Raw genomic sequence first — 221,794 nt, 5'->3', positions numbered from 1 at the left:
AGTGAACAAAACCTTCAGGCCTGGCTTACAGCCACTGTCCCGACTTCTGGTGTGTTACTTGGAGGACCTTTCTGTTTCAGATGAAAGCAGAAAATGGTAGCTTATCATTCTCTTGTAATAAATTGCAGACCACTGGAACAGCATTGCCTAAAATATCCCAGGAATTTATCATAAGCATGGCAACATTTTAAGTTATTTTGCTTACTATGTTAGTTATTTATGCCTTTGGAAGAAAGATGTGCAGTTCTTTTTAGATTTTTATACTGTATCCTTCAGTTGTCAATTAACCATTTTTCAATTTATTCATTGATGAAATTCAGTACCTAGTATATATTAGGCACAGTACTAGGAGATAAGGTTGTGGAAATTTGTAAAGTTGGAGCAGCTTTGGAACAGCTCAGCATCTAATGGGAAAGAAAATCGGGTAGATAATTACAATATAGGTAAGTGTTGAATGAAAAGCATGATGTGACCCGTGGGAAGGACACCAAACTACGAGTCAGGAAAAGCATCCCAAAGAAGTATAGTAATCATGCAAGTTTGCCAAATGCTAATTTCTTTACTCTTTAAAAAATCTGGATTTTGTCCGCAATGGATAAAGATAATGTGGTATATACCCACAATGAAGTTTTATTCAGCCATGAAGAACAAAATTATATCACTTGCAGGACAATGGATGGAACTTGAGAGTATTATGTTAACACAGTAAGCCATACTCAGAAAGTCAAGTGTGGTTGGTATGTTTTCTCACATATAGAAACTAGAAAGAGAGAGAAAAAAAAAGTGGGGTGGGGTCTCATGAAAATATAAAGGAGACCAATAGAGTAGAGGAAGGGGACCAGAATGAGGGAAAGGGGAGATACTAGGGAATGAAATTGACCATGTAGAAGAGAATGTGTAATAAGAAATTCTACTATAATGTGTAATTATAATGAAAAACAACAAAAGTATTAAAAAATAATCCAAGAAAAGCTGTGCCAATGTCTTGGCTGGGCACAGAATCACGAGCCACCACACAGCTTTGTAGATTCAAACAGCAATTCTTTATTCCCGAACTCACACCGGCCTCTACACACGTTCTGGGGAAAGCCCAGTTCTTCTGCCGCCCAATTCACCTACTCCACAGGCTTTTTTCCAAAATCCCATTTGAATCTCACAAGAACTCAACGGGAACAAGCAGCAGGAACACCCTAATCCCAGCAGCAATAATCTTCAACCTCCAACTTCCCTAAAACCCCTATTGTCTTAAACCTGAACGCCTTAAAGGACTGGGATACTTCCTCAAACCTGATCAGCTCTAAACCTGGATCCGCCTTGCTCCTTGAGCAAGGTCACCTTACATGCAATGTCAACAGGGAAATCCATTTCACATGGGGTACACTGGCAAGGAAATTTCGATGCTTCATTCCTACTTGGCAATGGCCCTCAGCAAAGCTGTGGACTTTTTCCTCCAAAAAAATGACATACCAAAATTTTGCATATAATTTCAACTATTCTTTGAGATTCAAATAGCATAAGAATCTAAATTCATTTTCATTCCAAACTGACCCTTTATAAGTAGTTTGCCCTTTTTTCTATTCTTTTATTATTATTATTATTTTATTTATTTCCTGATGGCCCGACGAATATTGGAGGCAAGCACTTTACCATTGAGCCACAACCCCAGCCAACCCTAGTTCCCTTTTTTCTATTCCACAACTACTTTTTTTTCTGGTGTTACAGTAAGCACTTCTTACCCCATCTTTATGTCTTCAATAATCTTACACACCTTTAGTTATCATCTAGTTCCCCCCCACACACAATGAATTCACATTTTACAATTTTAGTCACCTTTAAAAAGAAAGCACTTTGAGCTTATTAAATTATCTTCCACCAATAATGCAATTTTATTTTTGCCTCATTTCCTTTTAAATTTTTTTTAAATTTTATTTATTCTAATTAGTTTATATATGACAGCCGAGTGCAATTCAATTCATATTACACAAATAGAGCACAATTTCTCAAAAGTAGAGTCACACCATTTGTGTTTTCATACAAGCGCTTAGGGTAATGATGTCCACCTCATTCCACTGTCTTTCCTACCCCCATACTCACTTCCCCTTCCTCCCCTTTGCCCTATCTAAAGTTTGTCTATTCTTCCCATGCTCCCCGCCATCCCCATTATGAATCAGCATCCTTATATCAGAGAAGACATTCAGCATTTGATTTTGGGGGATTGGCTTACTTTACTTGGCGTTATATTCTCCAACTCCATTTTATTTCCAATTTTTTTTTTGAGACTTTTAGGCTCAGAATTTATCTTTTACTCTTAAAGACTCGTTAATCACACACAAAAAAATTATGGTTATCTATATGTGCGTTTGGAGCTAAATTATTATCAGTTGTGAACTTACAACTCTTTAAATATTTAAAATAAGAAAAACCAGCACTTGAACCGCTTGCATAGCCCTGGTTTTGAGAACGCGGGCCATGGCGGAGGCGAGCTTCGAGCCTCGCAGGCCCCGCAGCCGAGGGCCGGGCTGGTGCAGTGAGGGCTCAGCGAGGCAGGGAGGGACCCTGCTGAGGGCGCGGGGCTCGGAAAGGAAGCCGAGCACTCCTTCCACTTACCGCCGCCTCAGAGGTCTCACAATCAGTTCCTTGTAGTGACGTTCTCGCCAGTTGGTGCCAGTCACTTCACTTTATTAAGCAAAGAGGACTTGGGCAAAGAAGGCACAGAGAGAAGCCAGAAGTTCACTCACGAGTGGACGGACAGTGGCGCCCTCCGAGCCCGGCCTCCGTGCGGTTAGCGGAACCGAGGGGCGGCGGACGCCTGGGCGGAGGCGAAGAGGGAGGCGCTGCTCACGCGCGCGCCCGGCCGCGGGGTTTAAATCTCCCGCCTCCCACAGCGGAGCCCGACACCTCCACGCTCCGGTGCGGAGGGCACGGGCTGAGGGAGCGGCCCGACAGCGTCGCGGGCTCGCGGGCGGCGGCTGGAACGGGTGCCGGGACGGACGTCCGCGCGACCCGAGACGGCGGAGGACCAGCGCGGCGCGATTCCGGCGTCGCGGTGAGCGTCTGCGGCCTCCCTCCCGTCGCCTCCCTCTGGGGTTGCGGTCCGGCCCGGAGGCCAAATCCTGGGTTCCCATGGCGATGCCGGGAGGCAGGGGCGCCACCCGCACGCGGTCCCCGGGGCCTCGCTGGCCGCCTCGGTTCCTCGAGGGCCGGGCCCTGCGGCCTTCCCCCTGGGCGAAGCCCGGACCCGCGCTCTTCCGGGCCGACTCGGGGCAGCACCGCACCGAGTGGCCCAGGGCGGGGCGGGGTCCTCTCGGGCGGACGGGGCGCCTGCCCACGCTCGCCCGTGGAGAAGGAGCACGGCGGCCTAAGGCTTGGTTGGGTGGTTTCTCCCGAAGGTGGAGAGCGCTTCTTTAGAGGCAGATGCTCACAGCCTTCAGGTGCTTTACTGCTGGCCTTGTTTGTATGTTGTTTTATTTTATTTTTTTAAATTTTTATTATTAGTTGTTCAAAACATTTATGTTGTTTTATTTTTATTTTATTATTATTTTATTATGGGAATGTCTTCCTTAGAAAGTAACTGGCGATCTATCGGTAAAACAAAACATAAGCAAATGTGCGGTTTGGAGTGAACTGCGGAATGCACCTGCTTCGGAGGGGTCCGCGCATTAATCCTCTGGTCCCATAAGGAGAACCCATCCCCTCCGCACGGATCCAGCTCCTGTGTTGGGTATCCTGGGCCGTGATGTCAGTGGTCGGATACCTGATGCTCTGAGAAAGATGGAGAAAAGGGGTGGGGGCGGGAGATCCCGCTCTCAACTAACCAGCGATGCTGTGCGTTTGCCAGTAGAGGGGGTGGGATTATTTTCCATGTAATAGATGATCTTAGTGCACAAAGCATAAAAGCTGTTATAAACTATGGGTCACTAAAATAGCTGTTGGGAAGATAACGTTTCTCCGTGGTTTGGGTTCTTTTTTCTAAGTATTATGTATTGATTTATTTGATTGGACTCGACAATGTACTGTGTAAGGCGATATTGCTTTAATCATCATCCCATCAATATTTATGGGGTAGCCACAGGTTCCTCATTCTTTGGTAGGAGTTAAGTATACACTTATCAGCTAAATAAACATTTAATGTCATGTATTTTTTATATGACCACGCTTTAAAATAGTTTTTTTGTTATTTGTGCCTAACATATTCTTTGAGCTCTTTATGTTGATTTAATAGTGCAAAATGATTACACATCTTGCCATTGAGACAGCTATGTGCAGGCACTCTTCTAATTACTATTAATTATAATTTCCAGGCAACTCCTCATTATGATTTTAGAATTAGGAGGGTGCTCAGAGATCAGCTAGTCTAAAGGGCAAAAACTGCAAACATGAGACTGGTGGAAAAAGTAGGAAGCCTTATTTTTATTATAAATGTTTATCATAAAACAATACAACAAAATTTATACCAGTGATGAACTGGAACCATACATCAAAATATTAAATATTACATATAAATAGATAATGTACTATTTTTTTTCTATACAGATACTTTTCGGTTTTATTGTGTGGTATATTCTACAATTTAAATTTTTTCTTTTATACTTTACCTGTTTCAGTACTCACTGTACCTCCTTTAAAATTTTAATTTTTTTAAATGTTCTTTAACAACAGATGGGATGTGTGAAAGACTTTCAAATATGTCTGGAACTGGAAAAGTTTCCTCAGATGAACCAGGCTTTGTCATTTAATAATATCCTTAATCTCTTATTAAATTTGTCTGTTTTTCATTCATCCCTTAAGTCTTGTCTTCTTTCCTGAAATAAAACTTTTCAGACTTCTTAAATTCAGTCATCTTCTATATATCTTTTTTTGCCATTATTGACTTATTTGCATATAATGCTAGAATTTAATTTTTTTCTAATTTATTTGTGATAGAAAAAGCTTCAAGTAACTGTATATTTACAACAGCCATCATTATCCACTCTTACCATTTTGTGATAGTTCTTTCTAGTATTTTTCTAATTTTTATTTATTATTTTGCTGGAGATCCAACCAAAGACCTGTGTTATAAACCAATGTGCTGTCACCCAGGCTTAATTTTCCATTTATAGAGCACAGGCAAAGTAAATTTAGTATGATACTTAAGGGCCCTAGCATTTTCTGAGGGGTAAAAAAGCACTGGCATCAACTTCAAATCATCAGCTGCATTACCTCCACCCTCATCCCCCCCCCCCACCCCAAGAAAGTCAGACTGTCCTTTGAAGTTTTGAAGCCAGGCATTGACTCCTTTCTATCTAATAGAAAGTCCTAGGTGCCTTCTTCCAATAGATGGCTGTTTCAGCTACATTGAAAATCTGTTGTTGAGTTTAGCCCCTGTATCAGTTGTCTTCTGGGTAACTTGCTGCTTCACCTTGTACCTTATGTTATGGAGACGGAGTCTTTCCTTAAACCTCAGGAACCAACTTCTGCTAGCTTCAAAATTCTCTCCTGCAGCTTCCTCACCTCTCTCCACCTTCATAGAATTGAAGAGAGTGAGGGCTTTTCTCTGGGTTAAGTTTTGGCTAAGGAAGTGTTGCGGCTGGTCTGATCTTCTATCTAGGACCATTAAAACTTTCTCCATTTCAGCAATAAGCTATTTTGCTTCTTATCATTTGTGTGTTCACTAGAGTAGCACTTTTAATGTTTTTCAGTAACTTTTCTTTTGCATTCACAGCTAGGCTACTGGAGGTCTAGCTTTCAGTCTATCTTGGCTTCCAACCTTCCTTCTGCACTAAGTTCATCATTTCTAGCATTGTATCTAAAGTGGGAGACCTCCGACCCTTCCTTTCACTTGACTCCTAGAGCTACTGAAGGTTTACTGTTTGGCTTAATTTCAATATTATTCTGTCTCAGGGAATAGGGAAGCCTGAGGAAAGAGAGTGAGACCATGGGGTAGAGGTAGGGGTTACTGGTGTGGCAGTCAAAAAACAAAACAGTTGACTGTTTTATATGGATATGGCTATTTCTGGCACCCTAAAACCAATAATAACACCAAAGATCACTGGTCACAGATCATCATAACAGATATAATAATAGTGAAAAAGTTTGAAATACTTCAAGAATCACCAATATGTGACACAGAGACACTAAAGTGAGCATATGCTGTTGGAAAAATAATGCTGAATGGAAAAATATCTGTGCAGTACAACACAGCAAAATGAAGATATTTTTAAATGCACATACCATGTGCTTCCATTTCTATACTTTCAGAAGTTTATCTAATATAAGTATTTTAAATAATATAAATACATATTTATTCATTGTAGCCTGGTTTGAAATACTATCAAGTCTGAAAACAATCTAAATATCCATTGATAAGTCAGTTAAATAAATTATGCAGTCCACACAAGATAATGTTATATACCCATTAAAATTGTATTCCACATGATTGGTAAATTCCATGTCATATTCTTTTTCCCTCAGCACTATACATAGCACTGTCTTTTCTGTAGTGCTGGGGAGGAACCCAGGCCATCACTATCACTGTCTCTTTATCACTGAGTACATCCCAGCCCTTCACTTTTACTACCTAATATAACTGAGGCAATGTCTGATGCCAGCATAAATTACTTAATTTTCTGATGGTCCTGTTTCTGCTCAGATATTAAGAGCATTCTTTCTTTTCTCTTAAAATTTAGCAACATTCCATGATATATCTCAATCAAGGAAGACTTTTTTTTAACATAATGAGCCCTTCTAATTTTCAGCTCTATACCTTTGCATATTTTGCTATTCCAAATATCTGTCTTAATCCAGGAGTATTACTTACATTAGATCTGAGTTTTTTACCTTTCAAATTTGTCATCCTTGTTTTATCTAACCAGCTTGTTCAAATGTAACCCCTTTTGCCTGTAATCTTCACTTTTTAATTATTTCCCCAGACCCATTCTCCATGTTAAATTGGTCTTATGAAATATCTGTTCTTCATGTAGTTGTTTTAAATTCAGTAGTATGTTTTGTCTCTTATCTCTTGCTTCTTTCAGTTGTCTTTTATCTATTGTATAGAGTTATATTTTTTTATCTGCATGCAGAACCATTCTTTATCCTTCTATTTCTGGGAACAATTTTCATGAGTATGTATTTTCTCTTTTTCATGTTATGGTAGGACCTCCTTTTTCTTACATTGCTACTTTTTCATGGTGTTTCTTGTTGAATGGACCAATTCTATTCTGGCCTGCCTTTCCCCCCAAGAATGGTATAAGTAGTTATCTTAAACCCATCCTTGCTTACCTGGTAATTTCAATAACTGCCTTGGAGTCTGGGGTAGGAGACTGGATACTTATTTTCATTCAGTAATTGGCTGCTTGGTGCCAAGGTCCTCACATGCTGTCTCTCGGCTCTTTTGCACAGCATGGGTTAATCATTGATTACACAGTCAGGTAAGGCAGGTAGATCTGTGATTAGCTTACTTTAGTCTGCTGTGCAAGGTTGACTACCAGCTTTCTGTTTTCCTCTTAGTCCCCCATTGTCTCCAGATAGGAAAAACAAAAATTATCCTGGCCACTGGGGGTTTTAGGGAGTCCAATACACAATACAACTTGTCCGGCCCCATCCTGAGAACCAAAGGAGTTAGGCAGATAGAGATTAAAATATTAGCTTTAGTATTGAGAGATCTGTTGGAGGACATTTATGATGTTAGAGTTTAGATGTGGAATGTTTCCCAAAGTCTCATGTATTCAGAGATAGGACTTTCATGAAATAATTGGATGGTGAGGGTCCTGACTTCATCAGTGAATTAAATCCATTGATGACTGAATGGGCTACTGGAAAGTGGGACACAGTTGGATGAAGTAGGTCACTGGAGATGTGTCCTGGAAGGGTTTGTCTTTCCCCAGCACCCACCCCCACAACGCTGCTCAGCCTTAGCTTTGTAGCTTCCATGAGCTGAGCAGCTTCCCTCTGACATGCCCTTCCACTATGATGCTTTGCCTCACCTCAGACCTAGAGCAATGGAGAAGACTAACCATGGACTGAAACCTCTGAAAACATGAGCCAAAATAAACTTTTCCTCCTTCAGGTTGTTTATGTGAGCTATTATGGTTACAGAGATGCAAAACTAACACAGATGGCATCAGTGGGCTTATAATCCTTCTGTCCCCCAGTTCGGAGTTTGAAATACCATCTGAAATGAAAATTTAAATCTTTAGAAGAAATACTCTGAGACTTTTGCCTTTTGTAGGTTACAAGTGATGAGTGACAGGTTTAAAAATGGGACTATATTTTCCAATTTTAAGACTTTTGATAATCTAGCTCTGACCAGTCAAAAAATATAGAAGTTCTACCCTGCTGTGGTATGTAGACCAGTGGTAAACTCATCAGTCAGGTTTCTCACAGTGGGAGAAGGGGCAAGAGGCATGGAAAGACCTTCCTCATGGAAACCAGAAGAGTTGAAAAGACGTATTCCCCATGTTAAACATCAGGATCCCTTTTTAAGTAGTTTTTTTGCTATCGGGTGATAGGGAGATAGGCACCCAGTAGAATGTTTCTGTTTTCTCTAATTCTGGCTGTTGCACCTTCAAGGACTTGTCTTTTCAAGTTACTGAGTACTTATTGGTGTGGTTCTTCAGTACTTTCTCAAGTTGCCCAACTGAATCTGCTTGAAATTAAAGGAGCTCTGTGTCCGATTTGGATGTTCTCTTTAAATTTGATGTGAATTTCATTGTGTCTGGCATTTATTTATTAGCATTTAATTTTGGGAAAGTTTATTTGTATTTAATTAAGGGAAAAGAGTCGAATATACATTTATTCTGTCATCTTTCCCAGAAGCTCTTAAACTTTTTAATCATTGCTTATCTGACAGACTTTTATTCTTTCATTTATACTTCTTTAGTTATAAAAGGGATTAAGTAACATTTTTGTATATTCATTGAATTTTTGAAGTTCTTTTGTGAATTACCTGTTCTTTTGTCCTTATTTTTCAGTGGTTAATTCTGAGTTATAATACTTATTTAAGAAATACTAACCCTTTCCTCTTTACATGTTATGATACCCAGTTAGATTGTTTTCAGATTTTACTTATGCATTTTAAATATATAAGTTTAAAACTTCTATGATATCTAAAGTCTTTTTCTACATGATTATCATGTTTGTTATCATGTTGAAAAGACTTCTGATCCCAAATTTAACATTTACCTACACTTTTTCATGGTGTCATTTTAAGTATTTTTTAGCATTTAAATTTTAAAAAAAAATTAGTTGTAGATGGACACAATACCTTTATTTTGTTTATTTATTTATTTTTAATGTGGTGCTGAGAATTGAACCCAGTGCATCACACTTGCTAGGCAAGCACTCTGGAACTGAGCCACACCTCAGCCCTGCATTTAAATTTTTAATAATTCTTATGGTGTCTTAAGTATTGAAAATTTTTTTCTCAAACAGACAGCAAATTGTTCTAACACCACTCATTGGATAACATATCCCTATTATACAGATTTGAAATGCCATTTTGACTGCAGTGGACTGAATGGTGACCCCCAAAGATAATAAATCTAATCCCTGCAATATGGGAATATTAGCTCACAAGGTCAAGGGTTTTTTTAATATTTATTTTTTAGTTGCAGTTGGACATGACAGCTTTATTTTATTTATTTATATGTGGTACTGTGGGTTGAACCCAGGACCTCGCACATGCTAGGGGAACGCTGTACCGCTGAGCCACAACCCCAGCCCCAACAAGGTCAAGTTTTTGCAGATAAGATTTAATTAAGGATGTTGAAATGAGGTTATCCTTAATTATCTGGGAAGGTCCTAAACACTATCACATGGGGATGTAGCTCAGTGGGTACAATGCTTGCCTTGCATGCATAAGGCCCTGGGTTCATCCCCAGCACCACAAAAAAAACAAACAAACAAACAAAAAAAAACCAGATTCCTCTAAACACTATCACAAAGACAGAGGAAGATTAAAAACACACAGAGAAGGCAATATGAAGCCAGAGGCAGAGATGTTGTCAAAAGCTAAGAGTACCAGCTGCCACAAGAAGCTGGAAGAAGGAGTATCTTCCAGTAGAGCCTCTAAGGCAGCACAGCTTAAGAGTAGTTTGGTTTCAGGCTTCTGGTCTTCAGAATTGGGAGGGAATAAAGTTGTGCTGTTTTAAGTCATGAACTGTATGATAATTTGATACAGATGATAAATTCTTTTGTGTTTTTTGGTCTCTTTGTGGATATTTTTTTCATTTGTTCTACTGATCTGTCTGTTCTGGTACCAGTACCAACCATTTTGTTTTAATTACTAAAGATAACACTCGGGTTTTTTTTTTTTTTCCCCAAATAATTTGTCATTTAAGTTGTACATGTGACTGTTAAAAGTCAAATAAGATTAAAGGATTTTAGTGTTGGGAAGCAGTCTTCCCACTTCTGCCTACTTCTAATCTCCAATGGCACCTTCAGCCCTCTGTTTCCTCTGATTATTTCCCACCATACTTCTAAATCATATGTTTATATATTGGGGTTTTGGTGGTGGTTTTTTGTGGGGTTTTTTTTGTACTGGGGATTGACTCAGGGGCACTAACCACTTAGCCACAACCCCAGCCCTTCTTTGTGTTTTATTTAGAGACAGGGTCTCCCTGAGTTGCTGAGGCTGGCTTTGAACTCTCAATCCTCCTGCCTTAGCCTCCCAAGCTGCTGGGATTACAGGTGTGTGCCACTGCACCCAGCTATATGTTACCTTTCGATATATTAATTTTAGGCATATCTACCTACTTTTCTTTTGGTAGGTGAGGATTTAGCTGTCCTTCACCAACATTCTTCCTCATTTTCCTCCCCTAAATTATAGTTTCTATCAAGTTAAGTGTTTTCATTATTATGGACTTTCAACTCCTGAGACAACTCAAAAGGCCCATGTACCCACACCTCCTCTCTAACATTCTTTCCTTTCATTTTTGTTGGTGTAATAGCTTTGTCTTTTATTACCTAATTTTGGAATACATATATACCATTGATTTTTTTCCCCCAATTACTCTAACAAGTCTGCTGTGTGAGTTTGAGTATGTGAAACTCAGTTGTGCCTTTCTTCTGGAGATTTCCTTTCCAGAGTCATTCATCTTCCTTCTGGATTATGCACTGCTTGCTCTGTCTGGCTGTAATCTTGAGCTTCCCTTTAGTGCTCTTCCAGTTTGGATTTTGGTCTTACAGTTTGTTTTGCTACTTTTGAGACATCTACTCTTATACTTAGTCCCAGTATTTTGTTTGCAAACTGTTTTTTCTTTCTTAAAACTTTGGGATCTGGCCATTTCCATATCCAGAAAATGAGCCCTTCAGTGCCTGATTGATTGACTTCACTGCAGAATAAAGGAGAGCTTGCTGAAAACAAACAAACAAACAAACAACAACAACAACAACAAAAAACCTTTAGGATCTTACCTGGGCATGGTGGCACATGTCTGTAATCCCAGCTACTTATATAAAATGACAAAGTATTTGCATATAACCTGTGCACATCCTCCTTTATACTCTAAACCAACTCTAGATTACTTACAATACCTAATACAATACAATGCTGTGAAAGTATAACTTTATTGTTTAGGGAATGATGATAAAGAAAAAAGTATGTCCATGTTCAGTATGGATATAATTTTTTCCCCAAATACTTTCCACCTGTGAGTGGTTGAATCTGCAGAAGTTGAATCTGGCAGATATGGAGGTCCAACTGTTTTGTGTTCAACTTTGTTTTCCAAAGCAATTTTGCATGTTAGCTCATTTGAGCCTTATAACATGCAAGGCTGTGCACCTGAGGACACTGGCCATAGAGGGTTGGGAGAAGTACTGGCCTTAAATTTGCAATTAAGCTAAAGTTTCATATAGGATTAGCTTTAGTATTATTTTTAATTTTTTTTTAGTTTTGTAGTTGGACACAATACCTTTATTTATTTTTATATGGTGCTGAGGATCAAACCCAGTGCCTCACACATGTTAGGCAAGTGCTCTGTGGATGAGCCACAACCCCAGCCCCTAGCTTTAGTATTATTTTAAGATAAAGACTTAGTGTTGAATCAAGAACATTTGAAGTACAACTTAAGTCATTCCTTCAAAGAGATAAAATAATATTTTCTTCCCTTGTTTATTTCCTCTTCTTTCCTAATATATTGTTTATATTTTGAATGGTCTCATTGATTTCATTAACATTTTTCAAATCTTATTTTCTAATAATCTATTTTAAAAGCTGCTCATAGGCTATTTTTTCTTTCTGAAATTTGACTGAAGTATATAAATAAATTGATTATAGCTTTGTCAGACAGTAGCACATGGCCTGTAATCTCAGCTACCTGAGAAGCTAAAGCAGGAAAATCATAAATTAGAGGCCAGTTTCAGCAACATTAACAAAACCTGCCTGAAAATAAAGAACAGATGGGCTGGGGTTGTGGCTTAGTGATAGAGTGCTTGCCTAGCAAGCATGAGGCACCGGGTTTGATCCCCAGCACCACATAAAAATAAAGATATTGTGTCCACTGAAAATTAAAAAATATTAAAAAAAAAAAAGAACAGAACTGGGGATATAGCTCAGAGGTAAAGCTCTGAGTACCAGTACCACACACACACAAAAAATTTAAGTATTTCTTTATAGTAATTGCTCAATCTGTCAAAGTCTAAAAAGTAAATAACAATCTGCTTCATATCATTTTTGGAAAAAAATAATATCTAATTTGTCTTTTTTATATAGCCTCTTCCTTAAAGACTAAAATTGTGTTGACTACTAAAATTACAGACTACTTCTATAAAAACTTTATTGTAACCAGAAATTCAGCTAAGGGTTTTTATCTCCAGCACTGGATTTTGTTAATGACTTGTTTATATTTTTTACACCACTCTATACAAATGTAGCAAATTAGTTCTTGGAAACCTATAGATTTTTGGAAGTAGATTACTGGAAAATTTGGAAACTTATACAGGATATTTTAGTTAACTAAAAGATAGGAGAAAATTTTAATCACATGTTTGCTACCTTCAAAATAGAAAAGAACACTACTTTGTGTATGTGGAGAGGGTCAAATGACTTGGATGTATGCAAAATATCAAGAAGTTCTTTATCTATATCCTTGAGAAAGTTCCCTTGTTTCATAAGCCTTGTCTTCTTCTACAAGAACTGGAGTAAGCAAGGCACAGTGACGCAGGCCTGTAATCCAGTAGCTTGGGAGACTGAGGAGGAGGATCATGAGTTCAAAACCAGCCGCAGCAAAAGTGAAGGATTAAGCAACTCAGTGATATCCTGTCTCTAAATAAAATACAAAATAGGCCTGGGGATGTGGCTCAGTGGTTGAGTGCTCCTGAGTTCAATCCCCTGTACCAAAAACAAAACAAACAAACAAAACCCACAAAACTAGAATAATAAAATTTGCCATTTCTTACTCTCAGAGGCTATTTATAAGGATCAAAGGAAATAAAGTATGTGAAAATGTTCTAAAAACTGTTAAGAGGGCTGGGGTTGTAGCTTAGGGGTAGAGTACTTGCCTAGCACATATGAAGCACCAGGTTTGATCCTCAGCACCACATTAAAAAAATAAATAAATAAATAAAAATAAAGGTATTGGGCTGGGGTTGTGGCTCAATGGTAGAGTACTTGCCTAGCATGTGTGAGGTCCCAGGTTAAATTCTCAACACCACATATAAATACATATAAATAAATAAAGGTATTGTGTCCTTCTACGACTAAAAAAATTTTAAAAAGTAAATAAAGGAATTGTATCCATCTACAACTAAAAATCTTAAAAAAAAAAAAACCCCAAAACTAAGGGTTTTGATCTCCAGCACTGAAAAAAAAGAAATAAATAAAATCATGAGTTCTACAAGTATAATGATTATTCTTTTGGTAACTAGTAGTCCTAAAATAATCCAGAACTTTTAAATATCTTAAGCCCCCTCTAGAAAAAGTATCTTTTATATAATTTTGAATTCTTTTTGAAAAATTATTAAGCTTTAGTCTTTTTATAAGAATACTCAGGATGATAACTTCTTTGTTGACAATTTTTCTGATTAGTATGGGATTTTGGGAACTGTAATTCAATAGTGATAAGTAATTGCCATATTCTACTTTTGATAAATGTAGGTCTTCATTTAATTGGATTTTTCCCATATCAGTATCTTATTGGTGTTTATTACTACAACGACAAGTAAAACCTAGAGCAAAGCTGGTAATTAATATATGGAAAGAACTCAATTCCTGACTGGGACTATACTGGAAATTTCAGCCACTTTAGTTCTTCACCAATTCTGGTGTCTCCATGTATTTGTAAATTTTAACTAGTCTGTAATCATTCTGATATCTCAGTAATGACACCAAATTTGGATAAAGAATAATTAAAGTCACCTAACTTAACAGACTCACGATTATAACTTTAGATGCAAGTCTAATGTATTAGTAAAGCTGGTAGTTTATAACATCCATTCTTTAAAAAAAATTTTTTTTTCAGACATTGATGGACCTTTATTTTGTTCATTTATTTATATGCGGTGCTAAGAATCGAATCCAGTGCCTCACACATGCTAGGCAAGAGCTCTACCTCTGAGCCACAATCCCAGTTCCTAACATCCATTCTTAAGGGCAGTTAGAAGGGAAGATTCTCAGTCTGTGACTTGATAGTTTTTTTATCAGTTGTCCCTAATATGGTAATTTCAGTAGGCTTTATTTTATCTCCATCTGTGAAAACTCTGCAATATATTATAGACAAAACAGTCTATAATCTATGCATTGATTTTTCAGAGTCAAAATCAATCCTGAATTAATGGACAGTTGATGAAAGATTAGTCAGGTGATTAAAATTTGATGTATATGATATGTATTTGTGTATGTGAACAAAAAAATAGACATTTTCCTCAATATAAACAGTACAGGTTAAAGAGACATATTGACTCTTTAGATTATGCTTGAGAACTGTGGCCTGGATTAGGTGTCTGAAAACTACTTCTATAAAAGACCAGATAGGAAATAATTTTGGCTTTGTGAGCCATGAGATATGCTGGATCTGTTCACCTCTGCCTTTGTAGCAAGAAAGTAGCTAAAGACAAATAATAAAGTATACATTAAACACATTAAATGATTGCCTCAGAAATGGGAATGAGGAAGGGATTAAAATGGAATAGAGATGCAGGCTAGTAGAGCACTAGCCTACTATGTGGGAGACACTGGGTTCATTCTTCAGCACCACATAAAAATAAATAAAGGCACATCTCTCTCTCTCTCTCTCTCTCTCTCTCTCTATATATATATATATATATATATATATATATATATATATGAATAGATGTACAAATGAATGAATAAACCAACAATGAGTCTTTCATAGAATACTAAATACATTTAAAAAGGAAAATTGTTGCCAACCTAGAATTTTATATACCATTAACCTATTATGAATTTGAAGGCAAAATGAAGAGAATTTCATACATATCAATACTAAGAGAACTTACTACCCACAGGATTCACTAAAAGAACTAATTTTTAAAAATAGGCCTTTGCTAAAACAAAGAAGGAAAATATAGGATATAAGAAATAAGGTGAGCTAAAAATTGGTGTGTTGATTATAAAAAATATATATACAACAAAATCAGGTTGAGATGATATTGGGTTGTTACTGGGTAGTGATAATGTTAGTTTTTGTCAGGATATCTAATAAAGTATATATGGCAAAAAAAGTGAAAAAAGCAAAGAAAAACAATAACAAAAATAAAGATGATAAAATAAGCTTAATTCTAGTCATATTAAATGTAAATTGATTCATTTTATCTAAGAAAACAGATACATAAATGTTAAAATGCACCTAAAATAAAACCATAGTACAAAAGTTGAAAATTAAGGCATGGGAAAATAGATACACTATCTTTCCTTTGAATACATTTACAGGATATCAATAAGAGAAAAAATAGAAAATAAGATTAAATAGTAATAAAGAGGGATACTCATGATAGAGGAAAAATTTATTAAAAAGTTAACTCTGAGGGGCTGGGGTTGTGACTCAGTGGTAGAGTGCTCACCTAGCACACGTGAAGCACTGGGTTCAAACCTTAGCACCACAAAAAAATGAAATAAAGATATTGTGTCTACCTACAACTAAAAAAAAAATTAAGAAAAGATAACCATGAACATGTATGCCTAGAATATAACCTTAAATATATTATGTATATAAGTGTTCATGTACATGCACACACTCACATACAGATATATACATACAAATGTATTGTATGAAAAAAATAGAAAACTCCACAATATATTAAGCTTTAAACATTTCTTCTAGGAACTGATTAGTAGCCATTCACCTCTCATTTCTTCTTTTCTCGCAGAGGCTGCCTCCCAGGATGAATAATCTTATCTAATAGGATATGGGCAGATGATCCAATTACAAACAGACTTCTAGGAAAGGTTCTTCTCTATAATGAGAAGAGATAGGGAGGAAATCTCCCTATTATTTGGGTGACATAATGTGATATCTGGGTACCTGGAATAGTAGCAACCATGTTCTTACCTCAAGGAAAACCATTGGTTTTAACTTCCTTAATGACATTTTTCCATAACTTCATAATTCTTTGATCAATTTAGGTTATTAAAACATCTCAGTCAAGTCCAGTATTTATGATTTATTCCTGTTCATTCAAAATCAAATGAATTTATTAAAATAATTCTCATTGCAGTTTTTTCCCAGCCTCCCAGTATAATCTAGCCCTGCCTGGAGTTGTTCCATTGTCTTTTTTTTAAAATATTTTTTTAGTTGTCAATGGACCTTTATTTTTTTTATTTATATGTAGTGCTGAGAATCAAACCCAGGGCCTCACACATGCTAGGCAAGTACTCTACCACTGACCCACAACCCCAGCCTGTCTGTTCTTTACACAGGTCCTTTTTCATCTTTCCTTGTTTTCCCCAGTGTTGGAGTAAAGAGGAAGATTGTGTGTAGCCAACCTCCATGATATCACCACACCTTCCCCTCTGGACTTAGTGACTCACTCCTAATAAATAAAATGGAAGTGATAGGTCAGAGATTGGTCTTAGTATCATTCTATTTAAGATTATTCATTTTAGGAAAATTTAGGTGTCAGGCTGTGAGTAGCACTATGAACAGATTGTGTGACCAGGAACTAAAGGTTTAACCTAACCAATGAGTGCAAAGAGACAAGGCTTAGAGGACATATCAAGGAGGTCTAATACATGTATGACATTAATTCCAGGAGAGAGGGTAACCAATTATCAAAGACATAAATAACAGAGCCTTCTGTTTTTAAAAATGGCAGAATGAACACATTTATCCCCTTTCTCACTGAAATGATACTGAAGCAGGCAAATAAAACAAAAACGTATCAATTTAGTTGAACAAAATGCAGAAGGAACTTTTAGCACATGAGATTTCAGCATTTCTGGAATACAGAAAGCAACTATAAGAGTTCTGACTGAAAAAGCAGAAAAGAGAAAGAGTAAAATACACATAAAGTGAACTGCTATAGATCAGGCAGCTAGTCTCCCTGGCAGATCTACCAGATGCCAATAGGAGAGCTAATTAAATATTCAATCAATTTTCTCACATACCCCTAATACCAAATGAAAAGAATATAGCAGATGTTTTCCCCTTAAGCAAAAGGAGGAATAGGTTGTTGTGTAAAAAAAAAAAAAAAAAAAGAGTCATCTGAAGACAAATGGACCACCATCTTTCAAAGCTCCTCCCAGGATGATCTCTTAGAACAGACTGTCATGCTATAAAAATCCCATGCCATACACAAAGTTCCACTTGTCACTCCCTGGTAGGCTCAGTCTGGAATCATCTCAGTTCAGAGACCAAAAGACATGAATGAAACCTCTAAGTGACTGCAGTAGTCCCCTGTTAATCAGTTGTTTATCTGTTGTTTTTTTTTAAAGAGAGAGTGAGAGAGGGGAGAGAGAGAGAGAGAATTTTTTTTTTTAATATTTATTTTTTAGTTCTCGGCGGACACAACATCTTTGTTGGTATGTGGTGCTGAGGATCAAACCCGGGCCGCACGCATGCCAGGCGAGCACGCTACCGCTTGAGCCACATCCCCAGCCCTTGTATATCTGTTTAGCATGTTCCACTACCTGTGGCCCAGACGTTCCATCATCATAATAAAATGTTTTTATTTTATGCCATAAATTTGAAGTGATTTTCTTCAGAGAAAATCTAAATAAATCATTATGAAATTTCAAACCTCTGAGGATAAAAAGTAGATACTGAAAAAATTCTAGAGAAATAATACAGATCACTATCAAAGAAACAATAATCAGACTAGCATGAAAATTTCCATCATGAAACCAATGTTAGAAACACAAAGGAAAAAGACCTTTCTCCAGTTCTAAAATAGAAGAGAAGAATAAAGCCATTTTCAGGCATACAAGGACTTATGCATTTTTTCTTCCAGCTACCTTTCCTGAGGAATTTACTTGAGTCTGTCCTTTTGCTAAATAAGGGTGAAAATTAATAGAGAGGTAGCCAGAATAATGGTCCTCCAAAGATGTTCCTGTCCTAGTTTCTGAAATCTGTGAAACTGTCACCTTCTGTGAAAGAGAGACTTTGCCTGTACGATTAAGGATCTTGAGATGGGGACATTCTTCTGGGGATCGTTACAAGGGTCTTAATAAAGGGGAGGCATAAAGGTCAGAGCAAAAGTCCAGCATGATGACAGAATCGGAAAGCTTGGAAGATGCTACAGTGCTATTTTGTTGTCCTGTGCCTGCCTTATTTCACTTACCATAATGTCCTCCAGGTTTGTTCATGTTGTCACAAATGACTATTTCTTTTTTATGGATGAGCAGTATTCCATATACTACATTTTCCTTATTTATGCACTCATGATAGATTGTTAGCATTTCTTTTCTTTGCAGTGTAGGGAATCATACCCAGGACCTCATGCACGCTGGGCAAATGCTCTATCTCTGAGCTAAATCACAACTAGCCCGACTATTAGCATTTCTGAAAGTTCTTTGACCATGAATTCTCTTAGGTCTTTATCTCTTTATTAAAAGACAAAATAACAAAGTTAGACTAAAAAGGACATATTTAAGGTATTAGAAACAAGAAATTGTTTGGAATTGTTTGGTATCTGAAAATGTTTTTACTTTGCATTTATTTTTAAATTTTTATGTATTTACTTTAAGAGCAAGGTAATAGGACTTATTAGAGGAATAGAAAGCAGAGCTTCCGAAGGGGGAGGTGTCCCAAGAAAAGGGTACCTTGATTTTATGTATTTTTTTTAATATTTATTTTTTAGTTGTAGTTGGACACAATACTTTTATTTCACTTATTTATTTTTATATGGTGCTGAGGATGAATCCTAGGGTCTCTAAGGCAAGTGCTCTACCACTGAGCCACAGCCCAGACCCCTTGCTTTTATTTTTAAAGGCTGTTTCAACAGATGTAGAATTATGAGTTAGCAGATGTTTCTTGTTTCTAATACCTTAAATATGTCCTATTTAGTTTAACTTTGTTGTTTTTGTCAAGAACTCACGTTCCGTTTGTGATTTTCTTTCCCTGAGTGTAATATGCCAATTTTTTCTGTTTTCAAGACTGACTTCCTTTGCTGTCTTTGTTTGTTTTGTTTTTTTTTAATCTTTGGATTTAAACATTTTGTATATGAGGGACCTATTTGTAATTTTCTTGTATTACCTTGCATGGGGTTTGCATAGCTCATTGCATCTCTAAGTTAAAGTCATTCATATATTTTGGGATGTTTTATTTCCTTGAATGTTTTCCTGCCCCATTCTATCTTTCTCCTTCTGCCTCACCATCTCTCTCTTCTTCAACTTCACTCCTTCTGCTATCTTCTGGTTGTTCCTAAGCCTATCCATTCAGTTATTAATTATAGTTATTAAACTTTTAACTGGAGACCATCACTTACTTTTAATATTTTCTGTTTTTTTTTGTGTACACATCCTATCTTAAGTCTTTGCATACATTATAATATCTGCTTTTAAATGTTTGGTAATTGCAATATCTGGGAAGTCTTTGGGGCTTGGGGGTCTGTTTTTTTTTTTTTTTTTTTTTTAGTTGTAGGCGGACACAACATAATTATTTATTTATTTATGTGGTGCTGAGGATCGAACCCAGTGCCTCACAAATGTAAGCACTGTACCACTAAGCAACAGCTCTAGCCCTGCGGTCTGTTTTTATTGACTGCTGTTTTTCCCCTGGCCATGGGATCACATTTTTTGAGGGGGAGGCAGGGCACTAGGGATTGAACCCAGGGTGCTTAACCACTGAGCACATCTCCAGCCATTTTTAATATTTATTTAGATACAGGGTCTGACTGAGTTGCTAAATGCCTCACTAATCTGCTCAGACTGGCTTTGAACTTTTAATCCTCCTGCCTCAGCTTCCCAAATTGCTGGGATTACAGGCGTACCATACTCAGATCACATTTTTCATACTAGTGTGTCCAGTGGTTTTTTATTGGCTCCTTAGCATTTTGAATGATGTGTTTGGCAGAGATTTTGTTTCTCTGAAAAAAAGGTTTTTTTAGAAGGAAGTTAAATTGGCTGAACTCAAGCTCTCAAACTCTGTCTCCTCTGTAGTTAGAGCAGCTAAAATTGCCACTTAACTATTTCATCTTTCAGCTGCTGGCTTTTTGTCAGGACTCCTGCTATCTCTCCCACCACTTACTGATTTAGTGATCAGCAAAAATCTAGGAAGACTTTGTATACAGATTTTTGGGGATCACTTCCTCATTGTCTTTCTCTTCTCCAGGATAAAACTCTTAAACTTAGGTAGTTCTGCCAGCCTTAAATTCTATTATCTGATATCTTAACTCAGTAGGACTTTGATTTCTGCCTAACCCACCCCTAGTGGCAAGCAGATTTAACAGTGGTCTTAGTTAAAAAACCACAAATATACAATTATCAGCTTCTGCAGATTTACCCTCTCAGCCACTCTCCTGTCCTTGCCAGGAATTGCGTACTCTTAGGAAGTACCATAGCTTTCAGATAAAAAGGAGGAGTCAAATTTATTATTCTCAAACTTCCAATCAGACAAAGTACTTACTTGTTCTCACTCAAAAAGGAGATGAGAGAATGGAGAGAACAGGAATATATTGTTTAAACTACATCAACATGGATTTAAAAAAAATTTTTTTTTTTTTAGTTGTTGATGGACCTTTGTTTATTTATATGTGGTACTAAGAATCGAAATCAGTGCCTCATGCATGCTAGGCAAGCACTCCACCACTGAGCCACTACTCCAGCCCACTCCCTAGCATTTTGTCTTCCTAACTGATTGGGCTTAAGCCTACAGTCAGCTTAGTAGAAGAGATCAGCAGTTTGTCATACAATTGGGCTGATCCTCATGCCAATAATTTATAAAATCTGGAGAGGAAACTGAAAGCAGAAAGAAACTGGATGAGAGAGGAAAAAATGCAAGTTTCCCTCAAGACGCTATATCAGAACAGTATAATACTTATATCAACCCCAAGCCTCCTATGTACCCAAGATTGAATTCTTTCTCTTTTCTCAGATTGTGTCCAGCCAAGTTATCTAGGATAACATATAAGGATCAGCAATTAAACGGTTACCAATCTATACTGCCCAGGAACCTAGCAGGACAGCCAAAGGAGAATACCTGGAGGTGTGTGGAAAAGCTGCCACCTGTGGACTTACAGATCATTTTTGTGCTGTTTTATGCGTTTAACTTAAATCTAGTTTGTCTGATTTAATATGGCTAGTTTAATTTTCTTTGTATTTATTTGGTATATCTTAATCTACATCTATTTTTATTCCTTCTCTATCATTTAATTTTAGGTGGATCTCAAATAGCATATGATAGGATTTTTAAAAATTTTAGACTATGAATTTAAAGGGAAATTTGCAGTCATCATTTTAAATATTATTATTTGTATTTCCAGCCCCCTGATTTATACTGTTTATTATGTTTCCTTACTCCTGTTTTTTCTACTTTGGCTTTTGCTTTTTGCTGAAGTTTTTCTTGCTCTTTTGTTTTGCCCCCTAGTAATTTAAAAATTAGACATCCTATTTTTATTTAAGTATTAAGTACTTCAAAATAAAAAAGAAAATTAAACGCTACTTCTTTACCCACACACAGAATACAATAGATCTGTTGATACTCCTGGAAGTGATGAATGAGTCACAAATCTCCCTTTTGTTTCTATTCCCACAGCTTATTGGAATAAATAGGCTTTAGAGTCAAACTGTTATTAGTCCTTTTTTACATTTTCTTAAGAAAATTTTTCACAATTGCATTTCCTTAAATGTATAATCATGCTATGTTAAGAAAAACTACTTAGGCATCTGATTTTTATGTTGATGGTTTGTGATATCCATTTCTGTTTCTTTTATAACATACCACCTCTCTATATCTAAGGCTTTTATTTTTGTTGGCTTACAGGACATTAGAGTATTTCTTGGAGTGATCTTTTAGGCAGGGCATATCTGAGAATATGTATTAAACTGTAGTTATAACATAGTAGTTAAAACTACAGAAAGTTTCACTGAGGAAATAATAGTAATAAATAAAGGCATGTGCACAAGTTTCTTCATTTTGCAGTATTATTAGAAAAGCAAAATTTAGATGCTAATAAGTTTCTATTAATAAAGATTAGTGAAATGAATATAATTATTTCTATAATTATTATAAAATCATAAGTTTTATCCCTTAGTTTCCCAACCAAAATTAATGTGTCACTAATCTTTTTGCCTGTTCTTTTTTCAAGCTGTAATTATAACCAATTGAAACCATACAAAGAAAGTATTACCATATTTGTGAGCATTATATTCTATTTAATAATCTTTTTCAGTTTGTCAATTAGATTAAATTGACTAAATAGTTTATTGAGAAGTTTTTTTAAAAAAATTTGGTTTTGTTGGGTGCAGTGGTGTATGCCTGTAACCTGAGCGGCTCAGGAGGCTGAGGCAGGAGGATCAAGTTTGAGCAGCTTAGCAAGAGCTTGTCTCTAAATAAAAAATAAAAAGGTCTGGGGATATGGCTCAGTGGTTAAGTGCCTCTAAATTCAATCCCCAGTACCAAACAAACAAACAAAATTTGGAATGAGGTTATAGCTCAGTTGGTAGAGCGCTCACCTAGCATGTGTGAGGTACTGAGTTAGATCCTTAGCACTACATAAACATAATAAAAAGGTGTTGTGTCCATCCACTATAAAAATATTTTTTAAAAACCCACTAATTTTAGTCTATTTATTTTAGTTACTCCATGGATTCTTTTGGACAACCCAGATCAGAAGATACCCAGTCGGTAGTCAGCAGGATGCAAAAAAAATACTGGAAAACCAAACAGGTCTTCATTAAAGCAACAGGAAAAAAGGAAGATGAGCATGTGGTAGCATCTGATGCTGAACTGGATGCTAAACTTGAGGTAAATTTAACTGGTTATTTTTTGGGACTAGAAGGAGGTCTGTGACAAACTTTTATACCAAAGAGCTTAAGAGGATAAAGGCAAATTTTGTCATAGAGCATTTATTTGTAGTCAACTGTCAATCAGAGCTTCTGAATAAGAGGTCACAATCCTCACAATTGAAGAATTTTTTTTAGAACAGATAAATTAGATAAATCATGAATTAGGTGGGGCTGGGGTTGTGACTCAGTGGTAGAGCATTCACCTAGCACATGCAAGGCCCTGGGTTCGATCCACAGCATCACGTATAAATAAATTAAATAAAGGTAATGTGTCCAACTACAACTAAAAAATAAAATATTTTAAAAAATCATGAATTAGGTAATTTCTCTGAAACCCATATTATAGTTTTTAAGCCAAATATTAACGAATTAAATTCCCAACTGGTAATTATGTATATTATGTATATATAATATATAACATATTTTATATACTATAGTAATATTTTGTAGTACTTTGATGTGAAGTCTATACCTCACTGAAATAAATTAATTAAAATCAAATAGTGAATTAAGATAAAGAGTTTTTCTATTAAGAAATAAAGTTATTGAAGTAGTTCATAATAGTTTTTTTAGCTTAGTTTTTCATTTAAAATAAAAGGAATAATTGCACTAAAACAACTTTAAACCTGTGAATATTTTATACTTTTAAATAATTAAGCTATAAAAGAGCCTCAAGTAAATTAACAAACAATTCTGGATTTGTAAGTTTAGATTTACTAATTTCACGTGCATATACTAATTTAAGATAACTCTTAAAAATATTTCCAAGCAGGTGTTGTTATGGATCTAACCATTATGTTGTGATCCTTAAAAATATAAGTATAATTAAATAGACCTTGTTCTACTAAGTATTTTAATTCTGCAAATAAATAAAGAATTGCCATAACAAATATGGAAAGAGATGATGAACAAGCTGTTACTATTTGTGTTAAAAAGTATTCCTCTTACTATTCAGTAATAAATGTGGAAAAATGAAGGGATTTTATTATACTGTAGTATACAGTAGTGTATGTTTTAACACTAAGGGAAATCGTCACTTTTTCCACATAGTACTCCCACAGGAGTAGATTTTTTTTTTTTTTGTTTTACATTCCTAGGAAATCTGTGGATGACATATAATTATTGAAAATTTATCCATTAGACAGATATTTGGACTCAATCAAGAACTTTCTTCCACATTTACACTATCTTTTAAAGAACAAGAAATATTTTCATTGTAAAAATAAAAAGCAATAGTACATAAAACTTGTAAAGAACTCTGTGGGAAAAACTAACTCAAATCACTTCATTCTAGGAGAACTATCTTTTTGGTATTCTTTTCTGATCTTTTTCCATATGCATTTAAAACATCTTTAAATTGCCAAGACCTGCTACAAAATTCAATTCACACATATCTGAACTTACATGAAAAATTGATGATATTTTCCATGCAAGATTTTCATGCTTATTATTAATATTCCCTGGGTTTGATCAGGTATCTAAATTATGGCTAAATTGGGGCAGAGATAGGATATGCAGGCCATTTAATGATATTGGGAGCTTATTTGGTAATCAAAAGATTAGGGCTTGATATTACAACACAGAGCCAAGGTCTTTTGAATAAACTATCATAATAAACAAAAAATTCTTCACTGTAAGAAGATTTTGTGAGGAGGAGACTGTACTCTGAAATCCATGTTGGCTTATTTACCTGGGAAACCTAAATTTATAGAGATATGTGAGTAGTTACATCATGTGTATAATGTATTTTCAGCTCAAATTTTCACGATTAACTTTTTTAAAAATATTTTTTTACTTGTTGATAGATCTTTTTTTTATTTATATGCAGTGCTGAGAGTCGAACATAGTGCCTCACACATGCCAGGCAAGTGTACTACCACTGAGCCACAGCCCCAGCCCATCACATGATTAACTTTCAAATGAAAGTCTACTAGATATTTTATTTCTTTTTGTTAGCAGTTAGTGACAGTGGTAATGAAAGAATTTATAATATATATATTTTTAAGTATTTATTTTTTAGTCGTAGTTGTACACAATACCTTTATTTTATTTATTTTTATGTGGTGCTAAGGATGGAACCCAGGGCCTCCCACGAGCTAGGTGAGTGCTCTACTGCTGAGCCACAGCCCCAGCCCGAAAGAATTAATATCCACAGAAAATTTCAAACAAAAATAATCCAAAATCAATTTATATTTGATGTTGTAAAATATTATTTAAAATTTTAAATTTAATTTTTATCTGATACATAAAAACAAAAATTATACATACTAACAGGGTACCATGTAATGCTGGATACATGTATATAACTCATAATGTTTAAATCAGGATGAACATATTTATTTTCTCAAACATTTATCATTTCTTTATGGTGAAAACTTACAAAATCCTTTTTTTTTTTAAATTTTCTTGTAGTTGTAGACAGACAGAATGCCTTTATTTTATTTGTTTATTTTTATGTGGTGCTGAGAATCGAACCCAGTGCCTCACACATGCTAGGCAAGCGCTCTGCCACTGAGCTACAGCCCCAGCCCACAAAATCCTTTCATATAGCTCTCTGAAATGTATAATACATTATTGTTATCCTAACCATAACAGTACACCTGAGCTTGTAATATGTTATTTTTTAAAATATTTTTTGGATGTTGATGAACCTTTATTTTATTCATTTATTTATATGTGATGCTGAGAATTAAACCTAGTGCCTCACACATGCTAAGAAAGCACTCTGCCACTGAGCCACAACCCCAGCCCATGTGTTATTTTTATAGTAAGTTTAGTGCACTGTTTTGTTTATACCAATGTTAGGAAAAAGCCAAATTCGGAGTTAACACATTCTTAAGGTTATACTCTTTTCATCTGTGGTTGGCAGTATTTGGTGCAGTTTATTTATATTGGATACATCTTGTTTGGTGTTTAGATAGTTGCAGCTGAGAGGAGGATAAATTACACAGATTTAGCCCATGTATTTATCATCATTTTTTCTAAATCCAATGGGTGAAATCCAAATGTGCTTTTTTTATAAAAAGTAAAACCAAAGCTAAAATATGTCACAGCCATGGAAAATAGACATAATATTTATAAAATAGACATAATATTCCACTTTTGAAGTTCTTATAAATTATATCTGTTTATGGTTTTTTAAAGTGTCTTAATAAAATTTGTATTTCAAGGTTTTTCACTCCATTCAAGAGACGTGCACTGAACTTCTGAAGATAGTTGAGAAATATCAGCTAAGACTCAACGGTATGACATCATGGGTACCTGATAATTCCCATTGAAAATTAATATTAGTTTGCATTTTTTTACATTCTTTGTTGGTGCATTATAGTTGCACATAATGGTGGGATTTGTTGTTACATATTTGTACATGCACACAATATAATGATATAATTTGCCCAATATCACTCCCCTAGTTTGTATTATTGAAAACAAGTCATTTAATGGAAAAATAGTGGCTTATTGAACTATTTTGTGAGTAGTTTTTTAAAAATATGTTTTAGTTTTTGATGGACCTTTATTTTATTTATTTGTATGTGGTGCTGAAAATCAAACCCAGTGCCTCACGCATGCTAGGCAAGCATGCTACCACCGAGCCACCACCCCAGCCCCTGTGAGCAGTTTTTAATGGCAAAATACAAACATTTATAGTGACCTATTCTCAAAATCCTTAGTATTCATATTCTCTAGTTCATCAAATCCTTTGACACAGATTCAAAAGTGATGTTCATTTTTCTTTCTTTTCTTTTTTAAAGTTCTAGGGATTGAACCTAGGGCCTCACACATGCTAGGCATGTACTTTTTAAAATTAATTTTGTTTAGTTGTAGATGGACACAGTACCTTTATTTTATGTGTTTATATTTATGTGGTGCTGAGGATCGAACTGAATGTCTCACCCATGTGGGTGAGTGCTCTTCCACTGAGTCACAACCCCAGTGCGTAGGCATGTTACCTCTGAACTATATCCCAGCCCTCTTTAAATTTTGAGATTGGTCTCATTCTCTAAATTTCTCAGGCTGGTGTGGAACTTGTGATCCTTTTGCCTCAGTCTTCCAAGTAGTTGACACTACAGGTGTGCATCTTCTCACCCTGCTGATATTGTTTTCTTGCCAAGAGTCTTAAGTAGATTTGCTTCCATCACTTAAAAGCTTCTTTCTTGACCCCCACTTACTCTCAGAGTTAGCCCATTTCTCTCCTCCTCATACGGAAAAATTTGGCATAACTGTATGCAGTCTATTCCTTTCTGTTTGCTTAATTTTATGCCCACTCTAGTTTTCATCCCTACTACTCCATCAAATTTCTCTTATCAAGGTTATGAAGAGGTAAGCCCAATGACCAGTCCTTACTAGGCTTATCATATCATCTAACACAGTTGATTATTATCTGCTGCTTGATACTCTCTTCACTCTGCTTCTAGGCACCACACTTCCCTGGTTTTCCTCTTAATTGTTTTTTTCTTCTCATTCTGCTTTTGCTGGATTCTTTTTTCCCCTTGACCTCATTGGGTTGGAACTCAGTCTTGGATTTTTTTTCCTGCTTAAATACAGTGGCCTACTGGATATGGCTACCCCTACGATCCTTGTTACCTCTCTGATCACATTTCCTAAAACCTGTCTTTTTGAACTTATATTGATCTCTTTCACAGCAGGCATGTCTTCACGGTGGGCTCCGTAACTTCCCTTAGGTATGACCAAATGTCATCTTTATATTGAGGAATTCCCCAAACCCCATATCTAAAATACAGTACCCCTTCTCCTTCATAGCTCCCTGTTATTTAACATTCTATATTTTATCTGCTGTTTTTCTTCTCACCACTAGAATATGCTCTCCTTAAGAACAGGACTTTGTCTATTTTATTTTTATGTCCCTGAAGCCTATAAACAATATCTAGAATCTACTCAATATTCAATAAATATTTGCTCAGTGAATGAATGATGTCTCATGAAGCTATGTAAGTTAATCTTACTACTTTATATTTAAAGCTCACATACCATCCCATTAAATAAAGAAATCCAGGGCTGGGGATGTGACTCACTGGTAGAACACTTGCCTAGCAGGCATAAGGCCCTGGGTTCAATCACCAACAACTCAGAAAAGAACAGAAATTCAGTAAGGCATAGTTACTCAAGTATTTTATAAGTATCTGCTATGTGTAAAGCTATGTGCTTTTCCCAAGGAAATAGTTGGGAGAAACAACTTTTGTAAAAAATAAGAGATGATACAAATAGTATATAATTGAGTTCAGTATAGAAATAAAGGCATGACTCTGAATTCCTATAAGTGAAAAATAACTGGAAAAGAGCAATGCAACTCTATAAATGGGAATTGAGGTAAAACTTCAAGGGTTTATAGAACTGAATATATGGAGAAAAGATTTGGCATCTAGGGAATGAGCTTAAGAAATGAGAAGAGCATGCATGGGCAGAAGAGTTTCTAACTGAGAATAATAGGGGAATAAAGGAGCAAATGAAGTTTGGGGTCAGATTATTGGAATAGTATATTTTACCAAGCAATTAAAAGCTGTTACAGTCATTGGACCAAAGAAGTCTTGTGATAGAAGTGATGACAAGAAATGATGACAAGAAGTGATAACAAGACAAGTTTGTTTGTCTTAAATTTTGTCCTGAAATCACTAGATCTTTTAGCACTCTGATAGAACATTTCAGAATAAGGAAGAGATTACACATATGTAGATCTCATTATGTACTTCTCTTTGAAATTGTATATAAATATGTGTTTTCTTGAAGACTCTTGTATTAATGCATCTTATGTTAGGATTAACATCAGACAAATATGGGCATTACATCAGGCACAAACAGTAAATTAGTACAGTGCTATAAATCTCTCTCTTTTTTGGTGCTGGGGATGGAATCTCTAGGATTTCATGATGAATGCTCAGAATGTTCTCCATTGCTGAGCTACACCCCAACCTCCAGTGTTATAAAACTTTATGGGTGGGATCTCAGTAGATGTTGCAGGCAGGTCCCAACACACTCGCAGCACACATTCAACCATATTCCCTGCTTTTTTGCATTGATACAGATAAGACTCAGTGATGCTTATATTCACTTGATACTTTATAATGAAGTATACTAGTTTTCAGAGATCTTCCTAAATCATCATACAAAAATGAGTATTTTTTCTAGTAGTTTTCACTGAGGTACATTTATAAACTTCTGACTCAAAGGAAATGTACATCTCTCAATTAATCAGAATATTAAATTAACATGACTCCCCCCAGTTCCAATCCACTCTGGATCAGGTGAGTTGTTCATAATATGATAAATAGTTTTATTAAAGAGGATACCAGGGCTGGGGATGTGGCTCAAGCGGTAGCGCGCTCGCCTGGCATGCGTGTGGCCCGGGTTCGATCCTCAGCACCACATACCAACAAAAGATGTTGTGTCCGCTGAGAACTAAAAAATAAATATTAAAAATTCTCTCTCTCTCTCCTCTCTCACTCTCTCTTTAAAAAAAAAATAAAAATAAAGAGGATACCAGAGGATGTACAGTCACCCACCATGACACTACCATGTTCTAGAGTCACTTGTAAATATCACAGAGAGAAGCAGCAGGATTGGGGAATCTGTAGATGAGAAGGGCTGATTCTATTGTTGGCTCAGAGGAACATAGGGACATACCTAAAATTTTAAACTTCAGTTTTTCTGCAGTGCACTAAGGTGAGAATATGTATGACATTTGGTTTTGTTTTGTTCAATTGGACATTTTATAACTTTTCCCACTTATCTATCTTATTGTGGTTAGAGTGTCACTTTATACAATATAATTGTTTCTAAAACTATAGTGAGGGACAACTTTTTTTGTTTTGTGATTTACTTCTAATCTGACATTTTTGTAAGATAAAGTAAAAGTGGAATTTTAGAAAATGAGATTTAAAAAGACATGTAAACTCAAGTTCAGTTTCTCCCCCTCCTCTTTTTTTTTTAATGTGGATTTGGCACTGAACTTTGGGGCTTGAGCATGCTAAGCATACATTCCACCACTGAGCTCTACCCTAGCCCCCTACTTTTTTATTATTAGATTCGACAGCTAATGACATAGAATGAATTGGACATAACTTTCCTATGTTCATATGGGAATACACAACCCGTGTAACTCCACATCATATACAACCACAATAGGAAGTTATACTCCATGTATGTATAATATGTCAAAATACACTCTACTGTCATGTATATATAAAAAGAACAAATAAAAAATAAAAATAAAAAGATCTGACAGTGATAAAATACTCATTCAATTAGAAAAAGTTTCTACACAATTACTCTGGTAACCAACAATTATTGACAGGTGCTAGCCTGAAACTTTTAGGGTTTCTGCAGCAGAACTGTGGACATTTGTGGGTCTGAGATACTAAGGATGAGAATCACTAATAAATCAACAACTATATAAACAGGAAAAAATACTTTGTAAAAGGCAATGAGTCTAAAATTTCTGCACATTTGAAAATGTAATTTTCTTCCTTTTTTTTGTTTTGTTTTTTTCAATAAAGATCAGTTTTCCCAAAGCAAGGTCTATCAATTCACTGCATCAAAACCATCTGGAATGCTTGTAAAATGTGTATCTCCAGAAATATAAAATCAGACTCTCTGGAAATGAAGCCCAGGAATTTGCATTTTTACAATAAGTCTTTTCTTATTCCTTCCTAAGTAATTCTTATATTCCCCAAGTAATTCTTAATATCAGAATTATTGGTGTGAGAATTTTAGTTTTTTTTGTGTGTATTTTAAACAATTGATGGAATGAAATAATTAACTATACTATATTTTTCCCCCTAGTTATATCAGAGGAAGAAAATGAGCTAGGGCTCTTTTTAAAGTTTCAAGCAGAACGGGATGCTACTCAAGCTGGAAAAATGATGGATGCCACTGGCAAGGCACTCTGTTCTTCTGCCAAGCAAAGGTTTACCCATGGCTTTTCATCGTGTTTATATCTATAGTCTATTTGACAATTTTGACATATGTCTTAAGTTTGCATGTTTGGAAAGGAAAGGTCATTCCAATGAAGAGTTAAGGAAAAGAGAAGCATATTGTAGTATACAATTGTTTTGATGCCAAGCTCTTAGTTATTAATTTTGGATTTAAAAGAACTATTCTAAAATTGATGTTCTTCATTGCTTAATTCCTAGAAATAGCCTTTAGGCCTATATTTCTATTTCATAAATGACTTAATGTAACAGTCACAGAATGGGTAACATTTAAAATATGTATATTTCCACTTTTTCTTTTCACATTCTTGTTTGATAGGCAAGTGCTCTACCACTGAGCTGTCTCACACCCTCTTTCACTTTTTTTTTTTTTTTTGGTACAGAGATTGAACTCAGAGGCACTTAACCACTGAGCCACATCCCCAGCCCTTTTTATATTTTATTTTGAGAAAGGGTCTCACTAAATTGCTTACGGTTTTGCTAAGTTGCTTAGGCTAGATTTGAACCTGCAATCCTCCTGCTTCAGTCTCCTGAGTTACTGGGATTACAGGTGTGTGACATCATGCCCAGCCCTCTTTCACTTTTTTGATATTATACTATCTTTGAGAACATTAAGACTATTCTTTTAAGTGGAATTCAATTTTTTCTTCTTAATTTTTGTTTTCCATTTATCATTTCATGATATTTTAGCATAAAGCTACCTGCCCCAAAGAATCTCCTGTTAATATAATCTGAATTTTTGTATTTCAGAAGAAAAATGAAAACAGGCCTTCTTAGGCCTGTAAAGATGATGTCCAGATTAAGTGGCTTTATTTCAAAGCCACCACATCAGTGCAGTAGTCCATCTTGAAGATAGTGAGACAGAGACTCAGTATAGGGCCCTCTAGTGCCATAAAGTCAAAAGCAGAGAGGAGGAGCTGAATTTGCTTTGTTTCTTAAGTACTTTACCTCATCCTCATATGCTAAGAATTCCATACTCATTAATTCTTCTAGCATTTTATCTGATCTTCTGCACCCAGGCTTTTCCTAAACTTGCCAAATAAAAGGCTGTGTATGAATTGGATTGTGTTTTATGAATGCAGGTTCTCTGTTCCCTGAGAACTTTTTTCTAAATGGTAGGGTTACTTGGCAGATTATCTATGCATGAACTAATATCCACAATGTTGTAAAAATTATATATTTCCTTAAGTAAAAAAGGAAGTACAAAATATCATTATTAATTATTCAAAATTGGCTATATTATTCCTATTTGCTTTCTCTATCTCTTTAGCCATCTTGATAATTTCCTATCTGTAAACTAATTTTTAAATTTTTTATTTATATATGACAGCGGAATGCATTACAATTCCTATTACACATATAGAGCACAATTTTTCATATCTCTGGTTGTATACACAGTATATTCACACCAATTCATGTCTTCATACCTGTACTATAAACTAATATTTATAGCACAATGCTTTTTGATTGATTGGTTTAAACTTTTGTTTTGCATGTGGGATGTGCAACCCTCTGATTCTTACCTCTCTGTCACCAGACTGGCCTTGTGTACTCCTCTGTCTCGTCTTAAGCAAGAAGTAACAACCTTCAGTCAAAGGGCAGTATCAGATACCTTGATGACAATTAATAGGATGGAGCAGGCACGCACAGAATACAGAGGAGCTCTCCTGTGGATGAAAGATGTCTCCCAAGAACTGGACCCAGACACCCTGAAACAAGTGGAAAAGTTCAGAAAAGTATGAAAATATGTCACTTTCCTTTTCTAGTTACATAAAATATGGAACTGATACAGAATGAAGATTATAAAATATGATTATATACTAATACCTGACTGTTTTTTAAAAAATATGCTTTATTATGAATTCTTGGTTGTGTGGAGATTTTGGTTAAAGTATAAAAGGTTGTTATTCTATTTTTACTCTTTGAATGGCATGGTATCCCTACTTCAACAGTCTTTTTTTTTAATGTGTGTGTGTTCTCTTTTTTAATATTTATTTTTTAGCTTTAGGTGGACACATATCTTTTATTTTATTTTATTTTTATGTGGTGCTGAGGATCGAACCCAGTGTCTCACGCATGCCAGGCGAGTGCACTACTGCTTGAGCCACATCCCCAGCACCCTCATCAGTCTTTTTACTAATCTTTTTTATCCCCCTCATAACCTAATCACACTTTAAATGTTCTTTATCTGGACTTTTGGAACTTGTTTGTAGGAAGAAAACTGTTTATTACTGAGGGAAAAATATCTAATTTAAGTAAAAATTTGTGTAAAATTATTAATTGTAAGAAAAAGGAAGGTTCTTAAATTTTTAATTCTGCCAAAATACAAAGTTTGACCACAAACCTTGTAAGCGACTATCTATGTATGGACAAATGTTTTTGCTAAATAAGCTTATTATAAACCATATCCTCTACATTTACTATGCCTGGACATTAAATTTCATTCATTCATTCATTCATTCATTTCATAGAGAAGCTATAATAAATATTTACTATTGATGTAGGTGTATACTGTGCCAGCTATTGTAAGCGGTTTGCCTCATTGATTACTCCCAACAGCCTTGTAAAGTAAGTGAACACATGACCTCAAGCCTCAGAAACCTTTTATTCCATCCCTGTTAGCAATCCTTGACAATTAGAATTCAGTGCAAGGGGGTGGTTGCACAACATTGTGAATGCCCTAAATGCCACTGAATTGTACACTTTAAAATGGTTACTTGTAATGTTATGTGAATTTCATTTCAATTAAAAAAGAAAAACAAGAATGCAATCCAAATTCCTATCTGAACTAAAAAAGCTCTGCATTGTCTGATCCCTGGTCCTTCTACAGCCTCATCCTGTGCTTGCTTCCAGTGCTCCAAGAAGAATATGCTCTACCCTATGCCTTCCTTTTTTGAAAACTTGATAAGCTTTTTGCCCTCTCCCACTTGTAGAACCCTTGTCCTTGTTTTTCCCTGGTCCTGCAATACTCTTCATTGAGTCTCAGCATAGCCTGCTCATCATCTTTTGTCTCAATTGAAATGTGAGGCATAAACTCACCAAAGTTTGCCCAATTTTATTAAAAGTAGTCACCCATTTTTCAACTTATTTGCTATTTTGCAGCCTGAGATTATATTGTATATTTATTTACTATGTTTTTTCCTGTGCCTTTCTACCCAGAGATGGTAGGAAAGTACCATAATATCCTAGTACCTTGAAGAGTACTTTGCACGTAATAGATATAATTAAAAGTTGAGTGTTCACATTACTCAATCACTCCTGACTCACTCTCTGTATAGGAAATAGGCCTGAATATAAATTTATGAATGGCTCCATGATTCAGAAATATTATTAATGCTTCTCAACATTTTAAATAAGTCCCATTTCCATTTATTCTTCTGCATGTAGACAAATACTGTCCATAATCCTGAACATCTTAGATCTTTCTTTTTATTTGGATTTTTTCTTATTAACTATATAATTTCCATCTATCATCTCATACTTTCTCAACCTAAAGATATCTACTAGAAAGAATCTTTTACAATTAGAGTCTTCATTAATCATGGAATATTAATAATACTGGGCAGAGGAATTGGTATCCTTTATTACAATTTCATGTGTCTGAAAACATTTATTATGAACTTGTATGCTATATTTATATCTGTATTATAGGTAATAATAGCATTTTTGTGATTACAGGTACAGATCCAAGTGAGAAATAGCAAAAGTTCTTTTGACAAATTAAAGATGGATGTTTGTCAGAAAGTGGATTTACTTGGAGCTAGTCGCTGCAATATGTTATCTCATTCACTCACTACCTACCAGGTACCCACCTCCATGGTCAGCATGCCCTTGCAGTAAAGATGAGTGGTGAGATTCCTTTTTAAAAGTTGTCTAAAGGGTACAAATAAATTATAGTTGATCAGATTCCTTTGAATCTGCTGTAATTGACTCATTGAGGTTACAACAGTCAGAAAATTATAAAGTCCTAAACTGAAAAAGACCTTAGAGATTATCTACTCTTGTAGCTTCACATTATTCTCCTTGGTGTTCTAGGGAGAGAGGGGACCACTACCTGTAAATGGAAATGTTGAGAAGGCTAAATGCAAGACCCCATTATCTTTGATTCAACTAGAGCTTTTCAATTTCTCACTTTAAATTTCTACATAAACTTTCATATGAAGCAAAGATATTGTGGCTCCAAAAGTTTGAAAGCTTTTCTGTCATTTTATGGATGAGAAAAGTAAAACCTATGAGAATTAAAATAAATAGCAATATTGAATTCAAAAACATAACTTTTCTTTTTTTTAAGAGAGAAGAGAGAGAGAATTTTTATTATTTATTTTTCAGTTTTCGGTGGGAAAAACATAACTTTTCTAATTCTAGGTCATGTGTTTTTTTCATTCTCCCATATTACCATCCTAAATAGCTTTCTCCTCAGAGGTCTTACATCTGCTTTCATTACCCCAAATCACACATAAATAACACATAATGAATAAGTTAGATATTAATAAGCAGCAGTTGCTGACTTTAATGTATATTTGTAAATAACAAAGTAAAATGAACTGTACTTACATAGGAAAATAATAATAAAACTAAAGGAAATAGGTATTAACTCTATAGGAAATTTACCTAATTCAGTTCAAAACTATGGAATGTAGGAATCAAGAAAGATTCATTTGAACTGAGCATGATGGCACACACCTGTGATCCCAGCAGCTTGGGAGGCTGAGATAGGAAGACTGTGAGTTCAAAGCCAACCTCAGCAAAAGTGAGGTGCTAAGCAACTCAATGAGACCCTGCCTCTAAATAAAATACAAAATAGGGATGGGGATGTGGCTTGGTGGGCAAGTGCCTCTAAGTTCAATCCCCAGTAGCAAAAAAAAAAAAAAAAGATGCATTTGAAAATAAAAAGTGCATGACTATTTGTGAAGCATGATGCCGTAACCCAATAACAATTAGTTCAGTTCTTTTATTTTCTCCACTCATTCCCTTCACTTTGAATACAAACACTGAAGCAACAACGAAAATTTTCAATTACCTGAGTTAGCTTGAGAACAACACATTTTTGGAACAAGTCTTTCTTGAATCCTCAATGAAAAGCCAAATTAGTGGTAAATATTTTCTCAAAAAGATGCTCTTATGTGATAGCAACATAAAGATTATACATTATGTCTATCCTTCTATAGTGATTGGCATTTCCATGCTTTTAACATTTTGCTTTTGGATTCCTCAGGTGTTCTGATTCATTAGTTTTCTTTCTTTTAGCTGCAGTCACTCTCTAGGCTCTAGTGTGCATTCCAGTGCTGTTTAAAAAATAGGCACACATACATGCAGACATTGGTGCTAACTTTCATATAAAGTTATGATTTATAGTTCAACTTTTCTTGAACAATTGAATTTAGTGCCTGCTGTTTATTGTGCAGCAACTATTCATATACTACACTAGTGAGGAAATAGAGCACAGAACTGATTGTGGAGGAGAAGCAGAACTATAGTGTCACCTTTTCTTTTTCTGCAGAGAACACTGCTTGGATTTTGGGAGAAAACAGCTCAAATGATGTCCCAAATCTGTGAGGGCTGTGTTGGCTTTCATCCATATGATTTTGTAGCTTTCAAGGTACATTTCTTCCCCCTGTTTTCTTGCTTTGACTTATTATACTTCATTTGGGTGATAACATTGAAACTATTTTTTGCTAAGTTTAATTTCTTTTTTTTAAAAAGAGAGAGAGAGAGAGAGAGAGAGAATTTTTTAATATTTATTTTTTAGTTTTTTTTTTTTTTTGGCAGACACAACATCTTTGTTTGTGTGTGGTGCCGAGGATAGAACCCGGGCTGCACGCATGCCAGGCGCGAGCACGCTACCACTTAAGCCACATCCCCATCCCTGATTTCAATTATAAAATATAAGGCAACATTTTCCTGCACTCTTTCAGCCAAGGATCAGCACTTGCCTTATTCCACATGCTGCCAGTGAGACTAAAAGCCCTGGAAATACTGCTGGCAGATTCAAGGTATTAGGGAATGTGGGCGAGTGAAAAGAAAATTAAAATGCAAAGGAGATTTTTTAAAGGCTGTAGAAGGAAAAAATTAACAGGCACAAGTGATGGGAATTGATCATGTCCAATTAAAGAAGTTTAAAAGACAAATTTCCTTGTTTTACTCTTATATCAATGTCATATATATGGTTAATGATGCCCCAAATATGCCAGTTATGGTCATTACTATGTGTGATTGCAACGCAAGAGACTACTAACATATTAGATCAGTTCTTTCTGAAACAGTTACATGTGAAAGATGCTTTTTGGCTATGATTACAGAGCTTTTGACATCTGTATGTCTTACAGTCATCTTTGCGTGTGGCTCATCCAGAAGAGTCACACTGTGATAGTCATTTCTTCAGTTCTGATAGCCTAGATTTCAGTACCTTTTAACTTGCCATTGTGCCTTGTTTTCAGTAGAGCATGAAAAGGGTTGCTGTTGTATTTCTTCAAGTTGAATATAATATTTGCAATGGGTTCATATCCTGTAACCATATATTACTGGGCTTTGGGATGGATTTTTATCTTATGTTCTGACATGGTATCTTCCAGCCCAAAGATGCCCTTAAAGTTTGTTTTACTTTTTCTATAGTTGTTAAACCAGTCTGTCTCTAGTCCACATCACAGTGTCTGCGGTTCCCACAGGCAGCCAGGATAAACAAGTACATATGTGGGGCTCAGTTCAAATCACATTAGCACATATTTACCATATTTCTCACTATAGTTCAGAACTATTTCTATATTGTTTTTTAGAATTTTTATTCTAATTTTGCATGCAAAGAGAAACAGATTCTTTCCATCTACTTAACAATAAATTTCTTATCTTTAGAGACTACAAGATACTCCAAAGAAACTTACTGAAGATCACAAAGAAGAACAAATAGAAGGCAGTTTTCTTACTGAAAACCTCCATAAGTAAGCCAGCAAATCTATATACTGTAAGGGAAGTCCTGGACACCATCCTATGATATATGTGGGAAGAATTGTTTCTTCTCTTGTTCATTAATACTTATTTCTACCTCATTTTTTACAAACAACACATTTGTTGTTTCAAAACATTTGTTTTTTCTTCCCTCATTTTTAACACTACAGGTAAAGGAAGTAACAGGAGTTACTAAACAAATTGTGGTGATACTCTAGCTTCTGTCATTTGAGAGTCTTATATTAAGAGCCATGAGTACCTCTGTTGCAGGGACAGCAGGAGAGAAGCAAGGGACAAGGGCCAGCAATTGTGAGAAAAGCTATTAAAAATCTATAGCAACTCAAGAAGCTGGGTCAGGAGGATTACAGGTTCAAGGCCAACTTAGTAAGACCCTGTTTCAAAATAAATAAATAAATAGATAGATAGATAGATAGATAGATAAATAGATAGATACTTAAGACTGGGGATATGGCTCAGTGGTAGAGTATCCCTGGGTTCAGTCCCCAATACTGGGGGGAAAAAATCTATCTTCAAAACAACACAGATAGGACTGGAACTGGTTACCTGAAAATAGGGTCTCTTGTTACGTACATCCTTCTTGTTACCTGTTTCCCTCTTATTAAATCTTCCCCGTTTCCCTTTCAGAGTGCCACAATTATTTTAAGCAGATTGACTCAATATTACAACAAACTCAGAAATTAGGCCCAAATAATTACAAACCATTATTGCTGAATCAAAGGTGATCCTAAATAAATATAAAGCATTTCCCCATTTTTCTCTATAGGAAATCCAAACCGATTTTTTTTTTTTTTTTTTTTTTTTTTTTTTTTTGGTAGTGGTGCTGGAGATTGAACCCAGGGGCTTGTGCATGAAAGGCAAGCACTCTACCAACTGAGCTATATATCCCCAGCCCCCAAACCAAATTTTTAGCTAACTTGAATATATAAATGTTTTAGATCAATGTTTAGTAAATGTTTAGCTGTACATTAAACTTACCTTAATTACATATTGACATTTGAAATCATACGTGCTAGGCGTGGTGGAGCACGCCTATGATTCCAGCAACTCAGGAGGCTGAGACAGGAGGATGACAAGTTCAAGGCTAGCCTCAGCAACTTAGTGAGACCCTGTCTCAAAATAAAATATAAAAAGGACTAGGGATGTAGCTTGGTGGTATGGCAACCTTGGGCTCAGTTTTTTAAAAAATAACAAAAATATCATATGCTAAATGAAATATATTAATCTAGTTTTTTTATTCTCATATTTCATGCAAGTTTTATTCAGAAGCTTCTCATGCATCTTCAAGATGATGAGAACATATTTTTGAGTTAACTAACAGATTCCTAAGCACTTTACCTTCTCTTCCATCTAAGTTGTTTAAGAAAAATATACACATAACTGTCATTGGAAATTTTGTTTCAAGTTAAATATCTTTCTGCTTTACAGGATTTCTTTTAGTTTTTGCAAATAAATATTATATTGCTTTTTAAGTGTCTTTAAAAACTTATTAAAATACATCTAATACTAGCAATTATGAGATTATGCCCTAGGAATAATGGCTAAATCTGTGTTCAATTTCTTTGTCTCATTTTTTGATTATTACATGGATTCTATAAATCAACACATTAGATAGAAGCCCTAAACATCCAAAATTAGTATTGACTGAGGATATTTTAGGTAAATGTCTCTTCTTTCACAAACATCACTTTATTCTTTAAAACAGAACTCCCCTACTTTTTTTCTGGAATATTCTTCATTCCCTTCATTTATTTCCTAAGAGTTTTTAAACAAAACCCTCCAAAACTTGAAAATAAAACTTCTTACAGAGTTCTCTAAAATGCTTACACCAGAGGTGTCTCACATTTCATAACTTTTGGGATTTGGGAATATTTGCATATACATAATGAGATATCTTAGGATGGGACCTTAGGATGGGACCTAAGTCTAAACATGAATTCATATATGTTTCATACACATTACCTGAGGAAATTTATATTTTTAATAATTTTGGACATAGTGTCGAATTTTTCCTCTTGTGGTATCATGTTCTCAAAAATTTTAGATTTAAGAGCATTTGGATTTTTAAATTAATGATGCTCAACCTTGAATTTAGCACAGTGCCTGCAATGCTGATGTACAGATACTCAGTAAGTGATTACTGAAAGCATAGAGATCTTTAAAACAGAAAATACTCTCAGATTTAAATTTTGTGAGATCTACAGATAAGTGTTTTAAGTTTCCTGACTTTAAAAAAGTGTTTTTTTAAACCATGCCGGGTGCTGTGACACACGCCTGTAATCCCAACAGCTTGGGAGGCTGAGGCAGGAGGATCAAGAGTTCAAAGCCAGCCTCAGTAATTTAGTGAGGCACTAAGCAACTGTCTCTAATAAAATAGTTTTAGAAATATAGGGCTGGGGATATGGTTAAGCATCCCTGTTTAAGCAATCCCTGGGTTCAATCCCCGGTAACTCCCCTGAAAAAAGTTTTTTTAAACCATATTAAACTGGGGAATATGAATTCCAAATGTATTTTAACTAAAATCCATGTATTTTCTTTACTTCAGGGTAGTTTTGTCAGAAGAGGAAGCAAGCTTTGGGAGTGAACCAGGTGAGATGGTAAATTCTTTACTTTGTAATGGTCAAATTAGATGTCAAGAGTTTATCCCAATCTTTAATACAGAGATTGTGTTAATATCCACTCAATTTTTTTAAATGCTAAGTTTCTGTTCTGTACACTTTCAAGTTATCTTTCAAAGAGTGCCTAATTAGAGGGTCTAGTAGTCTTTTTTAGGTAGGTGCTTTTAAATGCAGAAATCTATTTTACAGGGCTGCATGATTAAGTTTCAAGTTTTCTTCACACTTAAATTTATGTTCTTATTTTTAAAATAAATATTATATATGTATATATACATATGTGTGTATATACATATATTTTATATACACACACACACACACACACACACACACACACACACATATATTCAACATATTTGAATCACTATGGTAAAAAAATAGTATAGACTTTGGAACCAGAAAAAGGGGATTGAATTCAAGGGCACTCAACCATTGAACCAAATCCCCAGCCCTTTTTGTATTTTATTTAGATACAGGGTTTGAGTTGCTTAGCCCCTTGCAGTTGTTGAGACTGGCTTTGAACTCTCGATCCTCCTGCCTCAGCCTCTCAAGCTGCTGGGATTACAGGTGTGTGCCACTGTACCTGGCTGAATCCTTAGTTGTTTTTTTTTTAATATTTTATAGTTGTACATGGACACAATTCCTTTATTTATCATTATGTGGTGCTGAGAATTGAACCCAGGGCCTCACATATGCTAGGCAAGCACTCTACCACTGAGCCACAACCCCAGCCCTAAATCCTTAGTTTTTGAAAACAAATCACTTATGCCTCTCTCAGTTGTATCATCTGAAATATGAGTAATCTGTGCCTACCTTAACAGGAACATTAAGGATAGAGATACTATTTACAAACTACATAGCACATAGCAATAAAAATGAAAGGTATTTATGTATATTCAAATATGTACATAAATAGATTATATGGATAAAATATTTTAAGAAGCCATAATTATGAACTTATATATGTAACACAACTTCAAAATTTATGTTCAAAAGGTTAACTATGGTTTTGTGTATATCCTGTACCTAAAAAATAGAGAATATTCTTTAAAAGTCATAAAGAAAATATACTGAACATTATTGTAATTTCACTCTTCAGTCATAGTATTATCTTTAAAATCCTGCTGTGTGGGTAATTATATCCCCTTTTAAATTCCAGACATTCATTTGGTCTTTATTCCTTTTTTCTTGTTTAATCTTGTTATAGGTTTACTCATTTCATTATTTTTTAATAAACTAACTTATAGCTTTGTTAATCTTCTCTATTGAATTTTTGTTTTCTGTTTTATTAATTTTGGTTCTTTATCATTTTTACTTTTCATATATCACACAAGTTTTGGAAAAAGCACCTTTAATCTGAGTGTGGTAGTCCACGCTGATCTGATAGTCCCAGCCACTTGGAGAGACTGAGGTGGGAGAATCACTTTGAGCCTAGGAATTTGAGGTCAGTTTGGGTAACAAAGCAAGACCCTGTCCAAAAAAAAAAAAAAAGAAAAAAAAAAAAGACCATAAGATGGGGTCAAGTTGTATTTAGTGATGAAGCTGCATGAGGCTCTAGGTCCTATCCTAGAACAAAAACAAAACAAAATGAAAAACTCCACAAACAAAACCATTCCAAATAACACTTTGTGTACGTATATTTTAAATACCATAAAACTTACTCATTCCAAGTATACAAGTAGTTTTTAGTTACTACTGAGAGGTGCAACCATTTCCATAAATCAGCTTTACAACATTTTCATCCCCTCAATAAGATCCCTTATGCCCATTTGCAATAATTCTTATTCCTATCCCCAGCCAGTCATTGACCTACTTTTGTTTGTTTGCTTTTGTGACGGAGTGTTACTAAATGGCCTGGGCTGCGCTGAACTCACAATCCTCCTGTGTCAGCCTCTCAAGTAGCTGAGATTATAGGTGTATGCCACACTCCCAGTGGTTTCTCATTTATATTTGGACCTGTGCTTCTGTTTTCTATTTGTTTTATCACTCACTCCCATGCTTTTATCTCTGGTATTGGCTTAATATTTGAAGTTCTTATTGTTTGTTTTAAAATTTTTCTCTGTTCTTTCTTTTTTCCATGAACTGATTTGAAAGTTATACATTTTATTTCCATCTTTTGTGGTCTAATTTTATCCTGCTTACCTAATAAAGTCCAAGGTTTATCAATATTTCAATTTCCCCAGAATATTCAAAAGACCTTAGAATACTAATCCCAATTATTGCCATACCAGCTCTTTAAGTATTAATTTTTTATTTCTATCTTTTTCTAATTTTTCACAAATTAAAGAATTATTTTATGAATATTAGATTTACCAATATTTTCCTTTCTTATTATTTCTTCATATATTTCAAATCTTCATTGTGAGTTCATTTTTCTTATCTACCCTTTAGTTTAAAAGTTGTTAAGAATTGGTGGTAAACCTGGCTTATATATATCTGGATATATTGTTATTTCTCACTTTTGAAAGGGTTTGCTCAACAACAATTTTAGGTTGGTTGGTATTTTCTTCCAGCACTTTGGTAATTTCAAAAATTACTGTTCCATCATTCCACTGGTTTTGTTGAGGAAAAGAAAAAATGTTAATCAGATTATTATTCCTGTATAGTGACTTTGACTTTTCTATTTGGCTACTTTTAGGATGTGTTCTTTGTTTTGGGTGTTCTGCTCTTTTAGTACAATGTGCCAAGATATATAATTTTTGTTGTTGTTTTAATCTGTGATGGTATATAAATTGTATTTCTTAAATCTGTCTTTTATCTCAACCATTCTTACTTTTTTAGTTTGGTAAAATATGCATGGCTTAAACATTATTTTTTAAAATATTGCTTCTTTTCTATTTTCCTTATTCTTTCCTTTCTCCACTCCAGTAAGCTTATGGTGGACCCTTTCGTTAATTCCTTATATCTTTTAACTTCTATTTCATATTTGCCATTCCCTTTTCACTCTACACAGCATTGTAGGTAAGTTATTCAGATCTGTTTTTCACTAATTTTCTCTTCTTGCTTCCAGTCTATTGTGTAATGTATACAGCAAGTTTCCCCCTATACATTTTATTTCTAAAAGTTCTATTTGGTTTTTCTATGAATTTCTGTAGTGGGTTTTTATAGTCCTTTGCTCTTTCTTGCTTTTTGACTAATATTTGTATTTAAAAATACAAATATTTGAAGTCCTCTAATTTTCTTGTGGTAGATTGTTTAGTGATTTCTGATTATGAGCTAATTTTTATTTGCTCTCAATCTATGAGAATCCTGGAAGTGTAACAAGTATTTGCTTATATTGCTTGGTTTTAGAGTTGAGGAATATTCATAGCCTGGAGACCCCTTTAACCTCCTTTCAGAGCCTGTCAGCTCAGTGTTGGAATTCTGGGATCAGCTTGGTTTTCTTGTGTTGAAGGCTTTGTTTCCAGAGAACAGTGTCAACATGGAAAGGGGATCTGTCTTTCCTCTTTGCTTGCTGCTCATCTTTCCTAGATCTGGATTTAGTCTAGATATGCATTAAAAGTGTTTTTCATAATTTTAGTGAGAATTCTTTTTTTGGGTGGGGGGCAAGGGTCCTTCTGAGTGTCTTATCTTCTAAAATTCCAGGTAGCATTTTTGCACAGGTAATAATAATAATAACATTTAAAAAATATTCAGTGTCCCTGGGACCCAAATAATATTAGCACTACTTATAAAACTGAAAACTAGAGGGCTGTGGCTGTGGCTCAGTGGTAGAGTGCTCACCTAGGATGTATGAGGCACTGGGTTTGATCCTCAGCACCACATAAAAATAAACAAACAAAATAAAGGTATTGTGTCCATCCACAACTAAAAAATATATATTAAAAAAGTGGAAACTGGAAAAATTTTTCTTGAAAATGTAAACATTCCACACTTTGAGTAACTTTAGGCACTATGTTGAGGAACTTACTTGAAATCCTTCAAACATTTATGCTCTGAGATATCACTCAAGTGGTATTTCTTAGGTGGAATAAAGCTAGTCTTTTGAACTAGCCCTTCCTCATTCTTATACTTGTTTTTTTTCTAGTATCATGTATCTAGGATGAAAATCAAATGAATCCAAATCCCACATTAATCACCAAACACACAGTGGAGTAAAGCAGACCATTACTGAAGATTTGGGGAAAGACAAGGAGGGAGGTTACCCTCATCGTAAACAGTATACTTCCTTGAGGATTCTTTAACAGATCTCTCAATTCCCCTGAATTATTTCTGTGGCTTATAAAACTTGCTGGTGTGATTCTGCCTTTCTCTTGTCATTCATTCCTGTTCCTCTCCCATCAACTCTGATGCTCCTCCTTACTTCCTTCTCTGGCTACTTCTAGAATCTCTTTCCCATTCCCAGATTTTCCTTCTCCTTTTCATATGTTCAACTAAAATCTTTGCTGATAAAGTCCATTTTTTTGCATTTTTCTGTACTTCTTCAACATCTTTATAATGTATTAGAACTTAAAAACCTAACTTATCCTTTAGCTTCTTTATCATAAAGCTAACATTAAATTCCTTAAACCTTCCTTTTGAATTGTTTCCCCTTCAATTATTTTGGTTATTCTAGTATTTTCTACTCTGCCTATATTCTTTTGTCATATCTTAAACTGTGTAATAGACATATTAGTCCCTGGCCTTAGATGCATAATATCCTCTAAGTTCTCCATACACAACACTCTCCACACTTGTATGGAGGAGAAATTTACATTTCATTTTTTAAAATGGCCTTGGTAATGGTTGAAGATATCAAAATCTTGTTTGTTTTTTTGTTTGTTTTTAAGGGTGTGGGTCTCTTATGTTTGTACTGGGTAGCAAATGAAGTAAGGAAAGATTATTCCAAAAACCGACTCAAGAACTGCCTCCCTATGAAGCAGTAGGGAATACTTGTATTTGTCTTAGTATAAACTCAAAACAAGGGAAACATGTTTTTTAGCAGTGATTTTGCCTATGGGTTTTTTTTTTTTTTGTACTAGAAATTGAACCTGGGGGTGTTCAACCACTGAGCCACATAGCCAGCCCACCCACTTCCTCTCCCCCACCCTGACCTTTTTGATACAGGTTCTCTTTAAGTTGCTTAGGGCCTCACTTAGTTGTTGAACTTAGCCTTGAACTTGTGATCCTCCCGCCTCAGCTTCCCAAGCCACTGGGATTAGAGGCATGTGCCATCATGCCCAGCTTGTATGTTTGACTTTTTAAATGTCAAAAACATAAAAAAGGAAAACACAAGAGAGGATACAGTCTTTAAAATATATATATATTTTAGCTGTTGATGGATCTTTATTTTATGTATTTATATGTAGTGCTGAGAATTAAACCCAGGATCTCACACATGCTAGGCAAGCACTCTTCCACTGAGCCAACAACCCCAGCCCAGGATTTAGTTTTTGATCATGAGAAAATATCCTGTCTTTAAGAGCTTGTATCTGAACTTTCCCTTCATGTGAGAACCATTGCTGTTCATGCCCCAGATTAGGTGAGAAATGTAGACATGCTGCTTATTGCTATACCCTGCAAGAATAAAGCAACCTTTGATTAAAAAGTTGACCAGCTAAGTGGCACACACCTGTAATTCCAGAGGCTTGGGAATCTGAGACAGGAGGATCGAAAGTTCAAAGGCAGGCTCAGCAACTTGAGGAGGCCCTAAGCAACTTAGTGAAACCCTGTCTCAAAATAAAAAATAAAAGTATCTGTGGATGCGGCTCAGTGGTAAAGTACCATTGGGTTTAATTTCTGTTACCAAAAGAGAGAGAGAGAGAGAGAATATCTATTGTGCAATATGGTGACTAATAACAAGGTTCAAGGTTTTGTACTCTTGAATATTTCTGAGTGAAGTTTTAGTGTTCTTATCACAAAAATTAAGTATGTAAAATAATGCCTATGTTAATTAATTCAATTTAGTCATTCCACAAATATACATATTTCAAAACAACATGTGGTACATGATACATATGGATTTTCATTTAAAAATATTGAGAGTAAAAATATATACCATATCCATTAATTTAACATAAAATGAACACAATTGTATGTATCAGAGTGTCAGAGGCATGGAAGTCAGGCAGAACAAAATAGAAAACTGCCTCTCAGAGAATGCAGAATAAGAATAGGTCCTTTCTTGGAGAAGGAAAAAAGAAAAAAGAAAAAAAACAGGTTTACCAGGAAAGGAATTGTCTTGGGAACGGGAAAGCTTTTAACTTCAAATTGTCATAGATAAAACGAAGGATCTGAATACCTGTAGTTATTACAATTTTACTTGTTTTATATGTATACACACACACAAATGTGATATATAATTATATATGTATATACATGAGTCCTTAAAATTTTTATCTCCCTTTTACATGAGTTATAATCTTATTTGAATGATTATAAATGATATAATTAGGGCTGGGGCTGGGGCTTAGTGGTAGAGCACTTGCCTGGCATGCGTGAAGCACTGGGTTTGATCCTTAGCACCACATAAAAATAAAATAAAGCTATTTTAAAAATCATACAATACTTTTAAAAAAGAAATGATATAACTATTATAAAATATTACATTAAATAAGCTTGCTAATTTTTTTTAAAGATAGTAGGGATTAAACCCAGGGGGTGCTATATCATTGAGCTACATCCCTAGCCCTATTTAATTTTTGAGGTAGGGTCTTGCTAAGTTGCTGAGGCTGGCCTCAAATTTGTGATCCTCCTGCCTCAGCCTATTAAATTTCTTCTTGATTAACTTATCATTTAAAAATATTTTAAGTTGACATAATAAATGTAAATATTTATGGAGTAAAGTTATATTTCAATACATGTATACAATGTATAATGATCAAGTCAGGGTAACTCCTCAAACACTTTTCCTTTTTTTAGAGATGAGAACTTAAAAATTCTACTAGCTTTTTTTCAGTACTGGAGATTGCATATAGGGGGTGCTCTATCACTGAGCTACGTGCCCAGTTTTTTATTTTTTGAGACAAGGTCTCAATCCTCCTGCCTCAGCCTCCCAAGTGTGTGTCACTATGCCCAGCTTCTATTATTTTGAAAAACACAATTAGTTGATATAACCATAGTTATCCAACTGTGTTATAGAACATTAGAAGTTATTCTTCCATCTGATTGCACTTCTATATCTGTAAAGCCTTCTCTCCCTCCCTTCTCCCCAACATTATTCCCAAGCTCTGGTAACCACTATTTTATTCTCAAATGTGTTCTCTTTCTGTAACTGGCTTATTTCACTTAATGACCTACAGTTCCATTAGTGGTGCTGCAAATGATAGAATTTCATTCCTCTTTACAGGTGAATAACACTCTATTATATACATATATTTACCACATTTTCCTTTTCCATTCATATGTTGATAGACACCTAGGTTGATTCCATACTTGGCTAATGTGACTAGTGCTGTAATAAACATGCAAGTGCAGATTGCTTTTTGACATACTGATTTTATTTCCTTTGGATATATACCCAGTAGTGGGATTGTCCTGTTTTTAGTTTTTTTTTTTTTTTAAGAGAGAGTGGGGGGGGGGGAGAGAGAGAGAGAGAGAGAGAGAGAGAGAAAGAGAGAGAATTTTTTAATATTTATTTTTTAGTTCTTGGCGGACACAACATCTTTGTATGTGGTGCTGAGGATCGAACCCCGGGCCGCACGCATGCCAGGCGAGCGCGCTACCGCTTGAGCCACATCCCCAGCCCCTGTTTTTAGTTTTTATTGAGACAAGGTATCACTAAGTTGCCTAGGGCCTCGTTAAGTTGTTGAGCCTGGCAGTGAATTTACAATCCTCCTGTTTCAGCCTCCCTAGCATCTGGGATTAGAAATGTGTGCCACCATGCTGGTTATACCTATGCTTTTGAAGGGTCAAATCCAAAAAAAGGTTTGCCCAGATCTTCATCCTGAAGCACCTCCCTTACATTTTCTTTTAGTAGTTCATAGTTTCATGCCTTACATTTAAGCCTTTGATCCATTTTGAATTGATTTTGTATACTGTGATAGGGATCTAGTTTCATTCTTCTGCATATGAATATCCCACTTTTAACACACCACTTATTAAAGAGACTGTGCTTTCTCCAATGTGTATTCTTGGTGCCTTTGTTGAACTTCACTTGGCTGAATACACATGAATTTATTTCTGGTTTCTCTATTCAATTCAATTCATTGGTCTATCTCAGTTACTATGGCTTTAATAGTATGTTTTTGAAGTCAGGGTTTGTGATGCCTCCTTATTTGTTCTTTTTGTCAAGACCGCTTTGGCTTTTGTGGTTAGTTCCATAAAGATTTTTTCCTCCTATATGTGAAGAATATCATTGGTATTTAGGTAGAAATTGCATTAGCTAGGGATCTGCATTTAATCTCTAAATCACTCTGAGTAGTATGAACACTTAACTTGATTCTTCTACTCTACGACCATGAGATGTCTTCTTTTGTGTGTGTGTTCTCTTCAATTTTTTTCATCAGTGTTTAATAGTTTTCATTTTAGAGTTCTGGCACCTTGTTGGTTAGAATCATTTCTTGGTATTTTATTTTTATGGTTATTGTAAATGAGATTGCTTTCTTGATTTCTTTTTCAGCTAATCTGTTATTGATATACAGAGACACTAGAGGTTTTTGTATGTTGGTCTTGTATCCTGTATTTCCTGAATTTGTTCATCAGTTCTAACAATATTTTGGTAGCCTTCATGTTTTTCTAAATATAATTCACTGTCTGCCAACAAGGATAGTTTGAATTCCTCCTTCTCAATTTGGATGCCCTTTACTTCTTTCTCTGGCCTACTTGCTCTGGCTACAACTTCCAGTATCATTTTGAATAAAAGTGGTGAAAGTAGACAGGTCCTGTTCCATATTTTAGAGGAAATCCTTTCACTGTTTCCCCATTTAGTATGATATTAGTGGTGGGATTGTCATATAACCTTAACTGAGTTGAGGTATGCTCTTTCTATAGCTAATTTGTTGAGAGTTTTTTATCATGAAGGAATATTAAATTTTATAAAATGCTTTTCTGTGACTATTGAGATGATCATATTGTTTTTATCCTTTGTTCTATTGATGTAATGTATTATACTTAATTGATTTGCCTATATAGTACCATCCTTGCCTTCCTGGGATAAATCTCACTTGATCATGGTATATAATCTTATCAATGTGCTGTTGGATTTGGTTTGCTAGTATTTTGTTGAGGATTATTGTACCTGTGTTCATCAGGGATACAGCTCTGTAATTTTTTTAACTAAACCAAATTTTAGTTTGGTTTTGGTATTAGGGTAATACTTGATCAACTTACTTTGTCTATACTTTTATTTTAGGAACTGAAGATTACAAGGAAAAACATTTTCAAATGAGAGAACTTTAATTACCTTGGCTTTCTAACTCTGAAAATACTAATGTTATAATTTTGCCACATATGAATACTCTATTACTTAAAATTCTTCAATTTTTATTTAGCATTTATTTCCTTAATATTAGAAATTTCATAGGTCTCTATATAAGAATGCAATCATGTATGTCTACTTTATAACACAATGGAAATTAAATGTATTTGCATAACTGTGAAGATAGCTAGGACTATGTTTGTTTTACTGTCTTGTGTATCTACCTTTCAGCAGTATAGGCATTCAGTAAATATTTGTTGAATAAGTGAATATAATTTGTCTATTCAATGTCATGCAATACTAACACAATATTCCTGTGTATGATGTTAGTGATGGATTAAATATTCCTCTTTAAAAATGGTTATTTTTTACATAATTTTTTAAAACTACCATCTTTGTCTTTGCAATTTGAGATAATATTATATGCTAAATTTGTACTTCAATGCATTTCTGGACTTTATTTTTCATTGGCATGTGAATGTACCAGATTTTAATTATCGAAAAATTCTTATATGTTTTAATATCTGGTAAGGGTAGTATACCCTCTTTTTATTTGCTTAGATATTCTTGCATGTTTATTTTGCAGTACGCATATCATGTTAGATAGCTTCATGAAAATGCTTATTGATGATTTTATTGTAATCACATTAAATGTTAAGACTGAAAGTGGATGGTGTTGAGACATTTTAAACTTAAAGACATCTTTATATTTATTAAAGGTTACCTGTATAACTTTCAGATATTGCTTATAATTATTTGGTTTTTGTCCTTCTGTAGATGTGTTCTGTCGTGTTTGCTGATTTGCACATATTGAACTATTTTTGCATCCCTGGGATCTCATTTGATCCTGGTGAAAAATCTTCTTCATATGCTACTGGATACAGTTTGATGTAATATTGGATACAGTTTGCTAGTATTCTGTTGAAGATTTTTCATTTGTAGTCATCAAGGATATTGGCCTGTAGCTTGTTTGTCGTTTGTCTGTCTGTCCTTGTACAGTTCTGGTTTCTAGGTAGTGCTGGCCTTATAACATGAGATTGGAAGAGTTCCCTCCTCTTCAATATTTTGGAATAATTTAAGAAAAACTGGTATCAGTCGGCCTTTTTTTTCTTTTTTTTTTTTTTTTTTTGGTACCAGGGATTGAACCTGAACTCAGGGGTACTTTTTTTTTTCTTTTTTAATTTACAGACAGGGTCTCATTAAGTTGCTTAGGGTCTAGCTAAGTTGCTGAGGCCAGCTTTGAACTTGTGATTATCCTGCCTCAGCCTCCTTAGCTGCTGGGATTACAGGCATGTGCCACTGTGCCCAGCTGACCTTCTTTCAATATTCAGTAAAATTCAGTAGTGAAGCCATCTCATCCTAGGCTTTTCTTTGATGGGAGACTTTTTATTACTGATTCAATCTCATTACTCATTATTGGTCTGTTTGGGCTATTTCTTTGTTTCAATTTTGGTAAGGTGTATGTGTCTAGGAATTTATCCATTTCTTCCAGGTTATCAAATTTATTGCATATATATTTGTTCATAATAATCTCTGATGATCCTTTATATTTCTTTGGTGTCAGTTGTATATACATATAGAAAATAGACATGAATATATAGAAAAATATTTCTGCTCTGATATTATTATTTCCTTCCTTCTACTAATTTTGGGTTTAGTTTGTTTTTAGTTCCTTAAAATGCAGCAATAGATTGAGATATTGGGGGTCGAGGGGCTGAGGATTGAGACTATTCCATTGAGCCACTGAAGTATACCCCAACTCTATGTTTTTTTTAATGTAGACACTGATTACTCTAAAATTCCCTTTTAGGGCTGCTTTTGCTATAGCCCATAGGTTTTGATATGTGGTGTTTCCATTATTATATTTTAAAAATTTTATTTCCTTCTTTTCCCCTTGATCTATTAGTTGTTTAGAAATAAGCTGTTTAATTTCCATGTGTTTGCACAATTTCCCAATTTTTTCTTGTTATTATTTTCTTGTTTCATTGCATTTTAGTCAGAAAATATATTCAACATTTTTTTCAGTTTTCAAAACTGAGACTTACCATATGATCTATTCTGGCGAATACTATTCTGGTGAATATTTCATGTACGTTTGAGAAGATGTGTACTCTGTCACTGTTGAATGGAATGTTTTGTAGATGTCTGTTACATTCACTGGTCTAAGGTTCAGTTCACCTCTGCTGTTTGTTGATTTTCTGTTTAAATGATACATTCATTGAAGAATGTGAGATGTAAAAATTCTCTTTTGTTATTTTATTGAAGTTTATTTTGCCCTTTATGTCTATTAATATTTATTTTACATATCTTGGTGCTCCAATATTTAGTGCATATATATTTACCATTTATTCTTGAATTGATCTCCTTATCATAATATAATGACCTTTCTTATCTCCTTTTTTCTGCTTCTTAAAGCCTAATTTAGCTAAATATGGCAATACCTGCTTTCTTTTGGATTACATTTGCATGGAATATTTTTTCCATCCTTTCATTTTCAGTCTATGTGTATTCTCAGAGGTGAAATGAGTTTCTTGTAAGCAGCATATAGTTGAGTCATTTTAAAAATAAAATCCATTCAGTTACTCTGTAACTTTTAATTGGGAAATTTAATCCACTTATATTTAAGGTAATTTTGGATAATTAAGGTCTTACTACTATCATTTTGATACTTGTTTACTAGTTTCATTATAGTCCTTCTCCCTCCTTTTCATCTTCTTTTGTGGTTGATTTTCTTCAGTAAAATGTTTTGATCCCTTATTCTTTTTCATGTGTCACTTATAGACTATAGCTTTGTGGTTACCATGAAGTTTAGAAAAATATTTTGTTTATAACAAACCATTTTGAAATGATGGCAATTTAACATTGAACACATGAATATGAAAAGAAAAAATATTTTAAAAACTGATAAAATCTACACCTACACTCCATGCCTTTTCACATTTTGAATTTTTTAAGAATTTTTTTTTAGTTGTTGACAGACCTTTAGTTTTTCATTTATATGTGGTGCTGAGAATAGAACCCAGTGCCTCACACGTGCTAGGCTAGTGCTCTACCACTGAGCCCACATTTTGAATTTTTGATGTTCCATTTTATATCTTTCTATATCACCTTTTGCCTAAAATATTAATGTACTTAACAGTATTTTAATTACTCTTTAGTCTTCATACTAAAGATATGAAGAGTTTTATACATCATGTTTACATTAGAACATTCTGAGTTTATCTATATAGTTACTCTTATCAATGAATTTTATATGGTATGGTATTTTCTTTTTATTCACTAACATCTCTTTCTTTCAGTTTGAAGAGTTCCCTCTAGCATTTCTTATAGGACAGGTATAGTGATAATAAATTCTCTCTGCTTTTGTTTGGGTATATTTTTATATCTCCTTCATATATAAAGGATAGCTTTTGGGGGGTACAGTATTATTGATTACCAGTTTTTTCCATTCACACTTCTGAGAAATCTGCAATCAAGCACATTGGGACATCCTTATTTTCTCTTGCTGCCCTGAAAAATCTTTTCTATCTTCAACCTTGAATAACTTGATTATTCTGTATTCTTTGGTTCTTTGTTGAATTGAATCTTTGTTGACCTTTGACATTCCTATATTTGGCTAGTTGTATCTTTCTCTATGTTTGGGAAGTTTTCAGTTGTCATCTCTTTGAATAAACTTTCTATTCCTTTGGCATTCTCAAGTTCCTTCTGACCCCCACAACTCAAAAATATTTGCTGTATTAATGCTATACCAAAGTTTTCATAACTTTCTTCTTTCCCTTCATTCTTTATCCTTCCACTGTGTTTCTCCAAATAGTCTATCTTTAAGATCACTAATTCTTTCTTGTGGTTGATTTATTCCACTATCATACCATGCAAGATATGTTAAAATGTGTTTAGTGTTCTTTTTAGCTCAAGGATTTGATTTTTTAAAAATTACTTCAATCTGGCCAAGTGTGGTGGTGCACACCTGTAATCCCAGTGGCCCAGGCAGCTGAAGCCAGAGGATCATGAGTTCAAAGCTAGCCTCAGCAACTGCAAGGTGCTAAGCAACTCGTGAGACACTGTCTCTAAACAAAATACAAAATAGGGCTGGGGATGTGGCTCAGTGGTTGAGTGTCCCCGAGTTCAATCCTTGGTACCCCCCACAAAAAATTTACATTAATATGTTAAATTTCTTTAACACTATTGAATCATGCCAGGCACCTTGGCGCATAGGAGGATCACGAGTTCAAAGTCAGCCTCAGCAATTTAGTGAGGCTCTAAGCAACTCAGTGAGACCCCTACTCTAAATAAAATATAAAAAGGGCCAGGATGTGATTCAGTAGTTAAGCATCCCTGGATTCAATCCTTGGTATATAAAAAAAAAGTATTGAATCATTTCTGTGTTTTCTTGAAGCTCTTTTTGTGGTGCTGGGGATTGAATGAACCCAGGGCCTTGTGCATGTGAGGCAAACAGTCTACCAACTGAGCTATATCCCCTGCCTGTTGTTGATTCTTTTTAAAAAAAATATTTTTACTTGTAGATGTATATAATACCTTTATTTATTTATTTTTATGTGGTGCTAAAGATCAAACCCAGTGCCTCACATGTCATGCATGAGGCAAGCACTCCACACTTGAGCTACAACTCTAGCCCCTCGTTGAAATTCTTTAAAAGTTATTTTTAATTCTCTGTCCAAGAGTTTGCAAATATCAGTTGCTGTAATCCCTTCCTGGTGCCTTATTTTGTTCATCAGGTGCAGTCAATGTTCCCTGAAGTTCTTGATGATTGTTGACATACAACATTTGGTGCACATTGCCTTGGATATTCCAGTCTTCATAATCTAGCTTTGAGTCTGTCCCTCCAGAATTTCTAAGCATTGTAGTAATCTTTGAACCTGTGGACATTTCCACTACTTCAGCTCTAGATGGTGCCCAGTATCTTAAGTTTGTTGCAAGTCTCTTATTGGTGTTTTTCTATTGTAGCACTGATGGTTGCCCCAAACCCAGTTTGTCCCAAGTCCGTGGTTGGGGAGTATCTATAAAGTGTTCTTTTCCCACAAGCCTCTGCCTGGGCCTGGGATAGGCCCAGACACTTCAATCATATTCACTGGTCTGTTGGAAGACACCACAGGATTCTGTCTGGCTCTGCACCTCACTGAGCAAGTCCCAGGCTTTTAGGGAGTGACTTGGTGCTTTCCTCCTTTTTCTTGTCCCAGACAATTATTCTGTAAATGTGGTCACCAATGCTGCAATGCTAGATCATATTTGGAGCCCACTGTCTGCTGAAACCAGCACAGTAAGATGTAGGCTGCTATGGGCTTCCTGCTATAGTGAACTTACAGCCCAAGACTGCTGCAGCTAGCCCCAGGTTGATTCTGGATGGTATATAAATCTGATCATCAGTGGCCAAGTGTCTTTATTTGGCAATAGGTCAGGTCCACAGGCTTCATCCACAGGCACTGGCTTGAAGACAGAGACCATTAGGATCTTCCCCAATGTTGGGTTTTACTAGCTCAGCAACTTAGTTCCAAAATACAGTTCTGTGTCATTTTGCTGATCTACTCTGTAGTGGCTGGCCTCTTGTTCCTTGCTGTGTGCCCAAAGTTGGGAGGGGTGGCAGAGGCAGCCCCATGGCCATCTGAATGACACTAAGCCACATAAGACCCAAGTTGCACAGCCACAGGGACTTACACAGTCTTAAGTTTGGGTGCCAGTCCCATGTGTGATTGCCAGTGATGTGGGGTAAAAGATAAATATGTCTGTCCTACCAGAGTCAGGTCTCTGCCTGATGCAGGTGTAGGACTAGAGACTCATCTGTGAGCATTAGCCTAAAGACGAGCCTGACATTGAGGCAAAGTCCTATGCTCACTTTCCTGCCCTGTGCCCTAGTAGCTGGAGCTTTGCTTCTTGCTCTTATGTCTGAGGGTGGCAAAGAGTTGATGGAGGCAGTCCTTTTGGACATCTGACTAAGGAGGATCCAAAGGATAATCTGCAGATACTGGTCTTAGGGCAGGAACTCTGGGATCCTGTCTGGTACAGCAGACCTGGTAATCAGAGGCCTGCACTTAAATTTTCTCTTTCTCTCCCAAGCTAGGGGCATCTCCCCTGTGTGTGCTTACTGGAGTTGGGACAGGGATGACATGAGAAACTCTTTCCTGCCCTTTTCTTATTGTCATAATACAACCAGGCATTGTGGTTTCCCATCTGGCTCTTTCTTAGCTCTTGTGACGGTGATTATTCATAAACAGTCATTCAAGTTGAGCAGACAGCCACCATCTTGTTCCCAATCCATTTCCTTTATTTCTTTAATCATGGATTCCTTTATTTCTCTCACATAAGTGTGACTCTGAAGTCTTTGTCTTTAAATCTAACACCTAGTCAGTCTCACCTGCAGCTTCTGTGGCCTGCCTTCTTGCTGATTTAGGCATCATACTTTCCAATTTCTGTACATGACTCACATCTTTTTGTTGGAAAACAGACATTTTAAATAATACATTTAAGTAACTTTGGGTATTGGTACTCCCCCTCTGAAACTTATTTACTTGTTCATTTGCCAAGAGGTTGAATTCTTTTATTGGAATCTATTCTTCATCTTCCTCCTTCCCCACTCCCAGTAGTGGGACACATTATAAGGTTTAGGTTGGGCCCTGTGATGACAGTTTCAGTAGAGTTCTCTGACAGTCTTTCTCTGACTATACCCAGCTGTCATTTACAGCTGATTGCTCTATTAATTTAAAAAAATACCCTTGAGCATAAATTGTTCCACAGCTTAAAACAATCAAATATGGACTTGTTCTCAAGGTCAATGTTTGAAATTTGTTCTGACGTTAGCTGGCTTTTTCAGGCAAACTAACTGGCCTACAGTTTAGCCTGAATGTCCAATGCAACCACCAGTCTTTTAGTTGCTTTTCACAGCCTTCATTATCTAGAGCATTCTTTGGCTTGAACATTTCCATACTTTGTTGAGAATAAAGTTAGTTCTTTTGTGAAGAGGTTAGGAGCTATCTTTTTTGTGGTCTGCTTCTCTCCCCTAAAGAAAATCTCTGAGTGAGGGACTGAGCTAGGAGTGGGGATAATGGCATGCTTCTCTGTGATAAACCTGCTGTACAAGTTGAATGCTAGATGAAGAGAGATGACAGGAGTCTGAGGTCTTTTTGGCTTCATGAAACTACAACTTTATACACAGGACCAAGTGCTCAGGGCCCTAACATCCTTAGCTTGCCATGCCTAACTCCAGAGTCTCCATCTGACATGTGGGTCTGGATGGGAGATGGGAGTCTCCACTCTTGACTACAGTCATGGGACAGGTTTGACAACAGGCAACTGGGAGCAACCTGTGAAAAGCTGGCATCTTACCCCTCCTGGAAGGTATCCTTTAACTGAGCACCGAGGGAGAGGGAACCCTGTGTTTTGGGCTATACCAAACTGGAGTGGAATTTCCATCTGGCCAAGTTGGGAGGGATAGGAAGGGAATGGTTCTCAGTTCAACCACCAGAGTCTCCCTGTTCTTCTTGAATTCTAGTACACTAGAACATTGACTAAAACATTGAGTCAAATGTTTTCATATTTTTTATGTCCTTGGGACAATTTCCAGAGACTTTAAATACTTAAAAAACAAACAAACAGGGCTGGGGATGTGGCTCAAGTGGTAGCACACTTGCCTGGCATGCGTGTGGCCCGGGTTCGATCCTTAGCACCACATACAAAACAAAGATGTTGTGTCCGCCGAGAACTAAAAAATAAATATTAAAAAAAATTCTCTCTCTTTAAAACAAACAAACACCCCGTAAGCTGGACATGGTGATGCATGCCTGTAAACTTAGTAACTTGGGAGGCTGAAGTGGGAGGATCATGAGTTTGAGGTCAGCCTCAGCAATTTAGGAAGGCACTAAGCAACTTAGTGAGACACTGTCTCAAAAGATTAGAGAATTAAATTAAAAAAAAAAAACAACAAACAACTTTCACCAGTTACAGTGAGGTGTAGGCTGGTTGAGCTTCTTATTCTGTCATGATGGAAATCCCTTTGCTTTCATTTTTATTGATAAGCATTTAAGGGCTACTTTTCCTCTGTTCATTGCTCTCTGTGTGTCTCATGGATTATGTTAGGAAATACTTTTTCATTGTATTTCAGAAAGTCTGTTCCCCTTTCAACCAAGAGTGTTTCATAGATTTTTAGTTTTATAGCCCTTTTTTAGTTTCATTTTAAAATTATTTCATTTTATTCCACTGTAATCAAAGCCTGTTGTTTATAATATCTCTACTTTAAGAACTGATTTTTAAGTTGATCATTTTTTGTGATTTTTTTTTGGGGGGGGTACTGGGAATTGAACCCAGGGGCCATATCCCTAGCCCTTTTTTGTATTTTATTTAGAGACAGGGTCTTGCCAGGTTGCTTAGGGTCCCTGCAAAGTAGGGCTAGCTTTGAACTCTTTTTTTTTTTTTTTAAGTTGTAGATGGACAGCATGCCTTTATTTTGTTTATTTTTATGTGTTGCTGAGGATTGAACCCAGAGTCTCACAAGTGCAAGGCAAGCGCTCTACCACTGAGCTACAACCCCATCCCCTGGCTTTGAACTCTTGATCCTCCTGCCTCAGCCTCCTGAGCCACTGGAATTACAGGCATGGGGCACCATACCTAGCTTTGTGCATTTTCAATGTGTGCTTGAGAAGGTTTGTTTCTAGTTTCAGGGTTTGTGTACATCCAAAATAACCCCCTTATTGATTATGCTGTCTGGGTCTTCTATATCTTTACTCATCTTTTGTCCTCTTAGCTGTGTTTTACTGAGTGTGGCATATTAAAATCTCCTATTGATTTGTTACTATCTCCTTGTATCTCTTCTCATTATTTTTGTCTATCATTAGGTGATAGCTTATTTTATATGTAGATATTTGTGTTATATCTTCACTGTAAAAATGTAACCTTTTTGATCTAAATCCCGCCCCCTAACCGTCCCATAAACTAATGATGAAATTCATTAGAAAATTGTTAATAAAATAGGATAAACTTGTTTCGTTGTTCTTGTATGTCCTACTGTCATTTCTTTAAACTGGAAAAAAAAAGGCTTTCTGTTTCTATTTTTCAATCAGTGGTTGTGAAAGATTTACCTGTTGATTCATTGGAAGGAGAAGATTTTGAGAAGGAATTCTCATTTCTGAACAATCTCCTAAGTCCTGGTTCTTCAAGTACTAGTGAATCCACCCAAGAATGCCAGACTTCCTATGGGAGCCCCAGTGCCGGTCTCATGTCCCAGGAGCCTTCTGTGGGGTCTGAGCCTCTTGCTCATTCCTCTCGATTCCTTCCTTCACAGCTCTTTGATCTTGGCTTTCATGCTGCTGGAGCTTTCAAAAGTGAGTATCTATGAAACATTTTGATACATGTGCCTTATTTTATCTTTGTGAAGCAAAATTATGTACTTGATGCTAGAATGAACAAGGAGATGGATTTTAACTTCAGTGCTACTAGATAAAATCTGCAGTCACTCTGGTCAAATGGAAATATATCAAATAGAGTCACCACTGGAATCCGTCAACAAGACTGAAAAGAAAAGCTGTTGTTTTTTTTTTGCCACCTCCACCAAACCCATATATCTTCATCAACTTTCCCAGGTATCTGATTTATAATATTTGGCCTGCTAAATTACCCTGGGACTTTTTTTCATCAAGTAAGATTTGGTGTGTTTTCTTCCTGTGGGTTCAAAGTTGGCAAGAAATTTTTAAAAAGCTCTGGTGGCTGACTGCAGGGCATCCTTCTGGGCAAGGCAGCAGGGGTGGAGGGTGCTGGAGCAGGCCGAGGGTACAGATCTACCTGAAGACAGGATCACCTGCTTTGTCACAAGGGCTCCTGATGCTCACCTGCAGCACCACTGTCTGGTGTCCATCTCTGCACCTTGGGAGTAATTTTGCTCCCACATCCTTACTGATTACCAGGTCCTACTCATTTTGTTCTGAAACATTTTTCAAATTTTCCACACTTCCTCTCTACTCCATGACCAGAGCTATTTAGAGACTCATTTGGTTTCCCAGCTTGCTTCAAGAGAGCCCCTAATAGATCTTCCAGTTCCACTAGTTATTTCCCAAGAAGCAAATTCCAATGTCAGTAACCTGCTTTAGATTTTCTAAAAATGAAGCACCATTGGCTTGAGGATAAAACCTTTCTGTAATGCATATTCACTTTATTTATTTATTTATTTATTTATTTTGGTACTGAGGATTAACTCAGGCCACATAACCACTGAACCACATCCCTAGCTCTATTTATTTATTTATTTATAGACAGGGTCTTGCTTAATTGATGAGGCTGGCTTTGAACTCGCAATCCTCAGCCTCAGCCTCCCGAACTGCAGGGATTACAGGAGTGTGTCACTGCATCCGTCTGGCCTAGTTTTTATTTTTGACACAGGGTCTTGCTAAGTTGCTTAGGCTGGCAAGAGCCAGTGTCAGTATTTGGCACATCAGGCCATGGCAGAAGGTGGCATGGTAAGAAGCACTCAAGGCAAAGGGAAGGTGGGGGCCAAACTTACCTTTTTTGTCAGGAGCTTACTCCTGTGACAATTAACCCACTCCCACCATAAGAGCAGAGCCTTGGGGTTGGGGTTGTGGCTCAATGATAAAGAGCTTGCCTGGCATGTGCGAGGCACTGGTTCGATCCTCAGCACCACATATAAATAAACAAACAAACAAATAAATAAATAAAATAAAGGTATTGTGTCCTATAGCATAAGAATTAAAATCAAGAATTAATAAATGGGATGAATTCAAACTAAAATGCTTCTCAGCAAAAGAAACCATCAGTGAGGTGAATAGAGAGCCTACAGCTTGGGAGCAAATTTTTACCGCTGGCACATCAGATAGAGCACTAGTCTCTAAGGTATATAAAAAACTCAAAGAGCTAAACACCAAACAACAACAACAACAACAAAAACAAATAACCCAATCATTAAATGGGCCAAGGAACTGAACAGACATTTCTCAGAAGGTGATATACAATCAATCAACAAATACATGAAAAAATGTTCAACATCTCTAGCTATTAGAGAAATGCAAATCAAAACTACTCTAAGATTTCATCTTACTCCAGTCAGATGGCAACTATTAAGAATACAAACAACAATAAGTGTTGGTGAGGATGTGGGGAAAAGGTACACTCATACATTGCTAGTGGGATGCAAAATGGTGCAGCCACTATGGAAAGCAGTATGGAGATTCCTTGGAAAACTGGGAATGGAACCACCTTTTGACCCAACTATTCCTCTCCTCAGTCTATACCCAAAGGACTTAAAAATAGCATACTACAGGGACACAGCCACATCAATGTTTATTGTAGCATCATTCACAATAGTTAAACTATGGAACCAACCTTCAGTAGATGAATGGATAAAGAAAAGGTGGTATATATACACAATGGAATATTACTCAGCAATAACAGAATAAAATCATGGCATTTGCAGGTAAATGGATGGAGTTGGAGAAGATAATGCTAAGTGAAGTTAGCCAATCCCAAAAACTAAATGATGAAATGTTTTCTCTGATATAAGGAGGCTGATTCATAGTGGGGTTGGGAGGGAGAACATGGAAAAATTAGATGAACTCTAGATAGGGTAAAGGGGTGGGAGGGGAAGGGAAGGGGCATGGGGGTAGAAATTATGGTGGAATGAGATGGACATCATTACCCTAAGTACATGTATGATGATACGAATGGTGTGAATATACTTTGTATACAACCAGAAATATGAAAAATTGTGCTTTATATGTGTAATATGAATTGTAATTGCATTCTGTCATATATGACAAATTAGAATTAAAAAAAGGGCAGAGTCTTTACAACCTAGCCATCTTTTAAAGGTCCTACATCCTAATACTATCACCATAGCAATTACATTTTAACATGAATTTTGGAGGGGACATTCAAATCAAAACATCTTACTCGAGCCTCAGATGATCTCTTTTACACAAGGAAGGACTAGGTAGGATAATCTAAATTCCTACTAGTGCTGAGTTTCAATTAAAGCATAAATATTTTTCCATGTTGTAGCAAACATTTCCCTATGCTCTATGGAGTTTTCATAATGATACTTTTAAATTACACAGTGCTTTGTTACTTTATGTACCATAATCTGGATGAATTTTTTCCTTATTGTTTCTATTTGTTCACTATTACAGATAATGCTGTAATAAACATATCCATGCATGCACTTTTCTCCTAGTTTAAAAGGGAAAATTTATCTTATTTCCTTAAGATAAATTTCTAGGAATGGAATTAGTAAATCCAAGGGTATAACTATATTATAGGTTTCAACATTCTAATTTTCAGGCCCTCTCTTCCCAATTGCTTTGAACATCTTTCTGTACCTTCTTCATTTTCATTCCTCCACCCCAAAACCTACATATTTATTTCAAACCACTTTGAAAATATAAGGATGTCTAACATAATTCTCTCTGGGACTAAAGTTGAATGATTGAATAAAATATACAATTGTAGATAAATTTTTAGTTTTATTTTTTTTTAAACTCTTAGACTACAGAATCTTATTCTGGTACAAAGACTGGAAGATTTATTTATTTATTTTTTACCTTTTCTTGTTTTTCTGATATTACTTCCTACTTGGTTAGCAGTGGATAATTCTTACTTCCCTCCCCCTAGGCTGGGTCTCCCAAGAGGGATCAGAACATACTGATAACCTGCCAGTGCCTTCACAGAGTCCAAAGAAATTAATGAGATGTAAGTTCTTTATTTTTCCCCACTGCATTACAGTTGAATTTATGGATAAACTTAGAAAGGATCACTTTTATAGTCTTTGCCTCACATTGTTCAGAAAAATATTTTGTCAATAATGAGTTAGTATTAAAATGAAAGCTATCCTTCACATTGAAAGCACAGACTAGAAATTGTGAACTTGTCATAGTATACTAACTTTTGAACTGTAATCTGTTATATTTTGTTTTCAGGTTCCTTGGCAGTTGATATACCATTAGGAATAAAAGATGTGTTTTGTTTTGTGTGTGTGGTGCTAGGGATTGAACCCATGGCCTTGTGCATGTGAGGCAAGCACTCTACAAACTGAGCTATATCTCCAGCCCAAAAGATGTATTTTCTGTTTTTGTTTTTGGCTGTGCTGGGTCCTCACACACACTAGAGGAGCACTCTGCTGTGCACTACACCCCCAGCCCAGAAGATGCTTTTTGATTATAGGATGCCTACTGGCAAAGAATGTATTCAAGCACTTAAGATGACTACCATCTTAATTAGGGGTGTTTGTATTGCCGGGGACTGAACCTAGGGCCTCAGTCATCCAAAGCATGGGTTCTACCATTGTGCTGTACCCATCCCCAACCATTTTTTAAAAATATGTGTTTTGGGGGGCTTGGGTTGTGGCTCAGTGGTAGAGCACTCGTCTTGGATGCGCGGGACCCTAGGTTCGATCCTCAGCACCACGTAAAAAATAAATGAGTGAAATAAAGGTATTGTGTCCAACTAAAAAATAAATATTTTTTAAAAATATATGTGTTGGGCTGGGGATGTGGCTCAAGCGGTAGTGCGCTCGCCTGGCATGCGTGTGGCCCGGGTTCGATCCTCAGCACCACATACAAAGAAAGATGTTGTGTCCACCGAAAACTGAAAAATAAATATTAAAAAATTCTCTCTTTCTTTCTCTCACTCTTAAAAAAAAATATGTGTTTTTTAGTAGTAGTTGGACACAATACCTTTATTTTATTTATTTATTTTTATGTGGTGCTGAGGCTTGCACCGGCACCTAGCACATGCTAGGCGAGCGCTCTACCGCTGATCCATAAACCCAGCCCCTCCCAACCAGTTTTAACACTACTAGTTCCATAATTTATGTCCACATGAGTATGAATACAAGTCTTCAGAACTTTCTCATCACGTTAATCTGAAACTCTGTACCCACGCAGCAACACTCCCTGTTTCCTCTTCCTTGAGCCCCTGGGAACCAACATTCTACTTTCTGTAAGTTTGATCACTTTAGATACTTCATACAAGTGGAATAATACAATCTGCTTTTTGGTGACCAGGTATTTCATTTGGTATAATGCCCTCAAGTTTCATTCATCCTATAGCACATGACAGGCTTGCAAGGCTGAAGAACATTCCATTGAGTGGGTACACCCTATTTGGTAATCTATTCATTTATAGATCGAATTTTCAAGTCTTATTGATATAATTTATTTCCTTCATTGGTTCTCACTACTCTGCTATAAACAAGAGACCTCTCTTCTTTCCCATTTATTATCAGTATAGATTCATGGTTTTTCAAGGTTTCCTAGTCATTATGTAATCATTTTGGTGCTCAAATTGTTCCTCTGTTGTCCTGTGAAAAGAAAGTTACCTTATCCTAGGGGCTGGGGTTGTGACTCAGCGCTTGCCTAGCACATGCGAAGCCCTGGATTCGATCCTCAGCACCACATAAAAATAAAAAAACAAAATAGAGCCTTCTATACATTATCTTAAAAATTAAATGTTTCTAAAATGACTGTAGTAATTATTGCTTGCCATTTTACTCTTCTCAAGTCTTTTCACAGGGCAGTATGCAATTACTCAATTTTAGTAGAATCAGTAAAGCATAAGGTATCTGCATTATCTTTGCTAATTTATCCTAAAGGAAATATAATTGATTATTATGGTCAGTTTAATTTTTTATTTAAAAGAATAATCTACTTCATTATAATTTAAATAATTATAAAGGTGGGACAAAAATATGACTTCAAAAAGTTGAAACTCTTTGATATGTTTCCTTTTTTCTTTTTTAATAGCCCCCAAAAGTGGTAACCAAGACATGTCAGCCTGGTTCAATCTATTTGCAGACTTGGATCCACTTTCAAATCCAGATGCCATTGGACACTCAGATGATGAACTTCTTAATGCTTGACTGAAATTATAATGTCATTTTGGGGGTCTTGCGACATCAATTTTGCAACATATTGCTTTTGTGAAAAGGTTTATATTGCAATCCACACACAAAAGCATGGTGTTGGTGAATATAACACCTATCAGCTGACTTTAGACAGATGGTAAGGTCCACTTTTGAATAGATTAAGTATATCTATAGTATCTTGGATTTGCAGAGGTTGATACTATGTGGAAAATTTTAGAAACCACTGAGTCTGCAATTTTTAGATACCAAAATCTATGTCAAAATGACAGGATAATTCTGCCAAAAAGGACTTGGGATTATTCCTCTTGAAAGTGTTTTTAAGTTGCCCTGCTGGCTATGAGAATTCTATATGTGAATAAAGGACAGCATGTAAATTGGGTTGTGGTTTGGGGTTGGTTTTTAAATAAAACAGGGAGGGGATTTCTGTTGTGGAAAATAGCACTAGACCAGCTTTGTCTTTGATTAGAAAGGTAGAGTAAGCTTTGAGAACTCAATTTGCTTTAAAGAAATCAGAGAAACTTGTACTTGTTTTTCTCCATTTGGAGGCTAAAATGTAAAGTTACCTTTCATTTATACAAAATCATGGACACCCCTAATTCATTTATTAAATTTTCATGGGGGAAGTAGCAAGATGATTAATTTGTCAAGCTTATCCTCTGTAGAAATGAAAAAAAATACCTACCCATTTCATAAACCACAAGAATATGCAGCAAGATTCAAGACATTGTACAAATATCTTTAGGCCTGATTTTTCACATATTGCTATAGAGTAATATGCAGTATTCATTTTCTTCCTGAAAAGAAAACAAGATTCGCTAACAAACTGGCAATGGTATTCCTAAAATTACTTAAAAACTTCAATTTTAAACACCTTATCCTTATACATATTTTGCAATAGTTACCCCATATTTCTTAACACAATTCAACCCAGAATATTTTCTGGCAGAGACACAGAAAACTCTACATGATCAATAGAGGAGTGTCCTATTTTTGCACTGCTCCCTTTCTGTGGGAGACATCATCTGAGGCTCTATTTGATTATTAAGCAAAAACTATTACTTAGTTTTAGAACCTAAGTTCTGGAGGTGAAGCTATTTAATGGAAGTTAGTGAAAGCTGATGAAAACATATCTACTGTACACACATCGCTCAATTTCCTTTTTTTCCCCCCTGCCCTTTAGTTTGAGGCAATTTTCCAACTGTTTTATTTTTGCCAACCAATGCGTTGCTACACCATAAGAAGACATTTTCATTAAGTTGTTCACAGTAGCTTTCATGTGCTTCTCATTCTAAACAGGCTTATTTAGAAGAAAGCTGCTGGTAATGTCTAAGTCATTGTATATGGTAAACATTTTTAAGGAATGGACTGGAGTAGGTAAAATGCAGCCCACCTCCCATCCACAGCATTCTGGCCTACGTACAAAGTTAAATGCCCAGGAGCTCTCTAGAAAACCTCTACCATGGCCAACAACTGCACAGGCCAGAAAAACCTTATCCGAGGGCCAGAAACATGGACTCAGGAAAAGAGTATGAAATCTTTCCTAGTATCTTTTCACATTTTTCCTATATTTATCTGTTTTTAATGACTTTATTATCTCTACAGAAACATTTTTTTAATTCTTCCTTTTTAGTCAGTGAAAATTTTCAGAATGCAGAAGTCATTATTTTGCCAAGATTTAATCACCAAGATAATGATTATGAATCACAATCTAAATTCTATGCCCACAGTGACTCATGGTAACTAACTTTCAACTTTGACTGCCTCAAAAAATGTTAATTTTTATTGTCTTTCGTTTGTGCCATCTTACTCAGCAATAGTAGCCTAACACATTGGTGTGCAAGTATTAGTAGTACATGTCTCTCACATTCATGGAAAGCAATCCCCATCACCTGGTATAAACAAAGATACTTCAATGAGTTGGAAAACCAGTGGTCTCTACAAACCAGAAGCTTAAATCCCACACAGTTCATGTGAAGGGATAACCACCTCAATTTTCCAAGAGCAAATGTGACCTCACATTGAAACGTCAAAGGGTTTCTGTTGTTCAGCTGTTTCCTTTTTCAACAGAGCATGTAGTTTGCCATTTAACCCAGAAGCAACACTAACTGCCTCAGCAAATTTAATCTAGAACATTCATTCAAATAAGAATGAATCAATGCTAAACCTAGAGTAGAGCAAGACTAGCTCTTTCAAAAGGGATACCTTTTATATTAAGTGAGGGAAAAACCTATCTTCTGCTTTCTACCAGATGCTAATGCATTGAAGCTTAGAAAAGCCTCCAGCAGAACTAAAATTTAACTCTTTTTTACAGTTTATAGGAGAGGCAGGAATACCAAGGCATAAGATCACATATCATTGGAACTTTGTATTTTTTTTTAAATCTTTCTTTTAATTGAAGAACATAGCTCTAAAAAGATTAGAAACATACTATTTAGACAAAATAGGTTCTAGTATTTACACACTGAAAAAGAAGTTTTTGTATTTCAACTATGGGTACTTATTTCACATAACTGTCTTTATAGATCATCTAGAAATGTAAACGTCTTAGAGGAATAGAACAAAGGAAATTTAAATGCGCTCTATTTTTCTGAGCCTCTTTTAATAAAGATTGCAAGGTGGCATAAAACAAAAAAGTTTGTTTCCTGAAATGTTCGATACAATCCAATTTTTGTTTCCCTATTTAAAACATGGGTTTCACCCCAGGGTTTCACAAATGAAATTGATAAGAATGAAAACAGAATTCAGAACGACAATAAAACCACAGCAATTCATGACCTTGTTAAGACTGATTTACCTCAAACTGAGGGGGGTTGTCTAAGGTATGGGAAACAAGAGTGTGTGTTCTCTGTATAAATACTTTTAGTAACAAATTCTCAAACTTTTGAGCCTAGAAGTAACCAATGAAATATAAGCCATAGTATTTAACTTAATTTACTGAAGGCAGGAATTTTTTAAAAAGAGGGTGCCAGAACCAATCCAGGTATTTCTGTCATCCATAGTATTGGCAGGGCCCTCTAGTCTTTCCTCTGAACAGTGAAGCAGCCCATAATCTTGGAACATAAAAATTAGGAAGGAACTAAAACTTTACAATTTTCACTAATTCAGTAGTACTGAAAGCAATACAGTAGTAAGGAATTTAAATAGCAAAGAAAACCTACCAAACAGATTGGGGTGAAAAATTATTAGAATCATATCCAGAAGCCCAATATAAAATACATTCTTCTAGCTTTCACATACCATTTAAAAGACGACTTAGAGACTTCAATAAAAACTGTCCATGGTATTTGTGTGTGTGTAGTGCTGGAATCCAGGGCCTCATGCATGCTAAGCAAGTGCTTTGTCACTGAGCTGCCACACAACCCTGTCCTTGGCATTTCAAGTCAAGACATGGTTCTTTACTCAGTGGTGTAAATAGACCAATTGTTGGCCAAAGAGTGAATGCAAGATGAAATAAAGGTGGGGCTGGTGTTAATGGGTAAGATTTTGAAGTGTACAGTTTTGCATTTATATTGTACGCTTTAAAACTTCTTGCTGCCTCAACCTTCCCACAAACAGGCTGTGAGCACCTGGGCCAGGAAAGCAGGTGCACCAGTGTGATACAGGCATCCCCTGTCAGGAGTTTCCTATTCTTCATACCATTATTAGAAACACTTACACACTGAAATCCCCTCATACCTTTTCTGGTGTATTTATTCCTGCTCCCAAGGTACTTGCCCATTCGTCTTGGCCTCTTTGTTTCCACCTGCTTGGTAAAGCACCTCCCCTCCGATGGGGCTGTCTCCCAGGTGACCCGCTTGGTATGCTGTGACTGTCTCTTTCAGACCTGTGAATAAACCTTTTTGTTTTTGTTTTGCTTTCTGTCTCTCCTATCTCCTCTTGTGACTGTACCTTACTGCCACCTAAAAAAGTCAAAACAGAAGTTCCTTTCTTCCCATTTCAAAGTAATATACCTACAGCCTTGCTGTGCATAAAGAAAACACTATTAACATCACTATTAATACCATATATTTTATGTTCTGTAGTACATTCAGGCACATTTGTTGCACTGTGATCCAGCCTTTTCATTGTCTTTGCTCCCCAAAATGGACAGACTATGTTGAGATTTAAAATTTACCTTTAAGGCTGGGGGATGTAGTTCAGTGGTAGAGCGCTTGCCTAGTATGTGCAAGGTCCCAGGTTCAATCCCCAGTGCTGGAAAAAAATTTAAAAAAATAAAATAAAAATTACCTTCAGGTCTTTCTCAACAAGTCAGGCAAAGGAAAGTACTTACCAAAAATGATTGTAGTTAGTTTCTACCTCTTTAATTTAAATCTCTCCCCAGATTTAAAAAAAAATTTAATTTATGCAGTCATAGCAACCTTAAAAACTAGAGAAGCTAAGGATGTAGCTCAGTGGTGGAGCATTTGAGGATTTGTCACTAAATTCCTTAGTCAGGAACTGCCCAACCAGTTTCCTTTCTTTGGCCTTCTGAGCAAGGCTGCCAGCACCTATAGCAAAGAGAACCACAAAGGAAAACAAACAGGGCAATGACCTAATGACACAATCTGCAATGATACTAAGACCTATATTTTACCAATGTCACTGGTACAGAATAAAGAGCACAAGGCTTAGTGGTTAGGAAGAGTTCTGGAGTCAGACTTCATTCAAAAACAGGCTTTGATATTCTCTAGATGTCTGTTACTTAACCTAATTCCAATTTTGTTGTAAGGCAGTGAAAATAGCAGTCCCTGACTTCATAGGTTTATTGTAACAAGTGCTTGCACCTGGCAAGCTATTCAAAAGCATTACCAATCTTTAGTACAATTTGTCAACACTTTGAGTATATTATGCTTTACAAGCTAAAATCCATTTTATGGGACTTTAGATGACCAAAACCCCATGGCTTTTTGTGGAATGAATAAACTTACCTGGAAAAATACAGAGGAAGATAACTAATGTTTGCTTGTAGTTTTTTAAGTTATTTTCATATTTACCACTCAATTTAAGTGAGAGCACTATTGTCACCATTTCATCACATAAATATAGGAAAACTAAGGTACAAAGAGAGTTGTTTCTTGCCTTGGTCATTTATCAGTAGAGCCTGGACTGGTACCCAAACTGTGCCCCTAAATCCAGAACCTTCTGTTTCTCATTGAATCATCTGAATGATCTCAAAAATAGCTGCTTAAGACACGGGATTAAAGTTGGTGCTTACACTCCTGTTTTCTAGCATAACAACTTCCATAATGCTCTTCTGCAAAATATGATGGTTAAGCAGGACTAATCCACATTGGTGAATTTATGGAGGTAAACTGTTAGTTTGAAGATGTAAAGTACTGAGGCTGGTTGCAGTGGCACACATCTGTAATCCCAGCAGCTTGGGAGGCTGAAGCAGGAGGACCCAAAGTTCAAAAGCAGCCTCAGAAACTTACTGGGGCCCTAAGCAACTTAACAAGACCCATCTCTTTTTAAAAAAGGATTGGGGATTTATAGTTCAGTGGTTAAATGCCTCTGGGTTCAATCTCTGATACCATTAAAAAAAAAAAAAAACCTGAAAGACAAGTACTGTGTGTGTTTTAGTAAGGCCAGCAGTTTTGGAAATACTAATAAAAGGAAGTGGAGACAATGTCTTGAAGACTCCAAGTTTCTTCTCTGCATTATGATACTAGACCATCACAGAAGTTGTATCTAGAGCAATATTTTTCCTATCATTTTAATTATAATCCTAAGTAACACATACTTTTTACATTACAATCTGGTACATGTGTAAGGATCTCTTTTAAGTTTTACACACACACACACAAATACTCTCCTTGTATATGAATATATTGTTTTCTATCCTGCTTCCTTTTTAAAAAAGTTGATTGGACCCATTTAATTTATTTCACTTTGAAAAACACTGAACCATAGAGATGCAAAGTTTACTTACTGGTATGATCATACCATGTCCTACTATAAATTTTCAGAAATATTTAAAAAGCATACCTAATCTTAACAAGAGAAAAAACTCTGATATTTGATACTTCAGCAGGAAAACGCTATGAAGAGAATATCAAAAGTATTTCACATATTTGCTTCTCTCAACCTCTTCAAAGAAGTGAAGAAGACCAAAGGAAAGAAACAGTGTGCCAATTTGATTCTCCTTGCATTTGGTAGTAATAAATTATATACATTAGTTATCTCTAAATTCTGGTTAACTTTTTCCTTTAGAAATTATGTGGGTGTGTGAGTATGTACGTACATACGTGTGTGTGTGTGTGTCTAATTTATTTTGGAAGTATTGAGGATTGAACCCAAGGCCTCTCACATGCCAGGCAAGTACTCTACCACCGAGCTACATCCCCAGCCTAGAAACAGTTATTAAAAATTTATAATGCAGTGGTTTGATGACCAAATTACTTTCAGGTAAAACATACCTGGGCTTTCTAAGTGATTACAGGTTGCTGTTAATTCGGTTCATCTAACCAGCTCTCCTCACCCCAAACAACTATCTTGTATATATAAACCACTGAAACAGAGGAAGAGTATGATTTAATAAAAAAATTTTGAAAAACCCTCTTTATATGCTTTAAAATGAAACCGACTACTCAGCTAAATCATCTCTAATAAACTATGAAGTACTGAATTACTTGTAAACAAATATATCTGTTGATGTGCTTACATTTTGATGTTTGCTTAGCACCTACCACAATGATCAGATACCTTTGGTTCTAGAGCAAGTAAGGGTAACCAGGGAACCTGCTGCTTAACACATTTTTGTATCAATTTGTGAAAAACAACATACATACTGTTTATGATGTCAGACTAGAAATGTCTGAAAAGAAATCTAATTTGAGACACTATTCATAAAAATACAAAGAAAAAAACTCTCAAGAACAGACTTTATTTTTTAACATAAAAGTTCTATTTTCTTGTGAGGCAGCAACAAGTGTTCAGGTACAGGGAATACATAAGTACATAGTAACAATATCTATTACCATTGGAAATGCTCTTTTTGGGAGAATTTTGTTAGAAAACAAAATTTTTAAAAATTGCATTTAAAAAGATTTACACAGCGTCAACAGATGAAAGATGCAGAGCTTATAAAACATAAATTATATTCTTCAACAGGACTGTATAAACAAAATATTGTTCAGGGCTACTCTGCTTATCACTCATTTAGGCAGAGCAAAACGTAAACCTTAAAGTGCAGAGTTAAGTATTATTAGCTTTATTTTTGCAAATTCAGCATTCTACTGGTCCAGTTTTGAAACACTAAAAATACAAGCATTAAGGAATGAATGTGAAGATTAGAAAAGCAAAGTATATTTAGTAATGGCAATTTTTCTTTTATTTTCCTTAAAATAAAATCCTGACAACTTAGTCATTATCTTGCACATAGAGAAGGCTATAAATTCTGCCATTTTTAAAATACTTTCTTGCAGTGAAAAACCACTATTCAAAAAAAAAAAAAATGCCTTTCGTGTTGCCAGATATTCCAAAGTGAGCAATAGCACCTTCTAAAAGGCTGATTTGGCCTGTGGTTCCAAGTATATGAAACATTTTAATCAAAATGAAGAAATTGGTTAAAAAATAATTTTGGCATCCACACTCACCATATTTAACCAGAGAGGCAAAACTGGTATTTTTAAAACAATTGCTCACAAAAGCCATTATAAAGTAATAGACTTAGATCAGAAACAGTAAATATATGTTTTATCATCACAAGAAAGAAATTAAGAGTAAAAATATAATTAAGACCTACAAAGTGAATAACTAGATAATAGCTCCTTTTGCTGATAGACACATGCCACCCAGTTTTCTTTTTCTGCAGTGAAAGTGAATTTAATTTGAAAAAAATTATATACCCACTGAAGGTATTCTATTTACTTTCTGTTCAGTTTTTCTAAAAAATACAATAAGCATGAATTGTAATTTTAGGATAAAATGTTGTGCATTCTTTGAGATAAGACCCATTTTAAAGAAATGAACCACCTAGTAACTAAGGGTTAAATAAAACAGCCAGATGGACCTACGGTTAATATTTTTGAAGAATGTGATAAAGCTTATATGCTTAAAAATTAGCCCTTTGGCACTGGCAGAGTTGTTTTGTACCTTGGAAGTTCTCCCCACCAAATCTCAGCTGCATTATGCCCAAACCAGGGACTGTGTCTGGTTGTCATACAATTAATTTACCTGTAAATTTCACATTTTCTTTACAACCAAACATTAGACTAGAAGTTCTATTAACAAGACAGTTAATAGTAAATCTGACAACTCTTCTCCTCTGATTTTAATTACTTCAGATTAAGGATATTTGAAACTCTACAGAAAGATGTGAATTTGACAAATATAAAAAAGATATACTGTTAACAAAGTGACATTCTGTTGTAAAACACCCTTGGAGATAGAAGAGGAAAGAAGTAAGTGTAAGGTGGAGGAAAGAACACATATTTAACAATACTCAGGTAAAAACAAACAACAACAAAACCTGGTGGTTTAAAAAAAAAAATCAAACAAAACCTTATTTTTAACTACCTCCTTCCTGATTCATATCAACTCACCTGATTTCAGTTTCCAATAGAGCAGATACTCACTGGTGAAAGAGCAAAGTCAAAAGGCATAAGAAAGAAGGCAAACAATCAAGGTACTCAAAAAAAAAAAAAACCCAACAAAAAACAACCAACCAACCAGAAAATTTAAGACCCCCAATAACTGAGCTTTTACTGAGTTAAAAGCCACAATTTACTAGTTCCTAGTAAATTAAGTTTTAGATGGAAAAAGTACCCAAATTCATCAGTCCTATCAACTAAAACCTGACAGATTCATTTCAAATGTTTGCAATTATCTGATTTACCTAAATACATTTTAAACTTAATAGGGCATATTTTAAATTGCTAAGATGTGTAAAGGTAGACAAATAAAAGTCCTTTCAGAAGATTTATTGCTACCACTAGGTTTTCCTTGATGGAATTTGTCTGGACAAGCTGACATATTACCTTTGACACAGTAACCCTTTAATAGGACTTAAATTTTTTCTGCCTATAATTTGTATAGGAACAGTAACTTATTGCATCATAACATAGTAAATGAAGATATTTAAAGGATGCTTTTTAATTGACACTGTTTTGCTGAAATTCATTTCTCAAACAGAGCTGCTCCTTAATTTTACTACCACATACGCAGAAATGAAATACTGTTGTCTTGTGATATTGGCAGTAGGTTTGTCTAAGGATGAGCCCAAATCCAAAACAGTATGGATTTTTCAAGGTGAGTGTTGTTTATGCTCCAAAGCTCTTATCTGTCTTCTCCACTGTGTGGAGTATTTGAGAGGAAACTAGCAAAATCTGTAGGCAATAAATCTCAGTGCCAACCACCATAAAGAAAAAGTCAGTCTCAAGGTTCTGTGGCTAAGGATCACTATTCAATGGATTACACTCCTGGCAAACTACTGACCCTGACCAAATCCACAAGACAACAACATCACAAAAGCAAAGGAGGAAATCCATGCACAGCCATTTTAGGGTCTCTTGGGACTATGATACAGTGATGACTAAAGGCAGAATGACACCTGTGGCAAAGGAGGGCAATAGCGCAATACACATTTCACAGAAAACCAAAGGGCTCCTTAATCCTATTTAGCAATCAACACTGGGTAGTTTTCCTTTTGGCTCACGACTCTTAAACCAAGTTCCAACATGGGTGAGAACATATTAAAGCATTTATCTTCAGACTATAACTTTTCTGACCATATGGTGAAATGTGTACAGTAAGTGAAGAAAACAGCAGTTTTACAAATATTTCACCCAAAGCACAAACTTTAGACATCAAAAAACATAAATCACATAATGTACGAATATTGCTTTGTATCTCTTTTTATATATACTTGCTCAATGCATTTACTTATTATCAATTCTTATTTGGGAGAAGAACATAGTCATGAGATTAAGACTGCTGGGAAAATGTCAACAATCCCTTTGGTCCCAAAGCTGAAAACAGCTGAGAAAAGTACACATCTAGAAAGGGAAACAAGAAACAGAGGCCACCAAAGAATCTTTTGAACATCCTGTTTGCTACATTTCAGAAATGTAACATTGACATTATAAAATAGTCATTTTCATATAAAAGATGGTTCTTGCAGCATCATTCACGTCTCCCTTCAGGAATCATGTTTTCAGGGATCAGATTTTGTGTGTGTGTGTTTTGTTTTGTTTTTTAAACAAGTCTAATTTGAAAACAAAAACAATGTGATACTGTCCTTCCAAATGAGACCTTTCTTATTTCATTCAGTGCTTTAAGAAAAAGCAGGCTAAGCACTGAGGGCTGGCCTTCTTGAGTGGGGCGGAGCAGTCAGAGGGGCTGCTCTCTTCCAGAAGCCTATCCCTGGAAAGCTGGAGCATGTCACAGCCAACTGGGAGCCCACGCTGACATCATAGTCAAGCGATCTGAGGAGGTTCTCCATTTTCCAGAACCATGGACATGAAGCATTGGGGCCTATCCTTCGGCTTCCTCGATTGGTTCTGGAGGTGGGAGAAGGGAGGCTGATGGCAAGACCGTACTGGTTCCTCGGGAGACTCGGTCTTGCTCTGCATTTGTAGACAGGGAGGCCACAGCAATGGGCTGAAGCAGAGTGGTTGTCATGCCAGTGGTGACTGTCAGGCTGTGGCCAGAGCCCTTGAGGGTAAGATCTGGTGTGGGAAGGAGTGGCTTGAGGATGCTGACGAGGCAGAAAGCAGAACCGCTTTTAGGAATGAAATTCACCTTGTTTTTGTCAGGACAGTAGAAGGCTGGAATTTCATGAAGTTGTTTTGGTCTAGACACAGAACAGACAACCCAATATATTAAGTCACTTAACACTGGAAAAAACCTCTTTAATTTTTTTAAAAACAGATAACTCATAGATACATGAAGGGATCACAAAACTGAAGCTATGTGAAAAGCTTCAAATATCAAGGACCCAAGTGTTTTTAGGCATAATTCAAAATATGTATCTTAGATCCCAGAAGAGCACCATTCATTACTCATGTTCAGTTCCTTGACAGCCCTATTACCATGTGGGGGGGCTCAGGCTGACGACCAACTGCATGTCAAGGAAGACCTATGATAACCAAGAGGAATAATTTCCTAAAGCTAAAGAAAAGCCAGATATTTAAAGATAAAAATGTGTTCCATTACCATGATTTTTCCAAAGTCTGCACTATTCTGAAAGGAGAACACAAGGAAATTAATGATACACAGTATCTATCTTCTACTAAGTTCTCCCACTGAAGGATTAAACTTTGACAGGCACGTGTTTTCTCTTCAAGTGCTCTTAAAAGAATCTCTCAAGTAATTCACTGAGTTGACTACGATGGTTTCCATGATTTACATTTACACAATGTGAATGCAAAATCAAAATAACAGTCCTTGGCTTTCGAAGTTTTCACTGAAGCAAAATTCTTCACTGTCCCCAGATAATCTTGAAAATCATCCCAAATTGTTGAAAAGTAGATTTCTGGTATTAATGGTATTCCATAAAAATTAAAAATACTTAAAAAATTAATTTTTTTACCACAACATGGAAGTGACACAAAATTAAAGTGAAATCAAGAATGGAATAACCTGAATAAATGAACACTTAGGTTGAAACAGGACTCATCTGTGTTTTCAAGCCATAAACTGGAAGGGAAAGAGAAAAGTGTGCGCCCTGACTCATGGAGACCCCATAAGCACACATAATTCTAACAAAACAGCCAGCAAAGGGGATATACGTTCTCTGGCTCCACGACCCATTTTGGTAGCCCAGGTTCCTGGAGCCCTCATTTTATCATGTTGCACTCCCCAGTCGCCTTTCCTGAAAGGTTCTTGTTTGACACTACTCTGGGCTCTCTTAAGCATCCAGACTGATATGCTTCCCTTCCCACAGATTGAGGGAGGGGGTGGGGACAGAGAAAAGGGGAGAAGCCATGGAAAGAGAACCTGCAGTCGGTACTAAGGATTTTGGGATTAAGTTCTTTATTTACTAAGAAAGGAACTGGGAGCACAAAGGGTAGGGGGGCAAGGAATTTGGGGGAATTGGCTGAAGGATGGTGAAGTTCAGTGTTGCTCTTGATTTTAATCCCCAACTCACTCATCACTTTGTTCCTAATAAAAAAGCTGAAGACACAGTAGATTTAAAAGAGAAAATCAGAGCTGGTTTTAAAGTTTTATTTTTTCTTAAGCAGTTATTCCAACACAGATATAACTAAAAGATTCCTCTATACTGCAAAGAGCCCATAATTATCTATGAGTCTGAGGTCAAGGATTTAGCTGGGATCAAGCAAGAGAATATTTAACTTCATTAAAAAGAACTTACTGAGTACATGTGGCAAAGCTCTCATATGTGCAGTTATCAAAAAGAGTACGTAGAGACAGAACAAAATGTGGTCTTGCCTTTTTGCGCCCAAATCTAACTACCTATTTTCTTTCAGGTAAACAGATTTTCTCTAGAAACCAGAGATAACCTCTTCCCAATCCCAAACTGCAGTTCAGGTCAGAGTTACTACTTTATTTATTTATTTATTTATTTATTTATTTATTTTATGAATTTTATTTATTTATTTATTTATTTATTTTTTTTTTTACATTTTTTTATTGGTTGTTCACAACATTACAAAGCTCTTGACATATTATATTTCATACATTAGATTGACATGGGTTATGAACTCCCAATTTTACCCCAAATGCAGATTGCAGAATCACGTCAGTTACACATCCACAATTTTACATAATGCACTAATAGTAATTGTTATATTCTGCTACCTTTCCTATCCCCTACTATCCCCCCTCCCCTTACTACTTTAAATCAAAAGTAAGACTTACAGAAAAGAGTATTCTTGAAACAATTATTAAACAAGCTAAACTTTTAAATTAGAAGCAATAATCTACTACCTTAGTTTAATGTTTGTGAGTCCACTGGGTTTTGTTCTAATTTTGACATAGCTATGACAAGAAGAGACTAATGTTTTTAAACTCTTGAGTAACTTTTTTTTATTGATAGAAGGTTAAAATCACCTCTAAAAAATCTGCCCTTAGGTTAATACTACTAATTAGTCCTTGGAGCATAATTAAAATATTAATAGTTTTTTGTGTGCTACACATTCTTTATCTTTATGTTCATCTCTACCAGTAAAATAGTAAACATTATATTGAAAAAAAGAGTAGGTTTGCCTTCTAATAATAGATCCATATGCCATAAAACATGTAATATCTTAGGGTTTACCTTGTTTTATTTTATCTGTGTATCCATCCACACAAACACACTTCTGTTTTTTTCCCTCTCCCATGAGATACAAAGTATGGTAGAGATACAAATAGTTCAATAAGTCCTCATGTAATAGTGTTAAGGCAGATAACATATGACACATGTAACAAATACTCAAAGTCATTTCCTTCCTTCCTTCCTTCCTTCCTTCCTTCCTTCCTCCCTCCCTCCCTCCCTCCCTCCTTCTTGGCTAGGCAAATGTTCTATCACTGAGCTACACCCCCTAGTCCTAGAACAATCCCACTTCCTAAGAACTCTCATCAAAAGGTCTAAGCCACCATTTTCAAATTGAGCATAAAGTCATCTGAGATGCTTAAAGATGCAGAACTCAGGCTTTACTGCCATATTTGCTGATTTATTAGGCCTGTGTTGAGGCCTGTGAATCTGCCATTTCAACAAATTCCCCAGGAGATTGTGATGCAGGGATGCACAGAGTAAATCTGCAAAAATACTTAAACTCTGCTGGCATCAGTTAAAACTTATAGACTGACATAGTGCGGGGGTGGGGGGGACTAAAATAAGCAGTTGCTAACACAAGATTTTTCAATTACTGTCACAGAAGTAGATAAGAGACTGACAGCTGGTGTTTCCTGGTACAGGAGCTGATGGGATTCAAAGACAGTGCTCTTTGTGTGACGAGATTATTCAGAATTTGTGTTAAAAGAAGCACCGACAGAACAGTACATAAGAGAAACAAAAGGATGCCCAAGATGTTGATGAGAGAAAAAATTCAACCTGGGTGAACTGGAGGACTACCTCCATATTGTACTTTTAGTTTTCACAGTAAGAAAAAGCAAAAATGGTAGCTCTTAGCCACAGTGAGTTGGAGAGTAAGGGGTAAGAACTGTCATCTTATCCCCAAACAATATTCATCTCTAATGTGCTTATCTCACACACCCATCACTATTACTTGGAAAGCAAGAAGCCTCAGTTATTGAAAACACAAGGCTGTATCTTTCTGGGTGAAATATGGGTTTAAGATGGAAGTACTTAACTGGAGTACCAGTCAACACAAATATTTAAGATAAAATATGAAGGGTATTAGATTCTGCTAGTTAAAAATTCTGTTTCTGGGGCTGGGAGTTGCTCAGTAGTGTATTTGCTATGTACAGATTTAGTATGTACTTAATATGCATGAGACACTGAGTTTGATTTCCACATCTCCAAAAAACAAAAACTAAAAAAACCCTGCCTCTTACCTCATCTTCATCATAGTAACATAATTAAGAATTATTTCCTATATTGGCAAAGTATTTAAAAATTGTTTACAGTGTTTACAGAACTGGAGACCAAAAGTGAGCAAAAACTGAAGTGGACTTAATCCTAGAAATAAGGGACTTGCACTAGGTGAAATCTCCATGGTCTCTCTTGACTAAACATGTGGCTAAATTCAATGTGTGAGCTTGACTGGATACAAGTGCAAAAATGACAGCCACAGAAAATATTCTGGGGACAACTGAGGAGATCTGAATAATAACTGGATGTTAGAAGGTATTAAGCACTACTGTTAATTTTCTTCAGTATGACAATAGTATTGAGGTTAAGTTGGAGTACTGTGGGTTTTTTTAGTAAAGACTGTAAAATGTTAATCACATAATCTGGGTGGAAGATAATGTGGGTGATCACTACACTGTTCTTTCAACTTATTTGAACATTCTCATAATAAAATTTTTTTAAGGGGATACTTACGAGCATTCTTCAAAGACTTTGACCCTTTCACAACCCTCAGGAGGTTCCCTTTTGAACATGTAACTATTGTTAGGTTTTGGTGAGGTTGCGTATTTGGGCAAAGGAGAGTTGTTCCCATTCTCTGCAAGAAATGACACAATGAATTACTAAGAAATACAACAAAAATATACTATCATGCTATACTTAATTATTCTTGGCTTCCCCTACACATGTACTATTTGAGGGCAGGAACAGTGCTTTATTCATCAATGTCACCCCAATATCTAACACAACCCCTATTAAAAGGGATGTGTAATTAATGTTTATTAAATAAATACATAAACAAATACAGCATTTTTACTTCTTTTCCATTTATAATTATAGCCTAGGCCTGAATCACTTAATTTTGAAATTTTCTCAAATTACTCTGATATTCATTATTCTGATATTCCTGTTCAATGCTATTGTCCTCAGCTTATATTATATTAAAACTTAGAATTCCTGATAGGTTACATAATGGTCCTAAATTTTTAATCTGTGTTAGTTAACTACAAATTCCTTGCTGGCAGTAGCACTGTGACCCTTTTTTCTTATAAAATAAAATCAAAAAAGCCAACCATTCATTAGTCTCCTAAAATTCCAAACAAATCAGAACACATAATTTATGGAATTCCTACATGCAAAAGCAGAAAGTATAAAAAACCAAGGGACACATTTTAATAGCCATGTTCTATTTGACCTAGAAGTTAACAAAAAAGTTTCAAATAATATTCCAGAGTTTGAAGTGACTTTAGCAAATCTTGCAACTTCTGTACTTGCTGTATTTTCAATGATTTAGGCAATTAGTAGTAATGACTAGTCTAGTCATAACAATGAGGCATTTTAGGACTCAACATACTGGTAATGTAGAGAGTTCTAAATAAGTAACTACTGAACTGAACAACAGAATTTACAAATAAATGTCATATTATTGCTTTCAAGTGCATATAGTAACTAGAATTGGGTTAACAAAATATTGCCCTGATAGAGATAGATAAAATTATCATATCTGTTTTAGAAGGTAGGACATTTGTACTTAATATTCAAACTGTTTCTGTCTCCATGTTATTTTTATGGTATAAAATATCCTCCAACTTTTCACATCAGATGTCCTTTAAACACTCATCTTTTGTTAAAAAATCACTGTAATACTTATTAGAAATATCAAAAATACAGATCCTAAAAATCACTAACTTGAAGGCTTCATATTTACTTAACAAGTATCAAGGTAATAACACCATGAAGAATAAGGTGACAGAGAACAAAATGCTCTATAGAACAAATGTTCATTTACTCAGTAACAAGGAAGTTGTAATTAACAAGTGCAAAAAAAAATTAAAAAGTATAAATAAAAACCCATAAACCCAGTCAACTAGACTATCACCTAAGCACCACAGCAAACTCATGGTTTTAAACCTGTGCTTTGACCCCACCATTACTCTGGGCAGCATCCAGTGTGTGTGTTCTGATAGAAAATGAACAGAGTGAAAGCCTGCATAGGTGATATGCAGCCATCATCCAGTGACAAATTCTACCAGTATTATACCTTTATCTCTGGGATCAACAAGCAGGTCATCAGCTGAACAAGGACTCTCCTCGCTGCCTTCGTTAGAGATAGTAAGGAATGAGGTGGGGGACACAGACTGAGAACGGCTGCTGTTGTTGCTTCCCCTGTCTGCCCCACCAGGGGTCTGTGTGTCGATGCTACGTGTGCTGCTACTTCTCTGTGCCAGGGGGGGAGGTGCACGATGTCCATCTGGAATATCTTGTGGCTATTATAAAAATTTAAAAATATACATATATTTACCAATGGTTTTGAAATTCATCAGCTATGTACCAAAGGTCAACCTTTCCTGTAGTGCCAGAAACTCACAAATCAAATTCTCTCCTATTATTGTATCTTTGTGCTGCTCATTAGTGAAATCAAGACTAATCAGACTCTAACTACTGTTCATTCTGGGTGAAAAAATTATCTTCCCAGATTCTGGCACACAGCAGGAAGACAATGCTTGGTGTATATATAAATTGCACTGAATTATTTACCTAGTACTAAATGTTATTATTTTTTGTGGTACTGGGGATCAAACCCAGGGCCTTGCCCATGCCAGGCAACAGCTCCACCACTGAGCTATACCCCCAACCCTAAGCGTATGGATGGACAGATGGATAGATGCCTGTATGTATGTGTTTATTTTGGAGAATGAACCCAAGGATTCATATATGCTAGTTAGCCCTCTACCATTGAGCTACATCCCAAACTCCCTTAATATTATTTTAAAATTATAAAGAATAATCATAGTAAAAAGAGGAGAAATCCAGCTGTAACATCTGGTTCCCTAAAAAAGAGGAAAAGGTTATCCATAGTGTGAACTAGTGATGATGAGAGGCCCTTTGACCTCCTTTTTCCTCCTGCACACATCGTGTAAAGAGTTTTTCTGGGGGTTTTTGGATACCAGGGATTGAATCCAGAGGCATTTAACCACTGAGCCACATTCCCATCCCCAGGCCTTTTTATATGTTCTTTTAAAAATTTGATACAGGTTCTCACTAAGTTGCAGGGGCTGCCTTTGAACTTGAGATCCTCCTGCCTCTGCCTTCCCAGCCACTAGATGTACACCACCACACCTGGCTTGTTTTTTTTAAATCCTCCTCATTGAGGGAAAGGTTAATCAAAGCAGTGCTAATTATAGGGAATTGAAATCAAGGAAACACTCAGAAGAAAGTTTGTGTGGCTCACTTAGCAGGAAAACCAATTCCCTGTATACCTTTGATTAATTTACTTTTATTACATCAGGGAAAGTGTAACCGCTCACACAGAATGGAAGAGAGTTTGTGGTGAGTTGTGTTTTCTCTAAGAAGCTAAACTAATAGTTTTTTTCTCAAGAGGATCTTAAACATCAAAAACCTATTACTTCGGGCTCCCTAATAATTCCCTCACTGAATAATAGAGGCTTAGATAAGTATTTAAAGTCTAAATAGTAAATTTTCACATGGTGTTTTATACATGAACCCCTTTTCTGTGCATTCTAGTAAAAAGGGTAAGCTAATTTCTACTGGTGTTTCATGAAGGTAAACCCAGGCATGTCAACCAAAAACAAACAGCAACTGACAAGAAGGAACCAGTATTTTCATGCTTATACAGTATTCACTGTCCTATAACCTTCCTTCTAAACTAGTAAGCTAAATCTTTGTTTAATGATAAACACATTGTTTCTCTTGTGATTTTTAAATACAGATGAATAAAAAGCAGTTTCTGTTTAAGGATCCTAATTTAAATCAGATCAGTTGCCTCTATAAGATGTAAAGAAATGAAAAATTTCCAAATGCTTGTTAAGGTCAGAGTTTTTCATACGTAATAATTTTTTAATTTCTTTGAATGAAAAGCAACAATCCTAAGTAAATATGAAAAACAAAATTGTGAATTTTTTAATAACTAGAAGAGTTCATGTGTAAGGGTGATTTTAAGATACAAGATTACTGGGGCTGGGGATGTGGCTCAAGCAGTAGCGCGCTCGCCTGGAGTGCGTGCGGCCCAGGTTCGATCCTCAGCACCACATACAAAGATGTTGTGTCTGCCGATAACTGAAAAATAAATATTGAAATTCTCTCTCTCTCCTCTCTCTCTCACTCTCTCTTTAAACAAAAAAAAAAAAAGATACAAGATTACTTACTATAAGTTGCTCTTCCTTTTCCCCAGTCTCTTTAATTATTATTTCAATCTCCTGATTCAATCCTTCCACACTATTCCGGAACCGGGAACCTGTTGATTTGGTGATAGGAATTACTGGAATAAGGGCACTCTTTGGAACAGGAGCCTTAAGAAAATGAGGTAGAGAAGAAAAGAGTTAAGTTTAACATTACCTTTTAATTCTCTAGATTGAATATACTTCCTGTTAACATAATTAAAAAACAAATCAAAGTTACAGGCCTAACAAAAAGTGAGTTACCAGACCTGCTTCTTAGTTACACATGAAACGTAATTTATGCCAAAGTCCAAGACAATCAAGGTAGAATTTTAGAAATCTATTCACATCCATGATAAACTGGAAAGGAAATTGGATAAAGGAAAATATTACAAGAATGACAATCTCAGAAATTCTTTCATGACTGTAACAGAGTTCAGATTTCAGTTCAGATAACTTTAAGTACTATGATGATCTATATTTCAGGAAAGAAATAAGAAGTAGTTATTATAAAAGAAAAAAAAAATTGATTGGAAAATCAACAACTTCCAAACTATAGCAGCAAGACTGTAAAACTGAAAATAACTTCCCTATGAAATTTAATCATTTGTAGCTTTTTTGGGATGATTTTTAATGTGTTTTGTTCAAAAGATGATACATTTTTCTTCTTTTCCAAAGCCTATATCTAATTTTTAAAAATTAAAATGTTTTCATTATCACAGCATTACTTCTCAAAAGAAACATAATTACATAATTATAGGATATTATTTGGTTTACTGATAAGATACTCAAAGTAAAATATGAAACAAACATTATGGAGTTATCTGCCAAAGTTTTGCCACAGTATGTTAGAAGTTCATCTTACACACTGTCCTGCTATCTCCTAAAGAAAGGGAACTAATCCATCCTTCAAATAGGAAAGTTTCTTTGAAAAATCTCTTTCAGGGAAGCTAAAGGAGACAAAGATTAACAGGGCCTCTAGTAAATTATCACTAGTTTCATTCAATGGACAACTTTGTTATCTGATTCAGAACTCAGTATTGAGTCTATTTTTCTTAAGTTTTACTCTCATTCACCGTTAAAATTAATAGTGATAACAACAACAGAACAACACAATAAGAATACTTGTAACTCACAGAAAATTTGTGAGAAAAAAGTCAAGGAGTACAGGGGATGTAACTGTGGTAGAGCATTTGCCTGGCAAACACAAGAATCTGGGTTCAATCACCAGTACTATTTAAAAAAAAAAAAAAAAAAGTAGGCCACAGGGAAACTGTCCTCTGAAGCACACCTCTTGGTGCTGGGTTAATACTTGGCCCTCATCTGCAAGGTGGGACACAGCAACCAACCTTGTGATTTGTTTTTGTTCTGTGGTGCTCAGGTTCAAATCCAGGGCATTGCACATGCTAGACAAGTGCTCTACCAGCCTACCTCATAGTTTTGAGGATGAAATGAGGGGACACCTAGCACTGTGCCTGGCCTGTAATGGGATGGATGCTCAGTAAAAAGCAGCTCCAATTTTAACTTTTTATTTTCCCTATTACATATTTTTTTCTTAAATAATGTTGTCTTTTCACATTTTTTTCCAAGTCTCACTTATTGACTTCTACATATGGTGTCTAACTCATCTTTCCCTTTTTTCCCCCTCATTATACTCTTAAGCTTCTCATATTTATTCCTTTTTACTTCCATCTCCTTTTTCACTTCCCTCTTCCACTCTCAGCATACACTACCAAAGGAAAGAACATGGAAAAGTTTACATGTTCTGTTTCTCAAGAAAATTTATAAAATTAAAATATGTTTGCTAGGTGTGGTGGCACATGCCCAGCAGCTTGGGAGGCTGAGGTAGGTGGATCGCAAGTTCAAAGTCAGCCTCAGCAACTTAGTGAGACCCTAAGCAACTTAGCAAGATACCGTCTTAAAATAAAATATTAAGAAAAGGGCTAGTGATGTAGCCCAATGGTTAAGCATCCCTCGGTTCACTCCCTGGTACCAGGGGAAAACAAGAAGGTTCAACTCCTTTATCTTTGAGCCATATTCTACCATGCAGATCTTTGATTCACTTTAAATAATTTCCAAAATGATTTTTTGAGAAAAAGGCTAGCCATATCCATAGATCTATTATCTTGGCCTATTTTATTCTGATTATGTGTCCTGATTATATCCCCTTCAGCTTTCTTAAGTGGTGACAACTCTACATCCATCTTGGCCAGTGGCTAAATCACAATCAGTGTCACAGGTCAAGTACTGGTGGAAAATAAAACTTTTAACACACTCTCCAAATTTACAAGACTTTAAATTTATAATATAACCTGGAGTTAGTTAAACTACAAATTTCAAGTACACAGAGTAATCTGCAAGGTAAGACCACTTATAAGACTTTTAGAAGATGAATGATAGAATTATTTTGCAAATTTACCAACAGAAAACTATAAAGCTAACACTCAATGTAGTTCTTACATTTCTTTTGTTTGTCTCTTTCCTCAAACCAAAATAAAAATACTATGGATTGGAGGAAAAACACACACCTAATTTCTTAACATTCACTCTTCCTCCTATTGGAATTAAGCCTTACATACCCGGATGCTTTGCCAAACATAGCGTTAAAGAACACTCTTCCTTTATTTCCTAATGTTTATTTAATAAAAAATCAATATATGTACAACAGACCATATACATATTTCATATTTCATACAGAAAAAATATTATCCCCACAAATACTGGAAACAAGCTATATGTTGGTAGAGAAACATTTGGTGTAAAAAACAGGAGAGATTTTCAGGACTTTGATCCATAACGTAAGCAGAACAGAAAAATATTTTTATTCCTTACACTTCTATCTGCATTGTATGAAAATGCATTTTTTTACCAAACTATAAACACTAGGCTTATTTTTTCTTAACTTTTGCTAAGCTTCATAGATTAAAAAAGATCTCATTCCTTTAATTTATACATTGTTAGGCATAAGTAATGGTAAAATTTTTAAACAATTATCAGTCAGTTGCCTACTCTGTATCACAAATGGTGACTCACACTGCATTAGCTAACACCATGTCACTAATACAATATGAACAAAAGTGAAGACAGTGAGAATCCTTACCTCATTCCTAATTTTAGTAGGTTTGTTTCTAATGTTACCCATTAAATATTGTTTGTGTATATTTTAAGAAAGTATTCCTTAATTTTTATGTTCTTGAGCATTCTTCTTTTTACTGATGGTACTGAGGATTGAACCCAGGGCTTCATACATGCTAGGCAAATGCTCCACACTAAGCAACAGCCTCCCAGCTCCTTTGAGAACTTTTAACATAAATGGGTGTTAAATTTTCCAGAAAATTATTTAGCATAAATCACATAATTTTTTAATCTAGGAAAATTTTAAAGCAGGTATAATCAAATAATCTACAAGGCTATTAAAATGTCTAGCCTTGAAGCAATATGACATCCATGTGAAATTTTCCCAACATGAACAAGCTATAAAAAGCCACTGGCAAGGTAACAGAATGTTCCATACCTATAAATCAATTAACAGTAGAGAACAGAGGCTGAGTTGTAGCTCAGTGATAGGGTGCTTGCCTAGCACATGTGAGGCACTGGGTTCAACTCTCAGCACCGCATAAAAATAAATAAAATAAAGGTATTGTGCCTATTTATAACAGGTACCAAAACCAATTATTTTAGATTTAGTATAGTTGATCTTTTATACTTCTTTCCTGATATGAATGGTATCAACCACTAAAGGTACATATTGATTTTTGCTCTATGAGCTATAAAATGAGCTGTACACAATAGTGATACAAAGGGCCCACTACATACTAGAATTCAAAACTACATACATACACATGTGTATTTAAATGTACATATAAATAAAAGAAAGTAACATAACAGAAGTAATATTTACTCTAGAGTATTGATCATAATCAAAATTAAATAATTTAAAATTCATTATCAACTATTGGTGGGTGGGGCACACCTGAAATCCCAGTGGTTTGGAAGACTGAGGCAAGAGGATCACAAGTTCAAGGACAGCCTCAGTCTCAAAATTAAAAAAAAAAAAAAAGGAATGGGGGTACCTGGAGATGAGGCTCAGTGGTTAAGTGCCCTGAGTTCAATCCCCGGTAGCCCACCCACAAAAAAACCCAACAACATTGTTTTAAAAAACTCAACAATATTACCTAAATGCTAACTTTAATGTTAACAAGGAAAATGGTTTTATAAAGATTGATATTTACATTTTAAAACAAGTAACACTTATCAAAGACTTAATATGTGCCAGGCACTGTTCCAAGCATTTTATACACATTATTTGCTTTTATAAAAGCTCTGTAAAATGCTTCTACTACCATCCACATCTAAACATTTTTTAAAAATTAGGCTCTGAGAAGGTAACATGGAGTCATGGAATTGGGGCTGAACTTAAGGTTCTATCAAACTATAAATAACCACAAATACTGAAAACAGTCATCTATATTCTATGAAACTATATGTTATTTTTCACTTTTACCTTCTTAAATTTGCCAAATTCTCTTAAGGGTACTTTCCTATCCTGTGATAATCATAAATTCTCTAATGAATCTTTACTAACCTTAGATAATTAATAAAAATATTTTCCAAGGTAGTGTAAATATTTTTTTCTTGACAAATTTCCCATTTCCCTTAAAGATGACCTCATTTCCACCGACAAGTTATAAGCAAGAAAAAAGGAAAATCAGTACTGTGATAAGTAAGTTGTTCTGATTCAAGTCTGAAAGTTATCCTTAAAAAAAAAAATTATCTTAAGACATGACACCAAAAGTAATTCCCATTACTGAGCATCACCCAAAGTAGTTTGCACACACACACAAACACACACACGCACACACACACACACCACACACCCCACAATTTAACTCTGTGAAAGACACTAAGAAAATGGAAAGACAAGTGAGACTGGGAGAAAATATATGCAATTCACTCAGCAAAGGACTTTTATCCAGACTATATAAACTTAGTGATAAGAAAACAGGTACATGAATTTTAAAATGGGCAAAAGATTTGAACAGACACTTCACCAAACAGAATATACAGATGGGGGGAAAATGAAAAAAATATTCACTAGGGTAACACAAATTAAAATCACAAAGAGATGTTCTTCAACACAAGGTTTCAACTTTGGCAATCTATGGTACATCCACGTGATGGAATACTACTAGGTAACAGAAACAACTCAGATAAACCAAGTTCACTACTGCTGGGTGTAAAAAGACGGTCTTAAAAGATTACATTATGCATGATTCCATTTATGTGACATTTTCAAAATGGCAAGACTAGAGTGAAGGGCAGATCAGTAGAGGTTAGGGATGGAAGAAGTGTGACTACAGAGGGGCAACATGAGGGAATGTTTTTGCTTGATTGATTGGTGGTGATAGTATAGTCCACACACATTAAAATTCACAGAACTGAGCTGGGCACTGTTGCAATCCCAGCAACTTGGGAGGCTGAGCCAAGAGGATCGCAAGTTTAAGTAAGGTCATAATAATTTAGTGAGACTCTTGTTTCAAAACTTAAAAAAATAAAGAGGACTGAGGCTATAGCTCAGTGGTAAAATATCCTTGAGTTCAATCCCCAGTACTTTATTCAAAAAAATTTCTCAGAACTGTACCAACCAAAAATTGTTAATTTTACCTTAATTGAAAAAATAAAGGAAAAAGTTGACAGGATTATACTATCATAACTTGTCTGCCTTAATATTGTATCTTTAGGAATCTGCCTATAGTTATTTGCTGAAGGACATAATAAAAAGTGGCAAATTTTTTTTTTCAAAAAGCAGCTCACAAATGACTTAGGTACACTTCAACTGTCAGATATAGTCCTTACAGATGAGCACAACTGAATGTCAACCAGTCTTAGCTACTATCTTTTAGAGTTCCTGTTTTTTCACTCTTTCCATTTTAAGGCTCATAGCCAGTAACTTCCTCACTTCCCATAAGCCCTATCAGTACTGGTTTATCCTATGACAGAACTGGTGATATAATAAGATGAGACAAAAAGAGAAAGGCAAGTAGCAAATGCTACCCCTCTACACTACTCTTCTCCTAATTATCGGTGCACTCTACTCTCCTCCTGCTTCCTCACTGCCAGGTCCTCTCTCCTATTTTTAACTTCAGTGAATTATATACAAGAGTCACTGAGATTGTTTATTCCCCATCAGTCTTTCATATCCCTAAGGACAGTCACTGACACATGGTAGGAAAACTTTTTCATCTTTTCTCATCATCTTGTTTCCTTTCCAATGGAAATAAAATTCTGACTTATAGTCTAACAAAGGCTCTAAGCATTCCCAATTGAATATATGTACTTTCTTCAGGGATAAGGCACTGGGACAGTGATGCTAACACTCTATTTTGGTTCTTGGTGGGTCAAGGAAGGGAGTAAACCTTTCTCAAATTAGTAGTATTAGAAAATGGAAAAGGAAATAACGAAGTGGTAGGGAAAAAGAAACCTATACCTTTCTAGTTAGGAGTGGAAAGTATCTTACAATGATTCTGTCATGCAGTCATCTCATCTGTGCCTGGGCTCTTCCTGTGCCAGAAGAGCAGGAAGCAGACTGAAAAAGAGCTCAGGAGTTATTAGTACACATAATACAAACAGAATTTTTATTTTTCACACTGATTGATGGTGCTCAGTTCTAAACTCTTCTTATTTTTTTTTTTTTTTGAGAGAGAGAGAGGGGGGGGAGGGAGGGAGGGAGGGGGAGAGAATTTTAATATTTATTTTTTAGTTTTTGGTAGATACAACATCTTTGTTTGTATGTGGTGCTGAGGATCGAACTCAGGCCCCACACATGCCAGGCAAGCACGCTACTGCTTGAGCCACATCCCCAGCCCAAAATTCCTCTTCTTATTATCATGACAAAAATAAGATCTTGCATCAGGCGGTATAAGGTATGTATTTATTTTATAACTGTTAAATCACAGAAACAGACAAAGAAGAGATGTATTAGGAAGCCTATTTAGTGCAGAAAGCTTACGGACTTTCTGGTTATCACACTGAGAAATCACATACACAGGAACCTGCCAGTGTAGTAACCAGTATTTCACACATCTGGTTAGTTTGCTGATATTTTCTACTGCAATTCAAGGTAGCAAAAGAAATCACACTCCACACATTCTAAAGTTTTTCTCAAATATAATATATGTATCACCAACTACTTGTCAATCATTTAATTTGTTTAAAGCAAAGGAAAGAAAGGAAGGAAAAAGAGGGAGTGTGGAAGGCAGGCAGGAAGGCATGAGCAAGCCATTTCTGTAAAGCCAACACACCACTTTAGGTTAAGTAAAACAAAGGTTTAACTATAACTTATTAATTAGCAATAGTTATATAATTAAATTAAAACTGATCCAGTTAGAGGTCTGGAAAAGATTTTCCACATTAAACATATTAATGCTATTTCAAGAAATAGAAGGTAATATTCCTTTAATTCCAATCCTTAGATAAACTACATTCTAAACTATCTAAAAATACAAAAATGATTATACTTAAAATTTTACCTTTCATTTTAAGGGCTCCTTAATGGATTTAGTAGCAAAATTTTATATTTTTTTGTACTGGGGAATTGAACCAGAGGAGCTACATCCCCAGCCCCTGCATTTTTTTTTTTTTTTTTTTTTTTTTGTACCAGGGATTGAACTCAGAGGCACTCTACCACTGAGCCACAACCCAGCCCTTTTTTTGTATTTTATTTAGAGACAAGCTTTCACTGAGTTGTTCAGTGCCTTGCCATTGCTGAGGCTGGCTTTGAACTCGTGACCCTCCTGCTTCAGCCTCCGGAGCCACTGGAATTACAGATGTGTGCCCCAGTCCCATTTTTATTTTGAAACACTATTTTGCTAAATTGCTTAGGGACTTTCAAAGTAATTGACACTGGCCTTAAACTTGGAATCCTCCTGTCTCAGCCTCTCAAATCATTGGGATTACAAGCATGTACCACAACTCTTGACTAAAATTTGTGTTTCTAAATATACATCAGTTTTATTGTGTGCATGTACAAATATGTAATAACAAATCCCACCATTATGTACAACTATGATGCATCAATAAAAATTTTAAAAAGCTTCCTAAATTTTAAAAAATTAAATATAAATTAGTATGTCCAAACATTCGTGGGTTATCAGATTAACTAAGGGCTCATCTTTGAACAGCTCCAGAAATTATAAAAGTTGTTCACTGTGCTAAGGTAAAAAATCTCTCAACAGATCTGTACTTTGAAAGTCTCAAGAACAAGTACTTCATTTTCCTAGTTTATGATTTTCTCCTTAAAGCAAAACCATCAGCCAGGCGTGGTGGCACTTACTTATAATCTCAGTAGCTTAGGAGTCTGAGGCAGGAGGATCACAAATTCAAAGACAGCCCCAGCTATTTAGTGAGCCCTAAGCAACTTAGCAAGACCCTCTCTCTAAACAAAATATTTTAAAAAGGGCTGGGGATGTGGCTCAGTGGTTAAGTGCCCTTGGTTCAATCCCTTGTATGGGGGGGGGGGAAGGCACCAGCAGACTCCAATCAATTACAAAGTTTCTAATTAGAAAGACAACCATTTTCAAAATACATTTTCATTTACACTCTCCACATTTCTATATACTTTATATTCTGTATAAAAACTAAGAATTAGTCAACACTAACTCTCCTAAAGTCAATCTACATTGTAACTTAAATGTCTGTTGCATTGTTTCCAAGTATGGGAATAATATCTACAGTACAACACACAGTTGAGTCAGGAAAGACAGGAAGAATATCTATTGAAGCACCAGCTGGGTAGGGGAGAGAAACAGCTAAAATTTGAAGGATAAAAATCTGCCTTGTAGGCGTGGTGATGCAGGTCTATAATCCCTAAGCCAGAGGCTTAGGCAGGAGGATCACAAGATCAAGGGCAGTCTCAGAAACTTAGAGAGACCGTGAGTCAAAATAAAAAATAAAAAGGGCTGAGGATGTAGCTCAGTGGTAAAACACCCTTGGGTTCAATCCCTAGTGCAAAAAAAAAAAAAAAAAAAAAAAAAAAAAGCCTTCATAAGCAGGAAAAAGATCTGTTAAGTAATTCAACAGAAATTCATGAGAGATAAATGAACTGGAATCCCTAATAAAACCAAAGAGAGATGAAAATTGATGTTTAGAATGATTAATTTAAAAAAATATATCTAAAAAAAGGCATTCCTGTCCTAGGGGCTTCTAGTCCAGGGGCTCCAGGTGCTCTTGATTCTTCCTTTCCTGTCTCTATTTATTTCTATCTTCCTGGATCATTATCTCTCATCTGGTTCCACACTTTTAAGTTCTTAAGTTACAGCTATATTCTATAATAAGGTCATAGCAGGGGGCTGGGGATGTGGCTCAAGTGGTAGCGCGCTCGCCTGGCATGCGTGTGGCCCGGGTTCGATCCTCAGCACCACATACCAACAAAGATGTTGTGTCCGCCGAGAACTAAAAAATAAATATTAAAAATTCTCTCTCTCCTCTCTCACTCTCTCTTTAAAAAAAAAAAATTAAAAAAAAAGGTCATAGCAGAACTTTCTATTGGTTTCCAACTGATCAAATCTTAAAATCCAATCACATATCTTGGGCTAGCATACAAAGATTCTAGTGCACAGCAACAATTTTCATTTTTTAAAGATATTTTTCAGTTGTCAATGGATCTTTATTTTGTTTATCTATATGCAGTGCTGAGAATCGAACCCAGTGCCTCACACATGCCAGGCAGTGTGCTACCGCTAAGCCCCAGCCCCAGGCCCTTTTTATAGTTTTTAAATAAGCATCTGAATACTTTTTTAAGAGCTTTAAAAAGTTTAATAAGAAGCTGGGGCTCAATTGGTAGAGCATTTGCCTTGCATGTGTGAGGCACTGGGTTCAATCCTCAGCACCACGTAAATACTAGTAAATAAAATAAAGGCATAAAAAAAGTTTAATAAGAAACTGGCAGGGAAACCAACTGATCTGTTCACTTCTTTTACATTAAGGTGTTGCCTAAAATGGCCTAACATACTGAGCAAGAAGTATGTGCTGAGAACTGCCAAGTTTATATTTTTATCTCATTTAGTCATCAGGACAACACAATGAACAGATAATATTATTATGCAGCAAATCTGAGGAACTGCATACCTCTAGCAAGCAGCAAGACTTAGATTTTAAGCTCAATGGTTTGATCTTGGAGCAATGTATACAATCTTTACACTGTTAAATGACCTTTTAGTTTACCTTTGATATTCCTTTTAAGAATACAATTTAAACATTTCTATGCAATTATATTTTACATATTTATTATTTATCTGAATTCTTTTGTTGGTAAATTTTTTAATAATAGTTTTATGTATAAAATAAAAACAATTTACAATCCCATTCATTTACGTATTTAAAGTGTACAATGAGAGCTGGGAATATAGCTCAGGGGTAGAAAATATGTCTAGCACTCACAAGGCTTTGGGTTCCATCCATGACACTTCAAAACAAACCCACCACCAAAATTTCCCACCCCCCAAAAACAAAAAAATAAAGTGCTTGACTATTTTTTAAAAAAATGTTTATTGAATAGAGTTGTGCAACTATTACTATAGTCAATCTCCAAATCACATCAAAAGAAACCCCTTACCCATTAGTAGTCATTCCCATTTGTCCCCCAAATTTTCCAGTCCAAAGCAATCACCAATGAACCCTTTGCCACTGCATGTTTGCCTATTCTCCTAATCTGGAATTTCCTTAAGATTTCCTTTTGTGTCTGGCTTCTTTCACTAAGCATGTTTGCAAAGTTAATTCATGTTGTAGCATATATTGACACTCCATTTTTCTATGACTAAATAATATTTCATATTTCACTATTTGAATACATCATATTTTATTTACTAATTTTCAGCTGATGAACATTTGTTTCTAAATGTGAGCTATTATGAACTATGCTGCATAAAATAATGTTTATTATTCAAAAATATTTCTTTGCACTGTATAAATTTTTATGTGGATGAACATGTTTTCAATTCTTTTGACTGCACACCTACAAGAGGAAATGCTGGGTCATATGGAAATTCTATGTTTAGTCTTTTGAGGAACTGCTACAATTTCTTCCAAAGCAAATGCATCATTTTACATTTTTTTAATATATAATTTTTTGGTTGTTGATGGACCTTTATTTCATTTATTTATTTATATGCAGTGCTGAGAATCGAACCCAGTGCCTCACACATTAGGTAAGTGCTCTACCACTGAACCACAACCCCAGCCCCTCATTTTACATTTTTAACAGTTAAAATATGAGGATTCCACTTTCTCTATATCCTCTTTAATACGTTAATACCTATCTTTTTCTGGGAACTGGGGTTTGAACTCAGGGCCTCATGCATGTTAGGCAAGCACTCTACCACTGAGCTCTATCTTTGGCCCTTTTTTTTAAACTTTATTTTTGAGGCAGGGTCTTGCTAAATTGCCCAGGCTGATCTGAACTTTGTGATCCTCCTGTCTCAGCCTCCTAACTCGCCAGGATTTCAGGTGTAAGTCAGCATGCCTGGCATTATCTGTCTTTTAAATTACAGCCATCCTAGTGGGTATCAAGTGGTACCTCATCCCAGCAGCTCAAGAGTCTGAGACAGGAGGATTGCAAGTTCAAAGCCAGCCTCAGCAAAAGCGAGGTGCTAAGCACCTCAGTGAGATCCTGTCTCTAAAACAAATCCCCAAACAAAACAAAACAAAACAGGGCCAGGGATGTGGCTCAATGGTTGATTGCGGACTTCCCCCACCCCCACTCCGTCCCCCAAAAAGTGATATCTCACTGGAATTTTGAACTGCATTTCCCTGTTGCCAAATTATATTGAACACCTTTTTCACATGCTTATTGACTGTGTATCTTCCTTGGTGAACTCTCTGTTTGGATATTTTCTCCATTTTTAAATTGGATTGTTTGTCTTTTTATTATTGAGTTGCAATAGTTCTTTATATATTCTAGATAACACTTCTTTATTAGAAAAATGATTTGTAAATATTTCCCCCTGTCTTTTCATTTTCTTTTTGATGTTCTTTGAGGCACAAAAAAGTTTTCAATGAAGGTCAATATTATGGTTTGGATGTGAGGTGTTCCCTAAAACCTCCTGCTAATGCAGGAATATTTAAGGTGAAATGATTAGAACACGAGAACTGTGACTTGACCAGTCCATTCTAGTTTGAATGGACTAACTGGGTGGTAACTAAGCAGATGTGGCATGGCTGGAGGAGGAAGGCCATTGGGGACATGACCTGGAAAGGTGCATCTTCCCTCTGGCCCCTTCCTCCCTATTTCACTACCTGTTCCCCCTTCCCCTTCTCTCTGCTTCCTGACCCTGCCATGAGCTGACAGTTCTTCTCCTTCCTCCATGATGTTGCTGCCACTTCACCATGGGTCCAGAGCAGTATAGTTGGCCATCTATGGACTGACACCTCTGAAACTTTCATTCCCAAATAAACTTTCCATTCTCTTAGTCATTCTTGTTGGGTGTTTTTGACCACAGCGATGAAAATGTTGACTAAGACAACCAATTTATCTACTTTTTCTTTACTTACTTGTGCTTTTGGTGTCATACCTAAGAAACCATTGCTTAATCCAACATCACAAACATTTTTGCTTGTTTTCTTCTAAGAGCTTTTAGTTTTAGCTCTTACATTTAGGTCTTTGATCTATTTTGAGTTACTTTTGTAACTGGTATTGAGGTAGATATTTAAAATCGTACGTAAAGGCTAGAACTGGTCTCCTATTCTCAAAATTCTGAGGTCTGAATGTGTAGCTCAGAATCCCAATTCCAGCTCATGTGATCTTGGACAAGATACCCGATCTCTCTTGGCATTGATATTCTAGTCTGTAAACTAGAGATACAATCCAAAAGATGAGACTTAAATACCTACACTACATACAAGCACTGAATAGAGTGCTTGCCATTCAGTAGGCAGTTCAACAGAGTTCAACTATTTTTTATCACCTTCTAAATATCACTTAAGTTCATCTGTTTTCACTAGTTTCAAAATTTCTACCTTACTTGAGGTCACCATCATTTCTTACTTGGATTACTGTCCTATTCTTAAATGGTTTCCTCACCTCTAAACTTATCCTTCTGCAAATTCACTCTTTACTCTGAACCCATAATGACCATTATAAAATGCATATTTGATCATGTGTCCGTCTTCTATATTTCAAAAAATGATCTGCTGGTGCCCCAAAGATGAAGTCCCAATGTGTTAACAACTAGGACATGAAGCCTTTTAGGTTTGGCTGCTATTTACTTCTTCAACTTCATCTTTTACTACTACCCCTAACCAGGACCAAGACTACTTCTAGTTTTAGAACACTGGCTAATTCCTACTTATCTTTCAGGAATCAGCTAGACAACACTTTCTCTGAGAAGCCATTCTCAGTCCACTCTAAACCCTATTAACACACAATCTTCTAATTAACTATTTCCTTATCTCTCTCCAATGAGATTTGATGAGGACGTGACAGTATTTCTTTATCTCTATATTCCCTAATGAGTACTACAGTACCAGTCATAAGATAAATATTTAATAAATGCAGGGTGAATGGATGAATGGTCTTGAAAGTACACATTAGTCTACGCTTTTCCACTAGAAAGAAAATCTACTAAAACAAAGCCATATCTATAACTCAATTGAAAATTTTTTCATGTTTATAGTTTGAGAGGTTTAATTAAACATGAATACCAGGTGTCATAATTATCGAAATGCATATGTGTCCTATTTGTGGTAAGAGGTCAAGATGCTTGATGTGTCAAGTGTGCAAAATTCAAGGTAGATAAATTTATTTTTCAAGTTGCTCTATTTTCTACGTTTTACTTTTTCTGCAAAGGCATGTTTTTGAATTAACATGTATTTCTTGTATGCTTTAATATCACTTATTAATAAAAAAATTCAAGTTTCAAGAAAAAAGTTTTGGACAGTTTTACTATTAAGAAATTATTAACTATAGTGAAACTTAATTCACTTAAAAACTTATTAACTCCTATTAACACCCCTTAATTCAATGAAATTTCATCTTAATCTTTACTTGGAGTAAAAATATAGACTGGTTTGCTTTACCTTTCTGAAATACATACAAGTTATTTTTGGATGAATTAGAGGGAGGGGAAGGATGGATCTGTGAAACCATCTAAGTCTTCAGTCTTTTGAGGGTGAAGAGGTGTGGTTTTTAATTAATATTCCAATTTTGATAATAATTAGTCAATATAAATTTTTCACATATTTTGAAAAGTTTACATTTCTGCTTCTTCAGAAATAAACCCAGTTTGTATAGGTTTTTAAATGTGTTAATGTCTAATTATGTGTGTTTATCTCCCCAGTACTAGGGATTGAACCCAAGGGAGCTCTACCACTGAGCTATATCCTCATCCCTTTTTATTTTGAGACAGATTTTTTTCACCAAGTTGCCCAGGCTGGTCTCAAACTTATGACTCTTCTGTTTTTGCCTCCCAAGTAGCTGGGATTTTGTGTCCCCAGTCCCAGCTTAAAATATCTTTTTATTTAATTTAATTTTTTTTTTTTAGTTGTAGATGAACAAAATACCTTTATTTTATTTATTTATTTATTTTTAAGTGGTGCTGAGAATTGAACCCAGTGCCTCACACATGCTAGATAATCGGTCTGCTACTGAGCCACTCCCCCAGCCCCTTAAAATATCTTATATATGGAATAAAGTTACCAATCAGCCTATAAATTTGTAAAAAATAAAAATTGACCACTATATTAATATTTTAAGACAGAAAATATTTTAAAAATTTATATACCGTTACTCATACTTTCTACTGCGAACAATCCACATATACTTAGCAATCTTTAGAAACTCATCCCATAAAAGTGGTTGGCAAACTTTTCCTATAAAGGACCAAGCAATAAATATTTTAGGTTTTGTGAGCCAGATAGTCTGTTAAAACTACTCAATGATACTGTACCAAGAAAGGAGTCATAGACAACATACAAATAATGAACATGGCTTTGTTCCAATAAAACCTTATTTACAAAAAACAGGTGGTGGACCACTTGGTTTGCAAGCCATAGTTTGCCAATTCCAGTCCTAAAAAATGATATGAAAGGGGCTGGGGATGTGGCTCAAGCGGTAGCACGCTCGCCTGGCATGAGTGCGGCCCGGGTTCGATCCTCAGCACCACATACAAATAAAGATGTTGTGTCCGCCGAAAACTAAAAAATAAATGTTAAAATTCTCTCTCTCTCTCTAAAAAAAAAAAAAAAAGATATGAAAGTCGCAGAACTAAAAGCTGTCTAGTTTCCAGGGTCTACTGCCTTACTGTTGAGAAAGAAAATTGAATCTAGTCTCCTTCATTCCCAACCCTTCACTTTAAAAGATTCAATCATGGGACCTGAAATGAACTTGCTCATGCCCTGCCAAAAGACTCCAGCCAATTTCAATTCAGTCAAAAAGAAGTGTTCCCTGACCAAGCCATCAAAAGTAGTTCATGGAGCTGTATATAAGGAATTAAAGTGGTCAAAGGATTTTCCTTTCCAAAAGACTTCATGATACAGGTATTATTATTCCCAATCTTCAGATGAGGAAACTGAAATTTAGAAAGGATAAGCTACTCATCATCTAGGGTTTTTGTTCCATAACCAGTGGTAATGTCTCTGCATTATTCTGCCTCCAACATAGTGAATCAGTAAAGACCAAACTATGGCAAATCAAAATATATAATCAGCCTTTAGAAGTCAGATCTTACACTACAAGAAAATATCATTTTTGTAAACTTAATATTGTTTTCTTTTATAAAGGTTGTCAAGTCAGTATTTAAATTATTGTTTTAAACATGTTTTGGACATTTTTGCTTTAAATAATCACCTTCAAAGTAACAAATAACCAGAACAAATTTCTTTTCTGGATTTTGTGGTTTCTGTGCTCCTACCTGACTCTGGTTAATAGCTGCATGGTTGCCATGGAATGGAGACTGTCTTTCTTTATCTCGATGATGCCGACTGCTGTGTTTACTTCTCTGCAACTGCTGGCGTAATTTTGCAATCTGAAAAAGAGAGAAACAAGTATACCAGAGTGATTTCCACACTAAGTAAAAATATATCCTTGCTTAATAAGAACCAGTACAACTACCCTTAGGAAGTCATTTGAATATTAAAAACCAGATTGCAATATCCAATTTCTTGTACAATTTTTATACATACACATAATTCATTTCTTTTAAAAAGAAACAGAACATGGGCTGCGGTTGTGGCTCAGCGGTAAAGCGCTCACTTAGCATGTGCAGGGCCCTGAGGTCGATCCTCAGCACCACATAAAAATAAATAAATAAGGCTGGGATTGTGGCTCAGCAGTAGCACGCTCGCCTAGCACATGCGAGGACCTGGGTTAGATCCTCAGCACCACATAAAAATAAACAAATAAAATAAAGGTTTAAAATAAATAAAGGTATTGTGTCCAACTACAACTGAAAAATAGATATTAAAAAAAGAAAAAGAACTATATTCACACATTGTTCTCAGTCTTCAAGCTTCCTGAGTACTAAGCAAATAAGTTTTCAGCACCAAATAAATTATAGCTTTAAGAATTCAAAAATAACAGCAATTATTCTCTCATTGCTCTTACCATAAGTCAACTTGGATTCAGAATTCTTTACTAAATACCTAACTTTTAATGGCTCCAAAAATTAAGTAGCATTTAAAGATCTAGTAAAGCCATGAAATGTATTCACAGATATAATATTTAAATAATCAATGCAATTTCAATGATTATCCTTTGACTGAATTTTTCTTTCATTTACACATTATGTGTAAAATGCAAATGTGATTAATTATAGGCAAAGAAAACAGTAATCACAGCATAGAACCATAATCAACAGGGTTAAACTGAATTACTAAATTTCAGAAACATTACAGAAAAATAACAAACATGAATTTGCTGTATCACTATAATTTATAAATCTGATGTTTACACTGTATTGACAGTTATGGACTCTCCTACAAAAAGAAAAATGTTCTCACATAATCAGGTAAGTAATGTGTACACTTCCCTATTCAAATCTTTATCCAAGCCAGGCATGGTGGTACATGCCCACAATCCCAGCAGCTCAGGAAACTGAGGCAGGAGGATCAAGAGTTCAAAACCTGCCTCAGCAACTTATCGAGATCTTAAGCAACTCAGTGAGAGCTTGTCTCTAAATAAAATACAAAAAAAGGGCTGGGGATGTGGCTCAGTGGTTAAGTGCCCCTGGGTTCAATCCCCAGTACCAAAAAAACAACCATCAACAATCAATATCCAATCGATACAATTACTTTTTCTGTTGTTCTCTCTCAATTAAAAAAAAAATCAATGAAAAATGACAAATTGTTGCTGCCTACAACTTTAAAGAACTAGCCAAATGAAAGATAAAATTTCCAGTTCTTTGGAACACCTTCCTGACCTCCTTAAGTTGATCCGTACTGCCCCAGGATGCTGAGCGTTTGTGAGATCCTTTCTTCTTTTCAGAGTACTCTTCAGCCCATGCACTCTCTGTCTATAATGGAAAAAAAGAGGTGTGGAGAGCATTTTAACAAAAATCACTTAATAACAATGTATGTCACATTTTTTTTCTACTACAAAATACATTCTTCTTACCAAAAAAAATAAGATATTAGAAAGCATTTAAAGTACCACAAAGTACCCACAATACTCCCAGCACCAATTATATTTAGCATATTTCATTTTTATTACTAAGTTACCAATAACTTATTCATATACTATTATTATTACAGATTTATTGAACAAAGTATAGATGCATGCTAATAACTGCTAATCTTTTAACGCTCTTCTTATGTGCTAGGCACTATGTTTTCTTATGCTTTATCTGATTTAATATATGTACAGATTTCTAGAAGTTTTGCAGATAAGAAAACTGACAATGGGGGGTTAGATAAGTTGCCTATCTCACAGATTGAAGTGGGAGAGCCAAGAAATAAACCTGGCTCCAGAGCTCACAATCTTAATCTTTATACTGTCTACTCTTGCTTTAGCAATGTACAGAGAATAGCTTCAAAAATGTTCTTTAGGGGGCTGGGGTTGTGGCTCAGAGAAAAAGCGCTCACCTAGCATGTGTGAGGCACTGAGTTCGATTCCCAGCACTACATAAAAATTAAATAAAGGTATTGTGTCCACCTACTAAAAAAATAAATGTTTTAAAGAAAAATGTTCTTTAGGTTATACTAAATCTGGAATTTGAAAATAATGTATCAGAAATTAAAAATGATAAATCCTGAATTCTTGGCACACGAAAATATGCTTTGCTAGACACACTGGCATATGCTTGTATTACCAGGTGTTTGGGTAGCTAAGGTGGGAAGATCATTTGAGGCCACAAGTTCAAGACTAGCCTGGCAACAGAACAAGACCCCATCTCCAAATAAATAAAAATAAATTGCAGGGGCCATGGTTTAAAAATAAAAGTAAAAGAAAATATACTCAACTTCATGGATAATAAGAGATATGCAAGTTAAAACTTTAGCAAGACTGGGCAATTTGATAACAAACTCTCCTACATCGCTGGTGGGAGTGCACCTTCATGGTTAGTGCAGCCTTCATGAATGGAGATTTTGGCAACTGTTATTAAGGTTATAAATACACATACTGCTTGATAACTGCAATCCTACTTTTGGTAATTTATCCTGCAAACATATGAAATATACATTTTTTAAAATATTTATTTTTTAGTTTTATTTTTTGGCAGACAACATCATCTTTGTTTGTATGTGGTGCTGAGGATTGAACCCGGGCCGCACGCATGCCAGGCGAGCGTGCTACCGCTTGAGCCACATCCCCAGCCCAATATACATTTTTTTAAAAATATTTTTTCAGTTGTAGATGGACACAATATCTTTATTTATTTGAGCTACAGCCCCAGCCCCATGAAATATTCATTTTAATGTGCAAAATGACATATTCATATGATTCCTTACAGCAGTGTTCTTGAAAGACTGAAATAATATAAATACATTGAATTTATTTAGACTTCACTAAATAAATTGTAGCATATCTTTACAATAGATTTGTAGCTATAAAAAATAAGTAAGAAAATTCACAATGTAAAAATGTTAAACAATCTCCAGATACAGTTAAGAAAAGCCTTAAGGCTCAGTATGGTCTGTATAGCAATTGCCTTTATATGGGACAGCTAGAAGAATATGTTATCTCTGGAAGAAAATACATGGTAACCAAAGAAACTGATTATCAGAGGCTGCCCTGTGAGAGGAAGATTCTTCACTATAGACCCCTCTGGACCACTTTAATATCGTACTACATAAACATATATAGCCCATTCAAATCAACAAGTAGTACTAAAAAAATATTACTCACAGTTTTAGGTATTCTTTACACTCAACCTACCAATTACTAATTATAAAATGGTCTAGTTTCAAACAAAGAAAAAAAGAATAAGTTTTCCAAAATCAAGAAATTATTTTCCTTAACATAAATTCCTAAATATAAATTATGTTCCTAGATTACGTTCCAAGCCCAAGCTTGGATCCCTTTGTAACTAAGAGGACTCCATTCTCACAACGAACCTTAAAAACCAAATCAGAGGGCTGGGGTTGTGGTTCAGCGGTAGAGCGCTCATCTAGCATGTGCGATGCCCTGGGTTCATCCTCAGCACCACATAAAATAAATAAATTTTAAAAAGGTATTGGGCTGGGGATGTGCTCAAGCGGTAGCGCGCTCACCTGGCATGCAGGGGGGCTCTGGGTTCGATCCTCAGCACCACATAAAAAAAAATAAAATAAAGATGTTGTGTCTACCGAAAACTAAAAAATAAATATTAAGAAAGGACTGCAATTCAGTCAACTGCCCACTACTACTGAATGCCCTGTTCCATCCTAAACTCCACTTTCAGTTCAGGATTATCAATTGATAAGTCATCTCAGGGGTAGTAACTCTTATTGTGCTTATGATTTTTCATGTGAGGGTCCACTGGCTCTGTAGTCAGTTGGTAAAACACCCGTCACAAACACCAACGCATGTAGGATGGGGTGCTGTATAGCTATAAACCTGGTGACACAAGAGAATCTCAAGTTCAATGTCAGCATTGGCAACTTAGCGAGAACCTGTACTAGAGTAAAAAATATAAAGGGCTAGGGATGTGGCTTAGTAGTTAAGTGCCCCTGGATTTAATTGAAAGTATCAAACTAAAACCAAAATCAAGGTAATGAATGATCTTAATACTAGAAATTGTTTAATTTTAAATCATTCTTGATAAAATACAGCACAGTATGCATGGTTCATATATTGATGTTAAACACATGTTTAAGTCCCATCCACCTCAGTTATATGTCTCTGTAATCTTAGGCAAATTACTTATCATATAGGATGACTTTTAATTTCTCCATTTTATAAACAGGAATAACAATCTATCTACTAAAGTAATAGGTGAATTAAAGGAGTTAATCTATGAAAAAGGTTTAATTTCTAAGCCCAATGCCAAGGACAAAATATTCAATAAGTGTTAGCTACAATTTTCATTCTATTATGTCAAGTATTCAAACTTTTTTTTCTTTTTTAATCTCTTATGGTCATGGAAATACGATAAAAAATGGCTGAGTCATAATTTCACTTAAAAGCAGGATGGAAACAGTAATTTTCACTTTATAAAAATATTTTTGTGGAGGGAGCGGAAGATGGCGGCGAAGGGAGTGCATCACCCCCGTGCGCCGCGTCACTGTGCGGGAGAAAGACGAGGTGAAACAGCTGAAGGCTGTCTTGTTGGGAATTTCCAGCGAAATTGAGGTGCTCCAGAATCTAGTGGAGGGATTTCCATCGCGCGAGATTCGGCTGCGGGGGCTCGGACGCGGGCGATTTCTCCGCACGGAGGGTCGCATTGCCTGATCGGCGGATCGCCCCGCGGCTGGAGTCTGCGGCGCGCGCTGGGAAGCGGTGAGGTGCCGGAGCGGGGGTGCAGCGATGCGGATTCTGGGGGCTCCTGCCAGCGGTGCAATGGTCGTGCTTAGTGCTGAGTTCTGGCTTTGAGACGGAGGAGAGAAGCGGTCCAGTTCGGTTCTCGACACAAGTCGGACCACGGAGGAGGACAGCGGTCGCCATCTTGGAGAGCTGATGTAATTATCCCTGTTTTCTACTGATCTCAGCTCATTCAGCTACGGAACAGGTGATTTCAGGCTGGTATTTGCCTGCGTCTTGCAGACAGATCGCTCAGGCTCAGGGCTAGAGAACCTGTGGAGACTACTCCTTGGGGCTCGCTCCTAGTAAAGCGTGCACCGAGCTCTGAGCCGCCGGGTTCTGGTTCCCGGAGCTGCTTTGGCCCAGGGCTGGGGAACCCGCGGAGACTGCGTATTGGAGCCAGCTCCTAGTGGAGCGTGCACCGAGCTCGAAGCGGCTGGGTTCTGACTCCCGGAACAGTTTTGGCCCAGGGCTGGGGAACCTGCGGAAACTGCGTCTTTGAGCCTACTCTCAGCAGAGCGTGCACCGAACTCGGAGAGCTTGGAGCGGCCGGGCTATGGCTCCCGGAGCTGCTTTGGCCCAGGGCTGGGGAACCCGCGGAGACCGCTCCTTGGAGCCTGCTCCTAGTGGAGCATGCACCAGGCTCAGAGAGGCCGGGTTCTGGCTCCCGGAGCTGCTTTGGCCAGGGGCTGGGGAACCCACGGAGACTGATCCTTGGAGCCTGCTCCTAGCGGAGCGTGCACCGAGCTCAGAGCAGCCGGGTTCTGGCTCCTGGTGCCGCTTTGGCTCAGAGGTGGGGAACCCACAGAGACTGCTTCTGGGAACCTGCTCCTAGAAGAGCGTGCACTGAGCTCGGAGCGGCCGGATTCAGGCTCCCGGAGCTGCTTTGGCTCAGGGCTGGGGAACCCGCGGTAACTGCATCTCGGTCCGGGTCCTGCTGGGTGTTGTAGGGGCCAGAGGGGCAGAGTGGAGCTGCTGCCTGTGCCCAGAACAGGCCAAGTGACCCGCCGGCGTGGTATCACGACACCCCAACTGCAGCTGGGGCCGAAGAGAGTAGCCGCCCACGCCTGGAACAGGACCAGCAACCCGATGGCGCGGTAGCCAAGTCACCCCATTTGGAGTAGGGGCTGTGCAGAGCTGCCGTCTGAGCCTGCAAGGTAGGCAGACCTGCGACCCACTGGCAGGACAGGCCCGGTAGCCTGCCAGCGTGGTGGACACGTAGCACCGAGGCAGTCACGTCACACTGGTTGGAGTGGGGGTGGAGCAGAGCTGCTGCCCGTGTCCGGAAAAGGCCCAGCGACCCGTTGGAGAGGCAGTCAGGTAGCCCCATTTGGAGTGGGGGCTGAGCAGAACTGCCGGCTGAGCAGAACTGCCGCCTGAGCCCACAAGGTAGGCAGACCTGCGACCCACCGGCGGAACAGGCCTAGAGGAATGCCAGCGTGGTAGACACGTCACACCAGTTGGAGTAGGGGTGGAGTAGGGGCTGAGCAGAGCCGCCGCCCACATCCGGATCAGGACCAACGACCCGAGGGTGTGGTAGTCACGTCACCACAATGGGAGTGGGGGCAGAGCAGAGCTGCTACCCGCGCCCGCAGGGTGGGCAGACCTGCGACCGACCAGCGTGGTAGACAGATTACCCTAATTAGAGGAGGAGCACAGCCACTACCTGCCCTGCAAGGGAGATTTTCCAACTATACAAGAGCAATATAAATAAATAGGGGGAAAATTTCAAAAACACAATAGTTTCACCAAGCAGAAAGAAACGCGAGCAGTATGAAAAGACAAGGAAAGAAAGGACCACAAGCAATGCAGGTCAACTCAACATTAGAAGAGGTAATAGCTGCAACAGATGGAATGTCAGATAAAGAGTTCAGGATATACACACTTCATATGATCTGGAGTCTCAAGGAAGACATGAGACAGCAAAATCAGACAATGAAAGATCACTTTGACAAGGAATTACATAAACAAATCCAGGAAGCAAAAGATCAATTACACAGGGAGATAGAGGTAATAAAAAACAAACAAATAGAAATCCTAGAAATGCAGGAAGCAATAAACCAACTTAAAAACTCAATTGAGAATACTACCAGCAGAGTAGATCACTTAGAAGATAGAATATCAGACAATGAAGACAAAGTATTTCAACTTGAAAAGAACATAGACAGCTCAGCAAGACTGCTAAGAAACCATGAGCAGAACATCCAAGAGATATGGGATAACATAAAGAGACCAAACTTAAGAGTCATTGGGATACAGGAAGGCACAGAGCTCCAAACCAAAAGAATAAACAATCTATTCAATGAAATAATACGAGAAAACTTCCCAGACTTGAAGAATGAGACAGAATCCCAAATCCTAGAAGCCTACAGGACGCCGAATGTGCAAAATCATAAGAGATCCACACCTAGACACATTATAATGAAGATGCCCAACATACAGAATAAGGAGAGAATTTTAAAAGCTACAAGAGAAAGGAAGCAGATTACATTTAGGGGTAAACCAATCAGGATAACAGCTGATCTCTCAGCACAGACTCTGAAAGCTAGAAGATCCTGGAATAACATATTTCAAACACTGAAAGAAAATGGGTTCCAACCAAGAATCGTGTATCCGGCGAAATTAAGCTTCAGGATGGAACATGAAATTAAAACCTTCCACGATAAACAAAAGTTAAAAGAATTCGCAGCTAGAAAACCATCTCTTCAAAAAGTCCTTGGCAAAACATTACAGGAAGAGGAAATGGAAAATAACAATGAAAACCAACAGTGGAAGGTAGGACAGTAAAGGGGGGAAAGTAATCAAAGAGGAAAACAAATCAGGTTTAGTAACATTAATAAACAAATATGGCTGGAAGAACAAACCATATCTCAATAATAACCCTAAATGTTAATGGCTTAAACTCACCAATTAAGAGACACAGGCTAGTTGAATGGATCATAAAACAAGACCCAACAATATGCTGCCTACAGGAGACGCATCTGATAGGTAAAGATATACATAGACTGAAGGTGAAAGGTTGGGAAAAATCATATCACTCATATGGACTGCGGAAACAAGCAGGAGTGTCCATACTCATATCTAATAAAATAGATTTCAAGCAAAAGTTAATCAAAAGGGATAAAGAGGGACACTACATACTGCTCAAGGGAACCATACACCAACAAGACATAACAATCATAAATATATATGCCCCAAACAATGGTGCAGCTATGTTCGTCAAGCAAACTCTTCTCAAGTTCAAGAGTCTAATAGACCACCATACAATAATCATGGGAGACTTCAACACACCTCTCTCACCACTGGACAGATCTTCCAAACAAAAGTTAAATAAGGAAACTATAGAACTCAATAACACAATTAATAACCTAGACTTAATTGACATATATAGAATATACCACCCAACATCAAGCAGTTACACTTTTTTCTCAGCAGCACATGGATCCTTCTCAAAAATAGATCATATATTATGTCACAGGGCAACTCTTAGACAATATAAAGGAGTAGAGATAATACCATGCATCTTATCTGATCATAATGGAATGAAACTGAAAATCAATGATAAAAGAAGGAAGGAAAAATCATGCATCACTTGGAGAATGAACAATAGGTTACTGAATGATCAATGAGTTTTAGAAGACATCAAGGAGGAAATTAAAAACTTCTTAGAGTTAAATGAAAACACAGACACAACATATCGGAATCTATGGGACACATTGAAAGCAGTTCTAAGAGGAAAATTCATTGCTTGGAGTTAATTCCTTAAAAAAAGAAAAAACCAACAAATAAATGATCTCATACTTCATCTCAAAATCCTAGAAAAAGAAGAGCAAAACAACAGCAAAAGAAGTAGAAGGCAAGAAATAATTAAAATCAGAGCTGAAATTAATGAAATCGAAACAAAAGAAACTATTGAAAAAATTGACAAAACTAAAAGTTGGTTCTTTGAAAAAATAAATAAAATCGACAGACCCTTAGCCATGCTAACGAAGAGAAGAAGAGAGAGAACTCAAATTACTAGCATACAGGATGAAAAAGGCAGTATCACAACAGACACCTCAGAAATACAGAAGATAATCAGAAATTATTTTGAATCCTTATACTCCAATAAAATAGAAGATAGTGAAGGCATAGATAAATTTCTTAAGTCATATGATCTGCCCAGATTGAGTCAGGAGGATATAGACAACCTAAACAGACCAATAACAATTGAGGAAATAGAAGAAACCATCAAAAGACTACCAACTAAGAAAAGCCCAGGACCGGATGGGTATACAGCAGAGTTTTACAAAACCTTTAAAGAGGAACTAACACCAATACTTTTCAAGCTATTTCAGGAAATAGAAAAAGAGGGAGAACTTCCAAATACATTCTACGAGGCCAACATCACCCTGATGCCTAAACCAGACAAAGACACTTCAAAGAAAGAAAACTACAGACCAATATCTCTAATGAACCTAGATGCAAAAATCCTCAATAAAATTCTGGCGAATCGGATTCAAAAACATATCAAAAAAATTATACACCATGATCAAGTAGGATTCATCCCTGGGATGCAAGGCTGGTTCAATATACGGAAATCAATAAATGTTATTCACCACATCAATAGACTTAAAAATAAGAACCATATGATCATCTAGATAGATGCAGAAAAAGCATTCGACAAAGTACAGCATCCCTTTATGTTCAAAACTCTAGAAAAATTAGGGATAACAGGATCATACCTCAACATTGTAAAAGCAATTTATGATAAGCCACAGGCCAGCATCATTCTGAAAGGAGAAAAATTGAAGGAATTCCCTCTAAAATCTGGAATAAGACAGAGTTGCCCTCTCTCACCACTTCTGTTCAACATAGTCCTCGAAACACTGGCCAGAGCAATTAGACAGACGAAAGAAATTAAAGGCATAAAAATAGGAAAAGAAGAACTTAAATTATCACTATTTGCAGATGACATGATTCTATACCTAGCAGACCCAAAAGGGTCTACAAAGAAACTATTAGAGCTAATAAATGAATTCAGCAAAGTGGCAGGATATAAAATCAACACGCATAAATCAAATGCATTCCTGTATATCAGCGACAAATCCTCTGAAATGGAAATGAGGACAACTACTCCATTCACAATATCCCCCCAAAAAATAAAATACTTGGGAATCAACCTAACAAAAGAGGTGAAAGACTTATACAATGAAAACTACAGAACCCTAAAGAGAGATATAGAAGAAGATCTTAGAAGATGGAAAAATATACCCTATTCATGGATAGGCAGAACTATCATCATCATAATGGCGATATTACCAAAAGTTCTCTATAAGTTCAATGCAATGCCAATCAAAATCCCAAAAGCATTTCTTGTAGAAATAGATAAAACAATCATGAAATTCATATGGAAAAATAAAAGACCCAGAATAGCAAAAACAATGCTAAGCAGGAAGTGTGAATCAGGGGTATAGCGATACCAGACTTCAAACTATACTACAGAGCAATAGTAACAAAAACAGCATGGTACTGGTACCAAAACAGGCGGGTGGACCAATGGTACAGAATAGAGGACACATCCACAAAACTACAACTATCTTATATTTGATAAAGGGGCTAAAAGCATGCAATGGAGGAAGTATAGCATCTTCAACAAATGGTGCTGGGAAAACTGGAAATCCATTTGCATCAAAATGAAACTGAATCCCTTTCTCTCGCCATGCACAAAAGTTAACTCAAAATGGATCAAGGAGCTGGATATTAAATCAGAGACACGGCGTCTGATAGAAGAAAAAGTTGGCTATGATCTACATACTGTGGGGTCGGTCTCCAAATTCCTTAATAGGACACCCATAGCGCAAGAGTTAACAACTAGAATCAACAAATGGGACTTACTCAAACTAAAAAGTTTTTTCTCAGCAAAAGAAACAATAAGAGAGGTAAATAGGAAGCCTACATCCTGGGAACAAATCTTTACTCCTCACACTTCAGATAGAGCCCTAATATCCAGAGTATACAAAGAACTCAAAAAATTAGACAATAAGATAACAAATAACCCAATCAACAAATGGGCCAAGGACCTGAACAGACACTTCTCAGAGGAGGACATACAATCAATCAATAAGTACATGAAAAAATGCTCACCATCGCTAGCAGTCAGAGAAATGCAAATCAAAACCACCCTAAGATACCATCTCACTCCAGTAAGATTGGCAGCCATTATGAAGTCCAACAACAACAAGTGCTGGAGAGGATGTGGGGAAAAGGGTACACTTGTTCATTGTTGGTGGGACTGCAAATTGGTGGGGCCAATTTGGAAAGCAGTATGGAGATTTCTTGGAAAGCTGGGAATGGAACCACCATTTGACCCTGCTATTGCCCTTCTCGGTCTATTCCCTAAAGACCTAATAAGAGCATGCTACAGGGACACTTCTACATCGATGTTCATAGCAGCACAATTCACGATAGCATGATTGTGGAACCAACCTAGATGCCCTTCAATAGATGAATGGATAAAAAAAAATGTGGCATTTATACACAATGGAGTATTACTCTGCATTAAAAAATGACAAAATCATAGAATTTGGAGGGAAATGGATGGCATTAGAGCAGATTATGCTAAGTGAAGCTAGCCAATCCTTAAAAAACAAATGCCAAATGACTTCTTTGATATAAGGGGAGTAACTAAGGACAGAGTAGGGACGAAGAACTTGAGAAGAAGATTAACATTAAACAGGGATGAGAGGTGGGAGGGAAAGGGAGAGAGAAGGGAAATTGCATGGAAAAGGAAGGTGATCCTCAGGGTTATACAAAATTACATATAAGAGGAAATGAGGGGTAAGAGAAGAATAATACAAGTGGAAGAAATGATTTACAGTAGAGGGGGTAGAGAGAGAAGAGGGGAGGGGAGGGGAGGGGGGATAGTAGAGAATAGGATAGACAGCAGAATACATCAGACACTAGAATGGCAATATGTAAATCAATGGAAGTGTAACTGATGTGATAAAGCAATCTGTATACGGGGTAAAAATGGGAGTTCATAACCCACTTGAATCAAACTGTGAAATATGATATATTAAGAACTATGTAATGTTTTGAACGACCAACAATAAAAAAATATATATATATATATTTTTGTGAGTTCTAATCAAATGTAAGTGATAACAGGAATTATAAACATTAAGTGGGAAAAAACAAAGCCTGATTCTTGAATGTAGTCTATGGGCTTGCATCTGAGTGAGAGATGAAGCAAAGAGGGCAAAGCAAGAATAGGAAACTATTCTCCACATATAAATGTCCATACTAATTTTATACATAAAATTTCCATATTAATTTTTATAATTTTTTATAAAATAAAAAACAACTCTCATTTTAATTGGTACATAATAACTACACAGAAAAGTGAGTTTCACTGACTCACTCGTACATAATTTTCACATATATCACTATATTAACTTTGTGCTAAAAAAGATCATGAAGAACTACTTTGTGGATATAGTTTCAAATTCAAGAATTGTTTGCTTAAACAACTGTTTGCATATACTTGCATCTAGGGTTTAATAGTTTCATATTTAACACAGGTCTTACTTGCTAAGTTTCTCAAATGGACCTTGAGGTAAAGAAGTTGGCTTATGCTTCTTTATATAAAAAGGAGGGAAAAAACCTTAAAGAAAAGGGAGAATCTGTATAGATAGAATAACCCTTAATACAATAATTAAAAAACAAGGTTGCAGAAGAGAGTATAAAATATTGTACTTTATATGTGTAAAGAAAATCACCTGGGCTGGGCTTATGGCTCAGTAGCAGAGTCCTTGCCTAGCATGTATGAGGCCCTGGGTTTGATCCTCAGCACCACATAAAAATAAAGGTATTGTGTCTATCTACAACTAAAAATTTTTAAAAAAAGAAAAAAGAAAAAGAAAAGAAAAGAAAATCACATTTTCCCTTTTTTTTTATTCTACCATTTTTGCAATCTAAAAAAAAAAATAAACAACTGAAGGATCATCAATGAATACTAAAACTGATAGGTAAAAAGTTAGTAGGGTAGTACTTCGAGAACTAAATTGAATAGAAGTGGTGATAGAGGGCATCCCTGTCTTGTTCCAGATTTTAGAGGGAATGCCTTCAATTTTTCTCCATTCAGAATGATGCTAGCCTGAGGCTTAGCATAGATAGCTTTTACAATGTTGAGGTAAGTTCCTGTTATCCCTAGTTTTTCTAGTGTTTTGAACATAAAGGGATGCTGTACTTTGTCAAATGCTTTTTCTGCATCCATCGAGATGATCATGTGGTTCTTGTCTTTAAGTCTATTGATGTGGTGGATAGCATTTATTGATTTCCGTATATTGAACCATCCTTGCATCCCAGGAATGAATCCTACTTGATCATGGTGCACAAGTTTTCTGATATGTTTTTGTATTCGATTCGCCAGAATTTTATTGAGAATTTTTGCATCCAAGTTCATTAGAGATATTGGTCTGTAGTTTTCTTTCTTTGAAGTATCTTTGTCTGGTTTTGGGATCAAAGTGATGTTGGCCTCATAGAATGAATTTGGAAGAGCTCCTTCTTTTTCTATTTCTTGAAATAGCTTGAAAAGTATTGGTATTAATTCTTCTTTGAAGGTTTTGTAGAACTCCGCTGTATACCCATCTGGTCCAGGGCTTTTCTTAGTTGGTAGTCTTTTGATGGCTTCTTCTATTTCTTCTTTTGTTATTGGTCTGTTTAAATTGTGTGTGTCTTCCTGTCTCAATCTGGGCAATTCATATGCCTTAAGAAATTTATCGATATCTTCGTTATCTTCTATTTTATTAGAATATAGGGTTTCAAAATACTTTCTAATTATCTTCTGTATTTCTGTAGTGTCTGTTGTGATATTGCCTTTTTCATCCCGTATGTTAGTAATTTGAGTTCTCTCTCTTCTTCTTTTCATTAGCGTGGCTAAGGGCTTGTCTATCTTATTTATTTTTTCAAAGAACCAACTTTTAGTTTTATCTATTTTTTCAATGGTTTCTTTTGTTTCAATTTCATTGATTTCTGCTCTAATTTTAATTATTTCTTGTCTTCTACTACATTTGCTGTTGTTTTGCTCTTCCTTTTCTAGATTTTTGAGGTGTTGTGTGAGTTCATTTATTTGTTGGTTTTTTCTTTTTTTGAGGAAAGAACTCCAAGAAATGAATTTCCCTCTTAAAACTGCTTTCATTGTGTCCCATAAATTCCGGTATGTTGTGTCTGTGTTATCATTTGACTCTAAGAATTTTTTCATCTCCTCCTTTATGTCTTCTATAACCCATTGATCATTCAATAACATATTGTTCATTTTCCATGTGATGTAGGATTTTTCCTTCCTTCTTTTATCATTGATTTCCAATTTCATTCCATTATGGTCAGATATGGTGCATGGTATTATCTCCACGCCTTTATATTTACTAAGAGTTGTCTTATGGCATAATATATGGTCTATCTTTGAGTAGGATCCATGTGCTGCTGAGAAGAACGTGTATCCACTTGATGATGGTTGATATATTCTATATATGTCGGTTAAGTCTAGATTATTGATTGTGCTGTTGAGTTTTATAGTTTCTTTATTCAGTTTTTGTCTAGAGGATCTGTCTAATGGCGAGAGCGGTGTGTTGAAGTCACCCATAATTATTGTGTTGTGGTCTATTTGACTCTTGAACTTGAGGAGAGTTTGTTTTATGAACGTTGCAGCTCCATTGTTGGGTGCATACAAATTGATGATTGTTATGTCTTGTTGGTGGATGGTTCCTTTTAACAGTATATAGTGACCTTCTTTGTCCTTCTTGATTAACTTAGGTTTGAAGTTGATTTTATTCGATATGAGTATGGCCACTCCTGCTTGCTTCCGAGGGCCATGTGAGTGGTATGATTTTTCCCAACCTTTTACCTTCAGCCTGTGTATGTCTTTTCCTATCATATGAGTCTCTTGAAGGCAGCATATTGTTGGATTTGTTTTTTTGATCCAGTTTACTAGCCTATGTCTCTTGATTGGTGAGTTTAGGCCATTAACATTTAAGGTTACAATTGAGATATGATTTGTATTTCCAGTCATGCTTCTTTATTTATTTATTTTAGTTTGGTTAGTTTTGCTTTTTGGTTATTTTCCTCCCCCTTTACTGAGATACTTCCTGCTGTTAGTTTTGGGCACTATTTTTCACATCCTCTTCTTGTAGTGTTTTGTTCAAAATGCTTTGCAGAGCTGGTTTGCTTGCTGCAAATTCTTTTAGCTTTTGTTTATCGTGAAAGATTTTAATTTCATTGTCAAATTTGAAGCTCAATTTTGCTGGATATAGTATTCTTGGTTGGAATCCATTATTTTTCAGCGTTTGAAATACGTTATTCCAGGATCTTCTCGCTTTCAAAGTTTGTGATGAGAAATCTGTCGTTAACCTAATTGGTTTACCCCTGAAAGTAATCTGCCTCTTTTCTCTCGTAGCTTTTAATATTCTCTCCTTGTTCTGTACGTTGGCTATCTTCATAATTATATGTCTTGGGGTTGGTCTATTATGGTTTTGAATGTTTGGGGTCCTGTAGGCTTCCAGGATTTGGCAATCCATTCCATCTTTCATCTCTGGGAAGTTTTCTAGAATTATTTCATTTAATATGCTGTCCATTCCTTTGGTTTGAATCTCTGTGCCTTCTTCTATCCCTATGACTCTCAGATTTGGTTTTTTTATGACATCCCATATCTCTTGAATAGATTGCTCGTGGGATTTAAGCATCTTTTCTGTGTTGACTATATTCTTTTCAAGTTGATAAACCTTGTCTTCATTATCTGATGTTCTGACTTCTACTTGATCAAGTCTATTTGTAATATTCTCGTTTGAGTTTTTAATTTGCTTTATAGTTTCCTGTAATTCTAGGATTACTGTTTGATTTTTTTTTTAAGATCTCTATCTCCTGGTAAAGCTCGTTCTTTGCCATTTGAACTTGTTTGTTTAATTCATTTTCAAAATATACTTGTATTGCTTGGACTTGCTGTCTCATGTCTTCTCTAATATTCCTTTCCATCTGAGTTAGGTATGCCTTGAGTTCTTTCCCTATCCCTGTTTCTGATGCTTCTAGGTCCTCCTGTAGATTTAAGTTGTCCTGCATTGTTTGTACTCCTTTTTTCCCTTGTTTTTCATGATGTTCACGTTACTTTCCAGCTCTTTTTGATTGTCGTGTTTCTGCTCTCCTCTATAGATTTGTTTTGTTTCTGTATTACTCTGATGTCTCTCCTTTGTGTTGTTGAAGTATGACTGCTAACGTGGATTCCGCTGGGAAGGAATTCCGACGTTCGAGCTCCAGTGACGACACTACTCTGCTATGACGGGCCCCAGTCTCCTTGCCGGGGTGCCCTAATGGGGGGGTGTGACTGGACTGTCTCTGTGTGGTTTCAGCTCCCGGTCGTGGCAGGCGGGTAGACTCCAGCCGCCCAGTATCACAGGCCGCGGGCAGGTGATCCGTCACCAAAGGGAGGGCGTTCTCCTACCGCCCAGTAACGCGGGCAGTGGGTGAACTGTCGCCGGTGGGCCTGCAGTTTACAGCTGCCCAGTCGCGAGGGCCTTGCCTCTAGGCTCCTGGTTTCTCCTGCTAGCCTTGGTTTCTCCTGCTAGACCAGATTTCCCCTCAGTGATGATTCTCAGCAGTTCAAACTGTACTCTGTGCCTGTTTTGTTGTTGCAATCTGTCGGACAGTGGCGGTGGATACTTCAGCTGTCCAAGATGGAAAAATGTACCCTGTTCATGGATAGGCAGAACTAACATCATCAAAATGGCGATATTACCCAAAATGGCGATATTACCCAAAAATGGCGATATTACCCAAAGTTCTCTATAGGTTTAATGCGATGCCAATCAAAATACCAACGGCATTTCTTGTAGAAATAGACAAAGCAATCATGAAATTCATATGGAAAAACAAAAGACCCAGAATAGCAAAAGCAATTCTAAGCAGGAAGTGTGAATCTGGAGGTATAGCGATACCAGAGGTCAAACTGTACTACAAAGCAATAGTAACAAAAACAGCATGGTACTGGTACCAAAACAGGCAGGTGGACCAATGGTACAGAATAGAAGACACAGAGACTAATCCACAAAGTTACAACTATCTTATATTTGATAAAGGGGCTAAAAGCATGCAATGGAGGAAGGATAGCATCTTCAACAAATGGTGCTGGGAAAATTGGAAATCCATATGCAACAAAATGAAATTGAATCCCTTTCTCTCGCCATCCACAAAAATTAACTCAAAATGGATCAGGGAGCTAGATACCAAATCAGAGACACTGCGTCTGATAGAAGAAAAAGTTGGCTACGATCTACAAATTGTGGGGTCGGGCTCCAAATTCCTTAATAGGACACCCATAGCCCAAGAGTTAACAACCAGAATAAACAAATGGGACTTACTTAAACTAAAAAGTTTTTTCTCAGCAAGAGAAACAATAAAAGAGGTAAATAGAGAGCCTACATCCTGGGAACAAATCTTTACCCCCCACACCTCCGATAGAGCCCTAATATCCAGAATGTACAAAGAACTCAAAAAATTAAATAATAAGATAACAAATAACCCAATTAACAAATGGGCCAAGGACCTCAACAGACACTTCTCAGAGGAGGACATACAATCAATCAACAAGTACATGAAAAAATGCTCACCATCTCTAGCAATCAGAGAAATGCAAATCAAAACCACCCTAAGATACCATCTCACTCCAGTAACATTGGAAGCCATTATGAAGTCAAACAACAACAAGTGTTGGCGGGGATGTGGGGAAAAAGGTACACTTGTACACTGCTGGTGGGGCTGCAAAATGGTGAGGCCAATTTGGAAAGCAGTATGGAGATTCCTGGGAAAGCTGGGAATGGAACCACCATTTGACCCAGCTATTGCACTTCTCGGACTATTCCCTGAGGACCTTAAAAGAGCGCACTATAGGGATACGGCTGCATCAATGATTATAGCGGCACAATTCACAATAGCTAGACTGTGGAACCAACCTAGATGCCCTTCAATAGATGAATGGATAAAGAAAATGTGGCATCTATACACAATGGAATATTATGCAGCACTAAGAAATGACAAAATCATAGAATTTGCAGGGAAATGGATGGCATTAGAGCAGATTATGCTAAGTGAAGCTAGCCAAGCCCTAAAAAACAAATGCCAAATGTCTGCTTTGTTATAAAGAGAACAACTAAGAACAGAACAGGAAGGAAGAGCATGTGGAAGAGACTACAGTAAACAAAGACGAATGGGGGGAGAGAAACGGAGAGAGAAGGGAAAGCATATGGAAATGGTAGGAGACCTTCAAGGATACATAAAATTATAAGAGGCTATGAGGGGCAAGGGGGAGGGAAAAAAAAAGGGAGAGAATTGAACAACAGCAGGGGAGATAGAGAGGGAAGATGGGAGGGGAGGGGAGGGGAGGGGGGATAGTAGGGGTTAGGAAAGGTAGCAGAATACAACAGACACTAATATGGCATTATGTAAAAATGTGAATATGTAACAGATGTGATTCTGCAATCTATATTTGGGGTGAAAATGGGAGTTCAAAACACAATTTGAGTCTAATGTATGAAAGATGATATATCATGAGCTATGTAATGCTTTAAATAATCAATAAAAAAAAAAAGTTAGTAGGGAACAGGATATTCATGTGCCAAAAATTATCCCAAAAACTACTTGCTAATTGCAAAAGGAAAAAGTTCATTTACAAATCTGTAGGATAATTCATTTTTAAAACCCCAATATTATTAAGAAAAAAGTATTAGAATGTGCTGCTCTTAGATTAAAGAAGATCAAAGAAAAATAAAATATGATGTATAAATTTTGGATTGGATCCTACTTTAAAAACAAAAACAAACAAAACAAGGTCTGGAAACAGGCCTCTTAGAATACTAGGCTTACCCAAGAAAGCTACTGAGAGGCAACAACAGAATTTATTCTGAGGTCAATGGAATTAAGTCTGGGAAAAAAAATTTAACATTTTCCTTTCCTCCTAGTATTATATTCTTTCAGCGAACAGAAGGAGGTTTTATTAAAAACAGCAACTGTTACTCAAATAATAATAATTTAAAAACAAAAATAGTTCCATCTCTTCAGTTTTTCCTTAACATCAAGATTTTAATTTTTGGTGTTACTTTTATCTAGCAAACATTGTTTTTGTTTTTTTTTCTGCAATAAAGTTCAGATTTTTTTTGCAATAAAAGAAACAACCCCTATCTGGGTATAGTGGCGCATGTCTGTAATCCCAGCGGCTCAGGAGGCTGAGGCAGGAGGATAACTAGTTCAGAGCTAGCCTCAAAAATGGAGAGGTGCTAAGCAACCCAGTGAGACCTTGTCTCTAAATAAAATACAAAATACAGCTGGGGATGTGGCTCTGAGTTCAACCCCGGGTACCAAAACAAAATAAAACAACCACTCCTAAACAAGTTTGTAGATTTATAAATAACTACCTTCAATAATTTGACTTTGTATTAGTTTCTAATTTACCAAATATTTAATTTTAGTAGGTTTTAATTATACGCCATCTTATACAGTTTCTGAACACAGATCTTTTCCACAAATTTGAAAAGCCAATCCATAAATTTCAAAAATAAAGCAATCTTATAAATTATGGAAATCAACCTGCAACAGTGAAAAGAAAGCCTCTGAGACATGAAAATTCTAAGAGAAAATAAGAATTTTAAAAGCAAAAGATGACTGGTGTATGTCATAATAAATAGGAAAGAAATCACAATCACATATTCAAAATAAACTACCTATTAGATAAATAAGCCTGAGGTAAGGAAGTTGGAAAAAGAATTCTAGATGGATATACAATTATAGGTGGATAGTTTTTTTCCCTGGTTATACAAAGTTATCCAACTACCTTCTGTTATTTTTTGTATTGGAATTAAACCCAGGCTATTGCACATTAACTTGTTCCTTTTTGTTGCTTATTTTAGTATATTTAAGTTGGATAACTTCTATATAACTTGTTTTTATTAATATTGGGAAAGTATCTGAACTCGATAGAAGATATACAAAGAGCCAAAAAGCACATACAAAGGTGCTCAACAAACCAGGAGTGGTATAATCCCAGTAGTTTGGGAGACTGAGGGAGGAGGATCACCAAGTTCAAAGCTAGCCTCAGCAACTTAGTGAGGCTATGTCTCAAAATAAAATATATATATATATATATATTTAAAAAAGAAGGGGGCACTGGGAATGTGGCTTAGTGGTTAAGCGCCCCTAGGGATCAATCCCTGGTATCAAAAAACAACAACAACAACAAACAAAAACACTGTTCAACATCATTAATCATATACAAAAACACAAATCAAAACTGCTTCACACCAATTAGGAGACTATAATAATATTTTTAAAGGGAAAATAAAAAGTGCTGGTAAAGATGTAGAGAAACTAAATCCCAAGTGTTTCTGGTGTATCTAATGTGAAAACAATCTGACAGTTCCTCTAAAAGGTAAATGTTTATTGTAAAAATAGTAATGAATTGCTACATGACCCAGTAATTCCACTCCTAGGTATGGAATAAAAGAAACTGATCCTCAAACTAGGAATGGAACCACCATATGACCCAACTATCTCATTGCTTGGTATATATCCAAAAGAGCTAAAATCAGCACACTACAGGGATACAACCACATCAATGTTTAAAACAAAAAAAATTCAAAACAGCCAAGCTATGGAACCAATCTAGGTGTACTTTTGATAGGCCTCTCACGAAATCCTAATATACACAAATGTTTCAGGAATTTGTACAAAGGGTAGAACAATAATTTGAGAAATGACGTTCAGAGTGAAACACTTCAAGATAACAATTATAATAAACCTACCTGTGTAGCTTTGTCCCTCATGCAAGGTGCAGCTTGCCCATGACTGTCACGAGGCCAGTGCCCAGCTAGGTATGGAGCTGCAAGTGTATCCAGGGAAGAAGTGCGACGGATAATACTGGAAGGGCTTGAGGAAGGAGGTCGCGTTTTGTCACCTAGATTTAAAAAATATATATTTATTTTAAAAAATAGCTTAGGAAGAAAACAAGTTATATAGAAGTTATCCAACTTAAATATACAAAAATAAGCAACAAAAAGGAACAAGTTAATGTGCAATAGCCTGGGTTTAATTCCAATACAAAAAAATAACAGGGCAGAAGATAGTTGGATAACTTTGTATAACCTGGGGAAAAAACTATCCATCTACAATTCTATATCTAGTTATATATTATTCAAAAGCGAGGATGAAAAGCGAGGATGACTAACAAGATTTACCAAGCAAAGACACCCTCTGAAAAATATTACTATTTAAAGAAAGGTACCACCAAAAGAAGAAGATCAAAAAGATCAGATCAGGGTTTAAGAAGCAGCACGGACAAGCAAATAAATTAACAAACTAATGGATAAACATAAGTAAACATTTACTGTAAAAATAATAACTAAGCAGTTTAAAAAAACTAAAATACTAGATAACAATATGAGAATTGGGATAAGGGTGAATGGACACGGGGGAAAAAAGGAGACTCGGTCCAGGGAAGAAAAAGGAGGCTGACTGTGTCTCAGGATGAGGATGGCTGCTTTCACCTAACCACAGGTGAAGCAGCCTGGGGTAGAGGGTGAGCTTCTGGTCACCAGAGACTTGACGTTGGAGGACTCCTGGGAAATGGCACAACTAGATCAGGATCACTAGGCAATGCTGAACTGACGTGGATCTGGGGCAAATAGTCTGGGCCTCTCAGAACACACACTGAGCCCGGATCCGCTGAATTCAAGCTCCCCGTTCGCCTGCTTCCCGCAGACAAACAGCTGTGACTCAGCACTAATCCATCCGGCTGAAACAACTGGTCGGCCCTTCTGTTCCTACGGAGGTAAATGCCAACCGAGCCTTCATAGGTAGTGGCCACAGGTTTGAAACGGGGCTTGGGAGAGACACTAAGGACCCACCCGTTGCATTGGTCACCCGGCAAAGGGAAACGAACTGTCGCCATTTGCAAGAGATACCACCATGGCAGAGAACTGACGTCACCAGAATGCAGCAGAGGAGATAACTTCATTGAAACCTGCGGCTACAGGTGTGTAATTCCCTAGCCTTCCCTCTCCACATATCGGGGAAACCTTAAGGGCCCCTCCCAGCTCTCCCGTGAGCGCAATAGCCAGACCGAGGGAATCAGACGTGGCGCGGGACCCGCGGCGCGGAACTCCCAGCTACCGCTCCCACCAGTGCTGACAACTGAGGTCTCTTGCACCAGCTACTGGGGGCGTGGCTACCGGAGGGCAAGTAAAATTCGCTGAGGATTCTCAGCCCCAAGCTCTACAAACTTAGGGTCTGAGGGAATGGCAAACAGGGAGAGTGTGCCCAGTCGTTCATGAAAACAGGGCTCCCAGGAGCAGCAGACCTGGAGTGTAGCCAGTATTGTGGTGAGCGGCATCCGTGAGAGGGGCCTGGATAGAGGAAAAGTGGGGAAGTGACTAGACACAAGAGGAGGCCCTAGGCACTCGGGATTGGAGACTCGCCCAGTCTGGGAGGAGGAGCTGCTGCACAGTGATTGGTTCCCACATATTGACAGGAGAGACTTGGCCTGGTGGGCACAGCGCCACCTACTGGAAGAGAAGTTAATCAAACTCTAAGACTGCATTTATTAGTTTTTTTTTCTTTTTTTTTTTTGATTTGGGTTTTTTCTTTCATTTTCATTTTTCTTTCTTATTGTTTTTTAAAATTTTTTTTACAATTTTTTTAAATTTTTTTCTTCTAATTTTAATTTTAATTTTTTTAAAAATTTTTTCTTTTTTATTTCCTATTTTTTTTCTTCTTTTGTCTTTTCATTTCTTTTCAATTTTCTTATTCCCCCTTCCTTGAATTCTACCTGCTTACTCTCATTCTCTTTAGTGACTTCTTCCCTTCCCTTCTAATACCTTTCCTCCCAAGCATCTAATAAATTTATAGGAGTAAACAGTAACTCAGCAGTCAAACAGAACAAGAAGTAACATGAGCAACTTGAAAAAGCAAGGAAGAAAAGGAGTACAAACAATGCAGGACAGCCTAAATATTCAGGAGGACCTAGAGTCATCAGAAAAATGGTCATATAAAGAACTCAAGGAACACCTTAGACAGATGGAATGGAACCTTAAAGAGGATACGAGACAGCAAATTCAAGCAGTGAAAGAACACATTGAGAATGAATTACATAAAGAGATAATTTATGTAATTTAATTACATAATTTAATTACATAAAGAGATAAAAGAAGAAGTTAAGCATCTTTATCAGGAGATAGAGATTATAAAAAATAATCAAACAATAATTCTAGAAATGAAGGAAACGATAAACCAAATTAAAAACTCAATTAAGAGTATCACTAACAGAGTGAAGCAAGTAGAAGCCAGAACATCAGATAATGAAGACAAAATATATCATCTTGAAACGGAGAGAGAAGGGAAAGCATATGGAAATGGTAGGAGACCTTCAAGGATACATAAAATTATAAGAGGTTATGAGGGGCAAGGGGGAGGGAAAAAAAAAAAAGGGAGAGAATTGAACAACAGCAGGGGAGGTAGAGAGGGAAGATGGGAGGGGAGGGGAGGGGAGGGGGGATAGTAGGGGATAGGAAAGGTAGCAGAATACAACAGTCACTAATATGGCATTATGTAAAAATGCGAATATGTAACAGATGTGATTCTGCAATCTGTATTTGGGGTGAAAATGGGAGTTCAAAGCACAATTTGAGTCTAATGCATGAAAGATGATATATCATGAACTATGTAATGCGATAAATAATCAATAAAAAAAAAAGGAAAAAAAAAAAAAAAACGTCCAAGAGTTATGGGATAACATAAGAAAACCAAACTTACGAGTCATCGGGATAGAAGAAGGTACAGAGATTCAAACCAAGGGAATGAGTAACCTGCTGAATGAAATAATTACAGAAAACTTTCCAGAAATAAAAAAGGAAACAGATATACAAATTGAAGATGCATACAGGACACCGAGCACACAAAATCACAGTAGACCAACGCCAAGACACATTGTTATGAAGATATCCAATATACAGAACAAAGAGAAAATATTAAAAGCTACAAGAGAAAGGAGACAGATTACATTCAGGGGAAACCAATAAGGTTAACAACGGATTTTTCATCACAGATGCTGAAAGCAAGAAGGTCATGGAACAATGTATTTCAAACACTGAAAGACAATGGACGCCAACCAAGAATTCTGTATCCAGCAAAATTAAGCTTCGGGTATGACAACGAAATAAAAATCTTTCATGATAAACAAAAGTTAAAAGAATTTGCAGCCAGAAAACCAGCATTGCAAAGCATTTTGAGCAAAACACTACACGAGGAAGAAATGAAAAACAATAACCAAAACCATCAGTGGGAAGTGCCTCGGTAAAGACAGAGGGCGAGGGGAAAGATAATCATGGAGAAACAAACTAATTTTTTTTTCAAAAAGGATAAACAATCAAACATGGATGGAAGTACAAACCATATATCAATAGTAACTCTAAACGTTAATGGCTTAAACTCTCCAATAAAGCGACATAGGCTGGTATCATGGATTAAAAAAACAAATCCAACAATATGCTGCCTCCAGGAGACACATCTGATTGGAAAAGACATACACAGGCTGAAGGTGAAAGGATGGGAAAAAATATACCACGCACACGGTCCTCGTAAGGAAGCAGAGGTGGCCACCCTCATATCGAATAAAATCGACTTCAAGACTAAGTTAATCAAAAGGGATAAAGAAGGACATTATATACTGTTAAAAGGAACCATTCACCAACAAGACATAACAATTATCAATATTTATGCACCAAATAATGGTGCTGCGACATTCATAAGACAAATTCTCCTCAAGTTCAAGAATCAAATAGACCACAACACAATAATTATGGGTGACTTCAACACACCTCTCTCACCATTGGACAGATCCTCCAAACAAAAGTTGAATAAAAAAACTATAGAACTCAATACCACAATCAATAACCTAGACTTAACTGACATATATAGAATATATCAACCATCATCAAATGGATATACTTTTTTCTCAGCAGCACATGGATCCTTCTCAAAAATAGACCATATATTATGCCATAGGGCAACCCTCGGTAAATATAAAGGGGTGGAGATAATACCATGCATTTTATCTGATCATAATGGAATGAAACTGGAAATCAATGATAAAAGAAAGAAGGAAAAATCCTACATCACATGGAAAATGAACAATATGTTACAGAATGATCAATGGGTTACAGAAGACATAAAGGAGGAAATCAAAAAATTCTTAGAGATAAATGAAAATACAGACACAACATATCGGAATCTATGGGACACAATGAAAGCAGTTTTAAGAGGGAAATTCATCGCCTGGTGGTCATTCCTCAAAAAAAGAAAAAACCAACAAATAAATGAGCTCACACTTCATCTCAAAGCCCTAGAAAAGGAAGAGCAAAACAACAGCAAATGTAGCAGAAGGCAAGAAATAATTAAAATCAGAGCGGAAATCAATGAAATTGAAACGAAAGAAACTATTGAAAAAATTAACAAAACTAAAAGTTGGTTCTAAGAGGGAGCTCTTCCAAATTCATTCTATGAGGCCAACATCACCCTGATTCCGAAATCAGACAAAGACACCTCAAAGAAAGAAAACTACAGACCAATATCTCTGATGAACCTAGATGCAAAAATCCTCAATAAAATTCTGGCAAATCGAATACAAAAACACATCAAAAAAACTGTGCACCACGATCAAGTAGGATTCATCCCTGGGATGCAAGGATGGTTCAACATACAGAAATCAATAAATGTTATTCACAACATCAATAGACTTAAAGATAAGAACCATATGATCATCTCAATAGACGCAGAGAAAGCATTCGACAAAGTACAGCATCCCTTTATGTTCAAAACATTAGAAAAACTAGGGATAACAGGAACTTACCTCAACATTGTAAAAGCTATCTATGCTAAGCCTCAGGCTAGCATCATTCTGAATGGACAAAAGTTGAAGGCATTCCCTCTAAAATCTGGAACAAGACAGGGATGCCCTCTCTCACCACTTCTATTTAATTTAGTCCTTGAAATACTAGCCAGAGCAATTAGACAGACAAAAGAAATTGAAGGCATAAAAATAGGAAAAGAAGAACTTAAATATTCACTATTTGCGGACGACATGATTCTATACCTAGAAGACCCAAAAGGATCTACAAAGAAACTACTAGAACTAATAAATGAATTCAGCAAAGTGGCAGGATATAAAATCAACACGCATAAATCAAAGGCATTTCTGTATATCAGCGACAAAACTTCTGAAACGGAAATGAGGAAAAACACTCCATTCACAATATCCTCAAAAAAAAAATAAAATACTTGGGAATCAATCTAACAAAAGAGGTGAAAGATTTTATACAATGAAAACTGCAGAACCCTAAAGAGAGAAGTAGAAGAAGATCTTAGAAGATGGAAAAATATACCCTGTTCATGGATAGGCAGAACTAACATTATCAAAATGGCGATATTACCAAAAGTTGTCTATAGGTTTAATGCAATGCCAATCAAAACCCCAACGGCATTTCTTGTAGAAATAGATAAAGCAATCATGAAATTCATGTGGAAAAATAAAAGACCCAGAATAGCAAAAGCAATTCTAAGCAGGAAGTGTGAATCAGGCGGTATAGTGATACCAGATTTCAAACTATATTACAGAGCAATAGTGACAAAAACAGCATGGTACTGGTACCAAAACAGGCGGGTGGACCAATGGTATAGAATAGAGGACACAGAGACTAATCCACAAAGTTACAACTATCTTATATTTGATAAAGGGGCTAAAAGCATGCAATGGAGGAAGGATAGATAGCATCTTCAACAAATGGTGCTGGGAAAACTGGAAATCCATATGCAACAAAATGAAACTGAATCCTCTTCTCTCGCCATGCACAAAAGTTAACTCAAAATGGATCAAGGAGCTTGATATCAAATCAGAGACTCTGCGTCTGATAGAAGAAAAAGTTGGCTCAGATCTACATATTGTGGGGTCGGGCTCCAAATTCCTTAATAGGATACCCATAGCACAAGAGTTAATAAAAGAATCAACAAATGGGACTTACTTAAACTAAAAAGTTTTTTCTCAGCAAGAGAAACAATAAGAGAAGTAAATAGGGAGCCTACATCCTGGGAACAAATTTTTACTCCTCACACTTCAGATAGAGCCCTAATATCCAGAGTATACAAAGAACTCAAAAAATTAGACAATAAGATAACAAATAACCCAATCAACAAATGGGCCAAGGACCTGAACAGACACTTCTCAGAGGAGGATATACAATCAATCAACAAGTACATGAAAAAATGCTCACCATCTCTAGCAGTCAGAGAAATGCAAATCAAAACCACCCTAAGATACCATCTCACTCCAGTAAGATTGGCAGCCACTATGAAGTCAAACAACAACAAGTGCTGGAGAGGATGTGGGGAAAAGGGTACACTTGTTCATTGTTGGTGGGACTGCAAATTGGTGGGGCCAATTTGGAAAGCAGTATGGAGATTTCTTGGAAAGCTGGGAATGGAACCACCATTTGACCCTGCTATTGCCCTTCTCGGACTATTCCCTGAAGACCTTAAACGAGCATGCTACAGGGATACTGCCACATCAATGTTCATAGCAGCACAATTCACAATAGCTAGACTGTGGAACCAACCCAGATGCCCTTCATTAGATGAATGGATAAAAAAAATGTGGCATCTATACACAATGGAGTACTATGCAGCAATAAAAAATGACAAAATCATAGAATTTGCAGGGAAATGGATGGCACTAGAGCAGATTATGCTTAGTGAAGCTAGCCAATCCCTAAAAAACAAATACCAAATGTCTTCTTTGATATAATGAGAGCATCTATGAACAGAGCAGGGAGGAAGAGCAGGAAGAAAAGATTAACATTAAACAGAGACATGAGATGGGAAGGAAAGGGAGAGAAAAGGGAAATTGCATGGAAATGAAGGGAGACCCTCATTGCTATACAAAATTACATATAAGAGGTTGTGAGGGGAATGGGAAAATAAACAAGGAGAGAAATGAATTACAGTAGATGGGGTAGAGAGAGAAGATGTGAGGGGAGGGGAGGGGGGATAGTAGGGGATAGGAAAGGTAGCAGAATACAACAATTACTAATAGGGCATTATGTAAAATTGTGGATGTGTAACCGACGTGATTCTGCAATCTGCATTTGGGGTAAAATTGGGAGTTCATAACCCACTTCAATCTAATGTATGAAATATGATATGTCAAGAGCTTTGTAATGTTGTGAACAACCAATTAAAAAAAAAAAGAAAAAAAGGGGACTCTATTTTAGCCTAGGGAGTAATGTTTTAAAATTTGGCACTTTATAAATACCATGAACATATATGTCAATAATCAGCTTCAAAGTGCTAGCTGTTAACTTTCTTCTTTTTGGTGGGGTCATGGAGTATTAGGGAATGAACCCGGGATGCTTAACCACTTTATTTTAAGACAGGGTCTTGCTAAGTTGCTTAGGGCCTTGATAAGTTGCTGAGGCTGGCTTTAAACTTGCAATCCTCCTGCCTCCCAAGCAGCTGGGATTATAAGTATGCGCCACCGTGACCAGCCTGATAACTTTTTTCTAACGCTCTCTAGTCCTAAGTACTCTGGAGCTGCTTTTTGATGGTCTAAAATGCCCTTGACTATTATAACCCTATACTGGGTGGAGCTGTGTATTTTCTGAATCAGAATCATACTTAGTTCCCTTCTCATCAGCTTCTCAGAGACCTGGAGGTTATGAGGGCTAGCTAGACCACAGCAAGAAAGAGAGAGCAAGAACTAAAAAGTAATGGGAAAGATCTAAAAAACACACAGAAGACACAAGAAAGGAATACTCCAGAGAAAGGAAACACCTACTAGAGGGAAAAGGAAAGAGGAAAAGAATATCAGTTCTATATTATATTTACATATACAACCAATCACAGAATGTCAAAAGGACTTTAGAGATGTGGCCCCAATATAATCATTATTACCTTTCTTCACATTTGTGTATCATTCATTTAAGCACATTCTGTGAAATAGGTATTATCCTCATTTGTTAAATGGGGTAGAGAAAAGAGGTAGGCTAAATACATGGAGAAATTATTTGCTTATTGTTCAATAGCTAGTTATAGTAATATGATCTGAAATCAGGTTTCTTTCCACTATATTCATGTTGCCTCCCTATGGTGAGAGGGAGGGTTTGAAGGCTTAACTCCAGTTCTACGCCTAACAGATTTCTATCTATGAGAGAAACAAAGAATGGGACAATTTCTGCTCTTCAGTATAGGAAACCAGATGCTATGATATAAACAGTCTCAAGTAGTATAGACACACACCTAAGAGCCAAAGAATCACTTAAGCATTCTCCTAAAAAAGTATACTCGGGGACCCCAAATCAAAACTCTAGGCCTACCAAATCAAAATTTCTAGGGGTGGGGGGAGTAATTTTCTTTAGAACCACATTATCCTTGGCATCCAATAAATGTCTACCTAAATCTCTTTCTTGTTTATAAATTAAAACCTTGTTTTATAATTTTCAGGGAACTAGGAGGGAATAATGAAAAATCACATAGGAAGTCAAACTCATGGCCAAAAAAAATTAGTGACAATTTTTCATATCATTAGTAACATTATTGAAAGTGCCTAGTTATTATCCTACTCCAAACATCAACAGAACCTTCAGAGGATGGCTTAATAATACAACTGCCTTGTGATAACTTACCAGCTAAAAAGACAGATTTCAAGATAAAGCTCACTGATCCTTTGCTATTGAGATTACACTAGGAATGCATAAACCAAATCAACTGAAAGAATCAGCCACAAGCTTTGCAAAATGAGTAAGTTTCAAAGTAAATAAAAGGGGTATTTACCAATACATGAATGTTGACTAAAAGATAGTCATGTGGGCTGGGGTTGTGGCTCAGTGGTAGAGCAATTGCCTTGCATGTGTGAGGCCCTGGGTTCGAGCCTCAGCACCACATATAAATAAATAAATAAAATAAGATATTGGGTCCATCTACAAAAAAAATTATTAAAAAAAGATAGTCATGTGAATTACTATAGAAAAAGAATGGCAATAAAGCAAATGTAATATATAAGATTATATAAAAAAGAGAAATGAGGGCTGGGGATGTGGCTCAAGCGGTAGCGCGCTCGCCTGGCATGCGTGCGGCCCGGGTTTGATCCTCAGCACCACATACCAACAAAGATGTTGTGTCTGCCGAGAACTAAAAAATAAAAATATTAAAAATTCTCTCTCTCTCTCTCTCTCTCCTCTCTCACTCTCTCTTTAAAAAAAAGAGAAATGAAAACATTGCATACATCAATTTCTAGTTAATAACTAACTTAATTAACATTTCTCATGTATGAAAACTTACATTCAGGCCTTTTTTTTTTTTTTTTTTTTGATGGTGGTGGTAGTGGGGACTGAACCCAGGGTCTCACACCTCACACCTGCTAGGTAAATGCTCTACCACTGAGTTACGACTCCAGTCCCCACAAAATGTCATATATATATATATATATATATATATATATATATATATATATATATTTTGTTGTTGTTGTTGTTGTTGTTGTTGTAAATGGACTTTATTTTATTTTACTTATTTTTATGTGGTGCTGAGGATCGAACCCAGTGCCTCACATGTGTGAGGCAAGTGCTTTGCCACTGAGCTACAACCCCCACCCTCAAATGCCAAGTTTTGATAAATAATCATCAAGTGGCAATCAAGATCACACATGTGGTTTAACCATTGCAAATGAATCTATATATAATTTTCTGTAAGAGAAGAGTGAGGCTGGTTAGAATTAGCAGTGAAAGTGGAAAACATGTTCTGTAAATAAATGGACCTCATTAAAACTATATTCAGGGTGCACATCTTTTAAGACTGACTCCTCAAATCTCAGAGTGAAATTAAAGTATTTCAAAACTAATGATCACGTTTAAGACTCTACTTACTTATAAAGAACACTTAAAATGAATTGCAGGATAAACAGGATACAACAAATTCCAAAATGAAAAGAAAGTTGAATACATTAGAGTCATATAGTGTAATATTATAGGCCATTCAAAAGAATAAACACAGAAATTGACATGTTCTGATGTACAAAATCATTGACTATAAACTAAGCAAGTCCTCATACATCTACAAAAGGCAAAATCTCATCTCTTGTTTACAAAAGTAGTTAGAAGTAAACATGGGAAGAATCTGGAGAAAATATGCAACTAACCTTTTGGGAAAAGAATTAGGTTTTTAATTTCTATAGGCATTTCTGTACTGTTTGAATTTTTTGTAGGGCGTTTATAGCCAGAGAAAAGATAGAAATAACAAAATTTAAAACTAAGTTACTGATTTTTTGAAATAATAAAATGTTGAAATATATATAAATGAATGCATTCGATTTCTGAACTTTTCATAGCTTATAATATCTGGCTTTGGGGAAACTATGAGCCACAGGCAAAATCTGGTTTATACCTGTTTTATTTATATGGCAAGCTAAAAATATTTTGCACATTTTAAAATGGTTTTGAAAAAATAAAAATAATATTCTGTGATATATAATAATAATAAAATTCAAATTTCAATGTCCATAAAGTTTTATGGGACACAGCAATATTCATTTATATATTATATATAACTGCTTTTATACTCTAAAGGGAGAATTATGTATGTGCAGCAAAAACCTCATGAGGTACCCTCATAACTTCACAATATGCCTGAGAATACAGGCATATGCTACCACACAAAGCTTAAAATATCAAACCAAACAGAATATTAAATATTATTGTTAAAAATATTCAATAAGAGGCTACACTTATTTTATGATAGCACACTTCCCTTGATCTGCTTTTTATTCCATCACTGTTAATCCTTTTTATTTTATAGCCATACTTATGATGCTCTTGATTTGTTGATTATACAGATCAATTTCATTAAAGTCCAAAGATATCAAGTCTTTAGGTACATTTTGTATCAAATTAAAAGAGAAAAATTGTGCTTTCATAGTTGCTACAAAGAAATACTGGAGAGATTTGGTGCGAAACAACAAAACACAAAATATATATACATACTCAAACACATATATATAGCTAATAAAATTACCTGAGGAGTGTAATGCTTGTTTATTTTTTTGTGTATATCTCTGCAATCTATTTTATATATATTTGACAAAAGAGACTGTGAAATATTTAGCCATGCAGAATATGTGACCAGACCAGATCATGTGTAGGAAGACTTTTTGGTAATCTTTAACTCTACCCTAAAACGATGGACTACAAGTTATTATGTGTTACCTACACTTCAATCAGTAATATTAGCAAATCCCCAAGTGTCAGAAACATTAGTTTGTTTCCCTTGTACATTCTTTATTCATATTACAATGCTGTAACTGGGTGGTCCTTTTTAAACAAAATATTATTTGCAAAACAGAGAGTATTATTTGTTTTTAAAGCTTTTGTAAATAAAGGCTTCAGAAATGTTTAAAAATATATTAAATAAATGTATGTATACGATTACATTAACAAAGCTACCATTCTAATTTTATATAATGGCAAATACTTTGCCTGTTATTCCCTGTACATGTGAAGACATTTTTTAAGACCTGTCTTCAAATTGCATTACATTATTGTTTTAGTAAGAGACTTACATAGTTACAAGTATGAAAGTTTAGTTGCTGGTAATGTGACCCACATAACAAAAAGATTCAATTCCATTAAGATAATAGTTACAACAGCTGTGTTGCCAATAATCACAAAAACTGCTTCACAGGTATGTCTCAAGTACATAATAGGCTTTCAAAATGACAATTATTTCACCAAAACAATGCCAATTTGTTATAAATACTAACCATCTCTCCATTTACAGACTACTTTTCAATATGTTTTGAATCAACAGAAGAGAAACACATGTAGTACATATCCATAAGTTCAGGAAAACATGTCCTCTCACTATTAATTCTGAAACTTGAAAAGCAATAAATACACATACTCTACACTACCTAAAAAAATTAATCCCTACTGGAATAGTCACAAGAAGACTGTTCTAAGCTAGAAGCAGAAAAGGGGCACACATAACGATGTAAAGTGGTGTATATCATTAAAATCAAATTGCTAAAAGCTATCAGGTACTTTAAAAAATATTTGTTTATTTTATTTATTTATTTTTATGTGATGTTGAGGATTGAACACAGGGCCTCGCACATGCTAGGCGAGCACTCTACCACTGAGCTACAACCCCAGTCCTGTCAGGTACTTTTTACATCCCAGTTATTGCTTCAGTTTCCCAGCAGTGTGCTAAACAAACAAACCTTACAAATAGGTCTAATTTCAATTTAAGTATTTTTAACTATCCAAGAGTTGAGTTTTTCATCAGGCCTCCCAAGATTATTAGAATTATTATTAATTATTACTTCTACAATGAAAACAGAGAACAGAAGAGTTATACATGGTCACAGATAAAAATACTAAACATCTTTGGTTTTGAACTTCCTTCATTTAACCCATTCATTTAAAAATTTTCAGAACCGTGTTCAGTGCTAGGTCCTAGAAAATATAAAGATTAAGTTATAGGTAGGTGCAGTGGTGCAAGTCTGCAATCTCAGTGATTTGGGAGGCTGAGGCAAGAGAATCTCGGGTTCAAAGTCAGCCTCAACAACTTAGTGAGACTTTATCTCAAAATAAAAAAATAAAATGGGTTGGGGATGTAGCTTAGTGGTAAGTGATACTCGGTTCAACCCCCAGTATCAAAAAAATAAAAATAAAAATAAGGGCTGGGGATGTGGCTCAAGTGGTAGCGCGCTCGCCTGGCATGCATGCGGCCCAGGTTCGATCCTCAGCACCACATACAAACAAAGCTGTTGTGTCCGCCGAAAACTAAATAAATAAATAAATATCAAAATTCTCTCTCTCTCTCTCTAAAAAATAAAAATAAAAAATAAAATAAGTTACAGCCTGTAGTAAAGAACACTGTATACACCTAGCTTGTCATTTTACCATTTCCATCCAAGTTCCCCAAACTAATATGATTTTGTGCCCTAATTATGAGAGGTTACAAGAGGGGAGGGAACCTCAAAGAGGAAAAGATGGGAAAAGATTCCCAGCCTAAGTGAACAAAGCTTGCATTTGTTTATTTTTGTGATACTGAGTATTTTAATCCAGTGGTGATTTACTACCTAGATACTCTCCTAGCCCTTTTTTATATTTTGAGAAAGGGTACTGCTAGATTGATGAGGCTGGGATTGAACTTGTCATCCTCCTGTCTCAGATTCTCAAGTGGCTGGAATTACAGGTGTGTACCACCATGCCCAGTCAAAGACTATATTTATAAGGCAGTCCACAGGAAGAGACTGACAGCTGACAAAACACTTTGGGACTTGGCATCATCAATTTCACTTTTGGGCCTACATTGTCTCAATCCCTACCAAGTCCACAGAGTTGCAGCCTATGCCATGCTCTTGCTTCCCTCTAGGTCTTCTCTACCTAAATCACCCTCATAATCCTTTTCTTTGGTTTGGTTAAATCACGCACAACCTTTAAAATTCAGTTCAGAAGTTACTTCCTCTGGAAAAATCTTCCTCAAAGAGCTACTCAAGCCCAAGAAACATATCAGCAGAAGCTAGGTCAAAAGCCTCTCCTGTGTACTGCTGCAGCATGGCTCACTGAAAAGGTCTTTGGACTATTCCTGAGAGGTTTTGCAGGGTATCAACTTATTTTCCTCCCATCCCCATGATTAGATAGTACCTGAAGATTAGATGGTACCTGAGAAGGTATCTCTTTCAATGGTCAATGAAAAATCAATTTTCTTGGTCAACTACAATAGATCATTTATCCTAAATGAGGTGAACTTGAAAAGAAATGGAGAGAAGAGATTGACTTCTAATGCTATTGTCTTCTATCAACAAGAAGGTTCTATGCAAGAAATTCAGATATTTTTTTTAATTCAAGGTAAATAAAAAATGACAACTCCAATTTGACTTTTTTAAAAATTAAGCCTTCAGGGCTGGGTTTGTGGCTCAGCGGTAGCGCACTCGCCTAGCACATTCGAGGCCCTGGATTCGATCCTCAGCACCACATATAAATAAATAAAATAAAGGTATTGTGTTCAACTACAACGAAAAAATAAATATTTTTTAAAAATTAAGCCTTCAGAGCGGTTTCCTACATACAGCAGGGTGTGGCACTGAAAATTTCAGTCAGTGCTTTAGGCTCTGACTACCAGTACCAACCAGTTGAACTGGTTCCTACATAATTACAATGGCAGGAGACCATCCCAAATCATGGCCTGTAGGTATTACTTTACACAGGTTCTATAGAGCTTGTTGTATTAGACTAGGTATTTGTAAAACTTGAACTTGATCAAGCTATATTCCTGAAAAAAAATCAACAAGCAGAAAAGATAAATAAGACATGTTCATTTGTTCAAAAAAAAAAAAGAAAGAAAAACACTTATTTTTTTCAAGTATGAAAATGACAAATACATAAAGAAAGAAAAAATTCCCAATAGGCCAATCTCCACAAACACTTTTGTATTTATTTCCAGAAAGCTGTGTTACATTTATACACTTTCATTTTATATTTCCAGGGCAATAAATAAGCTCTTCCTAAATTGCTTAGAGCCCAAGTGGCCGAGGCTAGCCTTGAACTTGGGATCCTCTTGCCTCAGCCTCCTGAGTTGCTGGGAGTATAGGCATGCACCACTTCATCCAGCTCACATCACTATTTTAATAAGATATATGCTATCTTTTTTAAATTTCTTTTTTTCCGGTGGTGATGCTGGGGATTGAATCCAGGGCCTTGTCCATGCTAGGCAAACACTCTACCAACTGAGCTATATCCCCAGACCTTAAATTTGTTCTTTTTAGATATACGTGACCGTAGAGTGTATTTTGACATACATAGAGTATGACTTATTCTAATTGGGATCCCATTCTTATGGTTATACATGATGTGGATTTTCATTGGCATTCATATGTGAACATAGGAAAGTTACATCTGATTTATTCTACTGTCTTTCCTATTCCCCATCTCTTCACTTCATTCCCCTTTGTCTAACCCAATGAACTTCTATTTTCCCCCCAACCTCCACTGTGTGTTAGCAGCCATATATCGGAACATTCGGCCTTTCGTTTTTTGGGGGATAGGTTTATTTGGCTTAGCTTGATAGTCTCCAGTTCCATCTATCTACCAGCAAATTCCATAATCTCATTTTTCTTTATGGCTGAGAAATATTCCGCTATGTATATAAACCACATTTTCTTTATCTATTTATCTGTTGAAGGGCACACCTAGGATGGTTTCATAGCTTTGCTACTGTCAATTGAGCTGCTATAAACATTGATATAGCTACGTTACTGCAGTATGCTGATTTTAAGTCCTCTAGATAACTAGATCAAACAGTGGTTCCATTCCAAGTTTCTGAGGAATCTCTATACTGCTTTCCAGAGTGGCTGAACCAATCTGCAGTCTCAATAGCAAAGTATTTTTAATTTGCATATCTCTAGTTCATAAGAGATGTTGAACATTTTTTTCATATATTTGTTGACTGTTCAAATCTCTTCTGTGAAGTGCCTGTTCAGTTCCTTTGCCCATTTATTGACTGGGTTATTTCTTTTTTGGTGGTAAGTTTTTGAGTTTCTTATATATCTAAAGTGCAGATATATGCCATTTTATTGGATGGATACACCATAATTTAATCCCATAATGATGGACACTTTCAATGACATACTTTTTACAACTATCTCTGAAAAAATTCTAGATATCAGATTACTATACCCAAGGTGACACATAAATTAAAATTTTAGATATACGTGACCGTAGAGTATATTTTGACATACATAGAGTATGACTTATTCTAATTGGGATCCCATTCTTATGGTTATACATGATGTGGATTTTCATTGGCATTCATATGTGAACATAGGAAATAGTTCAAAGACTAAATGCAAAATTCCAAACTACGGAACAGCTAGAAGAAAACATTCCAAGACATTGTTATAAGCAAATAGATTTTGGATTAGACCCCAAATTCACTGACCTATCTTTGACACCTTCATTGAAGTATGTAGACTATTTCTGGATATTCTATTCTGTTCTATTGATCTGTATCTCTGTCCAGGCAGTATAGTTTAAGTTCATCAACTTTATTATTATTCAATATTGTTTTGGCTGTTTTGGTCTTTGCAGTTTCATATAAACTTTAGGACCGCAATAAGAATTGTCATCCTTGATTCATTACTGATCTTATGAAGAAATATACTGGCTATTGACTTATATTATATACTTATATATGGTATAATCAAGCAACTTATTACTTTAACATAAAGAGATATTCAATTTTACCGAATACTTTTTCTGTAGAAATTGAAATATCATGTGGCTTTCCTTCTTTGTTCTTAAATAACAATGAAATAATTCATTGTCAGTAGTAGTCATAATCTAAAAAGTCACATGAACACTGCATTTGCAAATACCAAACCATCAGTTCTAGGGGAAATATAGTGTTATATTCCTGTGGGCCTCTAATCACAACATTTTCCTCAACCACTCAATAACCTCATGCAATGCATTTTTCTGCTTAAAAATGTTGGCACTTAAAAAAAATGTTAGCACTTTAACAATATCCTTAGGGGCCATCTTAATAACACAATCATTAACAAAAAGCAAAAAAACAGTCACACTAAATAGACTGAAAAGGACATTTGTTTATAGTATGAAAGGTAAAAGAAAGCAGAGTTCCGTGTTTGATCTTAGCTAGAACATGCATGTTGGAACATGCTCAAATTTCCATTGCACATGCATGTCCACAAATGACTACAAACACACCATAGTGTTGACTTTGCAGTTAACAAATAAATCTTAGCTAATAGGTAAATCTGCAAATACACAATCTACAAATAGTAAGGATTGACTGTATACTGAATTTTTACTTATCAAACTTGCATACTTAACATAAACTCTGGATTTGACTTAATAATATTTTGTTTAAAAGATTTGTGTTTGTAATCATGAAGGATACTGTTCTGCAGTTTTCTTACAGTGTCACTATGTAGCTTTGTTATTAGAATACTATTACCTCCTAAAATGAGTTGGGATATTATCTCTTACATTTTCTGGAAGGACTTATGGGCAATTAGTATTCGTTCTTTCTTCAAAGTTTGACAGAATCCGCTATTAAAATCATCTGGTCTGGAGTTTTCTTGATGGGAAGGTTTTTTTAAAGTATCACTTCAATTCTTCTACTAGATACAATGACATTTGTTTCTATTTCTTCTTCTGTCAGTTTTGACAACCTCTTTTTAAAAAATTTTAATTGTAGATGGACACAATGACTTTATTTCTTTATGTGGTACTGAGGATGGAACACAGTGCCTCACAAGTGCTAGACAAGCACTCTACCCCTGTGCCACAACTTCAGTCCTTGAATAGCCTCTTTTAAGGAATTTGTCTAGTTCATTTGAGTTGGTGTATTTACTGGAATAAAGTTGTCCACAATGTTCCTTTATTACATTCTTAACTTTTGTAGGACCTGTAGTAACATCTATTTTTTCATTCTTGGCATGATAATTTGTATCCTTTCCCACTTCACCAATCTAAATGAAGATTTATCAATCAATTTTTTTGGGGGGTAGGCAGTTCTGGGGATTGAACTCAGGGGTACTCAACCACCACGCCACATCCTCAGCCCTATTTTACATTTTTTTATTTAGAAACAAGGTCTCACTGAGTTATTTATTGCCTTCCTTTTGCTGATGCTGGCTTTGAACTCACAATCCTCTAGCTTCAGCCTTCTGAGCCACTGGGATCACCGGCCTGCACTGTGCATAGCTTAGCAATTAATTTTTTTCTTCTTTTATACCTTTATTTATTTATTTTTATGTGGTGCTGAGGATTGAACCCAGCACCTCACGTGTGCCAGGCAAGTGTTCTACCACTGAGCTACAACCCCAGCTCTTATAAATAAACTATATCCTTTCAAAGAACCAACTTATGGGGCTGGGGTTGTGGCTCAAGGGGTGGAGCTCTCGCCTAGCATGCATGAGGCACTGGGTTCGATCCTCAGCACCACATAAAAATAAAATAAAAAGGTACTGTGTCCACCTACAACTAAAAAATAAATGTTTTTTTTAAAAAAGAACCAACTTCTGATTTCACAGATTTTAATTATATAATACTTTTCTAATTCACTGATAGCTATCTTTATTATTTCCTTTCTTCTATTTACTTTGAATTTAATTTGTTCTTTTTCTAGCTTCTTAGAAGTGAGATTATTACTCTAGGTCTTTCAAAGTATTTTAAATATAAAATATTTATATTATATTAAATAATATAAATTATTAAAGGAACATTTATGATTGTCCCTCTAAACATGGTTTAATTGTATCCCCCCATATTTGTGCTGTGTTTTCATTACTAATTAGTTCCAAATATTTTGTCAGTTTTTTCTTTGCCCATGGATTATCCAGGGTTTTTTTTCCAATTTCTAAATATTGAGGAGATTGCTCTATGCATTTCTTAAAATATTTTATTTTTTAGTTTTAGGTAGACACAATCTTTATTTTTATGTGGTGCTGAGAAACTAACCCAGTGCCTCACGCATGCCAGGCGAGCACACTACCACTTGAGCCACATCCCCAGCCCCAACCCATGCATCTTTCTATTACTGATTTCTTATTTAATCTTGTTGTGGTCAAAGAATATATTCCAAATGATTTCATTCCTTTCAGTAATACTAGATTTCATTATGAAAGTCTTTGCTCAGCATATGGCTTATCTTGGTGAATGTTTCATGTGTAGTTGAAAAGAATGTATAGTGTTCTTGGTTGCCCTATAAATGAAAATTAGGTTTTATTTGTTGACAATGTTGCTAAGTCTTCTAAATCCCAAGTGATTTTCTGTCTACTAATACTAGGAAATAAATGTTGAACTCTGACTTCATGGATATTAAAACTCTGCAATTAATTTGAATTAATTTGTTTTTGATGAACTCATCCTATTATCATTAGGAAATTCTGTTGAATCAGCTTTCTATTACTGTAACAAATACTTGACATAAATCAACTTAAAATGAGGAAAGGTTTACTCTGGCTCACAGTTTTGGAGGTTTCAGTCCATGACTGTTTGGCCCATTATTTTAGACCTATGGCAGCACAGTTTCTCATAGTAGGAGCAGGTGGTACTGAGGTGCACACGAAAAACAGGACAGGGTCCCATAAGCCCCTCCATAGGCATGCTATTTATTGACCTAAAATCTCCCATTAGGCTCCACCTTCTAAAAGGCTCTATCACTTCCCAATACCACCACCCAGGATCAGGCTTTTAACACACAGGCTTTTGGGGGACATTCCACATCTAAACTATAGCATAAATGTTCCTCTTTTTTTCCTTGGTAGTATTACTTATTCTGTAGTCAACATTTTTTCTTTTCTTTTTTTTTTTTGGGGGGGGGGCAGCAGAGAGGGCAGTGCTGGGGATCCAACCCTTGGCCTCATTCATACTAGGGAAGCTATAACCCTAGACCTACTTTAACTAGTAATCATTGTTCCAGCTTTCAAATATTCAATTTTGTATAATGCATCTTTTCCCATCTTCATATTTTCAAACTGCTTCTTTCTTTTAGAGTGTACACAGTTGGATCTTGGTTTTGGTTACACCCAGTCTGGCAATCTCTATTTTAATTGAAATGTTTAAACCAATTAATATTACATTATCATACCAATCTATCTTGTTATTTATTTCTTATTTGTCCTATCTATTCTGTTCTTTTATCCTCTTTTACATCATAATTTTTGCCTGCTTAATAATCTACTAACCCATTAGACATATTTCTTTTATTTTTTACCTTACTGCCCTGAGGATTTTTAATATACATCTTTTAACTCATCACAGTGTACCTTCAAATAAAATAATATCACTTTACATAAAACACAGACCCTTACAACTGCATATTTCCCTTGCTGTTTCTTATCCTTTGTGGAATGACTGTCACGGGCTTATGTACACATTAAAATCCATAATATTTTATTACCATTTTGCTTTAATGCAATTATCTTTTAAAGAAATCACATGATAACTAAAAAATTCTCTTAATCATTTGCTATTTCTTGCACTGTTTATTTCTTTGTAAGCTAAGTTCCCACCTGATAACATTTTCCTTCCCCATGAAGAACTACCTTTAAAATTTCTTATAGCGCAGGCTTCTCTCAGATTTTGTTATGTATAAAAAAGTAGCCCTCACCTGGGCATGGTGGTGCATACCTGTAATCCCAGGTACCCAGGAGGCTGAGAAAGGAGGATTGAAATTTCAAGACCATCCTGGGTAACTTTAGTGAAACCCTATCTCAAATGAAAAATAAGTGGCTGGGACTGTAGCTCAGTGGCAGGCAGATTGCCTAGCATGTGGGAGGCAGCGGGTTTGATCCTTAGCACCACATAAAAATAAACAAAACTAAAAGGCATTTTGTCCATACACAACTACAAAAACATTTTTTTTTTTAAAAAAATGAAGAGTAAAAAAAGGCTGGGGATATAGTTAAGTGCTACAGTGCCCCTGGGTTCTATTTCTAGTAACTAATGTGCATGCGCATACACACACACACACACACACACACACACACACACACACCAATCCTCATTTTGTAGGATATTTTTGCCAGGTATAAAATTCTACAGGGTTTGGGTTTGCAGGTTTATTTTTACCTTCCAACATTTCCAACAGATGACATTCCATTTTGTTCTGCCTTCTGCATTTCTCACAAAAAATCTGTCATAGTTTTTGCAGGGGGAGGGGGTTTCAAATTGGTCATCTTTTTTGGGGGGGGTCATTTGTACATAAAATGCCCTTTGGGGGAGGGTTTGGGTTGTAGCTCAGTGATAGAGCACTTGTCTGGCACATGTGAGACACTGGGTTCCATCCTCAGCACCACATAAAAATAAATAGCTAAGGCCAGGCACGGTGGTGCACGCCTATAATCTCAGTGGCTTGGGAGGCTGAGACACAAGGATCACAAGTTCAAAGCCAGCCTCAGCAACTTAGTGAGGCACCAAGCAACTCATCTGGACCCTGTCTCAAAATAAAATACAAAATAGGGCTGAGGATGTGGCTCAGTGGTTGAGTGCCCCTGAGTTCAATCCCAGGTACCACTGCCCCTCGCAAAATAAATAAGTAGATAAATAAAATAAAGGTATTGGGTCCATCTACAACTAAAAAAAGAAAAAAGGAAAGCCTCTTTCATCTACATATTTTAAAATCTTCCCTAGCACTAGTTTTTTGCTATTTGATTATGAAGTGTTTTGGTATGGTCTTCTGTTTATTCTGCCCGCCTGGGATTAACTGACTTCTTGAATCAATTAAGTTTATAAGCCAATCTTTATAAAGCTGTGAAAATTTTTAGCCTTTAAAAAAAAAAACTATCTTTCTGCCTCCTTCTGAGAGTACAATCACATTTTTGTTGTCCCATGGATCACAGAGTTTCTGTTCATTCTTTCTTTTAGTATTTCTTCTGGGTTTAATTTTTAAGTAGTTTCTATTGCTATGCCTTCAAGTTCACTGATCTTTTTCATCCGATAAAAATTGCTGTTATCTACTATTAACCCTAATTAGTCAATTTTTTATTTCAACTCCATTTCTCATCTTTAGAAATTCCAATGTTTTAATATTGTATTTCTACCTTGAATTAAATTATTTTCCTTTAAAGTATTTTTTTTTGCATGTATTGTCTGTCTTAAAGAATGCCTGCTAACTTCATCATGTGTTGTTCTTTCTTTCTTTTTTGAGACAGGGTCTTGCTATGTAGCCCAGGCTGGTCTCAATTCCCATCTTAGCCTCCAGCTGGGATTATACTGTAAACCACTATATCCAGCTAATCTCCTGTTACTTCTTGGACTGTCTCTAATGGCTTAGTTGTTTCCTCATTGTAGTTTACATTTTTTTGCTTCTAGTAAATTATTTTACTGAATACTGGATGCTGTTATTATATTTTGAAGTATGTGGATTTTGTTATCTTCCTTTAATGATTGTTGGGCATTGTTCTGAAAGTCAGTTATAAAATCTGTAGATCAGCTTGATCTTTGAAGTTGGTTTTAAGCTTATTTAAGACAGTCCTTTTTCTAAGTTAATTTAATTCTACTGCTGAGAGACAATGATTGAGACTTTTGGAGTCTCTACTGGATAATGAAAATATTACCCTACCTGGTCAGTACGAGAACAACTCCCCAACTTTGAGCTCCTCAGCCATTCCTTGTCCAGCTTTTTGGATTTTTACAGTATACAGAGTCTATATGCTCCTTTAGCAAAGGCTAAAGGAAACCCCTATGTAGATTTCTAGAGCTCTTGTTCTACACAACTTACTCTTCTATGAAACTCTTTCTAGCCACTACAACCACTAATCTCTATCTCATCAATTCAACCACATCCATTATGCTCTAACTGAGATCCACCTTATATGGTCTGAAATGTGTATTCTGGCAGAAATAAGAGCAATCATAGAGTTTCTATTCTTTCCTTTTCTCGGGAATCACATAACCCACAAGTGCCTATTGTCCAAATCTAAAAACAGTTGTATATTTTGTTCAATTTTCTTATTGTTTACTGTAAAAAAGGATTATTTCCCCATCATGGCCAGAAAGAGAATTCCCACTATGTTCAAGAAATTATAATTTAAAGCTGGATGCAGTGGCACATGCCTGGAATCTTAGCACCTGGGGAGGCAGGAGGATCCCAAGTGCAAAGCCAGCCTTAGCAACGTAGCAGGGCCCTAAGCAACTCAGTGAGACACTGCGTCTAAATAAAATACAAACAAGGGCTGGGGATGTGGTTTAATGGTTAAGTGCTCCTGAGTTCAATCACTGGTACCAAAAAAGAAAAGAAAATCATAATTTAAACTCAATTATTGATTCCTAACTTATCATCAAAAACTAAAAACAAATCTTTTGCTGAGTTGTTATACTCACGGTACCATTTTCTATACATTAAGGACTACATAATGCTACATTTGCTGTTGTTTTGCTCTTCCTTTTCAAACTTCTGAAATGGAAATGAGGAAAAACACTCCATTCACAATATCCTCAAAAAAAAAAAAAAACACTTGGGAATCAACCTAACAAAAGAGGTGAAATATTTATACAATGAAAACTACAGAACCCTAAAGAGAGAAATAGAAGATCTTAGAAGATGGAAAATATACCCTGTTCATGGATAGGCAGAACTAACATCATCAAAATGGCGATATTACCAAAAGTTCTCTATAGGTTTAATGCAATGCCAATCAAAATCCCAATGGCATTTCTTGTAGAAATAGATAAAGCAATCATGAAATTCATATGGAAAAATAAAAGACCCAGAATAGCAAAAGAAACTCTAAGCAGGAAGTGTGAATCAGGTGGTACAGCGATACCAGATTTCAAACTATACTACAGAGCAATAGTAACAAAAACAGCATGGTACTGGTACCAAAACAGTGGGTGGACCAATGGTACAGAATAGAGGACACAGAGACTAATCCACAAAGTTACAACTATCTTATATTTGATAAAGGGGCTAAAAACATGCAATGGAGGAAGGATAGCATCTTCAACAAATGGTGCTGGGAAAACTGGAAATCCATATGCAACAAAATGAAACTGAATCCTCTTCTCTCGCCATGCACAAAAGTTAACTCAAAATGGATCAAGGAGCTTGATATCAAATCAGAGACTCTGCGTCTGATAGAAGAAAAAGTTGGCTCCAATCTACATATTGTGGGGTCGGGCTCCAAATTCCTTAATAGGACACCCATAGCACAAGAGTTAATAACAAGAATAAACAAATGGGACTTACTTAAACTAAAAAAGTTTTTTCTCAGCAAGAGAAACAATAAGAGAAGTAAATAGGGAGCCTACATCCTGGGAACAAATTTTTACTCCTCACATTTCAGATAGAGCCCTAATATCCAGAGTATACAAAGAATTCAAAAAATTAAACAATAAGATAACAAATAACCCAATCAACAAATGGGCCAAGGACCTGAACAGACACTTCTCAGAGGAGGACATACAATCAATCAACAAGTACATGAAAAAATGCTCACCATCTCTAGCAGTCAGAGAAATGCAAATCAAAACCACCCTAAGATACCATCTCACTCCAGTAAGACTGGCAGCCATCCTGAAGTCAAACAACAAGTGCTGGCGAGGATGTGGGGAAAAGGGTACACTTGTACATTGCTGGTGGGACTGCAAATTGGTGCGGCCAATTTGGAAAGCAGTATGGAAATTCCTGGGAAAGCTGGGAATGGAACCACCATTTGACCCAGCTATCGCCCTTCTCGGACTATTCCTTGAAGACCTTAAACGAGCATACTACAGGGATACTGCCACATCGATGTTCATAGCAGCACAATTCACAATAGCTAGACTGTGGAACCAACCTAGATGCCCTTCAATAGATGAATGGATAAAAAAAAATGTGGCATTTATACACAATGGAGTATTACTCTGCACTAAAAAATGACAAAATCATAGAATTTGCAGGGAAATGGATGGCACTAGAGCAGATTATGCTAAGTGAAGCTAGCCAATCCCTAAAAAACAAATGCCAAATGTCATCTTTGATATAAGGAGAGCAACTAAGAACAGAATAGGGAGGAGGAGCATGAGAAGAAGATCACCATTAAACAGGGTTGAGAGGGGGGAGGGAAAGAGAGAGAGAAGGGAAATTGCATGGTAAAGGAAGGAGACCCTGATTGTTATACAAAATTACATATAAGAGGAAGTGAGGGGAAAGGGGAAAAAAAACGAGAGAGAAATGAATTACAGTAGATGGGGTAGAGAGAGAAGATGGGAGGAAAGGGGAGGGGAGGGGGGATAGTAAAGGATAGGAAAGGCAGCAGAATATAACATACACTAGTATGGCAGTATGTAAAAAAGTGGATGTGGAACCGATGTGAATCTGTAATATGTATACAGGGTAAAAATGGGAGTTCATAATCCGCTTAAATCAAATGTATGAAATATGATATGTCAAGAGCTTTGTAATGTTTTGAACAACTAATAATAAAACAATTTTAAAAAAGGACTACATAATGAAGATAAAAATGAAATAATTAAATAGAACTAACTATAAACAATATTTATTAGGCATTGTGCTAATTGTTTTCTACACATCACTTCATTAAAACCTCACAATAGGGCTGAGGATATAGCTCAGTTAGCAGAATGCTTGCTTCACATGCCCAAGGCCTTGGATTCTAATCCCCAGCACCACACACACACACAAAAAAAACCCACCAACAAAATAACACAATTATTCATCAATTCAACAAATATTAAGCACCTACTATCAGTGTAGATTCTTCTACAACATAGTCTTGAGCACAAAAGTAAACATATAGGGCCTTTAAGACTTTATATTCTATCATAGATCATTCTACACTCCAGATGAAGAAAGTAAGTAGTCTGTCACACAATTTATAAGAGGCCGAGCCATGGCTTGAGTGTAAATCTCTTTAAAATTAAATTTGAGCAACATCTAAACCACTATATTGAAAGGTCACTCACAGACTAGTGAGAAATGCAGATAATTAAGTACATATAACACAATATGCTAAATACTGTAAGAGTGATATGCACTGTTGGAAAAGGATTCACAAGGCACCTCCTGCATTTTACTATAAACATCAAGAATTATTCCAGTAATACTTTTAACACTGTGTTTGGAAATTTTCTTAGTTACTTCATCTACTTAATTAGCACATTTCCTACTCCATGCTACTGAAAGCAAATGTTGCTAAGCTTTCTGCATCCACATTAACAAGGATCTCCCTTACTCCAGTTTCAGCAATATGCTTCTCATTTCTTTTTGAGTCCTTGCCCACAACTTCCTCAAAGTCTAGAATCATACTAAGTCTGTATAAGGAAATTTCTCTAACATGACTGACAAAATCCTTCAACCTCTACCCATTCTCAAGGCCACCCCACATTTCTACATAATTGTTAAGGCAACACCACCCCCTTGCAGGTACCAAAATCTGTAACAGTTAACTACTGTTGCATAACAAAGTACCCCAAAACTTGGTGGTTCAAAACAATGAACATGTGTTATCCTACAGATTTTTGGGACCAGAAATTCAAATGAAATTTGATTAGAAGCCTCTGACTCAGGGTCTATCACAAGGACACAAACAACACATCAACAGCTGGGGCTGCAGTTGCCAAGGCTCAAGTGGAAGAGGATCTGCTTCCAAGCTCATTCATATATGGGCAGACCTTAGGTTCTTGCTAACTGTTCTTGCCCAGAGACATCAGTTCTTAGCTACCAGGGCCTCTCTATAGGATGAGAGGCAATTGAGAAAAGAATAGCACGAAAACAAGACAATCTTTTTGGTAACCTCATGTCAGAACAATCCATCATTTTTTCCATAATCTTTTTGTTAGATATGGATAACTAAGCCCCACTAAGGGGAGGATAATATACAAAGGCACAAACACATAAATGCCAGGAGATGGGACCAATTGAAAACCATTTCAGAGGCTGCCTAACACAAGTTAGTTTAAGGTGCTAGAGACCATAAATGAGGGGTACCCAAGAGGGGAAGAAATGCGTAAAAGAGCAACCAGAAATTTTATGCAAGTTGACCCAATTCTTAAATATGAGAATTTGACAGTAATACAGCAGGAACAGGCATGGCTAAAGAATAGAAGAGAAATGGTGAAATATAGGGGCTGGGTTATGGCTCAGTGGTAGAATGCTCGTCTAGCACATGTGAGGCACTGAGTTCAAGCCTCAGCACCACATACAATAAATAAATAATAAATAAATAAATAAATAAAATTAAGGTCTTGCATCCAATTATAAAAACAACTTTAAAAAAAGAAATGGTGAACTATAGATCTAGAAATTATATGTACTTTTATAATGGCTAAAACAAAAGGACTAAACAATGTGACTGAAGAAGGTCTTAAATGCTACGTCAAGGATTTTGGTTTCTATTCTGAAGGCAATAAGAGAAATGACAATCAGATTTGCATTTTAGAAGAAACTTCTAGATAGTAGTAAGATGGAGAAGAAACAGAAGACTGTCAAGTGGCTACTGCAATAAACCAAGTGAATGTGGCAATCAGAATCAAGAAAGATATGTTTCAGAACAACTCAAGAGATCAGTAGTACTGGGTCCTCTTGGGGTGCCTGTGTGCTATGCCCATCTTGAAGGGAGGGGAAACAGAGTGCAGCAGAGGTTATACAGTGTGGAATTTAAAACCACATTGTCCTGGTTCAAATCCCACTACATCAATTATATTGTCACCTAGTTAAGTTCTTTAATGGTTCTGAACTTCTCTTACCATGAGTAAAATAAATAGGGTTGTCAGGATTAATGAAAAAGTGAAATATAGAGCCCAAAATAAAAATGTATCTAATATCACTATATTCCCAGTTTCCGGCTTTGGCAACTAGGAGATAATTAGTTCAGCCTCAAGTCCACTAACGTTGATACAGAAGATCAAATTAAGACTTAATGGATAGCTTTAAATATATAAGTGTGTGTCTAGAGTTCTGTGATAGGAGAAATTTAGAAGTAATCATGTATAGATAGGTTTAAAAAATGGGCACACCGAAGATAAAGCATAAGAAAAAAAATAAATACTGAATGGAAACTAAGAAACAAGAACATTTCAGGAACCTACAAAGAAAGAGACTGCACTGGACTTTCATAAGGGTTAAAGAGAAAAAAAAATATGAAACACCTAGCATGTAGGACATTGCATTCTGTTTCAAGATTCATTTCAACTGTGTCAAGTCATTAGGCAGAAACCACACTGACTAACAGTCTGAAGCATGAAAAGGAAGTAATATGTTAGACAATTCTTTAAAGAAGGTTCCCTATAAAGAGAAAAAATCAAGTAAAAGCTGTAAGAAATAGGATAGAAGGAATGACTAGGCTTTAATTCATCACTCTAGAGAAGGCATGAGAAATTTTTCTTCACTAAAGTCCAAAGCAAATAATAAGAAATGCTTTATGGTGAAGAAAGAACTTAACCCTCTAGCATATACATCAGCCAACTATAACCAAAGTTCATACTACTATAGTTTATAAGTGTACCATAGTTCCTTTCTGGGTTCCCATTATACTCTTTCACTTCTCTTTCAAAGACTTTAAAAAAAACTAAAATAAACAGATCCATTTTCAATCAATAAACATATGTTAACCTCTACAAAAAATGCTGGTAAAAAAAAATACAAAAAAGTAAACAGAACTTAAGTCTCATATTTCAAAAAATACATTGGGATCTTAATGACAATTAGTGCACTTACCATGCTATACTTGTTAACACTCATACCATTAACTTGAACTTCCTCTCCCCCTTGTATAAGACATTTATTTAGAAAGACCCTATATGTCCAGACGTGAGCTATAAGCAACTCTGAACCCAATTTCAGGTTTCATCACTTCATGCTCTAATAACTCCACCAACCTAGTCTGTCTTCAGCTTCTCCTCCTTTCCTTTTACTCTACACTCTGCCACATCTGTTCACATTACTAACTTTCCTCAAAGGTTTTCAATGACTCTGCAGTATGCACTGAATAAAATCTGTAATTTTTTTAAAATATTTATTTTTTAGTTGTAGTTGGACACAATACCTTTATTTTATTTACTTATTGTTATGTGGTGCTGAGGATCGAACCCAGGTCCTCATGCTGCTAGGTGAGCACACTACCACTGAGCCACAACTCCAGTCCAAAATCTGTAATTTTTTAAAGATATATTTTCACTTTTATTAATTTTAATTGACAAAAACTATGTGTATGGTATACAATATGATGGTTTTTTGTTGATTTTATTTTATTAAATGCATGACAGTGGAATGCATTACAATTCTTATTACACATATAGAACACAATTTTTCATATCTTTGTATATACAGTATGTTCACGCCAATTCATGTCTTTATACACGTAATTTTTTTGCATTACAATTCAATATTATGTTTTGAAACATATATAGATAACATTGTAGAATAGCTAAATCAAGCTAATTAACATATGCATTACCTCAAATACTTAGCATTTTAAAAAAATCAGGGCTGGGGATGTGGCTCAAGCGGTAGCACGCTCCCCTGGCATGCTCAGGGCACTGGGTTCAATCCTCAGCACCATATAAAAATAAAATAAAGATGTTGTGTCCACCGAAAACTAAAACAAAACAAAACAAAAAATCAATAATCTTAATCGAGCACTTGAAACTCCTCCAAATTTGCCCCAGCTATATTTCCAACTTTATTTCCTAGTACTACTAGAAAGAACCAGAATATTGTGGTAAAAACAGAGACCCTGTGGCCAGATTGTCTGAATTAAAAACTTTGACCTGTTATTTCTCTGTCCTCTAAGTTTCTTTATCTCTAAAATGGGGACATTATAATACTCCTTTTAAGACTTGTGAAGAAGAAAAAAAAAAGACTTGTGAAGATTAGAATTAAAATAAGAATTTTCCTTGGTACAGCAAACATACTTAAAAGTAATTTCAAATATTAATCCTCATATATACCTCCCTATCTTCTTCTGCCACTTCCTTCTTATGCATTCAAATAATTATAATACACATGTATGGAATATAATTTCAGTAAAATGAGTGAGGTTCCAAGTAAGTTATATACAACAATATATTATAGGTTGAATAGTCCTGCTGTCAGGCTCAGAGAGAAGACTATTGGAATGTTTTTGTTGCACTTGTTCATTCTCTCATTTACAATAAGGCATACAGAAATAGATTTATTTTATTATTAACACTTTTTATCTTGCAAATAAAAATTCTGTCATCAGTTAAAAAAAAGTTATATATCACAAAAAGTTAAACATAATCCCATTCACCCGAGGGACCTCTGTATGTAAAAAACTCTCTAAGTTTAACAATAAAAAATGTGTATAACTTTGTATATAGTATGCTATCACTTTACTAAATTTGTCAAGTTTATAAAGTAAATATGTATGATGTGATATACGTATGCATATATACACATTCACTCCACACAAATGTGAGTGCTATAGTTTGGTCATTTGGGGGTGTGCCCTCAAAGGGGATCATGGAACACAATTCTCTTCCTCTCTCTTACTTCCTGCCACATACTCCCCAACCATTGCCATCTGACAGCCCCACCAGAGGCCTAAAAGCAATAGGTCTTCCTGATCATGAACTGTAACCTCAAACTATGAAACAAAATAACCTTTTCTCTTTATACATTAATTATCTCAGGTATCTTGTTAAAGTAATGGAAAGCTGATTAACACCATTAATGTTTGTACCACTACATAAAAATTCTGCAAGAATATTTTGCAACTATTGACAGAGGATATGAAAAAGAATATTAACTTTCATTTTAGGACTGGTTATAGCTCAGTGGTTGAGCACTTGCCTTGCATGCATGAGGCACTGGGTTCAATCCTCAGCACCACATAAAAAAATAAATAAAACAAAGATATTGTGTCCATCTACAACTAAAAAAAATGTTTAAAAAAAACCCTTTTAGGCTGGGATTGTGGCTCTGTGGTAGAGCGCTCACCTAGCACTTACGAGGTCCTGGGTTTGATCCTCAGCACCACATAGAAATAAAGGTATTGTGTCCAACTACAACTAAAAAATAAATATTAAAAAACCTCTCATTTTAAAGGCTTCTAAAGGGCTTGTGAAATAGAAAGTGTCAACAAGTTGAGACCTATAGAATGAACAATGAATTAGTTAGGGTGGGAGCTTTTCCAGTCCAGGAAAAAGACTATATAAATGACCTGAGACAGAAAAGGGCACTTTGGCAAAATAAATAAATAAATAAATATATGATCAGTGTGATCATGCCACATAGATAGAGGGAAGATATATGGTTAGATGAAAAAGCCTCACAGTTTCTATATCAAAAAGTCATAATACTGTAGTCCTCTGAGCCTGACCCATATGGCAAAGATATCTTTTCCTTTCATTTTATCCCTGATGAAAGCTGATCTACTGTTACTGAACTCATCTTCTCTCTCACGGTAGCCTGTAAGATCCTTAAGAAAGAATCTCCTCTGTCATAATATTGACATGTACAGAAGTCAGCAAACCCATGGATCATCTAGCTAAGAATGGTTACTCACATTTCTAAAATGCTTGAAAAAGTAGAATACTTTGTGTGTGCTATCAGCTTTCCATCTTTGTGACCAAAATACCTGAGAAGGACAACTTAGAAGAGGAAAAATTAATCTGGGGCTGATGATTTCAGAGGTTCAGTCTATGGCCAGTCTACTCAATTGCTCTGGGCTCTAGGTGAAGCACAACATTATGGTAAAGGAAAGCTGCTTAGTTCATAGCAACCAAGAGAGATGCAGAGAGATAAAGAATGTGGAGTCAGGGACAAGATATAATCCAAGAACACACCCTCAGTGACCTACTTCCTCCAGCCATGGCCAACCTGCTTACAGTTAACACCTAGTTGTTTATTCAAGTTATTAATCCATTAAGTGGATTAATCCACTGATGAGGTTACAGCTCTCATAATCTAATCTTTTCACCTCTGAACACTAGTACACTAGAAATCATGTTTCCAATACATGAGGTTTTTAAGGGAACATATATCCAAACCATAACATTGTGACATGGAGGATTACAGGGAATCCAAAATTCAGTGTCTGTAAGGAAAGTTTTATTAGAAAACAGCCATATTCATTTATTTACATATTGTCTATAGATGCCTTCTTGCTACAACTACAGGAGATGATAAATTATTACTGAGCTGTATTAGTCACCATTCCAAAATATTTACTATATGGCCCTTTATAGAAAAGGTTTGCTTCCTAGTATAAAGTCTAATGGCATGATGTCCCTGAGTTTTTCTTCATGGTTTTTCTACCGCTCCAGTAATCTGGAAGTTGACTGACAGCAGGGGGATATCTTTTTCCAAAGCAGTACGCTTAGTATTACAATTTCCTATTTAGGATTTACAAATATCTATTATTTTTATAGCACTCTCTAGTATAGAAACCAAAACAATACTAAAATCCTTCGTAACATAATTATAAACCTTTTCTGTTTTGAAGACAAGATTTTGTTATGTTTTGTTTTTATTTTCTGGTTGCATTATATATTTATTTTAGAATAAATAATTCACTTACTTGGAACAAAACTGAAAGTGTATGATCTCAATCTCATGCCTGTCTTCCTGCTCCCACTACCCCTTCCTAAGGGAATTTGAAGTTAGCAACTTCTTGTGTATCCTTCAAGAGATATTTTTTATTTATATCTTCATAGGGGGTACTAGTAAATGTTTATCAACCAGATTGCTGGAAAAATAAAAACAAAATCATCCTAATTTTTTTAATCTATTGATTTCCATGGTATAAGTACTCACATCATGACTGATTTCATAAAACCAATAAAAGTCACCAGTCCAGAACTTGGGAAGAGATGTACACAATTGATCATCATAAGCAGTATGCACTGGCTTTAGTATACCAGCTTTATATTTGTGTGAGCATATGCATAAATAATAAATATATACATGTGGATGTATTTAACATATGAAATGTACTATACGTGTATATATTTTTATTCAAATAATACATACCACACATACCTTTGTACATACTGTAGGTATACTGTGCACCTATGTATTCTACATTTTTCCTTTTTTAATTTGACAAATCTTAGATCATTCCATATTAGTAGATATAGTACTGCCTTGTTTTTAATTGCAACAAGATTTCATTTAAATGTAAAATTTGACTTTGAGTTACATAAAGAAGAGACATAAAACTACCGGTACTGAGTGAGGCCTCATATTAACAGAGCCTTCTTTACTGTCTGGTTTTTCCTACTTTGGACTCATTGATTCAGCTGAATCTACAGAGGATTTTCACTTACACAGGACAAAAGTAAGGTGGTACCACTTCCTCAGCACTGCATGTTTGAAAATGCTAATAAGTACACAAAAGCACTGTATCTAAATTCCCATATGATGAAACTTTTATTTTTTAAAAAAGTTTAGACTGGATTTAAGAACATATTATCATCAATGGAATTGTCAAAGTTTTATATGAAATAGCAATTTTAATCATTTAGAAAAATTAGCCATTGGAAATCCTTTCAAAACCTTACACACCAGTGCTGCCAAAAACAGTTAAAGGGGAAATTAAGAAACTCCACTGCATTTCTTTATTAGCTGTTTGGCATTAATGACTTTGATAAAAATAATAAACCTCAATTTTGTGAATAACTAAGTGATTGTTCTATATTTTACACTGCTTGCGATTTATCAATAAAATTTCACTTATTTTGAGGATATACTGTATCTTTCATCACATATAGCTGAATCTATCAATGCCCCCACCCACATCCATTCATAGTCACTGTAGACAGCTCCTGCAGTTTCTATAGACAGTTCCGTAGACAATGTCTCAGCATTTGTCTCTCTCTGCCTGACAGCTCTCTCTAGCTGAAGGGGTACACTTAGCTTGGGGAAAGCACAAATGCCCTAGAGTTAACACTCCCAGAAACTTCAACCAATGAAGGAGAGGGGGTAGCAGATAATTCTCCTGACTGAGACAATTCTATTTAAGCTATATTCCCTATCATCTATCAGAAGGTGCTAAGTGGGACTGAAGTTCAGTTAGCCACTGTGGTATACTACTTATTAATGCTTCCTATAGGTTTTCAACCCTTCCCTATCTCCTTCCTACTTCTCTAACATCCCTTCCTAGGATCATTCCTTAAATGAATTATCATTATTATTTTTTTTGGGGGGGGGGTACTGAGGATTGAACTCAGGAGGGGCACTCAACCACTGAGCCACATCCCCAGCCCTATTTTGTATTTTATTTAGTGACCTTGTTTCACTGAGGTGCTTAGCACCTCCCTTTTGCTGAGGCTGGCTTTGAACTCTCGATCCTCCTGCCTCAGCCTTCCAAGCCACTGATATTACAGGCGTGCACCCAGCTTAAATGAATTGACACCAATGATTCTTGCCTCTGAGTCTTATTTTGGTAGAATCCAAACTGAAACACCATGTAGCATTGATTTTCAAAACTATGTCTTTAGACTCCACAACTATATAACTCTTCTGTCAATATGGCCAATTACATGGGACACAATATGCTAAATCATTAAGTTATCTGTCTGGCTCTTTGGACATCCAACCAAAAGATCACAATCCTAGATTTAGAACTTGAAACTAAGAAAAAGACCAATACTTTCAAACTTTCAAAATTAGTAAACTTTGGCATATTTGGCAAATTTATTTGAAGCTTTAAATATAAGAAATCAAACTTCAAAATGCAAACAATATGGAATAGCTACTACATTTGCCTGCCCCCATATACTCACTCCTCTAGGTCCCCCACATCTTTTGGTAACCCTAGTCCCTGAACAGGAAGTACAACATGACTAGGCTAAGTTAATAACTATACTTCATCCTTCTGGGTACAGTAACTGATTCTGAAACAGGCATACAATCTAACACAGTCTTTTGCTGGAAACTTTCTAGCTAGAATTGGTATAGCAGCTACCCTCCTGCCTTGTGGGTTCTTACAGATGAAAACAAGTCTGGGATTGTCTGTGGTCCTGTTCCCAGGTATATAAAGAAAGTCCCTGCATTAAAAAGTATGCTCCTTGGGCTGGAGTTGTAGCTCAGTAGTACAGTGCTTGCCTCGGATGCATGAGGCCCTGGGTTCGGTCCCCAGCACCACATAAAAAAATAAAAATAAAAATAAAGATATTGTGCCTATCTATAACTAATTTTTTTAACTTTAAAATATGCTCCTTGAGGAGCTACTTTTAGAGTATGCTCCTTGTCTTATTTCATCATTTCCCCTCAACAACTAAAGTAGTGTCTAGCACATATCAACTAAAATAGTACTTCAATAAATACTTGTTAATCGAGACAACAGGTCAGAAAGAAGCTGACAGACAGACCCGTATGAAAGATTTTATTAAAAGTACTGAATTCATTCTATTCTTGTGGCCACATCTATCCATGTTCTTCGGTATTAACAGAGATTTCTTCATTCTACTTAGTTTAAGCTGGGTTGGCATTATCAAACAGAAGTCTAGAAAAATATCACGTTAACCAAAGGAAAAATCCAACAAATTGGATAAAGCAATTTGCTTTAACATTGCTTCATTTTAAAAATATATATTTTTTTAATTGTAGATAGACACAATCTCTTTGTTATTTTGTTTATTTATTTTTACATAGTGCTAAGGATGGAAGCCAGTGCCTCACACATGCTAGGCAAGCCCTATACCACTGAACTACAACTCCAGCCATCTTGCTTCATTTTTGATAAATAAAGTACTCAGATAAAGTACTCAGATAAAGATTTTAAAAAAGGGAAAACAAGCAGTACTCACCTAGCATGTTTTATGAAAGATGATTAAGGAAATACTTTCATAAGACATACCTGAAAACCTCCCATTTAAAACAATATGAAGAATATTTTTTCTTAGTTATGTTCCATATTTGTCAAAGTACCTCCAATGACAGTTTTTGTTGTTGTTGCTGTTTTGTTTGTTTTTATAATTCAAGTTTGATTAGTTAATAAAGTAACTTCCAGAAAAATCATCTGGAAAATTTAAGGAGAAAACATCTTCTGGTTTACCCCCCAAAATAAGCAAACTTTATCCTCTCTTGATTATTTTGTGACACTAACATTTTATTGCATGTCTGACAACAAAAAGCACAATTTGTGGATTTTCACACTATGTGGCATTGAAAAACTTGTTGGCAAATAAGAAGATCCACCCATACTGATCACATAATTGGTACAGAAAAAAAATGTGTTTTTTAAGATTCAAGGTTTTTTTTTTTTTCCCCCTTCTAGAATCATGGCTGCTTTACTTTTGAAATATGTGCTTTGAAATTTCCAACATCTTGGCATAATATTTGTGTTTACAAAATCAGGATGTGGATTAAAAAGGCTGAAAACATTTCCATCTAAAATGCCCTGTTTCCAACCAATTCTATCAATTTTTCCAGATTATTCCTGCCCATTGATTTATCATTGTGTTTATTCTCTATGCTTCAACCAGAATCTGTGAATTGTAAGAAGGAACTTCTAGAATCAGTTATACCTTATTTTGGTGTTCTTTCAAAATATCCAGCTTAGTACCATACCTATTTCTAATAGGTTCATGTTAGCTAAATTATGTTACATAATACTATGGCAAAATTTTAAAAACATAGGCCTTAAAATTAAACAGATGTAAGTGGAAATCCTACATTTAGAAATTATTTGAAATACTAAATTCTTTATTTGCTTATTTTGTTTTATTTATTCATTCATTCATTTATTTTTGCAGTACTGGGGATTGAACCCTGGGGCACTTTACCACACTGAGCTACAACCCAGCCTCTTTATTTTAAAGACAGGCTAGCCTCAAACTTGTGACTTCCCTGTCTTAAGATTCCCAAACAGGGCTGGGATTGCTCATTGCATGCGCAGGGCACTGGGTTCGATCCTCAGCACCACATTAAAAAAAGATTCCCAAATAGCCAGGAATACAGGCATACACCACTACATGCAACTGAAATATTAAATACTAAGTCTTTATGAAAAAGTTGAGGGTGGTTGCATGAAAATCCAAGGGAAATCAGGAGGAAGGAGAAAGGGACCAGGTAGGGGTTGAGAGGAGGGAAAGGGGAGACACTGGGTAATGATATTGGACAAAATATACTGTCACTTTGCATGCACGTATGAGTATGTAACAATGAATCCCACCATTATGTATAATTCACCAATAAACAATATAAATAAACAAACTTTATTCAAAAGAGAATTATTACTAATTATCCCTTAAAAAGAGAACAGAATTCTTTAAAGAAAAACAAAGGTACTTCCTAAATGTTTTGATTCTAGAAAAACTGAAGTTTACATATAAGGTAGTTGTGCCCAATGATGTAACCACTGTTGCCCAATAAAAATTTTAGAACCTAGTTGTTTTGACCATACACACAAACACAAATGACTTAACAGTAATTTTATTTCTAATAATACTTTTACTTAGTGATGATTCTTTTTTACTAATACTTTTATTTAATAATTTACTTTTTTTTTTTACTAATAATGCTTTTTTACTTTACTCATAATACTTTTAATAATACTGTCTTCACTTTGTAACTTCATCCACTGCTCTTTTCAGTGGTTCAGCCATGCTAAATATCTACTTCCCCACCTATCAATTATATTTTTACCAGTCAGCATCCCAAAAGACTGAAACCTAGCAGAAATAAACACAGAGAGCATGCCTCTTTAACTAGATAATCAACTTACATTATTTAGTTTAGCCCCTTAAACTACCTTGTAAGGCCATCTGGCTAAGGTTCACCTTGAGATTAACCTATGACATAAAAGAAAATGTTCCATTCTAGGACACCATAACACAGCTGTTCCCCTAGATGTAACTATTGAATTCACTATAACAACTAGACTCAAGAACAGAACCCATCACTTCTCTTATAAAAACAGAGAAAACACACATGAAGCTTTTTCTAAGGTACTTTAAAAGCTTACTAAAATAATCCAAATAGAGTCCTGGAGCAAGTCTGAGTTGTTATAATTTTATTCTGTTTTTAATCCTTTTTAAAAAACACTTAACTCCATTTAAAATCACTTGTATAATACAAATAGGTTTTTGATTAGCCTTCTTATTATAGAAATGAAAGATAATGTTTAAAAATAATAATGAGAAGTGAATAAAGTAGAATGTGGAAGTTATCTGTGATCCACTACCCCTTTCCACCCACTAGAAACTCAGTAGTATCACACTACACATTTTTCTGGAATATAAATGTATGTATGTATACAATCAACTACAATTCCCTAAAAAACACGTGGCAGGTAAGCTTTTCATTCTTCACGCCTTTGCCCCCTTCATCTTCACAGCTGGAGTTATGTGCACATGCACAGTATGTATATGTATGTGTTAATAAATAATACCAACAAATTTGCTATCAACATAATATTTTTACACTACAAAAGTTCATCGTGTCAACTTATTTTTTATTAATTTTCTAAAAACCATATGTGAATAATTATTTTTAATTTTCATGTTTATTTGCCTAAAATAATTTCCTTCTGTTCAACTGCTTTTTATTTGAAGTTTACAATAAAGACCCAGTATGGTTTTTTTTTTTTCTTTTTTTGCATCAAATTTTCTCAGTAGATCCTCTATCATCAAAAGTTTTCCTGCCAAAACAGTGGTACCTGCCTTTGGTCCTAGTAACACAGAAGGCTGAGGTAGGAAGATTGCAAATTTGAGGAAAGCCTCAGCAACTTGGTGACCCCTGTCTGAAAATAGAAAATAAAAAATAAAAAAGGGATGAAGGTGTAACTCAGTGGTAGACTGTCCCTAGGTTCAATCCCTAGAACTACACATACACAAAGACTTTTCCTTTGTAACAAGTACTGTCATGCCCAATTTTATCAGAGTAAATTGTACAAATACAAATTATATAAAGACTATATATCCTTCCATCAAACTTTAGTCAATAATAAATGTTGCCATTATACATTTTTTACAGATGTTTTTATTTGTAATATGTCAATATAAAGGTACATCTGAGTGGGTAACTAAATTCTTTTTTTGTTGTTGTTGATTCATATTAATTATACAGAATAGTGAGTTTTATTGTGGCACACAGAATCCAAAAGTTCAGTTTTTTATCACATCTGAATAGGTAAATCTAATAGCTTCTACTGAATTCTTTCTTTCTTTTTTTTTTAATGCACACAATGCCTTTATTTTTAGTTTTTTTATTTTTATGTGGCGCTGAGGATCAAACTCCATGCCTCACACATGCCAGGCAAGTGCTCTGCCCCTGAGCCACAACCCCAGCCCCTGATTTCTTAATTGATTGCAGTAAGTAGAATTCTTAAATCCCAAGATTTTGTGTCCTCATCCCCAGGACTATGAATTTGATGCACAATCACACCCATCATTGTGTCATATGCCAAAAGAGATTTTGCAGAGATAAAGTTACTAATGAGTAAATGGGGAATTTAAAAAAAGGAAGATTACCCAGGTGGGCCTAATCTAATCATTCTGGGCCTGTTGCAGAAGAGCAAATCAGAAAGACACAGGATTGCTGGCTTTGAAAACTGAGGGGATCATGTGGAAAAGGGTTCAAAGTAGTCTCAAAGAGCTGAGAATAAATATTAGCTAACAACAAGCAAGAACAAAGGCATCTCCAGGCGAGGTGGCACCTGTGTGTAATCCCAGCAACTCAAGAGGCAGAGGCAGGAGGATCTTGAGTTCAAAGCCAATCTCAGCAGTTTAGTGAGGCACTTAGCAACTCAGCAAGACCCTGTCTCTAAACAAAAAATAAAAAGGGCTGGGGATAGTATTGCTCAGTGGTTAAGCACCCCGGGTTCAATCAATGGTATCAAAAATTAAAAAAAGAACACAGGCATCTCAGTTCTACAACCTCAGGGATCTGGATTCTGCCAACAACATGAATGAGTTTATGGAAAAACATTCTTCCCAAAAGTCTCTAGCCAAGAATTCAACCCAGCTAATACTTGATTTTGACCTGTGAAACCCTGGAGAAAATAATTGGAGACCCCTTCCTGCCTTCACTTCTACCTTTAGAACTTGGAATTAATAAATGTGATTTATATTAAGCTGCTAAATTTGTGGTTAATTCACTGATTCATAGAGAAATTCATAAGCAATTCCTGCAGGCTCATGTCCTATAAGTGAGTCAGGATTAATATTATAAGGCAAATGAGGCACTCATCCTGGGAACAAAATTTACTAAATAATTTGAGATTAATTATCCATAATGAACAAACTATCAAAAATTTAAAGACAGGATTCAATCCTACATTTGCATGACTCACCTTACTTAATCTTGACCCTGTCAGATCTTAGCTAAACATCTGGTAATTTCTTACACATTTTTGAAAAATTTTGTATTTAAAAAATACTACTTATTTCAATTGCTGAACTCTTTGGTATCTTCTTATAGTTTGCATCCAGAGTAAGTGCTTCACTTGCCTGACCCTACACCTGATGCCAATTTGGGGGCTAACTGATCTTCTACAAAACGCCATTAGCCACACAAATCACTGAACAGTTCAAGGACCTTCCAGACTGCTCTATAATGTTGCCAAGTCAATCCTTTCAAACATTTTAGTTTTGTCTAATATAATGCCACTGCCAGTGCCAAGGACAGTGAAAAGAACACAGTCAAAACTTTGGAATCAAAATATTCTTTGGGTCAAAACATACAATTTCAAAAAGATAATTAATTAAATGTACTCAAATTATCAGAGTTAATGACATCTTTAAAGAAACATCATGGGATAATTAGTCATTATTTGTGAAAATGAATAGGAAACATAAATAAACTGAAATGTATTATTTGCATATAAAAATAGTTTTCTGGATTGCACTGGTAGAACCTATGGTTCAACATGCTTTTGTTTTTTTAAAATAATGATGAGTTCACAGGGCTGGGGATGTGGCTCAAGTGGTAGGGCGTTCGCCTGGCATGCGTGCGGCCCGGGTTCGATCCTCAGCACCACATACCAACAAAGATGTTGTGTCCGCCAAGAACTAAAAAATAAATATTTAAAAAATTCTCTCTCTCTCTCTCTCTCTCTCTCTCTCTCTCTCTCTCTCTCTCCTCTCTCACTCTCTCTTTAAAAAAAAAATAATGATGAGTTCACACAGTGCTGTCCACATATTTCCACCTAGTAGCCCTTGAATCAGTGCATGTTTTCACAATATTTAACAGGGAGAAAGGAGTCATATGTGGCTTCTGAACAAACTTCTGGTGTACAAAAACATTAAAGCATCATGGCACACACTTGCAATCCCAGCTATTTGGGAGGTTAAGGCAGGAACAATAGTAAATTCAAGGTCAGTCTTGGCAATTTGGTAAGACCCTGTCTCAAAATAAAAAAGCACTGGAAATATGGCTCAGTGGCACCCCTTGGGTTCAATTCCCAGTTCTGAAAAAAAAAAAAAAAAAAAAAAACAGGTGGGAGATACTCAATATCCAATGTCAATGTCATATGAGTTTAATAATCCAACAAAGTATCTAATATATAATGTACATAATAGCTTAGGGAATATTAGAAGAAACAACAAATGAAATAATGTTAGCTAGTAATGAAAAATATTTTTTCAATAAAAGCCAGTAAAATTGTACTGAAATGAAGCCCAATAAAGAATTTATCCACAGCCGGACGTGGTGGCGCATGCCTGTAATCCCAGTGGCTCAGGAGGGTAAGTCAGGAAAATCTCAAGTTCAGAGCCAGCCTCAGCAACTTAGTGAGACCCTGCCTCTAAATAGAATATAAAAAAGGGCTGGGAGTGTGGCTTAGTGGTTGAGCACCCCTGGGTTTAATCTGTGGTACCAAAAAAAAAAAAAAAAAGAATTACCCACAGTTAAGTGATACATAGCAGAGCATTCTCAGCACAAGTGCTGCTGTATAGGTTGGATGCTGAATGTGCCCCCAAAGGCTTGCCACCAGGGTGACACTCTTGGGAGGTGGGGACTAGTAGAAGGTCTTTAGATTACTGAGGATGTACTCTTGAAGGGATATTCTGGGATTTTGACCACCTCCTAATTCTCTTGCTTTCTAACCATGAGGTGAGTAGTTCTGCTCTGCCAAGTGCTCCCACCATGATGTGGTCTTACCAATATCCAAAAGCAACAGGGTCAATCACATACTGCAATCTTCAAAACTATGAGACAAACTTTTTATAAGTTAATTCTCTTAGGTATCTTGTTTTAGTGATAGAACACTAACACAAGTACACACTCAGAATCCAAAAGTTCAGTTTTTGATCACATTCAAATCACAATTAACTCAATATTTCTAGTACCAATCAGAAAATGAGGTAAAATAGCTAACTTTTAATGTTCACTGTGCTCTATTTGTAACAGCAAAGGAACATCTAACAATACCATACAGCAACAAAAAGGTTGAAGAAATACACCTATTAACATGGAAATTGTCTCCAACATTTTAAGTGGAAGGAGTAAGTTATAAAGAAAATGAATGTAAAAACACTATTTCAAATGCTTCATTACTCTGAAGCTAAAAATATAATTTTGTGCACAGTAAATGAATAAGAGGCTCTGAGGTCTGAAAGGCCCAGGTCTGTAAACTAGTTCCACCACTTAAAAGCTATGTGACCACTAACAAATTAACCTCTACATTAAAATGGTGATAACATCCACACACAAGAGCAAGACAAGAATTAAGTTAATGCAAAGCACTTAGCATTGTAGTTGCCATCCAGAAGGTATTCCACAAATGTCAACCATAGTTTCACTATATTTTATATTATTCACAGACTTCTGAATAAATCTCTAAAACTAAAACTTGGAGAGGAAGAAATGCCTGCAGTTCTGGTTAATATTAACTAAATAAACACACTATCTCTAGAACTGATTATCACTAGAAACTACACAGAATATATAGAAGTTTGCTGGAGATTCAAAAGAATAAATAATAGCAAGTAAACCGGGGAACAAAATAAAAACTTGAAGAACTGATATGGAAGTGATTCTCTAAGCTTTTCCCTTCCCATATGTCCAGACTAGATTCAAGGGCAGCCCGCATCTTGGAACTAAAAGGAGAAGTGGATGGGAAAAGGCCTAGGAGAATCTTTCTTCCTGGCTAAGCTATTGGGAGAGGGGCCCCTCTGCAGGATGGAGGATGCAGGTGGAATCCCAGTTCTCTTTTGTATTTCTTGCCCTGGCCCAAGGCAAGTACCAGTCACAAAACTACATTCCTGTAGCAATAACCACAGTGACATATAAAAAAACTCTTTCTGTATAGAACAGTCAGTAAAAGAAAACTCCCTGTGATTAGAAGAGTGCAGGAAAAAAACAGGTTATTTCTTCCTTTTCTTGCTGTCACCATTCTAGCCTAGAGACAGACCAAGTTGTAGAAAGTGAGTGAGAGTGCAGAAAGGTTTAAGATCCTGGCTTTATAGTAAGAAAATGGCTCCAGGGAGACAGAATGTGAAGATAAACCATGGAGAAGGAGGAGCTGGAGGAAAAGGAGCCCTCACTTTGAAAACTAAACTGACACTAAAACCACAACCCACAGAAGATAGCATGATGCTATATAGTTTGAATTCTACCAGGTTGACCTACATTTTAAAAGAAAAAAAAAAATCAGCATTTTCCAGATGTCTCTGATAGGACTCTTTAGAGGAGTAAAATAGTCAAAATATCCAAAAATACAAGAGACACCAAACGTAAGATGACTCAGATTTTGAAATTATCAAAAACCTTAAAGCAGCTATTATATTCAAGTTCCCTGGAGTAAAGGCAAATACATATGAAATTAATGAAAAGAAAACTTTTCACACAGAAATTATTAAAAAATATATATGGAAAATTTAGAGCTGAAAAACATAGTAACTAAAATAACAATCACTGTCCATTAGGTGTTTAGCTCAGTGGCAGAGCACTTGCTTAGTATAGAAGGCCCTGGGTTTGATTCTCAACCCTAAGGAAAAGAGGGGAGGGGACAAGTAAGGGAAAAAAATAAAATAAACATCACTGTGTAGGCTCAACAACAAAATGAACATGACAGAACACTGACTTAGTAAACTTAAAAATAAATCAACAGAAATTACCCAATCTGAACAAGAGTAGAAAAAGAATAGAAAAAAAAAATGAAAAAAGCCTCAAGTAGCTGTGAGAAAATACCAAAAGGTTCCTATCACTGGAGTCACATAAGTACAAGAAGGAAAAAAGTACAGGAGATAAATTTTAATAAAATAATGACTGAAAACTTGCCAAATTTCATGAAAAACATAAATTTACAGATTTGAGATGCTCAGTGAACCCAAAGAATTTAAATTTATGCCTACAAATAATCACACTGCTAAATATCAAAACTAAAGTAAAAAGTATTCTTCCAAGTAGCTAGAGAAAAATAACCTATAAGAGAACAATGATTCTCATGATTATAGATTTTTCATCAGAAATCACAGACGCCAGAGGACAACAAATCACTTTTAAAGAATGTGAGATTCGGGGCTGAGATTGTGGCTCAGTGGTAGAGTACTTGCCTGGCATGTGTGAGGCCCTGGGTTCGATTCTCACCACCATGTATAAATAAATAAATAAATAAAAATAAAGGTTCATCCACAACTAAAAAATATATATTAAAAATAAATAAATAGGGGCCAGGGTTGTGGCTCAGTGGCAGAGCGCTTGTCTAGCATGCATGAGGCACTGGGTTCAAACCCCGACACCACATAAAAACAAATAAAGCATTATTTTAAATAAATAAATAAGGGCTGGGATTGTAGCTCAGTGGTAGTGTGCTTATCCAGCATGCAGGTGGCACTGGGTTTGATTCTCAGCACCACATATAAATGAATAAATAAAAAATAAAGGTCGATCAACAACTTAAAAAAATGTTTTAAAATAAATAAATAAATAAAAAGGTCTGCCAACAACTAAAACAATATTTTTAAAAAAGAATGTGAAATTTGAGATTTCTATATTCACTGAAAATAAGTCTATCAGGAAGATGTTTCTGGATAAAGAAAATATAATTTATTCAAGAGCAAAAAATTGTCTCAAACAAATGTTAAATGTGGGTCTTCAGAAAATAGTAAAATGATACCAGAGGGAAACTAGAATTAAAGGAATAAAACAGAGCTAATGAAATAATAAATACATGAATATGTAAAAGGTTACTTTTCTCTCCTTAAATCCATTAAAATAATTATTGAAAGGAAAACTGTAATGCGAGGCTCAGGAGACTAAGGCAGGAAGATAGCAAGTTCAAAGCCAGTCTCGGCAACTTACCAAGGCCCTGACCAACTCGGCAAGACTTTGTCTCTTTAAAATTAAAAAAAAAAATTTTTAAAGACTGGGAATGTGGCTCAGTGATTAAGTGCCCCTGGGTTCAATCCCTAGTATCAAAACAAAAAAATTATAATGCTAATGTGGTTTTCAATGTATAAAGATGTAATATACAGTACGACTATAACAATAAATGAAAGAGGCTAAAGAGACATATAACTCTAAGATTTCCACATTTCACCTGAAGTGTTAAACATTAATTTTAAAGAGAATATTAAAAGTTAGAAATGTATATTGTAATAACCATAACAACCACCAACAAAAAAATCTATACAAAAAGATACAACCAAAATAATCAATACATATGCCAATAATCCCAATGGCTTGGGAAGCTATGGCAGAAGGATTGCAAGTTCAAAGCAAGCCTCAGCAACTTAGTGAGATCCTGTCACAAACAAAATAAAAATAAAAAGGGCTGAGGATGTGGCTCAGTACCTGGGTTCAACCGGAAGGGAGGAAGGGAGGAAGGGAGGAAAAGAGGAAGAAAGGAAGGAAGGAAGATAGATCAGTACATATATTAAAAAGAATTACTAAAAAATTGTCAAGCAGCCAGGCCCAGCGGTGCACACCTGTGATCCCAGCAGCTTGGGAGGCTGAGATAGGAGGATAGTGAGTTCAAAGCCAGCCTCAGCAATGGTGAGGCGCTAAGCAACTCAGTGAGACCCTGTCTCTAAATAAAATACAAAATAGGCCTGGAGAGGTGGCTCAGTGGTCAAGTGCCACTGAGTTCAATTCCTGGTACCAAAAAAAAAAAAAAAAAAAAAAAAGTGAAGCAATTCATAAAAGGTAGAAAAGAGAAGAAACTAGAACAAAAGAAGAAATGGAAAATTAAAAAAAAAAAAAGCAAACCTATATCCAAACATACCAATAATTCACTAAATGTAAATCGTCTAACATAGCTAATTAAAAGAGATAATCAAATATAAGAAAGTTGTAGTTTTGTGGGTTGGTTTCTGTGTCCTCTATTCTGTACCATTGGTCCACCCGCCTGTTTTGGTACCAATACCATGCTGTTTTTGTTACTATTGCTCTGTAGTATAGTTTGAAGTCTGGTATCGCTATACCACCTGATTCACACTTCCTGCTTAGCATTGTTTTTGCTATTCTGGGTCTTTTGTTTTTCCATATGAATTTCATGATTGCTTTCTCTATTTCTACAAGAAATGCCATTGGGATTTTGATTGGCATTGCATTGAACTTATAGAGAACTTTTGGTAATATCGCCATTTTGATGATGTTAGTTCTGCCTATCCATGAACAGGGTATATTTTTCCATCTTCTGAGGTCTTCTTCTATATCTCTCTTTAGGGTTCTGTAGTTTTCATTGTATAAGTCTTTCACCTCTTTTGTTAGGTTGATTCCCAAGTATTTTATTGTTTTTGAGGATATTGTGAATGGAGTGGTTGTCCTCATTTCCGTTTCAGAAGTTTTGTCGCTGATATACAGAAATGCCTTTGATTTATGCGTGTTGATTTTATATCCTGCCACTTTGCTGAATTCATTTATTAGCTCTAATAGTTTCTTTGTAGACCCTTTTGGGTCTGCTAGGTATAGAATCATGTCATCTGCAAATAGTGATAATTTAAGTTCTTCTTTTCCTATTTTTATGCCTTTAATTTCTCTCGTCTGTCTAATTGCTCTGGCCAGTGTTTCGAGAACTATGTTGAACAGAAGTGGTGAGAGAGGGCATATCATCTCACTCCAGTAAGATTGGCAGCCATTAAGAAGTCAAACAACAACAAGTGCTGGCGAGGATGTGGGGAAAAGGGTACACTTGTACATTGTTGGTGGGACTGCAAATTGGTGCAGCCAATTTGGAAAGCAGTATGGAGATTTCTTGGAAAGCTGGGAATGGAGCCACCATTTGATCCAGCTATTCCCCTTCTGGGTCTATTCCCTAAAGACCTAAAAACAGCATGCTACAGGGACACGGCTACATCGATGTTCATAGCAGCACAATTCACAATAGCAAGACTGTGGAAGCAACCTAGATGCCCTTCAACAGACGAATGGATAAAAAAAATGTGGCATTTATACACAATGGAGTATTACTCTGCATTAAAAAATGACAAAATTATAGAATTTGGAGGGAAATGGATGGCATTAGAGCAGATTATGCTAAGTGAAGCTAGCCAATCCCTAAAAAACAAATGCCAAATGGCCTCTTTGATATAAGGAGAGTAACTAAGAACAGAGTAGGGAAGAAGAGCATGAGAAGATGACTAACATTAAACAGGGATGAGAGGTGGGAGGGACAGGGAGAGAGAAGGGAAATTGCTTGGAAATGGAAGGAGACCCTCAGGGTTAACAAAATTATATACAAGAGGAAGTGAGGGGAAAGGGAAAAATAATACAAGGGGGAGAAATGAATTACGGTAGAAGGGGTAGAGAGAGAAGAGGGGAGGGGAAGGGAAGGGAGGGGGGATAGTAGAGGATAGGAAAGGCAGCAGAATACAACAGACACTCATATGGCAATATGTAAATCAATGGAAGTGTAACTGATGTGACTCTGCAATCTGTATACGGGGTAAAAATTGGAGTTCATAACCCACTTGAAACAAAGTGTGAAATATGATATATCAAGAACTATGTAATGTTTTGAACAACCAATAAAAAAATTTAAAAAAAAAAAAAAAAAGAGATAATCAAGACTAAAGTGCTGAGGCTATATATAGCTCAGTGGCAGAGCACTCGCCTAGCATGTATTAGGCACAGGGTTCGATCCTTAGCACCACATAAAAATAAATAAAGGTATTCTGTCCATCTACAACTACAAAAAATATTTTAAAAAACACAAGACCCGGATAGCTACATGCTGTCTACAAGACAGCCCTTTAAATACAATATAGAAAGGATGGAACTATAAATACAATTATCAAAGTACACTTAGAACAGGAAAACTACCAGGGCTGGGGTTATGGCTCAGCAGTAGAGCACTCGCCTCACACCTGTAAGGCCCTGGGTTTGATCCTCGGCACCATAAATAAATAAATAAATAAATAAATAAATAAATAAAGTTATTTTAAAAAAAAACAAGTAAAATTACCAGTGATAGAAAGAATGACATAGTAAAAAGTTTAATTCACCAAAAAAGATACAATACTAAATGTTAATACACATTTTTAAAAAAACTTGTAAATAGAAGAAACAAAACCTAACAGAACTGAAAGAAACAGAAAAATCAACAAATTTATTTCAAGAATTCAATTACTTCTCTCTCAGTAATTGGTAAAATACACAGAAAATCAGCAAAGATATATAAGACCTAAATACCACTATTAATTTGGCTTAGAATACTCTACTCAAAAATTGCAGAATACCCAAGGGCACATGAAACATCTGTTGAAGTGTATCACATCCTGGTATACAAAACAAACCTTAACAAATTTATAAGAAAAGAGATCATATATATATATTCTCTGAAATGGAATCCAATTAATAAATGAGCTATCTGGAAAGCCCCCAAATATTGAGAAATTGAACAAGACCCTTCTACATAATCTGTGGGTCAAAGAAGCAGCTTCAAAGGAAACTAGACAATATTTTGAAGTAAATTAAAATTAAAATACAGCATTTCAAGTTTTGGGATACATCTAAAAGCTGCTTAGCAAATTATGTATACCATTACATGCCATTATTAGATAAGAAGGTCTCTAGAGACCTTGTCCTGCGCCTATTAGAAGAAAAATTACTCCCAAATCTCCATCATGTCCATTTAGGAATTGAATTCCTCAACTACACTCCCAAAGTGCAAGAAGTAGAATCAAGAATCAATAAATTGACCGGGCGCAATGGTGCACGCCTGTAATCCCAGCAGCTTGAGAGGACAGTGAGTTCAAAGCCAGCCTCAGCAACGGCGAGGTGTTAATAAACAAGTCAGTGAGTCAAGCACTCTACCAACTGAGCTATATCGTAAATCAAAGGAAGTGTAACTGATGTGATACAGCAATCTGTATACGGGGTAAAAATGGGAGTTCATAACCCACTTGAATCAAACTGTGAAACATGATATATTAAGAAATATGTAATGTTTTGAACGACCAACAATTTAAAAAAATAAAAAAATAAACAAGTCAGTGAGACCCTGTCTCTAAATAAAATCAAAATAGGTATGGGGATGTGGCTCAGTAGCCAAGTGCCTCTGAGTGCAATCCCTGGTTCAAAAAAAAAAAAAAAAAAAAGAAAGAAAGAAAGAAAGAAAAAGAAAATCAATAAATAGGATGGTATCAAACTGAAAAGCTTCTTCTTCACAGCAAAGGAAATAATGAAGAACATAAAGAGAGAGCCTACAGAATGAGAAAAAATATTTGTCACCTGCACCTCAGACAGAGCATAACACCAGAAAAACAAGCAACCCAATCAATAAATGGGCAAAAGAACTAAACAGGGACTTCTCACAGGAGAAGAATTATGATCCGTCAAGCAATATATTAAAAAAAAGGTTCAACACCACTAACAATTAGAGAAATGCAAATTAAAACTTCCTTGAGATTTCATCTCACTCCAGTCAGAATGGCAATTATCAAGAATACAAGTAACAATAAATGTTGGCAAGGATGTGGGGGAGAAAGTACACTCATACATCACTAGTGGGACTGCAAATTGGTACAACCACTCTAAAAAGCAGAATGGAGATTCCTTAGAAAACTTGGACTGGAACCACCATTTGACCCAGCTATCCCACACCTTGATCTATACCCAAGGACTACAGAGATGCAGCCACCTCAATGTTCATAGAAGCTCAATTCACAATAGCTAAACTGTGGAAACAGCCTAGATGCCCTTCAATAGATGAATGGATAAAGAAATTGTGATATATACATACACAATGAAATATCACTCAGCCTTACAGAATAATAAAATTATGTCATTTACAGGTAAATGGACAGAGCTGGAGAATATCGAACTAAGTGAAATAAGCCAATCCCCAAAAAACCAAAGGCTCAATGTTTGCTGATCCATAAAGGGGTGGGGGGAGAAGCCAAGGAAAGACTAAAGGAATTTTGAATTGAGCAGAGGAGTTGGGGGAGGAGATGGTGGATTGAGATGGACAATTATTACCTCTATGTATGGGTATAACTGCACAAATGGTATGACTCTACATCATATACAACCAGAGAAATGAAACACTGTGCTCCATTTGTATAAAAAAATAATTAATTAAAAAAAGAAAACTTGGAATGGAACCACACTATTTGACCCAGTTATCCCACTTCTCAGCATATACTCAAAGGATTTAAAATGAGCATTCTATAATGACAATGGCCACATCAATGTTTACAGCAGCTCAATTGACAATAGCCAAGCCATAGAACCAACTTAGGTGCCTTTCAATAGATGAATGAATAAAGAAAACGTGGTATACATACAAGGGGATATTTCCCAGCCACAAAGAAGAAGGCATTTGCTGATAAATGGATGGAACTGGAGACTATCATGCTAAATGAAATAAACCAATCCCAAAAAACCAAAGGCCAGGGCTAGAGTTGTAGCACATTGGTAGAGACATGTGTGAGACACTGGGTTCAATTCTCAGCACTGCATATAAATAAATTAATAAAATAAAGGTCCAGCAACAACTAAAAAAGTATTTTTTTTTTTTACAAAAACAAAAAAATGGGGCTGAGGTTGTGGCTCAAAGGTAGAGCACTCACCTAGTATGCATGAGGCACTGAGTTCAATCCTCAGTACCACATAAAATAAAATAAAGATATTGTGTCTCCACCTATAACTAAAAAATAAATGTTTAAAAAATTCTCCTAAATTTTTTTTTAAAAAGCCCAAAGGCCATATCTTTCTGATATGCAGTTGCTAATCTACAATAAGGGGGATGGAGGGAAGAATAGAACTTCACTGGATTAGATAAAGGGGGATAAAGGGAAGGGAGAGGAGATGGAAAACACAGTAGAATGTTCATATATGAATGTTAACTTCACATCACGTACAGCCACAAAAATGGGAAGTTATGCTCCATGTATGTATAATACGTCAAAAATACACATCTACTGTCATGTATATCTAAAAAAAATAAAAAATTTTAAAAACACTTAAAAAATAAAAAAGATCTCAAATTAATAATTTAAACTTCCATCTGAAAAGCTAGGGGGGAAAAAAAAACTTGGGGCTGAGATTGTGGCTCAGCGGTAGAGCACTCGCCTAGCACAGGCGGGACCCAGGTTCGATCCTCAGCACCACATAAAAATTTAAAAATAAATGTTTAAAAATAAATAAATAAATAAATATTAAAAAAAACCTAGAGCCAAGTCAAGTAAGAGGAAGAATATAATAAAGACAGGAGCAGAAATTCATGAAATGACAAAATATTAAAGACACTGATGAAACCAAAAGCTGGTTCTTTGACAAGTTCTATAAAAATGATAAACTTACAGCAAGACTAACCACGAAAAATAGTAACAAATTTCTAACAAGAATGAAGGAAGAAATGAAGATACCATTACAAACTCCACAGATTTAATTAAAAGAATAATGAAACACCACAATATCATGTACATAAGTGGACCAATTCCTTGAAAGACCAAATGTACCAAAGTTCAATTCTCAAAAAATTAATTTAGGGCTGGAGTTGTGGCTCAGCGGTAGAGCGCTTGCTTAGTATGAGGCACTAGGTTCGATTCTCAACATCACATTAAAAAATAAATAAATGTATTAAAAATGGATAATCAAAATAATCCTGTATCTATTAAACTGATTTGATATCTTAAATCTAGCAAAGAAAATTCCAGGCCAAGATGATTTCACTAGGGAAATTCTAACTTAAAATTAAGAAAGAGATAATACCAATGCCAAAGAATCTCTTCTAGAAAACAGATAAGGACAAGGATACTTTTCAACTCATTTTATGAAGCCAGGATTACTCTGACACCTAAACCAAAGACATTACAAGAACAGAACATTATAATCCAATATTCCTCAGGAATATAGGTGTAAAAATCCTTAACAAAATATTGGCAAAAAGTCACTTTGGGAAAATGGTAGTTTGTTTGTTTGTTTTTTTGGGGGGTAACTGGGGATTGAACCCAGGTGTGCTCTGCTACTAAAGTAAAATCCCCAGCCCCTTTTTATTTTGAGACAAGGTCTCACTAAGTTGCATAGGGCCTTGTTAAATTGCTGATGCTGGCGTGAAACTTGCAATCTTCCTGCCTCAGCCTCCCAAGACACTGGGATTACAGGTGTATAACATCATACCTGGCTGGTAGTTTCTTTTAAACATACACTTATCATATGACCCAACAACCCCCACTCCTAGATGTTTAACAAAATAAAAACTATGTTCACCAAAAAAAGGAACCCCAAAACTATATACAAACGCTTACAGCAGCTTCATTCATAATAGCTCCAAAATGCAAATTCCCAAATATCCTTCAACTGGCAAGTGGATAAACAAAGTATGTACATCCATATAATGAAATACAACTGAAAATAAAAAGAAATTAACTACTGATATATGCAACAAGTATGTATTGCTACATGAATGAAGTTAGACTCAAAAGGTTAGGTATTCTACAACTCATTTCCATGACATTCTGAAACAAATAAAAGCTAATCAATTTATATGACCTAGATATGAAGGAGAATGACTTCAAAAGGTATGAGAAAAACCTTAGAAGTGATCAACATATTCTATATCTTGACTATAGTTATATTTACACAATTGTATTCTTTTGTCAAAATTCACATATCAAAAAGGATGAATTTTGGGCTGGGGATGTGGCTCAAGCGGTAGCGCGCTCACCTGGCATGCGTGCGCCCCAGGTTCGATCCTCAGCACCACATACCAACAAAGATGTTGTGTCCGCCGAGAACTAAAAAATAAATATTAAAAATTCTCTCTCTCTCTCTCTCTCTCTCTCTCTCCCCCCCCCACCTCACTCTCTCTTTGAAAAAAAAAAAAGGATGAATTTTAACACATACAAATACAGTTAGCAAATAGATGTATAGACAACATCCAATGGTACCCAAGACCTCCAAACCAATAGGAAATGGACATAAGTCACTGTCTCTCAACACCACTCTGCCATTTCTCCTCCTACCATATTCTCTCATAGAAAGTCATCCATTCATTCAATGAAACTTTTACCCAGTCTCAATTAAAGATTGCAAGTTCTCCCTTCCTGAATTGAGAGAAGACAGAAACAGATTAATTATAAAAGACACCATAGATCTTGCTCTTGCTGCCTGCTGGTGTTGGAGGACCCTCCCTGCTTCAGATTTACCAATAGCATGTATCAATAAAAGTTAGCCAAACTGCAGATAGGGGCAAGGGTACAGCTCAAAGAAAGGTGGTATACAGAACGGCTACCGCTCATGACAAAAAGCTTCAGAGTTCTTTCTCTGAAAAAAAAAAAAAAAACTGACTGTGAATAATACAGCTTGTATTAAAGAGTTGAACATGATTAAAGATGATGGGACAGTTATTCATTTCAACAATCCCAAAGTCCAACATCCCTGTCTGCTAATACCTTCACAATTACTGGTCATGCAGAAGCCAAACCAATCACAGAAGTGTTTCCTGGAATATTAAGTCAGCTTGGTGCTGACAGCTTAACAAGCCTTACGAAATTAGCTGAACAGTTCCTATGGCCAAGTGTTGACAGTAAAGCACAAGAACCAGAAGACATTGATGAATAGGATGACAATGTTCCAGATCTTATAAAAAATTTTGATGAAGCATCAAAGAATAAAGCTAGGGCTGGGATTGTGGCTCAGTGACAGAGTGCTTGCCTCAAACATATGCGGGACTGGGTTCGATCCTCAGTACCACATAAAAATAAATAAACAAAATAAAGGTATTGTGTCCATCTACAACAATAACAAAAAAAAGAATAAAGCTAATTATTTTGAATTTTGAATCTGGCCCGGGCTAGATTTAACAAATCAGCTATATGGTTACAAATTTTAGACACATAGAACATCACCTGTTACTAGTTCAGTAATATAAATATTTTGTATATTAATAATGCTGCTTGCTCAGCATTTTTCAGTCATTTGATTTTGCATTTTGCACTTCTTCCCAGGATCTTTTCTTTGGGTCAAAATATGAAGTATTGGTGCAATATGAGAGTGTTTTTTAAGTATTTTTTGGTGGGGAGGACCAGGGATTGAACTCAGGGGCACTCGACCACTGAGTCACACCCCCAACCCCTTTTTTGTATTTTATACGACAGGGTTTCACTAAGTTGCTTAGCACCTTACTTTTGCTGAGGCTGGCTTTGAACTTGTGATCCTCCTGCCTCAGTCTCCCAAGCCGCTGTGACTACAGGGTGTGCCACCAAATCTGAGGAGGGTGTTTTGGCTTTTACTTCTTGGTTTTCTGGGAGTATTTTTGATATACAAATTTATATATATGCATGTGGATATGTGTGTATACAGTGGACAGCAAACTGGAAAACAGTTCTATTTATCCTCTTCCTTCCCCCAGTAGAAATAAAACAAACCTTTACATTAAAAAAAAAAAAACGATACCATAAGTCACTGGGCCATAGGATTTTTAAAAAAAGTTCAACAGGGAGAGAGAATGTCCAAAACTGTAGAGCCTCAATCTTCCTTACACAATTGAGACATAACATTTCTGTAGCAGGACAGGGCACACCCAGCACAATTTCCAGGAGTAGATGTTCTAGGAATTCTTGAGGATGGCATTAATGGCAATCGCTTTTTAGAAGTGATTTTTTAAAATCTTTTTTTATTTGTCCTAATTAGTTATACGTGATAGTTGAACACATTTTGACACATCATACATAAATGGAGTATAATTTCTCATTTGTCTGGCTGTACAGGTTGTAGAGTTACACAGGTCATGTAATCATATATACACATAGGATAATAGTGTCTGATTCATTCTACTATCATTCCTACCCCCTTACCCCCTTCCTCTCCCTTCACTTCCCTCTTGTCTAGTCCAAAATACTAGTAAAGCGACTTCTATCCTACAAGTCACCTAGCAATTCCTGACTGCAAACAAAAGCACTATGACTCAAGATCGTCATGTGAGGCTTTTGCTCTTCTTAGCAATATCAGATATTTTATTGTTTTTACTGTTAACCCTTAAATATTATATTGTCTGTCTTAAATTCTAAAGCCCATAAAGTTAAGGACTCCCTCTCATGACCTTATAAGCTGCTCTGCACAAAGTGAGAATAGGTTCTAAGATAATATAAATAGACATCACTTGTCCTTATAATTAAAATATCAACATACATGCACAATGAAAAAATAAATTAATGTAAAATGATTTTCCAAAAACTACTAGATATAATCCAGTAGATCCAATAGAACATCAAGTAAAATAATAATTACAAAACTTTTAGGAATGATAAATTGGAAGGCAATATATAAAAATAATAATGAACATTTTCTTTTCTTTTTTTTTTAAGAGAGAGAGAGAATGAGAGAATATTTTTAATATTTATTTTTTAGTTTTCGGCGGACACAACATCTTTCTTTGTATGTGGTGCTGAGGATGGAACCCGGGCCACACGCATGCCAGGCGAGCGTGCTACCGCTTGAGCCACATCCCCAGCCCATGAACATTTTCTTTTTATCTTCCAAATTTTCCACACTGCTTGCTATATTGCTTTTGACTATTAAAATATTTAGTGTTATGCTCCAAAAGTTCATGTCCTACTCTGTTGCATACAGAATATAACATCATTTATAAAACCAGCTAATGATAACATTAACCCAACCACCCAAGGAGGTTCAAAATCTCAGCCATTATGCTCTCATCTTCCTCATCCCTCAAATCTAATCGGTTAACAAACCTTATCAATCTTTTGCTTCTCAATAAGCCCTTTTTAATACTACAACCACCCTATCTTAAGAAATTATGAGTGCTCAAAATAGAAAAATGGGGGTAAATATAAAAACTTTCTTCCTATTTGCCGCAGTCCGGCTGCAGCAAAATAACCGGGGGGTGATGAGCAACTTGTGTAGATTGGTACAGCAGGAGTGGGAGCTGTTTATTATAGGACAGGAGGGGTATATATACATTCCACACAGCTTATCTTAATTAACATAAACTAGATACAGCAGTCAACCAATAAGAAATCTCCACACTTAATGGCTCGCTGGTGTTACTTCATAAACCACTCCCTCTGGCAAAATGCCAGGCGCCATCCTGACTTGTTTACAGACTCTAACACCTATTTTAATTGCTCTAAAAGATAACCAATTAAAGTACTAACAAGGTATTATAAAGTCTATAACAGTGATAATAAGGGGCTGGGGATGTGGCTCAAGCGGTAGCGCGCTCGCCTGGCATGCGTGCAGCCCGGGTTGGATCCTCAGCACCACATACCAACAAAGATGTTGTGTCCGCCGAGAACTAAAAAATAAATATTAAAAAATTCTCTCTCTCTCTCTCTTCTCTCACTCTCTCTTTAAAAAAAAACAGTGATAATAAAATATCTGACAAGTAACAAAATATTTGACAATGATAGCAAAGGATGGGAAGGAGGAAATCAAGTATATTAACATAAGATTCTAACAAGAAATATTAGATAACACAGACGCAGAACATTTCCATCTCTTCCAAAGTTCAACCACTAAGAACACAGTAAAAAAAAGTATACCTGAAAACAAACAAACAAAAAAACATAAAAAGGAATTGTAAAAAATAGTTAATCCAAAGAAAGGGGGAAAATAGGTCCCAACTGATATAAAAATATCTTTAAAAGACATAAAACTGAAGTTTTCTCTACTTCCCTGCTCACTTGCCACATTACTGCTATAACTAGAAGAGTAATGACACTATCACCAGTAGAGAGAAGAAAACCAGACAAAATGAATAAGCTAATAAGTTGGCCAAATAAACACAAAGAAATCAGTCTGTACTCATATATTACTAGATTATTATATCTCAACTTATTGGTCATAAATGGATTCCTTGAGAAATGGAAATTAAAATTTTAAAAGAGTTTTTCCAGAGGAGAGGGGGGACCTAAAAAACTGGAGCGGGTTATAACTAGACAGCCTCTGGACTTAGACACCAGACATATCCTGACCTGACACTGAAGGACCCTACCCACTGGGGAAACTGGCTCAAGAGAAGACATTGGGAGTACAAATTTTATCAAGGCTACAGAAAAGATCCCTCAGGCTAACCCACAAAGCACCTAATCAGCATTTTAGTATTCTGTTTAAATATTAATAGAAAACTATGGAAAGTTTCCAATAAGACAAAGATCAAGATAAAAAGAGCTGCGGAACAATGCATAAAGTGAAAGAAAACTTTGAGGGTATTTACACATTTTATAAATATTTTCAGTCAGACAGCAAGAACAGTGCTATTGAAAAACGAAAAATACACTAGTGGAAATGTAAAATTCAACAGAATGATACAAAATAAAATAAATCTGCTATAAAGGAAAACAAAAAGAGATAGAAACTAGAACAGAAATTTTTTTATTTAAGCTGGTTTAATTCAAGAGGTATCTCATTTGGATAACAGGGGTTCCAAAAAGAGAAAATAAAGATAATAGAAGAAATGATGGAAGAAAAAATCCAGAAATGAAGTCTCTTTTTTAAAAATGCCCACAGAATAAACAGCACACTGAATAGAAAACAATCAAACAATAAGAACCTCTCACATTAAGGTGTTCCTTATTTCACAGTGATAGTAACACTTTCATAGAGAGAACACATACAAAGAATTAAGAATCAGAATGGCAACAGAATTCTCAACAGCAATTATAGAAACTGGAGAATGAAGTGGTTTGTTTTTGTGATACTGGGGACTGAGCCCAGAGCCTCCAGCAGGCTATGCAAGTGCTCTATCATTGAGACACATGTCTGATCTGAAGTGCTTTAGTATTAAGTAGAAGAATTCTAATTTATACTCAACCATCAAACATAAAGACATATATCTGCTTACAGAGCATATACCTCCCAAATGCCATCTCTCAAAAATTATAGGAGCATAAAATCCAGCAAAGGAAGATACAGAAACTAGGAGAACAACACCAGGCACGATGGCACATGCCTGTAGTCCCAGTGGCTGAAGGGTTTGAGGCAGGAGGATCATGAGTTCAAAGCCAGCCTCAGCAACTTTGTAAGACCCTGTCTCTAAATAAAATATAAAAAAAGGCTGGGGATGTGGCTCAGTGGTTAAGTGCCCCTGGGTTCAAACCCCAGTACAAAAACAACAACAACAACAAAAAAAAAAAAAAAAAAAAAAAAACAGGAGAGGTGATGGGAATTCCCAAAGAAGTTCCCAGACAGCAACTAAACCACAGACCTAGAGATTCATGGTCCAGTTTGGAATATAAGGATGAAAGACTCCAAAAGAGATGTTTCCAAGGAAAAAAAACAAAACAAGGGATGGAGATGTGACTCAATAGTAAGAGTATTTACTTGACTAACAAACAAAACAAAAAATCAGGTATTTTGTCAGTCCCTGATATGTTTTTAAATAATTAATATAAAGTTTCCATTATCAAAAGTTGGGGGATGAAACTGAGATAAGTACATAGAAAATGAAGCAAACAAAAAAACAAAGCATTTTTAATTTCAAGGACCATAAAACGTTATAAAGGAAATATAAATGTAGCATACCCCAAGGTTCTGATATGAACAATACCTACATAGTCGTAATACTTTTTTTTCATTTATTTTTTAGTAATAGGTGCACACAATATCTTTATTTTATTTTTATGTGGTACTGAGGATTGAACGCGGTGCCTCATGCATGGTAGGTGAGCGCTCTACCACTGGACCACAACCCCAGCCCATAGTCGTAATACTTTAAACATTAATACTGATTAACCAAAAGGCTGCTGTAACCACAATAGGAAGATAGGGAGGATTGTGATTAGAGTGAAGTCTACACTTTTCATAACAAGAAGTCACTATATAATAAATGAAATGAAATAAACTTCCTAAAGTGAGAGTATAAAGCATTTTATAAAATATTTAGAAATTAGTTAATAAACACTAAAAGAAAGTCCTAAGAATTGAAAGTGGTTGTCTCTGTTGACAGGGAGTAGGGAGGGGACAGAGCTGTAGCAGGGGAACATATCTGATATTTTAAATTACATACACTTTGATAGAAATAAACTCTTAATTTAAGAAACACATTATTAAGGGGCTGGGATTGTGGCTCAGTGGTTGAGTGTTTGCCCAGCATGCGTGAGGCACTGGGTTCAATCCTCAGCACCACATAAAATAAATAAATAAATAAAGTAAGTAAAAGTATTGTGTCCATCTGCAACTAAAAAAAAATAAATTTTTAAATATACATTATTAAGAACACTATTTGTTTTCTTCCAGTAGTGTGGAAATGGAAACAGCTGACTTTCTCAACTTCCTTCCCTTCTACTGCTGAGTTATCCATCACCTTGACCACAGCCTTAGCCCTTCCCTTCCACAGCAAAAAAAGGGTCCTTAGTTGTTTCTGAGATTTCCAGACTCTCCATACACTGGATCCCATTGCTACCTCTCACATTTTCCATGATCTTGTCCATCTACTATTATCATTTTCTCTTGTAATCTTTCTCCTCTGAACCCTTCTCCTAAACCAGTAATATGCTAAAATTTTCCCCATCCTGTAAATAAACTCAGCACAACCCTTAATGCAGATTTGTCACTTTACTTCCTTTCACTGACATAAGAGTAATTTATACTCATAACCAACATACTACTCAAAAGATCATCAACTGACCTAAATGCCAATTCAAAAGTCTATTCTAGCCAGACATGGTGGCACACGCCTGTGATCCCAGTGGCAGGGGAGGCTGAGGCAGGAGGATGGAGAGCTCAAAGCCAGCCTCAGCAACAGCGAGGTGCTAAGCAACTCAGTGGGACCCTGTCTCTAAATACAATACAAAAATAGTGCTGGGGATGGGGCTCAGTGGTGAGTGCCTGAGTTCAATCCCTGTACCAAAAAAAAAAAAAAAAACAAAAACTATTCTATAAGCTCAGTCTACTTGTTCTCTTCATAGCATGTGAAAATCTTTAACATTTCCTTGAAATACAATCTTTCCTTTGACATTCTATCACATTCTCAGGCTTCTTTACTGGCTCTTCTTTCTACCGTTAAGCCATACAGGACTAAATATGACATGTGCATTTTCAACTTTGCACTGCAAAGTTCTGTTCCTCCCTTTCCAACTCAAATCAAAAGCCATCTTGTCAGAAAACTTCTATACCCATTCCTGTAAAATTATTCACTATGAGCCCTCAGCACTCATCATGTTATATACTATGTACCTGTCTTACATGGCTAGTTTGAGTCTTTGGAGTTTCCTGTGTTTTTTAAAAATACCTTTGGTACTGCCTAATCAGTAACATATAAGGTAGTTCAATCAAACTTACAGAACTGAACTTAATAAGTGAAAAGTCTATTAGCCAAAATGGAGACCTAACAGTAAACCTCTATAATGCATCAACCTCAATTGTAAAATACAGACATCACAAGCCAAAAGAATTCCCTTAAGGTGTGAAATTAACAGCAGCCCTCCAAATTAAGTTAGAGCACTGAATTTTTAGAGTTCTGTACTTTATAAAGTGCTAGAAAACAGACATCAAAATGCCACAAATACAAAGTTCTAGTACCCTACTTACTAACTGTGCCTGTTAGTCCAGAGAAGTGCATCTTTTATTGCTGTTCTTAGCATTCTCCCAACCCCAATAAACCATCAAATTCACACACAACTTAATATATGCAGAGTAAGGGAAAAAGTTCCCAAGAACACATCTTGCTATCAATATACCCAGCTGCACCACAAAAATAACAAATACTGTGCTAATTACTTTTCTTTTTAAATAAGTCTTCTAGTTATTTTCTTTGGGGACTTCTAGTGACTATTTTTCAATTTAGAGTACAGCAAAATTGAGAGAAGGGGTACAGGGAATGGGTAGGCATTTGCAAGGCCCACAGTAGGGCCTGAAAATATGCATTTTTAAACAAATACCCTGGGGCATTTTCCAACAGGAAAACCAGCAATTCTCTTTCTCTCTGGACACCAAATGGATGTTCAAGAAACAATTCAATTCTGATCCTAACTAGAGAGAGATAGCACAGACTCCACTCCTTAAAGACTTAGTCCCATAAGACTGCCCCCCAACAGATACTACAAGTCCTAGGCCACCTTTACTTCTGACCAAACAGCTATAAATCAGAGGTTCCCATGATCCCTTCCCAAGGTTTGGCAATTTCCTAGAATGAGTCACAGAGCTCAGGAAAATACATTTACACTTAGGAGTTCATTATAAAGAGCACAAGTCAGGAATGACCATGTGGAAGATATTCATAGTATAAGGTATGAGGGTGACTACAGTTAATAATACTGTACAACTGACCCCTGAAAAACACAGATTTGAACTGCTCAGGTGTGAAATAAAATGATTTTTGAAGGATTCTAGAACAATTTGAAAACAATTCACAGAAAGACTGCATAGCCTAGAAATACAAAAAAAAAAAAGTTTAAACATTAGATATATCACAAATGCATACAATACAGATGTCCCCATATACTTTACTATTACCTATAGGTAGTCTATTTTTATCACCTCTACCATATAATATTCATAAGCCTATTACAAAAAGTTAAAAACATTTACCAAAAATTAGTACACAAATACAGAGTAAATATGGCCCCATTCTCAGTGAAGAGAAATGTAAACAAAGGTGAGGATGCAGTATTAAATCATAACTGCATGAAATTAAATTCGGTATTACTGTACTACTGTAATAATTTCATAGCTACATCCTGTTGCTATTTCAGTGAGCTCAAGTGTTTTGAGTAAACACACTCTGACACTGATCCTCTACACCTGAGCAGTTCAACTTTTGGTAAATTGCAGGGAGAAGTAAAAAGTAATATCTTGAGGTTCTCATGTATTTTTCACCATATAAATAAATATAACAAACAAAATGTGTTAATTCACTATGTTTTAAATGAAATTTCCAGTCAACTACAGGCTTTCAGTCAAGTTTTGGAGGAGTCAAAAATTATAGGCAGATTTTCAACTTGAGTCTACTGGATTATGTATTTTAAAATACACAAATATAAAAGAATGGATTTTAAATGTTCTCACCACAAATAACCCTAAGTATTTGAGGTGACAGATGAATTAATTAACCTAATCTGATCATTCCACAATGTATACATATATTAAAACATCACACTGTATCCCACATATGCATTATATCAAAAAAACTAAAAAAAAATCATACAACTATGAAAATTGAGGCTATATTGGCAATTTGTTACAGCCACTAAAAATAAAAGCAAAACAAATATGATACACAAAAACTTCTGAGCTACTATGCTGTTTTTCTTTCATTTATCCCTCGCATCATGTGAAATAGATATCATCACCAATTTTACAGATAAGAATGTTTAGGGTTACAAAGTTCTTAACTTCCCTATATCACTTGGCTTGTAAGTGATAGAACACAGTATTAAACCCAGACTGTTCACCCAAAGCCTACTCTCCTGTTATGCCACCTCTTTATTTTAAAAATATGAATTTGAAATTTGAATAAGACTAAGTCAGGCAAAAGAAAGGAAGGCATAAAACAAACCACAGTACGCTGCTGCCTAGTTACCTTCACTAAGCATATCTGGGTTCCTAATGACAAACCACTTTGCAATGGAGAAGTCAAACACTGACAATGGAATGTTTAAAATATCTGTCAGGGGTGGATGCTTAGATTACCTTATCATAGCAAAGAGAAGGAAATTCTAGATTAGAGAATGATTAGCTCAAACCCCAGAAGAATGAGGCAACAAGGTACATACACATAGTAAGATCTTCAACTTGGGGACTCAGGGAGCCCTAACAAAAATTATATGACATCCAGCTCATCTAATAAGACACCTAGAAGCCAGCAGGTTGATCTGGAAGTTGAGTCACATGAGGTTTAAAGAACTATATGAAATAGACCCTTTCCTTCTAAAGTAAGAACTTTCACATTCCATTGAGCTTGCAAACTGATAACTGCCCTTTAATCAAAAAGACTCCAGTAACTAAAGACTCTTCCAGAGTTAGTCATACAAAACAGCAAATTATTTATCATAGCATGTGCTAAGAATTAAAAAATTAATTAAAATTAAACATTTTTCCAATGTTTCCCACTCCGCACAGATGATCCTTAGGGTGAAACAAAAATACATTCCAGGAAAGAAGCTATCAGACATTTACATTTGAGTAAGAGTTAATAACAAGCAATATCCCTTATACTTGGTTTAGAGTGCCACACCAGGAGAGTACGTTTTCATGGGGGGAGGGTTAATCATAATAATTAATTTTACAGCATAAATATTCTATAGAATGACACATCTGGGGGAATGAAACTTTGGAAAACATGCAAAATGGAATGGGCACACTAGGAGCCTGAGATCCCAGGAAACAGCCTCCCAGAAACCAGATGAAAAAAGCACCTTCCTCCACCTTCACCAATATTGAATTTAGCCCATGTCTCCTCAGGCTGCTTCTCTGCTTTGAGTATCAAATAGCTGACAGGATATCCCGATTCTGTTACCAGACTGGGGGCTCCAGGTCCTTTCTCCACCTTAATGCCTACTTAAGTAGCCCTTTCCCTTCCACCTGATGAGCTGTTCTGACTCCAGAAGGCCAAAGGCAAACTGAAGCAATCCTGTTCACCAGATAAGAACTGCCACAAAACTAAGTATATGTAATTCGGTGTGCCATATATTTCTCAGGTTTCATGAAACTACTTCCTTAATAAAATCTGAAGACTTGGTCTTTGAAATACAACCAACCAGAGTTCAAATACCAACTCTGCCACTTGTTACTTAACCTATCCAAAGGCTATGGTGAAGGATAAAATGAGAATCTGTATGAAAATCACTCAGTAGGAGTTCAATAAGAAGGGAGAGGCAGAAAATCCTAGTACTCTCATTCAACAATCAAAGTTTTTTAAAAGCAATTTGCATTCTCAAAAGGTTTAAAAAGGGCTCTGTTTCTACTGTTGATCATTTTCTAGAGCAATTCTCCCCAAAAACTATTATCTAAAACCTTTTATAAAACAGATTCATCCTACTCTTTCCACTTCTGAAACCACTTCATCTGACACTTGGTTAGAAAGTACTGTACTGTCTCCTGAAATTCCCAACCATTCTTCCTATAAGATTCTACAGAAATTTCCCCAAACAGATAAAGACAAAGGTATATGTTGGCACATGTATTACTGCATAACTAAAAACCACCATTTTTAGTGAAAAAAGTGTCTTTTTTCACTAGGTTCTGATGGAAAGGCAGCCAAATGATTTTATTCCTTTCCACTTTCCACACTTTGCTTTTCTTTTGAACTACTCTTTTTGAATGACTACTTGGAAACGAACAGCTTCACTCAGGACATTTCCCAAGAAAGCTGTCAGATACGTAAGAAAAACAAATTTTAGGTCCACCAAACAATAACAGAAGGGAGAGAAACGATGAATTTTGTTTTGTAAATCCAAAACGCAAAATCAACGTATCAGAAATACACCCAGATTCTCAAGACAAAATCCATACGCCTTCCAAAAGAATCCTGCTTGTCACTTCTTGCTATCCATTTATCAAGTCTTACGAAATGCAAAAAACCGCTTCCAGCCTCACGACTCTTCAGTGATCCATCGACCATTGTTCAAATGACTGCAATCTCCCGATCTGAAACCGTTTTGTTCAACAGAAATACTTAGCAGCATACATCCTCTATGCTAGCGTTAATCACGTCATTAAAACAAAAGTGACAAACCATTTCTAGCCTCACCCTCAAGGGAGGATAAGCAGTAACCAGCGGAAAAGAGAACCCCAGGTTTATCATTAACACATACAAGGTTAGCAGCTGCCACCCCCACCGCCCGGGACCCGCGCTGGACCGGAGGAGGGATGAATGAGGCCGGCAAAGGGCGGCGGCTTGGGCACCCGGCACCCGGCAAAGGCGAGGCCAAACTCCTGGAGTGGGGTCACCCACCCCGCCCCCTGCCCCGCCCCCGCCCCGGGCTCCGCTGTAGCACCGCAGTCCCGGCGCTGAGCCCCTGGACCCTTTCCTGCCTTCGCCTCCCGGCCCCGATACGTACCCGCTTTGCAAACCGGGGCGCTCGGGCTCCTCTTCTCCGGGGAGGGGCGGCTCTGCTCCGGGGACCTCCTCCGGTGCCGGACACGGGTTGGGGGTGGAGCCGCGCTCACCTCGCCGGTCCACAGGTGGGTGGGCGACGAGCTAGGCGACGACACGGTACCCAGCAGCGGAGGCGGCGGCGGGGGCTGCGGTCTTGGGGGGCTTCCACGAGCCCCAGGCGCGGCGCCGCGCGTGGGACTGGTGCCCCGCGTGGACGTCGCGGACGCGCCCGTCTGCGTGGCCACCGTGGGGCTGGTGCGCGCGGCCGCGCTCCCGCTGCCGCGCGTGGGGCTCGTGCTGCGGGAGGCGGTGCGCGGGCCCCCGCCGCCGCTGCCGCTGCTGCCGCCTGAGGAGCCTGAGGCGCCGCCGCCTGAGGAGCCTGAGGCGCCACCGCAGCAGCCGCCGTTGTTGTTGCCGCCGCCGCCGCCGTTGCTCCGCGTGGGGCTGCCATGTTGCTGCTGCTGCTTCAGTTGGAATGGAACCGTCGCCCTCATGGGTTGCAGGCGGCTCCCAGGTCCCCCGGCCGTGTTGACTGCACCACTCCCGAGGGCACCGGCCGGCGTGGGGGACCCATTGCGCCTCACCCGCTGGGACATGGTCCCCCCTCCCCGGTGACTGGGCGAGACGAGGGGGTTTTCTCTTGTTGGGTTGCAGGGGGAGGATTCTTGGGGCCAGAGGGAAGGTCCCCGCGACCAAGTGACGAAGCCGGACTCCGGGGCGCGGGGGGGAGACTGGGCCGCGGCCGGCAGTAACGAGGTGGTGCAGCCGCCGCCGCCGTCGCTGCTCCTCATCAACAATAGTGTCTCCTCTGCTGCCCCCGCCCCCCGCGGGCGCCCATTGGTGCAGCGTCAGCAGCGCTCGAGCCGCTCCACCGCGCCCATTGGCTGCGAGCGGCTCCGGCCCCGGGCCCCCGGGGCCTTAGAGAGCCTGGGTTTGTGCGGAGACCGTCCGCTCTTTAAAGAGAAAGAGACCCGCCCCCCGGGGGTAGAGGGAGCAGAGGACGCAGGCCTCGTATGTGCATGCGTGTGTGTGCGTGCGTGCGTGTGTGTGTGTGTGTGTGTGTACTTGTGAATGTACGCGTAAGTGCGCGCCTCATCATACGCGTCTCTCCCTTACCTCTGGGGGGAGCCCTGGGACTCAAGACTCTGGAGTATTGCCAAAGGGACTGCCCAGAACCGGAGCGGTCCCCAGGGACGGTCTGAAGCCTTTCCCCCATAACTTATTTCCTTACCACAGTACTATGTACTGTGTATTAACACGTACGCGTGTCTGTCTCTGGCTTTTTTTCTAAATCTTTTTGTTCTGTCCTCATTCCATCTATGGGGTAGGGCTCAAAAGAGTAAGAAATTTAATTATTCTTACTGGCATTTTATACCCTACTCTTTTTTTTCCTTGTCTTTTAAAAACTCTACAAAGGGCCAAATCTTGATTAGAATGTGATTTTAGATAGTATCAATTGAGTTCAGTTACCAAATACTATTGCTTCCTCAAGTAACTCAAGTAATCAGGAATTTAAGTAGCTACTTCATATTTCCCAATATCTTGGAAGGATGTCTGCTACAATTTAGTGCCTTATTTGACCTTCACAACTATTATTTGAGACAGAACTAGGACAGCCATTCATATTTTAGTTGAGTGAAGGAAACAAGTCTTTGTGATATGGGTACAGAATCCAGATGGCAGGCATTGAAGCCTGTTCTAAAATGACCTAAGGGGCTCCTCATCAAGACAAAAAAGGAAAAAGGTAGACCCACACCCTTCACAGGCATGTTCATTACTTCTTTTCTCTTTGCTTCTTTATTAGATAGACATTCTAGATAGATTTTGTCCTGTAAAAATGTGGAGGTGATGGGTACTGTATAATTGGCTATAGACCTATACACCAACTGGGTCCCTATACACTGTAGCAGAAAGCCTTTAAAGACCTAGAGAAGAGATTTGGATCCCAGATCCAGCATTTACTCTGACCGTGGTCACCAGCCAGTTTCCTTATCTGTAAAATGCAGTTGAATGATATAGTCTCCTTCATACACTTCTGATAATTAACCAAGGGTTCAATGAGAACGTGGTGTATAGAAGGCAGTCAACGTTTCTAGGATCTCAAATGATTCAGAGGCTCATAATTCTCCTTACCATCCATTCCCCTTTCTCCTCCTCTCTCCCCGCAACACAAAAAGAAACCCAGGCCTTAGCCCAGGAACCTGCCTTAAGTTGGCTGGTGCTCTGGATAGACCTGGCATTACTACATATTCTCAACAACCTGGAGTGAAGACCAAAATAGTTGCTCATTAAAGAGGAACACAGGAAACTGCCAACAAGACCCATATACAGTACTAAGTCTGATCTTAATGAGAAGGAGAAGAGACATGTCTTTAAATAAGAATGTTATAGATACTGTACATGGTACTTTGTCTTGCACAAAGTAGGAGCTTTATACTTATGTAACTGAGTTAAGCCAAAAGGAATTGAGCAGCTCTAGTATCCTAGGCTCTCTGTTCAGTTACTCTGAATATCACCAAACTAGAGACTGTTGGTGGCAAGAAGAGGCTTTTAGCTTCTCTGAGCTAAATAACTGGTTTCTAAAAGAGAAGTTTATTAGATCAAAGAGTAAAACTGTCCTTGACTCAGTCATGAGATCTGGTGGAATCGGTTCATCCTTTCCTACAGAAACTCAAATCCTAAGTGCCTTTTTCTTCTCATGTGACAGTTCAGTTCATTCATCAGTTTAGGGGTTATCTTTAAACAAATAAGAAGGAACACTTCAGCTGAAGCAAGTATTAATCATTTCAGTCAATTTGTACTAAAAGATATTTGTGAGGATGTAAAAGCTTCGAAAGCATGAAATCAGTAAAGAAGGCTAAAAAAATAAAAATATAAATAAAATTTAGGAATTTGCTTGGAACAATTTAGTTTGTTTTTAAAGTTCAATAGCAATGAATAAAAGCATCATTTACTTTTGCTCTTGACTGCATTATCTGTTGTGAAAGAGTCAAAGCAAACAGTGTGCATCAAGGTGACATACTGATCTTTGTTACTAGTTTATGAAGAAAGTCCTTGTATTTCAAGGATCAACGAAATAAACATGTCTTCCTCTAGTTTAACCTTGCTCATCTTAGGATATAATTCAAATTTTCCATTTTCTTTTCAAGGTTGAAATGTAACTGTATGAAGTTGTAGGCAAAAGGCAACATATAGAAATTGGTTTGTGTGTATTTAAAATTCAGAAGAGGGGCTGGGAGTGTAGCTCAGAAGTAGAGTGCTTGCCTAGCACTTGTGGGGCCCTCAGTTTAATCCCCAGTAAATAATAATAATAATAATAATAATAATAATAATAATATTTTGCTCCTGTATTTGCTTAACTCTTTACAATGATCATGCTGTAGGGAAGAATTTTATAGTGACAAAAGTTTATTTTCCTATACTTTTAATAGAATCAGACATATCCTTTCATAAAAATCTCTAAAATGTGATTGAATGGAACATTATACAGTCACTAAAATGATCATTATAAAGCCATAAATTCCTCTCACTTAAAGTGGAAAAAAATCAAAATTATGTATCCATTGTAGTTGCAACAATGCAAAAATGTTTATGCATATAAAATACTAGATGATAAAATACTTGAAAATAGCCCTTTTTAAAAAAAAAATTAGTTGTAGATGAACACAATACCTTTATTTAGTATTTTTTGTGTGGGGCAGGGTGCTAGGGATCGAACCCAGTGCTTCATGGGTACTAGGCAAGCGCTCTACCACTGAGCCACAATACTAGGCCTAGATAGTCATTTTTTTATTAGTTGTTCAAAACATTACAAAGCTCTTGACATATCATATTTCATACATTTGATTCAAGCAGATTATGAACTCCCATTTTTACCCCGTATACATATTGCAGATTCACATCGGTTCCACATCCACTTTTTTACATACTGCCATACTAGTGTCTGTTGTATTCTGCTGCCCTTCCTATCCTCTACTATCCCCCCTCCCCTCTCCTCCCATCTTCTCTCTCTACCCCATCTACTGTAATTCATTTCTCTCTCTTGTTTTTTTCCCCTTTCCCCTCACTTCCTCTTATATGTAATTTTGTATAACAATCAGGGTCTCCTTCCTTTACCATGCAATTTCCCTTCTCTCTCTCTTTCCCTCCCCCCTCTCAACCCTGTTTAATGGTGATCTTCTTCTCATGCTCTTCCTCCCTATTCTGTTCTTAGTTGCTCTCCTTATATCAAAGATGACATTTGGCATTTGTTTTTTAGGGATTGGCTAGCTTCACTTAGCATAATCTGCTCTAGTGCCATCCATTTCCCTGCAAATTCCATGATTTTGTCATTTTTTAGTGCAGAGTAATACTCCATTGTGTATAAATGCCACATTTTTTTATCCATTCATCTATTGAAGGGCATCTAGGTTGGTTCCACAGTCTAGCTATTGTGAATTGTGCTGCTAGGTAGTCATTTTTAAGGTACGATTTGGAGAGATGTTTTTTCCCCTAGAAATTTTGATATACGATATCCAGTAAAACAGGTGAGTTAACAGAACTTACATTGCTTAGTGATACTCTTCTTAAAATCTAACTGCTAGTTTACTCAGACTTTCATCTTAGACCATGTCATTAAGACCTTCTGTAGCCCCACACACATTCCCCATATTCCCTTTACCTCTCCAGCTCACTCTTGCTGGCTCATTCTCACTGATCTTGAAATAGTGAGGTACCTTAGGACCCTACATACACATCTCACTTTACTCATTCCCTAGATCACTTTACTCATTCCCTAGACTGATAACTGTATTTGTGCCCAGAATTCCACTGACCCTCACACTGCCATCTATTAACTGTCTGCTTGGCATCTTCTCTTATAGCCTTATCATCATCCTCACCACTCATCCACCTCCCACTGGCTCCCCTTGCAGTGCAGTTTTTCTTTATCTTGGTGCTGGCACAACCTTCTACTCTATGGTCTAAATCAACACCCTGGAAGTCATTTTGACTCTTGCTCTTTCTTATGGTAAGGCCAGTGAGTTGCTGTATCTTAATCATATGACTTCCTAGAATCTAACACTATTCTCTAGACCTAACTGTCCCCTCTATCTAGACCTCTCTCTTCTCTGGCCTGTACTCTTACATTCATTCACCTACCCAGTTTTCGTAGATCTTCGCTACCCTACACCCTACCCTTATGGTAAGGCCAGTGAGTTGCTGTATCTTAATCATACGACTTCCTAGAATCTAACACTATTCTCCAGACCTAACTGACCCCTCTATCTGGACCTCTCTCTTCTCTTATATTCATTCACCTACCCAGTTTTTCTAGATCATCACTACAATATACCCTACCCTACTTCATCAAGCATCCCATTCCCCACCTATAACCCATTCCCCACATATTATTCTGTTTATTTAAAAACACAAACTTGGGGTGGGGTATAGTAGGACACTTGCCTAACATATGTAAAGGCCCTGGGTTTAACCCTAGCACTGGGGAAAAAAAGAAAAAGAAATGGACTGGGTTTGTGGCTCAGTGGTGGAACGTTTTCCTAGCATGTGTGAAGCACTGGATTAGATTCTTAGCACAACATTATAAATAAATAAAGGTCCATCAACAACTAATAAAATATTTTTTAAAAAAGAAACCCACCCATTAACCTAATAATTTTACTCACTACCTAAACCTTTTCATTTCCTTTAAAACAAAGTCCATAGCCTGAGACTTACCATACCTTCCCACTCACCTCTGCCTCTTCCTCTCAAGGCTCTAGCTATGTTGCTATTCTTTCATTTCTCCAAATATCCCATACTCCAATCCTGAGGCTTTTAAACTTGCTACTTCCTCTGCCTGGAACAATTCACTCTTCTCACCTGATCTAATCCATTTTTAGATCAGGGAAGACTAGATTGTCTTGTTTTCCACTAAAATTAAGTTTACAGTAACACCATGACCACTATGGAGACGTAGATTAAGATTTCTTAAATCGTGTTTTTTGACTGATGTAAAGAAATTCCACTTCATGCTCATCCCATAGATTTCAGTAAATATTAGGTTGCTTTACTTTTCTGTTTTTGGTATCAGTTGTTTCATTTGAATGAGACACTATGCTAATATAGGCAATGAGTAGGCCCAGATCTATTCAAAATAAACCATTGTACTTTGAATAAAATCTGAAACCCTTACCAGGGTCTAAAAGTTGTGGTCATCATAACATAATTATTTGTTCAGCATCTTTGGTTCGTTCTCAGTGTCAAGCTTGTTTGCTCACTCAATAACTCATTGATGAACTTCTATGTGCAGAGCACTGTGATGGCTCTAGAGTGATGAACAAACCCACAAGCTCCTTGTCCTGGTGAACTTACATCTGTTGGAGATGATGAGCAAGGAAAAACACATGTGCATGAACGTGCACATAACCACATATGTGAATGAATTAACAACTGCAAAGTTCTATAAAAAATATATATACAGTACCATGAAAGAGAACAACAGAGATTTAGCTAAGGTAGGTAGGAAGTCCTTTCTGAAGAGGTGACATTTTAGATGAGACCTGAAAGAATGAGCCATCATGGAAAGAACATTCCAAACAGAAAAGCTATGTTAGAGCCCAAGAAAGGAAAACAGTATGTGCTTAACGTGCCAAAGGAAGGCCAGTGTCAGCAAAAGTGAGAGTAGTTCAGAGATGAGACTGGAGAGGTAGAGGCTACATGATGTGGAGACTTTTAGACACTGGTAAAGGTTTCAGATTTTATTCAAAGTACTATGGTTTATTTTGAATAGATCTGGGCCCACTCATTGCCTGTATCAGCATACTGTTGAAACAACTGATATCAAAAATAGAAAAGTAAAGCAACCTAATATTTATGAAATCTATGGGATAAGCATGAAGTGGAATTTCTTTGCATAAATCAGTAAACATAATTTAAAAAATCTTAATCTATGTCTCCAAGCTTTTTTCCCCCTTTTATCATAACACAGCATCAGTCTCCAATCTCTCTTCTCTAGATATTATTGTCAAAAAAGTAAGCCAGACTTGGACCTGACTTTTCTTTCATTGTCCTCATTCTCTAACCTACTAAGGTCCATAATTATTCCTTGAAAAATGCCATGTCTTTACTAAAGTGATGTGTGTGTGTGTGTGTGTGTGTGTGTGTGTGTGTGTCCTTTCTGACTACATCATTTCTGCATTTCTGCCAATTAATACAGATCAGCACAACAGAAGCCTCAGAGCCCAGATTCTCCCCAGGAAGATGTGGGGATGAAAAAATTAACCAATTTTCAGTTTTATTTGTCTTAGTTTGGTTTGGTTTGGTTTGGGATTTGTTGCTATTGCTGTCAAGAAGTAAAAACAAGGAGAATTGTAAAGAAGGAAAAAAGTGGATGGATGCAAGACCCACCTTCTAGGTGGTGATCAAGAGTCAGAGAACTTCATTGGGGAAGTCCTCCAGGTTTCTGTCTTGAACACCAGGGTGAAAGATGGTCTGTTTGTAGAGATGAACCAGAGTGGAGAGAGGAACAGCCCTGGTGTTAAAACCAGTTTCAATTTGGACATATTAAGTTTGAGGGTTTGTTTTTGAATAAATTATCTATGACTCATTAAGCCTAGTGAAGTAGTACCTGCCTGTAACCCCAGTGATTTGGGAAGCAGAGGCAGGAGGATAGCAAGTTCAAGACCAGCCTCAGAAAATTAGTGTGGCCCTGTCTCAAATAAAAAATGAAAAGGGGGGGGCTGGGGATGTGGCTCAAGCGGTAGCGCGCTTGCCTCGCATGCGTGCAGCCCGGGTTTGATCCTCAGCACCACATACAAACAAAGATGTTGTGTCCGCCGAGAACTAAAAAATAAATATTAAAAATTCTCCCTCCCTCCCTCTCTCTCTCTCTCTCTCCTCTCTCACTCTCTCTTTAAAAAAAAAAAAAAGAAAAGGGGGTGTCGAGGTTGTGGCTCAGTGATAGAGCACTTGCATGTGTGAGGCACTGGGTTTGATCCCTGGCACCACATAAAAATAAACAAATAAAACAAAAGTATTATGTCCACCTACAACATATATATATATATATATATATATATGTATATATATATATATATATATATATATATTATATAATGAAAAGGGGCTCGGGTGTAGCTCAGTGGTAGAGTGCTCGTTCGCCTTGCACATGTGAGGCACTGGATTTGATCCTCAACACCACATAAAAATGAAATAAAGATATTGTGTCCACCTACAACTAAAAAATAAATATTGAAAAAATGAAAAGGGTTGGGAATGTCATTCAGTGGTAAAGCACCCTGGGTTCAATTCCCAGTACCAAATAAATAAATACAGTCATCAAAAAGACAGTTGAATGGATGAGACTCAAATTCAAGCCAGGTGGCATAACTCTGAGGGTTTTCAGCATGTGGATGTTATTTGCAGTTTTGTGAGCAAATGAGACCATGTAAGGATCTGCCACTACTTACCTGCCTTAGCACAGAGCCTGACATATAGTAAGTACTTATTCAGTAAATTATGAATTAAGCTCCTGTCTCTCTTGTTTCAAAGGCCTGGCATATGGGGCAGGTACTCAATATTATTTCCTGAACTTTAAAAACTTTTCCACTGGAGTATGATAAAATTAAAGGCAGGAAATATATTTTATTCATTTCTGTCTCTCCAATACCACACATAATAATCTGAGATGAATGAATATTGTTAACTGATGCTATGAAATAATTGATTTCTAAGCCTCAAAGTAATTTTATTATAAATTTGTCTGTGTTGATTTTTCTGAGACAAATACATCCTCATTACAAATAATTAAATATAAAAATTTTAATTAGAAAATAAAATTCCACAGACCCCAATCTTTCATTTTTCCACTTTTCCATGTATAAAGTAATATACATTTATAAGTTTTTTTTTTTTTTTGCAGTGCTGAGAATCAAACCCAGGGCCTCATACATGATATACAGGTGCTCTATCACTGAGCTACACCCCAGCCCAGCCATTTATAATAATTTTTTTTTTACTTTATAAAATAGAATCATATTATGGATATATATTTTTGTTCTGTTTTGGTTTTAGAACCCAGGGCCTCACACACACTAAGCAAATGTGATACCACTGAGCTATATCCCAGACATTAATACAATTTTGAAACCTAGGGAATTTTTTGTCCCTTAAACATATCTAGGACACTTTTAACTCAATATATATCTAGATTCACATTCTTTTCAAAGAATACACAATGTTGGCCAGGTGTGGTCTCATACTCCTGTAATCTCAGTCACTCAGGAGGCTGAGGCAAATTCAAGGCCAACAACAGTAACTTACATAGATCCTGTCTCAAAATAAAATAAAAAGGGTTGAGGATGTAGCTCAGTGGTAGAGCACCCACATATTCAATCCCCAGTACAGGAGGATAGATGGCAGGGGGGGAGGGGCGCACATGGTATGGTATTCTATCATTTGGCAGTATTATACTTTAAACAATCTCCTACTGTTGGATAGTTAGGTTATTTTCACTTTTTGCTATCATAGTGGTATAATATTTTTACACTTAATATGTTTTCATTCTTGTGTAAACATTTTACATTTAAATATTATATAAAAGCTATATGTGGGCTGGGGGCAAATGCTTCAAGGTCAACATGGACTGTCATTTAAGGGAATATTTTTTCTGGAGGAAATTCCTTGAAGTGAAATGTGATTTACAAAAGTATACATTTTAAAATTTGATAGATTGCAATGCAATTTTGGAATCATCCACAGAAAAAAAGTTTAATGTGGTTAAAAAGAACCAAGCACACCCATTTTATAAGCTTTAAATGTCAGCAGAATTTAATGAAGTACTTTCCTTATGGAATTATTGTTCTAAGAGGTAAAACAGACTGAAATAAATTCTACTTTTCCATGGGTCCTACCTGGCTTCATAATTAATGCTAATATAGGCCATTTTAAAGACTAAATTCCTAATTTTTCTAGAAAGCAAAATTAAATTCTCTGAAGAAGCTATATGATTGGTATTGCTATAGAGGCAAAAATGTAAACCTACAAAGAGGTCCTTGGTCTTATTTATCTATAAGAACTGAAGGAATTATCAATTAAAAACAGCTGCCTAAACCACATGATCTTTGGTAACTGATATCTGAGTTTATGACTTAACTGTTTATAGGAGATCCAACCTCAAGGTGGAGTTTGCCCTACAGGTTATGAGAATAGTTAGAGAAAGAATCTACTCAATCATACTCCAGAGAGAAGAAGGTCCTAGGGCAGGAAGATAAGTAACTTCTAGAGTACCTGAGTTATATCCAGGTCATAAATGACCTGTAGGATCTATCATCATGCTTATCTAAGTAGGTTTTTCTTTTTTTTTTTTTAAATTGCTGATCATCTTACCCCATAAGGTTGCTCCATATTCTCTCCTTAAATTCCTTACTACATAGCAGACAGTAAGAACTTCTTTATAAACTCCATTCCAGAGAGGCCAAAACTCAGCCAGAAATAGACATTTCTCTTCCAAAATGATTGTAAAGAAGTCTTTAAGTTTTCTGTCTCTATGGTGACAGCTTGATGAAGGTAGCTGAGGACTGGTCCATGAAATATGCCTTGCCCTTTTAAATTCTATAATAACCACTCATCATGAGCTCACAGACACCGATCATTGCTGCGTAACAGCAATCACTTCACAACTACTGAACCAGAGCTGGGAATTCCTAACAGTGGGAAGCAGAAGAAAGAAAATGTCCAAACAATATTGCACTTAATTCATTCCTTCTTGTCCTTTTGCCCTGTAGATATAGTTGAGTCTTGCTTTAATGACATACAGTTAAATGCTGCATGTTGTCAAATATAGAGTCCAAACATTAGCTCTTAGGCAACAAAATTTGAGCTTCTATTATGTACCTGATATTGGGCTCTTTACAAATACTCTACCATTGTCAATAAATACTTGCAAATGATGATAAGAGCACTAATGTAGGGGCTGGGGACGTGTGAGGCACTGGGTTCGATCCTCAGCACTACATACAAAACAAAGTTATTTTTTTTTAAAAAAGAACACTAATGTAATTCAAAGGGGGGATGTTTTCAACGATATGTGGAAGTTAATCCACAAAGAGGGGTGGGGAGATAGAAGTTCAATGGAGTAGACAAAGGGGAGGTGGGGGGATGGAGAAAGAAACAGAAAAGACAGTAGAATGAATCTGACATAACTTTTCTATGTACATATATACCACAGTGATTCTCATCATTGTGTACCTCCATAAGAAATTAATTGAAACAATAACTATGGGTAAATGGCAGAAAGAACAACAGAGGGAAAGAAGCAAGGAGTGGGAGGAGGGAAGGAGAAGAAGAGGTACTGGGAACTGAATTTGAACAATTCAGTCCATGTTTTTATAATTCCATGCTTTTATAATTATGTCAAAATGGATTCTACAGCTATGTATAACTAAAAAGAACGAATAAAAAGTAACCACTTAGCATATTTATTATATTAAATAAAAATGTTTTAATTAGTAGTTATCAAAAATAATTCCATTTAAAATTATTTTCAAAAGAAAATTATTTCTAAGAAGTATACATTAAGAAATATTAAAACAAAATTTAAAAATTTTCTGCATATTGATCATCTGAAAATTTAAGATAGCATAAGCAGGATAATTATTCTTGCCAATTTTCATGCATTTGAGTGAACTTTTTAACCTTATTCTGTAATACTGTGGCAATGGCATTTTTCAAAAAATGTTCATTTACTGCAACTAGATGTGTTCAATATTATCTTTGGTCACAGCTATCTTAAAGTAATTTCTAATAAAAAAAAAAGTAACCTCTAGTAAACAAACAGAAACAGAATACTAATGTCACTTGATTAGCACTATCTTTTCTCGGTATCACTTATTCACACCAGAATACAGAATGAATTAGAAGGGCAGAGTGCAAGAGCATTACCTCCAGTTACACACAGTGGGATATAGCTTAATCCTTATTAATGCTGTCCACAGTCAGTTGAGAAAAGTAACTGAGCCATGGCACCAAGTGGGATGATTTAGGAAATTAACATGTGAAAATTTAACCACTTGCCCCTCCCGTGGTGTAAAGAGCTTAGTTGACTCCTCTGATGTATTGAAAGCATAGGCCTGCCCAGACTTGGTATTTAGAAAACAAGAATCTTTGTTTGACTCAGCTTCTAAGTAGTTATTTCACATGAGGCACAAAAACCTCTTTTTGAAGACCTCTCTTAAGGAGAAGAGTGTCAGTGGATTAACATCCCTCTGACCTATGAATGATGACAACCACCTATCATGCAATTGGTATTTTTGTATTCTTTAAAGCAAAGTCCTTCAAAGTCTCTACTGATTCCATTTTAAGTAATACAGTTCCAAGGAAGTGTTGCAACATAGACTACTTCTCAATCTGTGCATAGTCTATTAATAGTGAGGATGAAAAAGAGGAAACCAAAAGGGAAGTTGAATTCATGCTCAAGATGTAAATTATTAATAAAATGGCAGTCCCAGTCTTCCTTGCCCTCAACCCAAGGGGTTCTACATTAATCAAAGTCTCAGTTTCCTTCACTTCTAACATTTTTTCTTCAAGCTCTTTATTTCATTCTTCTCTTAGGAACTACCCCCAGCTTCTCATCTTTTCCCTCACTGTAATTCTACCCATCCCAAATCTTCTGTAACTCAAGAACAGAAAGAATTTGGAGTGAAAAATAATCTTAACCCAAACGTCCCCTTCTCCATGGTCTGGCAGTTACAGTATTAGCCTGCCGGGGCTTGAAGTTCTAAAACAGGATGAGAATAATGAGTGTATTGGTAGTTAGCATTTAGTGAACACTCACGGTGTGTCAGGCACTGGCCAACCACTATACACATTAGACCACATTTAAACCTTATAGCAACCCTATAAGGGTTATAATATAATATTATTTATAATCCCCATGATTATGAATGAGGAAAAGGAGGGATAGAATTTTAAGTGGATCATTCAAGAATACATGCTAAATGCCAGAGACAGGATGCAATCCAGGGGCCTGAATCTAGGCATATTGGTCATGCCTTCAGCCCCTGTACTCAGGTAGTTTCCCTTGGTCTTTGACTTCAGGGAGGCAGTCTAGCATAGTGGCTTTGGAGCCAGAGTGCCTGTGTTCAATGCCAGTTCCTCCCTTACAACTGCATGATCTGGAGCAAGATTTAACTTCTCACACCATTCTATTGAGGTTTGAACCTGTTGATTCATATAACAAGCTCTCGGTCCTTTGACTGGCACATGGTAAGCACTCAGTGAATCTTGGCTGTTACTATTGCCCAGTCTTGGAGGAGTGCTGCTGACAGGCCCATCTCCACTCCATCTCCACAGCTGCACCTCTAACCTGGACTCTGCCACTGTCTTTTCCATATTAGTTCACACACAGCAGGGAGATGGATCGTCCTCGGACAATTTCACATGTCACCTCCACGTTCAAGAGCCTCTTATGGCTCTCTGCCACTAATTTTATCAGACTCAGATTTCTTATATTGGTGTTAGGTGTATTTCTACGGATTCCCGTTTAACTGTCTCTTTCTGCCCCTCTCCAAGCCTTTTTTACATGCTTACCATTCGATCTTTTGTTAACGTCTTTTTTTCCCTAGAATATGACACAGTGGAATTTTCTTTAATCATTTCATCTTTTAACAATTGTCCCTAGGTTCTCTAAGTATGCTCATGTATTCAATTAAATTTGCATTGATTATTTTTCAAAAAAATCGTCTTTGACTCCACTCAGGGTGGAGTCAGTTAACAGATATCATGTTGGAAATACTCTGCTTGTGTTAATTTACACTTGTTTATATAGCAATTAGTGTTTCTATACATTCTTAATTCTTTCGCAGCAATTTTTAGTCCTCAAGGCCAGAGATCATGGTTTCTCTTTCTTTTTGACCTTCCCTTCATGCTTAAGGCAAGTGCTTCAGAAATGCTACTGAGTGACAGACTGATAGTGTGAAACAGTCAATCCAAGAGAGAAGGGCCTGTTGAAGGTCAAGTAATGTGACACTAGACCTTCGTTCTTTAAGTCCAGGTAACAAATAATGATGTGTTCTGCAGCTTTTGCATCAGGGTAATTTTCAGGATAAGGCAGGTCTCTGCCTCTGACAAACAGGCATTCTTTCAATAGCAGCCAGAAAGCTGATCTCTTAGTTTTCCATTCCTGGGTGTATAATCACATAAAACAGAAGAAGGCAAAGGACAGGCTGCCAGGATATGTATAGGGACTTTGCTGAGGCAGTACAAAGCCAGTAGGTAACCCCACCATGGGGAGAAGAGTCAGGTTGCAACTCCTAGTCATCTACCATAGCAGAGTTAACAACCTGGCAACTTTCCCTCCCTCTACTCAGAACATGTTCCACCTTCCAGACATCTCCCTGAATCCCTGATCTTGAAGAGATCCTATGACCTCTCTCAGTTTCGCACAAAGCAAAAGAAGATTGGATCCATGGTTACCATGCAACTCTGGATGAGTGAGTGACAGTGGAGAGGAGGTCCAGACATTTCAAAGTAACACTTGAAAAGGGACCCAAAGGAACTGAGTCATAGATCACCTTTAGCCATTGTGCCAATTACTTGTTTGGTGGAATGACAAATGGAAAATAGTCATTGAAACCACTGAAATGAAAACTAAATCATTCCAGTTATACCAAGCAGAGCAGAAAAGGCCTGTCAACATTCACACAAAAAGGTAAGGATGATCAAATTCCATGGGGTTTAGGTGTGGCTTATATTTTAAAGGTGGAAAAAAATTTTAAATCCTTTTAATTAGCAAGGTAGAATCGTAGGATTTTGTGGCCAAAAGCATTTTAGAACTCACAAAGTCCAAGTTCTACATTTTTACAAATGGGGAAAATGAGGCCCAGAGAGGGAAAGTACCTTTCTGAAGGACAGAGGCAAGACAAAAGCTCAGGTCTCCTGAATTTCTAGTGCATCCACTGAGCAGAAAAGATGCCTGTACCTGGGTGAGGCTCTCACAATCAAAGTCAATAAACATAATACCTCTACAGAAAAATAAAGTTCCGATGCCTCTACCTCCTTCATGATGGCCCATAACACAACAACTCTTTGTTTTTCTCAAAAGTTCCAGGTTCTCTGATTGGAATGTTGATCTCATGTCCAAGTAAGGAGAAAAAAAGCATGTGATGAAAGAGAAGTAAAGAAAAGAAGAAGTATAACATTAAGGCAGAAGCAGGCTCCTCCTCCTCATTCTTTCTTTAATCTCCTTTTTGTTTTGTTTTTGTGGTACTAGGGGTTTGAACCTAAGGGTGCTTTACCACTGAGCACTAAGCATTACATTCCCAGCCCTTTGTAATTTTTATTTTAAGACAGGATCTTGGGGCTGAGGTTGTAGCTCAGTGGTAGAGCACTTGCTCAGCACCACATATAAATAAATAAAAATAAAAGTTCTATCAACAACTTAAAAAAAAAGAAGTCAGGATCTTGCTAAATTGTCCAGGCTGGCTTGAGTGCGTACTTCTCCTGCCTCAACCTTCTGAGTCACTGGGATTACAGACCTGCACCACCACACCCAGCAAAAGGAGACTTCTTAATGGTTTAGAGGTATTTAGTAACAAAAAGAGTCAGGAGGACCTGGATTCTCCTGGCACTAGTTTGCCACTAAGTAGCTTTGAAAAGTATTTAACAACTCTAGGCTACAGTTTTCCCATTCACAAAATGAAGCCATCCTATGTTAAATGATTTCTAAGGTCTCTTTCATGTCTAATATTTTAGAATAACATTAGGTCAGTATTCAAGACTTGTGACACTAATAGAATTTTATCATATCCCATATTAGTAATAGAAAGGTATCTATCTCTAAAATAACAGTGGTAAGCAAGTAGATGGCTGACTATGAATTTTTTTGAACAGATATTTATTGCCAGACACTGCTAGACTCAGGACAAAGAACACATGGTTTATGCTTTCAAGGAGCTGTCAGCCTCGAGAAAAGACATAGCTATGGGACTCTTTCTTTATACACAGAAAATGCCTTATCTAATGTCTTATCTGACAAAAGATCAAATAAGATTCAAGAGGGTTTGGGTAAGAGGGGCCTCTGCAATGTCCCAATTTCTTTTCCCTTCTTACATCCCACCAACTCCCTTATTATAGTGTGAAGGGCTAAGAGGTCACTGCAAGAACTCATCTGAAGAAAAGTATCCTAGTTCATACTTTCTGACAAAAGTGCAGTTAGACGCTGCACTATCTATGCTGTTCACCAAGACTCCTGTAAACAATAGATGTAAATAATCATCACCTCAAATTTAATCCTGGATCAAAGCAAAATGGGAGTACTCTGGAGGGCATGCCCATTACTCTGCTCTGAAAATGCATATATCTATGGAAACACCTGTTTGGGAAACTGAAGACAAGAAGTGGCCTATGAAGCACAACCTAAAGAATATGATATAAAACAAAAGGATGGAATGTTAATATATCATTAAGAAAATCAACTGGAAAAACTTTAATCTGAGCACAAATTCTGAAAGTTGATTTTCTTCTAGCATAATTCACTATTTACCTTCATGTCACTAACAAATTCATGAAAAGTTTCCTTCATCCTCTTAATTCCACTCAGCCAACTAACACTTATTTTCAGCCTTTTCTAATTCACTTTCTGAACAACCAAGCTTCTCAAAGATTGTCTGCAGCCTACTGACCTGTTCCTTCTTCTTCTCTTTGAGACCTATCTCACTGTAGTCCTTTCACTCTTTGTTTTCTTTCTATACAGTGGAAGTCAAACCAGGGGTCTTGCACATGCTCTGTAGGTACTCCATCCATTCTTTATTAAAACTCTATTATTTGCAGAACATTTCCTGCACAATCCTAATTTTCCTCTATCTTTCCTCCTATTCCTACTATGTCTTCTTTGATGGCTTTCTGTTCCTAATCAGGGTCGCTGTCCTTGAACTTGTCTTAACCTTCACTATATATAGTTCTCTCTTCTGTGAATCTCATGACACTCCCCAAATTTAAACTCTTTCACTTCTGCAGAGAATTCTCAGTTCTAGAGGCATTCTCAAGACTTGTTAGAGTTATTAGCAAGTTGCTAATAACTCTGATATCCCCTTTATTGTAAGATAAAATTTTCAAGTTCTGCTGTTGTACAACACCACATACACAGGTGCAACGTGGCTAAATTCATCACCTCTCCATGTAAAAACCAGAGGAGTGACTAGATTTCAGTTCATGAACAAGAGTTCCAATGGCGACATAGATATGTTATGCAAAGTGAAAGCACAGCATGTGGAGACATGTACTCAGGTAACCTTGAATTACTTTATTATGTCTTAACTTAGGTATTGCCCTTTTATTTGAACAATACCTATTTTGTGCATAAGTTATCCAAATTACAGAAGTGAAGGAAGGACAGGCCTTGAAGAAAATAATGGGCAGTAGAGTCAGCCTCTGAAAAAAATAAAAACCTTTAGAAGAAGAAAAATGTCTGCAGTCAATTCTTCCATGAATAAGATAAGAATAGAAACTTGTGCCACCAAAGCTAGAAATCACATATATCAGGGCTCTCTGGTACCCTCCTCTTTTTTTGGGAATCCACTCCATGTTTAAATTTTATATGCAAATTTGAAAATAGAGTTGAGAGCCTGTCTGATCATAAATCCTAAATCAAGATTAATCATTCAGTATAATGTTGTTGCTTCAGCAATGTCTTATGATTAGGCAAAAATCTTCCTGTCAGCTTCCAAAACGGGATAAAAGTATACTGAGCACTTTACTGCACATTAAATGGTTAGCTCATTACTATAGGGGCAAATTGTAGCAGTAAAGAAAACTGAAATAAGGGGTTGTGTTTGTGACTCAGTGGTAGAGTGCTTGCCTCGTGAGGCACTGGGTTCAATCCTTAGCACCATATAAATATAAAATAAAGGCACTGTGTCCACCTATAACTAAAAAATAAATATTAAAAAAGAGAAAACCGAATAAGCCTAATGGGTGGCACATGCCTATAATCCCAGCAATTTAGGAGGCTGAGGCTGGAGGATTGTAAGTTTGAAGCCAGCCTCAACAATTTAGCACAGATGCTCAGCAACTTAATGAGGCCCTGTCTCAAAATTAAAAATAAGAAGGGCTGGAAATGTAGCTCAGTGGTAAAGTGCCACTGGATTCTTTCCCCAGCGAGTGCACGTGCACGCGCACACACACACACACACACACACACACACACACACAGAATACAAAACACCGAATAAACTTTCAAATCCCACTGAAACTCACCTTAGCAACTGAAAGCAGAAATGGCTAAGAGGAAAACCACACCACAAGAGAACAATTCTCTAAAACATGCTTTTGGCATGGGGCAGATTTTCCCTCTTCTGTCTTTCTATATCTGCACAGATGCCTGCAGGGGCTGGGAGAGGTCTTTTAAAATAGTATACAGACTTAGTATAGGAATATTAAAAGTACAGTTAAGCAATAAATCAATAAAATAAAACAGAGTAAAATCATCCATATGATTCCCCAATTGTAATCAACTTTTCCAACTGTTTTTCTTTGTATCTGTGTATGTATTTTACCCATGAAAAGAGAGTAATATTCATGTTATTTTAAAGCCTGTTTTTTTCACTGATATCTTATGTCATAAAATTCTTTCATGTTTATGTATTATTCTCAGACCATTTTTAATGGCAGTACAGTTGGCTTTGTGTCACTATGTGTTCTGCATTCACAGATTCAACCACCTACAGATCTCAACTATTGTTTGTTTGTTTTATTGAATTTGCATGTCAGACGGTGACACATACCTGTAATTCCAATGACTCAGGAGGCTTAGGTAGGAGGATTGTGAGTTCAAGGCCAGCCTCAGCAATTCAGCGAGGTCCTAAGAAACTTACCAAAACCCTGTCTCAAAATTAAAAATAAAAAGGGCTGGAGATGGAACTTGGTGGTAAAGTGTTCCAGGTTTTAATGCCCAATATAAAAAAAAAATTGTATCTGTACTGAACATGTATAATACAATATGACAACTATTTATATATCATTTACTTTCTATCACATATTATAATCTAGATATGATTTAAAATACACAGAATATGTGTAGGTTATATGTATATATTACACCATTTTAAACAAGTGTCTTAAGCGCTCATGAATTTTGGTATATGTGGTGGTCCTGGAACCAGTCCCCCATGGATACCAGGGAACAACTGTATCAAAAATTTATACATAAGGGTCTGAGGTTGTAGCTCAGTGGTAGAATGCTTGCCTCTAACATGTAAGGTTCTGGGTTTGATCCTCAGTGCCACGTAAAAACAAAATAAAGGTATCATGTCCATCTACAACTAAAAAATATATAAAAAATACATACATGAAATAAAATATATAATTGAACCTTTGTATGAATGTATCATAATTTACTTGCTTCCCAATTCTTGAATGAGGTTGCATTAATGGGCTGAATTATACAATTCAATACTGTATCCCCAATACTGCAGACTGTGACTGTATTTGGAGATAAGATTTTAAAGAAGGAATTAAGTTAAAATGAGGTCATTAGTGCATCCTAATCCAATAGGACTGATGTCTTGGGAAGAAATTTGCACAGAGACATTTACAGACAGAAGACCACATGAGGATACAGGGAGAAGATGACAATATATAAGTCAAGGAGAGAGGCCTCATGTATCCTTTTTAAAAAACAAAATATTTTTTAGTTGTAGTTGGACACAATACCTTTATTTTATTTATTTATTTTTATGTGGTGCTGAGGAGTGAACCCAGGGCCTCACACATGCTAGGCGAGCACTCTACTGCTGAGCCACAACCCTAGCCCTCATAAATCCTTTATGCATAGTTGCATACATATATGAAATACGTATGTGTATTTTCAAACATTCTTATCATTCAGCTATTATGTTTCTCAAAAACAACAGACTTCCAAAAACACAATAATTATTTCAGAGTTACTTTAAGAGGTATGTTTGTTGCTCAACTTAAGTTTCTATAGGTGTTCCACATCTGGGATGATGGAACAAAATGGGTCAAACCATACAGTTTGTGTTGCTCTGTTACGGCAGGCCTAGCAAACTAATATGGTACAGACTGTTTCCATTTATTTTCCAATTTGCAATATATTTTTTTTTAAATCTCTGGACACATAGCCACTATCTCCTTGTAATACATTTATAAACAAGGCTTGTTGAATCAAAGGGCAAGTATTTCTTTTCAGATTCTCAGATGTTTTGTCAAATGATCCAAGCCAAGGGTGCACTTTCCAGATACTCCCAAGGCCACTGGTCTTCCTGGGGCCAGAGTTTTTGTTGTCATTGTTTCAGTTTGGTTTTCTTTGCAGTATTGGGGATTGAAACCAGAACCTTGCATGTGCTAGGCAAGATTTCTACCACTGAGCTACATTCCTGTCCCTTTTTGGTTTTTTTTTTTTTTGGTACCAGGGATTGAACCTAGGGGTGCTTAGACACTGAGCCACATCCCCAGTAGGGTCTTGCTGAGTTGCTCAGGGCCTAACTAAGTTGCTGAGGATAGGTATGAACTTGTGATCCTCCTGCCTCAGCCTCCTGAGTCCCTGGATTACAAAGAGTATGCCACTCATCTGGCATTGTTAACATTTTTAAAAACCTTAACATTTATGGGGTGGTTAATCCTTGCAACTCTCAAGGTGAGCTGGATAATGTAGCCACTACCCAAGCCAAGCCCCTCGTGGATTTAGAAGTTGTGACCTCACAGAATCCATGCTTGAATATGCAGTTTACAATTTTTAGGTGTCTCACGTGACCAGTCTGGTCTTATTTCATCTTTTAGCCTTCAAACTCCAGTTATACTTTTCTTGCGCTTGTCAGGATAGCCCCATTTGCCACAGGTCAACTTCTGAAGGTAGTAGGATTTATAGCCACAGCTGCAGTGAACAACATGTGCCTCTGATTAGGACACTTTCCAAATGATGAAGTTCCCTTCATCATCTTGCTTCTGCTGCTGAAACCAAAGAGCCCTATCCCTTTTTACTTTATTTTGAAATAGGGTCTCACTAAATTGCCCAGACTGGCATTGAACTTGCTATCCTCCTACCTCATTCTCCTGAGCCCTGAGATTATAGGCATGGACAACCATGCCCAGCAAGGCCAGAGTTTTTCATAGTTTTTTTTTCCTCTTTTTTAAAAAATTATGTGTTTTTCCAAGTTATTAGAAACAATATGTTGTTTCTATAATAATAAACTTATTGTTTCTATAATAATAAACTTACTCATTTTTTATATTTTTTATTCTTTTTCGTTATACATGATAGTAGACTGTATTTTGACATATCATACATACATGAAGTATAATTTCCCATTCTTGTGGTTGTACATGTTGTAGAATTATGCTGATTGTGTATTCATATATGAACACAGGAAAGTTATGTCTGATTCATTCTACTGTCTTACCCATTTCTCTCCTCCCTGCCTTTTCCCCACTACTCCCTTCATCCAATCCAGTGAACCTCTTCTCCCCTACCACCTATTGTGTTCGCATATCAGAGAAAACATTTGGCCTTTGGTTTTGGGAGATTGGCTTATTTCACTTAACATGATAGTCTCCAGTTCCATTCATTTACCAAATGCCGTAATTTTATACTTCTTTAAAGTTGAGTAAAATTCCATTGTGTATATATACCACATTTTCTTTATGCATGCATCAATTGAAGGACACCTAGGTTGGTCCCATAACTTAGCTATTGTTAATTGAGCTGCTGTGAACATTAATGTAGCCATGTCACTATAGTATGCTGATTTTAAGTCCTTTGGGTATATATAGCTGGGTCAAATGGTGGTTCCAGTCCAAGTTTTTTGAGGAAACTCCATACTCCAGAGTGGTTGCACCAATTTGCAGTCCCACCAGCAATGTACGAGTGTACCTTTCCTCTCCACATCCTCACCAACATTTATTGTTTCTTGTATTCTTGATAATTGCCATTCTGACTGGAGTGAGATGAAATATCAGTGTAGTTTTAATTTGCACTTCTCTAATTCTAGTGATATTGAACATTTTTTTATATATTTGTTGACAGTTCATATTTCTTCTACTGTAAAGTACCTGTTCAATTCATTAGCCCATGTATTGATTGGGTTATTTGTTTTTTGGTGTTAGTTTTTTGAGTTTCTTTATATATCCTAGAGATTAATGCTCTGTCTGAGGTGCAGGTGACAAAGATTTTCTCCTGTAGGCTCTCTCTTCATGTTCTTGATTGTTTCCTTTTTAGTTTGATACCATCCCATTTATTGATTCTTAGGCTTTAGGAGTATAGTTGAGGAATTTGGTTTCTAAATTTACGTGATGGAGATTTGGGCCTGCTTTTTCTTATAGTAGATGCAGGGTCTCTGGTCTAATGCCTAGATGCTGGATCCTCTTTGAGTTGAGTTTTATACAGGCTGAGAGATATGAGTCTAATTTCATTGTGCTATATATGGACTTCCAGTTTTCCCAGCACCATTTGTTGAAGAGGCTGTATTTTCTCCAATGTATGTTTATGGCACCTTTGTCTATGAGATGACTGTATTTATGTGGATTTGTCTTTGTGTCTTCTATTCTGTATCACTGGTCTTTATGTCTCTTTTGGTGTCAATAGCTTGCCATTTTTGGTATTATAGCTCTGTAGTACAATTTAAGGTCTGATATTGTGATGCCTCCTGCTTCACTATTTTCACTGAAGATTGCTTTGGCTATTCTGGGCCTCTTATTTTTCCAATTGAATTTCATGACAGTTTTTTCTATTTATATGAAGAACATTATAGGAAGCTTAATAGCAATTGTATTAAATCTGTATAGTGCTCTTGGTAGTATGGCCATATTGACAATATGAATTTTGCCTATCCAAGAACATGGGAGAGCTTTACATCTTCTAAGGTCTTCTTCAGTTTCTTTCTTTAGTGTTCTGTAGTTTTCATTGTAGAGGTCTTTCACCTCTTTTATTTGATTGATTCCCAATACTTTTTTGAGGCTATTACAAATGGGATAGTTTTCCTAATTTCTCTTTCAATTGATTCATCACTGATATATGAAACACAATTGATTTATGGGTGTTAATTTTATATCCTGCTACTTTGCTGAATTCATTTATGAGTTCTAGAAGTTTTCTAGTGGAGTTTTTTGAGTGTTCTAAATATACAATTATGTTGTTAGCAAATAGAGATAGTTTGAGTTCTTCTTTTCCTATTCATATCCCTTTAATTTCTTTCTTCTGTCTAATTACTCTGGCTAGAGTTTCCAGGATTGTGTTGAATAGAAGTGGTGAAAGGGCATCCCTGTCTTGGTCCAGTTTTTAGAGAGAATGCTTTCAATTTTTCTAAATTTAGAATGATGTTGGCCTTGGATTTAGCATATATATATTTTTTACAATGTTGAGGTACATACTCATTTTTAAAAAGGGAAAAAAGAGGCTAACATAACATAAAAGATTTCTATATTTGGGGGCTGGAGTTGTAGATCAGTGGTATTGACTGAGCTCAAGTGCTCAAGATAGAGCACTTGCCTAGTACATGTGAGGCAATGGGTTCAATCCTCAGCATCACATTTTAAAAAAAGTATTGTGTCTATCTACAAGTAAAAATATTTTTTAAAAGATTTCCATATTTGACTGAATTAAAATGAAATTGTTGTAGAGTTTTGATTATTTTTTGTTTTTGTTTATTTGTTGCTTTTGCTATACCAGGGATTGAGCCCAGGTAAGCTTTACCACTGAGCTACATTACCAGCCCTTTTTATTTTTAATTTGAGACAGGGTCTTGCTGAGTTGCTCAGGACCTCACTAAGTTGCTGAGGCTGGCCTTGAACTTGTGACACTTCTTCCTCAGCCTCCCAAATTGCTGGGATTACAGGTATGCATCCCTGCTCCTAGCTGGAGTTTTAGTTGTATGAAGTGAAAAGAATTATGGAGATGGATGGTACCGATGGTTGCACAACATTACAAATATATTTAATATCACTGAACTGTACACTTAAAAATGGTTAAGAAGTGGATCTAGAGTTGTAGCTCAGTGTGGCAAAGCTCTTGCCAAGTATATGTGATTCACTGGGTTTAAACCTCAGTACCACATAAAAATAAATAAATAAAATAAAGGTACTTTGTTAATTTACAACTAAAAAATAATTTTTAAAAAAAATGGCTAATAAGGGGCACTTGACTAGCATCTGAAGGCCCTGCATTTAACCACCAATACTGCAAAGAAGAAAAAAGGTTAATATCTAAACTACCTAGAGTCCATGCTATTAAGGAGGCTAAGGAAGGATGATCACTTGAGCCCAGCAATTAGAGGCCAACCTAAGCAACACACGCCTGTAAGAAGTCAATTAAGAATAAACAAGCTATAATACTTTCATCATTACTTAGCACTACATATTATTTTCAGGGGAAAAAAACAAAATCAAAAAACTAGTTAAGATCTTAAATTTAATTTTGTGTGTATCTGTCTGTATGTGTGTGTGTGGTACAAGGGATTAAACTCAGGGGTACTCTACCACTGTGCTACATCCCCAGTCCTTTTTATTTTTTATTTTGAGACAGGGTCTTGCTAGTTGCTGGGGGCTCAAATGCTGGTATGCAGGTAGAACAGTAGAAATTCTTCTTCATTAATGGTAGAAAAGAAAATGGTACAGTTACTTTAGGAGACACTCTGGTGATTTCTTTCTTTCCTTTTTTTGTTTTTAGTTATTGATGGACCTTTATTTTATTTGCTTATTTATATGTGGTACAAAGAATCAAACCTAGTGCCTCACACGTATGAAGCAGGTTGCTCTACTGCTGCTACAATTCCAGCCCCTGCTGATTTCTTATAAACTAAACATACATATAATCTAGTGATTTCTCTCCTTGCTATTTACCCAAAGGAGTATAAATGCTGTGTCCATCCACACCGATGTGCACCGATATTTACAGCAGTTTTATTCATAATTGCCAAAACTTAGAAGCAATTAAGGAGTCAACTAAGAATAAACAAGCTACAATACATCCATTATTACTTAGCACTACATATTGCTTAGCACTAAATAGAAAGAAGCTGCCACACTTATTTCTTTAAATGCATATTATTAATGAAAATAAGCCAATATCAAAATGCCGTATGATTCTAACTATATGACATTCTGGCAATTTTATTATCACTATAAGTCCTGAATTCAAAACAATGTCAGTGCCAGGCACAGTGGTGCATGCCTCTAATCCCAGCAGCTCCAAAGGCTGAGACAAGACGATCACGAGTTCAAAGCCAGCTTCAGCAAAAAGCGAGGCACTAAACAACTCAGTGAGACCCTGTCTCTAAATAAAATACAAAAAAATAGGAGTGGGGATTTGGCTCAATGGTAGAATGCCCCTGAGTTCAATCCCTGGTACTAACACTTCTTCCTCCCAAATTATTTTGTTGATCTGAATTTTGCAGCAATTACTGTTATTTAGTGAGTTTCAATAATTTAAGATTTAAAGTAACACATTTGTACCCTGGGAGCAGTGGCACATGCCTGTAATCCTAGTGGCTCTGGAAGCTGACTCAGGAGGATATCCAGTTCAAAGGCAGCCTCAGCAACAGTGAGGTGCTAAGCAATTCAGTGAGACGCTGTCTCTAAATAAAATACACAATAGGGCTGGGGATGTGGCTCAGTGGCCCTGAGTTCAATCTCCCCTCCCCCTGCCAAAAAAGAAAGAATATTTGTTTAGCATTAACAAGGTCCTGAGTTCAATCTCCCAACTCTGGGGAAAGAATTTTTCTAGCTCACTTTGTAAGTAGTTTATATCTCAGATTTTTTCTAGCTCACTTTGTGAGTAGTTTGTATCTCAGATTTCTGTGATGCTACGCATTCTTCCTGAATTTAAACAGTAGATGAAAAATGCTTGCTAGCACTTAATTAGAGAAATTAAGAAACAGAATGATTTCCCTTCTGTCACAATGTGATCATTTGAAGCTTTATTTGTCTTTAAAATTTAAAACAGTGAAATAGAGTGCAAACTGCAGGATGTAGTATTTTGGTTTGGTTAGTGCATGTTTTAGTGCATACATGTTTTACTAAATATGAATATCTTAAAAACTGACTTTTTGTTTTTTGCACTAGGGATTGAACCCAAGGGCACCCAATTATTGAGCCACATCCCCATCCCTTTTCTGTATTTTATTCAGAGATAAAGGGTCTCACTGAGTTGCCCAGTGCCTCACTAAATTGTTTAGGCTGACTGAACTCTCTCAATTCTCTTGCCTCAGCCACCGGAGCCACTGGGATTACAGGTGTGCACCACTGCACGTGGAGTGACATGCATTCTTTTAAAATTATTATTATTATTTGTTATTTAATAAGTTAAAATACCATGAGTCATCTCTGCAACAGACTAATATATATGCATACTGTATTTAAAAATTAATGTGATTAAACTGGGTGAGGTGGTACACACCTGTAATCCCTGCCCTGCCTCAGGAGGCTGAGACAGGAGGATAAAGAGTTTAGAGTTAGCCTCAGCAATTTAGCAAGGTCCTAAGCAACTCAGAAAGACTCTCTCTAAATAAAAAAGGGCTGGGGATGTGGCTCAGTGGTTAATGACCTCTGGGTTCAATCCCTGATACAAAAAAAATAATGCAAATAAAATATTTTTACACTGTAATATTTATTTTGTTATCTATTTATTACTGCCCAAATTATATATTCAAATTTCAAAAAAAAAGAAAATTTTTACTCTTGTTTCTTTTCTGACCGTTATTAGTATTCATGTCATTTTATTATTCTTAATAAAAATAAATTAGTTGGGGGACTGGAGATATAGTTCAGTTGGTAGAGTGCTTGCCTTGAATGCACAAGGCCCTTGTTCAATCCTCAGCACTATACACACACACACACACACACACAGAATGTAGTTATGATGGGATGTAGCAAGGTAGAATGCTGAACTAGCATGTGTGGGGCCTTGGGTTCAATCCCCAGAACCTCACACACACATAAGGACACAATACTAATAATTTAAAATATTAATTTATTAATTGTATTGAGGAGGAGAGCAAAGAAATGATCCACTCTAGTTTTTCAAAAACTAACAAAAAAAAAAAGGAAAAAAAAGTGATGATCAAGAAATATTTGTTGAAAATAGGCAAAGTGGTGCATGTATATAATCCCAGCTTTTCAGAAGGCTGAGGCAGGAGGATCACAAGTTGAAAGCCAGTCTTAGCAAGAACCTATCTCAAAATAAAATAAAAGGGTTGGCTGGAAATGTAGTTCAGTGGTAGAGTGCTTGCCTTATGCACCAGGACCTTGGATCAATCATCAATCTCCAGTGTTGAAAAAAAAATGTATGGATTAGTCAATTTTAAAACAATACTAATTGAATGATAAGTAAAGAAGATTTAATCTATTCCCAAAACAACTAGCCCATTCACTATCTAAAACTGATGACAATTTTATTTTTAGCTGGTAAACCTACCTACATTTTACAAGATGTAAGGCCAGACAAATCAATTTTTTTTTCAAGAGGTAAAACATAACTACACAGAATGTGACAATGAAGTCCAGGTTCTACCTAAATCATCATCACAAAGCAACAGTTTAACTGGGGATGGTGGTGCACACCTGGAATCCCAGCACTAAATAGAATTTAGTAATTCCTTAGTTACATATTGATGTTTAAAATCATATGCTGCCAGGTGTGATGTGGTACACACCTGTAATCCCAGTGGTTTGTGAGGCTGAGGCAGGAGGATTGCAAGTTCAAAGTTAACCTTGGCAATTTTGCAAGGCCCTAAACAACTTCACAAGACCCTATCTCAAATAAATGAAAAGGGATGGAGATGTGGGGCTCAGTGGTAAAATGAACCTGGGTTCAATCCTGAGTACACACACATAAAAAAAAAGAGCTATAAACTCTGTGAAGTAAGCCACTAATATCAGAAATGCAGAATCCTGAGTTTACTAAGAATTTAGAACTGATGAGTACAGAGGGGAATCTGGGGAAAGGTGGGGAGTTGTTTTGTTTTCCAACAAAGAGCAGTGAGCAGCCTACCCACACCACCCCCCCCTTCCTTTACCCGTGTATTAGTAGCCTGCTGTGTTTCAAGGACAATAAGTTCCCAATGTTTTTCCAAAAGCAGAAGAGGATGAGGGGACACACACACACACACACATACACACACACACACACACACACAGAGGCAAGGAAATACTGCTTCCTAATTCCAGCTACAAAGGGGCTTTGGGGGTTGGCTGGCATCTTTGAGATGCCAGTGCTGCCTAAATTGGGGCTTATCTGAAAATTTTGAAAAACTGTTTGAATTATAAGGGAAGTTCCCTCTTGTTTTCGTTAAATGTAATGTTCTTTCTGCCATTCTGAAGATCAATCCAGAACCTTGCGTGTGCCAGGCATGCACTCTACCACTAAGCTACTTTCCCAGTCCTAATATAATCCCTAACTGTAATCCTAAAAGACCTGGGGTCCAACTCGGTAGATTGCACAAGCATGAGGCCCTGAGTTCAATCCCCAGTGTGTACACCCACACACATCCTAAAAATGAAAAAGCTGAGTTTAAAACATTTAATTTTTCTGAAACTTAAAAAGGAAGTGATATTCATATGTGTTCTTTTACCTTATCTGAATTGGGGAGTTAATTTCCTTTCTAATTACCTACTGTCTATTGGAAGGGGTGTTTACTTAGACTAGGGGAATAAAAATGAAACACTTCACATTATACTTTTGGGTGGAGTCTTATTAAGAAAGGTGCAGAAAATAATTACTTGACCCAATGACAAATTAATTTCTATAACATTGGTAGCTTTTATATTGCTTCTATTTGCACATAGTTTTCTTTTCACTATCTTAGATTACACAAGTACATGTTGCTTTGCATGATAAGTTGTTATTGAAAAGACTGTTTGTACCAGAGGAAAACCTATTTAAAGAAAAGAATTGGTGAATCCTTTCATTGAAGAATTGCTTTTGTTCTATAAAGCCAGGTTTTCAGAGAGCAGATTTATTCAAAAAGAGGCACACTTATGCTGTATAATGGAACATACACCTTTTGAATTCTATCCTGAATCTTAGTCATGTTTTGGTCTAGAAAACTCAGTTTAACAGGATTAATAGCATCAATAACCTTTCCCAAAGTGAAATCATAACCTACCCACTGTGTACTAAAGTTGAACCTACTAAATGTCAAACTTGGGTTCCCACTGTAAACAAATCAGGAAAAGTTATGCAATAAACAAGTGGGAGAACATATAAGAATGATATAGGAGAAAGAGCTAAAAGGAAACAGGAAGGTATTTTGTAGTTTGGAGAAGAAAAAACTGTAGTAGAGACTTTTTTCATTAACTTTAAAAATAGACAAAAGCAAAAGTTACACTCACACATCGTTGGTGGGACTGCAAATTGGTGCAACTACTCTGGAATGCAGTATAGAAGTTCCTCAGAAAACTTGGACTGGAACCACCATTTGACCCAGCTATTCCACTCCTTGGTATACACCCAAAGGACTTAAAATCAGCATACTATACTGGCATGGCTACATCAATGTTCACAGATCAATTGGCAATAGCTGAGCTATGGTACCAACCTAGGTGCCCTTCAACAGATGAATACTTAAAGAAAATGTGGTTTATACACACAATGGAATATTTCTCAGCCATCAATGGAATATTTCTCAACCATAAATAAAGTATGGCATTTGCTGATAAATGGATAGAACTGGAGACTATCATGCTAAGTGAAATAAGCCAATCCCAAAAAGCCAAAGGCCAAATGTTCTCCCTAATATTTGGATGCTGACTCACGTTAGGTGGGTCAGAGGTTCACCAATTGAATATAGGTGAGTATAAGGAAGGGAGTGGGTTGGGAATAGGAAAGACAGTAGAATGAATGAGACATAACTTTCCTATGTTCATATATGAATATACTATCAGTATAACTCCACATCATGTATACAAAAATGGGAAGTTATACTCCATGTATGTATGATATGTCAAAATACATTCTACTGTCATGTATAACTAAAAAGAACAAATTTTAGAAAAAACATAGACAAAAGCATATCACATACTGTTTTGACAAAAGTAATTAAAAGAATAAACAGCCCAAAGTTACATACAGAAAAATTTTAGGTGAAAATTAGTATGAAGTAGTACCAGTTAGTGCCAGCAAGGCAGAGGGCACATAGGGAAGCTTCTGAGATAGTCAGTGACACACAGCTCTGCACTGCCCTGACTCAGTTTTCCTTAAAGCAAGAGGTTTGGCTAAAGTGCATATTTCTGAATGCCTCTTCTCTCAAATCCTGCCATTCTAAAAGAATGGCTATTTAAAACTCCTTTTATCTCAGCCTTCTTTTCTCTACTTTTCCTGACAATTTCCCCATCCAAGTTTGTTTTCTTTCTTCTTCTTTTTAAAAAAACTTTAAGAAAGAAAACTCCTATAAAAACAACTAAGCAGAGTTGGCAAATAGAGTGATTTGTGGGAATCTCTTTGCTTGGTGATGCTTATATATTGAATAGTCTCTTTATTTCATTGTGTGTGTGTGTGTGTGTGTGTGTGTGTGTGGTGCTGGGAATTGAACCAAAAGCCTGTCCATGGTAGGCAAATGCCCAAACACTGAACTATATCTCTAGCTCCTGAGTGTTTATTTTTGGGTTAAGGCGAGCTTATTAGGTCAGGATGACAGTTTTTTTTTTTTAAAGTAGTCATTTACCCCATGAATGAATATTGGACCCTATATGTATGTAGGTTTCAACAGGAGGAACAGAGAAGACTAGGTACCAGTGAACTCCTATGGAAGAAAAAAGTGCTCACCAAGCAGAGAGAGAGCAAATAAACTCCTCTTCTTCAAAGCTTTAGCCGGGGCTCGCTCTCCTTTCAAGTTCATTTCAAAATGCCAAGCATTTCTTCTAGGACCTTACATTCACGCTATGTCTGAGATGAAATTTCTTGGAGCAGGAACAACCAAAAGCTTAAAAGATTTGGAAGGTAATATAAATGGGTAAATCTTGCTGAGTATGACAATCAGGAGTTGCTGGGTTTGGGGAAAGCCCACGTCCCCTAGAAGGTATTCAAATAAAAACAAATTTTAAATATTTTGCAGGCCAAACAAAACACAGCTGGCTGGCTGAGTTTAGCCCTATGTTCATTATATTACTCTTTTCCTAAAGAATAGAGATTAAAGTATTCTCTGTAATATGTCAGTTATGTCAATAACATAAAATCAAAGGTAATTGAGAGGAAGGTCTAGATAGAACCCGATTAACCCAAATTCTACATACCTTAGGAGAGGTTATTTCCAGAACTTTAATAAATTTAATTGAAGAATCCTGGTTCTGTTTTCTTCTTTTAATTCTTCAGATCTCTTTGGGCTGAGGAATATAAAATATTTCTGTGTAAATCTCTCTGAAAGAATGAAATTTCCCCCCTTAGACCAAAAGTTAATAGCTGAGTCAGATGTGATCTAGGAGCTCAACGCTCCCTGATAACTTGAGGGATGTTGGTTTATCAGGATAGACCAGTGACATCTCAATCTTTCCTACTGCATTTTGTCTTTAGTAAAGCAGGTAATTGGTAACTGGATTTACTATCTGAAGGCATCTTAATGCCTCTTAATGGGAACTTGAAGACACAAAAACTTTGTAGTAATAGAAAGATGGTAACTTTCTGTCTTTATTATGATAATAGAATAACACTAGTGATTGTTTGCTATGGTTTGGATGATTGTCCCCCAAAGGTCCATAAGGCTTTTTCCCCAGCATGGTGCCATTGGGAGGTAGCGGAACCTTTAAGTAGTATGGCCTCCGGGGAGGTCCTTGGTTCATTAGGGGGATACACTTGAAGAGGATTGTAGGATTCTGGTCTCTCAGTCTTCCTCTCCTTCCTGGCTTAAAATATAAATGGTTCACTTGGCTGTGTGCTCCTGTATGCTACCCTTGCCAGAAGCCCAAAGTAATGGAGCTGCCCAATCTTGGACTAGAATCTCCAGAACTGTGAGCCAAAATAAATCTTTTCTAAGTTAAATGGCCTCAGGTATTTTGTTATAGTAATACACTCTTCAATGATTCTATTATTTATTTATTTATTTTTGGTACCAGGAATTGAACCCAGAAAAACTTAAGCCACTGAGCCACATCCCTGCCCTCTTTTATATTTTATTTAGAGACAGGGTTTCATTGAATTGTTTAGGGGCTTGCTAAATTGCTGAGGCTGGCTTTGAACTTGTGATCTTCCTGCTTTAGCCTCCTGAACTACTGGGATTATAGGTGTCACCACAAAGCCCAGCTTCAATGGTTCTTAATCTTAGTAAAATGCAATTTTAAGATAGAAAGTAGAGAAGAGGAGAGGCGGCCGGCCTGGCGACCCACTCCCGCTTCCCTCTGCCCAGCCGGCACGGCCCCGCCCGGACCCTGCTCAACCCTCCAGGGTCCCCAGGACTCGGGACTTGTTAAAAGAAACAGAAAAAAAACCCAAAACAAACAAAGCGCCAAAATCCACTCTCACCTCGTGCACTGCTCAAAGCTTCTGTATCCATTCCACTTAACCACACTGCAGAAACATAGATTCTTGGTTTTTCTTAAAATGCCAAACAGTGGATCACGAACAGCTCAGAGCCTGTATTTCTCAACAAACTGCTGTGATTCAGCACTAAACGATCCCACTGAAACAACTGGTCGGCCCTTCTGAACATATGGAGGTAAATGCCAATCGAGCCTTCATAGGCAGTGGCCACAGGATTGAAACGGGGCTTGGGAGAGCCAGTCAGGACCCACCCATTGCATTGGTCACCCAGAAAAGGGAAATGAACTGTCGCCATTTGCATGGGATACCACCATGGCAGAGAACTGACGTCACCAGAATGCGACAGAGGAGATAACTTCATTGAAACCAGCGGTGACAGTGACTTCTTCCCTTCCCTTCTAATACCTTTCCTCCCAAGCATCAAATAAATTTATAGGAGTAAACAGTAACTCAGCAGTCAAACAGAACAAGAAGTAACATGAGCAGGATGAAAAAGCAAGGAAGAAAAGGAGTACAAACAATGCAGGACAGCCTAAATATTCAGGAGGACCTAGAGTCATCAGAAAAATGGTCAAATAAAGAACTCAAGGAATACCTTAGACAGATGGAATGGAACCTTAAAGAGGATATGAGACAGCAAATTCAAACAGTGAAAGAACACATTGAGAATGAATTACATAAACAGATAAAAGAAGAAGTTAAGCATCTTTATCAGGAGATAGAGATTATAAAAAAAATCAAACAATAATTCTAGAAATGAAGGAAACGATAAACCAAATTAAAAACTCAATTGAGAGTATCACTAACAGAGTGGAGCAAGTAGAAGCCAGAATGTCATAATGAAGACAAAATATATCATCTTGAAAAGAGTCTAGCCAACTCAGAAAGGGGTAAAAAAATCACAAGAAAAACATCCAACAGTTATGGGATAACATAAAAAAACCAAACTTACGAGTCATCGGGATAGAGGAAGGTATAGAGATTCAAACCAAGGGAATCAGTAACCTGCTGAATGAAATAATTACAGAAAACTTTCCAGAAATAAAAAAAGGAAACAGATATACAAATTGTAGATGCATACAGGACACCGAGCATACAAAATCACAGTAGACCAACGCCAAGACACATTGTTATGAAGATATCCAATATACAGAACAAAGCTATAAGAGAAAGGAGGCAGATTACATTCAGGGGTAAACCAATAAGGTTAACAACGGATTTTTCATCACAGATGCTGAAAGCGAGAAGATCCTGGAACAACGTATTTCAAACACTGAAAGACAATGGATGCCAACCAAGAATTCTGTATCCAGCAAAATTAAGCTTCGGGTATGACAACAAAATAAAAATCTTTCGTGATAAACAAAAGTTAAAAGAATTTGCAGCCAGAAAACCAGCATTGCAAAGCATCTTGAGCAAAACACTACACGAGGAAGAAATGAAAAACAATAACCAAAACCATCAGTGGGAAGTGAAGTGCCTCAGTAAAGACAGAGGGTGGGGTGGAAAGCTAATCATGGAGAAACAAAGTAAATTAAAATAAAAAGATAAATAATCAAACATGGCTGGAAGTACAAACCATATATCAATAGTAACTCTAAACGTTAATGGCTTAAACTCTCCAATAAAGCAACATAGGCTGGTAACATGGATTAAAAAAACAAATCCAACAATATGCTACCTCCAGGAGACACATCTGATTGGAAAAGACATACACAGGCTGAAGGTGAAAGGTTGGGAAAAAAATATACCATGTACACGGTCCTCATAAGCAAGCAGGCATAAGCAAGCAGGGGTGGCCATCCTCATATCAAATAAAATCGACTTCAAGACTAAGTTAATCAAAAGGGATAAGGAAGGACATTATATACTGTTAAAAGACATAACAATTATCAATATTTATGCACCAAATAATGGTTCTTCGACGTTCATAAAACAAATTCTCCTCAAGTTCAAGAATCAAATAGACCACAACACAATAATTATGGGTGACTTCAACACACCTCTCTCACCATTGGACAGATCCTCCAAACAAAAGCTGAATAAAGAAACTATAGAACTCAACAGCACAATCAATAACCTAGACTTAACTGACATATATAGAATATATCAACCATCATCAAGTGGATATACTTTATTCTCAGCAGCACATGGATCCTTCTCACAAATAGACCATATATTATGCCATAGGGCAACCCTCAGTAAATATAAAGGGGTGGAGATAATACCATGCATTTTATCTGATTATAATGGAATGAAACTGGAAATCACTGATAAAAGAAGGAAGGAAAAATCCTACATTACATGGAAAATGAACAATATGTTACTGAATGATCAATGGGTTACAGAAGACATAAAGGAGGAAATCAAAAAATTCTTAGAGATAAATGAAAATACAGACACAACATATCGGAATCTATGGGACACAATGAAAGCAGTTTTAAGAGGGAAATTCATCGCCTGGAGGTCATTCCTCAAAAAAAGGAAAAACCAACAAATAAATGAGCTCACACTTCATCTCAAAGCCCTAGAAAAGGAAGAGCAAAACAACAGCAAATGTAGCAGAAGGCAAGAAATAATTAAAATCAGAGTGGAAATCAATGAAATTGAAACAAAAGAAACTATTCAAAAAATTAACAAAACTAAAAGTTGGTTCTTTGAAAAGATAAATAAGATCGACAGACCCTTACCCATGCTAACAAAGAGAGGACTCAAATTACTAACATATGGGATGAAAAAGGCAATATCACAACAGATGCTACAGAAATACAGAAGACAATTAGAAATTATTTTGAAAAACTATATTCCAATAAAATAGAAGATAGTGAAGACATCGATAAATTTCTTAAGTCATATGATTTGCCCAGACTGAGTCAGGAGGATACACACAATTTGAACAGACCAATATCAATGGATGAAATTGAAGAAGCAATCAAAAGACTACCAACCAAGAAAAGCCCAGGACCGGATGGGTATACAGCGGAGTTTTACAAAACCTTTAAAGAAGAATTAATACCAATACTTTTCAAGTTATTTCAGGAAATAGAAAAAGAGGGAGCTCTTTCAAATTCATTCTATGAGGCCAACATCACCCTAATTCTGAAATCAGACAAAGACACCTCAAAGAAAGAAAACTATAGACCAATATATCTAATGAACTTAGATGCAAAAATCCTCAATAAAATTCTGGCGAATCGGATACAAAAACACATCAAAAAAATTGTGCACCATGATCAAGTAGGATTCATCCCTGGGATGCAAGGAGGGTTCAATATACAGAAATCAATAAATGTTATTCACCACATCAATAGACTTAAAGATAAGAACCATATGATCATCTCGATAGACGCAGAAAAAGCATTTGACAAAGTACAGCATCCCTTTATGTTCAAAACATTAGAAAAACTAGGGATAACAGGAACTTACCTCAACATTGTAAAAGCTATCTATGCTAAGCCTCAGGCTAGCATCATTCTGAATGGAGAAAAATTGAAGGCATTCCCTCTAAAATCTGGAACAAGACAGGGATGCCCTCTATCACCACTTCTATTCAATATAGTTCTCGAAACACTGGCCAGAGCAATTAGACAGACAAAAGAAATTAAAGGCATAAAAATAGGAAAAGAAGAACTTAAATTATCACTATTTGCGGATGACATGATTCTATACCTAGAAGACCCAAAAGGGTCTACAAAAAAACTACTAGAACTAATAAATGAATTCAGCAAAGTGGCA

At 36.4% G+C, this 221,794-nt stretch overlaps 2 protein-coding genes and 1 pseudogene across 3 annotated transcripts; 2 read left to right on the top strand and 1 right to left on the bottom strand.

Annotated features, from left to right (window-relative positions):
• Nucleotides 1–2,918: 2,918 nt before the first annotated feature.
• ICA1L (islet cell autoantigen 1 like) lies at nucleotides 2,919–70,712 on the top strand. Its single transcript, XM_081262195.1, has 13 exons — nucleotides 2,919–3,046; nucleotides 23,168–23,336; nucleotides 26,548–26,620; nucleotides 31,175–31,298; nucleotides 32,861–33,059; nucleotides 35,002–35,127; nucleotides 36,824–36,922; nucleotides 38,173–38,258; nucleotides 40,829–40,872; nucleotides 59,304–59,564; nucleotides 62,857–62,934; nucleotides 64,986–67,926; nucleotides 70,479–70,712. The coding sequence occupies exons 2-12, from the start codon at nucleotides 23,175–23,177 to the stop codon at nucleotides 65,099–65,101; spliced, it is 1,368 nt and encodes a 455-aa protein (XP_081118321.1). The 5' UTR covers nucleotides 2,919–3,046; nucleotides 23,168–23,174; the 3' UTR covers nucleotides 65,102–67,926; nucleotides 70,479–70,712.
• A 1,271-nt stretch (nucleotides 70,713–71,983) lies between these two features.
• FAM117B (family with sequence similarity 117 member B) lies at nucleotides 71,984–186,421 on the bottom strand. Its single transcript, XM_081261583.1, has 8 exons — nucleotides 185,570–186,421; nucleotides 120,485–120,636; nucleotides 101,146–101,238; nucleotides 99,640–99,753; nucleotides 83,726–83,869; nucleotides 81,601–81,826; nucleotides 80,037–80,157; nucleotides 71,984–75,878 (listed from the first exon to the last, which is right to left on the bottom strand). The coding sequence occupies exons 1-8, from the start codon at nucleotides 186,396–186,398 to the stop codon at nucleotides 75,560–75,562; spliced, it is 1,998 nt and encodes a 665-aa protein (XP_081117709.1). The 5' UTR covers nucleotides 186,399–186,421; the 3' UTR covers nucleotides 71,984–75,559.
• On the top strand, nucleotides 173,932–174,251 carry LOC308630492 (transcription factor BTF3 homolog 4-like; annotated as a pseudogene). The gene has a single exon. The product of its transcript is annotated as a transcription factor BTF3 homolog 4-like (transcript).
• Nucleotides 186,422–221,794: the final 35,373 nt, after the last annotated feature.

The sequence above is a fragment of the Spermophilus citellus genome (genome assembly GCF_964194105.1).
Source record: "Spermophilus citellus genome assembly, chromosome: 11".
Lineage (NCBI taxonomy): Eukaryota > Metazoa > Chordata > Mammalia > Rodentia > Sciuridae > Spermophilus > Spermophilus citellus.
Note: the sequence above shows the minus strand (reverse complement) of the source record. Positions and strands in the feature narration are given on the sequence as shown.

Excerpts from the sequence above, each read along its gene's own strand:
- ICA1L (XM_081262195.1), top strand. The coding sequence starts at position 23,175 with ATGGATTCTTTTGGACAACCCAGATCAGAAGATACCCAGTCGGTAGTC. Across the intron at positions 33,060-35,001 it reads AAGTGGAAAAGTTCAGAAAA|GTACAGATCCAAGTGAGAAA; the intron begins GTATGAAAATAT and ends TTGTGATTACAG. Across the intron at positions 40,873-59,303 it reads AAGCTTTGGGAGTGAACCAG|TGGTTGTGAAAGATTTACCT; the intron begins GTGAGATGGTAA and ends TTTTTCAATCAG.
- FAM117B (XM_081261583.1), bottom strand. The coding sequence starts at position 186,398 with ATGAGGAGCAGCGACGGCGGCGGCGGCTGCACCACCTCGTTACTGCCG. Across the intron at positions 83,870-99,639 it reads CAGCTATTAACCAGAGTCAG|GCTCCTGTTCCAAAGAGTGC; the intron begins GTAGGAGCACAG and ends CATTTTCTTAAG. Across the intron at positions 80,158-81,600 it reads TGTTGATCCCAGAGATAAAG|AGAATGGGAACAACTCTCCT; the intron begins GTATAATACTGG and ends CATTTCTTGCAG.